Source organism: Martes martes (genome assembly GCF_963455335.1).
Source record: "Martes martes genome assembly, chromosome: 7".
Taxonomy (NCBI): Eukaryota; Metazoa; Chordata; class Mammalia; order Carnivora; family Mustelidae; genus Martes; species Martes martes.
Window position 1 is genome coordinate 124307641 of NC_137894.1, and position 210397 is coordinate 124518037.

Genomic DNA, 210397 nt, shown 5'->3' on the forward strand with positions numbered 1-210397 from the left:
GATGACTGTGGTTTTGAAGTATAATGCAGGTAAAGCTCTTAGAATCGTGCTTGGTACCAGCAAGCACCCAGATGTCACAAATTATAAATTTTGTAGTTATTTGCATAATTTGAAATGATTAGTGGAGATGCAAAAAGTTTTTTTTTAATGGTGAAAAATAGCAGAAGAAAATGTGATCTGATTAAGTTGAGGCAGTGGAAGATTTGGTTCCAACTAAACGAATCAAGCCTGGTATTGAGTTCGTGAAGCACAGTGGCTGTAGCAGTGCCTGAGGGAAGAAAAGCGAAGGACAGGTATAGGAAAAGGTAATGAAACACGGTTAGAAGGCTTTAAACTTTTCTCCCCCGCCCAAAGTAAACATACTCTGAAGTGTAAGTCTAAAATAGGTCGAATTTTCCCAAAGCTAAAATTAGTAGAATTGGAGCATTTTTAAAAATTACACATTTTCCTAAATGTCAGTGGATTCTTGCCAATTCATTTATGGAGAAAAACATTGATACTAAAATACTGTTATGGAAAGATTCTGAAACTCTGATTACCTCACCCTGAGTCTGACCTGAATCCCTCTCCTAGTGATTGTTGGCCTTTGTGTAAACCTTCCTACTCCTCAGTCAAGGAAGAGGCAGATATAAGTAATTGCTTGCTTTTGTTTTGAAATAGTTTTCTTGTCTGAGAAGAAATTGAGCACAGAATGCATATTAAGTCTCACTCAACTCAATCTATGGTGATCTCCCATGGGCCAGGATTGTGACCAGTACTGTTGGAGGACTCGGAGATAAGTAAGATACTTGCCACCTTTTCAAAGAAGTGAGGCTGAATTGTGTGGGTTCTAATTCTGTGTAGATTGGATTAGTAATGGTGTGAACTTGGGTGTGTTGCCAAACCTGACTACCTCAGGGCTGTTGTGAAGATGGGATGATGCATACGTTGCATTTAATGCAGTCCTTGGCACATGGTAACTGTTCAATAATGGTGTATATACCCATATATTTTAGTAAGGAATAATGGTTCCGAAGAAGATCTTAGTTTGGCTAGGTTACTTATGTGTGTTCTCCTTACCTTGCTACCTTCATAGACACGGGTTAACAGCCTATAATGATGCCTCTGGAATGGAGGGATTCAGAAGACAATATTAGTGATTATATTGGGCACCGAGTTTGTCAATAGAAATAATTCTAGAAACTTAATCGTAGTTGTGATCTTCACATTGAAATTGAATTTTGCTTTCTTGAATCAAGAACGTTCTGAGTCTTCACTTACCTTCAAACTTCACCTTTCTGAAGGTTATGGAATTGAAATGATACCAGTTGCTTCCTGAGCACTTCCAGAATAGCCCTCTTTGTCAAACACAATGTTACAGAAACTATTCATTCCTGTTTCTATTTCCCTATCCAGACCTAGTTTATCAGTAACTACTGTTTTCCCACTCACTGGGATTTGAAGTTTAGTGTCATCTGAACCTGTTCCTTCCCTAGTCTTACCCAATTTTAGTAAATAGCTCTACCGTCCACTCAAAACAAAACCCAGGAGTCATCCCTGAAGCCCTTTCTCCCCCTCATTTTACCTGATCTAATCTATCAGCAAGTTTTGCTGGCTCTACTGTCAGTATAAACATTGACAACTTGTATTTCCACTGGTACCGAGTCTAAGTCACCCCTAAATCAGAATGCCATCAACCAGTCTGACAAAGCTTCTTTGTTGTACTTGATCTTTCATATGAAGGGAGAAACAAAGTGAGTCAGGCTCCCTCAACTGGATCTCAAATGTGTCCATTGGAGGAGGGCCCCACCGTGGCCCGTTACTCTCTTGCTGACCTGAGTTAAGTAGTTATGTCTCACTAAAGCCCCTTAGTCCCTGTGGAATTGATTCAAAGTCCTGATGCACAAGTGGCAACCACATAGGAACCCATCTGACAGCACAAACATACAAAATTCAATTCCTAAACATGGCATTTGCACCTGATTTTGCCCTTTGCCCACAACACTCTCCCTTAATTTTTTTTTTAAGATTTTATTTATTTATGCACACAGAGAGCACAAGCAGGAGGAGGGGCAGAGGGAGAAGCAGGTTCCCCGCTGAGCAGGGAGCCTAATGTGGGGCTCAAACCCAGGACCCCAAGACCATGACCTGAACCAAAGGCATATGTTTAACCAACTGAACCATCCAGGCTCCCCAACACTCTCCCTTTCCATCTTTATGGTCTCATAGTCAAGAACATTCCTATTGCTTCTACCATGCTTTATCTTATATTGAGACCTGATGATGATTTGTCTTTCCTTGTTCCAAGTATATTCTAACTCATTTTAAGACAAACAATTGCTGTTTTTCATATATAATGGACTCATATAAATTAATAAGATATTCTACCAGGGAAGGTGGACACATGGAACAAAAAAATCAGTTCTTCAAAGAAGAAAGGCAAATGTCAATTAATTGACCTTTTTCATAATTGAAAGAATAGGAAATAAGACAATTAACTATTTTTCTACCTATCAATGACTAGTAGAAGAAAGAATAAACTGTCATGGTCAGGGTGTGGGTAAATGGGCTTTATGATAGATTGCCTGTGGAAACGTAATTTCATACAGACATTCTGGTGGACAGAGGGAACAAGAAACACACAAATGCTTTGAGTCAGGAAAGGGAGATGGTGTGTAAAGGTACAGAAATTTACCCAAAGAACCTTGATTGTAGTGAGCATGGGAGAGGAAAGGTATTTGGGGGGAGGAAATAAAAAGACTCATTGAACACTACATCAGAAACTAACGATGTACTATATGGTGGCCGAGTGATCATAATAAAGATAAATAAGAAAAAAATGAAAAAAAGATTCATATTTTATATATTTTTTAAGTGTGTGCTGCCCATTAAGACATCCAGGTTGAGGTATCACTATGGCAAGTTGGATATAAGTAGATGAGCTTGGCAGGGGTGTCTGAGCTAAGTAGTATCTTTAGATGGAGAACATTTAAAGCCACAGAAATGATTCACCTAAGCCAGAACACAGAGATGATAGAGAAAGTAAGAGTGTCCAAGACCAATCCAAAAGGCACTCCCAATGCGGAAATTTGGGAAGAGGAGGAGTTAACAGGACTGGCTACATAATTTGCACAACCTAATGCAAAATGACAATGTGGGGCCCATTGTTCATACCTTCCTAAGAATTTCAAGATGGTGACAGCAGAGCATTAAACCAAAAGTGGGGCCCTGTGTGACTGCACATGTCACACATCCTTGAAGCCATCCCTGAGAGTCAGTAGGGTGAATGAGGAATTAAGGCCTGGTAAACTAGGAAGAAAGGGGAGAATCTATCAATAAGACAGTATTTTCATGGGGATTGGGTTCTGGGTGCTTCAGCTATCCTACTTCTCTGGCCATGGTTATTGATTCAGGGGTGGGAGTGTGACCCAAGATGTCATTCCGTGAACTTCAGGACTCTTGCTTGAAATGCTCAGACAAAATATTTCTTTCTCTTAGCAGATTTGAATGAGGAAGCACATAGCTCTGTTGCACCAGCAGCTATCCCATGACCTTGAGGAGAACCAAGCTTGACAGACACATGACATAGGGAGGCAGAGCAGAAGATGGAAAGAAACAGGGTCCTTAGTTACACAGCTAAGTAGTTAATCCATTCTATTTCTAGTTATCATAGATTCTGATTTTATATTTTTCTGTTTGTCGTTCTTTTTCTTTATTTCTATCCATCTTAACCCCCCGCCCACTCCGCCTCTGCCTTCCTATAGTTGTATACAATTTCGCATTTTCCTGCTGATTTGCGCCTAGGTGATGAGACTGTCTTTGCTCTCTTGCTTCCCTAGAGTTGCAGGGGCCTGTAAGCATAGCCCCAGACACATCACATAGTGGAAAATTCTACAGTGTAGAATAACACAGGCTTTGGAACTAGAGCGATCTGGAGTCGAGTGCCAGCTGTACCTACACTCTCTGGGCCTCAATTCCTCCTCTGAAAAATGGACACAATAATGGTTATCTTGCATCCTTGTTGTAAAGTACAGTGTATTTAAAGTGTGGGGCACATACTGGATTCTGAAAATATTTTGTTAGCATAAAGGACTTTAGGGTTCTTCTGGTTTGAACTTTATATTTTACAGTTGAGACTTTAAGACCCCAAGAAGTGATGCAAATTGACTAATGTCGTACAACTAATAAAAGTGACTGCCAGAAGACTGGATACCCAGGTAGGTTCCCCTTCTGTTTTTTGAGGCAAACGACCTATAGAGAGGGATGTTACACGGCCGTGTTTTGTTGTATTTGTTTTAACAGTGTACAATGGTGGTGATTTATGTTTAGTTGTAATGCAGGAATAGGACTTCTTTTCCTATACCCAGCTGACTTTATGTATTTATACCAATTGTACCTGTGCTTAGGCACTGAGTCTGTGGTCCCATGTGATAACTTGTCAGCCCCTCCTGTTGGTTTTAAGAACAGTTGTGAAATGATTTATAAAAATGTCCCATTAAAAAAGAGATATAAATATAGATATAGATATGGATATAGATATCCCATTAATTCAAAGTCAAGTAGTTACCCTCCTAGACCTTTCTGTTTTCTTCAGGGCCTATCAGTGAGAAGCTGCTGAAAGCTTTGCGGTCTTTTCAGAAGTAAATTGTATTTTGCCACAGGGCAAGCTATGGGGGGCTAGAGGGGGGGACCTGGGAACCACCAGAATGTCTGTGATTGCTCAGCTTTGTACTTCCTTGTATGAAATGCGCCTAACTATAACTAGGGAAACAGGGCACAGTGGGCTGCTTTGTTGTTTTAAATTTCAGGGAACTGAGTTAAAGGGAGTCATTTCCATTCCTTAATAATCATATGTTTACATAAATTCTAAGATGTCAAAAAGCTCAACATCTGAACACTTTCATACATCCCATAGGTTGAGGGAAGCTGAGTGGTCACTGAGGTCATTTTTAACTTTTTAGGGATAGCGGCTTGGAGGCCATGAAGCTGATCAGAATTTAGGCTGTTATTAAAAGCCTCCAGAGGGCGCCTAGATGGCTCAGTGGGTTAAAGCCTCTGCCTTAGGCTCAGGTCATGGTCCCAGGTCCTGGGATAGAGCCCTGCATCGGGCTCTCTGCTCAGCAGGGAGCCTGCTTCCTCCCTTCTCTCTCTGCCTGCCTCTCTGCCTACTTGTGATCTCCGTCTGTCAAATAAATAAATAAAATCTTAAAAAAAAAAAAAAGAGCCTCCAGAAAAGAATATCCTATGGGGGGGGGGGTGCCTGGGTGGCTCAGATGGTTAAGAGTCTGCTTCAGCTCAGGTCATGATCCTGGGGTCCTGGGATCGAGCCCCATGTCGGGTCCCCTGCTCAGTGTCTGCTTCCCCCTCTCCCTCTGCCACTCTCCCTGACTTGTTCTCCCTTTCTCACTCTCAAATTTAAAAACAAAACAAAACAAAAGAATATCCTATAGGGAGTTTCCTTAGGGGTGAATATTGGGTCACTGGACTATAAATCCCATTAGGGCTGTGATGTCTTTCCATTTCACAACTGTACTTCTAGGACCAGACTCTGTGCCCGGCATACACACATGTGTTGAATGAATGAGTGATGATAAATAGAAGTGATGTGCTTGTTAACTGGAAGGAAGTCAGAGGTCCGTCTCCTTCATTTTGGAAAGAGCCCACTGCCTTTCCTGCCCAGCTGCCAGCACGTCCACATGGAGGATACCACAGGTTAGGGCGGCAATGCCGGGGAGGAAAACCAAGGATTCCACCCAGGTTAGTTTTCATAGATGATGAGAATAAAGGCTCCTAATGGTTGTTTGATTTCAGTGGGATGAATGAGAGATATTTGTTGTTTCAGGCTTCACAGTACACTCTGCCTATTTTGCTTCATGCCAAGCAGGGTGGAAGACAGGGCTAGACCTCTCGTTAGGAAAATGGGATAGGACAGGTTGTCCCTTCCCTGCCTCTGTGTCCAGAAACAGGGGCCAAAATCTCAAGGTACCCAGTCTGATGCTTGCACTCAGACTGTGACTCCCCCCCCCCACCCTTTTTTTCAGATTTTAAAATTGTAGTAAAGGACAGAAACATAGAACTCACCATTTCAATCATTTTGAAGTGAGCTACCCTCATCACGTCTACTTCCACAGTCAAGGACCCTTGTATGAGGAGTTCTTGTTCTCAAATAAGGAGCGCATTAAAGAAGGGAGGAGAAGGTCACTGAAAGATTCTCTGTATCTTCCTTCTACAGATGGTTCAGTGAGCTTTAGGGAGGTTAAGTAATTTGCCTCAGATCATATGGCAAAACAACAGTGGGGTCAAGATCACGCTTAGGTCTAGAGAGGTCTCTCCGTCCCTCAGTTTGCAGGAACAAATGGTGTCCACTCCAGCTAAGCCCGCTCAAGAGACTTCGGCTCTTGCAACAGCCTGGTCTCCTGTTCCTGTTCAGGGGATGCACTTCTGTTCTAAGAGCACTCCCCCCTGTCTGTACTGTCCACGCTTACCATTCTGAAACATGGGGAGACAAATACAATGGCCCAGGGCCATGGTGGCGAAGTCACTCGGGTGAGTACTTCTGTGCTGACCTGGGGATCCGCAAAGTGGCGAGTTAGGTTTTTTTCTCTGTACTAATAGTGTCAAGTTAAATGAATGAAAGGAAAACAGTGTGTTTTCAGAGAAAAAAAAATCAGTATTTTTGTTTGCTCGAGGGAGTGTTGTCTGCATTCAGCTCATACTGCTTCTTTTCTGGAAGTTTATTCCCAAGACAGCTTCCTAATGCAATCAAAGTGGGCCCTGGCTTCTGAGTGTCTCATAGCAGGATGCAGCAGGAATATAGAAACCCAGAGGCCGGTGACCTAGTCATCAGAAAACATACTTTTTTTTTCCTGAGCCATTTTTATTCTATTTATTTTTTTTATTTTTTATTAACATATAATATATTATTAGCCCCAGGGGTACAGGTCTATGAATCGCCAGGCTTACACACTTCACAGCACTCACCATAGCACATACCTTCCTCAATGTCCATAACCCAACCGCCCTCTCCCTACCCCCTTCCCCCTGGCAACCCTCAGTTTGTTTTGTGACACTGAGTCTCTTATGGTTTGTCTCCCTCCCAGTACTTTGATTTTTTAATTTAAATCGGTGAGCATGGTAGCCCTCATTGCCTGGAGCCTCACATGCCCCTCCTTGGCGTGTTTTGTAGCAGGGGCATGCCCAAGGTGGGCGGCAGTCAGTCCCCAGAGCAGGCAAGAACTGGTGAACTGCTGGTACAGAGTTTAAACGTGATAACGAAGCTGGTTATGTTTAGTGTATTTCATTCTAGTTCATTATATTCCACCTAACAGCAATCCTCAGCAATGTTAATGATGAACATTCCCTATAAGAAACAGTTTTTTGGTGTAAAGTCTTTGGTATTGTCGGCCTCAACACCACAGTTAGTGTTGAGTTTTAATAATAATATATTTGTTAGTTTCCTTTGTATTATGTATTTTTTTAAAAAAACATTTTTACATTTTCTACATTTCACTTAAAATGAAGTAAGACAATCACAAAATTTACAAATACTGTATGATTCCACCGGTAGGAGATATCTAAAGGTGTCAGATACATAGAAACAGAAATTAGAAAGTAGTTGCTATAGGCTGGAGGGAAGGGGAACTGGGGAGTTGTTTCATGGGTAGAGAGTTTCATTTTCACAAGATGAAAGTGTTCCAGAGGTTGGCTGCACAACAGCGTGAACATTTAACACTGCTAAGCTATATACTTAAAGATGGTTAAGATGGTAATTTTTTAATGTGTTTTTACCATAGTTAAAAAAAAGGTCTACGTATCTTTTAATAATCATTGTATTTAGCATAGACATCAATTGGACAACTCTTAATTATACAGTCAGATCCCAAAACTTGGGGCACAGCCATGCTCATTTGTTTCAAGAGTAAATTCCTGTGGGTTCAAAATTGTTCCCGTTTAGGGCTCAACTCATGCATCCAGCTCTTGTGGTATTATGTATATCTCTGTTTAGATAGTAAATGAGAAAGACACAGTTGGAGCATAACAATGGTAAGAACAGAAACAGAATTTAGTTATTTAATTATGTCCTTAAGTGTGACCACTGGGAGTTTTTATGTGTTTAAATATAAAACAGTGAAACAGGGCAAGGTGTGAAATACAGTCATTTTGTTTGGTAAATGCAAATTTTAGTCTGTAAACAAATATATTTGTTGCAGTTCATGACTATTACCGAAAATAATTGTGTCCTATAAAGGAAGAGGAGGTGTTAAAAAATGAGATGTTCTGGGACTCAGAGATGCTAGAAACTGGGCATCCAGAGCAGACCCAATTCTTTCATGATTTGAAAACAAATGCTTGTACCAACTACAGAAATAGTGGCACGGTGGAGAGAGCCTGGGCTTCAGAACTGGATTCGAATTTGAAGTCAGATGCCACCTTTCCTCAGCAGACTTTGGGCAAGGTTTTTAAACCCTTTGTCTGTTTCAGGGGGCTAAATTCGCTCCCTTGTAAAAATATTTTGCCATGAGTAAAGAAGAAAGTGACCACAAAGCACCTAGCACAGCTATTGGACCAATGACACACGCTATGGGCTGGTGCATTAGTCTCCCTGGACTGCCAAAATGATTTTCCACCATCCGGGCGGCTTCAAATAACAGAATTTATTCTCACAGTTCTAGAGGTCAGAAGTAAGCAGTCAAAGGGTCAGCAGGGTTGTGTTCCCCTCTGAAAGCTCCAGAAAGGAAGTCCTTCCTTACCTCCTCAGCTCCTGATGGCCTAGATGTTTCTTGACTTACAGTTTCATATTCCAGTCTCTGCCTTACTCTTTCTTAAAATTAATTTAATTAATTAATTTTAAGAGAGAGAGCATACATGTGCACATGAGCAGGGGGAAGAGGGAAAGAATCGTCAAGCAGACTCCCCCTGAGCACAGAGCCCACTCGCAGGACCCTGAGATCATAACCTGAGCCAAAATCAAGAGCCGGCCCTCTAACAGACCGAGCCACCCAGGTGCCCCTGTGCCTTGATCTTATAAAGGCCTTCATCACTGAATTTAGGGCCCACTTGGGTCATCTAGGGTAATCTCATCTCGAGATCCTTATCTGCAAAGTTGTTTTTTTTTTTTTTTTCCCAAATAAGGTCACATTTACACAACCTGCTACAGCTAGCCATTAGTATGAATATGAAACACTCTATGCACATTGGGCTCTGCAGAGCATATCCAAGAAACAGTGCGGGCCTCTCCCCACTAGTCACAGGTCAAAGCCAAGGTTCTTCATCGTCTCTTTTTACTGTGTGGTTCAGAGAATTTGGTAAACCTTAGAAACTCCTTCATTTCAGTGTTTTCTTGCCCCTAGATCTTGGCGGGTCAAGGGAAGTTCTGGGATCGAGTCCTGTATCGGGGTCCCAGCTCAGTGGGAAGCCTGCTTCTCCCTCTTCCACTCTCCCTGCTTGTGCTCGCTCTCTCTGTGTCAAATAAATAAATAATCTTAACAACAACAACAACAACAACAAAAAAAAAAAGAAAAGGGAGAATTGGATTGAAAAGTCAAGTGGCTCAGTCAAGTGCTAAGCATAGCCAGATCAGGGCCTTGCCTTTTTTCTATTGTCTAATTTTTGCTGCTTTTTGCTTTGGGTTTTCTGATGAGATTGAAAGCATCCAGGATGAATTGCTCAGGCTCTGCTTTTGGCAGGAAAGGTCTCTGCAACCATCCAGGCATAATCAGCCCAACTGGTATCATTGCTTTTGTCTTTCACAGAGTGGAATAAATAAGCCAGCCATGCCCTACTCTTAGGTGTAAGATTTTGGTTTGCCTCTCTTCTGGCCACTGGGAACGGGGGTGGGGTTGGGGGAAATGCTTTTGATGGACAGACCCAGGGCAAAGAGTGGGTCTTCAGAGTGGGTCTGGGGTGGGAGAAAAAAATCACACTCCATTGACCATAAAACTTGCTCCTTGTTGCTTACCGAGTAGTGAGGGGAAGGCAAAATTGGGGTGACCTCTCAAGCAGCTTGCAGCTTCCCTGAATTGTGGGAGTAGACTTGTGGCTGCCTTTATCAAGCCCAGGTTTTAAACAACACTCAAGTATGGCAGGGCCCTATGCCATGGCTATTGCTTGGGGCTGCTGTACTTGACTGTTTCATTAGGAAAAGACAAGCAGAGGGGCTTGGAAGTTACCTGTTTAAGTACCAGCTCATGAAAAGGACTTTTTCAGTTGCGTAGCACAAAAACCCAACTCATGCTGCCTTAAGCAAAAATAGAAATTTAATGACTTGGGATTTTAAACTTTAAGCAGGACTAGAAACAGAGGCTCAATTAATGTTATTAAGGAGGTTTTCCCTCGGGCTCTATCTCTTGGTCAGTTTCACCTTAAATTTTAATCTCATTCTGATCTACCCTTGACAGAGTCTATGTCAAAGGAAGTTGGTGACCACCAGTAGCTTTGCAAATATATCCTTAAAGCTTATATATCCCTCTTAACTTCCTATTTTGACAATTTTGGAAAAATGTACCAGTTGGCCTGGCTTGGACTAATCACCGTATCCAAAAGAATGCAGGTCCATAATTGGCCCAAGCTGGGTCACATGTCCACCTCTACCCAGGGATGGCAGGGCTGTACCACTATTGACAACTCAATAAGGACCACATAGAGCGGGAAAAATGTCCTCAAACAAAAGTAGATACAGTTTCTTTCATTTATTCATTCCTCCATTCGCTCACTTGTTCAGTGTATACAGTTTATTGAGTGCCTACAATAGGGTTGGAGATACAACAGGGAGTGTAACAGACGGAGTCCTTGCTCTCATTGGAGCTTACCTTCTAACTGGGAAAGACACATGACTAATAAGTACAATTTAAAAATTAAATACATAGATAAATGTACAAGATAGTACTGGAATGTAGACAGTATTGGAAAATAACAAGTACAATTGAAACCAAAGAAGGATGATGAAATCCACAGTGATCAAGGAAGTGGGCACCACTCCAAAGGGGGGTTGGGGAAGTCTTCTTAGAGGAGGTAACATTTGAGCTGAGACACAAAGCACGAGGAGGAGCTGGACCTTGCCAAGCTCTGGGGTAAACATATTCTAGGAGGAGGAAATAGCAGCTAGGATATCTTCAGGGTATGAAAGTATTTCCTATTTTGTTCACTGATATACCTCAAGTATCTAGAACATTACCTGGGACCCAGCAGGCACTCAGTACATGTGTCTTAAATGAAAGCACTGAAGGAAGGCCCATGAACGTGGAGTGTTGTAATAAAAGGAAGAGTGCTAGGGGATGAGGTAGAAGAACACGGAAGAGCTAGGAAGTAGGACCGTAGGCCCAGGTGAGAAAGACACTGGATTCTTTTTTTTTTTTTTTTTAATTTATTTTCAGCATAACAGTATTCATTGTTTTTTCACCACACCCAGTGCTCCATGCAATCTGTGCCCTCCCTAATACCCACCACCTGGTTCCCCCAACCTCCCACCCCCCGCCCCTTCAAAACCCTCAGGTTGTTTTTCAGAGTCTGTAGTCTCTCATGGTTCACCTCCCCTTCCAATTTCCCTCAACTCCCTTCTCCTCTCCATCTCCCCTTGTCCTCTATATTATTTGTTATGCTCCACAAATAAGTGAAACCATATGATAATTGACTCTCTCTGCTTGACTTATTTCACTCAGCATAATCTCTTCCAGTCCTGTCCATGTTGCTACAAAAGTTGGGTATTCGTCCTTTCTGATGGAGGCATAATACTCCCTATCCTCAGAGCAGTGGGAGTCTACTGGGGAGTTGAAAACAGGGGGTAATATGATTTATTTCCTTTTTTTTTTTTTTTTTAAGATTACTGTGTATTTCCAAAAGGGGAGGGTTGGAAATAATGCCAGTCAAAAAATCATAGCAACCACAACACCCTTATACTCAGTACAGGTCTGCCAGTTTGCATATGCTTGTCCACATGTGTCATCCTTATGTCCACTGGAGAATGGGTATTACTCCCTGCGGTGGGAAGGGAAACGTTGCTGTTTAAAACGAGAAAGTGGACTCTCTGGTTCTTCACAGGAAATAACAGGAGGAAGGGACATAATTCATTTAAGAGGGAGGATATGTCGGGGCGCCTGGGTGGCTCAGTGGGTTAAGCCTCTGCCTTCAGCTCAGGTTATGATCTCAGGGTCCTGGGATCAAGCCCCGCATCGGGCTCTCTGCTCAGCGGGGAGCCTGCTTCCTCCTCTCTCTCTCTGCCTGCCTCTCTGCCTACTTGTGATCTCTGTCAAAAAAATAAATAAAATCTAAAAAAAAAAGAGGAAGGATATGTCAAAAAAAAAAAAAACAGGGAAGAATGTGTCTTTATACTGATCCCTTCTCCTTAAAGACATTGATGTGCAAATTTAGCCACTTCCAGGAATGTGTTTGGAGTTGGGGCTAGGGAATAGGGAAAAATAGAAAAATAATTTATTATTAATTAATTAATTCATTCTTTCGTTTTTTAATCACCTTAATGAGTTTCCCATGTTAACAAGTAGGCTGCAGAAACTTTAGAGTAAGGAGTAAAGAATTGCTGTGCGAAAAATGGTAAGACTTTGTGGGAACTTAAAGGTTGGTTTGAGAAGAAAGAAGTAGAGGGGGCTAATCCTGAGCTCCACGGAGATCCCAGAGGACAAAACCGCCAGGGACAAGTTTCCATAATCAAGGATGGTTGAGGGACTTTTGAGAACAGCAGTGTCTATAGTTTAAAGTTAAGGTTTATGAGGGTATGATTCTGCGATGTGAAGCATTCCCCCACTGCCATCACCACATCCCATTTACTTATAAGCCTTCAAAAAATTGGTTTGATAAGTTCAGAAGACTGGTCATCATGGTGGCTTTGGGGAATCAAAGGAAAAAGGGGTTGCTTTATTTGTTGCGCTACTGAGAGTGAAGGGAAGATTAAACTGGAGAGAGCAAGATGTGAGTGGAGTTGAAGATTGAGGGTCTCAGGGAAATCTGAGCAGAAAGTCATCGAGAGAAATGGATACTCTTGGGTGTCTCCATAACTATTCAAGGTGGGAGCCTGCATGCTGCTGTCTTCTCTGTGTTTGAATGGCAGCTTACGCCATCTTAATTTAAATATTAAAGAAATGGTAACCAATAAGACTGGAGAGTTGGGGTATCATGAGGTGGCTGGCTAACACTTTGGTTGTCCCTCATTTTGCAAACGAAGAGGGTTTGAGTGACCTGAATACAGCAGGTCCCGGGTTTGAGCCCTGAACTTGTCACTGATTCTCAGTGGAGGACCAGCTGAGAGACTCCATCCCACCCCACTTCTGCTGCCGTGAACTTCTGTCTCTAGGAGCCTGGGATGGGAGAGTGGAGGGGGATCATGGACCAATTTCACAGATGGTTCTACCCACTATAGTTTTTCAGCTGCCAGAGAAATGGTGTAGAAAATCATAGCATGTTTTGAGCAATATTGAAATTTCACCAGTTTAAATTCTAGATGGTTAAGTTTTATCAGTATTGTTTTAACTTCCCAAAAATCTTCTTTATTTCTTCCTATGCACAGAGGACAATAAAAAGCTGGTTGTATCAGAAAAAGTCTCTAGCTCAATTCACTTCTTTGAACTTTTAAACAAAATATTTTGACAAATATATTGTATTTTTTTCTATTATATGAAATGATCTAGTGAATCTAGGAATATTATTTTTGTTTAATAATTAAGATAGGTGATTTTGGGGAAGAGGCTAGGGATATCAGAGATGACTTTGGGTAGCCTTTGCACGTGTCCTATGGATTAGAAGTGTTTTCAGCTCAGAGGAGTGATGTGCTCTGGAAATGGCCATAGGTTGTCTGCCAGCTTTTAGAAAACTAGAGCACTCTCTCAAGGGGCATTAGGGAAGAAATGACTTCAGAAGGAACTTTGGGTTGTGGAAAATGAGTCTTTCCTATCAGTGGCTTTGAATGGAAAGAGTATTAAGAATTTGATTGCAGACTTTGGATTCTGGCAGCTTTGCCAACTGTGCTAGTACGAGCTGCATTCCCCACTCCCCACTCCTCATTCCTTACTCCAACTATTCCACCAAGCCTTTTGGGTACACAAGAAGGAAAAAGATTATATACAGAACTGAGTGTGAAACAATATGCCTGAAGTAGTTCATATTGTAAAATAAAATCTCCCTGTGATTTAGTTTTCCTGTCTGTAAAATGAAACTAATATTACCTACCTGGTAAGGTTGCTATAAGGATTAAATGAGTTAATGTAGGTAAAACATTTAGAACAGTGCAGGGCACGTACTATGTGCTGTGTGTTAGCTGTGATTGCCATATTGCTGCACTGTTATGTGGAGGTTTTTTTGGTGGGGAATCGAGGGGTAGAGGGAGAGGGACAGGGAGAGACTCTTAACAGCATCCATGCTCAGTGCTGAGTCCAATGTGGGGCTCGATCTCACGACCCTGAGATCATGACCTGACCCAAAATCAAGAGTTGGACACTTAACTGACTGAGCCACCCAGGCATCACAGTATGTGGAGTTTTTCTAATTCCCTTTCATTGAAGGGCTCTAGACAGGGAAATTGTCACAGGGTTTTTTTTGTCTTTTTTTTTTTCTTTAGAACATGTCTGAGCTTCAGTGCTAATTACAAAGTCAAGTGAAGATTAAAGCCCTGAAAGTTTTTAACGTTGGTGCTTTTAGTCTGTTTCTTGTATTACCTCTCAAGAAGCATGCGTCTATCTGCCTACGGCTCTGGGGAGACAAAAAGCCTCCCATGAAAACTCAAGGTTCTGAGCATATGTATAGAATCTAAATTTACATTAGGCATTGATTCAAGAATCTTGAAGCCAAAAAATATAATATAAAAACTGATCCCAGAAATATATGGAGTCCGCAGCAAAAGCAGTGCAAAATTTCTGTCCACAATGTTCCCACCACTCGGGGTACCTGGAAAAAGCCAAAGCTGGCTAAAGAGTTGCACACAGGGAAGAATGAAAAATTACAAGAGGAACCAGTTCACTGTTGAGACAGAATCAGAAGATATTACAAACAAGAGGATTAATACTCTAAAATTCAAGATAGGGGCACCTGGGTGTCTCAGTCAGTTAAGTGTCTGCCTTCGGCTCAGGTCCAGTCGAGCCCGGCATCAGACTCCTTGCTCAGCGGGCGCTCTGCTTCTCCTTCTCTCTCTGCCTGCCACTCCCCCTGCTTGTGCTCTCTCTCTTTCTCTGTCAAATAAATAAATAAAATTGTAAAAAAAAAAAAAAAGAAAATTCAAGATAAAAATAATATCAAAAAGACTCTAATATGTGTAAAATGACTGGATAAATGAAGTTCTATACTCACAAGAAAATAACTGAACACTATGAAAAACGGCAGGCATATCCGAAAATAAAACAACTAGAATTGAGACACCTGAAAATTTATATCTTTAAAATGAACAACAAAAACGTTGAGCAGCAGATTAGTCGTAACTGAAAAGGTTATTAGTGAACTGGGAAAGCAGTCATAAGAAAATTACCTAAAACATGGCACACAGAAGTAGAGATATTAAAAGCAAGAGAGGGTCATCTGGGTGGTACAGTCAGTTAAGTATCCAACTCTTGATTTCAGTTCAGGTCATGATCGGGCACCACGCTGGGCGCGGAACCTGCTGAAGATTCTCTCCCTCTGCCCCTCCCTGCCTAAATAAAGAAATAAATAAAAGCAGGAGAGGTTTCTAGACATGGGGATGGTAGTGAGAAAGCCAGAAAGCCTAGCATACATTTATCAGGAGTTCTCATAGGAAAGGGTGAAGGAAAGGCAATATTTGAAGAGATATTCACCAAGACTTTGCTAGAAATAATGTAAGAACAACTCACAGATTCAAGAAAATGTCTAGTGCTAAGTAAGATAAATAAAAATGATGCCAAATGCTTTTTATGTTCTAGACACTGGTCATACGTGAATCTTGAATAACTCATAGCTTTAGTTTCCACCCCCTGCCCCCCAGTTTACAGATAGGGAAACTCAGTCAGAAAGATTGTGTAACCTTGTTCAAAGCCACACAGCAAGTGAAGCCAAGCTCAAACCCAGGCTGACTTTAGAGACCGACTACTCACCCATTAAGAGCAGATTCGTTAGTACTGAGTGCTCAGAAGGGATAATTCAACCTAGAAGCTTCTAGCCAGCTGAAGCTATTATTGAATGTGGAAGAAGTAAAGATAAGCTTAGGTAAAAATGGAAAGTGATTACTATTTATTAAGGCTCAGACTGAAAAAAAAAACTACTAAATAATGAATTTCAGGAAAAAAGATTATGGAAGGATTATGGCAGGGGACTAGGGAAAAAAGGGATGGAGAGTGAGAAAACTGGTGCGGAGGGAGGAATCTAATATTAACCATGAGAAAAACATTCATGTGGAAACTTTTAAAAGAAAATGAAACAAGTATAATTAGACAAAAATTCAATTGTTCTGTGAACTGTAGATAGTGGAGTTCCTCCATATAGATGAGGACAAATTTTAGGCTTGATCTCAGTTAAGTTGTCTCTCCTCAGAGGTGATAGCCCAATAAACCTTTCTTATGTATAAATATGGAACAAAAATTCAAAAATTTAAAGATAACTAATAATTTTTCTTTTTTTTTTTTGGTGGATGCCACTATCGTTAACCTCCTAAGTTGATCCTACTGGGAAAATGCACATTTTGGTTATTCCAGTTTTGATATCTTACCTTGGACTGGCGGAGATGTAGCAGTGGTGAAGGCTATGTTCCTCCCTCTTAAGCATTTTGACGTGGGTTCACTTCCGATCCTTGGTTTAGTCCAGATACTTCGCAGTGTTTTACTGGTCATATAGCATTACCACACGTGTCAAAAAATTTTTTCCTTTTAGGAAAGAGTTTTTTGGAAATCCCTTGTCCTAGACATTGGAGCAATGATAGTGACTTATTTCTTGTGTAATTTGTAGGTATTTGTTGACAGTAATGTATATTAAGGAAAAAATTTACTTTTCCATGAAATGACCTTTATAGGATGATTAATAGTGGTATCTAACACTATTTCTTAAGATTTTATTTATTTGACAGACAGAGATCACAAGTAGGCAGAGAGGCAGGCAGAGAGAGAGGAAGGGAAGCAGGCTCCCTGCTGAGCAGAGAGCCCAATGCAGGGCTCGATCCCAGGATCCTGGGATCACGACCCGAGCCCAAGGCAGAGGCTTTAACCCACTGAGCCACCCAGGCGCCCCGGTATCTAACATTATTAAACAGATTTTTTCCAACTCCTTGTATTTGGATTCTATGCATTTTTATTCTGAATTTAGCATCACAAGTCAACATGGTTGCCGAAGGGGCTCCGTAAAAGATGATTGCACAATTTCTTATTATTTATGTGCTGTCAAATTGTTTTGACATGAAAGGAACTCTAGTAACATTGGCAAAGAGTTCAAATACATTCTGATTATGGAAAAAACAAATATGTGTTTTTCCAAATGCTCAGTTTCTGAAGTAAAGGGATAAGAATACAGTGTAAGAATGTAAATTAGTCAGGGAAGGTGAACTTATGTAATGTTCCTTAAACTCCCAAGGTTTCCTCAGTAAAGCTTTATTTCTCTATGTCCCAGTACAGCTGGTAGGGGTGGCTCTTCTCCATGCAGTGATTCTGGAACGTAAGCTCCTCCCATGGAGTGGTTTTGTCTTTCCCTGGGACATTACTCTCTCCCTCTTCCCAAGATCCTTTGCATGGGTCTAACAGAGCAGGAAGGTAGAGAGCACAGGAGGATGGTATGGGAGGTTTCCTGGATGTGTCATTCCTTGCCCCTGTCTATATTCCATTGGCCGGATTTCAGTCACTGAAAGGAGGGCTGGGAGATGTGTATGTAAGTGTGTGCCCGGGATGTAGGGAAGGTGGTGAGAATATGTCTTGGGGCTTGCTGTAAGATAGCTAATTATATGTGCAAGTATGAAAAAGGTAACAGGGATAATTAAAATATGTAGTGATCATATTTTTTCCGAGTTAATTATATTCTATTATTTCCTAATAGCCATCGGCATGAAACCTATAGCCTCAACACTATTTCATTTACATGTTTGAATAACTCATTGTTTCAATACGCAGCTTGAGTCTTATTTTTTGTGATGAATAGAGTATAAATATTGCATTACTTTAATTGAAGAAGTCTGTCAAAATTTTGTCTTGGAAATTGAATTTACTTATAAATATTCATCATCTTCAATTCTATATTTAAAAACATCACATTCTTCAACAGAAGCTGATCATTGACACTTTCTGGTGTTTGTTGCCATAAGCCTCCCTGTGGCTTGGGGAGTGTGCTTCCATGTTGGGTGGCACTAAGCCCTTTTGCTTACAAATTTCATGATTTGTAGGAAATTTGCTGGATAGAAAACCTATCCAGCAAAGTAGAGGTAGAGGAGCTCTTCAAGTTTGCCTACTCTCTCTGATAGCTCTTGCTGGAATAGTGTTGCTTTGGATTTAACAACAGCTGGGCACAAGAGTTCAGCATACAGATAGTGGGAAAGAGGGGTACATAAAGGGGTTTGGCTTCACCCAAGGAATACAGTCTGATTCTTTTTTTTTTTTTTTTTAAAGGTGTTATTGATTTGACAGAGATCACAAGCAGGCAGAGAGGCAGGCAGAGAGAGAGGAGGAAGCAGGCTCCCTGCTGAGCAGAGAGCCCGATGCAGGGCTCGATCCTAGGACACTGGGATCATGACCCGAGCTGAAGGCAGAGGCTTTAACCCACTGAGCCACCCAGGTGCCCCTACAGACTGATTCTTGTGGGAAATTTGGGGAGAGGCAGTCCTATGAACGTCTAATGCTCAACGTGCAAGATGTGAATTATTAGGTTGCAAGAAACATTCCTATCTCCTGTGATTCTTTCCTCAGAACAGCTTGCCTCCCGACAGGTTACAAGGTAACTTGGGGTCAGATTGTCTGGATTCCAGTGCTCCACCCTCTAAAGAAAGGAAGTTGTTTTCAAACCACCTGAGTGGTTCAGTGGTTCCTTGTAGGAGGAGGAGGAGAAGGGAGAGTGACGTAATCTACCATCATTAGCAAATGGGACAAGCAATCTTGGAGTTTGACCTAAAACAAGAAGGTGCTGAAAGTCATGGAATGTGGGAAAGCTCCTTAATTTGGTGTTTTCCGGTACCAGTGGGGCCGTGCTAACATGTTTTATATCTAACTCATGGCCTGTATTACAGATAAAGGTGAAAAGGTCAAGAAGCTGAGCTGAGTTTCAGGCCCACACACTGCCTGTGGTTTTGTATTCCCCAGCGTATAAATCAGCAGAGCGATTAGTCATTATCATAATAGGCTGGCTGAGAGCATGACATCTAAGGGTCAGGGACACAGGAGACATGTCTGTTGGTCATACCTGGGGACAGCTGAGGGGACGTGCCTTCCTTGTGTTCCAGCTGTGCAGCCTTCAGAGGGAGAGCACGCTGTCCAGGTGAGGATTTGGTTTGTGATGCCGGTCAACTGTGAAGGCCTGGACAGGCCCTGATTCTCTGGCAAGAGGAGTGGGGAGTGGGGAGAAACTTATTTTCAAGTAGCTCTAAGTAGGAAACTGTGCCTCACGTCTCGGCTCAAAGCTACTTAACGTTCTTCCTCCTTCTTCTCCTTCTCTTTCTGTTCCATTGGTTGATGATAGCCCTTCAATGTGGCAAGTTCTTTACCTCACCACTGACTTGACAGACGAGCTGAGTGTCTGCAGAAAGCACACCTAGTGACGCAGGTATGTCTCATTAAGGTTTTCTTTTTTATTACTCACCAAAAGCTCATTCATATTTGGCAAGGAACAGAGGAGCTTTGGTATTAGGTCATGTTGACCTTACCCACATTTGGAGAAGAGTTCATCCCTTGCCACATTTTGACTCCGAGGCCGGGTCTGCCAGACCCATTTTGCGCTGCTGGTAAAGAGTGCATTTGTCCAGCAGCTGGACATATCCAGGACACAGGTGAGAATGTAGATGTATACATAAAGCATGTAACTAGGGCCCATTAGCCCCGTTAACCTCAGTGTGAGAGCAGAGCATTTGACTCATGGGAGACCTTCCTATACTTACATTACATGAAGTAAAAACTAAAATTCTCTGTCAATTCCCTAATGAAATCAAGCTCAGATTTAAGTTAGCCAAGGAGCAGGACTTCCCACAAAGAGAAGGTACCTGAACTTTAAAGCTTCAACTTCTGTTTTTCCTCTCCTTACCTTCTCTATTGCCAACCTTGGCAGGCAAGGGATTGATTTTGATAAGGGTGTTGATACTCTGGATTATGTTGTTGGATTAATGGGGTGAGCCCAGCTACTGGGTAGACCAGATGCAGAAGTGGGAGCAGAAGCTTCAAGAAAGAAGACATAGACATGGTCCAACTTCCAGAAATCTTGGATGTCATCAAGATAGATCCTAAAACTCAGCATATGATGGGAGGATGGAAATATAGTATTTGATATGCAAGTACAGCTTTCATAGAAGGTCAAGCTACCTACAGAAGAGCCAGCCAAGAGAGCCAGACCCAGCTAAAAGGGTCACAAGAACAGAGTGACTGATGGGAGAGCTAGAAAGGTGTCTAGCAAGGTAGGAGGCAGTCAGCCTACCTGTGGGCCGCAAGTTTGTTTAGAGCAACTTGGGTATGCAAATCTGTTTTTTTCATCTGTAAATTTCAGGAACTTTTAATATGGATCAAGTATTTCTGAAGAAAACTTGGTTTTCAAATTGAAGTGTGCCATAAGGATACACTAGCTTTTTTTTTTTTTTTGAAGTGTGATTAACATACAATGTTATACTAGTTTCAGATGTACAAGATACTGATCTGAAAATTCTCCACATTACTCAGTGCTCAACACGATCAGTGTAGTCATCACCTGTTACCATACAATGTTATTGACTATATTCCTTATGGTATACTTCTCATCTCTATCACTTATTTATTTTATAACTGGAAGCTGTACCTTTCATCTATTTCACCAACCTTCCCACCTACCTCCCCTCTGACAACCACCAGTTTATTCTCTGTATTTAAGAGTCTGTTTTTGGTGGGGGGGGGGTGGGGGGCGCCTGGCTGGCTCAGTCTGTTAAGCATCTGCCTTAGGTCAGATCACAATCTCTGGGTCCTGGAATCAAGTCCTGCACCGGGCTGCAGCTCAGCAGGGAGTCTGCTTCCCTATCTCCCTCTCCTTCTCTCCTACTGCTTGTGTTCTCTCAAATAGATAAATTAAAAAATATTGAAGAGTTTTTTTTTAAAGAGTCTTTTGTTTTTGTTTTTGTTTTTTTAGATTCCACATTTAAGTGAACTCTTATAGTATTTATCTTTCTCTGAATTTACCCTCTAGGTCCATCCATACTATCACAAATGGCAGGGTTTCTTTCTTTTTTATGGCTAATATTCCACATCTTCTTTATCCATTCATTTATAGATTGACACTTGGATTGCTTCCATACTTTGGCTATTATAAATAATGTTGTAATGAACACAGGTGTGCACATATCTTTTCAAGTTAATGTTTTCATTTTCTTTGTTTTTTTAAATTTTATTTATTTATTTGACAGAAAGAGAGTTTACAGGTAGGCAGAGCAGCAGGCAGAGAGAGAGGGGGAAGCAGGCTCCCTCCTGAGCTGAGAACGGGGCGCAATCCCAGGATCCTGAGATCATGACCTGAGCTGAAGGCAGAGGCTTAACCCACTGAGCCACGCAGGCACCCCAATGTTTTCATTTTCTTTGAGAAAATACTACTGGATCATATGGTGTTTCTATTTTTAATTTTTCTTTTAAAGATTTTATTTATTTATTTGACAGAGATCACAAGTAGGTAGAGAAGAAGGCAGAGAGAGAGAGGGAAGCAGGCTCCCTGCTAAGCAGAGAACCCGATGTGGGACTCGATCCCAGGACCCTGAGATTATGACCTGAGCCAAAGGCAGAGGCTTAACCCACTGAACCACCCAGGCACCCCTCTATTTTAATTTTTTGAGGATTCTCTGTACTGTTTTCCATAGTGTCTGCACGAATTTACATTCCCTCCAGTTGTGCATAAGGGTCCCTGTTTCTCCATATCCTTGCTAATACTTACTATTTTTTATCTTTTTTGATACTAGCCGTTGTGACTGGTATAAGGTGATATGTCATTATGGTTTTGATTTACATTTCTCTGTGATTAGTGATGTTGAGCTTTTTTTCATGTGTCTGTTGGCTATCTGAATGTCTTTGGAAAAAAAGGTCTTCTGCCTTAAATTTTTACAGTTTATTCTCTATAGTTAAGAGTCTAATTCTTAATTTGCCTCTTTATCTCTTTTTCCCTTTGCCCATTTGTTTTGTTTCTTAAATTCCACATATGAGTGAAATCATATAGTATTTGTCTTTCTTTGACTGACTTATTTCACTTAGCATAATACTCTCTAGCTCCAGCCATGTCATTGCAAAAGACAAGATTTCATTCTTTTTTTATGGCTAAGTAATATTCCATTTATTTCTTTACCCATTCATCAGTTGACAGACATTTGGGCTGTGTTTATAATTTGGCAATTGTAGATACTGCAGCTATAAACATTGGGGTGCATGTAATTCTTCGAGTTAGTATTTTTGAATGCTTTGGGTAAATATGTATTAGTACAATTGTTGGATCATAGGGTAGTTCTATTTTTAACTTTTTAAGGAGCCTCCATATAGTTTTCTAGAGTGGCTGTACCAGTTTGCATTCCCAACAGTGCAAGAGGGTTCCCCTTTCTTTACATCCTCGCCAACACATGTTATTTCTTATGTGGTTGACTTTAACCATTCTGACAGGTGTGAGGTAATATCTCATTGTAGTTCTTTTTTTTTTTTTTTTTTAAAGGAGGTTCCACACCCAGTGTGGAGCGCAACATGGAGCTGGAACTCATAACCGTGAGACCAAGAACTGAGCTGACTGTCAAGAGTTGGATGCTTAACCACCTGCGCCACCCAGGCTGCCCCACTCTCACTGTAGTTTTTATTTTCATTTCCCTGATGATAAGTGTTGTTGAGCATCTTGTCATGTGTCTTTTGGCCAGTTTTTGTCTTCTTTGGAAAAACATCTATTTAGGTTCTTTGCCCATTTTTAAACTGGATTATTTGGGTTTTTTTGGTATTGAATTTTATAAGTGCTTTATGTATTTTGGATACATCATTTGCAAATATCTTCTTTCATTCACAAGGTTGCCTTTTTGTTTTGCTGATGGATTCCTTTGCTGTGCAAAAGCTTTTTATTTTGACATAGTCCTAAGAGTTTATTTTTGCTTTTGTTTCCCTTGCCTGAGGAAACATATCCATAAATATGTTGCTAAGGTCAATGTCTAAGAGATTATTGCCTGTATTTTCTTTTAGTTCTCTGGTTTCAGGTCTCACATTTAGGTGAATAATCCATTTTGAGTTTATTTTAGCATACCGTATAAGAAAGTGGTCCAGTTTCATTCTTTTATATGTAGCTGCTGAGTTTTCCCATCACCATTTATTGAAAAGATTGTCTTCTTTCCCATTGTATATTAATGCTTCTTTCATCATAGATTGATTAGCCATAGAGGCACAGGTTTATTTCCAGGCTCTCTATTCTGTTCCACTGATCTATGTGTCTATTTTTGTACCAATATCATCTGTTTTGATTACTACAGCTTGAAATCTGGGATTGTGATAACTCCAGCTTTTTTCTTTCTAAAGATTGCTTTGGCTTTTGAGGTCTTTGATGGTTCCACACAAATTTTAGGATTATTTATTCTAGTTCTGTAAAAAAAAATGCTATTGGTATTTTGATAGGGATTATATTGAATCTGTAGATTGCTTTGGGTAGTATGGACATTTTAACAATATTGATTCTTTCAGTACGTGAGCATGTATCTATTTGTTTGTGTCATTTTCATCTTTCATCAGTGTCTAATACTTTTCAGAGTATGTATTTCACCTCCTTGGTTAAATTTATTCCTAGGTATTTTATTCTTTTGGGGACAATTGTAAATGAGATTGTTTTAATGATTTCTCTTTTTGTTCTGTCCTTATTAATGTAGAGAAATGTAACTAATTTCTTTATACTAATTTTATGTCTTGCAACTTTACTGAATTCACTTAAAAATTCTAATAGTTTTTTGGTAGAGTCTTTAAAGTTTTCTATATTCACTATCGTGTCATCTGCAAATAGTGATAGTTTCCTTCTTCCTTTCCAGTTTGGATGACTTTTATTTTTCTTGTCCGATTGCTGAACCTAGGACTTCTAGTACTACATTGAATAAAAGTGGTGAGAATGGACATCCTTTCCTTATTTCTGAGCTTAGAGGAAATGCTTTCTGTTTTTCACCATTGAGTATGCTAGCTGAGAACCCTTTTTTATGTTGTGATATGTTTTCTCTAAGCCCACTTTGTTGAGAGTTTTTATCATGAATGGATGTTGTATTTTGTTAAATATTCCTTCTGCATCTATTGAAATGATCATATGATTTTTATTCTTTCTCCTGTTAATGTGATATATCACATTGATTGACTTGCAAATATTGAACCACCCTTCCATTCCAGGAATAAATCCCACTTGGTAATGGTAAATATCCTTTTAATGTATTATTGACTACATTTGCTCATAATTCATTGGGTATTTTTGCACTTGTGTTCTTCAGACATATTGGTATGTAGTTTTATTTTTTGTTGTATCTTTATCTGGTTTTGCATCAGAGTATTGCTGGCCTCATAAAATGAATTTGGGAGTTTTCCTTCCTGTTTTATTTTTTGGAGTAGTTTGAGAAGAATAGCTATGAACTTTCTTTAAATGTTTGGTAGAATTCACCTGTGGAGCCATCTGGTCTTGTACTTTTGTTTGTTGGGAGTTTTTTGATTACCAGTTCAGTTTTGTTACTAGCAATTGGTCTGCTCAAATTTTCTATTTCTTCCTGATTCATTATTGGAAGATTGTATGTTTCTAGGAATTTAATCATTGTCTAGATTGTCTAGGTTGTTGGCATATGATTTTCATAGCACTCTCTTGTAATTCTTTGTATTTCTGTGGTGTCAATTTTTATTGCTCCTCCTTCATTTGTGACTTTATATGTTTGAGTCCTCACTCTCTTATATTCTCATGAGTCTGGCTAAAGATTTATCAATTTTATTTATCTTTTCAAGGAACCAGCCCTTGGTTTCATTGATATTTTCTATTGTTTCATTTTTAGTTCATTTATTTCTACTCTTGTCTTTATTATTTCCTTTTTTCTATGAGCTTTGGGCTGTGTTTTTCTAGTTCCTTTAGGTGTAAGTTTAGGGGTTTTTTTAGAGGTTTTTTTGTTTCTTGAGATAGGCGCATGCCACATAAATTTCCCTCTTAGAGGGGTACGTGGGTGGCTCAGATGGTTAAGCATCTGCCTTCAGCTCAGGTCGTGATCCCAGGAGCATTGGGCTCCCTGCTCAATGCAGAGCCTGCTTATCCCTCTCCCCCTGCCATTCACTCTGCTTGTGCTCTCTGGCTCTATCCCTCTATCAAATAAATAAATAAAATCTCTAAAAAAACAAACAAAACCCAAAACCAAAACAAAATAAAAATTCCCTCTTAGAATTGCTTTTTTGTGTCTCCTAAAGATTTTGGACCATTGTGTTTTCATTTCCTTTGGTCTCCATGTATTTTTTTTTTTAATTTCTTCTTTGATTTCTTGGTTGATCCATTGATTGCTTAGAAATTTGTTGTTTAGCTTCCATGACTTTTGAAGGCTTAGTAAGGAGAAATAGGGTGTAAAATATCTCAATAATTTTATATTGATTATATGTCAAAATGATCTTATTATGTATATATTGGGTTAAATATAGTATATTATTAAAATTAATTTTACCTGTTCCTTTTTTTGCTCCCCACCTGTTCCTTTGTACCTTTTATTAATGTGGCTATTAGAAAATTTGCAGTGGTGTAGTGGCTTGGGTTATATTTCTATTGGACAAAAATGTTCTATACTAACATTTAGGAACTCTTTGTAATCTTTTTTTATAGTACAATGAACACATCTGTCTTTTTCTCTGGATTATAAGTTTTCTTAAAAACTGGGATATAGTTAAAAAAATCTTTGACTTACATGTCTTACATATAATAAGTACTCAAACACATAATGAGTTAAGTAAAAAAAAAATGTCCTATTCAAATCCTTTTTCTTGGGTGAGGATAACAGTTCTCTGGGTTTTTAAAAGGGAAGTTTTAAAAATCATGAGTTTCAAGAGTTTTAGATTAGTGATTGCAAGTACTTCCTTCTGTAGGATTGATGCCTCAATAAATTGGACTCCTTGCCGAGGAAAAGGTGTATGGTAGAATCTTTTTCTCATGGTTTTTAAAAATTCATATAAGGCCATCTCTAATTTAATAGAGTATGCTTAACCATATCATAAAGTAGATAACTGCCACGTAGTTGTGCTACACCAGAGATATGGTGTTATATTGGGTAGGATATACATTTAAGGGCTCAGGATCAATTAAAAATGTCATAGACATGAACAGTAACATATCAGAAATTCAAGTCAAACCATAAAATATTTATTGAACATCTATGATGTGCTGAGTATTGGTCTAGGCTCTTGGGATATATCAGTGGATAAAACCAACTAAAAAATGTTCTTATGGAGCTTATGTCCTATTATGTTTATTATAATGATAAATAAACAAATAATATAGTCTGCTAAGAGCAGTGCAACAGAGAAAAAAATATAGCAGCATGGAACTAGTTATAACTCTAAGTAGAATAGTCAGGACAGGACTCAGTATAAAGGTGCCATTTAGGCAACTTGATGGAGGTGAAGAATTTATCCATAAAGCTATCTCAGGCAAAGTGTTCCAGACAATGATGAGTCAATGCCAAGGGTCTGGTAAGGGCATCTGTTGGTGTAATCAAGGAATGGCTGGGAGGCAGACCAGTTGGAACAACATTTACAAGGAAGATTGTAGGAAATGAAGGCAGTGAGGCAACTGGGGCCAAATCCTATGGACTTTGGCTTTTGCTCTGAGAGAACTGGAGAGCCACTTAAGAGACTGCAGAGGAATGACCTGATCTGACCAAAGTTTTAAAAGAACCACTCCATTCTGTTCTATTGAGAATATACCACAGGTTGGCAGATTGTTCTGTAAAGAGCCAGAGAGTAAATATTTAAGACTATGTGGGCTATATAGTTTCTCTCACCACTACTCAACTCTGCTGTTGTAGCATATGTCTACCCATACACATGAATGAGCATGGCTGTGTTCCATTAAATCTTTATTTATAGAGACCAAAATTTGAGTTGCATGTAATTTTCATATTGCCTCAAAGTATTCTTTTCCTTTTGATTTCTTTAACCAATTTTGTTCTTAGGATGTACAAAACTAGGAAGTTGGACCAATTTGGCCCGTAGGCAGTAGTTTGTCAGCCTCTTAAATAGACTGTAAAGGGATAAAAGGAGAACAATGGAGACTATTTAGTAATCCAAGGAAGAGAGCAACAGCAGTTAGGGTGCAAGAAGTAGTCCTATTCTGTTTTTATTTTATTTTATTTTATTTTATTTTATTTTTAAAGATTTTGTTTATTAATTTGACAGACAGATCACAAGTAGGCAGAGAAGCAGGCAGAGAGAGAGGGGGAAGCAGGCTCCCCACTGAGCAGAGAGCCTGATGCAGGGCTCGATCCCAGGACCCTAAGATCATGACCCGAGCCAAAGGCAGAGGCTTTAACCCACTGAGCCACCCAGGCACCCCAGAAGTGGTCCTATTCTAAATGCATCTTGAAGTTAAACCAAAAGACTTGCTGATGATTTGGATGTGGGGTATGAGAGAATGGGAAGAATCAAGGAAGATCTCAGGATTTTCATCTGAGCACCTTGAAGGATGTATTATGATCAACTGAGATAGGAAAGGCTGAAGGTGAAGTGGGTTTTAGGGAGAAGATCAGAAGTTTCATTTGGACATGTTGACTTCGAGATGCCTATTAGGTATCAGAGCGGAGACTGTGAGGAGGCAGACCAGATGCACAAATTTGGAGTTTGGAGAAAGGTGTGGCGTGGAGATATTCTTTGAGGAATCATCACAAATAGATAATATTTAAAGCCTTGTGATTGTGTGAGATCAGCCAGGGAATAAGCATTGATAGAGAAAAGAAAAGAACCAAAGACTGAAGCCCAGGTTATCACAATATTAAGAGGTTGATGCAAAGAGAAAAGGGAGCAATCGGTGACTTAAGTGGAAAACCAGTAGTGTGGTCTCCTGGAAGCAAAGGGCAGAAGAGGAATCAGTGAGGAGGAGGTGAGCAATATACCAGATCCTGCTATAACTATATACTGCTAATAGACCATAAAAGTGACCATTGTATTTAACAACATGGATGACCTTAATGAGATCGGTTTTCATGCAGCTGTAGGATTGAAAACCTAGTTAGAGTGGGTTTAACAAGGAATTAGAGGAAAGCAATTTGCAGCAGTGAGTATAAGGCAACTCTTTTTTGTCTAGCTTTGTGACAGAGGAGCCAAAGGAATGATGGGGGAGAAGTGGAGTCAAGTAAAGGTTTTTTCTTTTCACATAGGAAAAACAATGTCATGTTTATATGCTGATGGGGATGACAATAGAGGAGGAAAATCCAAAGTATGATAATTTTATTATTTTACAATACCTCAAAAAGGAAAATCTGTACTCCATTTACTAGAACATGGGCATCCTTGTCCATAATTATACAAGGTAAATAATGTACAGAGATAGCAAAAACATTTTAATTAGAATAACTAGCTGTAAAAAGGTTTTGATGTTTAATTGATAATTTTGTTTGTCACCTTAGAATTTAGAAGGACTTTTTCTTTGGGGATAAATTGTGTGACCCAGTTCTGTTGAAGAAGCTGAGCTGATGCCTTAATTTTCCTCTTTATTAAATATTCCTATAATAGAGGCATTTGATAGCATTCCACTGACCTTAGAGTTATCATCATTAGCCTTATTTACCAGTAATTTTATTATCAACAAGGTCGATGATGATTTTTCCCTTGAAAAATGTTTCTGTATGCTAAGGCTAATAACAACTTGTACACTTTGTCCTCCCTTTCTTAGCTAATTCGGAACAAGCACAATCAGAGGAAATGCAGGGAACTAGGAAATAAATCAGTTGTCAACTTCCATGTTCCCATTTAACACTTAGTTGGCAACCCTCAGAAGGCTTTGTAATTGGAAACCGAAGTCATAGAAATAGTCATAAGATTTTAGCAGAGATTTTTCAAAAAAAGTTTCCAAACCTCTCCGTGGAATTAAGACCAACATTAGATAATCTACTGATTTTCCAGCCTGCTGGTTTCTCCCTAAACTCAGACTTCGAATAAACAAGTTGAATTTTGTCTTTCAATTAATTATCACTTAAATTAGGACATCTCTTAATACAGAAGACAAAACTAGGGATTGTCTTAGGCATGTTCGAGATGGTTTATTTAATAACACCTTAAAGCAAATAGGTAGATTAGATGCTTCCAGACATTTTTTCCAAACATTGATTTTTTTTTGATGGTTGTTATTAGTATATTAAAAAATTAAAAATCTTTCTCTGAAAATGGTGGACAGTACTACATAATTTCTGAGACAGCCATGTGAGTATGAAATTATTAGCTCCTGCATTTCCTTTTCAGGTAACGGACAGACAATAAGAAGCACCAGCCACAGGTTTCATTTTCATTCTGTATAATCACCGCCTCTAACCCTGAATCATTCAGCCATTTCTACTTCTATGCTCTGTACTGTTGCCATTACCAGTTTATGATGACTTTTGAAAAGTTTCTGAATGTATCCCAGATGACACATCAACCATCAGGGGCCCCTTCCCCCTTTTAATCATGGCATAGGTATTCTAGAAATGGTATTCTTCGATCTCAGGGATAGAATAGAATGAACGGTTGGACAGAGGGTATTGGGACCAGGATAGATGCAAGAGTTGGTGTGGGTTGAAGGTCTTCCAGATGGTAGATAGAGTGTAGCTGCAGGGCAAGTGGGTTTAGAGAGAACTCACGAGGACCACATAGCTTGGCTGGTCAGTTAAAGAAACAGAAGAAAATACGTCAACTTCCTTCAGTTATTGCTCCCACTAGTGGCTCAGCTTGGATGTCTGGGAAGACCTGAGACTGCCAGAGGTGTGTGCTCACTTTTTCCCTTTCTCCAGAGTTGGCCCACAGATGGTGAAAACAGGTATGATGTCAGGCAGCTCCTTTCCCATCTGGACCATGGCATCAGTTGGGCAGGGTATCTCATTTCTCCAACATTTGGTGAAGCTATTATACTTTCCCTAGTTCTTTTTCTGTCAGAATGCTTAAGGAACACTTGGAGAAATCAGAGAAATATCTGAGAGCGTACAGAGCGAAGTGGTTCTATTTGTTATTAGCAACAAATCCTAGGAGTCCCGTATTCCCACAGATCTACAAGTCTAGTCTGACGATACCTAAATTCGTCCACTCTCATACCAGAAGCCTCTTTCACACAATGTCCAGAGAGCTGATGTGGAATCTAATAAAATTTAAACCTGGAACTTGCTAAAAAGAAGCAAGGATGATATGGTTTTGTTTTTCTCAAACTTTTACCTCATCTACTTAATATGGCCCTTGCTGGGAAATTTGAAAAGCCTAGAGAACTGAAGCTCTTTCAGACTTTTTTGCAACTCTCTCTGGGGTTAGTCCTTCAGATTCCGATGTGGTGAAAGAAAACGGAGTCATGGGAATGTTATAATTAGGCTTTTGTCAAAATACTTTCTGCCTGAGGGGCAGATCTGTAATGCTGTTATTGATTGTAAATTTCCTAATGATTAGAATCCTTTGTTTAAATCCCATTATGGTGAATTATGAATACATCATTACATGGTTTCCATATGCCTGAGCTATTTCCATAGTGAGCTGTGACTCTACTACCCCCAAATGGGCTACAAGGATCCATGTTGTCATTTAAGACTGAGAAGCGCATGACTGACATACAATTAAACTTTTTTATTGTGTGCTGTCAAACAGCAGTTGCCATCAACTTCCTAATCCCCTCCACCTAAAATACTTCAGTAAATGAAGACAGTATTCCTAAATATTCCAAAATATTCCACAAATAGATCCCCAAATTATACTACATGGGTGATAGAATCCAAGTTGTTTACACTATCTTGATTACCGTACTTTGTTTAAAGCTTTCCTTTTTACCTACTAAATTCATACGACAGATAACAATTAGTTGCTTAGTTTTCCTGCCATAACTTAAACAGCAATGCATTTATAGGAAACGAAAATTCTGGTTTAATGTGATGAGGCCATCCAATAGAATAAATTATAAAGGGGTTTTACTTTTTTAGTGTTTAGCTTGCCAGATATAGCTACCAAATAGGCACTTTAAGATTCACTGGCTTGGATTTATCACATCCTAAAAATGTAAATTTTGTAATTGCTAGATTATTGTTCAAGTCACTTTCAATGTGATATCTGCCTCTCTCTCTGATCTTTCTAAAGACATATTAACTCAAATATCTGATAAAATTGACCATTCTGTACCTTTTTTTAAATGCCACATTTTTAATGTAAATTATCTTCAAGCATAATACTATTATAATAATTTCCATTCCACTGTCTTAAAAAAGTACGCATATGATAAAAAAAAAAAATCAGCAGTGCAGAAGAGTACCAACTGAAAATTTCCCATCTGTATTAGTCTGCTCGGGCTGCCGTAACAAAATACTGCACTGGTGGCCCAAATAACAGAAATGTACTTTCTCAAAGTTCTGAATCTAGAAGTCCAAGAATGAAGTGCCTGCAGATTTAGTTTCTGGGGTAGGCTCTCCTCAATGGCCACTCTCTGGCTGTGGCCCCTTGTGACTTTTTGTGACCTTTTCTCTGTGAGTCCTTGAGAATGAAAGAGATCTCTGGTGGTGCTTCCTCTTCTCATAAGGACTCGGTCCCACGCTTATGTCATCATTTAATCTTAATTATCTCCATAAAGGCCCTGTATCCAAATACAGAAATACTGAGGGTTAGGATAGTAGACGCAATTTGGTGTATAACACCACTCAATCCCTAGTCTCAATCTCCAGAGAAAACCACTTTTGGTCAATTTTTCATTTTAATTCATCTGGTGTTTACTTTCATAATTCTGTTACACACTTAAATACATGTTTTTTTAGGGTATAGATATTTAGACAATATATCTTTTGGCTGAATATAATGAAGAATAAGAAATAAGTTGACAAGCTATTTGCTAACTCCCAGCTTTAAAAATTTTTTTGCTAGTATTAATTTTAACTGTTTCAATTGGTTGACTTTATAACTTTAGAAAGTTTTTCTAAGGTTATAGCCTTAGAAAACAGACCTCTATTTCTTTTCTTTTTTTTTTTTTTTTTTTGAAGATTTATTTATTTATTTTAGAGAGAGAGAGAGAGTGCATGGAGGGAGGGGGAGAGGGAGAGAGAAATGTCCTATTCAATTTGATCTTCTTGTGTTTGCTACTGATATACAGTTCATTTTTCTCAAATGTCTGGTAATTCTTGTGGTTCACTTATATTTTTGAATGAAAGTTAGGATGACTAATGTCAGGTTAATGGTGTATATATATTTTCCCCAACATGCCTTTCCCTGACTGGGGAGCTGATGGTGATGCCTATGTCAACATCCAGGCTTTGTTTTCTGATGCAAAGGCAGAAGTAGGCAAGTGAGCTGGGTCTGCCCCTGCCCCAGACCAGGAGCTTGGCCCCATCTGCACTAATCACTTATTTCCTTTAAGATCACTTTCTTGATTTCAGCCTGGGGCAAACACTGAATGCGTCAGTTGTTTTAACTGGTGTAGTGAGAGGCGATGGGGTGGCCATGTGAGACAGATTTCCAATTCATTACCCGAGTTAGCCCCTCAGTCATGTGATTTCAGGCTTTGGGGTCTCTCTGGGACTGTGGAGGGAAGAACACATCTCTCCACAGCTGCCTTATCCAGTCACTGTGCTCCAGCTGCAGCCTTCTCCACTCTGTTATCCATCAACTCCAGGCCATGGACTCTCCATCTTCCAGAAAGCCACCAGAGACTTCAGTCTGTCGTAGGTGTCACTCCCCCTGTTCACAGTATAGTTTTGGGTTGGTCCCATTTTATGCTTTTTCACTGTTATTTCAGTGGAATTTGAAAGAAGAAGGTTGGTAGGTGCCAGGACTCCGCTCACTCCTCTGAGCTGGAACTTTTCTATCTTTTAAAACAGAATGCATTGCTACCCAGTTTTTCTTGTCCCCTTAGTATTCAGGATAAGAATCACTCTGTTGTGTTACCATACATTCCCCCCCACCCCCAAACTCTTAAGCAGTTAAGAATATTTCTTCTCAGGGAGTTGAGGGAAATTGGAAGGGGAGGTGAACCATGAGAGACTATGGACTCTGAAAAACAACCTGAGGGTTTTGAAGGGGCGGGGTGGGAGGGTGGGGGAACCAGGTGGTGGGTATTAGGGAGGGCACAGATTGCATGGAGCACTGGGTGTGGTGAAAAAACAATGAATACTGTTACGCTGAAAATAAATAAAAAATTTAATTTAAAAAAAAAAAGAATATTTCTTCTCAAACTGATATTGGTTTGAATTCTTGTGATTATAGTTTTCATTTTTGGTCCTCATTTTTGCCTTATTGACACTCTCATGGTGCTGCTCTGAATTACACTCTTTTCTTCTAATTGGCTCTTTCTGATATAAAAAGTAGATTATCCAACAAGCAAGAATCAATAAACTTTGAGGGTGTTTCAAGAGACACCCCTTTGGGCAACATGTATAAACTTAGGGCATGAATTTTGTGACATCTCTGTGATTGGTTTAAGGCCATTTATCCTTAGTGATTTTGGTCTATCTTCAGATAGTTGAAAGCTGCTAGATAAACTAAACTCTGACCAAGTAGCATAGATTTGCCATCTTCATTGGAGCACTATTTAAATTCCCAATGTCAATACTAATCATATTTTTCTCTTAGCCATCGCTGCCTGTCAGTGAATCGTAATTCAATTCATCATGAGGAAGTTTTTCACATAAAGACCATTTATAATTAAGATGCAATTTTATACTTAAGTTACCATTAGTCAACAATTTATTTACTAATATATATTCAATACCAAATTTACCGATTGTTTTCTTCTTGTCTTGAGTTGTAATACAGATAATGGGGACCCTAAAAGAAGCTCACAAATTGTGAAAGCATTACTATAGGACTCAGCACAATCATTTCATAGGAAGAAAATTTATTTCACGTTGTGAATGCAAATTTTAGTAATAATGGTGTTGAACTTACTTTTCTAGGACTGTTTCCAAAGTGTTATTTCAACTACTCAAGATAAAACACATTATTTATCAGGATGTACTATTTCAAAATGTCACAGGTGAGAAACACATGCCAAAAAATAACACAACTATTTAGTTTCATTAGTTTCATTAGTCACAAGTGAATGGATGGATGAATGGTGGATATGTCATGATTTCAAGTGTGCATGATATTTCTACGAAGACGTCCAAGTCTCAGTGATAATCAGAAATGGGTATTGCTATGGGGATATCCTAGGTGAGTCAGGGGAACCATCTCTGGGGGCCCATTGGGCCCACTAACCCTACTCTACAGACTTAAAACAACAAAAGTTTGGTGTGCTTCATGAGCACTGTAAAGCAAATGCCATCTCTGTTTGGGATGAAATTAAGGGGCTGTTTTGACAGATAATCTGGAGAGTACATCTATGGATGAAGATTGATCCTAACCATTTTAAGTAAGGGAGCACTGTTGGGGAATAGAGATTATGCCCAATGATCAACAGGTTAGAAAGAGCTAACAGTTTCAGAGAGAAGAAACTTCTCTTGATAGCTTTAGTGTTGCTTTATTTGAGTGTTTGATAGCTTTAGTGCATATTGTGGGTTGGAAACAAGTAAGTAAAGAAACCAATCCCTGAAGACAAGTTCAATGTTTTCAAGTTCATCTGCACAGTGACATAGTAACTCTGTAGAGTAAAAATTTATAAAATCACCTTTTATTCTATTATATGAATAGCAATCTCTTTTTGGCCTAATAATTATAGCTGTGTAGATCTAGTAATTTGATGAATGATTCAGATCCAGCCCAGTATGTTCAGACATCATAACCAAAAAGGAAACAAAGAAGAAATTTGCTGGGTCATATGTCTAGACTCTAAAGAGAAAAAGATGGCAGTCGTACCAGATAGGAAAAACAGATTCTTCTTTCTTAGCACTTTTCTTTTTGGTCATGGAAACACGTTTTAAGGGCAAGGGATATATGTTCAGTTTTAAACCTGGAAGAGGCCATCAAGCTCTTTCATTTCTAGACTTAGAAGTGGCCCTGTGATTTTCCCAAGTGCCAACAGTTACCTTGTGTCCAGCCTGCTTTATTAATCAGTGGGTGATTTAGTGTGCTGTGTTCATGATTCCCACTTGTAGCTACTTAGAAATATTTTTAGAGTTCACGTCTTTTATGCCATGAGGCTAGCCAAGAAGAACAATTCTTAGTTTGCTCAGCCACATTAGCTGAAATCTTGCCAGTTTTTTTTTTTTTTCTTTTTCCGGGAAACACATAATAGTTGGGTCACATCAGGTAGATCCTTGTGAAGAGATGATTAATAGTTTCAGAGTTTGAAAAAACAACACAAAGCTAAGCCTTTCCCCTCCTTCACCTCATAACAGCTACTCCATGCATGTATCCTGTTGGACTTCTCAGTTTCGAGGAATTCACATTGCCTTTGGTTGTAACCAGGAACACGAAAGTGGACCAAGCCAACATGGGGTTAATTTTATCTTGTCACCAACTAAGTTAATAGCATTTGCCATCTACTGAATCTTTAGTATGAAATACTGTCTACAGGTGAGAAGCTCAGTGTTGATCTGCTTCAGTCGATATCTGTTGAGCATCTTACACAATGTTGTCACTGCAGTTAGCATCAAGCAAGCCTTCTAGAAAGTGTCAGTTATTTTGATATCAACTGGGATTCAGACGTGCTGGTAGTCTCTTTTCCTTCTGGGAGGTAATGATTAGGTGGTAATGCTATCCTGTCTCCAGAGATGAACTTTCGCCCCATGAAACACCACCTGCACAAGGGTTAGGCCAGCTGTCTGGTGTATGTAATGGGTTTGGAATACATGTTCAAGAAACCAGCCTTTTAGAAGTCCCCCTACCAGGGCAACTAGTGTAGGGTTAGCTTACAAAACTGTTTGGTTATACTCTTTTGGGATTTGACCCTGCTTATTTGGGGTTAGATGGGAGTTTTCAAGCAGTTCATAGTCATCCTGCATGTTAGGGAGACTTTGCCTCATGTCCCGGGTAACCTTTTGGACCTGAATGCCAGTGCTGTTCTTTGGAGAAACCCTCTGGCCCCGGTATGCCTGGGCCTGACGTTTACAGATACCAAACTTGCTGAGCAGGATAAATACATCCCTCTGGAAGGCCTTCGTGAAAATAGCATAGAGAAATGGATTGGCACAAGAGTTAAGTGGATAGAAGAGAACCAGCAAGATTTTGGAGTTGGTAACCGTGATGAGAGGCTTGTTCATCAGTGCCGACAAAGCATAGAATGAGATTGGGGCCATGCACATGAAGTCAGTGAAGATCAACACAGCCATTCTTTTGGCAATTTTGGTATCTTTGTCCCCCGGGTTGTACTGGGGATTTCGGACTGTGATGTAGATCTTCACGTAACAGGAGCAGACAATGATAAAGGCAACTATGTTGAGCATCAGAACAAGGATAATATATGCCAGGGAAAGAGGCGTCTCAGTATCCATGGGCAGACAGATGCTGACTTTGGCATAGCTGCTTATTCCCACCAAAGGGAGCAGGGCGAGCAGGAAGCAGCAAACCCAGCCCCCAACCATGATGGCATATGCATGCCTGAGGCGGATCTTCCGGTCCAGGCGCATGGCGAAGGTAATGGCATACCAGCGTTCCAGGGTGATGACTGTCAGTGTGTACACTGACAATTCACTGGCAAAGACGGTGAAGAAGCCAGCTGTGTTACATCCAGGGCCTGTCTGCCAGTCGATGGCGTGGTTGTAGTACTCAGAATGAGTGTAGAGGTCCACAGAAGCGATGAGGAGCAGATACATTCCCATGCAGAAATCTGCAAAGGCCAAGTTGCACATGAGAAAGCGTGGGACAGTGAGTTTGTAGTGGCTGGTGAGGAGGATTATCAGGACAAAGACATTGCCCAGGAGAGCCAGGAGACTCACAAACCATACCACAATTCTCAGGAACTTATAGCCCATTATGTCTTCGCAGGGATTGAACTCATCTGACTTGGGAGTACACACCATGTCTTCATTACCCCCACACACAGTGTAGTCATAATGGCTATCAAAGGCCTGTAGGGTCTCTTCCTGTGGGTTTTTTAGCTCTTGGCCAAAACCGAGGATCTCATCTTCTTGTTCTTCAAAGAAGACATAATAATGAGAGTTGCTGTGGGTATCCTGGAACTTAGAATTGTCCTTGTACCCGGCATGGCTGTCACCCAAATACTCTTCATACTCCTGGTCAAAGGGGCCATTCAAAGCATTCACAGATTTTCTCTGACGCAGGCTCCGAATACTGCTCTCATTACACATTAAGGACTCAAGGATTCTGCAAGGCACAGAAATAAGTCACTGCTTGCTGAAAGCCCCTAATGGTCCCCACAACACTTAGCAAAATATGTGGACTTCCTGAGATCTCCATGATCTGACAAGATTCTACATGATCTAGTCAGGCCTGTTTCTCCTACATCATTTCCTATTACCCACCCCACCCCACTCAAGTGTCCCTTTCTTAGAGAGGCCTTCCCTGATCTCCCTAAATAAATTGTCCTACCTTATGTTTATTTCTTTTATAGTAATATCTGGTATCTTCCTATACGCTTCCTCTACTAGAATGTAAACAAAATGCAAGAGGGCTCTTGTCCAACCTATTCATTGCTATGGGATAGGACAGTGTCAAGCACATAGTAGGTGCTTAATAAATATTTAACAAACAAATGAATAAATGTATGCTAAGATGTAGACATACTCATGGAAGTGAGATTTAGTTTTTCCCTAGCCCCCCATACTGACATCACAAGGGATTCTTTAACTCGCTTCTGCTGCTGGAATATTGATTTATCTGTTGTGCTCCGGTTAAAATGCCCCATGGACTGCATATTCTAACCTTTTTGGAGGCTAATGAGAAATCTGGGCCCTGCCCTTGAGGTCCTCTCTAGACCTTCCACCCCATCCCTTGTCCTTTCTTAGCCAGGGCCACATGGTGTCAGTATCAAGCCTCCTTGATGGCTCCTATCACCACTGCGTACCCCACTTCTGGCAGGTGTCACACCCATACTGGCCTTCTTTGCAGAGCCGTTTAATTTTCCCTTTTGCTTCTGCCCCGACAACTAGGTCCCAGTTTATTTCTGACTGCAAATATGAGTCAGAAAGTCAGCCAGTAGATATTGTATAGACACGGAGAAGAAGTGAATACATGGGAAATGAAGGTGGTGTTAGGACAACGGGATTACATAAGACACAAGGGGGGAATAAAGTAGAGGCAAAGAGTACATGAAGACAAGATGCAGAGAAATCATGGAGAGAAGAAGGCTGTCCCTCCTTTGCGGCTTGCAGGCAGCCTGATAATAAAATAACTCATAATGCAGCTGATATTTATTGAGAATTTAAAACATTCCAGGTCATTGCAATAGGTGTTTTCTGTTCAGTTTCCCATTTAATCTTCTCAAAACCTCTGTGAATGATAACATTACAATCTCCTTTCACAGAGGGTCGGGGAAGTTAAGTAAGGAGGATGGAATAACACAACTAGAAAGTGGCAGAGCTTGGGTATAAAGCTAGCTGAGTCCAAAGCCCACACACAGGCATCCAGAAAGCTGTGACATTATTGAAGTCGTAACTGCTTGTGTTTCTAAGTTTGTCCTCATAGTTGTGGCATCCAGTATGTGTTGAGGACCTAATATGTGTTGACTCTGGAGAGTAGGAATCATGTTGTATAATCTCTACAAGATTCTACAGGATCACTACAAGATTCTACAGGATCCCTACACCTCCCTGCTGTGATGCAGTGACATTGGTCTTTGTTCTCATCTGCAGTCACTTTAAGTCTACAGGGACATTGTGTCCTATGGAGTTTATGTTTCTTACAGATGCTTCAGTTCTTTCCGCCTGGCTTTCAAACCACAAACTTTCCCCAAACCCAGAAATTACTTCAACTTCCACCGAGACCTCTTGTCGCTTATTCCAGACACCTGCCATTTACCCTCTGATTTTCTTCTGATTCTTAAAAGCACAGCAGTGGCTTGGATACGAAAGGTCAGCCCGTGTAAGGTGAAGGACACTCAAGGAAACTGGAAGCTTCTTTAGAGTCCACGTGTTTCTTGCTATCAGTTCCTTTAGGTTCTCCAGGCCTTTGGATGGCAGGGCAGCGACGCTGGTGTAAGAGACGTCCCTGGGAAGGAGAGAACACAGAGGTGGTGAGCAGCCAGAGCCTTCTACTTCATGACCAGAAGTCAAGTGGGCCCGAGATTGATAGGGGCTTGCTCCTTTCTGCTCTTGAACATAGACTCAGTTCTTTAGATACTGCCACTGGTCTAAGGGGGGGTATTTGGCTTCCAAGTTCATATGTTACAATGGACTCCCCATGTTTATTAATTGGAATTCCAGTATGGTTCGGTACAAATAATAGTTTAGCAGACATACTATTTTACTCATTGCAATAAATGCAAACTCTTGGAATCAGAGACAGGTAACAATTTTACTGCAGAAAATTACAGCATGTAACTACTAAAGGGTCTCCAGAGACAAGAGAAATAAATTTGAACAGGCTTAGAGGGGCCTGAATTGTTCAGTCTCTTTGGGGACTAGGGATTTAGGATTAATAAGCTGCTCATTGATACGGACCAAAACAAGTATCATGGAAGTCTAACGAACTTGGGAATCATACCAGTTACATGGTGAATTCATGACTGAGAACAAACTCCCCAGAGTTTCTTTAGAAGGCTGTAAATGTATTTCATGGAAAGAAAACTCCAATATTTATATTAATAATCTGAGTTTATTTAGGTTATTAATCTGAGAAATGACATTCAAGTCACTTCCGAAAACAATGGGAACGGTGGTGAAGCTGGGGGCACAGACATTAGTGTTAGTTACTAAAGTAGAATTAATTCACATTGCAGTGTGGCATTTCCTGTTCTTAGTCCCAGAAAATACAGGTTATATGTCTTGCTCCATCATTTTTTAAAAATTATTTTTATTATTTGCTCCATCATTTTTACTTGCATTGAATAATAGCTTGAATAAAACCATGAATAGTTAACCTAGCCTCTCTCATTTTATATTTGTCAATTAAAATATTCACTAAATATTCTTATATTTTATAATGTTTTATATTTCTTAAAAGATAATTTATTTTAGAGAGGTTGGGGGGGAGAGGGAGAGGAGAAGAAGCAGACTCCCTGCTCAGTGTGGAGCCCAGTGACAATGTGGGCCTCTGCCTCACAACCCTGAGATCATGACCTGAGCTGAAATCAAGAGTCTGACTCTTTTTTTTTTTTTTTAATTGACAGAGGGATCACAAGTAGGCAGAGAGGCAGGCAGAGAGAGAGGGGGGAGCAGGCTCTCTACTGAGCAGAGAGCCTGATGTGGGGCTCGATCCCAGGATCCTGAGATCATGACCTAAGCTGAAGGCAGAGGCTCAACCCACTGAGCCACCCAGGTGCCCCAAGAGTCTGACTCTTAACTGACTGAGCCACCCAGGCACCCCGCTTTATAGTTTCTTAATAATTACATTTAAAAATGTTTACCATAATTAGTAGTATCTTATTAGCAAGAAAATTCCAATAGTTACAGCTTCTTCCTCCATATCATTGTAATTTGACTTAGCTGGGATTTACTGAGCCACCCAGGCACCCCGCTTTATAGTTTTTTAATAATTACATTTAAAAATGTTTACCATAATTAGTAGTATCTTATTAGCAAGAAAATTCCAATAGTTACAGCTTCTTCCTCCATATCATTGTAATTTGACTTAGCTGGGATTTACATTCTCGGGGTTCAAGGCTGCTAGAATTTGCTAGTCATTTTTTGTAAGCATGAAGCTCTCACATTAAGCCCATTCTTACTATAGACCTGCGATTCTCAGGGAAGGGTGTCGCATTTGCTATTCTGTTTTGTATGTACTTTTAAGTACATTTGGAAAATTGGCATAAATGAACAACTTTGGTGTAGTTGCTGAGAGCTGAGGGATTTTGGAGCAAGCCATAAATGCAACTGGGAAGTAAATGAAGCTAGATGTTGGTCTCCTGCTTGAGCTGTCCTTTTGATGCAGCCTTTTCTCTTTTAGCTCTGCTGTCTTCGAAGTGTTGCCATCTTTCTGCCTTCAGCTTTCTGAAAGCAACTTATGTGTCTTTATCCAGGGATGTTTTCATGTCAGTGAAACAAGAGAGCATCTCTTGGCTCATCTTCCCTGCTTTGCTGTCTGTTACACACACTGATTGCGTGTGTTCATCCGAAAGAGTTTATCCTTCCAAGTACCGTGTTTGCATTTTAATAGACATTTCTTGAAAAAACACTTTAGGAACCATCCCAGTTACTAAGTGGCAAAACACCCCAAAACTAAGTGACATCAAATGACAATCTTTTTCTTATTAGCATAGCTTTTGTCAGGAATTTGAATTTGTCAGGAATTTGAACAGGGCATGGCAAGGACGGCTTGTCTCTGCTCCGTAATGTCTGGGGCTCAGCCCAGAAGACTTGAAGGCTGGGGCAAATGAGCGACTAGGGCTGATACTATCCGCAGACTCCTTCGCTTGTGTGTCTGGGCCAGAGCTGAGATGACTCAAAGCTCAGCTCAGTTGGGACTGTTAATGTGGCTTCCCCATGGCTTGGGCTTCTCCTATCATGGCAGTCAAGTTCTGAGAAGGGGGCATTTTGAGAGGAAGCATCTGGGGTGTCCCAAGAGAACTAGTAGATTTAAAGACAGGGAAATATAACCCGTCTCACAATGGGAGGAGTGTCAAAGAATTTTGGGCCTTATTTTAAAAGTGCTATAGTGATCGATGTGGTGGGGATAGATAGCACTGAGGCAGATATTTGGTGAAAGCTGGGAATTTACCACTCTGCAAATCAGTGTTTCTTGTGGTGTCTGGACCAGCGTCAGAATAACTTGCAGTACAGACTCCTGAGCCACACCCAAAACCAAGTGGATTATAATCTCTGATGGTGGGGCCCAGGAGTCTACATTAAGATGCTCTCTAGGTAATTTAGAATCTCACTACAATTCTCAGAACATTTTTATGAAAGCAGGTGGATATTATAACTAAGATGAAGAAAAGGAGGCATGTTAGATCCAAAAAGATTCAGCCAACCAAGGGTGGAGCCATAACTATAATTTGGAGCTCGAATTTGGGGTTAATGTCCTAGGAACTTTTCTCTACCCCTTCTCGTCAGGTCTCTGGAGTCTTTTCTGAACACAGATCCAGGTGCAACGATCCTCCAGGGACTCATTAGGACTCTGGGAGGGAGGAACTAATTCCATGGTTTGTCTGCGTGTCTGTAACAAGCGTATCTCAGGTGGCCTCCAGTTGGGTCCCAGCGGAGCTGAATTGGGAGAGGGCTTGGACGGGCATGGAGAAAAGCAGTGTTGGAAAATGTATGTAAAACTTATGATAGAGACACCAGTAACATAATGAGAACTTGGCAGATAGTAGGTATTCAATGAATGTCAATTCCTTTCTTACCCAGTCTGGGGTTTTCTTAGCCCAAGTCAGAAGCAAGGAACCCGGCAAATACAGCTTGTTTGACATCTCATCCTGTATGCCTCTTAGGCAACTCCAACTTAACAGGTCCATCCCAAACTTAGCTTTTAATCTTCCATCCCCACCCAACCTCCTCCATTTAATCTAGGAAGAAAACACACACACACACACACACACACACACACACACACACACAACACCTCTCTTCCCCTAAATCCCAAATTCATGTAATTGCAGCTCCAGTCTGAGCTAACATCATCTCTTGGTGCAATAGCTTTCTTGTCTACCCTTCTTCCCTTCCAGTGTACCCTCCACACAGCAGTCAGAGCTGTCAGACATAGCATAGGGGATGAATAAGTTCTCCCTCCTGCTGAAACCCTTTCAGTGACTTCCCAATGTACCATGAATAACATTTACTCTTCCTACCATGTCCTCTAATGTCCTGAAGATCTGGCCCTTGCCTACATCTCCAAGATCACCTCAAGGGGCTAAAGCCGCTTAAAACCCCCACTGGAATCGATCTGGAGCCATCTCACTCCCTGCTGGCATGAGCCACTTGATGTAGCTCTAATCCATTAGGCCGGCTGTTAACCTAAAGTGCTTCTGAGCCGCTGCCCTTTCCAGATGCTGGCTGCTCCACTCATGCTACTTTGGTAATTTCCCCCCCGTTTTTGGGATTTAACTTCTCTTGCAGAGATCTACAATTTTATTTTATTTTATTTTTTTTTAAAGATTTTATTTATTTATTTGACAGAGATCACAAGTAGGCAGAGAGGCAGGCAGAGAGAGAGAGAGGGCAGGGGAAGCAGGCTCGCTGCTGAGCAGAGAGCCTGATACGGGGCTCCATCCCAGGACTCCAAGATCATGACCTGAGCCGAAGGCAGAAGCCTAACCCACTGAGCCACCCAGGCACCCCAAGATCTACAATTTTAATCAGAAAGTCTGGCTGCTATCAGAAAAGAAGGTAGGAGTTCCTTTACACTTGAAAATGGTTGTAGCGCTGCCTCTCCATGCAAAAAATCCCAAATGGAGTGATTCTTTCCTTCAAGCCTACTGGTGTTAAGTCCTATTTTTCTCTCCACCATCTTCTGGGATTTGAATTTTCATGGAGTCTCTCTCGCCCTTGCCCTACAGTTGTGCCATGAATGTCTACAGTAAGATGCATTTGAACTACACCCTCTAATCAGATGTTAGCTTAGCTGTTTTTATGTCTGTAACTGTCTACAGTCTCACAGTTCTCCTTAATACCACCTTAATTTAGGTCTGAATTACATTTCACCTAAGCTGCGCAAAAACTTCCTGATTGCTCTTAGAACCCACCTTCAGACTTAGGACAGAATGTTCTTTCTAAAACTTGGATCTCATTGCATGGCTTTCCAGCTTGAAACCATGGTTCCTCCAATGTCTACACAATGTATGTCAAGCTTCTTAGAAGAGTATTCTCTGTCCCCAGTGAGAATGTCTTCCTGAATCTTGTGTAATGTTCTTGATTTTTTCCATTTCACTGGAGCACATTTTTGAGTAATTTCTTAGAAAAGCTACATATGAGGGAGATACTTTCTGCATCCTTGCATGTCTGAAGATGACTTTTTCTACCCTTAGATTCTGTTGATACCTTACCTGGTTATAAAATTGGGGTGGCAAATAGTTTTTGTTCAGAATTCTAAAGGCTTTACCAAATTCTAGCACTCATTGTAGCTTTTCGTAAGACTGATACGATTTTTGGTCTTTGACTTGTTTTTATTCACTGGAAGCTTTTATGGCTCTCTCTCTCTCTCTCGCTCTCGCTCTCTCTCTAATTTCGAGGTTTCCTGAGATATAATTGATTTATAACATATGTAGGTTTGCAACATGCAACATGATGATTTGGCACATGTATATTTTGTGAACTGATCACATGGCACTCTCTTTGTTCCTGGTGTGAGGTTTCATGAAGGTATGCTTTGGTGTGGATCTTTTTGCACTTATTGTGCCGGCTCCTAGGGGCGGAGGTGAAGCCTTTAGTCTGGATGGCTATGCTCTTCGTCTTTAGGACAATTTTTGGTGTTATTTCCTGAATAACTTACTCCTCTCATGTTCTTTTTTCCCTCTCTGTAATTCCTAGTAAGTGAAAAACGAACTTCCTATACTCATCAGATTTCTCTTCATTTTTTGCTTGTAATTTTTCCTGTTATTTTTTATTATTTTATTTTTAAGTAGTTTTTATACCCAATGTGGGGCTCAAAGTCACAACCTGAGATCGAGGATCACGTGCTCTACTGACTGAGTCAGCCCGGTGCCCCTTCCCTATTATTTGTACTGAGTCTAATGGTAGAATTCCTTGGCTGTATCTTCTATGTCTTCTACTGAATTAAAAAAATTAACTGAAAATTTTTGTTTCCAGCTTTATCAAAGTATAACTGACAAATAAAAATTGTATCAATTTATGGTGCTCAATGTGGTGTTTTGATAGATGTGTACATTTTGACATGATTACCACAATTAAAACTAATGAAAATACCTGTCACCTCACATAGTTTTTTTACCTTATGATTGAGAACATTGAAGATCTACTCTCTTAGCAATTTCAGATATACAAAATAGCATTATTAACTGTAGTCAGCATGCTGTACCTTAGATCCTCAGACCTTATTCATCCTGCATAACTGAAACTTTGCACCCTTTGATCAATATCTCTCTATTGCCCCATCCCTCAAGCCTGGCAACCACCAATCTACTCTCTCATGATGAGCTCAACTGTTTTAGATTATGCATATAAGTGAGATCATGCAGTATTGCCTTTCTGTGCCGGGATTTGAATTTTTTAGTTTTAGTTTGATGAAAGCTGGGACTCTGCCTATTCTGTTCACTGCCATATTTTGGCACCTAGACTGGTGCTTGAAAGACAGAAAGTTCTGCATACATAATTGTCAAATGCATAGATACATGTTAAGAAGAACTTTCATGTTTTCTTTTCCTTTTTTTTTTTTTTTAAGATTTATTTATTTGAGAGAGAGAGAGAGCATGCATGCGAGCTGGGGGAGGGGCAGAGGGAGAGAGAGAATCTCAGACTCGGTGCCGAACTCAGAGTCCGACAAGGGGCCTCGACCTCATGACCCTGAGATCAGGACCTGACCTGAACCCAAGAGTCAGACACTTAACCGACTGCTCCACCCAGGCACCCCTTCTCTTCCTTTTTTATCATATATTTGAGGAAGGACACATAATGTTTAGAAATGCTTTTAAATTCCGACTCTCTGGGTTTGAATCCTGGCTTCTGCACTTACTCTCAGTCACTGAACCCTTTTGTGTATCAGTTTCTTCATCTTGGGTTTGTTCAACAAGAGCTGACAGTGTGTTCTCAATAAATATCTATTGTTATTATTGTCATTATTACTGTGAGAAATGTCTTCTCAGATTTATCTCAGATGACTAATGGTGGCCTTGTTAAAAGTTCTCTTCTGTTCTCTGAAATGTGTATGGCTCCTCCAGACTCATTTCCACCCCGCTTGTTTTTCTTGGTTTCAATCTTTCAAGTCATAAGCATTCTTTTGCTGGTGATCCTAGGTTGCGTGCTCATGCTTAAGACCAAGACTGAAAATCTGATTGGGAGCTTGTCCACTGGCAGACTCTGCTTTAGGGCAATTCTCTGGGGGAGCTGTTGGACCGTAAAATGCCAGAATATGGAGGTCTCTTTTGTTTTAGAGTTTCTCAACTTCTTCAGAGTCTCTAGCTTAGAAGGGAGGTATTCTTGGCTGCTGGCACTTTGCATGAACAGGGCAGTGGGGTAACATTTCCCGATGTAAACCTTCAATAAATCCTCTGTCTTTAGCCCCATGTCTCATTCTTGCCAGGCCACACCCATCACCTCCCTGTCCCATGCTCTTCAGACGTTCTGCTGGGCAAGGCAGCTCCCTCCAGATACAAGCTTCCAGTGACTGGTCCCCTTCCATCATCTTCCTTCTCTCTGCCTTTTTTCTTTCAGAATTCTGTAGCTCGCCAGACCACCCCTGTATCCTCATCTGTCCTCTCTGTCCTTATGGATTTATGTACATTAAAAATTCCTTTCCCATCTTTTTAGGGGTCTCTTATGAGGGAGGGGAAATAAAAGCTTAGGTTCAATGCATCACTCTTCACCGTGACTCCATTTAGCATGTATATCTGCATCAGAGCTTAGAACAAATACTCGTTGAGGCTGAGTCAGCCAGACAACTAGACAACTAGATAGTTTTGCATCCCCCAAGTCGATGGAGAGAAAGAGTCCTGGTCTGATGAAAGCCCCAAACTCAACCAGGCAGGGATCACTTCAAGTTCTTTCAAGCTGTATCTTTCCTCATTCACCCAAATTTTTATGTGCCCACTTTGAATCCAGGACGTATTAATAGTGTACCTTCTTTTCTAAAATAAAACTTTCAAAATGTAAAACTTTGTGTGCAGAGTGAGAGAATATGGAAGGTGGCTATCAGCAATAAAGGGATCCGAAATGATTTGTGAGGGCAGCCGTATGGAAGGAAACCTCAAGCTGGAGGGCTGCCCTCTCTTTTAGTGATTGGAGCACTTTTCACAAAGGGCTCATCAAGTGATGGGCACTGAGCTTCCTGAGAATTTGTCTCTAGCAAGTATTTAGTCACAAAACAAAATGCAGCTGAGCTCAGCCTGGCAGACAGTTGGAAGCCTAATTGTCTAGGTCATGGGAACCATCTCAAGTTAAGTGTCTAATGAAAGTAACAGGACGTGAATTTGGAGAGGGTGAGATCCGCCGGGTTATACACAGGGCAAGAGGATCACTGAGTTTGAATGATGCCAGGAAAACAAAAAAGAGCCAATTGATATTCGATGTCATAGGAAAAACAAATTGCTCCTCAAGCAATTATGTACCCTAACATCCCCAAACACTGGAACAATTTCCATTTTTGTGAGATGTATTGTCATCATTATTTAAGATGAACCTTTGATGAATTCAATTGCAATGAAATAAGCACTACTTAGCTTGCCAGTGTTTTTCAGCAGCAATTGGAGATTTCTTTTGTTTGCTTCTAATACATGTGGGTTTTTTTTTCCTAAAGATCGATAGGCAGAAGCTGACCCATTAAAGACGTGTAGTCACATCTGCAAATTGGTAGATGAAATGCATCTAAAACAGAAAGAAGATTAATTTACTGCTTAAAAGGCAGTTTAAGTAATTTATTAATACTGACTCAGAAATAACTTAAGGGCTTAAAAGTTATACATTCAAGAGAGTGACTTGATTGGTTATAAGAATTTAAAAACATGATATGCATTTTTTAACAAATACTTACTGATTGCTTTCTATGTATTGGTCTATGTTGCTAGGAGCTAGGGCCATAGAAGTAAACAAAGCAGACAGGAATGCCTGCTCTTCTCATGCTTATGTTCTAGTGGGGAGAGAGGGACACTTAAAAAAAAAAAAAAAGTAAGTTTGGGGCACCTGGGTGGCTCAGTGGGTTAAGCCTCTGCCTTCAGCTCAGGTCATGATCTCAGGGTCCTGGGATCGAGCCCCGCATAGGGCTCTCCGCTCAGCAGGGAGCCTGCTTCCTCCCCACCCCTCTCTGCCTACTTGTGATCTCTCTCTCTCTGTCAAATAAATAAATAAATAAAATCTTGAAAAAAAAAGTTTGATAATAATAAAACTGTGGGGAAAAGGAATACCAGGAAGAGGAAAGGAAGAACTCAAAAGTGGGGTCACAATTGGGGATGGTGTCAGGAAAGTCCTCATGGAAGAGACAGTAAAGCAAGGGTCTAAAGGAGGTGAGGGAGAGAAACGTGTTGATGTCTGAGGCAAGAACAGTGCAGGCAGAGAGACCAGCTAGTGCCAAAGCCCTGAGGTAAGAGTGTTCCTGCTATGTTTGAAGAAATAAGGAGGCCACTGTGGTGGGAGCTGAGACAGCAGAGGAGTAGGAAATGTAGAAGTCAGATATGTAATGGGGAGCCAGATCATGTGTGCCTTGTAGGCCATCAGAAGGACTTTGTCTTTTTATCAGAATGAGATCAAGAGTCTTTAGAGGAATGATTTATCTGACTTATTTTGAAAGGATCAGTCTGGCTATTGCTTTGAAAGGAAACCAAAGAGCGCAAAGGTTGGAAATGAGGAGACCAACAATAGAGAGGATGGTCTCTTGGACCAGAGGGGGAGCACTGGAGATGCTGAGAATGGCTGGAGTTTGAATAGATTTAAAAGGTAGAATCAATGGCACTTTCTCATGAATTGGATATGGGTGGGAAAGGGGAGTTAAGAATGACTCTGAGATTTCTGGTCTGCAGCTAAAAGAATGGAGTTGCCATTTCCTGAGATGGCGAAGATTGCAAGTGAGGGAGGTGTATAGGGAAAGATCAGGGGCTCAGTTTTGGACCGGTTGAGTTTGAGATGCCTATTAGACATCCAGATGGGGATAGTAATAAGCATCATGGAGAAACACAGAGCAGGGAAGCATGATGAAGAATGGTGGGCAGCTTGCAATTTTAAATAGGGTGTTCAGGGAAGACCTCAATGAGAAGATAACTTTTAAGCAAAAACTTGAAAGAGGTGAAGGAGCAAACCCCATGGATACCTGGGGAAAGAGCCTTCTATATAAAGACAGTGTACAACCCTTAAGTGGACTTGTTCAGTATGGCTGGTGTGGAGTGATGAGGAGGAAAGAAGGAGGAGATGGAATCAGAGAACAGGTCATGGGTAGGAAGATGTTATAGCAGGGTCTTTGAATGCTATTTGTGAGGACTTTGGTTTTTTTCTGAGGAAGATGCTAAAGACCTGGACCATTTTAAGGAGAAATTTAAGAAAATGATCAAGCAAAGTTGGAGAATAACAGATGCAAAAATAATCCTACGTGAAAAGAATTAACCTTGTGTGCTAGGAAGAAATGGTGTTTCTGGGTTAGTTACTACTGGGTTTGCATTCTAGAACCTTCACTTATGGCCAGGTGAGCTTGGGAACTTACCTATCATCTCTGCACCTCTGTTTCTCATTTGTTAAAGAGGGATAATAACACCTGCCATTGAATAGTTAAAAAGGCTCAAGGCCATCTACTATCTGTAAAGAACCTATAACACAGCTGAAGCTCAAAAATGTCTGCCATTAATAATAAGATTATGGGCCAAAGATTCAGATGATCATAAATTACTAATCTTTCCTTGAAATCTTTGTGTGTATATAAAATTGCTTTGTAACTCAGATATCACTGCTGTCCTCTTTTTCTCCCTCTCAAGTTTATATAATCACATTTCTTTTAAGCCTGTAGCTTCCATGACCCAGAAAAATCTCATGGAGTTTACTATCTTAGCATGATGGTTTCTTCAAAGAAAAACTATCGATATACTGTAATTCAGTAATCTCGGGTCTTTCCCACACAATGACGAAAGGAAATGATGGCAACTTCTTGCCAATAGCCAGATAGATGCTAAACGAAAACCTATCCTTGTCTTCAGTGTTAAATCCTCTCTCCCTCCCCAACACACATACAAAATGACCATCACCGTAGTGGCTGAAGGATGGACCTCAGTGCTACCTGTGAGAAATGAAAAGTCCAATTTCTTTTAAGGTGTTTATTTCCTTTAGAATCAGAAGCAGAACATAATTAACAAAATGGATTTCAGTGACCTGGCAGAAATATTGTGTCAGAATGAAAACCCTTAACTACTTATTTTCTTCCATCTGTCCCAAGAGTAAAAATCTCAGAAGAGTCAAAGAATTTAGTACTCATCCATACTTACTTGAGAAGAACAGAATGCCTCATTGTTTACACCATAAACTGCTTCTCGTGCTTATGTTTGTGGATTATGTATTGAAAATTTTAATCCTAGGTTGATTCACCCCTCCTATCAGTATGCCTATGGCTAGCATCTTCTAATTAATTGTAAAATCACAAGTAAAACTTTCTACATAACATTATATTTGCCTCAGCTGTTTGGCCCGATGCAATCTTATTTCTCTTCTTTCACCCCATATGTAACTGAGACTTGATATGGGTGAAATCACCAAAAAATATGAGAAAAGTAGTGTTAGAAAAGTCAGAATCCTTTGGGGTTGATGGGATAAAATAAAATAATTTATATAAAAATGTTTAGCATAGAGCTAGTAGGCACTTAATAAAATGTAGATTATTTATACTTAAAGTTACAAAGAAAAAGTGCTCCTACTTATTTTTTGTTCTTAAGATTTAGCACATTGAGGATTCCTAGCTAAAGAGAAGTGACTAGTTAATAAAACTGTTCAGAATTTATATGATTTAGAACATTTTGCAAGTTTCTTTTCCTAGAACTCAGACTCAGCAAATCTTCTTTTACGTTCTATCAGTTGCTCTCAATGTGACAAGCCCTTACTTAAAGAATTAGCTTTAGCAAAACTGTGTTACAAGAAACAGTTAATGGGTTTGTGAATTATTCTTTCTCAAGGGTGAAAAGTCATTCCAGTTTACTTTTCAGCTTGGCATAGATATGAAAACATTTATTCAGACTGAATCCCTTCGTAAAATGAATGATCATTTTAAGTCATTGCTCTAGAACAGTGGTTCTCAGTGCTTTGGAGAACTTCTCTTTTAGTTAAAGTAAAAAACTTTTGAGGATGATAGTTGTTGCACTTTTAGTCAGTTGAAGAAATATAAATGTTTGTACGACTTCGAGGACCTTTGTCATTACCCCATCATCTCTCTCCTACAAGAATCATCACTCCAGTTTGGGAATGCTTTGCAAATGATTTCTCAATTGCTGAAGAAAGTAACCCTACCATGACAGATTGCTGGGACTTAAAGCAGTTGCCCTGTTTTCTCCTATCAGTGGCCATGGTAATAAGAGATGCTACTGGTCAATACTGGATTTTTTGTGTTATCCAATTATCCTGAGTTGTTGACACAATTCTTCCAGTCTGAAGATTCCTAGGGCTGAAGTGGACAATCCTCTTGTGATCAGCAAGAAGTCAGCATGCACACAGTTCTGGAAAAGTAGTTGTCTACTCTTTCTCTTCAGATTCTTCAGTGACCTTCCTCACAGCTCTCAAGGACTCCGCAAAGTGGTTGCAAGTCACCTACTTGCCTCTGGAGACACAGGCGTGTGCCTTAGGAAGGAGGGGTGACCTGCTTCCATCGCTTCCCCAAACTTGGCTCCCTTGGCGCAGGTCGGACTTGATGCCCAAGCCAGGAACTGTAAGAGTATGTTTATCTTTGCAACTCATTTCTCACTCCCATGAGCAGAACAACCTAGCAACAAATCTTCTCTGGTTTTCTACCTTAGGAGGTTCCCTTCCTCTCAAAGAGAGCTGCTCTCTTTGAGGCTCTGCTTGGAAAGCACGGAAAGGAGACAAAGTGTGCCAGGCTGATTAAGTCTTTGGGTGCAATCTCGATGCTCTCTGAGAAGGTCCCGTGCCTGCCAAATAGCCAGGAGATGCAAACGAGTAGTCATGGCACAGTGGCTGGGACACAGGTATTCAGGACTAAGACAGGGCCAAGGATGGGCAAAGGTGAAGGAAAGAAGACATAGGGGTGCTTTGAAGAGGGCCACAAACTGTAATGGGTTATATAACTATTACTAATATATGCATGGTAATTCTTCAGTGAGCAACCCTTAACTTCCCTAGTCAGGTCATGTTCCCCACAGTATGATTTTAACACAACACATTTTTCCAACACTATCCGTTGGCTTAAGTTATGTTTTGTTGTTATTACTGTTCTTTGAACACATCCTATGTTTTTCTATAGACTTGCCTTTGTTCTTTCTCTCATAACTCCGTCTCTTTCTATTGCAATTCTACCCCTCATCTGAAGCCCATCTCAAATATCACCTTCTGTAGTGAGGCCTTTGCTGGTCACCCTACCTAGGAATGGTATCTTGATTCTTTAAATACTTCTCATACTTATATAAAAACTTATAGTTATTTATGCACATTTCTCCTAAATTTGACTGTAACCTCTTTAAAAACAGAAGTTGGGTCTTATCCTTATAACACTCATGGAATTCAGTAGGTGCTCAGTAAAATGTCTGCAGAATAAGTAAGTAAATGAACATTTTGACGAATTTGCTTCAGATTTGCTATTTCTCCTTAGAAAGGAAAGAGAAAAGGGAAAGAGAGGATAAACTATGGATGGTGAAGGGCTGGGAGTTAGGACTAAAGCTGATTTCATTTAGGTCTAAAATTCAATAATAAAAAGACAAACAACCCAATTAAATAAGATAAGGTATTTGAACAGACACTTGACAAAAGAAAATATACAAATGGTTACTAGGTATAGGAAAAGATGCTCATCATTAATCATCAGGGGAAAAGAGAATAAGCCCCAACAACTTTATAGCAGGTAGAATGGCTAAATCAAAAAGATTGACAATACAATGGGCTAGTGAGTGTGAAATTTTCATACCTCTCTGGTTTGAATAGAAAGTGGGATTTTGGGGGGCAGTATTTCCTACAAATTTAAATGTTTATCTATCCTGTGACCTGACAGCTTTACTCCTAGATTTTTATATGAGAAAAACGAATAGATCTGTGGTTGTCTATGAAAGCTGGGGCATGAGAGGAACTTTCTGGGTGATGAAAATGTTCTAAGCCTGGATTAGGATAGGCTAACATAATTTTGCCCAATCTGCACACTGTATGTTACTGTATGTAAATTATACCTCAATAAAAAAAGTAACTTTGTCCAGCATCAACCTAGAAACCATGTATTCAGCATACCTGTGGACTTCAGACATGCCAAAAAACTCTGCCACCATTTTTCAGCCATCTAATAGTATGACTTTGTGAAGACTACTGAGTAAAAGAAAAGAACATAAAAAGCTTATTCTTCTCTAAACCAAGATGGCAGTGCCATGACCTTTAGATTTTAAATGATTAATTTGATCAGCTAATAACAACCAAAGTTTATTTTTGTTGAGACATGTTCTACAAACTCAAGGATATTGTTACAGAGATGTCCTCTTCTTAGGAGATAACTTATAATAGTAAGTGGGACTATTAGAGTCATTTTCAATAGTAAGTTAAGTGCTTTTTAATGTGGGTTACATAATTTAGACCTTAGAGAACTCTGCTTATTATGGAAGGCATTGCATTTCAGTGTGTTCTTTCCTTTGGGATTATAAACACCAAGAGATTCTCTTTCAAAATAAGATTAAAAGAAAACAAGATAATCAAAAATGGAAAGCATAAAAATGGAAAATGAGATTACATATCTTGATTGAGAAAATCAATAAGTAAAAAAAATTCAACTTCTGAACTAAATTTAAAAGGCATTTTTTAATATACGATGTTATATGATATTTTAATATATGATTAATAATGTTATATATTAATGATTAGAGAATAGATCTCACTTTATATATATTATATATATAATATATATTGTTATTTATATGTTATATATTAATTAATATATATATTATATTAATGATTGGAGAATAGATCCAATGATTGGAGAATAGATCTCACTTTAAATGTTGTACCTGTTTTGAATTAGATTCTTTTTTGAGAATTGACCTTGAAAAAAAGATGGTAAAGTGAGTGGGCAAGTTAGACTGCTTTTGTTGACTGTTAGAAATGACTGTGTTCTTTCTCAAATATCTTTATGAGGCAGAAATATGTATGTCATGCATTTCTATTCTCTTTAGCTGGAGCTTAAGATTTTCCAAGTTTGGCTTTTATACCAAATCGCAGCCAAATCATGGCTATTTGGTATGAGGTTACAATTTATCAGATATTTATTGTACTTGCCATCTTGTCTTTTGAAATGGGGGAATTACAAAAAATGAAAGACATAATTGATTTCCTTAGATCTTAAATTCTAGTTAATGGGGAAAAAGGTTGTGGGAAATACAGTAAAAGATTTTGACAGAAGTTCAAGACAAGAATTAAGGTGATGTCATAAAGCCACCCATGGTTAGTTTATTCATGCATTTTAAGACAACTGTGCTTGAAATTTGAAGAGGGAGATTGAACTCTTCGTCTACTCTGTGCTTTCCTACTACTGCCTTTTCAAATGCTGCCATCTCCATTGTTTCCTCTTCCTGGGCTTTGTGGTTTTCTTTTTAAATTCAATTCTAGTTTTCATTAAAATAATATGTGGACCTATTTTTAAAAAGCAAATTACACTGGAAGCTTGGTGATACAGCAGTAGGCCCCTGTGCTATTTCTCCTCTAGTCTGCTTCCTGATGTCCCAGGAACAACTACTTTTAACTTTTAACAGGTATTTCTTTCCATAATTTCTTGATTTATTGGTTTTTGATTCACCTACTGACTTCTTGTTATGGAAGATGAGAGTTTAGCTCTCCTCACTTCAGTTAACCCCCACACACATTCTCCAGACAGCCCCTCTAATGTCCCGGAACAGTTTTAGGACATATTTGGTTAAAGCTGAATTTAGTATTTTGGGTATTACAACTCTGCATATCTTGATTTCATTTCGTTACTTGTGTAGCTTTCTGTCTTCTCTCTGTTTTATTTACATACCTTGGTTTGAGTGAACCTCTTCCTGAGTCTTTTGTGTGCTCTAAAGCTCTCTGAAACATCTAGCAAAACAGTTTTTCATACAGTCAATCTTGTATGACTATCATAGCCTATCAATCTATTTTATTTCTAGAACTCTCTCCTGGAGCTCTCCTTTAGCTCTGGAGTAGACTTCTTAGTCTCAAAATTCCCAGGACCTCTGGTCATCCTGGGAATTCCATTTCTTTCTTTCCTGTATTGATCACTGTTTCTGAATTCCTTATTTTCCTCTTTCTTTTCTTCCAAGAAAAGGTGAATGGGAAATCAGGATTTTGAGACTTTTCATGTCTGAAAATGTCTTTATTTTACCGTTATCCTTGATATCCTTGATATCACTTTCCCTCAGAATTTGAGGGATGTACTCTGTTATTTTCTATCTTTCAATGTTACTGCTAAGAAGATTGATGGCATGCTGAGTCTTCAATCTTCGCAGGCAATGTGATTTTTCTCTTTAAAAGCTTCTAGGCTATTCTCTTTATCACAGCATTTTCATGACTTATGATGTACCTCCATGAGCTCTTTTTCATTCATGAGAATTCTTTACGGATTTTTTAATTCTGAAAACTTATTTCCTTCATTTATGGGAAAACATCTCTCACAACTTCCTTTTTTTGTTGTTGTTTTTATTTCCCCCTCCAAAAGTTTGAGCTTACAATTTTCTCATCTTTTCTCTCCTCTATTCCGTATGTTATTTTTGAGTGTTCTCTTTTCTGGGAGATGTTTTCCACTCTATCTTTGAAAACTGGTTAATTTTGTGTGTGTGTTGACTACCACTGTAGTTCCCTCACTGTAACAAAATAAGTTGACAAAAAATGAAATGGTAAAGGGTACTTATGAATGATATCATATATAAAGATATAATTTTATAACTATGATCTATAAATAACTATAAAAATTTGGGGGCAAGGAAGCGTAAAACCTATTAGGGAAAATGTGGAAAAAATAAGAATAAAGGTTCTTAACCAGACAAAGAGATAGCAAGATGTCCAACCTCACTCGTAATTAGAGAAATGCAAAATAAAATTATAGGGAGATACCATTTCTTACCTATCACCCACAAGAATGTTTGACATTAAAGCATACATAGTATATTTTGGGAAGCCTGTAAAGGAACAGACACTCTAATAATTGGTTAGTGGAACTCAGACTAGTAAAACCTTTTGGGGCAATGGGCTGTCAAAATATTCTAAAGTTGGGAACACCTGGGTGGCTCAGTCAGTTGGGTATCTGCCTTTGGCTCAAGTCATTATCCTAGTGTTCTGGGATCGAGCCCCACATTGGGCTCCCTGCTCAGTGGGGAGTCTGCTTCTCTCTCTCTCAAATAAATAAATAAAATCTTCAAATAATATATCCTAAATTTATATATGCATTTGCCTGTGGCCCTGACTACCATATTTTTCATTTCCAAGGACTCCTTCTCCCCTCGCCCAGGTTTATTGAGATATAATAGACATATAGCATTGTGTAAATTTAAAGTATATGATGTGATGATTTGCTATTTACTATATATATATATATATATAGTAAGATTAGTTAACACATCCATTACCTCACATAGCCAGCATTTCTTTTTGTACATATGTGGGGGGAGAACTTTTAAGATCTCTTAGAAACTTTTAAGTATACAATACAGTATTATTTAAAGTATAGTCACCATGCTGTACATTAGATTCCCAGAACTTATTCAACTTATAACTGGAAACTGTGTACCCTTTGACCAACATTTCCCCATTTCCCCCACCCACTGTCCCTGACAACCACCAATTTACTCTCTGTTTCTATGAATTTGGCTTTTCTAAATTCCGCATGTAAGTGAGATCCTATACTATTTGTCATTCCCTGTCTGACTTATTTCATTTAGCATATGGCCTTAAGGTTCATCCATGTTGTTGCAAATGGCAGGATTTCTCACAATTGAGTAATATTCCATTATATATATCACACACCATCTTTTCTTTATCCATTCATTGATGAACACTTAGAAGTATTCGTCTAAGTTTTACTTATTGTAATAAGTACTTGTTTCCATGTTTTCCTTATTGTAATAATTCTCCAATGAATATGGCAATGCAGATATCACTTCAGTGTAGTGATTTCATTTCCTTTGGATATGCACCCAGACGTAGGATTGCTGGATCATATGATAATTCTAGTTTTAATTTTTTGAGGAACTTCCATACTGTTCTTCATAATGGCTATACAGTTTATATTCCTACCAATAGCACGTAAGTGTTCCTTTTTCTTCATATCCTTGTTAATAGTTGTTTTCTCTTCTCTCTTTCATAATAGCTATTCTAACATATGTGGGGTGACATCTCATTATGGTTACTGCATTTTCCTAGTGGTTAGTGATGTCGAATACATTTTCATATTCCTATTGGCCATTTGTATGTCCCCCAAATTTATTCAACTTATAAATGGAAATTGCCTCTTACTTGTAGCTTTGGAAATAGGCCTGTTCATGTTCTTTGCCCATTTTTCAATTAGATTATTTAGGTTTCTTAAAAAATTGACTTGTGAGAGTTCCTTATATTTTTTGGGTATTAACCTCTTCTCAGACATAAGATTTACAAATATTTTTTCCTATTCTTTACGTTGCCTTTTCATTTTGCTGAGCATTTCCTTTGCTGTGCAGAAGCCTTTTGATTTAATGTAGTCCCACTAGATTATTTTTGGTTTTGTTGCTTATGCTTTTGGTGTCATATCTAAAAAATCATCACTAAGGCCTATGTCAAGAAAGTTTTCCCTATGTTTTATTCTAGGAGTCAAAAGCCTTTTCTTGTTTTCAGAGTATTACTCTGTAAGAAGTTAAGTTATAGATGAAAAAAACTATCTCTCTGAGGATATTTGTTATAACTTTTTATTAAAGTTTTCTGTTTCTTGCTTTATTTATATTCCTTTAAATTTCCCTTCTCTGTTCTAGTCTCTGTTTTTCATGTCAACAGCTTTCCCCTAAGGTTTAGGGATCCTTGGATGCATGTTCATGTTTGTGGGGGAGGCTTATGGAGAGCTCTGTGTGTTTTTGTTTGTTGCCTGAAGGGTTTTACTTCAGTGTCTTTGGGAAAATATCAATGAGCATTTTTGTAGGTTTTTTTCTTTCCTTGGGGTTGTCAGCCTCCCCAGAACTTTAATCTCCTATCTGGAAACTGTTAACTTTGATGACAATATTCTGTGAGTTGAGTGGATAAGAAACTAATTGGTCTTACATTTTAGTATGTGAACTTTCACATAATCCTGTTTGCAGACGGTGCTTCACTTCTACCCTCAACTGTGCCTATTATTCTTCAACTATGGTGATGGCATTTTAACAGAAAGTAAACTCTAGTTTTCTTCTGGGGTTAATAAAAAGCAGTTGGTCACCTGTGCAGTGTGGGAGAGGTGATCTAGGGGAACAGGTGAAGTTTTTAAAGACTTCCAAATTCAATGTCACCTATACCCCCACCTGCAGGATACTTAAGATTTAACTGATGAAATATTTCCTAGATTTAGTGATTTTGAATCAGCATGGTTAGCATGCAGTTCTCTCTTGGATTTTCAAGACCACTTATTCATGTCACTCTTCCACTCTATCACTGAGAATTTATGCTTTTTAATTTATGCTCTTTTTTCGTGAAGTACTCCCATTTTAATGTTGTTTAAGAAAGGATCAGGGAAGATTACTTTGGTGGGGAGGGTTATCAGAAGTCTCCATTCTATTCATTTTTTAAAACAAATTTATTTATATATTTGACAGAGAGAGTAAGAGAGCACAGCAGGGGGAGCAGTAGAAGGAGAGGGGGAAGCATGCTCCCTGCCCAGAGGGAGTCCGATGCGGGGCTGATCCTAGGATCCTGGGATCATGACCTGAGCTGAAGGCAGACACTTAATCATCTGAACCACCCAGGTGCTTCTCCGTTCTCCCAATTTATTGAGATTTCCTCTATACTCATAGCTCCCATTACCACCTGCATTCCAAAGCATCTTAAATACATCTCCATTCCTGATCGCTCTTGTTACTTTCACATTTGTAGACATCACTGCTTGGATGTGTCACAGGTGCCTTATCATGTGACTGCTATTTAAACGCTATAGCATTTACAGAAGTGCGATACAAACATTTACTGTATACCATATTAATTTTGCAAACATTTATTAAGCTAGTACTGTGTTTCAGGCACTGTAAAATGAAGTAGAATTGTAGAAATGAAACAGACACAATCATGTCCTGTAGGAGCTCCTGGAGAGAGAAACAGAAACTTATTACTGGTGCTTTGAGATGCATACATAGAGGTACTGGAGTATAGAAGAAGAAATGTTTATCTTTACCTAAGGAGAAGAAAGGTCAAGAATGACTTCAGAGAGAAGTCTTGAACGTCTAATGGTAGTACGTGTTCATCAGACAGATAAGAGTGTGATAGGATTTTTCAAGCAGTATGAAAAACAAGAGTTTAGCATAGCCACGTATGTAGGTTGGAGCATTAGGGGAGCTAATATGGATGGATCATTGGTCAAGGGTATATAGTGGCATGAGAGACAAAGCTGAAGATTATAACAGAGTCTTGCATACCACACCGTGGTCTTTATCTCAAGGGCTATGGGAGACCAACACTGCATGTTAAGATCCTATTTGTACTTTAACACACAGAGGTTTGGGGAGGATGGAATTGAGAGGGGACAACATAGAAGGCAAAGGGAGATATGGGGCTCTTGCCATCTAGACTAGTGCTACTCAAAGCATGGTGCCCATTGGTTAACTTATTCTTATGAGTCCTTGACAAAGCTAAGAAACTTATAGTATAATGCAAGCCAACTACTTCATAAAGCATACTGTTTAGTTGGAGCAACTTTGCTCTCATGGGAAGATTTTCTCCATAAAGGAAGCTGTATTTTGACGTAAATTCTGGGACCAACCATTTACCTTGTAGCAGGTCTCCAATTTGAGTGGTTGTGGTCTTCATCATTGGTCTTTAAATTCTTTCTATGTCACATATTCACAAGTAAAAAATGTTTGAGTATGTGTCCTTAACATATGTACATTTATGAGCTTTACACACATATTACCGTAATACATGTTATACACATTGTAAAAAACACTAAACATACATTTTAAAAGGATAAGATAAAAATAAATACTGTTTTTAAAAAATCTCACTAAAGTGAAAGCAGTGTGATTAAATATACTTCACTAATTTCGGAAATTGCTGTTTAACTCTTTCTGATATAGCTATTCCAGAGGTCCGCTTCTGGTTCAGTTTATTGTGGCTTTGGTTTAAATGGCTGTCAATAAAAAAGCTACCGCACAAAGATAGATGGTTCCACATGGAATAAGGCAGGCTTGGCTGTACTTACTAAGTTAAGATTCTCATCTCTCAATCCAATTCAGGAATTAAATGCATGTTCTTATTGAAATTCATATTCTCAGATGTCAGTCAGTTGTCTTTGTGTACTAACCTGAAGGTGTTTCATTTTCATATTTTATACACATGGATTTTAAACCCCTGTAATTATTAATTTGAAATATTTTTCAACAGGGTAAAATTCAATTTCTGGTTTTAACAAGATGTAATTTTCTTAAGTGACATTCACCAATCTCATTAAATACCTGTTTTTAAAGGCCCTTTCCAAAGCACACATTTCTTCAGAAATACAACATTCATTAGTGAAATATCACCTTTATCTTGAAGGAACAGTTAAAGTTGTCTTTAAAAGTATCTTGGAAGTTAAAAAAAATCAGGAAAAAGGTCAACACCTTTTTTTTTTTTTTTTCCACTTGTGTTATCGTGGAAAGAAAAATGCATAATGCTTATCAGTACTTTGCCCTGAGTTAGCAAAGAACCCCCATGTGGTGCAGTAGATTTTCAGGGTCACTCTGCCCTCTCATATGGAGTCTATCTGTTAAGAAAATAAGGCCATGAATTCACTTAACTAGGGGCATTCAATCTGAAAGGGAGGTACAATTGTTGAAGCTGAAAGAGTCGCAGATGTTAAGTCTTTGAACTGTGGATCACCCCGTGTTCCCTTGGGATGCCTCCATTCCCTACCTGACACCTGAGGGACCACAGTCATCTGTGTATAAAATAGTAGCAAAACTTAATTTGTTCTTATTTTTAAAAGCTTAAGTATAAATAGAACCTCTAATATTTCTTCTTGCCTCTAATGGATTATCTTGTATTTCTCCTGGGGTGCTGTGCTCTGCTTTGGCAAGGACTTGACCAGATAGATGTTCAATGGTGAGATTCTTCCCCCCCGCCCCACTCATTCAAAACATTATTCAGTGTTTATTATGGTCAATGGTGAGATTCTAAACAAAGGTAAAACCAGGGGACGGGCAAGATGGCACTGATAAAGAAACTTGAGAGAGGCAGAATTGACAGAATTTGATTACCTATAAGCTGTGGGGATGCAAATCATAGAAATGCACAAGTAAATATCTTTTCATGCTGTTTAAAACTAATTATGTCCCATCGTTTCCGGTGATGGCAAGTTTTACCAGATAGGAATCAATGTATTTATACTCTTCCTTCTTCATGCCAGGCATCGTGCAATCCACATTCGTACACACTTTTCCCTGCATAGATTGTCTTCCACCTATTTGTAGATCCTGTGTCTCAGAGTTCTGCAAAGAGCAGCTGCTCAAAAATATGTTTTTTTCCCACAAGAGTGGACACCATGAATGTCCACACCAGGGTGACTTCCTGATGAGGCATCAGGATGACATGGTGGAGTGGGAGATCTTCTGAGCCTCAAAGAACAAGGACTTTCTTCCAAGCAGTAGCCTGTACAGGAGGAGCTAAGCCTTTAGACAAGTCTTTAGCCAAGACATCAACATTCCCTACCCATGAACATCAGCTGCTCCTCTTAGTGACCCCCTTCATTCCAAATAACACAAAACAAAGGCTGACATTCTTTTGTCTTACTTACAGCAGGGTCGGTCCACTGTACACTCCTCCAAATGCATCCTTGTCAATAGCTGTCAAGTATTTATTCTTGTTCAGGTAACTAGAGAGAGAGAGGGAGAGAGAGTTAGGTGAGGTTAAGCAAATTAATATAAATGCCAAAATGAAATGTGAGCATGATCTCCCTGGCTATTAACTGCTTAAAAAATTTATTTATTTATTTATTTATTTATTTATTTGAGAGAAAGAGAGAGAGAGAGGGCAAGGAGGGACAGAGTGGGAGGGAGAGGAGAGAGAATCTCAAGCAGACTCCCCACCAAGCACAAAGCCTGATGTATGTCTTGATCCCATGACCATGAGATCAGGACCTGAACTGAAATCAAGAGTCAGATGCTTAACCAACTGAACCACCCAGGTGCCCCTATTAACTGGTTTCTAAGAATCTGGAAAACACCTTACCTTCTTCTGGCTTAAGCACTCAAAACATTCTAGGTTTTAGTTGTGCAAGGTTTATACATGTTAATTATGGCACATGTCTTTGGAAGTGAGCATGTTTAGGATATAGCTTGCATATCCAGATTTTATAAAAGTTGTCTAGTTCCCTATTTGCAGGCATACCTCAGAGATACTGTAGATTTGGTTCCAGACCACCACAATTAGGTGAGTCAGATAAATGTTTTGGTTTCCCAGTGCATACAAAAGTCATGTTACACTGTATTTCAGTCTTTTAAGTGTACAATAGCTTTATGTCTAAAAAACTAAGGTTCATACCTTAATTTAAAAACACTTTATTGCTAAAAAATGCTAACCATCATCTGAGTTTACAGCGAGTCATAATCTTTTTGCTGGTGGAGGATCTTGCCTCAGTGTTGACAGCTGCTGATGGATCAGGGTCATGGCTGCTGAAGGTCAGGGTGGATGTGGCAATTTCTTTTTTTTTTTTTTTTTTTAAGATTTTTTATTTATTTATTTGACAGAGATCACAAGTAGGCAGAGAGGCAGGCAGAGAGAGAGGAGGAAGCAGGCTCCCCGCTGAGCAGAGAGCCCGATGCGGGGCTCGATCCGAGGACGCTGGGATCATGACCCGAGCCGAAGGCAGAGGCTTAAACCACTGAGCCACCCAGGCGCCCCTGGATGTGGCAATTTCTTAAAATAAGACAGCAGTGAAGTTTGCTGCATTGATAGACTCTTCAGAACGATTTCTCTGTAGCATGAGATGCTGTTTGATAGCATTTTACCCACAGAACTTTCAAAGTTGGGGCCAGTCCTCTCAAACCCTCCCTCTGGTTTATCAACTAAATTTATGTCATATTCGAAATCCTTTGTTGTCATTTTAACAATCTTCAGAGCATCTTCTCCAGGTACAGAGTCCATCTCAAGAAACCACTGCTCACCCGTAAGAAGCCACTCCTCATCTATTCAAGTTTTATCATGAGATTGCAGGAATCTAAAAGTAATAATAATGAAAGAGTTTGCAATGTTGTGAGAATTACCAAAGTATGACACACGGACATGAAGTGAGCAAATGCTGTTGGGAAAATGGCACCAAGAGAGCTGCTTGATGCAGGGTGGCTACAGACCTGCATTTGTAAAATGCAGTATCTGTAATGAAGATTGTCAGAGACTCAGATCTTTTCTTGGGGGGCAGGGTTGCCAGATTTAGCAAGTAAAAATACAAGATGCCCAGAAAAACAATAAATAATTTTTTTAAAGATTTTATTTATTTATTTGATAGAGAGATAGAGAGCACAAGTAGACAGAGCAGCAGGCAGAGGAAGAGGGAGAAGCTGTCTTCCTGACAAGCTGGGAGCCCGATGTGGGACTCAATCCCAGGATCCTGGGATCATGACCTGAGCTGAAGGCAGACGCTTAACTGACTGAGCCACCCAGATGCCCCACAATGAATAATTTTTAGCATTAGTATTCCCCGTGTAATTTTTGAAACATTCTTATACTAAAGAGTTATTTGTTGTTTATTTGAAAAATTCAAATGTGATGGGATGGCCTATATTTTCTCTGACAATCCTATTTTGGAGGTGGGGGGTGTGTGCAGGTTAAACAGATAAGATTACAGAGAATGAATATGTAAATGAATAAATAAAAAAATTAGTGTACCTCTCTTCCAAAATAGTGAGGTGGGTGTCACATGAGATTGCTTTAAGGAAAAGGGAATAGAGAATGAAAGAAGAGAAGACTCAACATACAATATGGTGGCCCATTAAGTCTCTTAATGGCAGTGACAAGGCCGCTGATTACAAATGCCACATGGTATGGCCCAGACATGGCTTTTTCAGGCAGGGGTGGGCCATTCAGCTTCTAGGACATTGATAAGTCTGAAATGGTGGGCTTCCATTAATCCCATATATACACCAAGACCCAACTAAGATGCTACAGGGACTCATCTATGCCTTCGGGTTGAATGACTATCACGTAAGGCTGTGGATCACAGGCTTCTTTGGTCATTGTTTGACTGTCCCTCAAAACACAGTGTCCATGGAATTCCTTTGGCCAGTGACAGCTAGAGCGGGCAAGAACCACCTTGGAGAAACAATAGGAAAGAAGATCTTGAACAGCATGATTTTATAAAAAGACAACAAGCTGAGCATATGTACGGCACTGGCTTGCATCTCTTCTTGTGTTCTTTGGACCATGCAGCTTGCAGATCACATTCTGTTCCCAGACTGCTGAAAATCAAGTGGGGATCAGTGAGCTCATCTCAGTTTTCCCTCTTCATCTCCGACTGCTGCAAGTAAAAATCGGCTTGCTCTAATCATTAGAAATTATTGTAAAACTAAATAATTGCTTGTCCAATTCTGTAGTGTTTTCATCTGTTATTCAATACGCCCCCAAGGATAGGGAGAATGGTTGATAAGCATTGCAGTTTACCAGAAACCCTGCAGAAGATTTCAAACTGAGAAAGCCAGCCAGAGTCCAGGGGGAAGAAAGAGGATGGAGAGAGGGTGCAGCCAGCTTGAACGGAGATGAACCGGATCTTGGGGGAGGCTCTGTTCTCTAAAACCAGCAGGGTTGTTGGGTACTTTATCTCTTAGAGATAATTAGGTGCTCAAAAATGAGACTGTCACTCCATGTGTAGCAGTTTGGAGGGCCTGCTTATTATCACAGATAATGTGATAATTCCATGAAGCTTTTTACCTTGGGTTCAGATTGCTGATTCTACTTTCCCTTTGAAGCTAAGAGGATGGGATGGGGCCATATATCCACAAAACCCTTAATATTTAAGAATAAAGTGCTTCCATCATCCCCATTTATCATATAATGGTACCTGGAAATGTCAGTCTACTGATTTCTTTGCCATGACTTAGGCTGATCCCTCTAGAATCCACATTCTGTAAACCAACTTGGGTAAATCAATCACAAATCTTGGTAGGATCTATGGGTAAGCTACTCCAGACAATCATTATTTTATAGGGGTGGGGTATGTGATCCTTTAAACTCTATTTTTGCAAGGACATGGTCGACATAAATGAACTTAATATGCAGTATAAAGCTTTGGAGTCAGAGTTGAAAGGAAAGACTTCGAGAAAGCCAGGGTTTCTAAATATACACACAGTGAAGGGCTTATGAGAAAAGAACTAACATTTCCTTTAAAAATAATATAGACACTGGTGCATGTGTGTTCAATGCCTTTATAATGTTCATGCTGTGTATCTCACAGTGAAGAAAGAACAATGTGGTCAGGAAAATGAGGATGGTCAGAACTGAGTTGGGGAAGAATATCCAATTGATGAACTGAGTATGAGAGAGACAATATTTTAGCTCACATCTTTCTTCATTGGACTCATTCTTGGCTCGCAGTCATTCATTAAAACTTGCTGGCTGAATAATGGAAGTCCAGCTGCTGGGTAACTAACTCCTAGCTAGAGGCACCCTCTCTGTTACGTTTAGGTGAGGAAGTAAGCTTTGTCAGAGGGAGGAATATGACACTATGGCAAGGAAAATTGTGGTTGCTGCTGAGCTTTGCTCTCTGGGGAGTTTGGGGATAAATTTCAGCTCCAAGGTAGAATTTCAGCTTGCATTTCCATAGTCCCATTAGGGTAAACCTGGGCTAGCCCCTGTTTATGTTGTGAGACTCATGGGAACACTTCTGTAAGGAAACAGGTTTCCCCCTCATAGCGTTGGTTATTAGGAAGAGTTAAAGGGAACCCCTGCCTAGCCCTCATTGCTCCCTGGAAATCCTTTTGGTACCATAAATCAGGAGACCTGTCTGTAAACAGTAACAGATGAGAAAATGCTCAAGGTTTCAACAGAGGTAAAAGCCAGTGTTGGAGCATATTCGACAAACTGTTCAAAGACTCCGTGAGAAGTAATAGCCTGCTTCATCCCATAATCTCTATCGTCATCTTGTCCCAGTGCTCCAAGCTGTGGTGTTTTGCTTCTAATCAGCTAATGTGTGATGGTAATTAGCACATGAATTGTGTTGACTTCTCTGCTCATAATAATTAGGGTTTTGGTATGTTCTTAGGAGATGAAAATGGTATTTTTTTCCCTGCCCAAATGTTTACTGTCAGATGGTAGCTAGTTACTAGTGTTTGACAATAGAAAATACAATCCAGGCAATCAGACATTCTGAGATAAGCAACACATCCCCATGCCAGATTGTGTGGAAAGAGAGGATGGAAAAGAGGTTCCAAGGAATGAATGTGTGACTTTGCTTATGACTGGGAGCAGTTCAATTTCTGCCGAGCGAGAGATGCTTGTATCATTATTAATTTCACATCTGAGTGATGACAGTGTGCTTGGTTCCATGTGAAATCACAGGACCATGTGTGTTTACACATCTGCCATAATGTTCACAAACTTTAATTACCCAACTGCGGCTGAGGCATCAGTGCTTGTTCTCAATATGGAATTTGTCCAACTTGGCTTCAGTTACATTAAAATAATGTCTAAATGAGGTTAAATCTGCTAATTTCAGTAAATTGACAAAAGAGATGGATGATGGGGAATCATTGCTGTTTTGGGGGATGACACAATGTTTAAATTATAACCTACAGATATTTGGACATAATTCTAGAGAATTTATCTAGTTGTTAACATGCTATGTGTAATCTTTGTGTGCAAAGAGAATCATTATAGGATATTGATGTGTTCACATTAGTTTAAGATCACAATTAGCATTGAGACCACAGGCATCAGCCCTATGTTAAAATCACGAAGTGAATACTATTTCATTATCACTTTTGAAACTTGATCTCTGTTTTCTGCACCTGCTACTCAACCTTGATCTTCCTGTAGTCTCAAACCTCCTAGCACCATCATCATTTGATTTTACCTTGGAGTTACACAATACTTTTTCCTGAAGTGCTTAACTCTAAGAAAAAATAAGTTTCCATCAACTAGGATTCGGAAACTTAGGGTAGAATGATAGAACATTATTATAGGACAGAGTTTCATGTTTGGATTCAAAATACCAATTGGAAAAAAAAGTCCTTGTTTTCTATTATGATTGGATCTGAAATTTCAAACCCTAAAATATTTTTGTCCAAGCACTTATCTTTATCCCATAATTGCCTTTGATTTCTACTAGGAATTGGGAGAAATAGACTACATATTTCATCACACAGTGGTCATCCTCACTGAATACCCCATCGAGAACAAAGGTCCATGAACTATGACCATCTGGTCAAATCTTGCCTGCCACCTGTTTTTGTAAATAAAGTTTTATTGGAACATAGTCATGCTTATTTGTTTACACATTGTCTGTGGCTGCTGCCACAGTATAATGGCAGAGCTGAGTAGCTGCAACTGAGGTCATATGGCTCACAAAACCCAAAATATTCATCTGGGCCTTTCCAAAAATGCTTGCTGATCTCTGATCTAGACTTCTAAAGGTCAAGAAACAAATGATTCTCATTTATATCTTTCCCACATTTGTTAAATCCTTCCAAGAACATTAATATTTTGCATAAAAATGCCAAGAAAGTGTGGTGAATATGGCACGTTAATTTCTTTTCTATGTTCAAAGGGATCATTACAGTGACTACAAAAGGCTGTAATTCAGGGAACCAGTGAATTAAAATCCATTGTCTCCAAAAGAATAATTCTCTGTCATCTGTCAAACCTCTCACAGAGCCCATGATATGGTCAGAGGAGAAAGATGGTGGGAAGGTAGAGAGAATCTTCTCACATAAGCATTGAAGTATTCTTAGCCCATTCTCCTGGTCTAAGTAATAAGCAGCAGTAGCCAGAGGACTTGGATGTCCACGTCTTGGTGGTGGCCGCTAAGTCAGCAATGAAGAATCCCAGGAGGGCACAGTGAAGAGTCTCGAAACAGGGCATCTAGGTCCTGGGTTTGGCTTGGCCACAAGCTAGTTCTATCAAATTTAAAAAGCCATGTTAAAAAAAAAAAAAAAGGCCATGTGTTTACTCTGGGCTTCATTCCCTTTATATGCAAAATGTGACTATTGGACAAGAAGACTGATAACATACTCCACAGCAGTGGTTCTTGACTTTTTATTTTGTTTGTGTTTTGTTTTTATTGGTTTCAGAGGTAGAATATAGTGATTCATCAGTTGCATATCACACCCAGTGCTCATTACATCAAGTGCCCTCCTTAATGCCCATTACCCAATTATCCCTTTCCCCCACCCACCTCCCCTCCAGCAACTCTCAGTTTGTTTCCTAGAGTTCAGCATCTCTGATGGTTTGCCTCCCTCTCAATTTTCATCTTAATTTAGTTTAGTTTCCCTTTCCCTATGGTCATCTGTTTTGTTTCTTAAATTTCACATATGAGTGAAATCATATGGTATTTGTCTTTCTCTGACTGACTTATTTCACTTAGCGTAATACCCTCTAGCTCCATCCATCCATGTTGTTCCAAATGGTGAGATTTCATTCTTTTTGATGGCTGAGTAATAGTCCATCACACACACACACACACACACACACACACACACACACACACCCCACATCTTCTTTACCCATTCATCTGCTGATGAACATCTGAACTCTTTCCTATTTTGGCTATGGTGGACATTGCTGCTATAAACATTGGGTGCAACTGCCCCTTTGAAACACTATGTATCCTTTAGATAAATACCTAATAGTGCAATTCCTGATTTGACTTTTGCTTTATGTTGGCTGCATCTATGGAGATTTTTTAATCCCTGTGCCCTGCCTACAACCAAACCATTACACCGAATGTCTGGTGGTAAACCTAGGCATCAGTGTGTTCAAATCTCTCCAGGTGATTTCAATTTTCAGACAATATTGAGAACTATGCTGTGTAGACCTCAAAGGCTGAATTATATACCCCATATTGCTGTCCTTAAAAAATGATAACTGAGAGTGATTGAGGGTGAGACCTTCAAAGACCACATATAGCAGGATAAAGAAGCAAATCATTTAAAACCTAGCTCCTCATCATGGGCTTTAACATCTTTTGCTTGTGAAAAATAAAATTTTTACTAATAAATGATCGTATATCTAAGGTTAGTTTCTGGTTCTTTATTTCATCCAGAATTCTGGAAAGGCAGTTTTGGTTCAGAAAAGAGTCAGCTGGACACAACTGAATTCAGGAGCCTTATTACCAGCTCTGGTCTCCCTTGTTGAAAATTGCATATTTTGGATTTGGTTAATTTCTCCCTAATGTACCTTGACCCTTAATATTGCTGCCCTCAAGTTGACACCACTAGGATGCAAGCTCAGTGTAGGCAGGGAGCACATTTCTCCTGATCGTCTTTGTATCACCAGTGAATAGCACAGTACCTGGCTCATTGCAGTGTTCAAAAAAATGTTGAAAAATGGACAAAGGATTATGGGAGGTTTGTATGATAAAGTTAAGATGGAAGTAAGGCCTTTCCAACTGTAAACAAAATTGATGTATAAAGATTCATGTCATCACTCTATTGAGTCTTTGCAGACTTCCTCTATAATGGTGCATTTAAAAAAATGACTAATAACCAGAATATGACAATTTAGAGAAAGGTACTCTAATTTTTATTTGATAAAGATTATGAGGAAATCCAAAAGCCTGGCAAAGAGAGAGACTCCACTTCAAACAGAACTCGGAAAGCCACGCCAAGGTATGATTTCAAAACTTATTTGCATTTATTCTTTAAAAATGGAATCATACCAGAACCCACCACCTAACTCCCAAATCATAATAAGACCATGCCATCTACATGTGTTTTGTTTGTTTGCTTCCAAGGCCCCTGTGTATGGCTGTGCATGTCATTCAGCTCACCCGGCTTAAGTGTAGTCCAATGGTCAGTAGCATCATCATCACCTGGGAGCCTGTTAGAAATGCAGAATCCTGGGGCCACTTCAGATCTACTTAACCAGATTCTGTATTTTAATAGGATCCCAGGTGGCTTATATGTTCAATAAATTTTGAGAAGCACTGTGCAACAGATCCAGAATCATAGGCCCTCAGATTTTGTGATGACCACTTCCGGAATATAAAATAACTATGTGTGGAAAGTTTACAGGGGAAAAAAAGATGGAATCACAAAAGGGAGTAAGCAATAAGAGGTCAAACATGAGCACGCAACTTTTTTGAAAAAAACTGGAATTGGAAAAAGTATAATTGTTAAAGAAAATACTCAGTGATGTGTTGCAAAACAAACACAAAAATGTGTTGTGTGTTCTTCTAGCTGACTCTTAACCATGGTGGATTTTTCTTCTCCTATGTGTGATTTTTGAAAGTGAGCGCATATTTGATTGATTGAGATCTTTAAAAAAGGTAGGGGCCTGCATTGGTATTTTTCCCTCTGTAGAGGTATGCATTTATTTCTGCCAGGAATCAGAACGTACTACTAGGTTGGACCTACTCCAGCTCTCATCCAGGTTGCCTGGCTTAACCTAGAAGTCTCAGGTTTGTATCACTTCCCTTTCTTCTCACTGCACTAAAGCCTTGTCTCCTGGCACCACTGATGTTGGCAGCTGCCCCTAGCAAATCAGCCTTCTGGAAGCACCCACCACCTCGGTTTCAGCTCCTGGTTTGTTAGTTTATTTCTTTCTCTTGGAGCTATGACATAAATGTAATTTTTAAAAAATGGATGTTATAGTTGTTTTGTAGGAAAGTCCTACAAATTAACTAGTCCACCACAGTGTGGGAAACAGACTCTACTAAATGTATATTTTCACTTACTAGATATTAGGTTAAAACACAAATTAGTATGGCTGAACCAGTCCACAAGCTCTTAGACCCAAAGTATGCCCTGGTATAGATACTGGTGGCCACAAAGATCTGGCAGGAAAATACAACAACGGCAGAACCCCATGTAAGTGACTATCTTTTTGCCAACATCCTGTTCTAGGCTTTATTTATTTGGGGGGTAGGCAAAAGTGAGTGAATCAAATATAAACTAAATCTTTCTGAAAACGTGTGAGAAAAAAATAAAAATAAAAACCTTACTTTCTGAACAGCTTTAGACTTAAAGACACGCTTTACTTCATGTACGTATACAGTGTACTTCATGATCATTCACACACACACACAACAGACTCCTACAAGATAATTGCAGGTGATACCATGGTTCTCCATTTTATCAAGGTTAAAAGGTTTGTGATTTAGAATGGGAGTCACTGTAAGTATTTGCTAAAGACTGGCTCTTGCCAAGTTCCTTAACATCATTCCCAAATTTTGGTCATACTCATTCTGGGGTTGAGGAATGCTCTGGTAGAACCTATCTCTAACAGAATTCTGACCCATTGGATGTTCCCCCACTGGATGGGGTTGGGATTATGAAGGAAGATAGTGGTTTCCATGGCCACCTTTGACTTACACAGCATCCAGCTTTGTCCCATTGAAAGCATGTCCTTGGATTGAAGTAAAGCCATTGTTGTATAATTTCCTACAATTAAGAGAGAGAGGAGAAATCAGTAGCTCATAAGAGGTGATGGCTGGGCTTCATTTCTGCAGTGTCAGAAATGTGTATGAAGGTTCTCAGGTCCCACAAGAAAACTACAGTATGTCTTGCTTGGAACATAGAATATTTCCTACTTTGAATCCCCTTTTACCAGACAGCTCCTAGTAACTTCAAACTATTTCTCAGAAGCAATTCATTTTGAGAAGCAAAGATTTGCCACCATTAATATTTAATATTTTATTTTAAAATTTAAAAATATTTAATATTTAAAAAAATATTCTACTATCTATATGCAAAAAAAGAAGAGTTTTGTGTAATACTTAACCCAATGTCAATAATGAAGGATAACTTCAGGTTTTTTTTCTTTTTTTCAAATGTTTTACTTATTTATTTGACAGAAAGAGCACAAGGAGGCAGAGTGGCAGACAGAGGGAGAAGGAGGAGCAGGCTCCCTGCTGAGCAGAGAGCCTAATGTGGGGCTCAATCCCAGGACCCTGGGATCATGACCTGAGCTGAAGGCAGAGGCCTTAACCCACTGAGCCACCCAGGCGCCCCTAACTTCAGTTTCTTTTTCTTTTTTTAAAGATTTTATTTATTTATTTGACAGACTGAGATCACAAGTAGGCAGAGAGGCAGGCAGAGAGAGAGGAGGAAGCAGGCTCCCCGCAGAGCAGAGAGACTGATATGGGGCTTGATCCCAGGACCCCGGGATCACGACCTGAGCCGAAGGCAGAGGCTTAACCCACTGAGCCACCCAGGCGCCCCTAAATAAAACTCTTAATAGACAAATAGGCCTTAGAAAGGCAAAATAATGAAGGAAGAAAAAAAATAGTGAAAAAGAAGGAAAAAAAAGGATTGCAAACTTTGATTGAAACTCTATCCTGCCAGGAATATGCACATAAATTCACTGTTGGACACATACCCTCTCACGCAGTATTTTGAGCATGAGCTTCAAAGAAGCAAGGACTTTCGCAGGAATGTAAAAATAATCATCCAAAAAGATAATGGGCAACCCATGCCATCCCCAACTCTTGATTTCAGGAAGCACAGGATTCCCTCATTCAGATGTTTATTAAATGCCTACAGTGCCCGTGCTCCGTGGGACAAGGAGTTGCTTTTACTTGAGAAGGCTGCTGGAGGCATGGGGTCCTTAGAAAAAAAGGCCAAACGGTGAAGGTAAAGAAACTGAGAAAAGAGTTTAGATGCAATGAGTGGTTCATTTGCACAACGGAAACCTTCATGGAGGAGGCAAAAGGCCTTGAGGCTTGGGACTGACCAGGCTAAGGCTCCAGGTTTTTGCTATGTTGTCAAATGAAATGATGACCAAGAAGTCTTTCGTCTTGTCAAAAGACCTCTCCCCGTGTTTCAAGGAGAAGGATGAAATGCTTCACTGTGGCTACAGACTCAGAGGCTGAGGCAGTTTCATAGGGCCTAGACTGATAGACTTAGAATGGCTTGGAAGCAGCTTCTTGTTAAGAGTCGTGGGGATGCTTGGATCAATTTTATTGGGGAATAGTCCAATCAAGTTTGTATCTCACATAAACCCCCTGGACTGTAGCGTGACCAGAGAAAGGGAACTGGGTGACAATGCAGGCAAAAAAGCCAGGAGGCCTGAGCTTGGGCAGTGGTACTGAAGCTAGAGAGAAGAGATCCTTTGGACAACTGTAGTTCGTGGCTAATTTGATGAGAGAGAGGGGAGTTCTCTACTGTTAGGGCCAATTTAATGTTAAAACCTGTTTAACTATTAGGGCCTGCTTCGCCAGAGCAGCTCCATATTGCCTAGGTAGCCATATTGTTGTTTACATCCACGGACTTCATTCTGGGAATAAACGCCTCCGTAGTTCCTGGTATGGTTCCGGGTATCGATTCCGGGAGTAAACGCCTTGACAATAGAAGCCACGTACCTTGGGTCTGTGGTTATGTCCTATAAAACCAGCCTGTGAGACCGGGAGGGGGTCGCCCTCTTCAGAGGCAGCCCTGGCCCGTCAGTCTGACTTTTAATGCTTGGCATAGAATAAGGCTTTGCATAACTTTCATTTTGTCTCAGTCTCGTTCCTTTGATAATGGACCCCAACATCTACAAGTTTGGAGAATTAACTTATTTTTTATACCTCTACTAGATTTCTTTATTAGAATACTTTATGAATTTCTCTAAGAAACATCTCCTTTTGAACATCTAAAGAGCAGAACCCATCCGAACTCTGAAAAATAATGATGTAGAGCAACACTGTTTTCTATTCAATAGGGTTCTGTAGGATCTTCTTAACAGTTGTGATGATGAGTTGAGTGTGAGTGCAAAGAGCATGAGAAGCTCTTAGTTGCACCTTTTTCTAACTCAGTAATCTTGGAAAAGTCACAACTCTAACCCCAGCTTCTTCCTGTATATAATGGGGATACTAGAATACAGTATATTGCAAGGCCTGCAGGTCAAATCTGGTCTACTACTTGTTTTTGTAAATTAAATTTGATTTGAAAGACAGGCTTACTAGTTTATGTATTGTGTATGGCTGCCTTTTGCCTATAATGGCAGAGGTAAGCAGTTGCCACAAAGACCATGTGTTCTGTAAGACCTAATGGTCATCTCTAGATCAAGTGTGCTGACCATTTCTATAAGGGAATACTTGTCTTGTTACTTAAACCATTTTGTCATAGATTAGACTAACATACCATAAGGCAATCCTCTTATTTAACTCTGAAACCTTTAGTAGATCATAGAGCACATCCTATAGTATGCTTGTTGGAGGGGCTGTGAAAATATGGCAATGGTCCAAATAACATTTTGGTTGTTGGCAGGAGTGGAAGTGGCAATACTCACAGTGTCAGGGTTTCATTGCACAGCCCCTGGAAAGCATTGGCAGGAATGGAAGTCATGTAAGGGTTGTCTGTGATTTCACTGCAAAAGAGGGACAAAAAGACACTTGGTGAAAAAAAAAAATGCTTTCCTCCAGGGGCTGGGCTTTTGCTCCACCCTATGCACTCAAATAAATAACCTGATACAATTTAGTTTAATCTTGTTTATTTTTAGGTTTCGTCGACTCCTCTTAGCTGCTGGTGGCTCAGAGGTTCAGTGAAGTGTGGAGAGCTGTCATAGCGGGATGTGCACTCACAGCCTTCCAGACGAGCATAAGCAAGTGAGCTTTGGGGGTGGGCTGAAGCCCTGACTAAATCCTCGCTTACAAGAGGAGCAGGGGCCTTAGAGACTTCCGTAAATCTGTGACAAATACTTGGTCCATAGCAACTAGAGTTTTCTAAGTGTATGGAGCCTCTAAAAAGGGCCGGTACAATGAGATCAGTGGATTTCTTTTTATGAGTATTACTGAAGTGTCCTCTCCTTGCAAACTACTGCCGGGCGGATACTCCTGGAGAACTTTCTGTGCCAGTCTAGTTGCTAGAAGACTGCCTATTTTTGAACTGTGCTCTTCAGCAGCAAAGAAGCGTGGTCAATTGTTTTTTTTTTTTTCCTGGCAAAATCCCGAGAGTTCAGATCCGACCACTCAGTCCAGCAAAAGGTTGCTGACTCTGTGGTGGAGACTCACCCTGTAACGCTGCATAAGTCTGTTTACTTCTATACAACGAGGTAAGACACGTGACTGTGTCACAGGTTTTGGAAAAGGGCACATGGCCACCAATCAGAAGCCACAGGAAGTAGTTTGAACACCACTGGTTTCTGCTCCTTGGGACTCTGCTCAGACAAAATCACTTAGGTTTTCTGTTCCTCCGTTTCTTCGTTTATAGAATGGAAAAAAAATTATAGCTTCCTTTTACACATTATAAGGAGGTCAAGAGTAGCAAACATAAGAATACATGTGTCTGAAAAGCTATTAAAATTATGTGGAAGATAAAGTATCATCATTATTGTCAAATTTTCCTTCTATTTGATCACTCTCATCAGCAAACAAACATGCCACAATTTGTCCCATCAAACAACTAGAAACGACAAAAATAACCCTTTTCTCCTGTCCCAGTATGCTCCAACTACTGAGGTATTTTTCTGCTCCTTTTTAATAGTAAGACTTCTCAAAAGAGTTTGTAATAGTCACTTTCTGTAAGTCTTTCCTTCTGATTCTTTCTTGAGCCAACTCCAACCAGAGTTCACCCTAGAGCTCCATTGGAACTGCACTTGTCGGAATCACCAAAGTTCCCTATTACTAAACCCAACGGTTGCTTCTCAGTTTCTGCCTTACTTCATCCACCAGCACATTTGTCACAGCCAGTCACTGCTTCCCCTTGAGACAATTGCTTCACTTGGTTTCAACCAGCCCCTATGATTACACCCTACTTCTTGTCAGTGACAAAATACTGGTAAACATTGCATGTGTGCATACTTACAGTATAAAGAATACATCAGTGGAATAAACTTTGGTCAGGTCAGGGAATACTCCAAGTCCAGTGTTGAAAATGCCACTACAGTGCATGAAAAGGAAGAAGAGGGAACAGAAATAAGGTAAGAAAACCAACACATAGGAAGTAGATTAATGTACTAGTTGAAAGCATGGGTTCTGAAGTCAGACTCGAGTCAAATCCTAACTCCTTCATTAAATATCTGAGTGACCTGGCTAAGTTCTAACCCTTGGATGAGACGTTGCTCCTTCAAGGTATAAGAATCTAATTCAATCCACCAGTGTGAATACATTTTTTTCTGTTTATAAGAATATGAGGACTATTTCAACCAAGTAGGCTTCTTATAAATAGGAATTCAGGTCTCTTTCCATGTGTGCATGCGTGTGTGTGATATTTCCCTGTTTTAATTGGAGGACATTATGGTGGAGGGCATTATGGTGGGGGGCAGTGGAATAAAGGGAAGGTGGGACAGAAACACAATATAATACATAAGACCCAACTCCAAACCAGGCTTCTTCTTTCAACTTTCTCATTATATTGTGTTCATTGTTTTGCCAAGAATTATTTTCCCCTGGCAGTCACCTGGGAGTAGGATGGCAGCAGTGCCATTTAGAAAATATGTCCAGAAAAGGGATAAAATCAGTCAAAGACAATTGTCTTCACTTTCCAGGGTTTGTGTCATCAGGGCAAAATGTCAAGACTAAAAGATGTGCATCAGACAGCACGAATACATCCACTCTCAGGCTCCTGGTTAATTTAACATTCGTTGCAGCTACTAGAACATAGGTAGTGGAAATGGAGGTTTTTTTGTTTTGTTTTGTTTTTTGGGTTTTTTTTTTTTTTTTTTTTTGAGAGGCATGGTACAGCTTGGGATACGAGTTAGACAGTACCAGTAAAGCTTTAAAGAAAATCTTCCAGCAGAGAAAACTCTTGGAACTGAAATACCTTCTTAGGCAAATTCTGACCTGACTGCTTTTAGAGGGGGAAGCTTAAGATTTGAAGAGAACACAGGAGCCAGAGGTGTCACAAAGAAAAAATGGGATATTCCAGATAGCAAAGGAGAGAGTGAAGATTCCATAAAGAATATGTAAAGAACAGGAAACAAACAGTGAACAAACTAGTCAATTGCAAGAGAGGTACATGTGGAAGTGTGTGGCGGGGGGAGGCCCTGGAATTAAGTGGGGACTGTATACCGTACAGTGGGACTGGAAGTGCCAGATTAGGGACCAGGACCTCTCTTTTCTTCAAAACCCCAAAAAGTCCACCTTTCTGATGTGTCCTCTAATTAACTATACCCCCCCCATAATGTATGTACCTCTTATTTATCACTTAACATTATTCTCCAGTAGGAGAGGAAATTTTCAATTTTACACAGTATCTTCCCAACTAGATTGTAAGCTTCTTGAAGGTAAGAACAGTGTTTTATTACCTTATAAATTCCCTCACAGAGTCCCACACATACTAAGGGATCATCGTATCAAAGAATTATTGATTGATTGAAACTTGAAGTCCACACAAGAATGATTGTCTTGTCCCATAAGATTTTGTTATTTCCCAGATACCCTTCCAGCCACATTTCCCAACGCTATCCTCTTCTACTCTCCCTGCCATCTCCCACTCCCACTTCTTCATACTGAACTATTTTTAGGGCCCCAAATGAGCCATATAGTTCCACACCTTTGTGTCTTTTTCATGCTGGTCCAACCATCTGTATTTTTCTTCTATCCCTCCCTCTTCTTTTCCTGGATAACTTCTATTCATCCTTGAAGACTTAATTCATAAAATATATATGGATGTACACTATTATTTAAAAGCCCTAGATGGAAACAAACTAATATGTTAATAATGATTATTTCTGAGTCTTAGGATTAAGGTTGATTTTAATTGTTTCCTCTCATAATGCTTTTGTGTTCTAATCTTTCACAATGCCTGTGAACCAGAAAGAAGGGAAGAAGGTACGGGTTCTTCCAGCTGATGCCTAGAGGACCTGAGGCCATGCATACACGTCAGTTGAGCACATTTTTATTGAGCATCTACTCTGTGCCAGCCAGTACAGATGCAATAGAGAGTAAAGTGCTGTGGTTCCTGCTCTCAGGGAGTTTATAATTAGCTCACAAGGTGTTGCCAAAACAAAGCAATAGTGTTGTCTCTTCCATTTTTTGTTACCCCAACCTTCGAGAGTTTGGATTTTGCCCTTTGTGGCTTTTTAAATTTTCTGTGTGACAGGTACTTTAATATTGATATTGTTGTGATACCCATTTCTCATAAATTGACCAATGGACTCTTGGAGTTTTTTTGTTCTGTTTTGTTCTGTTATACTCCATTTAAAGGCTATGTATATATCATGGTATTTTCTCCCTCATGTCTCTTGGATCAAGTCTTTGGACCCAGTATTATATGCTGACTTTTAAATGGGTTTTTTAAATGTGGATAATTTCACCTGATTCCTTGTCTGATGGGAAAGAGTGGGGAGTAAGTCACAGGATGTGATTTGTCTCAGGCCATATGCTCCTAAAATGACCCTGGCCCACATAATCCTAGAAAGACTTGTGGCAGACAACAGCATTATAATTCTCTTAAAAAAAAAAAAAAGTAGAATGGGATAGGCATTAATACTTACAGGAACTTCAAGAGGGGGAGCTCTTTTAGGGCATCAGGATCTATGGAAGTTAAGCTTCTGGTATTCCGAATCTCTCTGTAAGAGTTACAGGAAACACATTCATCATAATATATCCATTTCTGTTCTTACCAAAGTTAAAAATATTATGAATCAGGCTTAACAAATATTCATGAGAAAAATACACATTTACGCAATGCCCCAGGGACTGTTTCTTCTGGGAATCAGTCCCATCAGGAGCAAGCTCCTCCCAGGGACACGCTGGCTGTTCACCCTCCCCATCCCTGACTTAGTTCCAGTCCATTTGAATGTATGGGTGACCTTTCTCTTGATTGTAGTCTCACAGCCTTTCCTACCTGCCGCCCCCAACTTCTTATATTTAGATAGAAAAGAAAATCTCCTCCAATGGTTTGTTGAAAACAGATATCTTTATTATTAACAATAGCACATATCCTGGCCCTGGAGCGGACGCTGAGCAGGCTAAATGATGGATGATAACAAGGCAGTGAGGGCGGTGAGCTTCGTCTGTCAGTTGCTGCTTCAGAGGCAGTGGCTATGGTGAGTCTTAACAGTTCACTTGAGTTGATTGTTCTATACCAGTAACTGAAGACTTAAGTACATGCGGTGTGATATCACGTATGCCTGCAACTTACATACTTAGGGTTATTGACAAGTCGATCAAAATGCATAGTTAGCATCAGTGAAGTTCACGACTGTTAGAAAGAGGTTCTCATCGGTAAAACTGAATGTATTCAGCACATGTAGGTTGGCTGAAAGAGTTTAAAGGCACTCTCTATGCTTCTATGAACAGGACAGAAGAACCCAGCAAGACCTGTATCCTCTTCCCTTACAGATGGTCCTTAAGGCTAAAGGAACCTGCATCCACTCACTCACAGTAACAACTAGAAGACTTAGGAACCAGCCCTGGACCTTTAAAAATGATTTTACTGACAGAGAAGTTTCATAAAATTCATGTACTGCTGGTATACAATTAGGTCATTTTTAGTAAACTTATAGAACTGTGCAACCATCATCACAACCCAGTTTTAGAACATTTCTATCAATGACAAAACCCCATTTGCTCATGTGCAGTTAATTCCCACCCTCCCCCATGCCTAGGAACCACGGATCTGCTTTCTATCTCTGAATTTGCCCTCTCTGAACATTTCGTATAACTGAAATTGCAAACATGTAATTTTCTTTATCTGGCTTCTTCAACTTAGCATGGTGTCTGTGAAGTTCATACATGTTGTAATACACAGCAGTAGTTAGCTCCTTTTAATTTCTGAATGGCCAGAGGGAACTGAGGTCAAATGTTGACTCTGTCACTTCTTTCTGGCTACATAACCTTGGGCAAGTTGACCTCTCTGAGCCATAGTTCCCTCATCTATAAAACAGGGATAATAATATCACATCTTTCATAGGACTCTTGTGGAAATTAAATAATACCTATAAAGAGTTTGACATGTAGCCTAGCACACAGTGAAGGCTCTATGAACAATACTTTTATTACTGTTATTCTCCTGAGTAGAATGAAAGCTAGAACAGACATTAGAGACTTGAGGTTGGAGGTGCTGCCATGTTCATACAAAATTTAAAAACAAAACCAAAAACAACACGAGGTGTGGTATTTGACTAAGGACGTGGAGTACGAAACAGATCTTGGGAAAGAGAGGATAGGATCAGAAACTACTGGGGCGGGGCGCCTGGGTGGCTCAGTGGTTAAAGTCTCTGCCTTCTGCTCGGGTCATGATCTCAGGGTCGTGGGATCGAGCCCCGCATCGGGCTCTCTGCTCAGCGGGGAGTCTGCTTCCTCCTCTCTCTCTGCCTGCCTCTCTGCCTACTTGTGTTCTCTATCTGTCAAATGAATAAATAAAATCTTAAAAAAAAAAAAAAAGAAAAAGAAACTACTGGGGCACCAGGGCTGGCTCTGTTAGTGAAGCACTGGGCTCTGGATTTCGGCTCAGGTCATGATCTCAGGATCGTGTGAGATGGCCTGTGTTGGGCTCAGCCCTGGGCCTGGAGCCTGCTTAAGATTCTCTCTCTCTCCCTCTGCCCCTGCACCACTCCCCACCCCTCCACTCAAGCACTTGCTCTTTCAAAAAGAAAAAAAAAAAAAAAAAGAAACTATCTTGCTTCCACCTCAACTTACTGCCTTATTAATATAAACTTACTGGTCTATCATCTCCATTAGCAAAACTTTGCCCAGACAGCTAACTTTATTGTTCTTTACTGAATCCTCTTGAAAGACACATCCATGCTTCAACAGAAAGCATCAACGGTTTATATCTCAAGACCCTTAGAATCCCTCACCCCAAAATCAAGATCCTGCATGGAAAGAATCACTTTAAAGTAGATTTAAAATTTTGTCCTGGTTTGAGACTAAAAACCCTGTATTTCTGGAGCTCTGTGTGTCCTGGGTAAACAGGGCTGGTTGGCTGCCTTACTGCACAATCCCACAGCTGTCCCCGCCCTGCCCGTCTCAGATACTTTTAGACACTATTGAGTTGAGGTGCCCTCTCTCTGCTTGTTCAGTAATAAACTTCTTGCCAGAGCTTTCCATGGGAGGAGAAGGGTTTAAACGGCTGTCAGTCAAATATACACTAGTTAGGAGAGTTTGCGGTCTGGCAAACTGCTGGATGAGAGACTATTGTTGAACAAGATGAGCTTGAGAGAGTGGCCCAAGAGAATGTTCCAGTGAAAGGCAGCCAGCTGAAGGAGCTCCGGAGGTAGCGAAGGAGAAATGAGAAACTGCTGTGGGTTCCATGTGACTAAAGGAGGCTGTTACCTACATGGTTGAAAGACGTAGGAGAGGCCAGGAGAGGGGAGATACAAAAGAGGTGGATTTCTTTTTCTTTTCCTTTTTTTTTTTTTAAGATTTTATTTATTTATTTGACAGACAGAGATCACAAGCAGGCAGAGAGAGAGAGAGAGAAGCAGGCTCCCTGCTGAGCAGAGAGCCCAATGCGGGGCTGGATCCCAGGACCCTGAGATAATGACCTGAGCCGAAGGCAGAGGCTTAACCCACTAAGCCACCCAGGCGCCCCAAAATACGTGGATTTCTTAGGGCAAATCTAAGACAGGCAAGAGTTACCACAAGAACCATCAAGGAAAGGAAGCTGCTTTCTGAGGTAAGAAGACAGTCAGTTGCTCATGCTCACAAGTGACTTTAAAAACAACAACAACAACAAAACTCGGCTGAGAGAGAGATAAATACTGTATGACCTCACTTTTATATGGCATCTAAAAAAGCCAGACTCAGAGAAATGGAAAGTAGAGTGGTGGTTACTAGGGGCTGGGGAGGGCTGGGGTCAAAGCGTACATCCATTTATAAGATTAACAAATTCTGGGAGTCTAATGTACTGCCTGGTGATGATGGCTAATAATGTAATAAGAATACTGCGTTACATCCTTGAAAGTTGCTAAGAGATCTTAAAATGCCTTCACCACAAAAAAGAACTGTAATTAGGTGACAGGATGGAAGTGCTAGCTAATGCTAATGGCGGTAACCATTTTGCAGTAATGTAAGTCTGTCAAATCAACACCTTGGACACCTTAACCTTACACAGGGTTACATGTCAATTATATCTTTAAACCTAGAAAAATAAAATCTCTGCTGAAGTCAGAAGGGGAGGGGGCAGGAGCTGCTACCTTAGCCAAATGGAGACAGGTGTCAGAAGTGAATGCAGCTGGATAACCTTTTCTAGGAAAGCAGAGAGGAGTGGTAAGTGAGCACTCTCGGAGCTCTGATAAGAGGAAAAGGGTGAAAGAGGAGTCCAAAGTTGAGTAAAGTTCCAAGCCTGCATGGGAGGGTGAACTTGACTGGCTACAATTTTGAGTGAAGCAATTACAGCCCAAGAGTGCAGGCGGCTAGCTATGTTGCCAGGACACTGGGGACGCCGAGGGAAAGAAAATATGTATATCATGCCAGCATGATAGGTTGGCGTAGAGCTGTCCCCCAGAGTGAGGACAAGAGGTGAGGAAGGCAGGGCCCCTGGATCAGCCCCCGGGAGTCCCTGAGTGACTGCATGGAGGAGCACCGCCCAGGCCACCTGCCCCTCCACCCGGTACTGTCCCATGAGCAAGAAGTAACCAGTTCCCTTCAGGCTGTTACAGAGCTTTAATTTTGTCTATTTCTTAGCTATTAGCCTACCCAAACTAATACAATAAGCATCAATAAAATTCTTAAAATACAGAGCATAGTGTTCCATGTGGTTGTCTCCGGTAGGTAGGTTTGGAAGCTAAGAATGTATACTTTTCACTTTTTATTTTATCTTATTTTTTAAATATTTATTTATTTATTTTAGGGAGAGGGAGTGCATGCATCTGTGAGCGAGGGGAGGAGCAGAAGGAGAGGGAGAGGGAGACTCCGCCCTGAGCTGAGCAAGGAGCCCAATGGACACTTGCTCACCTTGCCAGGGCTCAAACCCAGAACCCTGAGATCAGTACGGAGACCAAAACCAAGAATCAGATGCTCAACCAACTAAGCCACCCAGGCACCCCTATTTTATCTTGTTTGAAGTTAAAAAAAAATGAAATAAAAGGCACACAAAAAGTCCTAAATTAAAAAAAAACACACACAAAGGAATAGATATTCTATATAAAAATTTTAAAAAATATATAAAGTGTCAGATACTCTGCTTCAATCTTCAAGTATGCTCTTCTATGGAGTGGGGCCATCTAGCCGTGTCGGCAATATCTGAGGATCTTGAAGCTTATGGAGTAGAAAAGCCCAGCATTGGAGATTAAAGGGTAACCAGGGACTGGGTATACTTATCACTCAGGATCGTTCTACCTGTGAGGGGGTGGGAGAACTTACTTAAGTGAAGCAGGTAATAAGCCTCTTCATTTTGCAGACAAAACAACAAAGACGTATTTAGCAAGAGTAAGTGAATGATCTCCTGTTACACAGACGCAACCCCAGGCCTTAACCTAGGACTTCTAGTAAATACTGCTTTATTTATCATTATTTTTAAGGGTGTTTAAAGAAGATCATCCACCAGAACTAAAATGAAATTTAACTACTCCTTATTGTTTAATTTCCCCCCTGGATTTCAAATAAAATGGACATTTCAATGACAAGTGTTAACAGTGCAGTGTTTTTACAAACCAGATCAGTAAGTTAGCATCCATTGGGCTCATCTAATCCTATGACAAGATTCTGGGCTTTGTCTTCTTCTGGGAAACATTTATTCATTCCTTTTTTAAAAAAGATTTATTTAATTGAGAGAGGGAGCGAGCGCGCGTGGGTGGGAAGAGCGAAGGGAAAGAGAATCTTCAGCAGCCCCCACACTGAGCACAGAGCCCGGTGGGGGTGGGGTGGGGAGCCTTGATCTCATGACCCCGAGATCACAACCCGAGTTCAAACCAAGAGTCCGATGCTCCGCCCGCTGTGCCACGCAGGTGCCCCTATTTGTTCATTCTTAACAGCAAATAACAGAGACATTGGCTTGTTCAGAACAGCTGTCATTGTGGCAGGCACTCAGTACCCCAGCCTACACCCACACAGTCTGGGAAATCAGCAAAGTGGTAGAAGAGAGTCCCCAGGTTGGGCAGAGAGAGGCAAGCGGAGGAGAAATGAAGGCTTAAATCCTTCTACTATTAAGGAACTTTCCGACATCTTTTTTCCTTCCGTTGTCCTGTGCCCCCTTCTCCCTCTTCACTGGCATTAGATCATAGCATTTGACTCTGCTCCTTAGTCTTAGAGATATTCGCCCACACCCTCAATGCCCCCAGTTCATGAGGAGAAAGAGGCCAAGCTGGGAAGCAAACTGAGGGCAAGGATGAAACCGACATGGCTTTTCACCTGCGAAGTAAGATGGGGCCAACGGAGTTGAGAAAGTTCCAGGCTTGCACGGACAAGGACCTTGAATTGGAATAAGAGACCTGAAGAGAAGAGGAGCTGCCCCAGCTGGCATAGTTGGAATTTTAAGAAATACAAATGCAATTAATGTGTAAAACTACTTCATGTAAAACAAGAAACTGAATGGGAATGAGAGCCAAAAACCTAGATATTGACCAGCCCCCGGCTTCTTTTCAACTTACTTGCATTTGATTTTCAATTTTTTTCTAGTCTGCTTTTAAGTACCTTTAGTTCAAAAAAAAAAAAAAAAAAAAAGAAAGAAAGAAAAGAAGGCAGGCCACTCTGTCTTTGACCAGGTCTGCTCGCTCTAGTGGGGAGAGTGGGGAGAGATTGGTTAAAACTAAAGGAATACTTATTGGACATTTATTATGTGCAACTTAACTGTGGGATCTGGGAGGTAGAAAGAAGTAGTAACTAATTACTTAACTACTTTAAAAGGAAGGTGTGTATGTATTAGCAAAGCCATTAATTTTCTTACCTTAAATACCTTAAATGCTGCACAGTACTGAGGTGAAAACTGGGACTAAGAATAAGGTAAATTAATTTTAAAGTAACATTTTCTGATAGGTTTCCTATCACATAATAAGTCACCCAGGTAGTATGAATTTACGTCAAGTAAATCAATTTTAAAATTGATGTATATTGAAAGAACACTTAATTTTTAAAAAGTTTATTCCATCTAACTATAAAGATAATATGTTGTAAAAAGTTTTAAGCACACTCATATCAAAAAGATGTGAAACCTCTTATTCCATGATATAAAGAAAATCAGGTTTTTTTCCTGTCTTTAAGTATGTTTTGTGTTTTTAAAACCATATTATATCAAAAGTATTCCCTCTGGGATTAAATAGTCTGTGGCGGGGCGCCTGGGTGGCTCAGTGGGGTAAAGCCTCTGCCTTCGGCTCGGGTCATGATCCCAGGGTCCTGGGATCGAGCCCCACATCGAGCCCCACATCGGGCTCTCTGCTCAGCAGGGAGCCTGCTTCCCTTCCTCTCTCTTTGCCTGCCTCTCTGCCTACTTGTGATTTCTGTCTGTCAAATAAATAAATACAATCTTAAAAAAAAATAGTCTGTGGCAACAGATTTCCAATGGTTGCTCAGTATTTCATATTAGACCCTTCTAGCTGAGCATTTGAGTAGTTTCCAAATTTTTGCTATTATAAATTAACTATGAGACAAATGGCTTTTATGTAAACTCACTCCTCTGTTTATTTTCTTGGGGAAAATTTACTGAAGTGGAATTACTAGATCAAAGAGTATAAATCTGTCAAAGCTCTTGGTATATACTAGGTCCTTAGCTTCTAAAGTCCTGATTTTTAGACTGGCTGTAACTTTTCAGCAATAGTCTATAAATTCACAGAAAAAGTTATTTCTAAATTATTAAAACTTTTCAATGAGAGAAATCTTAATTATTCTACTTTGGCTATTATCAATGAAGTATTTCAAAGCTAATGTTCCACAATTAAGGGAAAAATAATCTATAACTGAAAGGTGATAAGCATGATGTTGATGCATCTTTTAATTTATTGATCAATTAAAAAAATAATAGATGTTAATTCAAAGAGAGTTTATATCTTCAGATTTTTAAAGCAGGTTGAAGAAAATGTGAGTTTACCAGTAGATTTTCCACTAGAAATAGGACATTATAAAAATGATTTTCCAAATTTCTTGGAAGATACAGCTGATTGCATGATTATCTAATGGTCAGGACTAAAACTGGTACTCTTGAAACCTCCAATAAATTCACTTGACTCAGTTTAATGAAGCAGCGAATATTAGATCTTATCACACTATCTGCCATAAATCACACTTTTTATCTACCCAGTTATAGAATTATTATTTACTTGTGATTTTCAAAAAATCCACATAAAAGTAAAAACATCCTTTGAGGGTAGCATTTTATTTATTTCTGTTTTTAATTGAAGAGATATTATGAATTGCATTAGTTTTAGAGGGACTCTTTGTTTCAAATTCTGACTCTGAAAATTCTTAGCTGAGTAAATTTGGGCAAGAGCCCTGTGAGGTATGTATTACCATCTTCATTTTACATAATGGAAACTGAGGCTTAATGAGATTAAGTGGCATAGGGTATGTGAAGCTCTTTTAGTAGAATGCTTGCCCATTAAAGGTATTCAGTAATTGGTGGCTGCTATTAGTAGAAGTAACAATGGCAACAATCAATGTTCTATTGGCTTCTTTATAGAAAACATGAAATAGAAGATGGAAGTGGTCAGTGTTTCATCATTTTACAGGTGTAAGCTTTATCAAATTTATATTTGGAGGGCACCTGGATGGCACAGTTGGTTGAATGTCTGACTCGTGGTTTCAGCTCAGGTTGAGATCTCAGGGTTGTGAGATCGAGTCCTGCATTGGGCTTTGTGCTCAGCGTGGAGTCTGCTTGAGATTTTCTCTCCCTTTTCCTCACTCTCAAATGAATAAATGAATCTTTGAAAAAAGAAAAAAGGTATTTTGGGGGGCTAGACTGCATTCCAGCTGAAGTTTAAAACCCAGGAGAACTGTTTGTTTTCACTTAGGACTCTCAATAAGTTATAAAGAAACCTGCCATTCTTGTAATTTTCTCTTAGAAATCCTCAATGTCTTTTACCCATTGCTGATATGTAATTGCTACCTCTTTTGGATGTCTGTTGTTGTATAACAAATCACCCCAAACTTAGTGGCTAAAATAACGACTATTTTATTATAGAGGTCATGATTATGTGGATTAGGATTTCAGGCAGTGGTAAACTGTATTTCTCTTCTGCTTCACGTGGCCTTCACTGGGATCACTGGTTGTTTTTTTAGCAGTGACTGGATCAATAGAGAGGGTCTAAGATAACTGTGCTTTCTATGCCTGGCCCCTTGAAGGTGACTGTTAGGAAACTAGGCTTGGGGGCACCTGGGTGGTGCAGCTGGTTAAGCGACTAATTCTTGGCTTAGGCTCAGGTCTGATCTCGGGGTCATGAGATCGAACCCTGCATGGGTCTCTATGCACAGTGCAGAGTCTGCTTAAGTTTCTCTCTCCCTCTCCCTTTGCCCCTACCCCCTGCTCTCTGTCTCAGATAAATAAATAAATCTTAAAAAAAACAAACAAACAAATTCAACTCGGCCCTCTCCATCTCCATGTGATAATTCCCAGAAATTATGATAGCTTGTGCGAGGGTCTTGGCAGTGGAGAGGAAGTGGGTACATTTTTTGCATATTAGGATAGTAGAATCAACATGACATGGTGAAGGATTAGAAAGAGGTGATAAGCAGGGTGCCTGGGTGTCTCAGTGGGTTAAAGCCTCTGCCTTCAGCTCAGGTCATGATCCCAGGGTCCTGGGATCAAGCCCCGCATCAGACTCTCTGCTCGGCAGGGAGCCTGCTTCCTCCTCTCTCTGCCTGTCTCTCTACCTACATGTGATCTCTTGTCTGTCAAATAAATTAAAAAAAAAATCTTAAGAAAAATAGTAGGAAAAAAAAAAGAAAGAGGTGAGAAGGAAAGAAGACACAGGGATACCCCTCAGGTATCTGGAATTTGCAGTAAGATAAATGGATGTGCCATGCACTGGCTCAGCAAATAATGGAGGAGTGGTAGATTAGAGGGTGAGGCTGATTTCAATCTGGGCCATTTAAGTAGTGAGACACATGTGAGACATCTCAGAAGAGACATCAAGGAAACCAGCAGGTAAATGGCTTGATGCTAAAAAGAAGGGCCTAGACTAGGTGTGTAAACTTGAGAATAGTCGGTTAAGGTCAAATGGGAGAGAATCAAGGAGTAAGAAGAGAAGAAGACACAGGCCTAGGTCATATGGAACCCCAATGTTTAAAAGTGAGGAATGAGAAAGACCAGCCAAGGAGTGTGGAATTAGGGCACCTGGGTGGCTCAGTGGGTTAAAGCCTCTGCCTTCGGCTCAGGTCATGATCTCAGGGTCCTGGGATCGAGCCCTGGATTGGGCTCTCTGCTCGGCAGGGAGCCTGCTTCCCCTTCTCTCTCTGTCTACCTCTCTGCCTACTTGTGATCTCTGTCTGTCATATAAATAAATAAAATCTTTAAGAAAGAAAGAAAGAAAGAAAGAAAGAAAGAAAGAAAGAAAGAAAGAAAACTCGAAAAAAAAAAGTGTGGAATCACAGAGGCCAAGGGAGAGGGTCTAGGTAAGTTTAGAATGATCCACTGTTTTGAACCCTGTGTATAGCTGTAAGATGCAATAACCAGTTGTAGCACTGTGTTAAACATAACTGTATTTATTGACAGAATAGATAGCTTTTTATCTTTGGAATGCCAGCCCTAGGTCACCAACAATTTTAACGCATATTTTCCACCATTGTAATTCCTATTGGCACAATCTAAGCAAGAACTGGGAAGCCAACTCATAGGAAAAATATAGTGCGTTAGCAGGAGAAGGTTGAAAAAGCAGTGAAGGGATGGGTAGAAGTGGGAATGATGAGCCACGAGTCTTTCCGTAGCCCTACTTCAGCCAATTTACCAAATCACATCACCAAAAACGGGACAGGGAGAGAGGGAGGGCTGCTGAGGAAGGACATCCATGCAACTGAATGACATTATGCTCTTTAACTGCTAATGTTCTCCCTGAGCGTTTTCAGTAAGTGCTAGCAATATGCGATGACCTTGGCCATCAGCACACCTTAGTTCAGTACCTCTGCTTGCAGCAGATCCAACCTGGTGAGGGACTGACTGCTTCACAAATAAGACAGCTTTAGTTCTCTCCTGGGAGTGCTAGAGAAGTTGGGCTCACAGGAGATGAGTTAGATGAGACAGGTCATTCTATATTGACATTTGGTTTCGTGCTTTCTATCTATCCCAATTCTTTGAGGGAAGGAGACGGATTTTTCAGCTCTCTTTTTATCATGCGAATAGCATAATGCTTTGTTTATAGTCACTGCTTAATAAATAATTACAAAATAAAGGTATTAAGCATTTGTGTGGCAGGAGTCCAGAAATCTTTACTTACCCTTTGTGCCAACTAAAACCATTTACAGATAATAATGTAGGATATCTATTAGGCAAATCTGCAGAATGCAAGACGTATTATTCTCTTATTTTCTAAGATATTAGACTGACTACCTCATACATCAGAGAAATAGCCTTTTAAAAATCCACTTGCCAATTTATCCTCTTTTTAATTTTTGTATTTAGTAGTTTCTTTGCTCTATGAAATTAACTTTTTGCTCAGAGGGAGAAAATTGGTATTTCTAAGAGAAATGTTAATGCCTATAATCTTAATGAGGAAAAGGCCATAATTATAACAAAGCAGTTGCTTTTAAGAGCTGCAGGGTGTATATAGAGCTTCATTACAAATTAGTTTCTTTGATTTTTTTTTTTCTTGAGAAAGGGGCAGAGAATCAAATGAATAAATGAAGACTATATTTGGAGTCTGAAGATTTTGTTTTGAATTTAAACTGTTGTCTTTACTGACCTAGATTCTCAGTTCTCTTGAATATTACATTTTCTTTAGTTTCAATTTACTGTTCCTTTGTAAATTTCTCTGAAAGATATGTAAATAATTTATTTCTAGCCTTCATTTCCAACCTATTCTTTTCAAAACTATACATTTTCTTCTGAGTGTGACTTTAACTGCATCTTATAGGTTTTGATTTGTCATATTTTTATTGTCATTTAGCTGAAATTATTTTCTAGTGCCTATTGTGATTTCTTCTTTGATTCATGCTTATTTACAAGTGCATTGTTTACTAATCAGAGAAACTGATTTGAATTTTTTTTAAGCTATTGAGACTTGCTTTCATGGCCCTACATATGGTCAATTTTGATAAACGTTCTGTGTGTCCTTGAAGAGAATACGTACTCTGCAATTGCCGGATACAATATTTTTTACAAGTCAATAAGGTTGAGTTTGCAAATTATGTTGTTCAAGCCTTATTAATTTCTTATCAGTATCTTTATTTTTCTTGTATGGATGTTCTATCTGATAAAGCTCTATTGAAAAAAATCCCCACTATGATGGTGGGTATCTCTTTTGTTTTTTCAGTTCTGTCAATTTCTGCTTTACATGGTTTAAAGCTCTGCTCCTACAGATATTCAAATTTAGAATCATTATATCTCTCTGTAGTAATCCTTTTTATCATAATAAAATTTCCATTTTTATATATAGTGATACTTCAAGGTTAATGTATAGTGGCAAATTTATATCTGTTTTCTCTTGGTTCTTGTTTGCATGTTAATATTTTTATCCTAATACTTTTAGTCTTTCTATATCGTTGTGTTTAACGTATGTTCCTTGTAAGAAGCATACAGTTGAGTTTTTTTTAATTAACCTACCTGACAATCTTTGTATTGTAATTGGAATATTAAGTCCTTTTACATTTAATGCAATTAATATAAATACTGATTATTTGGTGTTAAATCTAGTATTTGTTTTAGAAGTTCTTTATTCAAATTTCTTGCCCTTTTTGTATTATTTAATTTATTTTATTTTATTTACTTGAGAGAGAGAGAGAGAGAGAGCACACAAGCAGGGGGAGCAGCAGTGAGAAAGCAGACTCCCCACTGAGTGCGGAGCCTGGTGTGGGACTCCAGGCAGAGCTCAATCCCAGGGCCCTGAGATCATGACTTGAACCAAAGTCAGATGCTTAACCAAATGAGCCACCTGGATGTCTCTTGTACTAATTTATTTTTGTGATGATATTCCTCATTACTGTTAGCTTGTTAGTTATCTGTTCTTTTACAATTATTTTAGTTGTTGCCCTATGGATTAAAACATATATTCATTATGGTGTTGCTGCTCTGAGGAACACAGGTGGCAGTGGCTAAGAAAGAGGGAAGATGGGGCAGCAAGCCAGAATGGGGGACAGTGTTGGAGGTTTGGATTGATGAAACCGTCATGAAGAACACCCCCTAAACTCCCATGATAGGTGTGGATTGTTATAGGGAAAGCCCATGTTGTTGACATCTTGCAGGCTTTGGTTCTGGATCTTGAGAAGGAAGCTGAGGAATTAGTGACAGTGATGCTTTTTAGGATTTGGGGATACTCCCTGCCCAAAAATTTCCTGGAAAATTGACTTGTATTAAAAATGAGTAAAGGGCGTAATAGGTTGGAATTTAGGGAAGACACAGAGGTTCCTATTAAGAGCAACGAGCTAATGATTGCATTTTAAAGAGATTTCTGTGATTGAGTTGTCTTTTGGAAGACTAAACCCACTTTAAGAGGACTTAGAGCTGGTCCTCACCTTGAGGAGGCAGTGGCTTGTTTATAAGAAGCCACTTCTGATTTAAGGATCTACCCAGTCTGCCTAATCAAGGAGAAGACTTCTATTTTTTTTTTCTTTCTATTCTACATGTACCAAAGGTGACAGCTGTCCCTTCTGTCACTGCAAATTTGCACTAGGAAATGAAACTGTACATCATGGCAAGAAGGGTGCTGTTTTCAATAGGTGTGCAGGGTTCAGCAAATGGAGATTGACAAAAAATGTGAGATTCCTTGTTACTGGGAAAATCAGCCAATGGGATGTCAGAAACCAACTACGCTTTCCATCCACAATAGAGGGCATTATGTTGATGGCCTTTTCCTGCCTCCAAGCAAAACTGTTGACCACTGCCTGAGTCACCAGAAGGGAAGGTGAAGGCTAACCAGCTCACAGTTCAACAGAACAAATTGTCTGTCCAGTCTAATTCTTCCCCTCAGCTGCAAAGTATTATGAGAATAGAAAGTTCAGAAAATGTTCCTAGCCCCACCCATCTACCACTTGTAATCAGTGCTCCAGGTGATGATGAAGATGTTGATGGTCAATTTTCTGAAAAAGGTGATGAAACCAAGACATCCATCCTGTAACTGCCTCCCGAAGTTCATAATGGATTATGGACAGCCTCTGCCCAGAAACCTGAGGCCAATTTGAAGCAAGGTGAATGTTTGAATTTTGGAATAAAAACTCTTGAATTAAATCAAAGAAAATGAAGGAAAAATCCAGGAAGCAAGGTCAAAGTTCTTCTGGAGTTTCCAGTCTTTTATACCAACCTCAGCTCATTCCAGGTCCTGAAAAAGAGAATGCCTGGACTGTAGCGAGGACACTAACTCTTTCCAGCAAACAAGGAGACTGGTTTGACTGAGTCTCACCAAGAGACTGGTAAAACAAAAATATTCAGTAGGTGGTGACGGCAATCCTCCATTAAAGCACAGCCTTGCACAGAGGTTAAGGAAAACAGTGGAAGCTACTACTAACACTGGCAAACCACCAAAGAAAGTTCATGTTTCCAAGTCGTAAGGAGTGTTTAGGCAAGTCAGCTGGTCTAAACGTGGAGGAGAGTCAGCAGAGAGAGTCACTAAAGTTGGTGAGATCCATGTGAAGACATTAGAAGAAATTCTTTAAAAAAGCTAATTAGAAACATGTAAAACTGCAACTTAAACTCAAGACAAAAGGACCTCCAAAAGTTGATGATTCTACTTTAAGAACAAGAAGCCTCTCCACTCTCGATTCGAAACCTTCTCTGAGATCCTGGCTGAAATGAAACATCAGCAGCAGGAAGCAGAGAGACAAAAAAGCAAAAAGGATGTGACTTGCATCAAGCTAAAGACTGATAGTGAAATTTAAAAAAAAACAACAACAAACAAAAAGGAACCAAACAGTGGTTTCGCCACCTATAGTTACCAGCAAAGAACAATCAGAGGAGCCTGCAGGTAGAACAAAGTCTATGCAGGTGGTGCACATCAAGATGCTGGAGGAAATTAAATAGGGGAAGGCACTGCAGGTACAGCAGAGCTCTGAGAGCAGGACCAGCTCCCAGCCTCCGCTTGAGGCCACCCCCCTCCCCAGGCATAAGGTAGCTTCTCCAAATCAAAAAACAAACAACAAACAAACAAACAAAAACAGCTATAAAAGAAGACAAACTTTAAGAAGGAAGTGAAGATGCTTCTCAGAGCAGTGTTTCTAGAACAGAGGCTAAAGAGGCCTCAGTAGAGACCACAGGAGTTGGCATCACTGAAACTCAAGTCAAGAGACATGAGACCATGAGACGGAAGCACATGCCAAAACAGCTGGAGAGGGGAACCTCACAGAAGGAAAAATCAGTGTTGACACACTTTGGGGGAGATGGAGACTCTTGGAATACTCAGACAACAGAAAAGCCAGTGCTCACTCCTGTGCTGGGCCTCACACAGCACCTGGCAAAGTGGCTTCCCACAAAGTCATCCCAAAAGACGGAGGTAGAAACCTCAGGCACTGGGAACTCATTACTGAATGTGAGATGTGCAGCACAGACCGTGGAAAAAAGGGGTAAAGCTAAACCAGAGTCAATGTGAAGCCATCTGTGGTTAAAGTTGTCTCACCCCCTAAACAGGCCCCCAGACACCAGGCCGTGGAGGTCCACCCTGCTGTGACTGCGAAGCCACTCAGCTCCAGGCATCCTACAGGAAAGCCCCACCAAAAAAGCAGCTGTGGTGGTGATCCCACTCCTTTCTGAGGACAAGTCAGTCAGTGTGCCCGAGACGGAAAACCCTAGAGTGATTGTGCTGCCTCCAGCCCAGTCCTCTTCAGATTCCTCCCTACTGGAAGTGTCTGGCCCTTCCTCCCAGATGGCCATGAGAGCCCTCCGACTCACCTCCATCTCAATAGGAAAGCCTCCCCTTTCTGTGGAGGATGATTTTAAGAAACTAATATGGGAGATTTCAGGAGGGAAATTGGAAGCTGAGATCGACTTGGATCCTGGAAAAGATGAAGATGAACTTCTGCTTGAGCTATCAGAGATGACCGATAGCTGAAGGTGGTAGAACCTTTAAAAAAAAAACTTGGGCACCTGGGTGGCTCAGTGGGTTAAGCCTCTTCCTTTGGCTCAGGTCATGGTCTCAGGGTCCTGGGATCGAGCCCTGCATTGGACTCTCTGCTCAGCAAGGAGCCTGCCTCCCCCGCGCTCTCTCTCTGCCTACCTCTCTGCCTACAAATAAATAAAGAAAATCCTTAAAAAATTGAAAAAAAAACCCCAACAAACAAAAAAACTGGACTTCGTTTCGTCTATTATAACATTTATCCAAGATGATCATTTCTTTAGTCTGGAATTTGTCCCAAGTCAGAAGTATACCTTTGAATTACCTTTATGTGTCCTGAATTCCTTGGGGTCAGATTTTTAAAGTCCCTTGATAAACATTTTGTCCATTTGATGCCATAGTTTAGCATCTATGAGAAAAATGTTCTTTCTTACACCTCTCCACAGAAAAACTGAGAGGGAGATCCAAGTTGAAGGCTGCAAGAAAACTTTGTGACTCCTTGAGGTGTTTGTCAGTTTGGGCTTTTTCCCCTGCTTTGCTATAATATTTCTTTTACGTATTGTCTTAATGTACTTATTCATGTAACCTGAGTTTGAAAAGGATGAAAACCAGCTGCTGCCTCTGAGGAGCAAATTCCACACTGCCACTAAACGAAAGACCCACTCCGTCTGCATTAAGTTGTATGTCTTTTTAAAGATATTTCAAGATTCAACTAAGCTTTAGAGAAGGCTGAGCAGTTCCGGAAGCTTGTAATCTGGACACAACTTTTTCAACCTGATTTCCATGCTTCTGCTGCTCTGTAAGCCTCTGAAGGGCAATAGCTAATTTACTATTATTGTAATTTTTTAAGGCTTTACATTGCTCTCAGGGTCTTCCGAAATGAATTTTCTATTTCTGGGATTCCCTGGATTCTTAATAAGAGATGGTGACATAATGATTAGAGGAATTTTTTTTTAGCATGAAAGTTGTCCCTTCTCTTCTTCAGTACTTGCCTCCCATTGGCATTGGATTATTACAGGGATAAAAATTGGTTACCTTTTTATTTCTAACTCTCCCCGCAAACTCCTCTTGCCCAGTATTTATTTGATGCTCTTTAGCCACCAGAGGGGGAAAAACGATCTCTTCAAGCTGCCAATATTTATCTCTGGACTGTAGCAGTACACTGAATTGTACTGTAGCGGGGATGATTGAGATGCTCTGGGGGTGTATTGTATACTTTCCAGTTTTCTTCATTTCTGAATTGAATTTTCTTTTCTTGATGTCAGTCTCCATATCAGCTCAAGGTTTAGACTTGTGAAGGAAAAAGGATGATGGGGATAAGAGTATTGAAAGGAGACATATAGTACATAATCAGAAGAAAAAGGAAAGAAGGACTTGTCCATCTGGATATTTTGCTGTCAGGTGGTCAATTTTGTTTCCCATAGGGAAATTGATCCACCTGTCATGTTGGCTCCCAAGGAACTGCTGTTATAAGTGGCTCATCCAGAATTGAACTTCATGTAGCCTTTTTGGGAATACGGAAAAGGAAGAAAGCCACAAGACTGTCCATTTAGTCTTGGAAATATCTGGATTATTCTGCACAAGTAAAAATAACTTGAAACTTGTGTATAAACACCTCTTTGCCAATCCATCTTCAGCTGACTGAAAGTTGTGTAACAGCCTTTCTCCAAAACAGGAGTGGAATGTTCTGGTTTCAGCACAGATTTACTACCAGATAGACTTCACACATATATTCAGAGCAGTCCATCCTAAAGCAACAGAATATACATTTTTTCTTGAGGGCACATGGAACATTCTCCAGAGTAGATCACATCCTGGATCACAAATCAGGTCTCAACCAGTAACAAAAGACTGAAATCATTCCCTGCATGTTTTTGGATCATAATGTTTTGAAACTTGAACTCAATCACAAGAGGAAATTTGGAAAGAACTCAAATATATGGAGGTTAAAAAGAGTACCCTCCTAAGAATGAACGGGTCAACCAGGAAACTAAAGAAGAATTAAAAAATTCATGGAAACAAATGAAAATGAAAACACAACTGTTCAAAATCTTGGGGATGCAGCAAAGGCGGTCCTAAGAGGGAAGTACATTGCAATACAAGCCTTTCTCAAGAAACAAGGAAGGTCTCAAATATACCACATAACCTTATACCTAAAGAAGCTGGAGAAAGAAGAGCAAGTAAGGCCTAAATCCAGCAGGAGAAGAGAATTAATAAAGTATAGAGCAGAGATCAATGAAACAGAAGCCAAAATAACAGTAGAACTGGTCAATGAAACTAGAAGCTTGTTCTTTGGAAGAATTAATAAGGTTGATAAGCCCCTGGCCATACTTATCAAAAAGAAAAGAGAAAGGTCCCAAATTAATAAAATCATGAATGAAACAGGAGAGATCACAACCAATACCAAAGAAATATAATTATAAGAACATATTATGAGCAACTGTATGCCAACAAATTAGGCAATCTGGAAGAAATGGGTGCATTCCTAGAGATGTATAAACCAACAAAACTGAAACAGGAAGAAATTGAAAATCTGCACAGACCCATAACCAGCAAGGAAACTGAAGCAGTAATCAAAAATCCCTCAACAAACAAGAGTCTGGGGCAGGATGGCTTCCCAGAGGAATTCTACCAAACATTTAAAGAATAATTAATATTCTTCCGAAGTGGTTTCAGAAAGTAGAAATAGAAGGAAAACTTCCCAACTCAAGCATTACCTTGATCCTAAAACCAGACCAAGACTCCACCAAAAAGGAGAATTATAGACCAATATCCCTGTTGAACGTGGATGCCAAAATTCTCACAAAGATACTAGTCAATCCGTGCATTAAAAGGAATATTCACCATGACCAAATGGGATTTATTCCTGGGCTGCAAGCATGGTTCAACATCTGCAAATCAATCAATGTGATATACTACATTAATAAAAGAAAAGACAAGAACCATATGATACTCTAAATAGATGCAGAAAAAGTCTTTGACAAAGTACAGCATCCTTTCTTGATCAAAACTCTTCAAAGTGTAAGGACAGAGGGTACATACCTCAATATCATCAAAGCCATCTATGAAAAACTCACAGCAAATATCATTCTCAATGGGGAAAAACAGAGAGCTTTTCCCCTAAGGTCAGGAACATGGCAGGGATGTCCACTACCACCACTGCTATTCAACATAGTACTAGAAGTCCTAGCCTTGGCAATCATACAACAAAAAGAAATAAAATGGGAGCACCTGGGTGGCTCAGTGGGTTAAGCCTCTGCCTTCGGCTCAGGTCATGATCTCAGGGTCCTGGGATTGAACCCCACATTGGGATCTCTGCTCAGCAGGGAGCCTGCTTCCCCCCCACCCTCTGCCTGCCTCTCTGTCTACTTGTGATGTCTGTCTGTCAAATAAATAAATAAAATATTTTTTAAAAAAAGAAATAAAAGGCATCCGAATTGGCAAAGAAGTCAAACTCTCACTCTTTGCAGTTGATATGATACTTCATGTGGAAAACACAAAAGGCTCTACTCCAAAATTCCTAGAACTGATACAGGAATTCAGTAGTGTCAGGATATAACATCAATGCACAGAAATCAGTTGCATTTCTATACACCAACAGCAAGACAAAAGAAAGAGAAATTAAGGAGTTGATCCCACTTACAATTGCACCCCAAACCATAAGATACATAGGAATAAATCTAACGAAAGAGACAAGGAATCCGTACTCAAAGAACTGTAAAGTACTCATGAAAGAAATTGAGGAAGCCACAAAGAAATGGAAAAACGTTCCATCCTCATGGATTGGAAGAACAAATATTGTGAAAATGTCTATGCTACCTAAAACAATCTATACATTTAATGCAATCCCTATCAAAATACCATCAATTTTTTTCAAAGAAATGGAACACATAATCCTAAAATTTATATGGAACCAGAAAAGACCCAAATAGCCAGAGGAATGTTGAAAAAGAAAAGCAAAACTGGTCACATCACAATTCCAGACTTCAAGTCTATTACAAAACTGTCATCATCGAGACAGTATGGTACTGGCACAAAAACAGACACATAGATCAATGGAACTGAATAGAGAACCCAGAAATAGACCTTCAACACTGCGGTCTACTAATCTTTGCCAAAGCGGGAAAGAATGTCCAATGGAAAAAAGACAGTCTCTTCAACAAATGATGTTGGAAAAATTGGACAGCCACATGCAGAAGAATGAAACTAGACCATTTCTTTATACCACACACAAAAATAGACTCAAAATGGACAAAAGGCCTTAATGAGAGACAGGAATCCATCAAAATCATAGAGGATAACATAGATAGCAACCTCTATGACCTTGGACATAGGAAGTTCTTATTAGATATGTCTCCAAAGGCAAGAGAAACAAAGGCAAAAATGAACTATTGGGACTTCATCAAGATAAAAAGCTTCTGCACAGCAAAGGAAATAGTCAACAAAACCAAAAGACAACCGACAGAATAGGAGAAGATATTTGCAAATGACGTATTAGATAAAGGGCTAGTATCCAAAATTGATAAAAAACTTAACAAACTCAACACCCAAAGAACAAATAATCCAATCAACAAATGAGCAGAAGACATGAACAGGCATTTCTACAAAGAAGACATCCAAATGGCCAATAGACACATGCTCAATATTACCGGGCATCAGAGAAAGACATATCAAAACCACAATGAGATACCACCAGTCAGAATGGCTAAAATTAAGAAGTCAGGATACAACAGATGCTGGTGAGGATGTAGAGAAAGGGGAACCTGCTTACACTGCTGGTGGGAATGCAAGCTGGTGCAGACACTCTGAAAAACAGTATGGAGGTTCCTCAACAAGAAAATAGAGCTATCCTATGACCCAGCAATTGCACTACTAGGGATTTATCCCAAAAATATAAATGTAATAATCTGAAGGGACACCTGCACCCCACTGTTTATAGCAGCAGTGTCCATACTAGCCAAACTATGGGAATAACCCAGATGTCCATTGACAGATGAGTGGATAAAGAAGATGTACACACACACACACACACACACACACACAGGAATACTACTGAGTCATCAAAAAATGAAATCTTGCCATTTGGAATGATGTGGATGGAACTCGAGGATATTAAGCTAAGCGAAATAAATCAATCAGAGAAAGATAATTATGTAATTTCATTCATATGTGGAATTTAAGAAACAAAACAGGATCATAGAGGAACATAGGGGAAAATAAACAAGATGAAATCAGAAAGGGAGACAAACCATAAGAGACTCTTAATCATAGGAAACAAACTGAGAGTTGCTAGGGTGGGGGATGGGGTAAATGGGTGATGGACACTGGGGAGGATACATGATGTAATGAGCACTGGGTATTATATGGTACTGATGAATCAAAGAACTCTACCTCTGAAACTAGTAACACATGCTTAATTAATTAAATTTAAATTAAAAAATAAGTACTAAAAGAAAATAAAACATATTCATTACTTATAAAAGTCTAATGGAATTTAGTACTGGTAGCATTTCTCAGACAACTCAAGGACTTTAGGATACTTTAACACCATTTATAACTCTCCCATCCTTTGTTTATTTGCTATTGTGTATTTTAATTTCATGGATATAGGTAGTCCTTGCTTTGCATGGTCCCAATATGCGTAATGTTAAATTACCTTTATTTAGTTAAATTTAAATAATAGCTGGTCCCAAAAACATGGTTCAGGTTGTGGCTACCATTATATATTAACTGTGAATAATGAATAATTGCACAAAGTACGAGCTTTGCTGCTATCTCTCCAATGTGTGCATCACTATGTAAGTAACAAATGCATACAGTGATAGGTGACTAAGTACACCACTTCTTTCAAAGTCATTAGTGATTGGTCCCTGAGCACCTGCTATTCAGTCCACAAACAGCTTTACTGTTTGTGCAGCTGTGTTGCCTCCTTGTCTTCCAGTGATAAACATATGACATTTTATAAAAGTGAGTAACTGGAAGAGGGAAATGTCCAGCAGAGATGAAGGAGCAGCAAAGAAACAAGATGTGATAATGCTGGAAATGACATTTGAATTATATGTAAATGGAGTCATAGGAGAAATAGCTGACCATGTGAATGTGATACTGCCACCATTTGAGAGACTCTAGATATTCCAGAAAAGGAATCAGTGAAGGCAAATTGTTGACATCAATGAGAAAAGTGATTGCAAATAGAAGGATGAAGATGTCCCAAAAGAAATGATGCTGATAAAAAATATATGCATTAAAGGAGCTCTTAGAAATATTTTATGACATTGAAAGAACAGAGAATTAAATTTTGGAAGCTGTTTCAGATCTAGAAAGAAGTATGACAATTTGCCAAAACATTGATGTGATGCTCTTGCAAGTTACATAGCAAAGAGAAAAAAGGCATGCACTGTTCAAACTAATGTTTTTTTTTTTTTTTACAAAGAAAGAATACATTTTAGTTCTAAATCCTTTTTAACATTTAAGATTACAGTGTGCTAAATATCAGTTTACTATTTTTCCTTTCCCTATACATTTATATTGAATAGTAAAGGAAGTTTTATTACTTTCATAAAAATTTTAAAAGTCACAAAAAATCATAATTTTTTTCTCTGATTATAATGAAACTTTCCATAGTTTCAGCATGCAGTTTCATGATCCTATACTATCATGCAGTGCAAGGATTGCTGAGATTTTAAACCCAGTAATATATTTTTTATTTTGTTTTGTGCAGCCAAGGTTCATTTATATTTACCTTTTCATTTATTTTTGTTTTTCATTTACTTCTGTACTTCTGTACTACCATTGAGCATTATTTCCCTTTAAAATTGTTGAATGAAAAATCAGCTATCAATCTTAGTGCTACTTCTTTGAAACTCTGTGTGTCTTTCCCTACTTTGGCTGGTTTTAATAATTTTCACGTTGTCTTTTTTTTTTTTTAAGATTAATTTATTTATTTTAGAGAGAGTGCATAGATGAAGGGAGGGGCAGAAGGAAAGAGGGGAAGGAAAATCCACGTTGAGTGGGGAGCCCAATGTGGGGCTTGATCTCAGGACTCTGAAATCATAACCTGAGCCTAAAGCAAGAGTTGGACCCTCAACTGACTGAGGCACCCAGATACCACTTGTCTTTAGTTTTTAATACCTTTACCATTATGTACCTTGACATGGTTCCTTGTATTTATTCTCTTGGGGTTTGCAGTACTTCTTATATCTGCAAATTGATTCCTCTATGAGTTTTAGAAAATTCTCTTCAAATATTGCTTCTCTCATTCGTTCTCTTTTCTTTTTTTGGGTCCCAATGTTAGGTACACTAGACTTTTTACTGTGCCATATATTTTAAATATTTATTTATTTATCTGGAGTGGGGAGACAGAGAGAGAGAATGCATGCATGCAAGTCTGGGGGTGGGGGAAGAGGCAGAGGGAGAAAATCTCAAGCATGCTCCCTGCTAAATGTGGAGCCCAATGCAGGGCTTGATCTCATGACCCATGAGATCATGACCTGGGCTGAAACTAAGAGACATTCAACTGACTGAGCTACTCAGGCACCCTTACTGTGCCATATATTTTTAAATTTTCTTTTTTTTCCCCTTGATGCTGTAGGCAGAATATATTCTTCTGCCTTATCTTCCAGATTATTAATTCTATTTTGAACTGCATCTAATGTTATAAAACTCATGTGTTTAGATTTTCAGTTATTGAATTTTTAAATTCTTGTTTCTGTTTGATCCTTTCAATAGTTTCTAATTCTATTTTGAAATTCTCTTTAAAATTTTGAATATATTCTTATAGTTATTTTAAAGTCTGATAACTCTGGTTCTCCAATACTCCCATATTTGAATCTTCTGTGAGTGTTTTCTGTTGTTTGTTTTCTTCTCTTGATTTTTTCCATATATTCTTGTTTTGTTTTGTTTTTATGCCTGGTTATTTTTTATGGATTCAAAACTAGGCCTTAGCCTTCATGAGGGCTGATCTATTTCCCATTATTCTATACTTCTGGGATGAAGCTTTTTAGGGATCCCAGCCAAAATCTTGGGGTATTTGTTTACTAGAGAGCCATCCTCCTTCATAAGCTTTGAACTCCAGTTTTTGGTTTGCGAGCCCTATGAGATTGCTTGAACTTCTATTCAACCTTGGCATCTCAGTTGTTGCTTATAATTCACAGAATTCCTCAAGAGGAAAACAATCAAATGTTGTATTGGGGATTTGCTTCTCTCCCCTTAAGTCCCCTTAAAACCCCTTGGGAAAAAAAAATATATTTCTACCCATCTTGTCAAGTTGCTTTCAGACTAATGGTTGGTTTGATGTAAGCTTGCCTCCAATAGCTGGAAGTAACATTCTGAACCTCAGTGTTCTTGAAAGCAGTGTAATATAGTGCATAGGGTAGGAATTTTTTGAATAAGACATTTATGGTATAAAAATTCTGCTCTTACCTCCAAATAACTGTGTGACTAAGGAAAACATATTTATCCTCTATGAATTTATGTTTTTCTTATATAAATAATAGAAAAAAATAATTTCTACTTCATAGGGTTGTTTTTTGAGACTTAAATGAGAGGGTTACATACAGAAAACCAAATGTTTGGCATAATGTCTGGAACACAGTAAGTGTTCCTTTTTAAAGATTTATTTATTATGGAGATAGAAAGAGTAGGTGGAGAGGCAGAGGGAGAGAATCTTTAAAGCAGACACCCCACTGAGTGCAGACCCTGATGTGAGGCTCAATCTCATGACCTATGAGATAATGACCTGACCAAAACCAAGACTAGTAAACCTAACTGACTGAAACACCCAGGCACCCCTAGAACATAGTATTTATAGATAATAGGTATTTTTGTTTCTTCAAGAAAATAGTTCATATTTCATAGAATTTCATAAAATAAATGGCTGCCTAGAAGAATGTGATTATATACAACTTTTAATTGATTGTAATGTACTAAAGAAATAGACTAATTACTTACAAAGTGCACTGCCTGGTTTTAATGTGCTAGGCACGGGCTTACATGCATTATATCCTATAAAGTTACCTTTTTATTTTACAAATAAAATACCCTTATTTTACAAATAAGGAATGTGAGGCTAGGAAAGATTACATGATTGTGCAAGGTCAGATGGTGAGTGGGCAGAGAAGCCAGTGTTCAAACATAATTCTAACAACTCCAAGGCCAGAATTCCTAACCCCACTCCTGTTCTAATCCCATGAAACTGCAATTCTCTTTCCTAATTGAGAAAAAATGTTAGATTGCAGAATCTTGCACTGGAATGGAATCAAGTCAGTAGTCAGTAAATATTTATTGACTCATTGACATCCACACCAATGAAATCTGTGACATAATAGTAATAGAAGGAAATGACAATTTAAGAAGAGAACTGCTAGTTTTGTCTCCACTTTTCTTTCTTTTTTTCTTTTTAAGATTTTATTTATTTGACAGATAGAGAGAACATAAGCAGGCAGAGCCACAGACAGAGGGAGAGGGAGAAGCAGCTCTCTGCAGAGCAGGGAGCCCAAGGCGAGGCTCAATCCCAGAACCCTGGGATCATGACCTGAGTCAAAGGCAGATGTTCAACTGAGCCACCCAGGTGTCCCTTGTGTTTATCTTTCAACCATGGAAGTGGAATTTTGGATGGATTAACAAAATGTGAGAACCAGTTAAGGATTTAATCATAAACAGAAGTTTTGACCCATGGTAAAAAACTTAGCTGTTACAACCATCTGGAGCCCCAGAATTATCAATCAAGACTGGCTATCGTGGAGTCTGTGCTGCATTTTTCATTGTACTTACATATGAGTCATTTTACTCAAATTGTAGAAGGAATGTGATTCCAGCCGCTGCAGAGTTGCATCTATTGACAAGTAGCTGAATGTCACAAAAATATAAAGCAAAGTAGAAAGTTAGTAGGGTTGTGAATGCCATACATATCCCAAACATATTAATCTTGATAAAACTCCTTTGTCAGGGGCTTCCCAGATCAGGCAAGATGATTTCTCTCTACTTATGTTAAAATTAGTTTTACTTTTTTCAGATCCTGTGATACCTGGAAACTTCCCAGTTCTTTAGGTCCTAATCATCCCTAAGGTTTCATTCAATTGATACTTCTTCAGAAGATTTTCCTGAATTTTCCGATTAGGTCAAATGTCCCTTAAGTATATCTCATTGCACCAAGAACTTCTCCTTTCACTAATTATTGCAGTGCAACTTTCTTATTGTTTGGATGATATATGATTTTTATTGTCTGATTAGGCTATGCATTCTATGAAATAGAAAACTGTGTCTGTTTTGGGTGGCCTTTGAATTTTGAGCACTTTTCATAGTGCATGGCATGTAGTAGACAATAAATATATGTTAAGGAAATGAATGAGTGAGTGAATAGATGAGTTACTCAAAGTAGCAAAAATGAAAGACATTAAAAAAGAACACAAGAATTAAACAAGAAGCATTTTTAATGGGGTATGTGACAGCATGTGATTAGAAAAATAGTTTCAAAGATGAGAAATCAATAATTCCCTAGTGAAACATTCCATAGAGTGGTGATTACATATCTACCCAAGACTTCTCTTCTTTATTTTGATGAAGTAGAAAATTCAAGATTTGTCTTGAACTTTGTAAGCAATAGATAACTCAAATAAAAGTTTTTAAGTATTAAAAAGAGAAAAGAGAAACTTCTAAGTATAACTTGTCAAGAATGCATACGAATATTATTTCAAATAGTCTCTACAAATTCTGTCCTTGTAATGAGAAGGACAAATGCAGTCAAGTTCAAGGACTGCTTTTTACTGACAGGCATCTCTATGATATTTGGGAAAATTAAGAATTAATAGATAGTGTCCACTTGTAGTCACAGCAGAGATTCTCGACCCTGGTCATACAGTTGAACTACCCAGGAGGCTGTTGAAATTTACATATGTCCAAGACATGGTGCAGGATAGTTAAGTCAGAGTTTATGAGGGATGACGTCTAAATACTTTTATTTTTAAAAAGCTTCCTAGATGATTCTAATGTGCAGGGGGGTTGAGGACCAGTCATCTATAGTTTAAATTAAGTCTGTCGGTAAAATATTTTCATTAACACAATGTTTATGAGAGGAGTTCTGTTGCCATGGTCATTGTGAATATTCTAATGGTCCTGTACTTTCTGTTTTATCTATTCTCTAAACAATTTTTCTTTATCAGGTCTCCCAAGCCATTGCCACTTGTGGAAAACATTATGTAAATTATTTTGATCCAAATATATCTTTAACAAAGAGGAAACAATGGAAGACATTGAAAAGATTAATTTATTGTGTAGGGATTGCAGAGATTTATAATGGATGAAGCTGAGCCACCTGAAGGACAAGATTAATTTTGAAGGCTGCAAACTTGTTTACCTAACTTTAGGTCATATCTTTTGCTCTAAATTTTCTCCTGAATTTCTTAGTTTAGAAGTCTGAAGCTTTCTCAGGGGGCTACTGGGATGGTCATTCTGCCCATGTCATAATAACTGAAGTTCCAGTTCTCCAACTGAATTCAACATCCTTAAAGGGCTCTTATAGCTCAGTTGTGAAGACAACATGTAGGAACCATTTATTCAGTGGGATGAAAGAAATAATTCCCTGCTTGCTTATCCCATTTTTATAAGCAGGAAAAATCAGATCCCATCTCTTCCTCATATTTCTTCTTAGCCTATAAATCTTATGTAATCATTAGGATGACCTATCATTTATCATCCAAACTAGGATTTTTTATGAGTTATACAGGCTGCTATTAATAATTATACCTGAATCATAGGTGGAAATTTGTCCTGTCCCAGGCAAACCTATCTAGGCTCAACCAAATGATTTCTCTCTTGCCCCCTAGACATACCAGATTTTTAATGATTACTTATGTATCCATGTGTGCTTCCATTCAACAAATACCTGTTGAATATTTACTCTGTCAGTAAATGGGCACTGGCAAAACAGATCTGTTCCCTAGCCTCAAGGAAATCACAGTAGTGGGTGATATAGGGATTAACATGTAGAGTGGTAAGTGCACTGATGTGGTTCAGGGAGCATTTACCCAGATTGGAGAATTCAGCATAGCCTCCATGGAGGAAGTCTCAACAGGGTCTCCAAATCTGCCTGGGTGTCCTGTATATCTCAACCACCCTCCTCTTTTATTGCCCACCACTTTTATTTCAGTCCTCAAATGTCCAACTCTTCACCATATTAGCAGATTATCTTTTATTAATTTGTAGAAAAGACTGAAACCTCGAGATGAGAATTCCTTGAATTCTCCACCAATAAGCCTACTAATTTACCTGCACCTGCTTCATCTCTTACTACTACCTTCTTGGGACAGTGTAAAAAAATGGCAATCTTCCTGTAGCTAGTTGATCCCTCTGTTTGGATCCCATCCCTTCTTGCTTTCTCAGGGACCTCATGCTCTTAAAGTTCTTTGTTCTTTACTCTCCTTAGCCTTGCTTTCTCTACTGATGCCCTTCCCTGGTCTCAGTTACATCTGCCTGTTTATGACTCTCAAATCTCAAAAAACGAAAACAAAAACAAAAAAACAGAAAACAACAACAACAAAAAACCCCTACTTGAATCTTTCCCAGAGCATCCCCCGTAACAGCACCTCCAGACTTCCTTACTCTACTATGCTTTTTCTTTGTATCATATCCATTATTCCCTTCTAAGCTAGTATACATTTATTATGGTTTTGGTTTATTGTCTATTTCCTTCTATTCAAACGTAAACTCTACACGGGCATCAATCTTTGTTTCCTGATGTATCTTCATCTCTTACAATAGTCAATGGCACATACTGGGGGCTGAATAAATATTTGCCAAATGAATGAATGAAAAATTATGTCTGTGTCTTGATGTCTGCTGGACATAGCTTGCTTGATGCCTCAAAGCCACCTCAAATACGATATGCCCCAAACTGAACTCCTAACTTGCTCCCTGACCCTCCATAGCAAATCTACAGAAAAATTGTCTAGTGTAGTGAATATGCTCATCAACTACACAGATGTCCTGGTCAGAAACTTGGATGAAATTCTTCTCCATCTCCCTCCACCTCCAAATCAATCAACTTTCCAGTTTGTTGGTTCTCTCCTATTTGTTACTCACACGTGGCCACTTGGTTTCCCCTTAACCATCACCTCTCAGTTCATGATCTCCTCTTCCCAGGGACACTGCATCAACCTCCTCACTAGCTTCCTGTCTTCGGTCTTACTCCATTTGACTCCCGTTTCACAGCACAAGGAATTGTTTCTAAAACACTTGATCTGTCACTTCCCTGCTTATAACCACTTAGTGGCTTGGCCCTTAGGGAAGATTTCAAACTGCTTTACATGGTTCACAAGGCCCTGCACTTGCTCATTCCCTGGTTTCATTTTTCTCTACTGTCCTTCTCCCAGCTTAACCTCCAGCCTCAACAAATTTATTTTAATTTAACTGACAACCCAGCTTTTTCCTTCTGCTTGGAACTATCTTTCCACTTCCCTACCCATCCCGCTATGCAGATAAAGCAGATCACATGTTAGGTGTCATTTCCTCCAGGAAGGCTTCCCTGACTACACTCTCCATCCAGGTAATATGCTTCTTGTATGAGTTCTGTAACACTCTATGATTGACCCTATCATAATACTGTCACTCTCTTTAGGAAGGAAAGTGGAAGCTCCATGAGTATTATTAGCTGTTTTGTGTGAAGCATCTAACAAAGTCCCAGACACAAACTAGGGCTCAATAAATATTTGTTGAATGAATGAATAGAGTAATGGTCAAGCTATTGGGACATCCAAGTGGAGACACCAAATGGGTAATTATACAGGAATTGAGGGAAAAAGGAGAGCTAAAGGGAAATGCAGTGTTTAGCTTATAGGTCATTAAATGGTCATGCAATTAAAGGGAGGAGAAGGATCAATTTAGCAGGAAGATGATGAGTTTATTTTGGATTTGCTCTTTGAAGTGACTGTGGAACATCAAGATGATGATACTTGGAAGGAAGCTTCTAAAGAAGGCCTGACCTGTAGGAACAAGTCAGGGCTGGAGATACTCATTTGGAAATTAGTTGTATTATGTAATAGTGAAGCCAAAGGAATAGGAGTGTTCATTCAAGGAGAAGAGGGTATAAAGGAACTGGGACAAAATAAAGGATGAACTGATCTTTAAAGAATTGAATGAAATGAAAAAGGGAGCTAGGAAAGGAGACTGAGGAAGAGTAGCTAAGGTAAGATGTTTAAAAGAGGGATGAGAGCAATATCCAGGAAACCAAAGGAGGTAAGAATTTGAAAAAGGAAAGGCTGGTCAGGAAAATCAAAGACTGCAGAGATGTTTAGCTGGGATGGTTTCTCAGCCACAGCACTGCTGACATTTGGGACTAGAAAATCCTTTGTTGTGGAAGGATATTCTGAGCCCTGGAGGGTGGTTAGCAGATCCTTCACCTCTACCCATGAGATGCCAGTAGCCCCCTCCTCTAGTAACAATTAAAAATCTCAAATTCTACTGAAATGACACAATAGACAATAAATGGCCATGAAATGAATGAATTTAGCCCAAATCACACAAGTCACTCCTGGTTGTACTGTCACTTAAAGTGCCTGAATTATCGTCATTGCTTGGCAGAATCCATTAAACAAAATAAGGCCCTCATTCATTTCATATATAGTTATACTCTTGTCAACTCAGTATGGAAGTCTTTTTTATCCTTGCTCTTGAGTGTATAGCAATTCAATTTTCTAAGGCTTAGAATTATTTTTGTGTTGTTGTTTTTTTTTTAATGAGAGAAGTCTGAAATCATTACCTACATTTCTGACAAAAGGTAAACATTTTCCTAGTGGCAAAAAGTGAACCAAGAATTGGTAAATAGGAGAGATGGACTAGAAATCAATATATAAAACTGTTTATGGGGGAGATTCCTGGCTAAGGTTTTGCCACATCCCAAGATATATTAAAATACATTGAGAATTATTAAATTTTCAAGACCAAATTAATTTAAATTTGCATTAGGTTTAATAAATCAGTTAGGAAGTTAGGATTAGAGATGTCACAAAATCATATAAACACCTTGCACATAAAATTTTTACATACATTGGAGATGTAGATATTGACTTATACAAGTACAATATATATCAAGTATTTGTCCTTATAGAGCACATTTAAAAAATAACATGGCACACTTGCAAACTTTTATTTATATTAAAAAATGACTTACATCCTGGAAATATTGGGCAGATTTGAAAATGCATGACTGGGAATGGTTTTCAGATGAGTCTCTGTAAACTTCCTATGAAAATAACAGTTATACAATTAGAATTTTAATCATTGGACTTTAATAATAAGTCACCTTAATTATGAACCATACATTATTAGAACCATGCTGGTCCTTATGATACATATTCCATCATACATAATCAACAAGATTAACACTCAAGGAAAAAGAAACATACAGTTTTCCCCCAACAAAACAAGAATTGAGAATGAGATTCAAATGCAGAAAATAAAACTTCAAACATCATCTTTGAATTTGCAGTAAACTCATATGCCTTGTTTAACATCATATTCAAATTATTAACTGGTGAGCAATATAATACATTCATAAGATTATTAGGACTATTGAATTCATATCATGCACATGTCAATGGAAATGTCTTGGAATGCCATTGGAACACATATGAAAAACATATTAAAAGCATTAAATGCCTGTGATATATCTTAAAAAAATAGTGGTATGGTTACAATCTTTTTTCCCAACCAAAGTTCTCTTCAATCATTACCTTGATCTTATCCTTCACTTGATACTGTTTGGAAATAACTGACTGACAAAGAGCTAATTCTCTTGTGACATCTTTATTGCATAATCAACTTAAAGGTTGTGGCTTTTCTTCCAGTTTGCTTTTTTGGATACTTTTCAGAAGGCTGAGATTATTTTCCTTATAGGTAATAAGACATTTTCATGAATTTAAAGATGTTTGTCCACCGAGGTATCCCCCCTCTTTTTAAAGATTTTATTTATTTGTCAGAGAAAGAGAGAGAGAGCATGCGCACAAGCAGGGGGAGCAGCAGGCAGAAGAAGCTGGCTCCCTGCTGAGCAAGGAGCCCAATGCAGGACTCCATCCCAGGACCATAGGATCATGACCTGAACTGAAGGCAGACGCTTAACCAGCTGAGCCACCTAGGCATCCTGAAGTGTTCCATTTTTTTACTTCCTTTTGTGGATATTGCGACTGCTTGATAGGATCCTGTAGGGAAGAAGGTGTCCTAACTCACTTTGCAAAAAGATAATACCTCACCACACTTACCATCTTCTCCCTGGGTCTGTTTTGCCATATAAATATGGGCAATCACTTACCATCTATTTACTACCTTATTTAAAGGCACTAGACTAAAACTGTGTGTTTCCTTTCTAGGCTGCAGGGTTTTGTTGTTTTTTGTTTGTTTGTTTGTTTCTTTGTTTTTCACAACAATCTATTTCTTGGATTTCTGAATTCTTTGAACTACTAATTTTTGCAGTCATTGAAATGCGTTTGGAGCTTCTGGTTTCTGGTTCTGGAAGCCTGGAAGTCACCTCTCCCTCTTAACAATAAGTGAAAAGCTGAACAGACTGAACAGACTGAAAACTCAGCAACTCTTTTTGAAGAAAGGAAGACACAGGGCAAACCGCTGTTCCCAGGACAGCCAGGCAAATGACAGGAGTCCCAGACTCCCAGGGCAGAGACTGATGTGTGGCAACCACAGGGAGAACCAGTGTCAGGGTAGGAAACCTATACTGGGATTGATGAATTACTGGAGGCGTAGTGTTGATTAATTTCCAGGGGACACCGTCATAGGGAGACCTCCCCAATTTTGTAAGATTTACCTCCAGGAGCTCAAACAGGTTCTAATGGTAAGCATTAGGGAAAAAGAAAATGCCTTTGTGTTTCTGGCAAAGGGAACATTTAGAAATATGTCAGAGCACACCCAGGCCTGCCCTCAGGGGACACTATTAACCGGCACCTAACTGACCTGGGGAAGGGAAAATCCCCAAATCCAGGTCACTCTAGCAGTTCTGTGCTACTTAAGGGGAAAGAAAAAAAACCTGAGAAACACTGATAAAGTTCAGAGTCTGAAGCACAGGCTCACTAAAAGACTGAGACCTAATCACAAGACAATAGAACACTTCCCCACCCCCAACACCTCACCATCACATTACTAATGGCCCTATATTTATAGCAGTTCCTTTTACCCGGTACAGCATGTCTGTCTAACCAGAAATATATAGACAGGGAGGAGGAGCAAGATGGCGGAGGAGTGGGAGACCTAAATGTCATCTGCTCCCAGCAATTCAGCTAGATAGTTATCACGCCATTCTGAGGAACTACAAAGTCAACAGGAGATCAAAGAAAAGAATAGCAGCAATTCTATGAACAGAAAAGTGACCACTTTCTGGAAGGTAGGACGTGTGGAGAAGTGAATCTGAGGCGATATATGGGAAGACAGACCACGGGGAGGTGGGGAGGGAAGCCTCTGTCCACTGGTTCTTGGCAAGGGACAGAACCATGGAGCACAAAATCAGAACTTTTACAAGTCTGCTCTGGTGAGGGACAATTGCTCCAGTGGCTAAGTGGTGGGTGGAATCCTCCCTGGGACAGTGGTCTCAGGACCCTCAGGGTCACAGAAAGACTGGGGGTGCCTGAATGTGGCAGAGCTCCCAGGTATCGGAGTGGGGAGGCCGGCTGCAGAGATGGAGCTGAGGAGGGGGCTCTCACCTTGGGGTTACCATAAACCATGACGTCTGACACAATTGGGCCACTAATCTTTGAGCAGAGACCCCACAAGTGGCAGATCCAGGGAGACCCCTCCCCCCTCCTCCACCTTGAGGAGCAGTGCAGGAGTGTTCTGCAGGAATGTGCTGGGTTTGGAGACTTCAAACAGGCTGTGCATCAGAGATAGAAATGCTGGGTTATAGGCTTAGTGAGCTTGGAGTGTGGCCAGAGACCAGGGAGACAGGCATGATGACTGCTTTTCTCTGAGGGTTCACTGAAGGGGGGGGCCTTAATGTCTCAGCTCCTCTGGGACTGGAGATTGGGAGGCCGCCATCTTCATTCCCATCCTCCAACGCTGTACAGAAAGCATTCAGGGGACAAAAGCTACCTAGAGCACACCTGAGCAGATTACTTAGCCTGGCCACTGGCAAGGGCAGTGCAATTCCACCTCAGGCAAAGACGTTTGAGAATCACTGCAACAGGCCCCTACGCCAGAAGACCAGCAAGAACATACAGCCAAGACCAAGTTTACCAATCAATGAGAACTGCAAAACTCTAGTGCTAGTGTAATACAGAGCACAGAATTCCTGGCTTTTCCCCAATGATTCTTAAGTCTCTCAAAGTTAAATTTTTAAAATTTTCTTTGTTTTTTCTTTTTCTATTTTTTTTGAAATTTTCCTCTTTCCTATTTAATCCACATCTTATGTATACCTTTTTAAAAATCTTTTTTAATTTTCATTTTTACATTTTACATTTTCATTTTACATTTTTCATTTTTACAGTCATATTCTTCCTAGTCAACTTCTTCCTAGAAACATCACCAAAGGCAAGGGAAGCCAGGGCAAAAATGAACTATTGGGACTTCATCAAGATGAAAAGCTTTTGCACAGCAAAGGAAACAGTTAACAAAACCAAAAGAAAACCGACAGAATGGGGGAAGATATTTGCAAATGACATATCAGATAAAGGGCTAGTATCCAAAATCTATGAAGAATTTCTCAAACACAACACCCAAAGAACAAATAATTCAATCAAGAAATGGGCAGAACACATCCAAATGGCCAACAGACACGTGAAAAAGTGCTCACCATCACTCAGCATCAGGGAAAGACAAATCAAAACCACAATGAGATACCACCTCACACCAGTCAGAATGGCTAAAATTAACAAGGAAACAACAGTTGATGAGGATGCGGAGAAAGGGGAACCCTCCTACACTGTTGGTGGGAATGCAAGCTGGTGCAGCCACTCTGGAAATCAGTATGGAAGTTCCTCAAGAAGTTGAAAATAGAGCTACCCAACAACCCAGCAATAACACTACCGGGTATTTTTACCCTAAAGATACAAATGTAGTGATCTGAAGGGGCACATGCACCTGAATGTTTATAGCAACAATGTCCACAATAGCCAAACTATGGAAAGAGCCTCGATGTCCATTGACAGATGAATGGATAAAGATGTGATAGACAATGCACAAAGACACAGACACACACAGACACACACACACAGGAATACTGTGCAGCCATCAAAAAGGAAATCTTGCCATTTGCAACAATGTGAATGGAACTAGAGGGTATTATGCTAAGTGAAATAAGTCAATCAGAGAAAGACAATTATCATATGATCTCACTGACATAAGGAATTTGAAAAACAAGACAGAATCATAGGGGAAAGGAGGGAAAAATGAAACAAATGAAACCAGAGAGGGAGACAAGCCATAAGAGACTCTTAATATCAGGAAATAAACTGAGGGTTGCTGGAGGCGAAGGGGGTGGGAGGGATGGGGTGGCTGGGTAATGGACATTGGGAAGACTGTGTGCTATGGTGAGTGCTATCATTTGTGTAAGACTGATGAATCACAGACCTGTACCCCTGAAACAAAGAATACATTATATGCTAATTTAAAAAATTAACAACAAAAACAACAACAAGGAATTCAGGAAGAAATAGGAAAGGGTTAAAAATAATAATAATAATAAAAAGAAATATATCTGCAACTAGCCTAATCAGTGCATCAGCAAGACCAAATTAATTTATATAAGGATCTGTTAACTTGGTGGAGGGGAGGTGATGTGAATGATGGAAGGGTAAATTTTTAGCTCTTGGTGTTTCAGCATGAAGCCCACTGTTGCTTTAATATCATTTCAAAAATTCAAGTCCCATAAATTACCCACCCTTCCTCATAGGTCTCCCACTGACATTCCCTTAATTTGATTGATTAAAAGCTGTTGGTCCAGATTCTGTAGTTAAAAAAAAAAAAAAAAAAGAGAGAACAACAAGTCATTTGATTAAAATCTCCCAGGAAAATTGGGCCATGCCAAAGGAAAACAAAGGATAAAATACACACCTGTTGGGTATCACCCAAGGAGATTGAGTTTCTCAAGCTCAAAGGTAGTACTATGTATAAAGCATATCCTAAGGCATGGATCTTGAGGGCATACTTAATCATAAGATGCCACATATTGCTTATAGGTAATGTGGACCTAATTTGTAACTTTCATTGACTAAAAATTAGAGCATTTATTCTGTGTTCAGAAGAAAATGACATATTTAATTGAGAAGAAAATTAAAGTAAGTTTACAATGGTATCTAAGAAGTCTGACTTGGAACAGAAATCCATCTAAATGCAATTTAATAGACTTTGAGTAAAAGATTCAATATTCAAATAACATTTATATCCTTTCCCAATATATGAATTTCTGATACATATAATTCATGTTTCTTGAATTCTCTCTCTTTCACACACATAAACACAAAGATTTTTCCCCACTACTAAGTTACAGTTAATGGAGTTCAGGCTACAGTATCCCAAACCACAGTAACTTAGCATATTGAATGTTTTAAGCTGGAGGTATTTGAGAACTGGCAGGTGTAGGAAGAACTCTCTGATCCCTCTTCTCTTCTGAAACAAGTCATAAGACCCTCATGTGAGAGACGCCCTGCCTTATGGCTTTATCTCTGAAAATACCAAAGGAACCTGAATGAACAAACCTTGCAAAGCTTCCTTCAGCTCATTACCCTTAGGTCATACCCTTTGGTTCTATCACGTTTTTCCATGACTTTCCATTCTTCATCAAGCTAGCATAAAAATGCTCAGGTTTAATCACTTCTTTAGGTCTTCATTTCTTTGCAAAGGCCTCTGTGACACATACAAATTATAGTAAATAGATTTTTATGTTTTTCTCTTGTTAGTCTGTCTTTTATTACAAAGCCCCAGCTGAGGGACTAGCAGGGTAGAAGGAAAAACACATTATTTTCCTCCCCTACAGTTGCTGGTGATGGGGAATGGATAGTAAAAGGCTGGAATACTGCCCTCACCTTGGATACTGCAACTGAGGTCTGGGACAACTGACAGAAAGCCAGTAGAAGGTAAGAATTTTTCTTTTTTTTTTTTTTTTTAGATTTTATTTATTTATTTGACAGAGAGAGATCACAAGTAGGCAGAGAGACAGGCAGAGAGAGAGGGGCAAGCAGGCTCCACACTGAGCAGAGACCCCGATGCAGGGCTTGATCCCAGGACACTGAGATCATGACCTGGGCTGAAGGCGGAAGCTTAACCCACTGAGCCACCCAGGCGCCCCAGAAGGTAAGAATTCTTAACATGTCAGTGTCTTCCATCTCTATTTTAGTGCTTAGTCAAGAGAGGAATGTAGACATTTCTCCTTGCCCTTTCCTTTCCAAATTCAGGTGAGCAGGAAAAATATTTGTAAAAATTAGTTATTTGGATTGTGACACTTGTGACTTTAGTTTTGAGTACCCATTGTTTATTGATCTTTTTTCAGGGACAGCTATTTCTTTCCTGCTTGTTTGGGTTTTTTGTTTTGTTTTGTTTTGTGTCCTGAGAGCCTTGCTTTTGCATTTTGCCTGCCAGGGTATGCAAGTCATTGGTTACCTATTAAGAAAGTTGCCTATGAAACAAAGATTCAGTGTTTTATCAAAATAATTTCCTATGCTTCATGTTGTCTTTATAAGGCCTTTTGATAACTTAAGAACACCCAACTTTCTTAATACTAAAAGAGCGGAGGGTTTTGTTCACAACTGTGTAACCTTCTGTATTTGCCTATAAAATGCTTTATTGTCACTTTGGCTAAATAGATGACCAGGATCTTATTTAATTAAGTGTTCAAATCTTTTGACATTTTTGACAAATTTCCCCAAATCAAATTCTAAATAATATTCTCTGAACTAACTTTGAGTTTTTCTGGAGGATCCCTGCAAAACAGACTTTAAAAAAGAACGTATATAACCAGTTGTCTTTTCTTGTTACACTTGAATAGTTAGGCCAAGTTTAATAAGATTAGATTTATTTTTGCAAGTAAAAATAGTCTTGGATTATCTTTGGTAGAAATGGAGGTGACTGTAGAGAAAAATGTTGTTTCAGTGAAAAAGTACTATGTGCCGTTGTAAATGTTCATTATCTTTGAACCATTTTTCATCTCCTTTAAATCAGATCCTGCCATTTTTGCATTTTGTCAGTTGTTAATGTAGCCAACATTTCTCTCATCTTCCTGACTTGGCATCACCAGAAACAAAATTATTTCCCGAAGTCCTATAAACTGAAGCTGGATGATGATAAAAACTTTTAGGGAGTCACAATAACAGATCATGTATGGGCACTCTTTATACCTTTGGCCATGTAGGTCACTCAAAAATTTCACCAGAATGTCCAATACTATCACCAAACTACAAACCAAAATTTTATTAATCGTTTACTGCCTGTCCTAACTATGTTACTTAAAGATGCTTTGAGCCCACCATCTAGAAATCTTGACTGACTGTCCTCTGGATTCAAAAACTGAATTTATAGTTTGTTGGAACCATTAACTTTTTACTTTTATTTCCTCAGAAATGTCCCTCATTAATTGCCTGATTATTAACATCATTAGAGGCCTAACTTAGGTCGGTACCCTTACTCCCATCCCTATCACTGCCTTCTGAAATGAAACAATCTGTAGGATTGACCTAGTCGTAGGCTTCAGAGACTGGTTCACTGGGATATGGGATGATCTACCAACTAAGTTTCTGGACTGTCAAACTTTGGGGAGAAAATTTCAGATGGGAGAATAATGGGGTTCAGAACACGCTACCCCAAAATATGACAACTTGGTTTACCGAATATTTTAAGCTAGAGGGATCTGAGAAACAGCAGGTTCAGAAAGAACTCCCTGACCGCTCTCCCCTGCTGAAGCAGGTCATAAGACTCTCATAGGAGAGGTGCCCTCTCTGTACCCAGAAGAAAGGAGCAACCTTATTTCTGAAGACAGTAGGATGCCAAGGAGGAATCTGAACAAACAGGCCTTGCTATATTTCCCCCAGTTTGTCATCCTTATCTTATACCCCTTTGTCCTATGACATTTTACCACCACTTTCCATTCTTTATCCAACCTAGGATACAAATGCACAGGTTTAGTTATTTCTTCAAGTCTGCCTTTCTTCCTAAAGGCTCCCAGGTCACGTAAAACTTACATAAAATAAGTTTGTATGCCTTTCTCTTGTTAATCTCTCTTTGGTTATTGAGCCATAGCTGAAAAGCTAGAAGTGTAGGAAAAGATGTTTTTTCATCCTCTACACAGCACAACATGTTTTACAAGACAAAAATGTTTGGACATGCTAACATTTTGCTCATTCTTTTCAGCCTGATTCGTCACCAAAGAAAGCCCACCAATACAAATAGACCAAGGAGGATAATGGGTCTCAGAACCACTGTCTTACTAATGATACACTATGCACAACCAATCCTAAACAAAAGTGAAAGGGGGAAATTCTAGGCATCCCAGCCTAAGATGAAAATAAATGATCAATTATTGGATGAACTTAGTGAATATCATGATGATTATAAGGTAGCCTAAGACAGAAGACTGATTTCAATAATGTTGAAAGAATGAATTATCAGAATAGCAATTGATCATAAAAATTGCCATTTCGGTTAGCAGTTTGTACATTTTACCTGGACATATTCATAGTAATGCATATACTGCCTGGAAAAATAAACCCATTAGTGAGTTAAAAAATATAAATTGGTATAAATTATCTTAACTGCAACTCTAAAATTCACCACATATTAGCTTAAGCCTTCCTTCACTTTCTTCCCTACTTTTAAAATGTTATTAGCCTGATCAACAGTATGAAAACATGTAGGAAGAGTTTTCTCCAAAGTACCTCTTTCTCTTCAAATAAAGAGCAAAAATAATTGGCTGGTAGTGGCATCTCACTAATTAAATAATAAAGATATCATGTTTATTTGCAGAGCCTCTGTTCCATTTTCCCCAATAGTTTTACTGAGGGTAAAGTTTTAGCTGAGGGTCATGGAGAATAAATTATTGTAATGTGTGGATGTCTTGTTGATCCCTAGCTGACCCCAGAGGCACGAGACCTAAACATTATGGAGGTTTCATGGTTGTTTTGTTAGGCAGTAATTTGGTAGCTAGAGTTAACTGATAAGTGGTTATTATCAACCTGTTTCTCTGTCCGTTCCCAGAGGAGTGAGCAGCTGGATGTTCTTTCCATTGTCTGCATTTTCAAACAATTTTATTCAAAGAATCTTGTAACATTGTAATTGCTGCCGTAAGAGCAGATGGGAGAGAGGAAAGGCAAATTATTGTGATTATTTGGCTAGAATATTTTATTTTTCTTTTGGAATAAGTTTTGAATATTTGTTGAAAAGGAAGAATACATACCTATGTATATATTCTGTTGACAAAAACATCAGAAAATCTTCAAGGTGTTATGCTATTATCCAAAGAATTAGCAGCAAAATAGTAGTTATTTCATATGAAAATATACTAGGGACTGAAGAGACTCTGTTTTTTATTTGCTTTTGATGCTCAAAATGAGAAGGCCATGATTATGCTCTCTACTATATAATGAAAAAACAGAAAATGTACCTCATACGAGTAGTAACAGTATTTACTACTAGTAACAGTATTTAATATTAATGATGAAGGCATCACATACATTGGGGAAAAAAGTTCATAGTTTTATATCCTAAGTGAAGTATGTACATGTAGTAGTTAAACAAGTTGGCTTTAGCATATGGAAAGAACAAATATTTAACAATAAATATTTGTAATAGTAAATGTATTTTATAATAAATATTTAAGAGAGAATCAATACTTAAAAAGCTGATGCAATTTAATTTATTTTTCTATGACTTATTTAACCAAGGATGATCAATGAGGGTATGACTTAGAATCAAATATTTCTTTTGGACTTGCCAAATGTCTGCATTTAGAAGATACAATGCAGAACTAGCAATGCATGTGAAGTGCCCCTGAATTGACTTGAAGATTTGCAGAATAGGATCCAATTTTAAGAGCTGTCTTTTTTTCTTGCCATAGAAACAGGGAGGGAAACCTGGTTAATGCTAGCAAAGAGAACAGACAGTTCTCTGTGTTCCAACAAGAACAATTTGTGCTATTACATTTTCCACATGATTATAGGCTCATTTCACTGAAACTTTAGGAGCATGTAAATCTAATCAACATTCCAACATTTTGTTTTGTACAAGTTCTCTGGAATCATAAATACATAGCTTGTATGTATGTGTGCACATGTGGGTATGAGTTTTAGTTGATCAATGCTGCATGTTTCCCACTACAGCCCCTATTTATTAAAGAATGTAAAGTATGAATGGATGAGGATGACTGAATTTTCCTGGGGTGAGAAGCATGGTTGATCTTCTTTGCCATGGCTAAGCTTGTGTGGGCCAGAAACACCAACTTCCCATTTGTGTGCGACATTTTTAGTCTCTTGGCAATCAGGCTGAGAATATTTTGTGATTCTGCACCGAGCTTGTTTGTTTAATATCTTCATTTGCATTTCAAAGGCCTCCCTTAGTATTAAATACTTGTGTCAGTCAATCAACCAATATTTCACTGAAATGTGTCAAGTATGCAACACTGGACTAGTCAACATAACCAAAGAAAGTTCTGGTAGTAGAAAAATAAATTGGTACAAATAATCCAGATACTTAAATATTGTGAAATTGTGGATTATAAAATGGACAATATTAATATGACATTTATCATGTGCCTACTGTTTTTAACTTTGCTGAGAAGAGCCTCATTGGTGAATCTTTTTTACTATTGTGCATTTTTTTTATATGCTGTGGTAAGTTATGAGGAATGTAGCAAGCACAGGAATTAAAGTCAGGAATGTAGATCCAGAAGGATCGTGCAGTCAAACATTTGAGACTCTTTATGTTATATATAGACTGTATTTTTAAATATGAAAAAGTTTTAATCTATGCTATCTGTGATTTTGTTTTAATAGTAGAATGGCATTCTAGTCAGTGTTCCTGCTGAATTATTTACAAATAATACAAAAATACTAGGTGATGCCTAAAACTCAAGGTATGATATTGTAACACATCACCAGATTCCAAAGGCAGTAATGAATCATCATTTTGAGATAGTTAATTCCCATTTGGGCTTTAACTTTTGTGATTTTAGACTTAAAAACTCAAGCAATGGCTTGACAGGTTTGGCTGTATGGAAATTATCTAGCTTAGGCCATCTGGGCTAGAGTTTCTATCATGGCATTTGGTTTAGTTCTCCAGATTAAAAAAAAAAATATATATATATATGTATGTATATTTATATGTATATATAATAAAATTTGGTTTTATTTCATTATTTGGGATAATTTTTGCAATTTACATCAAGTAAGATACACGCATCTTTAAATGTATACATTTAAAGATGCGTGTATCTTACTTGATGTATACAAGTGTATATGTACACATATATTTGCATGACCAGGACCTGGATCAAAATATGGGCTGTCCCCATACCATGTACCTTTTCGACCACAACACTATGAAACCACAAGTCAAGCACAAGAAAAAGTCTGGAAAGACCACAAATACATGGAGGTTTAATAACATGCTACTAAACAAGGAATTGGTCAACCAGGAAATAAAAAAAGAAATTTAAAACCATATAGAAACAAAGAAAATGAAAATATAACAGCCTAAAGCCTTTGGGATATAGCAAATGCAGTTCTAAGAAGGAAGTTTGTAGCAATATAGGCCTACCTCAACAGGCGAGGAAAATCTCAAATAAACAACCTAAATTTACCACCTAAAGGAGCTAGAAAAAGAACAATAATGAAGCCTAAAGCCAGCAGAAGGAAGTAAATAATACAGATTAGAGCAGAATTAAATAATATAGAAATTAAAAAACAAAAACAAAAACAATGTAATGGATCAATGAAACCAGGAGCTGGTCCTTTGAAAAAACTAATAAAATTGATAAACCTCTATCCAGACTTATCAAAAACAAAAGAGAAAAGATTTAAATAAACAGAATCACAAATGAGAGAAGAGAAACAGCAACCAGCACCACAGAAATAAAAACAATTATAAGAGAATATTATGAAAAACTAAATGCCAACAAATTGGACAACCTAGAAGAAATGGATAAATTCATAGAAATATATAAATTACCAAAACTGAAACAGGAAGAAATAGAAAATTTGAACAGACAGATAAGCAGCAAAGAAATTGAATCAGTAATCAAAATATTCCCAATAAACAAAAATCGAGGAGCAGATGGCTTCATGGGCAGATTCTACCAACCATTTAAAGAAGTATTAATACCTATTCTTCTCAAACTATTCCCAAAAAATAGAAAAGGGAGGAAAACTTCCAAATTCATTCTATGAGGCCAGCATTATCCTGATACCAAAACTAGATAAAGACATCACTAAAAAAGAGAACAATGTTCAGCCCTGATGAACATAGATACAAAAGTTCTCAATAAAATATTAGCTTACCAAATGCAACAATACATTAAAAAATCATTCACTACAATCAAATGGGACTTATTCCTGAGTTGCAAGGTTGTTCAATATTTGCAAGTCAATGAACGTGATCTATGACATTAATAAAAGGAAGGATAAGAACCATATAGTCATTTCTTTTTTTTTTTTTTAAGATTTTATTTATTTATTTGACAGAGAGAGATCACAAGTAGGCAGAGAGGCAGGTAGAGAGAGAGGGGGAAGCAGGATCCTTGCTGAGCAGAGAGCCCGATGCAGGGCTCCATCCCAGGACCCTGAGATCATGACGTGAGCCGAAGGCAGAGGCTTAACCCACTGAGCCACACAGGCACCCCAAGAACCATATGGTCATTTCAATAGATGCAGAGAAAGCATTTGACAAAGTACAACATCCATTCATGATAAAAACCTTCAACAAAGCAGGTTTAGAGGGAACATAACTCAATTTAATAAAGGTCATTTATGAAAAACCCAGAGTTTAAATAAATTTTCCTCAATGGGAAAAAACTGAGAGCTTTTCCTCTATGGTCAGGAACAAGACAGGGATGTCCATTCTCACCACTTCGATTCAACATAGAACTGAAAATCCTACCCACAGCAATCAGACAACAAAAAGAAATAAAAAGCATCCAGATTAGCAAGGAAGAAGTAAAACTTCCACTATTTGCAGATGACATGATACTATAAATAGGAAACCTGAAAGATTCCACCAAAAATCTGCCAGAACTGATAAACAAATTCAGTAAAGTTGCAGGGTACAAAATCAATGTACAGAAATCTGTTGCATTTCTATACACCAATAATGAAGCAGCAGAAAGAGAAATTAAGGAATCAGTCCCATTTACAATTGCATCAAACCAATAAGATATATAGGAATAAACTTAACCAAAGATGTGAAAGACCTAACTCTGAAAACTATAAAACACTGATGAAAGAAATTAAAGATGACACAAAGAAATGGAAAGACATTCCAAGCTCATGGATCAGAAGAGTCAATATTATTAAAATGTCTGGTCTACCCAAGCAATGTACACATTCAATGCCACCTCTTTTAAAATACTAGTGATATTTTAAACCATTAAACTATGGTTTAATAGTTTAGAACTAGAACAAATAATCCTAATTGTATGTAACCACAAAAGACCCTGAATAGCCAAAGTAACCTTGAAAAAATAATCACAATTCTGGAATTCAAGTTATAAAACTGCAGTAATCAAAACAGTATGGTACTGGAAGAAAAATAGACACATTGATCAATGGAACAGAATAGAAAATCCAGAAATGAACCTACAAGTATACAGCCAATTAATCTTTGACAAAGGAGGATAGAATATCCAATGAGAAAACAAATGTTATACCTAACTAATAAATCATTGAACACTACATCAAAAACTAATTTTATACTATACAGTGGCTAACTGAACATAATTTAAAAAAAGAAAGAAAACAAATGTTTCTTCGACAAAAGCTTTTGGGAAAACTGGACCACTTTCTTACACCATAAACAAAAATAAATTCAAAATGGATTAAAGACCTAACTAAATGTGAGAACTGAAACCATAAGAATACTAGAAGAGAACACAGGCAGTAACTTCTTTGACATTATATGTAGCAACTTCTTTCTAGATATGTCTCCTGAGGCAAGTGAAACAAAATAATAAATTCTTCTCTATAGTGAAGGAAACAATCAACAAAACTAAAAGGCAACCTACTGAGTGGGAGAAGAGATATATATATGCAAATGACATAACCAATAAAGGATTTACATTTAAAATAGGTAAAGAACTTATAAAAACTATAAACATAATCCAGCTAAACAATGGGCAGAAGACATGAGTAGACATTTTTCTGAAGAAAGACATACAGATAGCTAATACCCACATGAAACAATACTCAGCATCACTCAGCATCAGGAAAACACAAATATAAACTACAATGAGATATTATCTTACACCTGTCAGAATGGCTACAATCAATGCAAGAAACAAGAGGTACTGGTGAGGATATTGGAGAATGGGGAATCCTCTTGCTCTGTTGGTGGGAATGCAAACTGGTGCAGACACTGTAGAAAACAGCACGGGACTTCCTTGAAAAATTAAAAATAGAACTACGCTAGGATCCAGTAATTGCACTACTTGGTATTTACCCAAAGAATACAAAAATACTAATTCAAAGGGATACATACTCCCTGATGCTTATCAGCATTATCCACTATAGCCAAATTATGGAAACAGCTCAAGTGTCCATCACCTGATGAATGGATAAAGAAGATGTGGTATGTATGTATGTATATGTATATGTGTGTATGTATGTATGTATATATGTATGTATGCATGTATGTGTATGTATGTATGTGTGTATGTATGTATATACACACATATTTTTATATATTTATATATACATGCACACACATGCATATGTGTATACACATGCATATACATACAATACACATATTTATATACATGCATATACATACATACATATATATCCACACACACACATTTATATATATACACACACAAAAATGGAATATTACCCAGCCATAAAAGAATTAAATATTGCCCTTTGCAACAACATGGATGGAGCTGGGGAGTATTATGCTAAACAAAATAAGTCAGTCAGAGAAAGACAGATACCATATGATTTCACTCCTATGTGGAATTTGAGAAAAAAAAACAAACAAATGAGCAAAAGGGATAAAAAGAGAGAGAGTGAGAGAGAGAGGAAAACCAAGAAATAGACTCTTGACTATAGAGAACAAACTGACGGTTACCAGAGGGGAGGTGGCAGAGGATGGGTTAAATAGATGATGGGACTAAGGAGTGCCCTTGTGGTGAGCACTGAGTGGTATTTGGAAGTGCTGAAATGCTATATTGTACATCTGAAACTAATATTACACTGTATGTTAACTAACTGAAATTTAAAGAAAAACAAAAAAACAAAGTACAACTGCTTTCTCAACAAAATTTAATAAATATATAGACTATCTCCATCATCCTGGAAAGTTCCCATGTGCCCCTTTCCAATTACTAACTCCACCCCTCTCAGAAAATAACCACTGTTCTGAATTCTGCCACCACAAATTCCTTCTTTTTATTAACTTGACATAAATGTAATCACACAATAGCCACCACTTTCTGTCTGGCTTCTTTTGTTCAGTGTAATGTTTTTGAGATTTGTCCATGTTGTTTCACCCATCAGTTCTTTCTTTTATTGCTAATTATGAATATGTGCACCTTGTTTATTCTTCTGCAGTTGATATTTTTCCAATTTGGGGCCATTGAGATTAAAGCTTCCATCCCCTCCAGCAACTCTCAGTTTCCTATGATTAAGGGTTTTTTATGGTTTGTCTCCCTCTCTGATTGTGGCTTATTTTATTTTTCCCTCCTTTCTTCTATACTCCTGTTTTGTTTCTTAAATTCCACATATGAATGGAATGACATGATAATTGTCTTTCTTTGATTGACTTGTTTTGCTTAGCATAATATCCTCTAGTCCCATTTCCACGCTGTTGGAAATGGAAAGATTTCTTTTTTATGATGGCTGAATAATATTCCATGGTGTGTGTGTGTGTGTGTGTGTGTGTGTGTGTGTACACACACAACATCTTCTTTATTCATTCATCTGTTGATAGGCATCTGGGGTCTTTTCATGGTTTGGCTACTGTGGACATTGCTGCTATAAACTTTGGGTGCAAATGTCCCTTTGGATCACTACATTTGTATCTTTGGGTTAATACCTAGTAGTGCAATTGCTGGGTCGTAGGGTAGCTCTATTTTTAATTTTTTTAGGAACTTTCATACTGGTTTTCAGAGTAGCTGCACCAGCTTGCATTCCCACCAGCCAAGTAAGAGGATCCCCTTTTCTCTGCATCCTCACCAACATTATCACATACAAATCTTTTCATGGACATATACAATTGTTGCTCTTGGGTAAATACCTAGGATTGGGATTTATGGGTTATAGGTAAATACAAACTTAACTACAATAGAAACTGCCAGTTTCCAAAATGATTGTGCCATGTTCACTCTTACCAGTAATGGATGGGAATTCCGGTTAACTCCACATCCCCACCAGGACCTGGTATTATCAGTCTTTTAAATTTTAGCCATACTGGTAGATGTGTATATATAATATTCTTGATTAGCATTTTTAATTGCTCAAGGATTTAGAGAAAAGGAGAGTCAAGTAAAAAAAAAAGTATATTTGTATGAACAGCATGATGGTTAATTTTATTTGTTGACTGGACTATGGAGTGCCCAGATATTTGGTTAAGAATTATTTGTTTTTAATTAACATATAATGTATTATTTGTTTCAGGGGTACAGGTCTGTGATTCATCAGTCTTACACTATTCATGGCGCTCACCATAGCCCATACCCTCCCCAGTGTCCATGACCCAGTCACTCCATTCCTCCCACACCCCCTCCACTCCAACAACCCTTAGTTTGTTTCCTGAGATTAAGAGTATCTTTTTTTTTTTTTTTTTTTTTTTTTTAAAGATTCCATTTATTTATTTGACAGAGAGAGATCACAAGTAGGCAGAGAGGCAGGCAGAGAGAAGTGGAGGGAGAAGCAGGCTCCCTGCTGAGCAGAGAGCCCGATGCGGGACTCGATCCCAGGACCCTGAGATCATGACCTGAGCCGAAGGCAGCGGCTTAACCCACTGAGCCACCCAGGCGCCCCTAGATTAAGAGTATCTTATCTTAATCTTGATCTCTGGTTTTGTCTTATTTCATTGTTCCCTCCCTTTCCTATGATCCTCTCTCTTGTTTCTCAAATTCTTCATATCAGTGATATCACATGATAATTATCTTTCTCCGATTGACTTATTTCATTTACCATAATACCCTCCAGTTCCATCCACATCATTTTCTGTTGGCTGTATAATATTCCTGTGTGTGTGTGTGTGTGTGTGTACCCAGCTTTGGTTTTCTTTTTCAACATTCCTTTGGCTATTTGGGGTCTTTTCTAACCCTAAAAATAATTTTAGGATTATTTGTTCCATTTCTTTGAAAAAAGTTGATGGCATTTTGATAGGGATTGCATTAAATGTGTAGACTGCTCTAGGCAGCATAGACATTTTCACAACATTTTTTCTTCCAATCCATGAGCATGGAACATTTTTCCAGTTCTTTGTGTCTTCCTCAACTTCTTTCATGAGTATTCGATAGTTTTCTGAGCACAGACTCTTTGCCTCTTTGGTTAGATTTATTCCTAGGTGTCTTATGGTTTTGGGTGCAATTGTAAATGGGATCAACTTCTTAATTTCTCTTTCTTCTGTCTTGTTGTTGGTATATAGAAATGCAACTGATTTCTGTCCACTGATTTTATATCCTGACACTTTACTAAATTCCTGTATGAGTTCCAGCAGTTTTGGGGTGGAGTCTTTTGTGCTTTAACATAAAGTATCATATCATCTGCAAAGTGTGAGAGTTTGACTTCTTCTTTGCTGATTTGGATGCATTTTTTTTTTTCTTTTTGTTGTCTGATTGCTGAGGCTAGGACTTCTCGTACTATGTTGAATAGCAGTGGTAATTGTGGACATCTCTGCTGTGTTCCTGACCTTAGGGGAAAAGCTGCCACTGAGAATGATATTTGCCGTGGGTTTTCCATAGATGAATTTTATGATATTGAGGTATGTACCCTCTATTCCTACACTGTGAAGAATTTTAATCAAGAAAAGATGTTGTACTTTGTTGAATGCATTTTCTGCAACTATTGAGAGTATCATATGGTTCTTGTTTTTCTTCTATTAATGTATTGCATCACATTGATTTATTTGCAGATGTTAAACCAACCTTGCAGCCTAGGAAATCTGACTTGGTGTGGTGAATAATTCTTTTAATATACTGTTGGATCCTATTGGCTAGTAGCTTCATGAGAATTTTGACATCCATGTTCATCAAGGGTATTTGTGGAGTCTTTGTCTGGTTTTGAGATCAAGGTAACGCTGGCCTCATAAAATGAGTTTGGACGTTTTCCTCCCATTTCTATTTCTTGGAACAGTTTCAGAATAGGTATTAATTCTTCTTTAAATGTTTGGTAGAATTCCCTGGGAAGCTGATGGCCCTGGGCTCTTTTTTGTGGGAGATTTTTGATGATTGCTTCAATCTCCTTACTGGTTATGAGTCTGTTTAGGTTTTCTATTTCTTCCTGGTTCAGTTTTGGTAGTTTAAACATCTCTAGAAATGCATCCATTTCTTCCAGATTGTCAGATTTGCTGGCATATAGTTGCTTATAATATGTTCTTATAATTGTTTGTATTTGTTTGGTGTTAGTTGTGATATCTCCTCTTTCATTCATGATTTTATTTAGGTCCCTTCTCTTTTCTTTTTGGTAAGTCTGGCCAGGGGTTTACCAATCTTATAAATTCTTTCAAAGAACCAGCTGCTAGTTTCACTGATTTGTTCTACCATTCTTTTTGTTTCTATTTCATTGACTTCTGTTCTGATCTTTATTATTTCTCTTCTCCTGCTGGGCTTAGGCTTTCTTTGCTGTTCTTTCTCTAGCTCCTTTAGGTGTAGGGTTAGGTTGTATATTTGAGACCTTTCTTGTTTCTTGAGAAAGGCTGGTATAGCTATATACTTTCCTCTTTGGACCACCTTTGCTGCATCCCAATGATTTTGAACAGCTGTGTTTTCATTTGCATTAGTTTCCATATTTTTTAAAAAAATTCTTCTTTAGTTTCCTGGTTGATCCATTCATTCTTTAGTAGGATGCTTCTTAGCCTCCATGTATTTGAGTTCTTTCCAACTTTCCTCTTGTGGTTGAGTTCTAGTTTGAAAGTATTGTGGTCTGAAAATAGGCAGGGAATGATTTTAGTCTTTTGGTACTGGTTGAGACCTGATTTGTGACCCAGGATGTGATCTATTCTTGAGAATGTACCATGTGCCCTAGAAAAGAATGTGTATTCCGTTTCTTTGGGATAGAATGCGTGCTGAATATATCTGTGATGTCCATCTGGTCCAGTGTATCATTTAAAGCCTTTATTTCCTTGTTGATCTTTTGCTTAGATGATCTGTCCATTTCAGTGAGGAGGGTGTTAAAGTCTCCTACTATCATTGTATTATTGTCAATGTGTTTATTTCATTTTGTTATTAATTAGCTTATATAACTGGCTGCTCCCTTGTTAGGGGTAGAGATATTTAAAATCGTTAGATCTTCTTGTTGTACAGACCCTTTATATGATATAGTGTCCTTTCTCATCTCTTATTATAGTCTTTGGTTTAAAATCAAATTTGTCAGATAAAAGGATTGCCACTCCAGCTTTCTTTTGATGTCCATTAGCATGGTAAATTATTTTCTACTCCATTACTTTAAATATGAAGGTGTTTTGGGGTCTTAAATGAGTCTCTTGAAGACAGCATATAGGTGGGTCTTATTTTTTTATCCAGTCTGATACCCTGTATCTTTTGATTTGGGGCATCTAGCCCATTTACGTTCAGGGTAGCTATTGAAAGATAGGAATTTTTTGCCATTGTATTGCCTCTAAGATGACTGTTACTGTACATTGTCTCTGTTCCTTTCTGGTCTATGTTACTTTTAGGCTTTCTGTTTGCTTAGAGGACTCCTTTAAATATTTCCTGTAGAGCTGGTTTCATGTTTGCAAATTCTTCTAGTTTGTGTTTGTCCTGGGAGGTTTTTATTTCTCCTTCTATTTTCAATGACATTCTAGCTGGATATAGTATTCTTGGCTGCATATTTTTTTCATTTAGTGCTCTGAATATATCATGCCAGTCCTTTCTGACTCTCCAGGTCTCTGTGGATAGGTCTGCTGCCAATCTAATATTTCTACCATTGTAGGTTACAGACCTCTTGTCCTGAGCTGGATTAAGCATTATTCTGAGTATGTCTGTGAGGGTGTTTCTGGATGAGATTTTTATTTGAATCATCGACTGAGCAAAGTAGATTGCCCTCCCTAATGTGGATGGACCTCATCAAATTTGTTGAAGACCTGAATAGAATCAAAGGCTGCATAAGAAAGAATTCTTTCTCTCTGCCTACCTTCAAGTTGGGACACTGTTCTTCTGCCTTTGGACTCAGACTGGAACTTACTTACACAGTGGGTCTCCTCATTCTCATGCCTTTAGACTGAGACTGGAACCATATCATCTCTCCTGTGTTTCCACCTTTCTGACTGTATATCTTAGATTTTTCAGCTTCTATTATTGATGAGCCAATTCCTTATAGTAAAATCAATTTGTCTGTGTCTGTCTGTCTCTGGTCTCATTATATATGTATACACCTCCTCTTGATTCTGTTTCTTTGGAGATCCCAGGCTAATAAAACAAGCTTCTAAACTGAAATAACAAATACCTACACAGCGCTCACAATGCCAAGCACTATAAAAGTACATTATATTACCTCTTCATAACAGGCCTATGAGTTAGGTAATATTATTAACCCATTTTACAGATGATGATCTGAGATACAGAAATGTTAAATAACTTGGTGAAAGCCACACAGTGGTATGAGAGCAGGGTTTCAATCACAGAGGAAAAAGACCTCAGATTCTTTAGTATACTCTACTGCAATTCTGCAAAGTGTAAAATGTGGATAATAATATCTACCACAGAGGCTTGCTATGAAGATTTAATAAATTATTATTGGATGTACTTAGAGGACAATGTTGGCCCATAGTGAACACTAGATAAGTGTTTTTGTTAAAGAAACAAAAATATACAAATCAGTTGGCCAATTATTAATTGATGATGAGAAATACAACTGTCATATGGACCAGAATATTCATGATCTCTATTTTATCTTGTGGGCAGTCTATTGTGGGGAATCACGACAGAATCAGAAGATTGGGTAAAGAGCATGAAATCAATCAAAACAAGGAGATAAAATGGCTTTTTAATGTTCTAATATCACCATATCTTACAACGAATGACCTTGCCTGTGGGGTTTGCCATCCACTGGTTTAAGCATCCACTGATTTAAGTTTCTTTTGTCCTGGACATTGACTAGATGAGAATTTCCACAACTCTCATCTCTGATTCCACTTCTTCTTGCTTTTAGCTGATCAGTCCTCTGCCTGATGGATGTTGTCTTCAGCTGCATTGCAGAGGGTCATTCTGTTTTCTCTGAGATTTTATATATTTCTAATATGACCCATTATGTGCCTCTTAAGAAATTTATTCTATTTATTTCATTTTTTTCTAATTTTCTAGTGAGCATTATAGTGTGTCATCCTTGCAGAGGGACCATGCTAATCTTCTCTGTATTGTTCCAATTTTAGTATATGTGCTGCCAAAGGGAGCACTCTAGTGAGCATTATAGTGCAGCCTCAATATTAGTGGGAATATTTTATTATAGACCTATCTTTGGACTGTTGTTTAATTTGTGTTGTGTTCCTTTTAAAAGAAAAAAATGGAAATTATTTCCTTTAATACTTTTCTTCAGACCTTGTGGGGCACTTTATGCCTTGAAGAACACTGTTTAAAACCTGTGTGTTTGGGGCACCTGTGTGGCTCTGTTAGTTTAGTGATTACCTTTGGCTCAGGTCATGATCTCGGGGTCCTGGGATTGAGTCCTGCATCAGGCTCCCTGTTCAGTGGGAAGCCTGCTTCTCCCTCTTCCACTTTCTATGCTTATGTGCTCTCACTGTCAAATAAATAAATAAAGTCTTAAAAGCAGAAACAAAAACAAAAACAAAAACCCAACCCTATGTGTTTGTCCAAATCTTCTTATTTTATGGATGAATAATATGAAGAAAGGTTGACTGACTTAAGTTCATAAAATTAAGTAACAGCAGTCTGGCTTCCTTTAAGCTTTTTATTATAAAACATATGTAGATGGTATTTTGAAGCTACATAACTATAGAGAGATTCTTTCCTTTGCTATGAAGCTGTGACCCAGACACACTTCAGGAATCAGCATGTATTTAGTACTATTTATATGTTGAATGCCTAACATGTTCTGGGCATCATGCCTGGTGCAGGGAGTGCTATGGTAAGCAAGTCAGATGAAGGTCCTGCCTCCATGAAGCTGAGACCAGTGGAGGAGCAAGACATTTTTAAAAACCCACTTAAATAACTACACTATTTTTATTGCGTTAGAGCTATGAAGGAAGAGTACAGATCTATGCAAGTGTAGAGAAGTCCTCTTCAAGGAACTGATTTAAACTGTGACCTAAGGCTGCATCTGATAACAGGATCTGAAGGACTGGAAGTGTCAGTGAAGGAAACAGGGTGATGGATTGGGCTTTTAGAACCTCAACCAAAAAAGGGTGATATTAAGGTGAGGTGGATAGGAAAGTGAATTATATATTACAAAATAATGAATGTCAGAACTTATAATGTTTGAGGTCTTATGTACAATGATGCTGTGAACATAGCTGGCATTCAGTATGTACTTCTAGATAAAAGCAGCTTGGTGAACTCTTGTCATCTGTCCAGTGTTCTAAAAGTAGGTTTTTTTGTTTTTTTTTTTTCTGTTTTTGTTTTCTTGTTTTGTTTTACAAATGGCAAATGCAGGCTTTGGCAGAGAGTGACATTTTTTTCCCTGGCTCTTACGTGCCAATTGGAAGTTCGTAAGTTCACCGTCTCTCATTAAAATTTCAAAGTATTGTCTGTGAATTTTATCCAGGGAGAAAATAATTTATTGGTTTAGGAAACTTTTGAATCAGTTCCCAGTTTCAGATAAGGACAATGAGCTAGAGATTCAAGAAATAGTATGTATATATTCATCATCTATATATTTTATTCAGGACTGTTGAATACTAAGGTTTAATATATTTGAGAAGGGGTGTGTGTGTGTGTGTGTGTGTGTGTGTGTTATATGTTTGTTTTTGTTGTTCTTGATATGGAGAAGAAAAATAATTTTATTTGAAAAATGACCAATATACAAGTTCTTTCCATTTCTAATTTGCATTTCAGGGGTCAACATTTTTGTATGAGTTAATTCTCCTTTTTGTATTTGTATTTCAACTGTTCCACATTGATTTAAAACCTACCTTCTTCCTACCCACCGTCTTTACTGTTCTTCATTCATTTAAATAAATCCAGATTTCCATTTGGTATTGTTATCTTTCTCCCTAAAGAACTTCCTTTAATTTTGTGTGGTTACTTTTAGTGCAGGTCTACTGGCAATGACTTCATTCAACTTTTGTTTATCTGGAAAAGTCTTTGTTGTGCCTTCAGTATAGAAAGATATGTTCATGGAGCATAAAATTATAGGTCGACAGTTTTTTCCTTTCAGTAGTTAAAGATGTCAGTCTGTGGCATGACAAATTGTGTGGTTTCCCTTTTTAAAATATTCTGTATAGCTGATTTTCAGCAATTTGTTTATAAGGTGCCTTGAAGTTTTCTTCATGTTTATTCTTCTTGCGGTTCATTAGAGCTTCTCGGAATTGTAAGTTTAGAGTTTTTATGAAATTTGGAAAACTTTTGGTCATTGCTGCTTCAAATATCTTTTTTTGCTCTTCCTTTTCTCTCTCGTCTCCTTTTGGAATTCCAATTATATGTGTGTTAAATGACTCAATGTTTTCATACAGGTGATTGATACGTTCTTCACTTCTTTATATCTTTTTTTTTCTCTCTGTGCTCCATTTTGGATAGTTTCTATTGCTAAGTTTTTGAGTTCTTGATTTTTTTCCTTTTATAGTGTTTAATGTTATAAAGCCCACTCAGTTAATTTTTCTTTTCTTTTTTTTTTTTAAAGATTTTATTTATTTATTTGACAGAGACAGAGATCACAAGTAGGCAGAGAGGCAGGCAGAGAGAGAGGAGGAAGCAGGCTCCCTGCTGAGCAGAGAGCCCGATGCGGGGCTTGATCCCAGAACCCCAGGATCATGACCTGAGCCGAAGGCAGAGGCTTTAACCCACTGAGCCACCCAGGCACCCCTTAATTTTTCTTTTTATGTGTTATATTTTCAGGCATAAAAGTCTCACTTGGGTCTTCATTATATCTTGTATTTCTCTCTTCGTTATGACCATATTTTCTTGATTTATTTGGAGACTTTTAACAAATGTTTTAAAATCATGGCCTATTATTTCTATCATCTCTGTCATTCTGTGTCTGCTGCTATTAACTGATTTTACTCTTTATTATGGATCATATTTCCTTCCCTTTTAAAATTTTCATTCCTGTTGCACAGAGAGATAAGATAATGTAGAAACTGCTACTGCAAGGAAAAAAGATTTACTGAGGTCCACTGTAGTAGTAAAAGGTGGCCACAAATTTTCCCTCTCTTTGAATTTCGGCTGGCCTTGGGTGCTTGATCAAAGAATGTAGTAGAAGTAACACTGTTGGATTTTAAGGCTAGGGGAAAATTCTTAGTGCTTCTGCCAGGGTGTCCTGGGATACTCTCCTTTAGAGCTCTGAATTTTCAAAATAGCAGTCGACTATTCTGAAATTGTCACTTAGAGAAGCCACATGTAACAGCTGGAGTCAAAGTCTCACCTGAGCCCAGCACTTAGCCATCTGCACCAGGGCAGCACATACGTGCACAGAGCCAGTTAGATTCTCCAGCCACACCCATCCGTCATCTGAATATCACTGAGTGAACACTGATGATGCCCTAAGAATATTCAGCTGTATCTTATCCCAATTCCTGACACACAATATTGTTAGATATAATAAAATAGTTTTTTAAAAGTGAAATATAGTTGACACACATTACATTAGTTTCAGGTGTGCAACACAGTGATTCAACAACTCTATACTTATGCTATGCTCACCACAAATGTAGGTACTATCTGTCACCATACAACACTATTATAATACCCTTGGCTATATTCCCTGTGCTGTACATTTTATGACCATGACTTAATCATTCCGTAACTGTAAGTGTATACCTCCCATTTCCTTTCATCCATTTTCTCATAAAATAGTTGTTTTAAACTTCCAAATTGTATTATAACTATAGATAACCAAAACACCTACTGTATGTTAGATATTGTGTTAGAATTTTTGTATATATCACATATTGCTAAGAACAGCAGAGTAGCTACATCTGAAAATAGTAAAACTCCCCAAGCTGAGATAAAATTGGTAGAATTAATATAATGAGCACCTATAGAATGATGGAAGTTAAGCTTCAAGTCCACCATTCTCTTTTCCCCTATTATTTCTATTCTGGTTGTCATATTGCTTGAAAACTTGGATAATAATAGGTTTAATAACTTTGAGGAGGCCATCTAAGAATGAGTCTTCTCCATGTAGCAAAGTCAGTGTTTATTCTACCACCTGTGGTCTACCATCAGTGCAATGGAGAAGAGACTGTAGCTGCCTTTTGACTGGACTGGTCTGTCTCAACTCTGCTAATAACTATCACTGTCATTTTAGGTCAATTATAAACTCTCTGAGCCTCAATGTTTTGTTCATGTGTGGAGAAGAACAATTTTTTCCCCCATTAATCCACAGGGGGTTGTAATGAGAATCAGGTAAAATAATCTAATTGAAGTTAGATAGAAATGTTATGATTATGATTATAATGTTAATAATTACTGTAATTCACAAGCATTGTGAATTACAAATTACTTATCACAAAGTATTTGCCCTGCCCCCCCATCATAGGGATAAAGAAGTGGTTTAAAGAGAACAGAGGTATCTCATTTTCAAGTTGACTTTGTTCTGATTTAAGAAATAGTGAAAGACAGAGGTTGAAATTAGTTACAAAAAAAATAACTCAAACTGTTAGGGTATGTGATCAAAGGAGCGAGACTGATACAAAGCGAAGGTCAAGCAAAGATTTATTTCACGCCAAGCATCGATAATCAAACTGACCGGTCGGGGCCACCTCTTACAGAGAGAGCACGACCCCTCCCAGCCTCACAGACTAACTTTTATAGAGCAAAGGCCATGTGGTTGAGCCTGGCCACACACAGGTGGCCAATGAGATTGTAACACACAGAGAAAGTTGCATAGTCATGCTAGGTCACACACGGATGGCCAATTGAATTACAATTCACCCTATAGTAGCTATTTGAACTAGCCTATCCTTGGTCAGAATTGGCGCCCAAAAGGCCCGCAAAAGGTGGGGCCCACAAAAGGTGGGGCCCACATTCTTTAAGGAGATAGTGATTGGATGTCTCCACCTGGCCTGACTCATCCTTGCATTTGGGCTCTGTTATCAGGGACTGGTCGACCATATTTTACTGGTTTCCAGGACTTGCTTCTAAGTAAGTTCCTCTTGGTGGGGGGGGGGGCTGGGTTAGTTTAAGTTTTACTGCATAAACAACAAAATCACTGTTTAACCGAGCTGGAATTGCTCTGGCTAAATAGGCCCTTACAAAGCCACCATATGATCTAGGCTAACTGTGATGTCATTAAAAAAAAAAAAAATTACTGTTAAGTCAATAAAAGGAATTCCACTAAATGATAACCATTTGTAATCCTCACAACACATCTTTAAATTGTCCTTCCTCCGCTTCTCCTTTCAAAGCCACTCTGATAAACTTCCAAAACTCAAATTTCCTCCCTTTCTTTCTACCTCATTCTTTCTTTAAAATGTTGCATTGTGCAAACTGATCTAGATTTATTAGTTATTTCTGCCTTATTTATTTGTTTATTTTAGAGCTGTGGGAGGGACAGAGAAAGGGGGGAAAGAGAATCTTAAGCAGACTCCATGGGCAGTGTGGAACCCGATGTGGGGGTCTATCCCAGGACCCTGAGATCATGACCTGAGCAGAAACCAAGAGACAGATGCTTAACTGACTGGGCTACCCAGGCACCCCTCTGCCTCCTTTTTAGATACTATCTTACTCTACCCATTTTCCTGAATTTGTACACAAATCATATAAGAAAATGGCTTATAGAGAGTCATCCTTGGTGGTAAGGAGGGAGGCACAAGCTAATAAATATTGTCCTGCAAATAATTTTATTTAACAAATAACATTAAGATGATAAAGATTCTTTCTTACAACAGTTTAAAAATCAACTACTTTTTATAAAGCTGCAAACATTCAGCTCTGGAGAGTTTCATGAGACCCTCTTAGGGGGATGTTTTTTTAATAGTCATTTTCTGAAATCATTTCAGGTGGAGGACAAAACGAGTCACCTAAAAATAGCCCAAACTCATTTTCTTCCCCATGAAATGATTTATAAGGTTTTATTGTTACTTCAAACTTACCCACCACTTTTTTTTAAAAGATTTTATTTATTTATTTGACAGAGAGATAGAGAGCACAAGTAAGCAGAGCAGCAGGCAGAGGGAGAGAGAGAAGCAGGCTCTCTGCTGAGCAGGAAGCCTGATGTGGGGCTCGATCCCAGGACCCTGGAACCATGGCCTGAGCCGAAGGCAGCTGCTTAACCAACTGAGCCACGCAGGCGCCCCTTTACCCACAACTTTTATTAGTATTATTACTATAGCAGGTATCAAGCAGACTTGAGTTTGCATATGTACAAGAGAAGGTGCTATTAACATGGCCAAGACATCCATACACCTCGGATGAGATCTTCCTTGTTGAAAACAGTCACAGGATTTCCCCATCTTAGTTCCTGCTGCCCACAAGCAGGCCCCGAGGTAAGGATTTGTGTGCAAGTGATTGGCTAAGTGAGTGTTCCCAGGAGAAACTGTAGAGGGGCAGAGGACGCAGCTAAGAAAGAGAAGGCCAAGTTGCAACCTCAGTGGAGATCTGCAGAGGAGCTCTGGAGTATAGGTTATGCTTTGGCATTTGTCCTGACTCAGCCTGGGGCTTTCAGAGTCCTACTTCCGTCCTCTGCGAACTCCTCAAATCAGCTCCAGGTGTTTCTCTGAGGGAGCAGGCATGATCTGCCAGAAGCAAAGACATATTGAAGTTGGGAAGGGATTCATAGAAACAGTAAAAGGGACCTAGACTAATATGGATGGAGTACTACATTGTCCGCTATTACTGTCTTAGTTAACGTACAGGTAAGTAACATGGGAACAGATATTGGGAGCTCACTAGGGGTCTGCTGCTGGGCTAAGTGTTATACATTCATTATTTTATGTAAACCTTACAATACCCCTGTGACCCAGAGTATTCCCATTTCACAGCTAAGGAAACTGAGGTTCATAAGATTAATTGAGTTTCTCAAGGTCACACAGTAAATGCATTGGCATAGATTTGAACCTAGGCTTGGAAAAAGGTAAGAGAAATACTTTTGTGGACTGATGAAGCTCTCTAGTCCTTACCTTATTTGCTCAAAGGGCTGATTACCGAAGATGTGAGATGGTTTATACAAGGATCAAGGTCTCCTGAGAAAGAAAGATTTCACCCTTCCCCTCCTGAGCTGAGATGTTACTAGAACCTTTCTAAAGGGTGGAGATGGTTTTCTGTGAAACCTACTAATAGGAAAGACACCTAGGGTCTCCCCTGGTGGATTCTGCTGAATAGCAGGGTAATGTAGACTTCTGAGCTAGACGCTGCATGGTTTTAAACTCATGCATAAGTGCCATTAGTTATGGCACTAATCTGTAGCTGGGTCATTCCTTTTAATCTAGTTATTATGAAAATAAGTACTTGTAATGAGAATATATGCTAAGACATTATAATTTGAGGCATCCAAACATGGACATTTCTTGGCTGAATGTTAAGATTTTCTTTCTTTGAAGACCCCCTTCATCCCATGCCGGGATCTTGAAGAGTAGTGGCTTTGTCGCTGCAGCGATCTATTTCTACCTCCTCTTAGGGAGCAAACTGACATTGTGAAAAAAGTCAGTCTCTGGATTTTCAATAATTTGGGGGCAAGACAGAGGACTAAACCAACCGTCTTTCCTCCTTCCAACACCCTAGAAATGAAGGACACTTGATGTTGATGTCTTGCATTTATGAAATTACCCTTTAGATTTCTAGCTTCCCTAACTATTCAGAAAATGAAATGAGTTTGGATTTATGTTTTCATTGAAACAGTAGTGGTGAGGACTCAAATTATAACATAAAAGAGAGATTGCGTTTACCTTTATTTTCTTTTAGACTATCTACTTGGAGAAAAGGAGGAGATTATAATTGTTATACTGTTTTCTTTCATTTGCCTAAAAGCATTTAAAATGCATTCGATCTTTAAACACAAGTATGGTTTTTTGATTGTTTTATACGCTCCTTTATGTATACTAAAGTGAACATTTCAAAGTATCTAGACAAATCAAAAAACTATTATAAGTTGGCTACAATTTGCAACTAACTCCCAATTCGTTGGATTATCTATAAAACTGTTTCCTGCTGCCTCACTCCAAATATAAGAAAAACAATCCTAAAGAATAGACCCATTTGTGACAGCAAAAAAAGATAGATAGATGATAAATAGACAGATAGATAGATAGATAGATAAATTACAATGGCCAGAAACAACAGATTGGTTAAATAAATAATTATGGTACATCTACCACATGAAATACTATTCTGTCATTAAAATTTATTCAGAAGATGGGGTGCCTGGGTGTCTCCATTGGTTAAGCATCAGCCTTCAGTTCAGGTCATGATCCCAGGGTCCTGAGATCAAGCCCCGCATTGAGCTCCCCACTCAGCAAAGAGTCTGCTTCTCCCTCTCTCTGCCCCTCCCTCTGCTTGTGCTCTCTTTTGCTCACTCTCTCTCTCTCTCCAATAAAATCTTTAAAAAAATTCACCCAGATGTTGCATGAAAAGAACATGGGAAGGTGTTTAAAATTTAATAAGAGGTAAAAATGAACCAGTACAAAGAGCACATGTAAAACTTGTTTTACATACATTACACAAGAAAATTCTAAATAGATGTACAACAAAATGTTAGCAGAAGTTCTCAGGGAGTGGGAACAGAGATACTTAAAATTTTCTTTTTGTAATCTATACTTTCTAATTTGTCTACAAAAAACATTTAATTCATTTATAATGAAAGTTATTAACCATTTAAAAAAGCGTGAACAGGAAGAACAGGGTTAGATCAATATTATTCATAACTATAAGCATGCTTTATAGTTCTAGAAGAGTCATTTGTTCATTAAAATGTCAAAAGCATGTGGGTTGAAAATTGGGGGTGAGAGATAGTGGAAAGAGGGAAGCACTGATTCTTTCAATCCAATACAGTAGCCATAAGCTCTCTTCATAGAGCAGAACTGCACTGTCCAATACAATAATCATAGCCATGTGCGGCTGCTTCTGAGCCCTTGAAATACAGCTAATCTGAACTGAGATGTGCTACAAGTATAAAATACTAGATTTTGAAAGCTTTAAAGTACCTCATTAATGATATTTTATTTTGATTACATGTTAAAATTATAATTTGGGGATACATCAATTTAATTAAATACATTGTTAACATTAATTTCACCTGTTTCTTTTTACTTTGTTTAATGTGGCAACTAGAAAATTGTAACTTATATATGTGGCTTGCATGATATTTCTCTTGAACAGTACTGGAGGTAAGAGTAAGCTCAGCTTGAATGTTCTATGTCTTTTTCTGAATCACAAAGGATTTTTTAGGAAATTGTTCCAAATACACAAGATACTAAAACAGAATTGAAAGAGAATGAGGCAATTGTAGATTTTAAAAAGACCTTTTAAGATCTGAAACAAGCTACTCTATTGATGTTCTATAGTAGCAAAGCATGAATAAATGAGAAACAATGTAGGTAGAATTGCTCTTAATATGTGTTTCTCAAGGGGTGCTTGAGTGACTCGGTAGGTTAGGCATCTGTCTTTAGCTCAGGTCATGACCTTGGGGTCCTGGAACTGAGCCCCACATCAGGCTCTCTGTTCAGCGGGGAGTCTGCTTCTCCCTCTGCTTCTGCCCCTCCCCACTGCTCGTGCTCTCTGTCTTTCAAATAAATAAAATCTTTAAAATATATATATATTTCTCACAAATGAAGCTTAATGTTTTTTCTCATACCACACACTTGATACTTTTACTGTAATGCAAATTATTATTTTGTTAAAAATAAGTCTTTTTGATAAACATATTCATCAAAATGTTACTGAAGATACTCAGAACCCATGCCTACTTTGCCAGCTATATGTGGATTTCCTCCAGAGGTTTGACTGTAATGAGGGACACAAACTGGATGATTTGATGCCAAGAGCAGAGTGGCAGGATAGAGGGAACCTATGTTCTTCTAAGTGGAAAGCTGTGTATGTCACTGACAGGTCAGCTTTCCATCTCCCCTGTCCCCAGCTGCAAGGGTGTCGACAGGTTTATAATATCCTGTTAGACAGGATTTACCAGGACACAAAAATCTATGGGAGGAAAACCTAGAAATTTCCTGGGTTTTTGTTTGTTTGTTTGTTTGTTTTTGTTTTTGTTTTTAAATCAAGGCAATGGTCAGAACTTCTGGTTCCCACTACAGCTTTCACAAAGAGGTCTAAAGTTTTAAGATGGTATAATTTCATATGAAAAGGGAAGCAAAGCATGGCATGTACCCCTGAAAAACGTCCAATATCATGATGGAAAAATATTATGACCAAAAATGCATGTTTGTTCCCTGCATATTGTCTACAGAAATAATTTCCTTTTGACAATCCACTTGATTAAAACAAAAAAAAAAGATAATAAAACCACATAAGCATTTTTTTCCTGATGATCCTCTCCATTTAAAAAACAATAAAAATCAAACCACATGATTTTCCATTTCGAATGAAACAGCATAAATGATGGGAAATCCAAAAGCATGTATATCTGAGAAGTTCTACTCAGATAATTCCAATTCTAACCAATGGTTAGAAACACTTTTCAGTAAAGTCCTTTCTTGAGTGATGCTATTATATTTGTAAAGGTTGCTTCACAAAACAAACGATCACTAGTAAAAAAGATTTAACATTTATCTCAACATGATTTTTAAATTGTACTTCTTATGTATCTTAATTTATTGAGACAGAAAAGGATTAGTACCAAAATATTTCATCCCATATCATAATTAAAATAGAATTTAGTTGCAGTAAAATTCAGCACAATAATTTTAGATTTTTAAAGAAAATGTATTTTGATGTGATAACCTGGAGCTTTAATGTTTGAGATGAGAAATGAATTTAGCCACAAGCAATAGAGTTTTGTTATGTTTTGTTTTGTTTCTGGAAATTAAGTGAAAGACCGTTTTCCATGGTCTTTTAGCCAAGATACAAAGAAAAAAAAAATGAATCCAGTCTATTTTGTTTAGACATCAGTGAGCAGGCAATTGAAAGTTCCCTGTGACAGTGATTTTTTTTCTTCAAGGGCTCTTGAGGGTTCATGCTGGAACATGAGTAACCTTGTTTTTTCAGAGTTTGTACCAGCCATTCTCAACTGCCTTCTTTGCTGTGATGAATATTCTCTAGTAGTTGTAGGAACTAAGTTTTTAGAACCTATCAACACCGTTCCTTAAACATCAAAGGACCATTCTTCATGACAAAGCAGGCTTTCTGCAGGACTCTCAGGGAACCCAACATAATTCCCAGCACATACAGCCCATATTGTAATCTGAAGGGCAGTGTTAAGTAATTACACAATATAAAACTATTTGGAGGGAGTTCTAGTGAATTGTTTTTATAGTGCTGAGGCTTGGAAATTCAGTCAATGTTGGACAGTCTCAGCAAACCATGTGACAGACAACTGTCAGGGATGCAGAGTCCCTGGTATATTTTTTTTTAAAGAGAGACTAAGTTATTATTACACCCTCTTTTCTTTAGAAAAATTGTCAAATGTTTTGATCAACTCATAGGCTACCAGGTAGCCCAACTTAGAATGTTTCCCAGAAATGCCTTACATTTAGTACAGAAAATTTTTATTTCCATGAAATAATATTTTTCATTTATTCATTTTATTCATTTATTTGAGAAAGAGAGAGAGAGAACATGAGTGGGGGTGAGGAGCAGAGGGAGAGAGAGAAGCAGACTCCCTGCTGAGCAGGGAGCTTGATGTGGGACTCGGCCCTAGAACCCTGAGATCATGACCTGAGCTGAAAGCAGATGTTTAACTGACTGAGCCACCTAGGAGCCCCTCAACAACACATTTTAAAACGTAAAATCAAACCACACATATTTTTATTTTCTTCCCATCAAAATCATAAATAATAGCTACTATTCATAGAATTTTTCTGGGCTCTGTGCTAATACTTTTCCATGTATTTTTTCACTAAAGCTTTACAATGAAGTGTGAGGTGTACCATGACGATCTTTATCTTATAGATTAGGAAACTGAAATTTAGAGTGGTTACTTGTCCAAGGACCTTGCAAAGTGGCTGCAAGACTATACACCCACAGGTAGCACACAGAAATCTTCATCACTGTGTCATATTGCTTCTCTGAATATGTTTTACATTAAACAACATCAGCGGCCGTTTATGACTATTATATGTCGGGAGGCTATAAACAGACTGTAGAGGATGTGAATGTAAAGTTATAATTCAACTCAGAACAGTTTTCTCTTTCCTTCCTCCTTCCTTGTCTTTCTCTTGTTCTTCCTTTCCTCTTATGCCTCATATTGTCCAGTCCTATAGTTTGCAATATAATGGAGAATCTAATACGTATAATCCTCAGAAGTAAATCATAGAAGAGTTCTGATAACGTCAAGTAAAATAAGATAGAAAAGGTATTCATCATGTTTTAAATTCCTCAAACATTCCTCAAATAGCCAAAATAAGGAATGCTTTCTCAAAAAGATGAAAATAAAATTTTAAGTAGAAACAAGTGAGTGCAATAACTCTGAGGATATCACAATGTGTATTTGTCATGGTTTCTAATTCTGTTATCAGATGATTCGAAGTTTTTATTTCTTCTTGTGTCAGTTTTGGGAATTTTTTTTTTCTAGAAACATCCATTTTATCTAAATTTTCAAATTAGGACCATAGCGTTGTTAATATTTATAAATGATATGATAATTTTAAAAATATCTGTAGGCTCTGTAATGATATATACCTTTTCATTTCTGATTCTCTTTGCTTGATGAGCCTCATCAGGGGTTTATCAATTTCATTAGTGTCTTCAAAGAATCAATCTGGATTTTTAAAAATTCTCTTAAAAATTTTAAAGTTGTGTCTAATAATTCACTATCTGAACTCTTGTGCGTCCTTTTCTATTGCTGTTATTTCTCTTCATTTCTTAATTACATTGTGTTTTCTTATGTGGTTATTTTTTATTGTGTGCAAGACATTGTGTGGCATATGAAAAAAAACTGACATAATCTTAGTCCTAGAATTTTTTTCTTTCAAAGAGGATTTAGAGTTGCCTTTGGCAGATAGTTAGGGGCACCGACAATCTTAGATCATCTTAATCCAACTATAGGGACTGAGATAATTTGAAACCACTTCAGTCCCAGGCTTTCCCAGTACTTCCTACTCTTTGGTAGAGCCCTTTGAGATTGTAACTCCATGTTTGGGGGTTTAGCAGAGATCCCTTTTTGACAGAACTTGGATGTGATTTTTTTTTTTTTAAACCATTTAGACTTTCTGGGACTGCCAAAACCTCTACTCAATCCTTCCCTTAACCTCTTCCAGAATCATCAGCCACTCCTAGGAGTCACTGCTCTGGGTTTCCTTTTCCTGCTCTTTGTTTCATAATTCTTTGCTACCTTGATTGTGAAATTAAAAAAAAAAAAAAGTTATGTTACCATGCTTTGTCAATTTTTCTCAGTAGGAGTGATTTATATTATATGTATATTTTGTGCAAGGTATTGTGAATATTCTTGGAAGCAGAAGTCCTTTATACTTTGTTTTTAACGTTTTACCATTGATTTGTGATTTCTTAGGTTCATTTTACATGTGTACATATTTCTTTTTCAAAATGTGGAAGATTTATGGTTCAATTTTAGTTCTTCAAGTAGTTTTCTTGTTGCTTAAAATATGACTTTATATAATATAGTAAGTTCTCTTTTTCTTAAACCAATCTATTAATTCCCTACTCTGAATGATAATATTCTCAGAATAATTTATTTCTTTCACCTCCTTGCTTTTCTATACTGCTACACTTTTGTTTGGTTTGTACTTGATCTTAAATTAGCCTTAAATAATATACATTGAAAATGAGAAAACCAGAAAACTTAAATTACCTCCCATCTTCTTCTCCCTCAGATCCAGAGAGGTGCCCTGAGACAATAGAAAGATTTTTCGGTTTCCAAAGTCCCAAATAATACAAGGGTTTCCCCCTCTCTTTGTGTGCATATATAAGTATATTAATGGAATGATTTAGCCATAACCTCTCTTCACCCATCCATCTTTCTTAAAAATATTATGACCTACCCAGCATCAGGTGCAGCTTTGGGTTTGGGGACTATAGCAATAAATAAAATGGAGGGGGGAAAAACCCCCCTGCTTACACGAGTTTACATTCTGTAGATGATAAAGACTGATAGCCTCAGGCTGCTTATTATTTAGTTTCTTATCCACTCTACCAAACAGAAAGATACTTTCTTGAAGAGTTAGCTTGTCTACAAATGTCCTCATGAATCATCACATCCCCTGCCTCTGCAGAGTATCTTGTAAGATTTCAGGAGCTACTTGAGATCAGCCATTTTGTTCTTTGCCTCCCTTGCCCATTGATATGGGCCACCTACTTCAGAGAACTCTGCTCTCTCAGCCTATAATCTCCAATAACCCCCTTATTTCAGTTTACTTCCTTCCTCTGGTTCAATTTTCACTGTATTTGACAGCTGTCCTTCATGTATATTATGGCTCAGGTTAATGAGGATTTTTTTTTTTAAGATTTTATTTATTTACTTGACAGAGAAAGCGAGATCACAAGTAGGCAGAGAGGCAGGCAGAGAGAGGTGGGGAAGCAGGCTCCCTGCCGAGCAGAGAGCCCGATGTGGGGCTCGATCCCAGGACCCTGGGGTCATGACCTGTGCTGAAGGCTGAGGCTTAACCCCTGAGCCACTCAGTGAGGATTTTTTAATGATCACAAATGAGAGTGTCTGCTGCTAATCTTCCTTGTTGATGATGGTTGATTTCCAGAGAGGATAGGATCTAGATGTCTTTTCTATCCTGAAATTAAATATCCCATCTTTTTCCTTTTAAAGTGAGGGAACTTGAGCCTAGAAAGGTTCAATGATTTGGTCAAGGTCTCATATATAACTTGTAATATGAATCCAATCATAGAACTCAAGCATCTGGATTCCCAGTTCAATCTCCCTTCCATTATACTTTATTTTACATAAAAGATAAATAAGTATTAAGTAAACAAATCAATATTCATAAAAACAGCTTCAGATTTGTCCAAACCTAACTTTCTACCTCTTCTCACATTAAAAACACAAGTACATATTCCTACTGATTTATCTTATATTAGAGTTTTCAGATAAACAGGACCAACAGGAAATATATATATATATAGAGAGAGAGAGAGAGAGAGAGAAAGAGAGAGAGAGAGAGAGATTATAAGGAATCGGGTTGTGCAATTGCAGAGGCTGGGAAGTCCCAAGATCTGCAGTGGGCAAGCTGGAGCCCTAGGAGAGTTGATGGTGTAGTTCTAATTGAGTCCAAAGGCCTAAGAACCAGAGAGGGTGATGCTACAAGTTCTAGTCCAAGTTGTGGCTCAATACCCAAAAAAAGTCAATGTTTTCATTAAAATCCAAAGATAGGTAAAGACTAACATCCCAGCTCAGCAATCAGGTGGTTGGAATTTTCTTTTACTGAAAGAAAAAAATCTATTCAGACCCTCAGGTGATTGGATGAGGCCCACCCACATGAGAAAGAGCAATCTGCTTTACTCAGCCTACTTGTTCAAATGTTAACCTCATCCCAAAATAGCCAGAGTCATGTTTGATCAAATATCTGGGCAGTCCGTGACCCAGTCAAGTTGACACATAAAATTAACCGTTATACCCATTCTAGTAACTGCAACTTAAGAGTCCAGTTTTAGGTCAATGAATGCAATGCACTAGCTTTTGAATACCATCAATCATTGAGAAAATGAGATTGTAAACTTAGAAAAAAATAAAAGTAGATCACAATTGAAATTGCAGACATATATTTACTGATACTCTTATCTAGAAAATTTCTTCTTTATCATGAGTCAGATTATATATTTCACATACTTAGAAGTATGCTAAGTGGTTCCAATAAGCCGCAAAAAATGTGATAAAAATAAAGACTTGATCCAAAGCATTTTAAAATTACAGATTTATTCTCAAAGTGGTAGAGCAATTAATGTTACTCAACACTGTTTACTGAGTATAAGGTAGAATTAAGGTTTTGATTATCTAACAACTAGGCTACCAGATCTCTCATCCACCATAATTTCCTTAGATGCAGAGAAGTGTGATTTATTTCACTGTTTTCCCTGATTTCTCCCCCTTACTGTCCTCTCTTCTGTTCCTTACTCCTTTTCTTCCCTTTATCCTTTCCCCTACCATAGTAAGTAGATTTGGAGGAAAAAAAGATGGAAAAACACAGGATCTTCTTGCTCTTATCCTAGTGAGAAAGACACGCAGGTAAAACAACTAACCCAGGTTGATGGCATGAGCTCTTCGATGCAATAGTGATTAATTATGCTGTTTGCAGACTTTTTTTAGGGAGGAGACACTTCAGCTGGGCTTCAGGAATTTATCAGCAAAGAGATACATTCTAGGGAATTATTAATTAAGTGATATGAGTAACCTCATAGTTTTTTAGTATTTTTAGTACATTTTTTTCTTACAAGCTTGCTTTTAGTGACTGGCAACCAAATTACTCAAATTATGACTTCTACCATTTCCTGCTCTCCCAGTCTAGCTCTTTGTTTCCATGGATTCAGACTCCCACTTCCAATATCTTTCTCCACCCTTATTATTCTGACAATTTGTTTAGATAGCTCTTCTCAGGCTTCTTGTCCTTACTTCCCTTTATATTTACTTGATTTTCTGCTTTCTTATTCTTTTTTTTTCCCCAAATAATTTGTTGTTGTGATTGGACTATTTTTTGAAGATTTTGTTTATTTATTAGGGAGAGAGTGAGAATGAATAGGGGAGAGGCAGAGGGAGAAGCAGACTCCCCACTGAGCAGGGAGCCTGAGGTGGGGCTTAATCCTAGGGCACTGGGATCTGGACCAGAGCTGAAGGCAGACCTTAACCAACTGAGCCACAAAGCACCCTTAAATATTCTTATTAACCAAAAAAGTAGCAACCAAATTGAAAAATTTTCAATATTCAGATTAGTACTTACACAGTTTCATGTTTAATATCTTATATTTTTTGTTTGGGAATTATTAGCAGTTGGTTAATTTTAAGACTATGACTGATGGTAACTACTCTTTATAGAGTTATGGGCAATGGAGAGATTACAGATATTACTAGAAAAATTCTTTCTCATTCATTACTCTGTTTCTGTATGCCAGGATGTCTCTCTCAACTCTGGATCTACTAACACTATAGCAGGTATGTGTCAAGGGTAGACTTATATACCACTGGTACTACTGAAGTACTGCAAGTGGACTATAATGTGCACATTAAATGCTAGTCTTTGGAGCCAGACTGCCTGAGTTTGCAACCTCAGCCTTGCCACATATTAGTGATATGACCTTGGGCAAGTTACTTGTCTGGTACCTGTCTGATGGGAATCAATATACATAAGGTGCCTAGAACAGTGCTTGGCACATAGTAAGTTCTCAATGAGGGTTGGCAGTTAATTGTATCTCATATTTATATTGAGGACATATTTAAGGTAGTAGGTTTTGTATAAACCTGTCATTTTTAAAGTGTGGTCTCTGAACCAAAAGCAGGACCTGGGAACTTGAAAGAAATGCAAATTCTTGGGCCCTTACTCTGGGGTTGGGAGTCCAACATGTATTTTAACAAGCCCTCTAGGTGATTCTGACGCATGCTCAAGTTTGACAACCACTAGAATAGACAAAGAGCTGTAGGTAGAAATCAGAGAAACTGGGTTCCCAATTTAGCCTTCTTACTTATAAGTTGTGTGACTTTGGGATATGCTTCTTAATATTTCTGAGCATCACTCTGAGATCAAGGATGTTGGGTTGATGCAAATTAAGATGAACATAGTAAGACAGTGTAAATTCTTGATGATTCTGCTTATTACATACACTCATTCAGTGGTTACTCATAGTCACATAGAAATCTCCTCTTGTTGCCCATGCACTTTGGTGATATTAGCTTCAGATCATTATGGAATCTTTAAAAAGTTCTACCTTGGGGCACCTGGGTGGCTCAGAGGGTTAAGCCTCTGCCTTCAGCTCAGGTCATGATCTCAGGGTCCTGGGATTGAGCCCTGCATTGGGCTCTCTGCTCAGCAGGGAGCCTCCTCCCTGCCCTCTCTCTGCCTGCCTCTCTTTCTACTTGTGATCTCTGTCTCTGTCAAATAAATAAATAAAATCTTTAAAAAATAAATTAAAAAAATTAAAAGTTCCACCTTTCTTGTTCTCATATGATAGGAGATAAATCTCATGAGTGTACCTGTCTGATCTTGTCTTTGCAAATACAGCAGGTTAATCACTTATATATACTGGTACAGGAATCTGGTTTGGCCTTGTGGTCTACAGCTAGGCCCATGCCTATCTTCAATTCTAATCTTTGTCTTCAGGAGATGGTAGTCTGAGATAGATTTCTCATAATTGAAACCAAAGGAGTCCTATTGATTGCTCTGATCAATAATGTTGTAGCTGATGTCTCCGTATTAAATAACAAGGAATTGTGCAAAATAGTGTAAAATGAAGGGATCTGAATGCAAATATGATACTTTTTTGAGAGCTCATTCTTCATTTTCTTCTTTAGGAACTGATCATTTTTAGGGTTTCTAGTCCATTCAGATTTCATCTGAGTCATAATCATAGTCCATAGACACATATGTACATGCACACACAAACACACACACACACACCACCACCACCATCACCATTACCAGTGGCACCACAACCACCCATACACATCTCTTTTTTTTCTCTTCACCTCCCTAAAGTGAACTGTGGTAGCTATAGTTCTTGTCTGCTTAGCCTGCCTTTCCTTCACCCTGTTTTCTAGTTACAGAAGTCCTCTTTTTCATAAATCCATTGCACGTGGTTCAGGTGGGGCTGACCCCTATCCTCTGCTCACCACTCACGTTCTCTATACAAAGAAGTGGTCTTCTCACTGGGATCATTAACAATGAGAACCATGTAAGCCTACAGCTACTGGTGCCCATTTTTGCCACCATACTGGGGAGGCTGTCTGAGAATAAAACCTATGGAGTGGGTGGGACTGTGAGGAGAATGAAAAGATCTGGATGATACTATTTTTTTAGCTTTAAAATGAGGGACTGGTCCACAGTACTGCCAATACGTACCATATGTCAAAACCTCACTATGTTAGGCATTTTGAAAAATACTTTCTATGTTTTAATTTCATTTAATATACACAGCAACTCTATTGTGTACATCTTTATCCTTTTTCAATCCCCATCACTGAGAAAACTGAGTCCCATAAGAATAATCCCATGTAGTCTAATGAGAAGTTTTGCTTGTCATTTTAAGTTGCTTCTATTAATATATGGCTTAATGGTGAAATTATCAAATAAATAGATAAACCAAGATCTCTTTGATCTCAAAATCCATGTCCATAAGGACCATCAATAAATTGAAACATTTATTGACTTGACCAATGGCCTAAACTCACTGAGTGAGTACCTGAAGTTGTTTCCAGGTATAATAGTCTATGTTTCTAAGAAAATTGAAATAGCTAAAAATAGAAATGAATATACTTCCTCCAGATTTAGCAGGAAAATATCAATTTATCCATCTATCAATCCATCTCTCCATTCTTCCATCTATCTGTTCAGAATTGATCTGAAGTTGTTCCATGACATGAGTATCAGAGATTCCTTTTATGGTAACTTTTTTTTTTTTTTTAAGTAATCTCTACACCCATTGTGGGGCTTAAACTCATTATTCTGAGATCAAGCATTGCATGCTCTACTAAAGGCCAGCCAGGCACCCCTAAGATTCCTTTTCTTTATATCAGAGATCTCCTGGTACTGTTCCAGAATTTTAGGTCAAGCCTTATGAAAGCCATATGAAAGAGCTCATATTCAACCATTTATGACAAAAAATGGTAATTCCATATATTTTGGCCTAATAAAAAGATTGGAATGGTATGTATGTGTGTGTACATCTGTAGAATAAAAAAAAAAAAAAGCTCTTTTGATCCTAAGTTGATCTTCAAAAGAAGTTGCATAGTTAAAATTGTCAGTTAAGAATACTCCGGTGAATTATTATACAAGCCTCTTCTGAAACATAGTGACCACTTACTTTTAAGTAATATCCACACTCTTGAGTCCTTTTAGTTAGCATAAAGTTGACAGAAGAAAAGAGCTCTGTTAGGCAATCAATTCCATTTCAAAGAACAGATTTACTTTTACTTCATAAATGGTTTTTTAAAAAATAAACATTGCCCTAAAACTTTCATGATGAATGCTGCATATTTTCAGCAGAATTCCAGTTTAAAGTTTTAGACTACAGATGAGAGAAGTTTTCTGTGTTTTAATATAATGGACTGAGTTCACTGGTGAACTGAGTTTAACTATATCTCAGTATGTTCTGAAGTCATTATATCATCTCCATCCACTCACTCTAGTTCCAAACTTGCCTTTTCTCTAGTTTCCTTCATCTCGGTAAATATCTCCATGAGGTGTTCAAGCCAGAAACCTGGCAAAATGTGAGTATTTACAACTTTGTCATCAAGAAGTGATTTGCTGTCATTTGCTGTCTACATTTATAATTGAAGGAAGTACTCAGTTACAGTTAGAAATCTGAAAGATGAAAATTTTTCCCATCCAAGTTCATGGACCCCAGTTATTAAACCCTAAAAATCTACTTACAGGGATCCAGTGTCCCAAAGGTGAAAGGTATAGAGCAGGTGCAGGGAGGGAGAAGAGGAATTCCTCATGCAAGAGAAAGGTTGAAAGGACTTGTTCCTAGAGTAGAATCTCCACCTCCCCATCTGTTTGTGTCTTGGGTAGGGGCCGAGACCTGGGAAGGAATGTCTCCTTGGAATATTTAGGAGGCTCCATCCTAAGTACTGGGGCTCCCATTTTCAGTAAAGCACTTCCGTTGCCCATCTTCCATGGCTTGGACAACAGGTATTTAGTGGTATAGACTGGGGATTAGAGGAGTCTCCCAGAGTGTTTTGCTTTGGGTAGGTGCTGGATCCCTCCATTCATTCTGTAGTTATAAACTCATGGAAAGGGAGCCACAGAGGAGCAGAAGAGAGTCTCAGAGTTCAATGAAAAAATTTTTTCCATTGAAAATTGTAATTTTCTTTTTTTAAAATTTTAATTCCAGTATAGTTAACATATGGTGTTATATTAGTTTCAGTGTACAATATAGTGATTCAACAATCCCATGCATCATTCTAGAGAACACACTGATGGTTACCACAGGGGAAGTGGGTGGAAGGATGGGTAAAATCAGTAATAGAAATTAAAGAACACACTTGTGATGAGCACTGGGTGACGTATATAATTTCAATTATTTTAAACAAAGAATTTTTTTGCATACCTAGGGTTCTCTTTTCTTTTCCTTTTTTTTTTTAAGTTTTTTTTATTTATTTGACAGAGAGCATGAGTTGGTAGAGCAGCAGGCAGAGGGAGAGGGAGAAGCAGGCTCTCCATGGAGCAGGGAGCCCAATGCGGGGCTCAATCCCAGGACCCTGAGATCACAACCCGAGCCGAAGGCAAATGCTTAACCGACTGAGCCACCCAGGTTCCCCTCTTTTCTTTTCTTTTAATTTCATACCCACTCACATACTTGACTCTTTTTCTTAATCTCCAAACCTAACCTACTGGCCCATTTTTTGACCATACCCCATATGCTGGACTATCTCTCCCATCAGCTGTGACCTACCCCCACAATTGCAACTCCCTGCTCGGAGTTCTTTCTTGTCACTCTCCAAAACACTCTGCAACCAGAGGTGCTTGTTTTCTTTTCAAAACATAAATCTCAAAACTGTAAGTGGTTTCCTTTTCTTTTAGAATAAAGTCCCAAATTCTTAACCTGTTTGAAATAGGCCATGGTCAATTTATTCCAGCCTCGTTCTACATGACTTTTCCCTTGCCTCTCTACAGTTCCTAAATAACATTTACTATACTTCTATATTCCAGGCCATTGCGTATACTGTTCCATCCTAGTCTTCCCTCCATGGCCAACTTGTATGTGAATACCAACTCCTAGGATTGCGCAGTGCGCTGCCTATACAGCTCTACGTTGCAATACCAACCCCTGTCTTCTCTCCCTTCCACACTCCCATAGAGATATTTTATCTGACCCTCTAAATTAAACCCACTCCCATGTGCTCCAATAGAAATTGGTACTTCCTTTTCTGCACATGATATTTTAATTGGTTGTCATTCCACTAGACTGTAATATCCATGAGAACAAATACCATTTGTGTCTTAGGATTATTCCTCATAACAGTATAGCACCTGACACAAAGTGAATGCTCATTCATTCACTCATTCATTCAATAATATTTACTAAATACCTCTTATGTGCCTTAGTGTAACACAAACACACAAAGACTTAATAAATATTTGTTTAATATTTGTTACTGGGTTTTAGAATTCAGATTGGCCTATGCTAAGCCATCTATATTTTTAGGGGGTCTGTTTAGTCTTGTTTTTATTTTGGCACAGTTTGAATCACCCTCTTTGCATATTGTTCTTATCATTGACTCTCCAGAGTTTACCAACTCATGTTGTATGACTTATAAAATCACGTGTCTCCTTTTGTATTCAGAAACTATGGCCATGGGGCACCTGGATGGCTGAGTTGGTTCAGTGTCTGACTTTGGCTCATGTCATGATCCCAGGGTCCTGAGGCTGAACAGGGAACCTGCTTCTCTCTCTCCCTCTGCCTGTCCCCCCGCTCATGTTCTCTCTCAAATAAATAAAATCTTTATAAAAAAGAAAATATGGTATGCCTCCTTCAGAAGGGATGAATACCCTGCTTTTGTATCAACATGGATGGCACTGGAAGAGATTATTCTGAGTGAAATAAGTCAAGCAGAGAGAGTCAATTATCATAGGGTTTCACTTACTGTGGAGCATAAGGAATAACATGGAGGACATGGGGAGATGGAGAGGAGAAGGGAGTTGGGGGAAATTGGAGGGGGAGACGAACCATGAGAGACTGGATGTTGAGAAACAAACTGAGGGTTTGGGAGGGAAGGGGGGTGGAGGGTTAGGTGAGCCTGGTGGTGGGTATTAAGGAGGACACATGGAGCACTGGGTGTGGTGCATAAACAATGAATCTTGGAATACTGAAAAAATTAAATTTAAAATAAGTTAAAAAAAAAGAAAAAAAGAGAGAATATGGTCATTTCCTTACTATTTGTTTAAGGAATATACTTTTTTTCTTTTAATTTCTCCTGCCCCTCAGACTGCATCTAGTTTTCATCCCATAAAGTGTCTCTTGCTGCGTCTCTAGAGTCCTGACCTTTGTCTTCACAAATATAACATGCTCTTATTGCTAAGCTGATTTACAAGAGAAATGCAAACGAGGCTTTGTTCAATTTCGGAGTTGATTAGATTCCAAAAGTTTGTTTGTAAATCTGTTTTCTGGGATTTTGAATGCATCTTTCCATAGGGTGGTCAAATTCTGAGGCCAAGGTCCTCCATTTTACCTATTCATATCGTGAAACTAGGACCAGCTCTTTTTTTGTGTTAAAAAACGAGGCGGCCATGGCCTCGTTTTGTCTCTCCATTCTGAGTGCATGGTTGTTTCTAGGTAATATTTTGAAATGGCAGCTTACCTCTCCACCCTCCCACCCCCAAGCATACATCCTTTCTCACCTCTCTGTGGCTTTCCCTACAAGGCCTCTTTCATTGCAGGGCTATACTCAGAACGAACGTAACCCTAAAAATTCTGTGTCAAAATTACCATGTCTCCTCTTCCTCATTCTCTATGTGTAGTTCCTCTCCCATCTTTGGAAAACCAAAGGTGGAATTTATTTACTCTACTGGATAACTGATGGATTTCATTAATGAAACCAAAATTCTCAGTTACCCCAAATGGAATCTTAGGCAATGGAAATATTCAGGCTGACTAAGGAATATGTTTTGGGACATCAAGACATTTGTCATTTGCTAATTTGAAGGACATTTGTTGAGCAGCTTTCATGAATAAGCTCTACGTTAAGTTAAATAAATTCATGAACTAAGCTCTATGTTAAGTTTAAGAGATGATCTTGAAGAATATATGGGCTAATGGGAAGGAGAAATAATTCAGTATGGTGAATTAAATACTCTTATAGAAAACTGTAAAATATGAAATTTGGGGTACTCAGGCTTGCCAGAGGAAGTGACATTGAACTAAGATGTAAATGACAAATAGAAATCTACCCTCACAGTTGGACATTCTAGCCAGAGGAACAACCAATGTAAAGGCATGGAGGCAAAGGAAAGCATGGTCCATTTGGGTAAATGCAGTCCGCTCAGTATGGACAGCCTATAAGATTTAAAGAAGGGAAGCACAGAAACATTAAACTGGCTCTGGCCATTCTTTTCCAATAAGTGATATTTATCTCCTTATTTGGCATTTCGTAATTCCTCTCTTCTACTTCTATATGAGAGCTTCTCCAAAAATCTACATTTGAAATTTTCTCAATGACTCTGAAGGCAACTGCGGAGGGGATCTTGGACCCAAGGGCTGTGGAGGCATGAGCACAGCCATTTCTATGTACAGTGTTTGTAAGTTCCTTTCTTACTCTTGACTTAATCTTTGGTGCAGAGATCAAACATGAATGTGCTTAGGAATTACCTAGGCTATTTGTTTGAAACTCATATTCTCAGGCTCCATTCCCAGTGTTTTGATTCCACTGACTTAAAGTGCCATCTGGAAACTTAGATTATTTTTTTTTAAAGATTTTATTTATTTATTTGACAGAGAGATCCCAAGTAGGCAGAGAGGCAGGCAGGGTGGGTGGGGGGGGGGGAGGCAGGCTCCCTGCTGAGCAGAGAGTTTGATGCGAGGACTCCAAAACCATGACCTGGGCCGAAGGCAGAGGCTCAACCCACTGAGCCACCCAGCTGCCCCTGGAAATTTAGATTATTAACAGACCCATGGGTAATATGGATCCAAGCTGTTCTGGGCTACCTTTTGAGACATAACAGTGGAGTCAGGGAGGCCTTTTAGTTTAAACTATAAAGTGTATAAAGTAGTGTATAAAGTGTATAAGTGTATAGAGTGTATAAAGTAGTCCCTTTGTACACTCCCTTCCCTCCTTACATACTCCTAACACCCTCAAGCTGCCTTGGATTAGTTAAAACTGTACTGGGGTTCAACCAGCGTTACCCTGATGTCCAGTCCTGTTCCTCCACTATTTAAACTTACCATCCTGTAAAATCACAGGATATTAGCAGAACATCAGAATTGGCTGACACTTGTAATTTTGGCGTTGCCAAAATTCATTTCGCTTCTTTGTTTATCTTTGTAATCCCCAAGTGCCCTTCATCCACCAACTATGAGAGTCTGTGCTTAAGCCTTATTCCCTTGATGTTCCCATCTCTTTTGTCATTAAAATTTAAGGAGGTGACATTCACATGCTGGGTTTCTAGTGCATATCTAACAGTATAACTGTGTTGGGATAAAACAAACTGAGGTTTTTACCAGTCTTCAAAACTTACACTAGAACTTTAACATAAAATTTTAAATTGACAATAATTACTTTCTCCCCTCTTTTTTGTTCTCCTTTACCACAAAACAGAATTCTCTATCATTTTCTCATTCAACTATCCAACCTCTTTGCCAGCCTCAGGTTTTCCCAGAGCTATTTTTTAAAGAAGCTTTTTAGATGCGGTGCAGAACTTTATGGCAAGGAAACTCAGTGCTTACTTAAAGTTTCTCAAACAAAGGGATTTATGTTGTTTGCAAAGTCCAATTTCTACGCTTCAAAAAATAACACGTGACTTAGAGAGGTTTTGAATTCATATCAAAACACTGATCATGATCCTAATACTCAGAACCAGACCATTTCTGTATTCATACCACATAAACAGATTTTAAGAACTCTATCTCCAATACTCAAATCACTGGTCTAGGAAACTGAAATGAAAATTGAGATCAGGTGAAGGTTTATTTTTAAGGAACATTTGATCCAAAACAGAGTTAAACTTAAAGCATAAATTCTGTTCTTCCTGACACTAGTTTCTTCCCATCATTACAGTTGGCCAAAACTATCTGTATGAAGAACCAGGTCTTTGGAAGGCTTTGAGGAAATAACTTTTTGAGATCTGAATTCCACTAATACACCATGACTAATTGCTGCAGGAGTTATGACCAAGCCTCCAAGTCATTTTATGTGTACTACTTGGTGTGGGAATTCTATGACAAAGTTTGTTAGCCTTATTTTGTTTGCCAACCAAAATGCTTTCATCCAATGAAACTGGGGCAATCAGAACATGTTAAAGAGTCTAGTAGCATGAACTGTATAGTGCCATTGTTCAAGCAAACCTTCAGAGCTTGCAAGGACAAGTCCAGGGAGTGCTAAGGATGAGATGAAGAGAAGAAGGAAGAAAGTGGAGAAGGAATCTATTAAAGACTATTTTTCAGGGATTCCTACCTGCCTTTTAATATACGTTATCTCATTTGTTCTCTTTTATACCCCCAGACACAAAATCCCCACTTCCTAGACTCTGACACCAACAGAAAGATATTTATTATTTGGCATCTGGCAAACCAGCCAGTGGACCTCTAAAGTCATGGATTAGCTGTTGATACCCAACACTTTCCCTGGTCTAACTCTTAAACTCAGTTCATCTGGTTTTCTCCTGGAAAATCAAACACTTGCATAAAGACAGACCTTCTAAGGGCTCTGAGGACCATCCCTGCTGTTGTTTTGACTCCTCTTCAAGGCTGCAAACAAATGAAAAACAGCTCTTTCTCACAGAGGGGCTGAAAAACCTTGATATAGAACAGATCTCCAATTGGCTTTTGGGCCAAAATAACTGAGCCAACAAGATATTTTAGAAATGTTTATTTCGTTTCTCAAATTAAGATGAGTTTTATAGACCCATTTCTCATGGGTATATCCATTTTAATCCTAAATTAAGGATTAAGACATATTTTTTTCCACAAATCACTCTATGAGTGGAAATAATCCCACCAATATCATGACCCAAAAGGTTAATACATAAAAATCCTTTCATCAAGAACTAGGATTATAGTCTATCCCAAATCAAGCTAAGTAAATATAGATGATGCCAGACCACTAAACAATGTTTTCTCGGACTCGGACTCGGACTCTAAAAGGGCAGAGTAAGTATCACTCTTTGGGCCATATGTGTGGTCTGGTATGAAGAGTAAGCTGTGAGGTCCAGGCCAGTCACTTACTCTCCCAAAAAACCAGTGACCAGTGTCATGAGAATTTGCTTAATAAAGGCCTTAACTCATAACAGAGTATAGTGGACAATAAAGAGTGGCTATAAGTTTCATTGGCTTGAAAACTCCTAGAGGACAGGGTGCGAATGTTTATCTTTGTAGCAACAATGTTTATCACAGTGGTGATTATTTAATAAATCCTATATAAGCATATGTTCATCAAAAAAAAAATGCCCAAATGTCTCTATCGTCATGTACATCTGTTAAGATTTTCCTTGCTAGAACTACATAGGGAAAAACACTTAATTCATATTTTCTGGGGACTTTTCAGTGTCATCGAAACAAAGAAATTAACTTTTTCCTAGAACTTTCTACTTATGACTAAAAATTCTAAGTACTAGTCATTCTAGGCCATAAATATTATATCACAATTTTTAAAACCTGATAAAGTAATATAAAAGCTGGTTCTTTGGAAAAATCTAATGACATAGACAAACATCAAGCAAGACTGAACAGGAGAAAGGAGAAAGCATAATACATAGTTGTATTAGGGATGAAAAAGAGGTTATAACTACAAATACTATGCAAATTTATAAAAATAAAAAGCTTTATCTTTGTAAATTTTAAAAATTAAATGAAAATTTTAAGTCTCTAGAAAAAAAATAACCAAAAATAAAAATAGAAAAAACTTAATAGACAAATAATGATTAAATTTTATCTATCTATCGATCCTCATCCCCCCAAAAGGCACCAGCCGGAATGCATTTATAATTTACAAAACCTTTAAGAAACTATAATATCCTACTTGTACAAATCATTGGAGAAAAAAAGGAAGAAGGAATGGAAGGGAAGGAAGGAAGGAAAAAGCAAGAAAGAGAAGGAAAGAGGAACAAAAGAGTGAAAGAAAGGAAGGTGTCTTGACTCGTTTTATGAAGCTCATACAATCTTGACACTAAAAGTAGACCTGCGTAGTACAAGAAGAAAAAGCAGAACCCAGTCGTGCTTAGTTCCTACCGTTGGCTAACCGGAAACTCCCATTTGGGCCTTTGACTCTTTAGAGAGTGACCACAAGATGTAAGAACAGTTGGGAAGTTTTGTTCTTGTAGTAGTGCCAGTGACCTTGATGGAACCAGCACTCAGAGCCAAGAGGAAGCAATGGCTGTAATGATGTCCTTGGCAGTGTCCTTGGAAATGGATGTGTTCAACTTCAGATGAAGTTAGTCAAGGTGAGCTGCTGTGACTTCTAACCTCAAATCTTGACTGATACACCTTATAACAGGGGTCTACCAAAAAATAGCAAACTCCATACTTAATAGGAAAACTTTAATAGCACTGTCTTTAAGGTCAGGAAAAGAAGGTGCTACTAGTTGACACTGGACTGGAGATTCTAATCAATACACTAAGATTAAGACAAAAATTTAGCAATTAATACTGGAAAAGAAGAAACAGAATTATTGTATTTATAGATCTTTCTGTAGTGAAGATCGAAGTTCAGCAAAATTGGTGCAAATAAGATTAATAAGCAGTCATTACTAGCACTCCTATATACCCACAAAAATCATTCAAAAATGTAATTTTTAGGGGTGCCTGGGTGGCTCAGTCATTAAGCATCTGTCTTCAGCTCAGGTCATGATCCCAGAGTCCTGAGGTAGAGCCCCACATTGGGCTCCCTGCTCAGTGGGAAGCCTGCTTCTCTCTCTCTCATTCCCCCTGCTTGTGTTCTCTTTTGCACTGTGTCTCTTTCTGTCAAATAAAATAATTTTTATTTTCAATTTTTAAAAAGTCTCATAAAAAATAAAAACAAAAGTACAAGACAGTTAAAAATAAAGGAAAGACATAAAAGGTCTCAATGGAGAAAATTATTATATTTGATAGAAAAGAAATTAGAGGTATATTCAGCTATACCATAACTTAAATTATTTCTCTCATAAAAGATTGCATAATTAAAGTTAGATGACCAGATTATAATTTCCTAGTCAATACACATACTTAAGTTAAAAGACAAGTGGTGGACTAGGAAAAGGTATTTACTAATTATATACCAAAGCATAATTACCCAGGATATATAAAGAACTTCTTGAAGTAATAATAAGATAAGGCAATAACCAAACAATTCACAGAAGTTAAAATGATGAATAGACATGGAAAATGCTCAACCCTGTTAGTCATCAGGAAAATAAAAGTAAGAATACTACTTATTAGTTTTATAAATATTTCATATCTTAGGATATAATTAGGATATACAAAAATAAGAATTTTCATACACTTAGGAGTGAATTCTGCTACAATTATTCTAAAAAGTAATTTGGTGATTGCTAAAATTGAAGCCAACTATAACTTACAACTCAACAAATCCTCTTTTCTAGACATAAAGCCCAAAGAAACAAGGTGACACATATAAGGATGTACAAGGATGTTCACTTTAGCATTCTTTACCAGAGTCAGGAGCCACTTTTAAGTCCATCAATAGGGGAATGGATAAATTCTGGTGCAGTTACATAGTAAAGTACTATGCAGCAATTATAATAAACTAGACTATATGCATCAACATAATTTCTCTTCAACTCATGTTTGGAGTCAAGAAAATAAGCTGCAGAATGATACACAAAGTATGATACCATATAAACAAATTCTTACATTATAAAACCAGGGGACTCCTGGGTGGTTATGGGTTAAGCATCTGACTCTTGGTTTCAGCACAAGTCATTATTTCAGGGTCGGGAGATCGAGCCCCGCCTCTGCACTCAATGCCGTTGGCTTGGGATTCTTTCTCCTCCTTCTGCCCCTCCTTCTTCTCACTCACTTTCTCTCTCTCACATAAAAAAATCTTTAGAAAAAAATTATAAAACCAGTCTATGGTATCTATGGCTATGACATATATGATGAAATTACAAAGCAAAGGTGATGTATGTCAGCTGCAGCAAAGTGAGATTTAGAGAAGAAAGGAATGGAAATGGAACCAAGAAGAACTCAACTGCAATATTTCCATTTTTTTTTTTTTTTAAGTAGGCTCCATGGCCAGCATGAACTCAGGCTTGAACTCACCCTAAGATCAAGACTTGGGCTGAGATCAAGAGTTGGATGCTTACCCAACTAAGCCACCCTAACATTTTAATTTTTTGAACACAAGTGTTAATGGCATTCCTTGGAGGGGTGTATTTATTATCGGACACTTTGTATCTTCACGCATTTGAAATATTTCATAATAAAGAACCTATAATTAATATGTAGGGTGTAGTCAGTATATGAAAAAATGTGATTTATAAGCCAAATGATGCTACTGGAAAACAGTCGGCAACTCAGAAACTTCATCATTTAAAAAAAAATCTTCTCATACCCAAGACAAGATCATTTTTCTCCTCTCCCATAAATTATAAGGAGATACGATTATATTGACATCGTTTAAAAAATCTGAGAATGTGGAAGCTATTAATTATAATCAGTCTTCTAAATTAACATCATAGAACTCTCCTTTAAAAATGTGGGTATTGTGCCCATGCAGTCAGGTTTAACGGGGCTTAAACTTGATTTTAATTCCTTTGTAAACAACAAAATTATGTTTCCTCTGAGGACTATTTATGGGAAAATATAATCTCATATTGCATGGGTACACTGCTGTGTATCATGGACAGATGTATTTTTATTGTCATTAAAAAAAGAAACCCACTTAAAGAACTAATTAGTGTTCTGATTATTTAAAGAGAAAAATGTCTGTTCTAGAATAATTTGAGTTTCTAAGAATCTTTAAATGCAAATAACTTTAAAGCTGATGCAGGAAATAGGAAGTCGATATGAAACAGCAGTCCTTCACCTTTTAAAAATAATTCATTTATGATAAAGATTAAAGACTTTAATTTCCATTCAACATTCATTTGTTTTACCTTATTTTACATATTAGTGTAATTTTAATGCATGGATCATACACTGGAATAAAAAATAGAAACTACATAGAGGTTGTATTCAAGGTAAACTTTCTAGTAAGTTCTACCCTCTAGTTATAGAAAATGGTACTAAGAGTTTCTTGTGTTTGTCAGATGCAACTATTCAGCAATAACATAATTATTGAGTGCGAATTACTAAAAACAGAGAGTTGCATCTAACTCTCTGCCATCAGTGTGAAGAGCAGACATTCAGAAACTTTCAGAGTGAGTCTGAAAACCACGATTAAGTGATTTGTCCAAGTCTATCAATATTATTAGGGTCAACTTGTAATAAGGTAGACCAGTACATTGTCCTACCTTCACAATGTTTTTTTTTTTTTTTTTTTTGTAGTCCCTCAGGCCAGAGAGCTAAGGATGTTGAAATGACAAGTTTGAACCTAAGTGATCCTGCTCTCACCATGTTCTGTGACTATAGACTTCATATTTAATCACTGATTATAAGGAAAAAAACCCATTGATTAAGAAATCAACTAATCCAGCCCTACTGGCTTATAGATAAAAATGTAAAGTCCATAAATCCTCACTCCTGAAGTGTGGGGTGCACACAGTGACTTCCCTTCAAAAAGCATAGTATTGAAGGGAGAAAAATACTAACTTTACAATGGAGAAATCTGAAAAACATTACCTTAGCCAGGTGATCAAGGTTAATATCAACATTGACCAATCATGTTGATAGTATGTACCCTTGACACGATTTGATAAGAAGGGCATTTACGTCTGTGGTCTTCCAAACACCCTAAACCCTAGTCTTACGAGAAAAACATCAGAGAAGTCCCAATTGAAGGAGAAAATACAAAATACCTGACCAGGACTCTTAAAACGATCAGAGTCATCAAAAATAAGAAAACCTTTGAGAATGTCACAGTCAAGAGGAGCTTAAGGAGACGTGATGATTGTCTTTGCCTGCTCAGGCTGCCATAACAAAATTCCAAACACTGAGTGGCTTATGCGGACGTTTATTTCTCATAGTTCTGGAGGCTGGGAAATCCCAAGTCAAGGTGCTGGCAGATTTGGTTCCTGGGGAGGACTCTTCCTGTTTTGCAGACGGCAGTCCTCTCACTACACCCTCACACAGTGGAGAAAGAAAGGAAACACTCTGATCTCTCTATTTCTTCTATATTGTAAGTCCACTATGGGGGCCCCACCTTTAGGATCTCATCTAAACCTAATTACCTCACATGGACCTCTCCTCCATATACCATCACATTGGGGGTTAGAGTTTTGATACAAGAATTTGTGGTGGGGTGAGTACAACTCAATCCATAAGAATAACAAAATGCAGTGTGGTATCCTGGATGGTCATTGGGTAAAAGTTCATTAGGGGGATGCCTGGGAGGCTCAGTTGGTTAAGTCGCTGCCTTCGGCTCGGGTCATGATTCCAGCGTCCTGGGATTGAGTCCCACATTGGGCTCCTTGCTCGGCAGGGAGCCTGCTTCTCCCTCTGCCCCTGCCTGTGCTTGCTCTCTCTCTCTCTCTCTCTCTCTGACAAATAAATAAATAAAATCTTAAAAAAAAAAAGTTCATTAGGTAAGAATTAAGGATATGAGAATATAGACTTTAGTTAATAATAGTGTTTTAATATTCATTTATTGATTAAGACAAATGTATCATATTAATATAAGACATTAAAAATAGAGTGTTGTGGACAGAGTTGCATGCCTCCCAAATTCATATGTTGAAGTCCTAACCCTCAGTACCTCAGAATATGACTATTAGGAGAGAAAGCCTTTACAGAGGTAATTTAGTTAAAAATGATGACATTAGGGTGGGCCCTCCTCCAGTACCACAGGTGCCCTTGTAAGAGTTGATTAGGACACAGACAATACACAAACCAAGGGACAACCACAGGAGGATGCAGTGAGAAGGGGACCACCCGCAAGCCAGGGAGAGAGCCCACAGAAGAAACCGACCTCGCCTGTATTTTGATGTAGGACATCTGGCCTCCAGAACTGTGAGAAAATAAATGTGCCGTTTAAGACCCCCCAGTATCTGGTGCCTTCTCATGGCTGCTCTAGCAAACTAAAACAGAGAGGAAGCTGGGTGTGGGTTATCTAGGAACTACCTGTACTGTTTTCACAATTTTTCCATTAAATACTGGTATTTAAAATTTCCATTTTAAATATTGGTATTTTGTTTTTAGAAAGTGAAGCCCAAAAAGATTAGGCAGGGCAGTATATGAGCCGATAAAGACACAGTGAAGCCCAGTTTTTATATCTCATACAACACGGGCAGGTTACTTGCCCTCTTTAAGCCTTTGTTCATTTATCAAATGAAAGCTGCCCTACTTATGTCACAGCGTTATTATGACACCCAACGGTTTAATACATGTGAACATAATGTCATTAAAAGACTTGTCATTAAATGTTTTACCCAAGTCCCATGGCTATTTTAGGCAGAGGTCAAATGACTTAGAGCTCTCGTTGGCTGTTACTTCAGTCCTCCTCCTATCACTCCTAACTGACCCTATACCCAAAACCTTCTGTAGCCATGCAGTTCCAAGGGCACGTTAGGTCATAATCTGTGGCATGTTATAATCCACTTTGCCATCTCCAACTGTGAATGCTTGTCTTTCACGGTGTCCAGGGGAATGTGACATGCAGACCAACACTACTCTTTGACAAACAGCTCGGAACAAATATTGACTGTGGACTTACATTATTTCTGTATGTGAAGGAAAACACGTTTTCTGTTAAGTACGATATGTTACAGGTGGTCGCTAAAGTGCAGTGCCTAAGGCAATACTTTGTGGTATGGGAAAAATATTAGACCTTTGACTTGTAATTTAAAAAATTCATACTCGGCCTTTCTGGTTTTGTGTGTGTTTTACAATTTACATGGTATATTAACACAATAGTACATATCTCTAAGACACACACACACATATTTTAGAGTGCTGATTGGAAACATGCACAAAAAAGGGTTTGGAGACCACTTTTTTAGAAGACAGGAGAAATCAGACCATTAGGTGGACAAGTATGAAGTGTATTCTCAGTCTTCATTTCCCTTAATACAAAAGCAGAAACAAGTAACACATTTTCATCTGTAGGGATATTTTTAAATTATGGGCTCTGCTACTTATTGGTTTATGTGCCTTGCACAAATTATTCAATCTTTCTGTGCCCCAGCACTCTCTTCCTTAAAGTGGGGATCATCCTAGTACCTCCCTTGTCTTGGAGAGGGATAAGGAGGAAACCCTGAGTTTACTAGGATGGAAACTCTTAATCAGGAAGCCTCCTGGTTGTAAAACCTACAAGCCACACCACTCAGATTTATCTTTCTCCTTGTTCATCAACAAACCTTGAGCCTGACTTCTAGTACCTCTGAATCAGAACAAGTCAGAGCAAAATGAGGCCATTGCACCCAAGCTTGATGGGTGAACTGGAAGGAATGGCAGGACCCAATGCTGGGACCACTCGCACCAGGAAACAGAGCAACTGGAGAGGCACATAAACTGGGCTTTTACTGTGCTGACTTTGGTAAGCAATAGATTTTTTACATACATGACAAAAGGTAGATATTTGCCTGCTGAAAGGGAGCATTCTAAGCAAGGAGAACAATATATGCAAAGCCACGGAAATGCAAAAAGGCTGGGAGTGTTCAGACCTGTGAGGACTCCAAGTAAATATGAATATAAAAGGCAAATAAAGCGTGGTTATTGGAGCCACTGCTATCTGCTTTCTGTATACAGCTTAATAAAGAGATGCTTAATAAATACTTCATTATTGTTTTGATAGCTGAGAAGAACCTATGGGAGGTATCAGAGCTACCTGTAGGGGGCCATTTCCTTCTTCAGATTGCAAGCTCTGCTCTTGGAGATTCTGATACACACACAGGAAGTGTTATGTGTAGAGTTACTGTTACAGACCTGGGCGGGGGGGCGGTGGGGGTAAGGTGCCATTATTCTAGATTAGTGCTTTTCAAACTGTAGGTTGTAAGCCATTGGCAGATCATAAAATCAATGTATTGTATCATGACTATCCTTCTTGAAAAAGAAATAAAGTAAAATGGAACACATACATACATAAATATGTCTGTATCCTGGGATACAAGTAAAGTGTATTCTTTACCATGAGTCATGGTCCAAAGTGTCAAGCTACTGGTTTGCATAGTAGTTGATGGAAGCCCTGAATAAAGCATTAGGTAGATTCTGGTGATAGTGACAAAGAATTCTTGGGATTTAGTGACTAACTGAATGTGGAAAGGAAAGAAAGGTGATGACCCAGTTTCAGAACTAGCTTAGTTAAGCTAGTACTCGAAGTATAATGTCCTTAAAACTGAGATTAAGAATGAGGATGTAAGGGGAGCCTAGGAGTCTCAGTCAGTCAAGCCTCCAACTAGTGATCTTGGCTCAGGTCAAGATCTCATGGGTCATGAGATCGGGTCCTGAGATTGAGCCCCTCATCTGGCTCCATGCTCAGTGGGGAGGGAAGTCTGCTTGAGGCTCTCTCTCTGTGGGTGCTCTCTCTCTCACTCTTTCTGAAATATATAAATAACTCCTTAAAAAAGGGGGGGAGAGAAGAAGTAAAATGTTGTGGGATTCTTTGGGGGTTGGGAGTGGAGACTGAGGGCAGGATGTCAGTGAGAAGATAGTGAGTTTGGGTGAGATGAGTTGAGCTTGAGATTCCCATAGGTCATCCAAGTGGACATATCTATGAAGCAATAGGAAACATGGTCTGAAGCATAAAGAAGAGTTCAGGGTTAATGATAAAGTCTGCCAGTCATTATTACCCAGGTGATAGCTGACATGTTAAATTGGATGAGATTTTCTTTCTTTTTCATTTTTCTTTTTGGTTTATCTGCCCAAAAGAATTTTATATCACAAAATTCAACTTCATTTACACTTTAGTACTTAAAACACTTTCTTATGACTCTGTTAGGAAAGATTATTTTCGCACAGAACTTTTTAAAATGTCTTTTAAATATGAATCATTGATGATATGATTAACTGTAAACAGAGACTAAGTAAGTCAATCAATATAGATACATTTTATGATAAGACTGAAATTTTTATAAAATGCATATCAGATTTACTGAAGAACATTAAAAGAACAATGTGAAATGAATGAGCAATTTAATAAGGTGGCAAGATAAATAACTAATTGTCTATATTACTTTATTATGATTGTGCCAGAATTGACCTTAAGAGATTAACTCCACTATGTGCTCATTGTTACTGAACTGCCCAATAATTTGTTCTAATATTGTTCAAGAGAACATAAATATCTTGCACAAAAACCATAATATGCTGTTTATTTTCATTTTTAAATATGAATATTGGGCATTTTTTCCAAAAACTGCTTTTTCTTAAGAAAATGCTAAGAAAAACTTACCCCATCTAGTTGTCCATTATAGATATGCTAGTTTTTATTCTTTCTTTTAAGTATTAGATGTTATTATTATTATTTTTTTTTACTTTAAAGATTTATTTATTTTTAGAGACGGAGAGAGCAAGCAAGGAGGGGGAGGGGCAGAGGGAGAGGAAGAGAATCCTCAAGCAGACTCCTCACTGAGCATGGAGGCAGACATGGGGCTCAATCTGAGGACCGTGAGATTGTGACCTGAGTTGAAATCAAGAGTTGGATGCTTCACCGACCGAGCCACCCAGTTACTCCTATTTTTATTTGTTAAATTTTAGTTTGTTGTGGTAAGAATATTAGAGATCTACACTTTTAAATTTTTAAGTGTATGACACACTTAGTGTACAACATGGTATTGTTGACTAAAGGTAAACAATGTACAGCAGGTGGATAATCTGGTGATTATTCACCCTGCTTAACTGAAACATGCCCATTGATGAGAATTCCCCATTTCCCTCCCTGCCAGCCCTTGGCAACCACCATTCCACCCTCTGATTCTATAAATTTGACAGTTTTAGATATTTCATATAAGTGGAGTCATGCAGAATCTTGAGGACGTTATGTTAACTAAAATAAGCCAGACACAGAAAGACAAACATTGGGTGAGATTACCTAAGGAGGCTGGTAGTATTCAAAAAGGACAGAGAATGGAATCCTTGGGAAGGTCCATATTTAATGAGCAACTCTCAAAGAACAGACTTGCTTGGAGAGTCTATTGGTTATAGAAATACCGTGTTACACAAATATCAAGCAGAATAAAAACTGAACCACAACCTTTAAATAGGTGGCTGAGTCATTAGGGACCTCTAGAAGAGTAAGTGATAGGAAAACTAATGAGATGTTAGCAGGTCAAAGAGTAAAAGGGAACTAGAAAGTATGATCTGTAAAGAGAGTAGGGTTTTTGCATTATGATGGAGAATGGAAGGAAACTGATAGAGGTTAATTATGAGGAGGCAGAGTAGGATAGGAATTTTATGTGCAGAAATTGGATAATATTTGTAGGTAGTGATGAAGACAATGGATGATGGTAATAGTAAATCATAGTAAATAGTAAATAGCAAACCGTAGTAAACCAAGGTGCTTACTATGGGCCAGCAATCATTCTAAACCCTTTACCTAGATCGGCTCATTTTCATCTTCACAACAACATGGTGGTAGGCACTATTATTATCCCTATTAAATGAGGAAACAGGAACAGAGAGATTAAGACACTGAGCAAGTTCCCACACAACTGTCAGAGATAGGATTTGAATCCATTCTGGGGCACCTGAGTCTTAACCGCTACACTTTGCTGGAGAGAGCAAGGCGCAGGACAGTAAGACATAATGGGCCATAATCCTTTAACCAGAAACTTTTGGGGCCAGATGTATTTTAGAACTGAAATTGTCAGCTTTTAGAAAGGTAATATACACATGTTTTATTACAGCCAGGCAGGATCTGGGGCTGTACCTTAAACACAGTCACACTGGTGATTGATATTTTTGTAATAAATGTTATCAGTCAGTAAAGACTAAACAATCTCAACTCAGTTTGGGCCAACTTCTGCTGCCATGAGTTACCAGAAAACTGTCAAGGGTCAGAGCTGTTTGAATTTTGTACTTGCAGATTGGTCACTGCACTCCTGTAATAGCCAAGATGTCTCCAAGGGAGAGAAAGAGGAGAAACTGGTTGTGGGGTCTTGGAAGAGGTTAGGAACACCTGCTCCTTTGTGAAAAGAGAAGCAGAGCAAAAGGAAGACCAACAAGCTTAGGCCTCAGCTCCTTTATCCCAACCCCCACAAAAGCTCTGTTCTGCTTTCTTAGCAAAAGGTCAAATGCTAGACAGATAATTAGGTTTTTTTCCTTTAAATTCTAGAATGGTCTGCCCTTGCTTTTCCTGCATTTTACCTAAACCATAAGAGGGGCCAAGGTGATTCTGCCTCTCCCTACAGGTGAGACAGAGAAGGGGGAGAGAGGTTGAGGGACAGAGAATGCTATAAGAGAGATTTGTGTGTGTGTGTGTAATTTCTGTTTTTCCTTTCTGACTAGCAATATTCATGCATTCGTTCACTTATTCATTTTGCTACTGCTGAGGAAAAATCCTTAGAAAACTGCTAACACCTTGGAGAGTGTTTCAGGGGCAAGGGAAGCAAAATTGAGAGATTTCATCTTGATGCCCAAGAAAAGAGAGAGAAAGGGAGAGAGAGATTGAGAATGAGTAAGAGACTGTATCAGGCTGACATGGATGAAAAGAATGGGAGCCCGAGTAGATATAACTAAGGCTGAGAAGTATACCTGCACAGTATAATTTTTTTTCCCAGAAGTTCCGTAGCATCTATCACTGCATGTCACCTTTCCAGTCCCCGCCAGGCTCAGGTTGCCAGGACCCCCAGGGTTATGTGATTGGCTGGCTGATGCAGGGAATGCTGAGCTCAATTGGATAGGAGAGGAGAAGCATGAACCCATTCCTGGTATTCCCAGGAGACACTTGCATATATTAATCCAGAAAAACATTGTGAAACATAATGTTGGCTATGAAAGTATTTCTGATGGCGCAGTGCTTAACGCACATGTTAAACCAAAACCCGAGTCTGCACTCTGGTTTGCGTGCTGATTTCCAGTATACTATTACAAGGGCAGACATCTGAGGGGTTAAAAGGTTTTTAGTAGGCTAGCCAGAAAATATAACATGCATGTAAAATACATTCCAAACAAGTGGCTTTTGGAAAACAACCCTATAAGTTGGGGACTGCTGTTTTTATGTTCCTTTTTCCAAAGTTACTAAAATTTGTAGCAAAATAGAAATTAAAAAATAACATATTCTTGTGACTCAACAGCATGGCAAACCCAGAGGATAATTTTAGAGTCAATATTATTTTATTGGACATTTTCTAGAACCAAAGAGAATGAAATGGGAAGTCACCACATCTGGCAATATTAATGGAGAAATTCTGCCTTTATTTTTACAATTAAAAGTGGCTTCTTGCTGTGTAAATATCAGTGTGAATGGAGGCACAGGTTGTATGTTGATCAGACCTGTTGATGTTATAAAACTGAGAGAAAGGGGCGCCTGGGTGGCTCAGTGGGTTAAAGCCTCTGCCTTCGGTTCAGGTCATGATCCCAGGGTCCTGGGATCGAGCCCCGCATCGGGCTCTCTGCTCAGCAGGGAGCCTGCTTCCTCCTCCCTCTCTGCCTGCCTCTCTGCCTACTTGTGATCTCTGTCAAATAAATAAATAAAATCTTGAAAAGAAAAAAAATAAAAAAATAAAAAAAAAAAACTGAGAGAAATAGCAGGTATGATCCATAAGAGACACAAACATTTCACTCCTCTCCCATCACCTCAATCTCCATGATCCAAAATGGTAGCAGTTTGGGAAGGTCATGCACATTGTATTTAGAATGGAGAAAAAAACCTGCTGTGTTTAGCCTAAAGAAGACTTAAGGGAGGGAGGAAATCATTAAATAGAAGTGAGATTCTTTCTGATTTTTTATGGGGCTCTAGTAGATACAACTAAGACCAATGGAGGTAGATTTTTTTTCCCCAGTGTAGGAAGGAATAGCAGACTTCTTCAAAAATGAAATAGTAAGTTCCTTTTCTCATGTGTATTCAAAGGATAAATATCATGAATCAAGCTCAGGAAACTCTTACATTGGGTAGAAGATTAAAGTAGATGGTCTCCAAGTTCCCCTTCCAGTACTAAAACTCTATAAGTCCATAAACATCATAAGTATTTCCACTTTCTTCTCCAAGCAATATGATATCTTCAAAATTAGATGCCAATGAGAAAATTCTAGTTGATGCTAAGACCCCAGTTGGTCATACAATTGTGCAATCAAGTTTTAAGTGTTCTTGATGGAGCCAGCGAACCTGAGACTGCCCATTTCCTTAGTCATGGAGATGTACTTTTGGAAACCAAAATCTGTAGTAGGCAAAAAGCAGTCCAAGCCATGTGGCTTTCCAACAGGGTATGATTACAAAAAAGGCTGAAATTATTATAACCCAGAAGGGGAGAAGTCAGCAGAATTCATTATCCTTATAAAATACATTCTTTGATCCTTCCTTCTACCATATTGCGTGTACTGTTTCTTGGGCTCTCTAGTGGTCAGCGAGGTCAAGATAATGTTGTAGATCTCTTGATTCCTTTACACTGCCTTTAGAGAGATTGAGAGCCAAGATTATCCATTTTAGTTTCTTTTTAGAATAGTTATTATTTAAGAAGTTCAAGTTTTTCATTGTTGGAAAGCATTTGGAATTCTCTAGTATGTGGCAGTAGCTTCTACTCGATCTTTATAAGCAAGAACTTTAAGATGTTGCATAGTGCTCCCAAATAAAGTTATAAAGGAAGTCTGTTTTTCTCTTCTGTTATACCCACTAAACTTGTTTGGTCAATGTTGGCCATCCATCTGGAATGCAAACTCCATGAGAGTATGGAAAAACTAGCTGTCTTATTCAGCATTCCATTTCCATGACCTAGCACAGTGTCAGCACCCAAAAAATACTGAATAAATAAATCTAGCAATGAAATGATTATCTGCTCTCCAACACTGTTTATATCTTCCACATCACAACACACACATGTGTGCACACACACACACACACAGACACACTTTTTTGGAACACTTTCTTAAAAGAATAGAAACAGTCTACCTCTCTGTTTCACAAATTAGAGAAAGGCAAAGTAGTTTCTTCTCCCCAGTATCCTGGATCAGTTCAAAGATTCTATTTCTTCCTTTCGAACTACTTCATTGATCTCTGTTATCAAATGATCTTGTTATCAAATGGGCACTGGGACAGTTCATAGTGGTGTAAGGACAGCTCATCCAGCTTTCAAGATTTCCCTCTGAAGTACAACAAAACTGCTTCCATGTCCCATACAAGGCAGATCAAGCTGTAGATGGCTTCCTAAGTAGGTACATACCACCTGATGGAATAGTGGAGACAAGCAGCCTCATCATAAAATGTAGGCAAATATGGAAGATTTCCTGCTGCTTACATAACTTTGGATGTCTTTTCAGGCAAAATTCAGGCAGCAAAGGCAGCAGGAGTGTGTGTGTTACCTAGGAACTGGGGGATGGGGAGATTGGTAGTTCTAAGCATTTGCTCTGTCTTGCAATTTGGCAGAAGCTGGACAATCTAGTTTCTAACCTGGGATAGTTCTAATAATAAAATTATCTTGGTTTGGATATTATCTACTTGTTCCATAAATACCTATGTATAATATTTCATTTGATCTTTGTCATAACACTGTGAGATAATTAATGTACTGATCATTATTTTGCATATGCAAAAACTGCAGGGTTTAGATGACCATTTTAGGGTTAAAATTAGTTAGAGGCAAACTGGATTTCTTTATCTCTAGGTGACAAAGAAGCATGGTTTAGCGATCGCAGGACTGAAGCCCGTTTAGTCCCGACTCCATTTACTATCTATGTGACCTTAGAAAAATCCTTTGCATTTTCTGAGCTTTGGTTTCTTTAATTATTATTTTTTTTTAATGGGGGCTAAAGAGGTGTAGAGGGATAGGGAGGAGCAGATGTTAATATTTGTCCTATTTACCTCATGGAATTATTCTGGTGGAGATAATAAAGATCAAAGTGCTTTGTAAGGTATAACTGTGAAATGGTATTGCTTTTTATTTTTAAGTTTTGATTTTAATTCCAATTAGATAACAGTGTTGCATTAGTTTCAGGTGTACAATATAGTAAATCCAATTTAAAAATGGGCAGAAGACATGGACAGTCATTTCTCCAAAGAAGACCTACAGATGGCCAGACAGACACATGAAAAAATGCTCATCATCACTGACCATCAGGGAAATGGAAACCAAAACTATAATGAGATACCCCTTCATATCTGTCAGAATGGCTAAAATCAACAACACAAGAAACAACAGGGATTGGTAATGATGTGGAGAAAAAGGAAGCCTTGTGCACTGGTGGTGGGAATGAAAACAGGTGCAGCCACTGGTGAAAACAGTATGCAGGTTCCTCAACAATTTAAAAATGGAACTATGCAATGATCCAGCAATCACGCTAGCAGGTATTTACCCAAAGATGTGGTATTATTCTTATTCCCAGTAGAGGCGCAGAGCAAGGGGATCTGGAGGTAAACAGGTTTCATTCAGGGCCCAGGGCCACTCTTTTCTAGCGCCATGACCCTTGTCTGCATTACGAATTCTCACTAAACTTCAGTTTCCTCATCTGTAAAATGGGAACAATAAAATTTGCTTATGGGGGGGACGTGAGGGTTAAATGAGATTAAGTGCAGGAGACAGAATTACCAAATGGATAATAATAGTAGCACCATTATCATAATACTGTGTCTTCTTTACAATGGAAGAAACTGATGTTCAGCAGCTTATTGATTTGCTGTCAGGGGACCCAGAGAGCAGAGCAGTGAGAAACTTGGTAAATCAGTGTTTTGTCTTGTATTGGCTCTGGGAAAAATGCATTTGATAAGTGGAAGCTAGACAAGAAGAAACTTTTTTTTCTTTCTCTTTCCATCCTACCACCTCACCCACTCAGTACATAGGGTGTATTTCTTTAGGATTTCAGAAAACTGGAGCCCCTGGAGGCCCAAGGAGGGACTAGTACAAAAGACTTTCCCTCTTCTATTGCTACAGGAATCCCAAGAAACCTTAGGCAAGAGATTGGATTCTTAGTGGTACCATTGCTTAACACCCGGGTTTTCCCAATTATTAGGACAACAGTGCTTTCCAGTGAAGACCAAGTCTGAATGTGGAAGTTTTCTGGGCCCCTGAGGTAACTGGAAGTAAACTCCTCAGATGAAATCAGCTTTTCTCTTGGCACTGCCTCTGCTGGTTCAGGACAGAGCAACGTGATTCACAAATTTTGCAATAAACAAAATATAGTCACTCACTAGGTCCTAGAGAAAAGTTTCCAAGAATAAAGAAGAATCATGGGAATGTGTAGCATTATATTGCAAAACAATTAATTTAAATTAGTTCAAATCTTCCAGGAAAGGGAGGAGATATTGTTGAAGCAGAGAGCATCTAAAAATTCATGCAAGGCTCCTGGGTTTATGTTGGGACTTGGGGATTCAATTGAAAGTTTGACAGAAAGGAGGAAGAATTAGCAATTTAGTTCCTGCTGATGCAATTAATTTGAATTTCTCATCTCAACAGATCACCACACAGTTACAATTTTGAAAAATGTATTATATTTATAAGGGAACACACCTGTTTTTGAGACACAAGATAGAAAAACTGGATCAAAAACAGGAAACTGACTTTCACAATTTTTTTTTAAGGCTTACAAAAAACATATACAGAAATTCCAGAAAAGTCACTTAACCGTCCTCAAAAAGCAAAAGCAAAAGAACCCCACCTAACTAGCTTTGTCTACATGAGAAGAGGGGAATGGAATACTTTCAGACCAATCTGTAGATAATTAACACCAGGAAGGGTCTAAAATATCCAAGTATTTGAGACAGAGATAAATTAAGCTCCTTAATTGTCCACCAGTGCTCTGCAAAGTGGTTTGTCTGAATGGAGCTATTTCATATAGAAAGAAAACACATTAACATTTCTTTTTCTCTATTTCACACCTTCAACTGTATTTATATGTACCTTAAAAATATGTATAAGCTGTGCTGATTAGTACAGTGTATAGCATGGAATTTAGAAATGAATGTAAATATTCAGAGTACATGTTCAAAAATTTCACTGATAGGCATACACAATGAATTAGATCTGGAGATCACTACTCTAAATGACTGGCCAACTTCTATACTCTACTGGGCACAGTAGGCACATACTCATATGATTATTTTCATTGGCATCAATCTGTGAAAAATTTGGGGACTATGGATTGTGTGCTCACCACTATGCTAGGCATGGATAGGAGCACAAGAAATATCTAAACCATAGACATTCAGGCACAGGCTGAATCCCTGAAATCTCTCCATCTCATAGAAGAGTCCATTCCATTGTTGAAGAGCTGTTATCATTAGTACACTCCTTCTTGTATTGCGTCTAAATTTGACATGTGACAACACACTTTGGAATTACAATTTTGGGGGATCTAAGTTTTGCCTACAGGGGCAATACTGGATAGCATTTAAATATCCAAAGACAGCTCAAGTCTCTTATTTTTCTCTCCCCTTGAACCCTACTTGGGCTCTTTCAACTCTGTAATATACCCTCTTAAATGGCAGTGACCTGAATTTACTCTAGTTTGTCAATTTCCTTTTAAAATGTGATGCAACTTGTACTGAATGCGTGAGATTAACATTTTCTTGATTTGGATGCCATGTACTATTGACAAAATTAATATTAATATTATTGGAAATTTCATCTGTGTCTTGGCTCCTATCTTATAGTTGACTACAGCTCCCAGAGGTTTTTACCGTGAACTCTGGGCTTGGACTTCACCAGTTGACTTTTTACAGTTACCCCCAGTAACTGTGCAAATAGTTTTTAGACCTAAATGTAGGGTTTGTATTGATCTCAAATATGCTATGCATTTTGACTTACGGTACAGCCTACTGAGATTATTTTTTAATGTTGCCTCATTTGACAAAACCTTACTAAGCCCCCATTAAATGCGAATCAGTGTTTTGGGTTTTGAGTTCATATAAAAAAATTGGGTGCCTGGGTGGCTCAGTGGGTTAAGCCTCTGCCTTCGGCTCAGGTCATGATCTCAGGGTCCTGGGATCAAGCCCCGCATCGGGCTCTCTGCTCAGCAGGGAGCCTGCTTCCCCCCTCTCTGTGTCTACTTGTGATCTCTCTTTCTCTGTGTCAAATAAATAAATAAAAAATATTTTAAAAAAATAAGTCACAGTCTCTTTTCTTAGGTATCTCATATTCCAGTTAGGAAACTGGACATAAACTTCTCCTTCATGCAACATGTTAAACTCTGTAATAGAGGCATATGTAAAGTGCAATAAACATGCAACGAAGGAAGATAGTTCAATAATTGGTAATATTTTTATATTGATTTGGAATTTGTGATTAACTTGCATATCTTATTTTATTTAATTCTCAAAACAATTCTGATGGATTCTGATGGATTTAATTATCAGAAAAATAGGGCTAGTAAATTGCCATCAATTTACAGAAGAACCAAAGGTTGAGAGCAGTTAAGTGACCCAGCACATAAGAAGTATCTTTTCCCCTTTTGCGGAAAACCAGGACAATGTGATCCTATTTCTCTGGTTCATTGCTTATTTTCTAAGATTCCCCAGAAATTCTACATAGTGCCCTCAGAGATTTCTGACTAAAGCACTTTAGCACCTAGGGATGTAATCTCTCCAGGTTTCTTGGTGTAAATTCGTTTAAAGCAACTTCCCCACCTATAATGTCAACCCATCTGGGTCTGTAATATCCTTCTCAAAGTTTGAAATCCATGAGAAGACCTTCTTTAGGCTCCTGTTTGTCACCTGTTGTTATTCGTTAATTTTCCAGTGTCCCCTAGCAGTCTGCTGAGTCTTTAGTTAGTCTTCCCCTACTCTGAACACGGCTTTTATATGCCCCTTTCTATTGAATTTTCTCTTCACTCGCTAGACTCTTTTTCCCTCCTCCTCTCCAATATTTGACAATAAAATCTGGAAAGAGTGGTCATGTTAATAATAAAATGAAGTAAAAGCCTTGGACCTGTCACCATTAATTGCTTTCAAATTTTGGCCCGTCTTTATGAAATTTGTTTCTTTATTCCCTCTTTGAAAACAAACCTGGGTTATTGAACGTCTGGGCTGGAATTTCTGTTGAAGAAAAATATTCAGAGGCTCTTAGAGTGCGTCCAAGCTCTCAAGTCTTTTTTGAAAGTAGGTATAACCACTTGTGTGGAAAAAAAAAAAAAATTCTTCTCCACACTTAAGTCTTTTTTGTCATGTGCACTGGTGAGCAACTTTCATTAAAAGTGTGAGTTACATATGAGGATGGAGTGACAGGTTAAAAGGATGGACTGTTTTGTGCTGTACTGAGTAACTTAATGGGAAGAGGAGTTTATAGGTCTTTTAATTTTGAATCATAATATCAGATGAGAAAATACTAATTTTTAAGAGCTATGAATGCACTTGCCAATTATTCTTGATTTAGAGGGAAAAATCAGGACTTGTTCAATCTGCTTGTCAATCTTCTTATTCACAAACATCACTGCCTACTTTTATTATAAAACATTTAAAAAATTATTACTGTTCCAGGCCTCTGTCTAAAGAAAACTGCTACCAATTCTGTGTTTCTAACATCAGCGTACTTCAAAAACTAACAAAGTAACAGCTGAACAGGTTGCGGTTTAGGGTTATTTGTCAGACTCATATCAAGTGCATCTTCTTCTAGTCTGACTCAAATGAGAAGCCTTTCAATAGGGCATGCAATCCGACTTTCCAAGGAGCCTTTGAAGGGCCAGAGATCACAACTGGAAGTGTGGGGTGGGAATGGGGGAAACAGAAGTGGGAGGGAGTGGGTAAGCTCTTTCTTATGAACTGCCCTAAAGCATGGATTTTCCAAATAGTCTTCCACAGATACCCCACATGGCTGTGCATAACCTGCTGGGTTCCTCGTGGCTCACCTGGAATGAAGCAGCAACCTGTGTACTGCTTTCCAGCCGTCCCTGCCTACTCCTCCTTTCCCTCATTCTCACAACAGCAAGTAACCCCTGCGTTAGACTCTGTTATCTGGGGAACCCACAATAGAATGGCTGTTGGTTAAAAATACCTACTTACCAGCACTTTAAGGGTTCATTTCAATCCAGGATAAATATGTGAGCCTCCTGTATGCAAAGCACTAGATTAGGAACTAGAAGGGAAGCAAAGCTGAACAGAGTTCTGTATCTGACCTAAGGCACTAAGTCTAGAAGAGAAGACAGAACATTTGCATAGACATAGCTCTAGTGGATTCTGGTGGATTCCACTAGTGGATTCTAGTGGATTCGGGAGAGTTAGTTTCCAGGTCTGGCTCAGCTAGTCCCTGGCTGACATTTAATTCTGAGTGAAATATTTGTTCTCTTTGGGCTTCAGTTCTCTTAGCTGTAAAACACAAGGTTATATTAAATAACCTCAAAAGTTCCTTCCACATCTAAAATTCTGTGATTTTACCAATTCAGTCAAAGAGAAGGAAGACTCTACCCAGTTCTGTATGACAAGTGCATTCTCTGAATCCAAGGGCTGTGGTAACTGGGGCTTTAGACACTTGGGAAGTTTTTATGAAGAAGGAGGTATATGGGCTTGAAGGATTTGTGGAATTTTGATGGGCAGGTAGGAGGCAGATGGGCATTTTAAGCATGAGGAAAAGCAGATACAAAGGAATACAAAAGGAAAAGTATAATGCACATTCAGGAAGACCAGTGAATAGTTCAGTCTGGTTGAAATAAGGAGTAGATAGGTATCTAAACTTAAGAGACTGGTAAAGTAGAAAATGGATGACCCAGCTGCACACTAAGTTTCAGCTTTATCATGTTTTCTCTGATTCAACATACTTATAGAACACTTTCTATGTTCCACGTAGTGAGTGAGGTGCATAAGACACAGAAATAAATAAGACATGGTGTCCTCAACAGGCCTGCGAACAGTGGGTGGAGGAGTGAGAAACGCTTAGAAGTGAAACTAGTGTGCAAAATTCTGTAACATAAATAAAACTGAGGTGCAGAGCATGAAAGTATGAAACATCTCAGAGGTACAATAACAATGGAGAGGCAGAGGAGGGGTTGATAAGAGGATGATAAGAGGTTGATAAGAGGATGATAAGAGACTATAAGGATAATAGGAAAGAGAGAAGAATGAGCAGTTTTGCTGATAAGAACATAAATTTGTTTTGATGTTAAATTTGAGGCCCTTCCAGAGGGCCAGAGAGAAATGTCTAAATAGTAGAAAAAAATCTCGGACTATGACTAGGTTGAAATGCTGAAGTAAGAGATTGAGGTATGAGTATATTTTCTAAGTAACTTGTGGGCCTGGGAGGGATTGTCAAGGAAGAAAATATAGACAGAAAAGAAGGCCAAAGGGAACGCCTGAGGGAATGCTCATGTTTAGGATTCAGAAGAAGTAAGAAGCATGAACCAAGAAAAGTTAAGACTATCAGAAATGTTGGACAACCATATGATAACCTTTATGATAATCATAAAGGATATCAAGGGAAGAAAGAATTTCAAGAAAAATGAGAGGTTGGACAAGATCAAAGTCTTCCCAAACTTAATGGAATGGCTGCATTAAAATCACTTGGAACATGTATTAAAAACATGGAATTTGTGTTTTGATGGATCTCTCAAAAACTACCAACAATAGTTGTCTTAGGGGAGTGTTAAGAGGGACTTACATTTTAGCATTTTCCCACCAGTATATATGGTTTAAATTTCTACTAGGTGATATTTTACTAACTGAACAAATAAATTGAAATGCGGATTTCCAGCCTCTACCCCTACCTCTCACCTCTACTCTGTAAGGATTTTTAGGGATTGCTCAGGGACCAATATTTTTAATAAGTTCTTCTGGCAATCTTAATCTGCAGTCAAATTTGAAAACCCCTGAAGTAGCGAACTTCAGATGGAGTATCCAATTCTTAGAAGAAATATGTCATGGGTATATAGGAAAGGAAAGAGCACTGTTTTCAAATATCATAAAAGACATCCTTGTAACCATGGGACGATGGATCATGCAAGTTTTGGCAGAAGGATCGGGGGAGAAGTCAATCTGAAAAGGGATAAGGAATGAATGAACAGTGGCAATGAGGAATATGAGAGTGAAAGGAAGATACTAGAACTTAAGAGGTAACTACAGCAAGCAAAAAAGGTTAGCAATGGTAATATAAGCTAATTGAAGTGTCAGTCTGCCAGTTACCAGGAGACAATAGAGAGCTTCCAGCTGAGTGACTTGGTGGAGGAATCCTAGGTGAGTTGTGCTGTCAATTAAAGAGTGTGGAAAGTTTTTAAAACAGAATGAATACAAGAAGACTGAACCAAGGTTGAGGTCCCCACCCAGAAATGAGCAAGCAAAGGCTTCAGAGGGTCACCAGAAAGTAAGTGAATCAGGCAGAAGTCATAAAATGCAGACAGAGTACCAGAGTGCTACAGCATAACTGCCTCATAGAGGACCAGTACAACTTTGGAAATGGCAAATGGGAAGAACCAGAACTGCTTTGCCTGGCTTTAAGAGGATTTGCAGATGCAGGAATGATGAGTTGAATAGTACTTAACTGAAGAAGATAGAAATACTATCTTGAGAGGGTGTCAAGTACTAGGGGAGGTTTTATTGTTTTGCTTTGCTCTGTTTGTAAGGATAAAGTAGGCTTGAGCAAATTTATTTGCAGAGAAGAAAGAACTTAAAAGAAAGGAAAGGTGATAATGTATGAATGATTGGGAAAAAGAAAGGCTGATAATGGAATTTTCATAAAGACAGTGGAAATTTTCAAGAGCTTTCAAAAATAATTGTGTTCAACAATTACATTCTAATTCCTGCAATATGCTGGGCCTTCAAGGTGGTTTGGAACCATTAATTGAGAGGACATTCTTTACCATCTCAGAACCTATAGTCTAATTTAGAAGATGATGCAAACACTTAAACATTCAACTGAAATAGCCTGATAGAATGAGGAAATATGCAGTGCTAGATTAGGTCTATGTAATCTAGATTTGAGAAAGATCCAGGAAATCTTCCTGGAGAAACTGATGTCTAATTTATATCATAAAGTTAATAACATAGGCTCTATTTCTCCTTTTCTTTACATAATGTTTTCAATACCCAAAAGCCACTGAAAAAATAAATATCTGTAGAATCAATAATCTAGGAACTGAAAGATGGAGACTTCCTAGAGTCTGCCCAATCCAAAAGCCTCCCTATTGTGGCCACCCATAAATGCTGGAATAGACAAATTCTTTCAATGAATAGCTGTAACTCCCCAGAAGGAAGAGAACTTCTCAGGCATCCAGAGAGAACTACAAACAGAATGGTAAGCTTTGTGAAAGCTCTAGGAGCAGGAAGTTTATAGTGGGGAAGAGTTCCCCAAACTCAGTAGCCAGAGAGCTTGGCTTTTAATGCTGACGCCAGGTCAGAAGAAGAGACCTTGGCATATGTGAAAGGCAGAGGTGGTATTAAGATACCGCTATAAACTTCACTACATACTTAGTGAAAATATGAGATAGAAGAGATCTGCCTCCTGCCCAAAATTTGTATATCCCTTGCATATGTTCTGTATTTAAAAAATATTCTTGAGAATCTGGAATCATGGTCCTATCCATGGACTTGGGTGTTTGGGATAGCATTTAAACTACTCTCTGCTTGAGGCATCTCCCAAGCTGAGATAGTAACATGAAATATGTTTCACCTGAGTGGTGAAATCCCTAATGTTGATATCCTTAATGTTGGTCCTGATGACTCCTGCTCTCAACCCAGGCTGTACAAAATTCTCAAAGATACAGTCATGCTGAAGATGAGCTCATAATTCAAAATTATACATTAAGAAGGTAACAATTCACCATGGAAGAGTCAGTAGACCCAACAAATAGCAAACTGAAGTCCCCAAGAATTTCAGAAAATAGAGCAATTTCATAGTGGCTATAAAGTTTATTTAAATTAATCCAGGACATAAAAGACATAAATAAAACCACAAAAAATTAAATATAAAAAACACAATGAAACACAACAGAATAAAGAATACATGCATTCATACTGGATGGATTAAGCAGAAGAGCAGTCAGCTGAAGAATAGTGAACTGGAAGATAAAGTTATGGAAATTAGACAAGAGGCAGCCTGTGGAATGATTCATGCTCTGGGTTTGGAAAAGATGCATGTCAGGGATAGGCTGGGGTAAGAATGAGAGAATTGAAGAAAAGCAATGCATCCATACAATCAGCTGACTTCAATTAAGTTGTATTGAAGGTACTACAGACAGATAATGAAAAGCCGAGACAACTAATAAACAATTGAGAACTAGATGTGAAAGCCCTTATCTAGTCAGTGGGAAATCAGAAAAAGTGAAGACCAATCTCAGGACTCACACTTATGCTTTTATTTATCCCTCAGTAGGAAAATAGTCAAATAAATTACAGCTTATTCATTCAGTGGAATACTGTACAAGGATGGCTCTGACCATATTTCCGTTGACATGTAAGACTGCCAGCTTGGAGTAGGGGCTGAGCAGGACTCTGCACTCCAGTTGGGTTATATGACATGCTAGACTCTACTGTGTTGGAGGTGTCGACAGGAAAAAGAGAGTGCAGTGTAGAGTTTAGGTAAGCCTTCATAAGAGACTCGTAATGCAGTTCTACAGAGTTCTGGAACAAATCCACACATCTGCAGTACAGAAAAACAGCTCTTGGTATGCTACTGGGCCTTCAATCAAATGAGACAGAACATTTGACTATGGAAGCCAAGTGACCATGCATCCTAAATTGTCCATTATGAGCTGAGTTTTCTACAACCCACTTAATCATAACATTAGGCAGACTCAGAGGCAATTAATCAGATGAAAGGTATCAAGGATCAAAGGTGAGCAGGACTATGAAACATGAATAAACTGTATAAGCTGGTATCCTAGACCTCCATGTCAACTACTAAGATTATATCACTGTCCCTTCTTTGGCTCACAGCTATGGCTGTATGAAGTGTCCCATGTGAGCCAGCTAAAGGAAAATAACTAAAGCCAGAGCTTGGTTAGTGGGTCACTTTGTAAGTAAGTAAGTCAGTCCACCCAAAATGGACATGACCTGCGCATGGAGGGGGTCCTTGAAAAACAGCAGCAAGGGAAAATCTTCCCAATGGGTGGATTTCATCGAAAAGTAGCCTAAGATAAGAATATATATGAACTCACCAGCAAATGGATTAGTGAGCTGGTCAGATCCTGGGAAGAAAAAGGCTAGAAGACTGTAGAAGAAAAAGTCTGGGCTAGATGCATGAGGATGAGTATATGGGAGTAGGCATGAAATATGAAGATATTTGTATAAGTTATTAATGACCACCATAAAGCAGTCACCATAGAATAAGCCTTGAATAATAAGACAAAATGACTTGATCAGTTAAGAGTAGCTAGTCTTTGTCACTGGCCACCCCAAAACTAGCACAATTGGGACATTAACAGAGTGGAGACTACATGTCAATAGCAAGGATACCCACTAACCACGGCTTATTTGTCTACTACCACCGTTGAAAGTCCAACCAGTTAGCAACAGAATTCAATGTCGCACTATTACTTGAGGGTACCATATTGTGGTAAATTGACCACATTGAGCCCTTTCTTCCTGAAAGGGCCAATGGCTTATTGTCATAGCAGTAGACACTTACTGTTGGTAACTGTTCACCTTTCCTGCCTCTGTAACCTCAGGCAAGCACCACTATCTGGGAGATTTCAAAGTATGTGACCCAGGTATATAATCTCATGTAACATAGCATATAACCACGGGACCTATTTCACAGAGAAAGAGATAGGGAGGTAAGTTCATGGTCATGGTCAAGTTCACTGGTCATATCAGGTACCACATAATCCAGAAGTAATTGGTTTTACAGAGTAGTGGAATGGCCTGCCAACAGCACAACTTGTAAGCAATACTCTGCTATGGTGGGGTATCATCAAACAAGTTACATATTAAGTCACAAATCTCTGGATGTTGTGCCCTATTAGGAAAACTATGCAGGTCTGGAAACCAAGGAGCAAAAGCAGGAGTGGCCCCAGTTGCCTTGATATCCAATGACTCACTGAGGGATTTTGTGTTTCCAATCTTTACAATTCTAGGCTTTGCAGGGAACTAGAAGCAATGACTGCCACCTGGGTATTTTGGACTTCTTATATCCAGGGACCAGTAGACTAAAGGAGGAGTTACTATGTGGATAGGAGTAACTGATCCTGATCAGTGGGAAGAGGTAGGTCTTCTGTGACCCAATGACAGTAGAGAGGAATATATGTGGAATCCATGTAAGCCACTTGGGCATGCCATAACACTTGCTCAATTATGACTAAAATGAACAATCCCAGCAACGCCCACCTGCAAATAGTACAGTTACCATGGGTTCAGACCCCTTAGAAATAAGGGCTTGGATCATACCAGCAGATAAGGCATCAAGGCCAACAGTGGTAAAAGCCAACTATAAGGGGAATTTAGAGTGGATAGTGGAGAAAGACATAAGCACCAGTTGTGGCCTTGACATCAACTACAGCAATAGGGACCAGAGTTCATCCCCCAGCCTCTCTTTTAAATTCCTGCAGCACGAATGACCCATTGGAATCCTGGATGCTCTGCTTGCCAAATGTGTGGGGCAGTAGATCATAGCACGGGGTGCGGGGGGGTGCGGCAGCCATGAAGATGAGCCCCCATTCAGTAACGCACTTCCATTGACTCTGTTAGGTTGCTTTCGGTAGTGTGGACGTTTTAATAATATTGATTCTTTCAGTTCATGAGCATGGACTATCTCTCCATTTGTTTGTGTCATCTTCAATTTCATCAATGTCTTATAGTTTTCAGAGTACATGTCCTTCACCTCCTTGGTTAAGTTTATTCCTAGGTATTTTATTCTTTTTAGTATAATTGTAAATGGAATTGTTTTCCCAATTTCTCTTTCTGCTACTTCATTATTAGTGCATGGAAACACTACCAATTTCTGGGTATTGATTTTGTATCCTGCAACTTAACTGAATTTAAGAACTATAGGGGTGCCTGGGTGGCTTAGTTGGTTAAGCATCTGCCTTTGGCTCAGGTCAAGATCCCAGGGTCCTGGGATCAAGCCCAGCATTGTGCTCCCTGCTCAGCAGGAAGCCTGCTTCTCCTTCTTCGTCTGCCACTTCCCCTGCATGTTCTCTCTCTCTCTCTCTCTCTCTCTCTCTCTCAAATAAGTAAAATCTATAAAAAAAAGAACTATACTCAACTTAAAGAAAATGTTTTAAAAAGAATGCACTTGATGCTAAGATGCAAAGGGTGCACCCAGCACTCCTAATTGGCTCATATCTCAGTATCTGCCCTCATTGTGCAACAGCTGCCCTACCTCCCGGGCTGATCAGAGATGCACTTGGAGGTACTAGGCAATCAAGGAGTTTGATGTGGTGGAATCAGAGGGAAGTAGTCATCACTACAAAAGCTACCATCGGTTCAATCCAGGAAAGGATCTAAAAATGTCAGCTGGATTTTGCAACCAAGGTTGTTAGTGACTTTGGCAAGAGCCTTTTCAATTGAGTAATGGGAACAGAAGCCGGATTGCAGTAAGTTAAGGAGTGAATGGAAGTAAAAACTTCAAGAAAGCAACTTGAGAAAAGTCTTTATGAACATTGCGCTGCAAAGGAAAAGAGACAGATAGGTAAGCAGCCATGGCAGATGGACTAAGATGTGAGAACCATGGAGGAATTTTGTTTTAGCAGGAAGAAACCTGAGTGTGTTTAGACAACAGTGGAAAGAATCTGGGAGAGGAGAAAGAGGGAAAAAGTCAAAGAAGGGGGTGAGGAGAGGAGGGAGCAGGGATGCAGGTGAGGACAGTTCTCTTGCATTGTTGGAAGAGTCGAGGACAAAAGGACGGGTGGAGATGATTTTAAATTGCTTAGTTTTTGTAGCTTTGTTTGTTTTTACAATCTAATTTTCTCAAAATCCCTGTGTGATAAATCTGTGTTCCCCCAAATATTTGATAAAGTATAACCTCCCATATTCTTACTCTGTTGAAGGATAAAGTCTATCCCTAAATAACGAAGATCACCTTGTACACTTGAACAATTACTTCTTTGGTCTTTGCAACAGTTCTCCAAAGTAGGACAGAACGATCCTACAATTTCATTTCACAGATACAAAAGATGAGACACAGAAAGATTTAAGTGCCTTGCTAAAAGGCTCATCAACAATTTCCCTATTAAGTTTGACCATGACTTTAGCTGACTTAACTTCATTCAAGATATTTCCCCTCCCTCTGTTGCTATTGAAAATGAAGATACTGGATACGGTATAAAAAGAATTCATAGGGGCGCCTGGGTGGCTCAGCGGGTTAAAGCCTCTGCCTTGGGCTCAGGTCATGATCTCAGGGTCCTGGGATCCAGCCCTGCATCGGGCTCTCTGCTCAGCGGGGAGCCTGCTTCCCTCTCTCTGTCTCTGCCTGCCTCTCTGCCTACTTGTGATCTCTCTGTGTCAAATAAATAAAATCTTAAAAAAAAAAAAAAAAGAATTCATAGCTCCTCCAAGCCACCCTGGGTCTTTTTGGTCATGAGATACATACTTTCTATAAAATGCCAAGTTTCTTACAAGTAAAATGAATTCTTCGTAAGTACCTTAGAACTTCTATTGTCACACAGAACTGAATCAGACAGAACCTTAATAGGTTCTTTCACGCTTCATAGCGCACATTTCAGAGCTTCTGGCTTTGTTGTTTTAGATTCCAGGGATTGAGAATGATTGTGAAATGGCAACTTGGTTATGCTACATAAGAAGGTCAGCCAAGCATTAAATAGGGGCATCTGGAGAGTTTGGAAATCCTAACAGGTTTTCCAGCCAAACTCTGACACAGAACAGAGAGATCCTTACAGATTTATGGGCCCTCCTGGGACAGAGGACACCCCCCCACTCCCAGCTAGAATTTCAGTCACTTTACTGACAGGAACTCCCCAGGGATGAACATCTCTGGAAGAAGATAAGCAATCTTACAAATATTGAAAATGTGCTTTTTGCACAGTGGACAAGTGTTTGGTCTTAATAGCTGTGCAATCGTTAAGCAGACAGCTGCTGAATGGTCCCTGTTGGAAGCGTGCCCTGTGCAAATCAATATAATACCCACACCAAGGGTTAAATCAGACCAGGTCTCCCACATTCTCGGACCCACTCCTGCATTTGTGATCCTAGTTAACTGTGATCAGGCCTTATTCTGGTTTACCAGGTATTTCATGTACACGCTAATAGCATCACCTCACATGATCCCCCACGACGACTCCTCCATGATGTGGGCATAACAGATCTTACCCGTTTGGTCATCCCGTGAGTTGCACAGATTCTCCCACACAGTGAGTTGGTGGAGAGCTAGAGTTTGGCCACTCATCTTCTATCTCCAAGTTCCAGAGTGGGTCGGGAAGAAATAGCTGAGAGGTAAGCTCCAGGAAGCCTCAGGGAAAGAATAATTTTTTTTTTTTCCATTTAACCTTTTTTTGTTGTTGTTGTTCTTAGCAAATTTTCTTCGTTGGCATTTTGGTTAAATTGTTAAATTTAACCAAATTTAACCAAATTGGCTCTAAGATATAGAAGCCAATATGATTGTAATAAATACCATTACAAATGGGATATTGTTTGAATTCTGCAATTCACCTATAACAGACAAAAGCCCTTTGCATAAGTACTGGCTTTTAAAATGGTAAAACAGTAATGGATAATGGCTCATGCATGCTACTACGTCACCTCTTTCTAGAAGCATTGACTAAGATTGCCATGGTCTCCAGAAGGGATAAGCACATGGTGTTGCTCAGCCAGCTGGCTAGAAACACTCTCCTTCATAAGATGGGTACTCTCAAAACCTTTCGACATGGGAAAGTAGTTTTGTAGCTCTAAGACTCTGAGAATAACTATGAGAATTTTTGACATTCCAATGACTGTATCTAAGATGTAAGGCATTTAGACATGGAGTGGGACTGCTCTCTACAAGAGGGTGCTAGAAATGGACCTGCGTGAAAAGTCCTGAAAGTACATAAAGCTTGACCTATTTACATCTCTTTTCCCATTGGGCCACTTGTCTGATGGCCCACATTCTCTCTATTCCTGCAATGTGGAGGAAACATGAAAACATGTGCAAGGAGCCAGGCACACAGGTCACATGTTGTATGATTCCATTTATATAAAATGTCCAGAATAGGTAAATCCATGAAGACAGAAATCAGATTAGTGTTTGCCCGGGGGTATGGGGAGAGGAAGAATGGGGAGTGATGGGTTAATCAGTACAGATCTCCTTTAGAGGTGATGAAATTAGTTTGGAACTAGAGTTGATGGTTGTACAACTTTGTGAATGTACTAAATGTCACTGAATAGTACATTGTATGAATTTTGTCATTTGGGGAAGGGGTGGGAAGGGAAGGAAGAAAAAGGAGGGGAAGAAACCAGATTTAGGAAGATAGTTATATAGTAGAGAGAGCCTTGGATTTGGAGCTATGGGATCTGAGTTTGAATACTCTTTCATTTACTGGCTGTAACATTAAAGATAAGAGAGATGACATTTCTGGGTCTCAGAGTCCTCACCTCAAGTAGAACCAAACAGAGCTATTGTGAGTTCCAAAAGAGATATCATATATGAAAACACATAGCAAGGGGGCCTGTGTGGCTCAGTTGGTTAAGCATCTGCCTTTGGCTTGGGTCATGATCCCAGTGTCCTGGGATCAAGCCCCATGTTAGGCCACCTGCTCAGTGAGGAGTCTGCTTCCCCTTCTCCCTCTGCCTCTCCACCTGCTTGTTCTTCCCCAGCCCACCGGTCAAATAAACAAATAAACAAAATTAAAAAAGAAAAAAGAAACACATAGCATGGGGCTGGTCACAGAGTTGACACAGTACATAATTAAGGAAAAAAAATATCCCAACAGTGACGTATTTTAAGGCAGTACACAAAACCCATTTAATTCACACTATAGTTCAACCTGTGATTATGTAATAGAAGTAACAGATTAATAATTCATAGGAGATAATTATGACAATTTTCAGAAATCCAAATACTCTAAAGAACTATATGTTTTTGTAATTGTGGTTTATAGTTTATTATTTTGGCATTAACGTATTAGTTTAAACCTAAAAATTAATGCTATGGTAAATTCTTCACTCCTGGACTGTGTTTGAATTACGCCAAAAGTAACTATTTCATCAACTTATGATGCAGATTTTTGAAAGAAAAAAACAGCTCTGAAATGAGAAATCCACTGATTGAAAGGGAGGCTGGATCCCTTTAAGGAAATTTTTCAGTGTCACCCCAGAGATGACTCTCAACAACCAGGTGAGACTCATTCCTGTGGATGTCTCCCAGCGCTGGTGCAATGGGCGTGAATGAAATGGCCATGGTGACAGGGATGGAAGTCCAGCATAGGCTCCTTTCCCATCAAATCTCATTAAGGTCAGCCTCTGTGAGTGACCGAACTACCAGCAATATGACCCTACACGGCAAGGCAAATTTCCTCAAAGAGAATAGCCAGTCGATTGGTGGCAGTTTGATTACACTGGACCCTTTCTACCTGTTGAAGAACTATTACTTTGGACTTGGGTTTGCCTTCTCTGACCTCCTTGCCTCCACTAGAGCCACTATTCAAGGGCCTGAGCTACCAGTATGAAATCCTACACAGCACTGCAAGAACCAACCACTGCATACACTGCAGCAGCACAACACTCAACCCAGAGACACATTTCTTGGGACAGAAGGTGCAATAAAGGACACATGACAGTTGTATCGACTAATCTTACCACGTTCCTAATCATGAGTGTCTAAGAGAATGGCAGAATGCCATTAAAGGCTCAGCTAAGGTTCTGACCTGGGTACAAAGCCTGCAGATTAGGGATCTGACCAAGGAAGTATACACACAGTACCAATAGCCAATATACGCTAGAATACCCATGGAGCTCCAATAGGATCTAGGGGTGTTGGTAGGATTGGCCCTTCTCACCATCACCACAGTGACTTATATTTAGAATCTGAACTTCTTGTCTCTGTTCCTACCATATTAGAGGTCCTAGTTTCTGGGTAGAAAGATTACTTCTTTCATAGGGAGCCTGATTCTATAATGAGCATCTGGTCATTTGGGCTCATGATATCACGGACGAATGGGCAAATAAAGGAGCGTCTGTACCGATAGGAATAAAAGAACCATGAGAAGCTAGGGTAGCTGTCATACATCAGCAGTGAGGAGTATGTCTAGAGCCCAGGGATTTCACTGGGCCATGTCTTGGTTCCTCTATGGCCAGTGACAATGGTGAGTGGGAAAGAGGGCAACTATAGCTCATAAGGGCAAGGCAATCAAGGGTTTAGAAAACTTGCAGTTGAAACTCTGGGTCCTTCCACTAGGCAATCACTGGCCAAAGTCAAGCCAAGGGTAAGAGAAATCTAGAATTGGAGTTGAAGGGAGATATGACTACCAATTACAGTCTTGGGATCAGCCACAGCAGATTTGACTTTAGCTTATTTCCTTACGCAGTCCCTCTTGCATTATTAATGTCTTTGCAAAGTTTGCATTTTGGAGGGAGCTCTGTGGCAGTTTGGACTTGTGTCCCCCTCTTTCTCAGAGAAGACATAAGAACATCTTGTTTTTACAAAATAGAAGGTCCCATATTTTAACATGAGAGCTAGATATAATGGAAAGCTTGGGAAGATCTGAGTGGTTCAAAGGATAAACTACATTGGAGACCTTTTAATATAACACTTGAGATCCTCTCAGCCTTACCTGTCCTATTCTCGCCACATTGAGGCCACCAGATCCGTGTGAGTGTCGACTAGCTCCATCCAGGTGCAACTGACAGAGCTGCATCTCAGCCTGTCTCATGGTCTGCTTACCTTCCACCCTGGGCATTTCTGCTACCATCCAGAACTCCATCAACCATGCGCAAGAATCCTGGAAGGGTGGTGGTACCACTCTGATCTGTGGGGTGGGGGTGTGTGGACAAGAACTCATGGATAAAAGAGGAAGGGTCCGAGATGTATGTCGTTCTCAGGTGGCCCCTTGGGATCGGCAACCCTTTGCCTCTAGTAGCAGCAAACTCTCCTTCCCTCCTTGCTTTACTTCCCCAACTTACCCTTCCGCTCCCTGGAAACACAGTCCCCAGCAAGAATTCCCTCCCATACCCGCTCTGCTTTCTGGAGAATCCAGGCTGAGACATTCTTGGCTCCTTTCTTTCCCTTGGACTCTACACACTCTGTGAGGAGATCCCGTTGGCTTTGCCTTCATCATAAATCCAGGACTCAACCATTTTTCACCACCTTCTCTGGTAGTAAGCTGGTTGGAGCTCTCATCATTTCTCACCTCATTAACAAAGAAGAGTAGCCTCGGTGCTCCTAGTAAAATGTAGGTCACTTCATGTAATTTTGGGGGCAGGGCTCAGCATCCTTAATAGCTTCTTACCTCACTCGGGAAAAAATATACATATATAACATAACTTTTTACATTTATATATTTATATTTATTTATTATATTTATATTTTTAATGCCTTATAATGATCTACAAAATACAAATGCTCTGTCCCCCATAACTACTCTGATCTCATTTCCTACACCCCTCTCTTACTTCAGGCACACTTCTCTCTTCGTCATTTAAACATGCTCCTCTCATGTCCCCCCTGACTGTTGGTCTTTGCATTTATTCAGAATTTTCTTCCCTGACCCCCAGATGTCAGCCCGGCTTAATGTTTTTGGCTCCTTCAGGTCTTTCCTCGAATGCCACTTTCTCCACGAGGCCTTCTCTGACCATCTAAAAGGCAACCCCCAGCCTTCCTTCTCCCTGTCTCTTCCTTTATTTTTCTCCATTATACTTATCACCATCTGATAGTCTATGTTTTATTACTAATTTTGCTGGCTATTTCCCCCTGCTAGAAGCAAGTCATTTATTTTATCTCTCCAATACCTAGAATATTACTTGCATATATTAGGTGATCAATAAATATTGGTTAAGGAAAAAAAAAAAGGAAGAAAGAAAGGAGCAAACACTGACCACAATAAAATGCCACCTGTCTAGAGTAAGATTTCCAGTTATTGCAAATCTCTGGATCATGGCTGCCTGCTCAGAAATAATTGGAAAGGGTGTTGAGAGGGAAACAGAGCAGCCACAAAGCCCACAAAGAATTTGTCACAAGAGAACCCCTCATCTGTGCCCTCCCTTTAGATCTCTTATTTATTGTCATGTACAGATCTTTGCCCTAAAGTTAGCCTTCTAGTTTCCCAGCTCATAAAAAGATTAAAATAACAAAATATAAAGTGACAGTAGCTGGCAATAAGAAAAGACAGTTTCAATCCCTCTCTGGAGTTGAGTAATTACGATAATACTCGGGTGTGGGTAAAATTAAGCTAATGCCTGCGAAAATGTTAGCCAAAAGCTTCATGTATCATATAAATACAGAGATCATGTTTTTGAAAGAAAAACTGGGACACAAGGAGCTCTTTCCAGGTGCAAAAGGGGTGTGGGAAGTTTAGTTAAAATGATGATGATAAAATATTTGAATTTCTGGAATGTTCTGATGGCAAAATATTTTAAACAGGGTTGTACCAGAAAAATCCAGGTTCGATTTACATGTCACTACATGTCAGAGAACATTTATAAGATGCTTTAAATTTCACAAATGCCTGCTTTATAATTCTAAGAAAAGGATTTGCTTTGAAAATTTTTAGAACACCCTACATATTCTTAAGGATTCATACAGAAGTGAAGCAAAGTAAGTAGAGTCTGACATCAAAATGGATCACTTCAAAATCTAATTTTTATCCCTGAACAAATGGAACCATTTTTCCAACACTTAAAATTTCCTTCAATTATTTTTAATTGCGGTAATGAAGGGCAAAAGAATAATTAAGCATATCAGACAGATTCAGTGAGAATAGAAATAGGGTTGGTAGAAAGGATTTAATGTGAGATATAAGGCATAAGACACTTGCAAAATCTATTTTTAAGTGACTAACTTGAAGAATAGGCACATTTAGTGAATTTCTATGAGAAGAGCCTATTCATGGGACAGGCTCAGTGTGAGGCATAAAAAAGTAATCATAGTACTGTATTCAGGAGAAAAAAAAATATCACATTCAAAGGTCAGGAAGTTCCGGTTTATTTTTTTAAATATATGTTTTAGCGTTCTTTGTAATAAAATAAAAATATTAAGTCATAGTTAATACCAATGTACACTTCTTACACAAAAAAGTAAAGTTATTCCAGAAGATAATTTCTTAATTTGGGGGACTGTCAAGGACACCTTTAATAATCTGAGGGAAGTTATAGATTCTCTCAGCAGTGCCCTGAGCTATCTGTCTACAAATTTTCATTTAATCACATATTTCCAGGAGGACAACCATGGACTGCCAAGGAAGGCCATGAACTTCCAGTTAATGAATCTTAATCTGAAGGGTAGTTTATTTACTAGTGTCTCAGGTAGCCAGGAAAAATATTAAACAAAGGTAGAATTTCATCTACTTTAACAGGGCAATAAAACTCAAGGACTTTGAGAAAGAATGAAATGGTTTGAAGAACCCAATGGAATGATAAAAAAAAAGGGCCTCAGACCCTCATCAATGCATTCATTTATTGAACAAATATTTACTGGCAACTAATCATATGCCAGGCTTTTTCTGGGCACTTAGGATACATAATTGAACAAAGCAAACAACAAAAATCAAACCAAAACAAAAATCTTGCCTTGCGGGGAAAGACATAAATACAAAATATAAAAACAAACAAATTATGTCATATATGAAAAGGTGCCAAGCTCTATGGATCTGTTTTTTTAAAGCAGAAGTGATAACTTTTATTTTTCTTTTATTCTTTTAAAGATTTTATTTATTCGAGAGAGATAACGAGTGGCGGGGGCAATGTTGGGTCAGAGGGAGAGAGAGAAGCAGACTCCCTGCAGATAGGGGAACTGGATTTGGGGAAGCCTGGCTGTGGGTCTTGAGCCTAGGACCCTGGGATCATGACCTGAGCTGACAGAGCCACCCAGATGCCCCAGAAATGCTAAACTTGAAATAGAGTGATTATGAAAGCCTTATTGAGAAGGTACTGTTTGAACAAAAACCTGAAGGAGGTGAGATGATTAGCCATGGAGACATCTGGGAAAATAAGGTTTGAGGCATGGATAAGAATCTAATGTGGAAAGCCTGATGAACATGAGGAACAACAAGGAGGCCAATGGAGTCAAAGATGAATTATGAGTGAGAGTAATAAAAAAGAAAAAGAAAAGGAAAAAAAAAAGAAGGTCTGAATCATGTAGAGCCTTTGGGACCTCTGTAAGTACTCTGGTTTTTTCCCTTAAGATAACTAGGAGACACGTTGGAAGGTTTTGAGTAAAGGAGGGGCATGACCTGACATACATCTTAAAAGATCTCTCTGTCTGTTGTGTGAAGACTAGCCTGTGGAGGTCCAGCAAGGGTGGAAGCAGGAGACCTGCTAGGTGGCTCCTGGAATAAGTCAGAAGGGAAGACACAGGTATTTTAAGAGAGTCAAAGAAATGCAAAATTCAGCTGACACTCTGAAGGAAGTTCACTACCATCTATTGGGGGTTGCAGATTTTGAGATGATACCAAGAGACCCCTTTTTAAGTTACTGACTCCCAGTTATGATGACAATAAACAAGTTTCAGAATGTTCCAGCATGTCCCATAGGTCTCTGGACTCAATGGTCTATTAGTAAGACCTATTAGTAATTTATCTTCCAATTTGGGACAGCTTTGAGAGTGAAAGGAAGGCTATTAATTACACCTGGATAACAATTATAAGAGGAAGCACCTTTTAGATAGGGCAATCCTAACGATAAGGAATCCTAACTATAAGGAACCTAGGAAGCCAATGGATGGTACCATCAAGAACTGGAGTTCGTACGTGGTGGAGTTAGTAAGAACCCAGCTTGCTTAATGAATAAACATCTTTTGGCTTGGGAAAATGTAGAATTAAAAATAGAAATGAAAATATAAATCAGATCCATAATATTAAATTGTGATGAGTTTAAGAATAGTCATAGGGGCGCTTGGGTGGCTCAGTTGGCTAAGTGTCCCTGATTCCTGATTTCCACTTAGGTCATGATCTCAGGGTGGTGAGATGGAGACCTGCATTGGGCTCTGCACTCAGCAGGGAGTCTACTGAAGATTCTCTCTCTCCCTACCCCTTTGCCCCTCCCTTCCTGACTCCTAGGACAGTCAATATATATTTGGTATTTTGAGTATTTCTATTATTTAAACTTGGCCTATTGGAATATCTAATAGATGGGCCTTGCAATTTCAATTCAAAATGTATAACTGAGTAATTTATTTTGACTTGTGATTTAAGTTGAAAAGGAAATTATTTTTTACTGAGTTTATTTGTGGAGTGTTTACTGGCAGCTGTTAACTTTTCTAAGCATTTTATATGTACTGTAGAGGAAAAAATTGTGCTTCAGTGGAAAATTATGCACTGACTAGAGCATACTCTTCCAAGATCCTGAGTCTGATTCTATGGGAGCTCTTCTACAATTCTGTAGATTGTAGATAATTGATAGCAATGCAAATTAATTTTGTCTATAGACATGGCAAATTCTGTCCTGTCTGGTACAGCTTCAAGTGACTCCACCTCACCCTCTGATCATGAAAGAAGTTACTTTTGCCTCCATTAGCACATTCACTTCAATATTCTTCATCATAAATGTCCATTTTGTGGATTCTTCTTAAACATAATTGCAACATTTTGCTAGTTTCTTCACTATAGTGGGTTGAATAGTATCTTCCCCAATTTACATCCATCTGGACCTCAGAATGTGACCTTATTTGGAAATAGGGTCTTTGTAGGTATAATTAGTTAAGTAGGTTTCATCCTCGATTAGGGTGTGCCCTATACTCAATGACTGGTATCCTTATAGGTAGTGGGGAGGACACACGGAAACACAGACACACAGAGAAGGTCATGTAAATAAAGAGACAGAGACTGGAGTCATGCCACTATAAGCCAAGGAAAACCAAGGATGGCAGTGATCAGAAGCTAGGAAGTGAAAAGGAAGGATTCTTTCCTTGAGGGTGTGAGGTTAACATAGCCTTGTCAGCACCTTGATTTCAGACTACAGAATACCACAACTGTCATGGCAACCTTAGGAAACTAGAACACTTAGAGTTAAATAAAATCTTTAATGTGTTCAGTTTATCGCTGTAGGAGACTCATGATTTTACCTTTCTTTGAAAATTATCCTTTAACACCATTAACTCATTTATACATCCCAGCAATTGAACGAGGCAAATACTATTATTATCCTTATTTTGCAGATAAGGAAACTGAGGTACAGAGCAAGTATATAATGTTCCTGCTGGGGTCCAGAACATGCTCTCCCAAAACATGGCACCTTGGCATATTGAATAGTTTAACGTGAAAGAATCTGGGAACTGGTAGGTGCAGACGACTATCTGACCTTCCCCTAGAGCAGAGCACAAGACCTTCACAGGAGAGGTGACTTCCCTATACCCAGAGGAGAGAAGCATCCTTATCTCAAAGACCAAAGGAAGACAAGAGGAATCTGAAGTGACAGAACTTGTTGTTTCCCCCAATTTTCCACACTTAGCTTATACCCTCTTCTTGCCCTATCACATTATTTCATGACTTCCCACTCTTTATCGTACCTGATATAAAAACACTTAGGTTTAATCACTTCTTTGGGTCTTCATTTCTTTATCAGGACCTCTGAGTCCTCATTCTATGTCACAAAAAACTTATACTAAATACATTTGTATGCTTTTCTCTTGTTAATCTTTGTTGTTGTTGTTGTCACCAGGGGTTCTAGCCAAGAATTTAGAAGAATAGAAGGCAAAATATTTTTCCCTTCTCTACATTCCCAAAAGCATGCTTAGGAAATGGTAGAGCAAGGCATTCAACCAAGATGATCTCACTCCAGAAAGAGTGCTCTTCACCACTTTACTCTCCTGCCCCAATAAACAGCACTGGGATATCTAAAAACCTTAGCATTCCTGGTACTTATAAAGCTTAATGTAATGGATTTTCTAGAATTTTCTAAGTACTTGGAAAGCACATTTGAGGGCTTTAAAAGAAAATATACTAAGTCTGTACTTAAACTATGTATTATTTTCTTGAATTATTAAAATATTATTATATTATAAAATCTTCCTTGAAGTAATTATTATTATTAATTAAATTTCAAACAAAATAATACATAAATGGAAAACTGAAAAAAGAACGAGTCTTTACATGCACTACTACTTTAATGAATCAAATATTTGTTTTTAAAACCAGTTACTCTCAATAACTCTTTCTTTGGGGGGCGAGGCACAAAAGCTGCCCCCACCGACATAAGAATTCACCTTGACCTGTATTGTGTTACAAAGAAAATAGTAACAAAAAAAAAAAAAAAAAAGAAAATAGTAACATATTTTTGTCCCAAATGAATAAATCCAACTCTTTCACTGTCCAGATGAGAATTCTTCAAAGCTCTTCAAATGAGCAGTTCCATCCCCTGGAGCACCACTTTCTTACCCTCCATTCCAACCTGCAACTCCCTATGTCCCTTACTGGTTCAGGATATAGCTCAAAACCTTCCCTGAACCCAAGTTTAAGTCAGTTCCCACCCCCATTCCCACCAAGTATACTCTCAGCATATTAACACAATTCTAATTATATGTTTATGTGATTATTTGATTAATATTCAGCTTCCACACTAGATTGTAAGATCCCCGAGGACAGGGACATGTTGATGTTATTCTCCACCAAATCTAGAGCATTTAGTACAGTGACTGGGACATAGCCAGTGCTTAATAAATACTTGCAGAATGAAGGAAGTGATGAACAATGTTGAAGGCATATAGTCCCTCTTTAGTGGAAAATTCCCCATTGTATGTGTGTGTACTCTTAGAAGGACCTAGTTCTTCACCTCCCACTACAGACACCCAAAGTCAGGGAAAAGAGACCTCCCCACCTCCTACCCCTTGGCCCCCACAGCTAGGACACAGCAGGTAACCTATGGCAGACAATCAGATGCTCCCATCTAGGATGTCACTTTCTGGCTGGTGATTCAAAGTGGCAGGAACAGTTGAGAAATTACAGAAGGCAGCACACAGACAGTCCAGCAGCTACAGATTAAGGTGCCCAGCACCACAGATGTCCAGTGGCTATAGTTGTGGTGTTGTCTGTGGAGTTGTTCCAACCAGATGGTTGGCTATGGCTCCAACTCCCTGCCTGCCCTGGGCCCTGGCTTCTTTTGAAAGCCTGGATCTACACTAATTCTGTAAATTACATGTTATTGTTTCAGAACATTTATTCCCTCCTTAAGCCAGACAGAATGGGTTTTCTGTTACTTTCCATCAAAACCATTACACACACACAGGATAAAAAGGGAATAAATCATGGAATCTACAAGCATGAAGTGATGCCATCTTTAAGACACAAAATATTGGGCTGTATTTGGCAAGAATGTAGGGGCTAAAGCAGAGGGCTTCTCTTTAGGTTGGAAATCAAGTGTTACTCAGGTTATGACTACTGATTGTGACAAAACAGTTGTGAAATATGGGATAAATGCACATTTCCCTAAGCATGGAAAATAGGTATGACATGAGATTATTTTAGGTGGAATGCCCACATGGCATGAAACAATATTGAATCACACAGAGAAAAAGTGATTCCCTTTTCCATGGTTTTTCAATTCTCCTGATACCATCAAGGACAGCAAGTTGAATTGGTATCTCTTTAATAACATTCCTTTTTTTTTTTTAAGATTTTATTTATTTTATTTATTTCGACAGAGAGAGAAACAGCCAGAGAGCACAAGCAGAGGGATTGGCAGAGGGAGAGGGATAAGTAGGCTCCACACTAAGAAGGGAGCCCGAAGCAGGGCTCAATCCCAGGCCTCCGGGATCATGACGGGAGCTGAAAGCAGACGCCCAACTATCTGGGCCACCCAGGCACCCCTAATATTTCTCTAACACTTATCACTCTTCCCTTTTAACGAAAGAAAGTCAGCCTCAGGTTTAGAGCATTCACAGGCAATAGTCATGAGCTAGAATATAATTACATTTGTGTTTTCAACATATTTAGCTTTCTGGATTACCTCCTTTTTATAGCAAATCATGCTGACTTCCCATTTATTGTCATGACATAAAATTTCTAAGTATATTTCTTTCAGATAAAGAAGTGAACCACTTAAAGATAACAAGTGAATAATAACACAGGTGGAACACAGGGCAAAAATTCTGAAGATGATGAGTGAGTATCTTCTGTTTAGGAAAAAACAAAACAAAACTGGGCTGATCCATCAAATAGAGTCACAGACGCAAAAGGCAAGGAATGGAAGCAAAATCCAGAACCTGAAAAGAACAATAGCCACAATGGCTCCTTCATACACATTTCTGAAGGAACAAGTATGTGATAGACAAACCATCGCTCCACTGGATTTGGAGGGAGGGGAAGGAGGTAGTGAATGCCACCATCATTAGCCTGAAAGTGGGTAGGTCAAAGGACAAGACAAGCAAGGCAGCACTTTCTTGAGGAAGAATCCATATAAATCCAGAATGACTGTCCAACCCCATCCTCCTCCTCATTCAGAGAAGGGATGGTCCTCTTGTGCACACAGGTAGCAAGTGGTAAATCTCTGAATGAGGCTCCATCTCGCTATCCTTGGTTTTGAGGTAATATGATCTAGAATTATATGCCAACATTTAAATTTTTACTTTTATTCTACTGGCTTAATTTCCCTTAAATCAGTAATTCTCAATTAGGAGGAGCAATTTTTTTTTTCAAACTACACTGGGGAGTAGAAATAGCAGTTCTCCCTTACTTCCTACCTAGTCAGAACCACTGTTAAAATAAGAGTGAATCATACTCCCTTGTAAAGGGGGGAAGTAGAGAAGAAGATTCAGAACCACTGTTCCAGTGAGTGTAACTCTCTCCCATCCATTTACAAAACCGGGAGGCAAGTGTATGGCTAATGCAGAAAGGGACAATCTGTTTACGTTTCAGCACCATAATACATGGATAGAAGATAAGGCTTAGGGGAAAAAAAATGCTCTCAGCACCATTATAATTTGTAAAACAGCTAAGCCACGGTAACAAAGCATTGAGTTTCAGAAAAATGGTTACCCCCCAGAACAGGTTTTTAATGACAAAGGTCTGGTTTGTTTCAGCAGGAAATGCCCTCTATGACCTAGATATCTTCTTTCTTTTCCTCCCCACTTCCCTCCATCCTCTCTTTTCCCATTCCCTCCTTCTTTCTGTTCTTTTTTCTTTCCTGCCCCTAACTTCCTATTCTTCTGTGTTCTTACATTTTTCTCTCCTTTCTTCTTTTTTCCTTCCTTCCTTCCTCCCTCCCTCCCTATCTTTCTTTCTTCTTTCTTTCTCATGACCATACCGGGAAAAGCTGGGTGAGACCTGCTTTCATCTGAGAGCAGGGGGTTTCAGAGCGCAGCTCTGCGCTATTTCAAGTCTTAGCACCACAAATTGTAAATTGCATGACATTGAACAAATTGCCTCACTTTTCATGCCTTAGTTTCCCCATCTACAAAACAAGAATAGTAAAATTATCTACTCAGTTGGATTTTGTGAGGAGTCAACAGGTGAGTTCATGTAAAGTGCTAAGGACGGGAATAAGCACAATGTAATTGTTGTCTTTACATACTTGACTTCTCTCAGAAGCTTTCCTTTGTCAAAAGAGTTCTACTGCCCCCCAAAGATTTGCAAGTCACTTTGCTACTGTTGCAGATGGCTGTGGCCACGGTCTAAATCAGCATGCCTTTTCACCCACGCTTTTCATCGATTTCTTCTGTATTTCAGAATAACTTCATTCCCCAGAACACAGCCCCTCCCCTGCCCCCCATTGTTTTCAAAGTCTCCGTGATCCAGTGGATCCCCTCACTTGCATCAAAGACATCAGAACACACCTAATTGAACCCTCTCTTTTACCCAGAAAGAATCTTGCGTTTTCCCAAATAAATGATCTCACCTAATTTCACAGTTGGTGAGAGAGGGATGAAGAGAATGCAGGTGTCCTGACTCCTAGTCCACGGCTCTTCCTCCAACATTATCCTTTCTCCTCAACATTGGGCAGAACTATAAACAGGATGACTCCAAGTTCCCGTCCATGGTCAGAGCCATTTCCCTTCCATGACTTGAAATTCTGCCCCCTTTAAAGCGATCTCTGAAGGAGTGATGTCTCTGGCCTTTTTTCCTCCCCATCACACAAAGGACAATCTGAGACTAGCATATTCATTTGTTCATTTATTCATTCAACAAGCTTCTGCTTGAGCTCAATTGAGGTCAATTCTTGAGCTGCTTAATAGCAATATATATTATAATACATTATATATTAATATACAATATATATTATCATAATATTAGCGTTACTATCTCAAGTGCAAGTCAGAGTCAGCCAGGCCTCGGCAAAGTGAAAAACAGCAGCTCTTTAGAAAGAATAACTCTCACTTTCATCCTGTACCAAAGTTTTTTTTTTTTTTTTTAACCTTTCCCTGTGTTACGAGTAACTAGGGTATCAGCAATCCCAAATTTGGGCATTGAGTTCTTACTCCTTGCGCAGGCACACACACACCCCCACCCATTCTCAAGCTTTTCTGTGCAGTTCTGTCCACTTCTGCAGCTGCCCTTGGCCTCTTGATCCTACCCTCTCCTCTCCCAGGTACTCACAGAGTCTGCGTGCTGGGCGGCAGGCTGGGGATGCGGTGGATATCTTTGCAGGTGACTCTGAAGTCACCCTCCTGGTGGCACTCGCAGGGGGGAGACGGACACCCTTTCCCTGCCAGGGTCCTGGGCAGGGCAAGAAGCAGCGCCAGGTGCAGCAGGGGCGTTGGCCTCATTTTCCAAGGGTCCCAAAGCTATTTCTTCATCCTCCACGATCGTCTCGGCCCTCTGCGGCTCAGGTTCCCGCAGGCTGAAGGACAGAGGAGCGTGGGAGGAGAGAGGACTCTCTGGGGTTGTGACTTCAGCTCCCAAGAGGAGGCTGGAGAGGGGGAAAGAAGTGGCTCTTGAATGTTCTGTTTCCCTAGGCAACTGTCCACCCCAACAAGACTAATTGCTTCACTCTCGGTGCCCTGAGCCACGCAGCCCGCTCCGTCGGTTCCAGACACTCCACACCAGTCCGACTTGTCCCTTCTCCTTTCCAACCAGCCCCACGCCCTCCTCCCAGGAGTTCTCTCCAAAGCCTAGTTTAGACGCTGCCTTGTCTCTAAACCCAGTGGTGCACCTTTTCCCGTGGGGAGCCTCCCGAGGGCACCGCCTGCCGGGACCACGTGCACACACTCCAACCAGAGCAGGTCCCCGCGGCTGGACTGTCCCAGGGCGGACGGGGGTCCTGCGGAACTTCGGCTTCTCCCGACCTAAGAAGCCTCTGCGAGGAGTCGGAGGCGGGCGCACCCCGCCGGCCAGCCCGAGCGCGGCAGCAGCGGAGCGCGACACCCGGGGCAGATCCTCGCTGCCCGCCCAGTTCAGCGCAAACCCCGACCGCGGGGAGCGAGCCGCCGCAAGCACAGAAATCGCCGCGCGGACTCCCCGGGCCGCGCGCGGCTCCCGGGGCAGCCGAGGACTCCGCGAGGCGCGTCAGCAACTGCGCTCTGGGGCCATCTGCTGCGCAGAACAGGGAACTGCAGGAACACTTGGGTGCCCTGATCGGAACTCTGAATCGCAGCTTTGCCATAGGATTGGAGGCTGGCCAGTCGGTTCTGGTCTGCCCAGGAATTTTATTGAGCCATATTCTGCCCCCCCCCCCCCCCCCCCGCGAAGATGGGAATAAAAAGAACACGTAAGTGGCACACTATCTTCTACTTATGAGTCTTTGCGCAGTAACCAAAAAGATGATTTAAAATCAGATCGTCCCAATTTCCCTCTTAGAAGCCTTCAGTTGGGCGCCTGGGTGGCTCAGTCGGTTAAGCGACTCGCTTTGGCTCAGATCATGATCCCGGGGTCTTGGAATTCAGTCTCACGTTGGGCTCCCTGCTGGGCGGAGAGCCTGCTTCTCCCTCTCCCTCTGCCTGCCGCTCTGCCTACTTGTGCTTTCTATCTCCCTGTCAAATAAATAAATAAAATCTTAAAAAAAAATTTTTTTTAAGAAGCCTTCAGTTGCTTACTAAATTCTCCTTGGAGTAAACAGAATATCACCTCCTCATATACTGTGTGATTCCATTCATATGTTCCTAGAATGAATAATAATTCGGAAATCCGAATAATAATTAGTGAGACTGATCAGAAAAAGGACAGGAAAGAACTCACAGGGGTTATGGGAATGCTCTGTATTTTAATTAGCCTGAAGGTTAAGTGGATGTATACATTTATTTAATTTCATTGCACTGAACACTTAAAATATTTCAAAGTTTATAAGCTTTTATTAATAATCGCCGCAAAATAGAAACAACACAAAATTCCATTGATTAGGTAATGAATGAACAGTGATACATCCATACAATGGAATACTCTTCTAAAAAAAAAAAAAGGAATTACAAAACAAAAAAGAAAGAAAGAGAATTAAATACAAATTCTTTAGCCTACCCAGTAAGATCCTGCTGTAGGGACTGGTAAGCTTTTTCTGTAAAGAACTATATAATAAATATTTTAAGGTTTTGGAGTTCACATTCGATCTTTGTCGCATTTTCTCCTCCTCCTCCCCTATTTTACACAACCCTCTACAAACATAAGAGCCATTCTTAGCTTGTAGATTGTACCAAAACAGACCTGGGGCAGGATTTGACCTGGAAGCCAAAGGTTGCTGATTCCTGCCTTTCAAGGTCCAGCCCCTACCATCACTTTGCTGGAGCTGGATTAAGACAAGTTTATTATCACCTCTGGGATTTGTTGTCGCTGGAATTCCATGCCCAACAATCTGTCCCCAGATCTTCACATTATTTAAATCTTGCTTTAAATATCACTGCCTCAGGAGGGTCTCCTCTGAAGATCCTCATCACATTACCTCTTTTCACTATCACCAAACCATTTATCATCAGTTATTGTTTTTCATTAGTTTCCTAATATATTGTCTGTCTCTCTGCTCTCCCATCCCCATCAAAATAGAAGCTCTAGGTGTGCTAATCAGAAAGAAAGAAAAAAGACACAACGTACTGGTCTCAGGTATGAGAGAGTTGATATTAGAACACAGTATACAGGGGTGCCTGGGTGGCTCAGTGGTTTAAGCCGCTGCCTTCGGCTCAGGTCATGATCTCAGGGTCCTGGGATCGAGTCCCACATCAGGCTCTCTGCTTGGCGGGGAGCCTGCTTCCCTCTCTCACTCTCTCTGCCTGCCTCTCTGCCTACTTGTGATCTCTCTCTCTCTGTCAAATAAAATAAATAAAATCTTTAAAAAAAAAAAAAAGAACACAGTATACAGTTATGAAGAGGGTGACAAGAGAATATTATGGACACATTTATGCCAATAACTTAAAATTTGTTAATGTTCTTAAAGAAGCAGCTTTTTTTTCATGGATTCTAGATTGTTTTTCTATGTTCTATTTCATTGATATATGCTCTGACCTTTATAGCTTTTTTTTTTTTTTGTATCCTTTGGGTTGAATGTGTCCTTAGTTTCTTTAATTTTCTTTTTTCTTTTCTCTTTTTTTAAAATTAATTAATTAATTAATTTGACAGACAGAGGTCACAAGTAGGCAGAGAGGCAGGCAGAGACAGAGAGAGAGAGAGAGGGAAGCAGGCTCCCCGCCGAGCAGAGAGCCCGATGCGGGGCTCAATCCCAGGACCCCGGGATCATGACCTGAGCCGAAGGCAGAGGCTTTAACCCGCTGAGCCACCCAGGTGCCCCTTCTTTTCTCTTTTTTAAAGTAGGCTCCATGCTCAACATGGAGCCCAACACAGGGCTTGAACTCACTACTCTGAGCTCAAGACCTGAGCTGAGATCAAGAGTCAAATGCTTAATGGACTGAGCCACGTAGGTTCCCCTGTCCTTCTTAGTTTCTTAAGTTAAAACCTAGAGGCATTGATTTGAGATCTTTTCTCTTTGATGACATTATGGATATATTATGCTATATATTTTCCTGTAAGTACTACTTCAGCAACATATAAGTTTTGATATCTTATAAATTTATTTTCCTTCAGCTTAAAATACTTTCTAATTTTTAAAAATTTCTTCTTTGATTCATGGGTTATTTAGAAATATGTGAGTTTCCAAACATATGGGGATTTTCCTGATCTTGTTCTATTACTGATTTCTAAAAATACTCCATTTAGGGAAAGAATATAGTTTTTATGACTTGAGAACTTTTAAATTTAGTGACATTTGTGACTCAGAATGTGGTCTATTTTGATAAATGATCAGTGTGCACTTAGAAAAACATGTGCATTCTGTTGTCAAGGCATGAATTCTGTAATTGTCAATAGGTTCAAGTCTTGTGTATTTTTTATGATTTATCTATTTATTATATCAATTAGGAGATGTGGGTACTGAAATTTTTTACTACATTGGAGATTTTTCTTTTTTTCCATTCCATTTCTGTCAGTTTTGGCATTGTGTATTTTGACATTCTGTTATTAGCTACATAAATGTTTAGAAACACTCTCTCTCTCTTTTTTTTTTTCTGACAGAGATCGCAAGTAGGCAGAGAGGCAGGCAGAGAGAGAGAGGAGGAAGCAGGCTCCCTGCCAGGCAGAGAGCCCGATGCGGGGCTGGATCCCAGGACCCTGAGATCATGACCTGAGCCGAAGGCAGAGGCTTAACCCACTGAGCCACCCAGGCACCTAGGAACTCTTTTATTTCTGGGTGACTTGATGCCTTTATCATTACTAAATGGACTTCTTTATTTTTGTGATATCCTTTGTTCTTTAATCTACTTATTGATAGAGCCAATCCAACTTTCTTTTGATTAGCGTTAGCATGCTATTGTTTTTCTATACTTTTTCCAACCTCTTTATGTCTTTATATTTAAAGTACATTTCTTATACATACCATAGAGTTAAGTTTGTTTTCAACCTGACAATCTCTACCTTTTGTTTTGGCTGTGTAGATTATTTATATATGTCATTACTGATAATAAATTTAAGTCCATAATCCTGCTACTAGTTTTCTGTTTGTCCCACCTGTTTTTTGATGTTCCCCCCCTTTTTTTAAACCCCCTTTTGGGTCAATCTGGGAACTTTCATCATTCCATTTTATCTTCTTTGTTGACTCATCTATAACTCTTTGGTTAGTATAGTGGTTGTTTTAGAGTTTGCAGTATGCATCTTTAAGTTATTATAGTTTACCTTCAGTTGATATTATACCGCTTCATGTATGATCTAAGAACTTGACTTCTGTTTTTTCTCTCCTACGGCCTTTTGCCATGCATTTTACCTACACATAAGTTGTATGGCCTTTTGCCATGCATTTTACCTACACATAAGTTATATGGCCTTTTGCCATGCATTTTACCTACACATAAGTTATATGGCCTTTTGCCATGCATTTTACCTACACATAAATTATAAGTCCCATAATACATTGTTATTTGTTAAGAGAGCCAATTATCTTTTTTTTAAAGACTTTATTTATTTATTTGAGAGAGTGAGAGAGAGAGTGAGAGAGAGGGAGAGCACACACAAGCAGGGGAAGGGTGAGGGGCAGAGGGAGAAGCAGAGTCCCTGGATCCCAGGCTCCATTCCAAGATCATGACCTGAACTGAAGGCAGATACTTAACTGACTGAGCCACCCAGGTGTCCTGATAGCCAATTATCTTTTAAAAGAATTTAAATCATAAGACCTTCATTAACATTTCTTGTAGTACATATCTTCTGGTTATGATTTCAGCTTTTGTGTGTCTGAAAAAATATTAATCTTGCCTTCATTTTTAATGTATATCATTGCTACACATAGAATTAAAGATTGACAGTATTTTTCTCTTTCAGTATTTAAAAAACCCTGTTCCATTGATTTGTTGCTTGCATTGTTTACAAGGATGAATATTCTGTCATAATTTTCTTTGTTCTTTTGTAACACACTCTTTTTTTCCCCTCCCTCAGCCTACTTTTAAGACTCTCATTATCACTGGTTGATTACTATGTAACTTGATGTATTTTTCTTTATATTTCTTTTGCAGTATTTTGAGGTTCTTGGATTTGTGTATTTATGGTTTTCATCAAATTTGGAAATTTTTTAGCCATTATTTCTCTATATTTTTTCTATCCCCTTATCTCTTTCCACTCTTTTGAGGGTTCTGATTATTATACTTTTATTAGGCTGATTAAAGTTGTCTCACAAAGAGCTCACAGATTTTTTTTTTTATTAGAAAATTTCTTTTTCTTTCTGTTTTTCATTTTGGATAGTTTTTTTTGTTTTGTTTTATTTTGTTTGTTTTTTGTTTTTGGTTTTGGTTTTTTTGTTGTTGTTGTTGTGTCTTCAAATTCCTTTTTTTTCCCCTTCTCTGAAAGAGTTGATGTGCCACTAATTCCATTAGTATAAATTTCATCTCAGGTGAAGTTTTCATATGTAAAATTTCAAATTAAGCCTTTTTCATATTTTCCCTATCTCTAAGTAACATCTTGAACATATAAAACACAATAACTATCTTGATGTCTGTATTTGTTTAATGCTGTAACAAAGTATCACAAACTTGATGGCTTACAACAACAGAAAAATAATTCCCTCCTAGTTTTGGAGGGTAGAAGTCTAAAATCAAGGTGTTGTCAGGTTCATGTTATATGTGAAGGTTCTAGGGAAGGCTCTTCCTTACTGCTTCTAGCTTTTGATGGTTAGCAATGTTCTTTGATGTCCCTTGGCTTCCATCACTCCAGTCTCTCCTCTGTCATCACAACATGTTCTCTCTGCATGTCTCTATGACCAAAGTTCCCTCTTCATATAAGGACACCAGTCATTGGATTAGGGTGAGCCCCAATCCAGTATAATAACCTTCAATTTAACTTGAATATCAATTTAACTTGAATATCTACCCTATTTCTAAATAACGTCACAGTCACAAGGACCAGGTATTAAAACTTCAATATATATTTCTGAGGGACACAATTCAAGCCACAAAAATGTCCTCATTTGGTAATTCTAACATTTTTCATAGTTCTGGGTCAGTTTACATTGGTTTATCTTTCTCCTTAAAGAAGGTTGCATTTTCCTTCTTGTCATGCCTGACAATCTTTGTTTGGATAGTAGATATTATAAATTTTACTCCTTTTAGTGCTGGATTCTTTGCCTTCATATAAATATTCTTGATATTTGTTACCAGATATGGTTAATTACTTGGAAACAGTTTGATCTTTTTGGATCTTGCTTTCAAGGTTTTATTAGGTGGCACCAGAGTAGCATTTGATCTTTCACTAGATATTCCCCATTCCTGGGCCAAGACTTTTCTGAGTATTCCACCTAATGATCCATGCATAACGAAGCATTTTGGCCCAGCAGTTGGGAGTAGTCACCGTTCCTGGTCCTGTGTGACAGGCACTTTCCCCTCCCATCTTGTCAGATGCTTCCCTCTCTAGCTTCAGTCTCCTCACAAGCACGGGAAGTTACGTGCTCTGCAGAATACTCCATGGAGACCCTTTTTGGTTCTCTGGAGTTTTCTATGTAGCTCTCTTCCCTCCAGATTTTGTCCTGCAGACTCCGGTTACATTGGGCTTTTCAAATTCTCGGCTCTGTTTTCTCAATTCAGAGAACGCACTGGGCTCTGCCTGGCTTCCTTCTCCTGGTACCATGGCATGGGAATTCAAGGCAGGAACTTCTGGCAATCCTAAAGCTAATCTTATTTGATTCCTGTCTCTCAGGGATCATTGCCCCTTTTTGGTCTGATGTTGACTGTTTTAAAAAGCATTGCTTTGTATATTTTACCTGCTTTCGTTTCTTTGTTTGTTTGTTTGAGTCTGGTGGGAGGGTAAATCTGGTCTCTGCTACTGCATCTTTTCTAGGAACAGAAGTGGTATGCTGAGATCTGTAACATTTTAATCAGGGTTTTGATTGCATAAATTTGGCTCAGTGACAATTATAATGCAGGTAAATTCTACTATGTCTACTGGTTTCAGGTCATTAAATTGAAACAAGCCTTCAGGATAACCATGTTCTAACAGCCTGCTCAACAAATTGCTATGGCAATCAATAAAGCAATTTTCTTTCCTTAGCATAATTTTTAAACTAGGACAAATGAACACATGAGATGAGAAAATGAGTCACTTTAAGTAAAGAGGAAAGTGTTAGCATTCAGATCCATTAAAAACACACAAAAATCCCTTTAAATATAACAGATTAATGAGAATGGCTATAGAACATGACATATTTTTTTGGTAGAAGAACCATTAAAATGGTCCAAATATCAGAAAAGAGTGTTTAGTGTGAATTCCCCTTTTTTCTCAAAGGTGTCTATTAAAGTAGAGCAAAGGCTGTATTACTTAGCTTTAATGAATTGTTTTAGAATTTAGGGTTTGTACATTAGTAGTTGTTCATTTTGACCTGAATGCATACAAACTGCTGTGATTTTTATATGTGGTGCTCCTGACAGTGACAGATGCCTATAATTAGTAACTGTGTGACCGAAAAGAACTGTATGGAATCAACAGTGCTTCTACACAATGAATGGTTGATGATGATTCTTTCAGAAGTGGGCATTGCCCTCTTTGGAATATCTTTTCTTATTTTGACTCTCCTCAGACTTGCAGTTATCTGAAAACTTGATTGCAGAAAAGGTCAAGAACCACTTAGGATCACTTTGTGCTGGCTTAACGAGAATGGCTTTCATCACTGTCATTGTTCAGAGAGAATTTTGAGTAGTTCCATTCAGTCCTAACAAATCAGGATGTTGGAGATTTTTCCTTTACCTTAGCCTAGCATCCCATTTCGGTGTTTCATCTTCCTTCCTATGATTTATAATTGTCCTGTGGTATTACAAGGGAGCTTGCCCATCTGTGGTGGTTAGATGGAACCAAGCAAAGTAGAGTGGTACTGATGATCATTATCTGTGCTGGACAATCATTAGACAAAATGCAGGCTGCTTTTGAAGGGACATTCTCTCTTAATGCCAATGGGCAGGTTAACTAGGTTTACGCTATGAATAGTACTTGCTTGAGTCTTGAGTGGAGGCTGGGCACTCTATGGACATAAGCTTTCCTTCAACATCTTCACATCTGTCCCCCAGACCCCCATCTGAGGACTCTCTTTTCTGTTTCTTTCTTTTTTTTAAATTAAATTTTATTTTTTCAGTGTTCCAAGATTCATTGTTTATGCACCACACCCAGCGCTCCATGCAATACGTGCCCTCCTTAATACCCACCATCAGGTTCACCCATTCCCCCATCACCTTTCCCCTCCAAAGCCCTCAATTTGTTTCTCAGTTATCATAGTTCCCCATCAGGAGTCACTTCTATTTTGGGGGACTGCTCTTGTTTATAATTTTTTAAAAAGATTTTATTTATTTATTTTGACAAAGAGAGATCACAAGTAGGCAGAGAGGCAGGCAGAGAGAATGAGGGGGAAGCAGGTTTCCCGCTGACGACAGAGCCTGATGCGGGTCTGATTTCAGGACCATGAGATCATGACTTGAGCTGAAGGCAGAGGCCTAACCCACTGAGCCACCCAGATGCTCCATTCATGATATTTTCTTCCAAATCCTTTGCTTAAAAGCATTGGACCAGCTCCTTTCTGAGAGCAAGATTGGCTTCATGGGTTTGTGATGTGCAATTTCTTTTTGTTATTTTTTTAATTTGTGTATAGTTGACAC

The 210397-nt window shown here is 38.9% G+C and overlaps 1 protein-coding gene and 1 pseudogene across 2 annotated transcripts; one reads left to right on the plus strand and one right to left on the minus strand.

Moving 5' to 3' along the window:
- Window positions 1-36049: 36049 nt before the first annotated feature.
- TSHR (thyroid stimulating hormone receptor) lies at window positions 36050-201574 on the minus strand (the record flags this gene model as incomplete). The annotated part of the gene is made up of 10 exons (XM_080809177.1): window positions 36050-37463; window positions 39117-39305; window positions 61977-62054; window positions 71701-71769; window positions 74600-74677; window positions 76114-76188; window positions 78746-78820; window positions 104090-104164; window positions 109482-109553; window positions 201405-201574. The coding sequence occupies 10 exons, from the start codon at window positions 201572-201574 to the stop codon at window positions 36050-36052; spliced, it is 2295 nt and encodes a 764-aa protein (XP_080665303.1).
- Window positions 84469-94315, plus strand: LOC308346052 (zinc finger CCCH domain-containing protein 11A-like; annotated as a pseudogene). Its single transcript has 2 exons — window positions 84469-84555; window positions 91838-94315. The product of its transcript is annotated as a zinc finger CCCH domain-containing protein 11A-like (transcript).
- Window positions 201575-210397: the final 8823 nt, after the last annotated feature.